This window comes from Schistocerca nitens, chromosome 1 (genome assembly GCF_023898315.1).
Source record: "Schistocerca nitens isolate TAMUIC-IGC-003100 chromosome 1, iqSchNite1.1, whole genome shotgun sequence".
Taxonomy (NCBI): Eukaryota; Metazoa; Arthropoda; class Insecta; order Orthoptera; family Acrididae; genus Schistocerca; species Schistocerca nitens.
The window spans coordinates 979,989,916-980,258,743 of record NC_064614.1 but is presented as its reverse complement, the minus strand read 5'-3'; the positions used below and the strand labels follow the sequence as shown (position 1 = coordinate 980,258,743).

The 268,828-nt window shown below is 42.2% G+C and overlaps 1 protein-coding gene across 1 annotated transcript; it reads left to right on the top strand.

The window, feature by feature from the left end:
- Positions 1–118,806: 118,806 nt before the first annotated feature.
- On the top strand, positions 118,807–268,396 carry LOC126195132 (carboxypeptidase D-like). The gene is made up of 9 exons (XM_049933632.1): positions 118,807–118,958; positions 223,775–223,999; positions 229,688–229,818; positions 233,545–233,681; positions 242,234–242,421; positions 254,239–254,406; positions 254,539–254,657; positions 260,081–260,260; positions 267,183–268,396. The coding sequence occupies exons 2-9, from the start codon at positions 223,792–223,794 to the stop codon at positions 267,552–267,554; spliced, it is 1,503 nt and encodes a 500-aa protein (XP_049789589.1). The 5' UTR covers positions 118,807–118,958; positions 223,775–223,791; the 3' UTR covers positions 267,555–268,396.
- The last annotated feature ends 432 nt before the right edge of the window (positions 268,397–268,828 follow it).

Here is a 268,828-nt window from a genome sequence, read left to right as displayed (position 1 = left end):
TTGAGCGGAGTCACGCATCTGTTTTGTGAACTGTATTGTTTATCCCCTTGCCAACTTTAACCTCTGTCTTCCTTTTTTCCATAACCACGGAATGTGAAATACCTCATCCTCCTCGGTCGGCTAAATCTGTTATAGTAAAATAGGTTTTAGTCTAATAAATGAAGAAGGAAAATGTGACACACGAAAGAATGAATCACATTTCTTTTATTATATAGATTCGAAAGTTATAATTTCTTGTTTTTAGAAATGGTTACGTCTGCTCATATTGACAACGCAGAATCATTAAATTTGCCTCCAATGTTTCTTACGAATTTGTTGCGCCAAACTGAAAAATTTGCGCGAAAAAAAGAGAGAGAAGGGAGGGAGAGAGAGCGAGAGAGAGAGCACATGCCTAGAGGCGCTCTAGATGAACTACTTTACGTCGAAACTAGGAGGAATCGGATGTTAGAACTAGCTCTGGGCGGCAGCAAATCATGAAAACTGGCTCCTGTAGCATCTCGGCTGATCATCCGGTCACTGCCATCTACACTGAGGTGACAAAAGTCATGGGATAGCGACTGGACATGTACAGATGACGGTAGTATCGTGTACACAAGGTAGAAAAGGGTAGTGCATTGGCGGAGATGGCATTTGTACTCACGTGATTCATGTGAAAAGTTTTCCGACGTGATTATGGCCGCACGACGGGAATTAATAAAGACTTTGAAAGCTGAATGGTAGTTGGAGCTAGACGCATGGGGCATTCCTTTTCGTAAATCGTTGGGAAATTCAATACTCCAGAGGCACAGTGTCAAGAGTGTGTCGAGAATATCAAATTTCAGGTACTATCTCTCACCACGGACGACGCAGTGGCCGACGGCCTTCACTTAACGACCGAGATCAGCGGTGTTTATGTAGAGTTGTCGGTGCTAACGGACTAGCAACACTGCGTGAAATAACCGCAGAAATCAATGCGGGACGTACGACGAACGTATCCGTTCGGAGAGTGCGGCAAAATCTGGCTTTAGTGGGCTATGGCAGCACACAACCGACGTAAATGCCTTTGTTAACAGCACGACATCGCCTGCAGTGCCTCTCCAGGCACGTGACCATATCAGTTGGACCCTAGACGACTAGAAAACCATGGACTGGCCAGGTGAGTCCTGATTTCAGTTGCTAAGAGTTGATGGTATGGCTCGAGTGTGGTGCAGACCCCACGAAGCCGTGGATCCAGGTTGTTAACAAGGCATTGTGCGAGCTGGTGGTGGCTCAGTAAGTTGTGGGCTGTATGTACGGGGTGTTCAGAAAGTCTCTCCGCAGTGAATATACCGAAATGAAACTCAGTGAAATGCAAGTTATTAATTTATTGAATATTCATTTTCACTTACAAACTTAAACGTTGAAAGGGTCCCCCCCTGTTCTTGAATACACAATTCGATTCGTCTAATCATGTTTCCAAACATAAGCTGTAACATTTCTTCTGTAACAGAAGCAGCGAAAATGGATATTGCAGTTTTCAATTCATCGATGGATTTCGGACGGTTTTTATAGACAGTTGCTTCGCTGCACCCCAGAAGAAAAAGTCAGGTGATGTTAGGTCAGGCGATCGTGGAGGCCAAAGTCCCTGTGGAATTATGTGATCACCAAAAACATCAGCAAGCAGTGACATTGAAACGCGAGCTGTATGCGCCGGTTGCACCATCTTGTTGAAAACAACGGTTCAGTATTTCACTTAACACAAGTTCTCCTATGAATGGGTACAGAATATCAGTGCAGTATCGTTGTGCGTTTATTGTTTCGTTGAAAAATATGGGACCCACAATCCGACATCTAGAAATTGCAATTCAAACTCCTATTTTCACAGAATGAAGTGATTCATCATGAATACACAATGGATTTGCAGTACTCCACATATGAGAATTTTGCGAGTTCATGTACCCGGATAAACGAAAACCACGCCCCATCAGTGAAAAACGTTTCATTAAGAATATCCCTTCCATTCTGTAGAACGAAATTTTGGAACCACTGACAATAACGCAGTCTCTTGCCATGATCAGTACTTTTCAGTTCTTGCTCGACTGTCAGTTTGTATGGGAAAAGTTCTAATTTTTTCCTTACAGCTGTGTGGGCCGTTCCGACACTAACATCGATTTCCTGGGCGAGTTTTCTTACTGACTTGTTCGGATTCATGGACATTTTATCGGAAATATCGAGTAGTTTAACCTCAGACAAAACGCTAGGACGACCACTTCTTGGTGCATCTGTCACTGAACCCGTACTTCGAAATTTGTTAATCAAATCTCGCACAGTATCTCGATGTGGGAGTGTTGTCTCCGTGAAAACTGAATTAAATGTTTGACGAACTGAAACTGCGTATTTACCGCCAGCTTTGAACACTTGTTCGACTAAAAACACACGTTCTTCAATGGTTAGCATTTTAACAGTAACAAAAACGAAACAAACGAACAAAGGAACTAAACTTAAACGTTCACGTCAACACATAACGCACACACCAACGATACCACTGGCGCTGGCTGAGATAAAGGAAACAGTGGAATGTTGGGAGAGCCCACTTGAAGAGAAGTAACCCAGGCTGGCGAGCAATCATACGGCAGGCGCGGCTAACAATCATACGGCACTGCGGAGAGACTTTTGAACACCCCATACATGGAATGAATTGGGTCCTTTGATCCAACTGAACTAATCATTGACTGGAAATGGCTACGTCTGGCTTTCTGGAGACCATTTGCAGCCTTTGATTGACTTCATGTTCCCAAAAAACGATGGAATTTTCATGGATGACAGTGCGCCATGCCACAAGGCCACAATTCGCGACTGGTTTGAATAACATTCTGAACAGTTCGAACGAACGATTTGGTCACCCACTGAATATTTATGGGACATAACCGGGAGGTAAGTTCGTGCACGAAATCCTGCACCGGCAACGCTTCCGCAATTATGGGCGGTTATAGACGCAACAGGATTCAATATTTCTGTAACGGACTTCCAATGAATTGAGTTCGTGCCACTACGAATGGTTAGCAACGGCTGTAGCAAAACTTATTTCCAGCAGAAGCGACCGAACAACCCAATCTGCTCTACTGCAGAGTGGTGGAGATAAGACAAGTAGCACCACAGACAGTGCGTGAATCGAGATTCGATCGTACGTCTGACCAGGAAGAACGCATCCTGGAGTCTGTCGTAGCAAAACACAGACTTCAGAACATGACAGGAGGCCGTAGCATGTGACACATATCCTATTATCACATGAAGAATAATTCACGGGCAGCTCAAGTAACAATGTCGTCTTCAAAGTGTGCAGTGTTTCGCCTGCCGATCACTATCCACTGGAGAACTTTTGCCGATGGTTTATTGTTTATATTTCAGTCTAGTTTCACTCTAATATAAATCTGTACACTGCTGTGATCGAAATCACTGCAACGGAAAACATAAAACATACTTTTAGTAAAGTTAGCTACACGATAGAGGGGCTACTTAATGACCTTTACATCGCAGTGCCCTGCGCAATTCAACGATCTACAACACGTGGGTATATAGGAATGAAAGCTACAATGAAACACAAACACACAGCATAGCTAACTGAAATCCCACAAAAAACTAGGAATCTTTTTGCAATGAAAAAACCACAACGAACACACACAACAGTGAACCATCAACTTCACTTAGAGCTATATATATAAAGAATGCGACACAATCGACGAGTCAGAAGCGTACAGTGTGACATAGAAGTGAAAATTATAAAAACGAGAAGACAATGTATCACTGAATATTTGCAGCACCAAAGTTATCGCCTGCTTTACTTGAGTTATATGACTAAAGTGTGTAATGCAGTTTGCAGTTACATCAGTAATAACGAACTGAAAATAATAAAGAAAGTTTAAATTCTGTCGCAAAAACACTGCGGCTTTTTTGCGCAAAATAGGAAAAATGGAGGATTCGGAAAAAAACAGAAAACGAATAATACTTGTTCAATAATTTCATAATTATCTTAAAAGTGTGTATTTGATAACGTTAAATTTCAATCGCTACCTCTACAAAGGATTCGAGCTATTACAACCAAAAACAAATAATGATACAACTGGATATCAATCTGTCACTTGAATACAAGCAATCACTTTCATTCTGGAAGTGAATATTTATGTAAAATAGTATGTGTATTTATTGCTCGGAAATCATTTTTACTTACAATGAAAAACGTACAGAGTAATGGGCCTCACTTCTCACTGACTGCTGAGTTTACCTATACTCCCATTTCACATTTTGAGAGCTTATAAACGGAAATGAGGAGACATCATTGTGAATAGCAGTATATGTTCGAAAATGAGCCACTTCTGTGCAACAAGGAAAAAATTGAAATAATTTTCTTCAGATATCCACCTAGAATAGTAGTAAACTCTGACGGAAATACAGAAGCGTCCGATCTTACCCGTCGGCTTTGACCCATGACGTCACAAATACCGCGGAAACGACCATAAACAACAATTCCAATATGGCGGATATAAAAACATCGAATACGTATTGTAAACACTGAAATACACAAGTTTCACAAAAAGCCTAATGACTGTAACGGGACAAGCGTGGGAAATTGGGGGTTTTTGGGTGGGGAGAAACTAAATATGTCGTTATGCGGTGGGGGGAGTCTGCAGTGCCCCCCCATCCCCCCACAGGCTTCATTAGTGTCAAATCAATATTTTCGAATCATAGGCGGCCGCTGCCGCGGCCGCATTCCAAAAAAAAAAAACTCCCAACCTAACCTCAAGTGGGCTACGCTACAGATCAATATGTTCATCAAATTGCTTCATATTACGTATACATGTTCTTTAAACAAGAGTACATCAAACCATGTATTAGGTTTTCCGCGCCGTAATGACGTCACACACCACAACACGCTTACGTCACGGGTCAAAGCCGACGAGTAAGATCGGACCTTTCTGTTGACCCCACTATACAACAAAATAAACCACCCACCCACCTACCCAGCCCACCCTAGAGCACCACAAATAAAAACAAGACATCTACAAATACGCCACAATCGCAAACCAAACTCCGCGCCGTAATGACGTCACACCACAACACGCTTACGTCACGGGTCAAAGCCGACGAGTAAGATCGGACGTTTCTGTTGACCCACTCTGACTATCGTAACTATTAATGTTGTAGGCAGCTAATAAATTTGGCACTAATTCCAGTAATAATGAATAAACTAGACATACAATATTCACATTGTACACTGTCTCAACTTCCACGGATGGTTCGCACTAGATTTCATCACTGAAGAAACGGTCAGCATTGAGCGTTGTAATCGCTTTACTTAGCCATTGCGTAAAATGATCACAATTAGAGAGAATTCAATAGTTTTTTTTCACCCAGAAGACGCAGAACAGAAGAATATATTTTTAATGCATTTTAAATCATTCGGTCACGCATTTTCACTAAAAAAACTTCTGTTCGCTCTATAAATCAACGAACTGCATAATTGGAGTTTACAAACAGCCTCTACATGAATGGTTCAAATGGCTCTGAGCATTATGGGACTTAACTTCTGAGGTCATCAGTCCCCTAGATTTTAGAACTACTTAAAACTATCTAACCTAAGGACATCACATACATCCATGCCCGAGGCAGGATTCGAACCTGCGACCGTAGCGGTCGCGCAGCTCCAGACTGTAGCGCCTAGAACCGCTCGGCCACTACGGCCGGCGCCATGAAATCTGAATGCAGCTGTAAACTAGGCTGTAAAGTTACTGACTCGTAAGTAACTTTTACCACTTACCTCATCAATCATATCCGCAATATGTAGAATTCAGTGACGCAGCAAACGGTTACTCCGTGAACACGTTACAGAGCGCCATATAATTGCGATTTGCCTTTTGCTGTTTCAGTTTTCTGTATCAGATCTTACATCTCGATGCTGACAGTTACATTCTTGATTTTCATTAACGTACGTGTCCATTCCCAACTGGTTCTATACGCGCTGACAGTTACTACTGCGACTCAGTAACTGCGTCAAAGAAACAAATCACACTGAAATCAAAGATAATAATACGATTACCGTGTTTAAGATACTTACTACAATAGCAATTATCTCGAAAGAAAGTAATAAACATCACAAGTTAGATATCATGCTACAGGCATTTAATTTTAAAATTAGAACACCCGGCAAGATTTTTTATCTTAATTTATTGATTTAAAGAGAAAATTGAGGGTCAGAAAGATTAACAGACTCTAAAAAACGGTTGCTGAGCTGGGGTTTCCCACTGAACACGGTTCATATTACAAGTATTCTATTAATTCTATCAGTTACAGCTGTGCGCTGTATTTTACTGCACATTTTCTTGTAGCTTAGTAATTTGGTTATAGCAAAGCGTGTTTCGCCAAGAAAATTGCTTCAAACTTTATTCAAAACCATTTTAACCCATAAAGGAAATACTATGCTAAATTACGGCGGTTGTAGCTTAGATGTAATGCAGTTCTTCGTGTTTATTGTTATAAAGTGACGAATAACCGGAGTACCATTCCTACTGGGTGGTGCACACTGAAACAAAACAGACATGAAACTGTTTTTAGTTGCGCTTTAATTGGTTCTGCATTATTGGCAATGAAGCACTGGCTCAATTGGACAAAATTGGCTCTGGGGACTATGGGACTCAACTGCTGAGGTCATTAGTCCCCTAGAACTTAGAACTAGTTAAACCTAACTAACCTAAGGACATCACAAACATCAATGCCCGAGGCAGGATTCGAACCTGCGACCGTAGCGGTCTTGCGGTTCCAGACTGCAGCGCCTTTAACCGCACGGCCACTTCGGCCGGCAATTGGACAATAAAAGACTAGTACAAACTGGTTACGAAATCATAGATGGAAGCATTTTGCCGTTCGTCTGATGTGTTTTAAGGAAAGTGTGATAAATCTAAATCGGTATGGGGATCAGGGATTCGGATCTCAATCCGTTTCCAATGTTACCGTTTCACACAACCCGCGAGTGGAAGGAACCGCTATTATTTGATTTCATCATCGTTCAAGAGGAATAAAAGGGTTCTCACTTTCCTGTATTTATTGCTGAGCTTGGATACCACATCATAATGCAATATGTGGAGTGCCTCATGGCTCAATACTGGGCCCACTGCTTTTTTATAATATTTATTAATGATTTATGACTAAGTACAGAACATGGAAAAGTCACTATGTCTGCTGACGACACCACTACCACCACTCAGTTAATAACCCTTCATAGAGTATATTTAAGTGAAATGGTAATAAGGCATTTGCAAATGTGGTGAATTAGTTTCAGTCAATCTAAAACAGAAAAATCACGTCGTTTCTCCTCTAACAAGGGGAGGCCGCCAATTGTGAAATTCAGATTCGATTCATACTGCGCATAATAAAAGCTCATGGCCAGAAGCGTAATGTGGCAAAGCACCAAGATGCACTTCTCAGCCGTTGTCGAGAAAATCGACAGTTACAAGAAACCGTTGCGGTGAAATATTCTCTACGATTAGTAATTTTCTACAGCGTCGTGGCGCAGCGGTAAGCGCTCGGGTTTGTAATCCGAAGATCGCCGGATCGAATCTCGCGCTATGCAACCTTTTTTTTTAGTATTTCAAATATATATATATATATATATATATATATATATATATATATAGTTAGTATTTGTTTTTTGTAGTTCAATTGTATATATAATTCCCGGCAATCAGTTGCAACAATTATGCATATAATAAGTTGTTGAACGTCGTTTGTCGTGGAAAAACTGGCGACTTCGAACATCATTATGTTTTCCGCAAACAAAGTTGTATTTCACAATTGTTATTAATTGTCTTCATAATGTTAACCACGTACAGTTAACGGAAGACGTAGAGACCATATTCCGAAACGAATACGTATAGCGTAAGTCAAACGTTCGAATTAGAATAGAGACCCCACGAACACAAATTTGCTGTGGCGGGTATGAAATATAAACTCCGTTACTCGCTCGTTACACTTGAGAACAGATGTTGAATGGGCCGAAACGAGCCGCAGCATAACAGCGTAGTTACCCGCTAACTTCGAAAGAAGGTAGATGCGGTCCCTAGCGCAACTTATAACATCGTCGAAAATCATTGCGGACGGGAGAGCTTTGGTACACCCTGCTAAAAAAACGGAAAAATGGAGGCGGTAAAATTGGAGAGCGATCCGCCTTCAACAACATGCATAAGCAATTCATTAATAGTATATATATATATATATATATATATATATATATATATATATATATATATATATATATATATATCTGTGTGAATTACAAAAAACTAATAATAAAAAAAGTTGCATGGCGTGAGACTCGATCCTGCGACCTTTGGATTACGAACCCGAGCGCTTACCACTGCGCCATGACGCTGTAGAAAATTACGAATCGTAGAGAGTATTTCACCGCAACGGTTTCTTTTAACTGTCGATTTTCTCGACAACGGCTGAGAAGTGCATCTTGGTGCTTTGCCACATTACACCTCTGGCCATGAGCTTTTATTATGCGCAGTATGAATCGAATCTGAATTTCACAATTGGCGGCCTCCCCTTTTAAGACTACTGTTACAGATAAAGGAAGTTTAAAAATGGGCGAGCACGAGCTTTTAAAGGCCGAATCCTCCAAACTTTTGGGTCTGAATATAAACAGTAAACTGCAGTCGCTACGGTCGCAGGTTCGAATCCTGCCTCGGGCATGGATGTGTGTGATGTCCTTAGGTTAGTTAGGTTTAATTAGTTCTAAGTTCTAGGCGACTGATGACCTCAGAAGTTACGTCGCATAGTGCTCAGAGCCATTTGAACCATTTTTTTAAAACTGTAGTGGCATTACCATATTCATGGTCTGTGCAAAAGATTAAGCCCAGCAACATTTCCCTAAGAGTCATATTTGACCAAATCTGACAGTAAGGAAATGTACACAGTAAAACAGCATGCCGGCCGAAGTGGCCGTGCGGTTAAAGGCGCTGCAGTCTGGAACCGCAAGACCGCTACGGTCGCAGGTTCGAATCCTGCCTCGGGCATGGATGTTTGTGATGTCCTTAGGTTAGTTAGGTTTAACTAGTTCTAAGTTCTAGGGGACTAATGACCTCAGCAGTTGAGTCCCATAGTGCTCAGAGCCATTTTTAAAACAGCATACTTCGGCTATTTTTATCCTTTTATGGCCTAAGGTATAATATTCTGGGGGAATCAACGGCTAGCAAAACGTGTTCTATTCACAGAAGCGAGCTGTAGGAATTATGTACGGAACCCATCTAGGCATTCATGCAGAAATCTGTTTAGTGACCTTCAGATCTTTATAACGACTGCTCAACACTTTTTCCTCTGATGTGCTTTGTTACTAAAAATAACAACTTACTCAAAACCAATAGTTAATATCATCATTTTATCACCCAGAGGTAACTTGATATTTACTACGATAAAAAAAGAAGGGTATGATGCATAAAGGGGTTCTGCACAGTGGAACCAAGAATTTAATTGCCCATCCAACACACAATTTAAAAATCTCGTTCAAAGTATGCCAAGGGTAAAAAAAACTAAGGCAGCTACTTCTAGAAGGTTCTTATTATACCGCAGACTAATTTCTTAGCCACAATTTATAAAATCTCCTTAGAGTGACTGGATCTATTTTTGTGGCCTATATGGCGAATTCACCATTCTTTGTGTATATACAGCGTGACTTAAATTCAGATTTACAAATTGGGTATAATTAAACTTTCGGTACTTGAGCCAGCATAGATGCAAGGAATTAAGACCCTGCCTAGGCATGCTGAACTATTTACAGGCGGCATTTGTCGCATGCAGCTGAAGTTCAAGAGCCGCACTGGCGATCCCAAAGGCTAAAGGCAATTCGGCAATTACCTGGACGACCGACATGATCGCGGGATTTGAGAAAACAAAACAAGAGATAGCGGACACGACATTGTTGGCACATCCCGAGCCGAATGCACTGTTGGCTGTGGTGGTAAATGCGTGCCAGACAGCGATAGGCGGCGTTCTTCAACAACGCGTTGATGAGGCCTGGCAGCCGCTAGGTTTCTTCTTTAAAAAGCTGATCAACTCGCAAATGAAATGGAGCGCGTACGATCGCGAACTCCTGGCGATGTACGAGGCTGTCAAATACTTTCGTCCTCACGTCAAGGCTCGTGCCTCCACAGTATTCACAGACCAAAAGACGCTGACATTCGCCTACCGGCAAAATAATCTGAACTGTTCACTGAGGCAACACAATCAATTGCTACACGTTGTCCAAATCACCACGGACGTTCAACACATTTCCGGGTTCGACAACATCGTGGCTGAGCGTCTCTCTCGGCAGCGTCACTACAATGGACTACGCGGCACTCGCAGAAGCACAGAGGTCAGACCTGGAGCTGCAACACCTGTTACAAAATGCACGGACTTCATTGCAACTACAACCCGTAGACATTCCTGGCACCGGCGTGTAACTGTATTGCGATGTGTCCACGGTCAAGCCACGCCCATAACTGCCTCCGAACTTCCCACGTCAGGTATTCCAATCTCTACACACCCTGAGCCACCCAGGCACGAGATCTACGATCCGTCTGATTCTAGATCGCTTCGTGTGGCCGGGAGCAAAGAAGGATTGTAGAGAGTGGACGAAGTGTTATCTCCAGTGCCAACGCAGTAAAGTCGGCAGACACGTACACGCGCCAGAAGGTAACTTCCCCGGCGTCACAGTGCGATTCACGTTGACGTCTCGGACCGCTGACGCCTTCAAACGGCCAACGCTACCTGCTTGCTCACATCGTCCACAGATTCACTCGTTGGCCGAAAGTATTACCAACAGATAACATCGCGGCCGAAACCTTGGTGCATGGCTTTGTGTCGCATTGGATGTCGCGGTTTGGCGGCGCGCTCTACGTCACCACCGACAGAGGCAGACAATTCGAGTCCGAATTGTTGGCAAAACTGTCAATATTTTGCGGCATGAACCATCTTCGGACAACCAGCTACCACCCGGAAAGCAATGGAATGATTGGGCGATGGCATTGCACCCTAAAAAATGGTTCAAATGGCTCTGAGCACTGGGACTTAACTTCTGAGGTCATCAGTCCCCTAGAACTTAGAACTACTTAAACCTAACTAACCTAAGGACATCACACCCACCCATGCCCGAGGCAGGATTCGAACCTGCGACCGTAGCGGTCGCGCGGTTCCAAACTGTAGCGCCTAGAACCGCTCGGCCACCATGGCCGGCTTGCAACCCTTAAAGCAGCCCTGATGAGCCATGCGACTGTGAGGACTGAGGCTTTACCAATCGTCCTACTTGGACTCCGAAACATATACAGACTCAACCAGGGTGGTTCCTCGGCCGAGCTACTATCTGGGAAAACGCTGAGACTACCCTGTGATTTCGTAGAAGCAGCTCCAAGACAAGAAATGGATCCTTCTACGCTCATTCGGCATCTCAGAGACCACATCCAGTAGATACGCCCCCACAGCCACCCAGGCACGGCACCGGCCCGCTGTTCGTGCCCAAGGACCTCGGGTCGTGCTCTCACGTGACGGCATCAAACTGGCTCTCCAACAGCCCTACACCGGTCCATACCATATTGTCAGCAGAGGAGGCCACACATTGGACATTCTCCTGAACGGGAAACGTACCACTATTGGCAGAGTCCAGCCGGCCTACGTTTCCCACGAGCCGCCCCATTCGAACAGAAATGACCCGGTCACCCGCACCGACTATCCCAGCAGCTCCTGCAACACAACACACCACGATATATGGTCGTCATATGCACTTCCCGGCGCGTTTTCTGGATGGCGCTCGGCTCCAGCGGAGGGGTCTGATGTAGCGACCCGCAGCCGGGTACCATGTATGTTTGTGTAGTGCGCGAGTGTCAAATTTTCGCGCGTGCGTCAGTAGTTCCGTGCGCGCCGCCAGAGGCGCTGGGTTTATTCGCGCGAAGCGCGGATAATTTATTCCATGTTTTGTTTCATTTTGTATGTTAATTATTCTAGTTTTTTTATCTCTCTTCCTCTAGTGTGTGTTCCTTTTACATGTGTTTAGTAACGTTAGCAACGAGGAACTTACTAGACTATTGTACATTATTAGAATCGTGAGCTCTGTATTTTAGCGCCACACACAAAATAAAGTTCCGTCGTTTAGTTTAACGTATTCTAGTGTGCGCATCATTTCTGTAGAAGGCATGAGAGTATCGCAGGACGTAATTCATTTACACTGCGGCTAAAATGTTACTGTTACCATGGCTGAGAAAGTCGCACGCAATGTGCAATCTTCAAGCAGTACTGTGAGCAGTAGTGAAATGGCACCCGTACAAACTTCCCGGCTGTCGTAGATGCAGATGGTGGTCACACGGAGAAAAACTTGTAACTTGGTACGTAAGCATGGCACGAAATTAAGAAATGTTACCCTCTCATGTGGAAATCGAAATGTGTTTCTTTCAATTATTTAGTCGTTATTTCTCTTCCGTATGCCCTTACGAACGTTTCCATAAAGTTTCATTGTCATATGATCACTCGTTTTACGTGGGGGTCCTCTCAAATAGCGAAAATGTAATTATGACCACCCTGTATGTATTTCTGAATATTACTAGTCAAGTAATGATTGGTAGCTTATATACTGAAATGTCATATGTTCAAGGTAGTTACGTACGAATCAATAATTTCTAAAAACTTAGTCGTTATTATCCAGTGGATCTATGGAATTTGAAAAATCATGTATACGTTTCATTCCCACCCTCAGGTTTCTAGGTGATGCATTCCATCCAGGGTTCCGTTCCTGATGTTCTATATTTTATGCAATGGTGATTTTTCAGCTTCAGCTCAATTAGCTAGTTTTATTATTTGCTATCTGTATCGCTTTTCAGTAATAAATTTGTAGAAAAGTAAACTCATTGGAGACAAGCGTAACACTTCTGTGGTGACTGATAATATGAGCGGGTGTAAGTATTTCTGGGAACAATAAATTATAGCTTGCAAGACTACGTGACAAAAGAATTGAGTGATCTTTATGCACTCGTATATCAGATTTCCCTTTTTAATTAAAAGACGCAGGCTTATTTTATCACAGCAGACGTTTTGAGTACGTAATACCACACATTCAGTCATGTCGGAAGAAAAGTGTGCTTTGGACGATTTGAGATGCAGAAATAAAACTGATGAGAAGACAAGATACCGCCTCGTCGTGCCACCCTCCTACGTCCTGCCAGAAGTCCTGCAACAGCGAGCACTTGTTTATAGAGAGAAAGACTGATTGTTGGGACAAACTTTAGGCTTCGTTGGACGCACGTCACGCAGATTCCACGCGTATTACTTTCATACATTACCTCATACGACGTTAGTTCCCTACTCTCGTGCACTTTTGAATTGTACTCTGACACCACGTAAATTACCAGATAAGATAGGTGGAAGACTTTGAGGAAATTCAGAGAAGGGCAGCAAGCGTGTCTCGGATATGATAAGCGAGTTGGGATGGCGATCATTAAAACAAAGTCATTTTTCGTTGCGGTGATATTTTTTCACGAAATTTCGATCACAAACTTTCTACTGTGAAGTTTGGAAAGTAGGAGACGAGGTACTGGCGGAAGTAAAGCTGTGAGGAGTAGACCTGAGTCATGCTTGGATAGCTGAGGTAGTAGAGCACTTGCCCACGGAAGGCAAAGTCCCGAGTTCGAGTCTCGGTCCAGCACGCAGTTTTAATCTGCCAGGAAGTTTCATAACTGTCAATCATTTCATCCTCACCACCGGCGCGCAAGTCGCCCAAGGTGGCGTCGAATGAAATAAGACTTGCACTTGGCGGCCGAACTTCCCCGAATATGGGCCTCCCAGCCAACGATGCCATACGCTCATTTTTCCAATTATCTGGGATATAATAAGCTTAGTCATTATCGCTAGACATGTGTCAAAACTGATCAATTCATTTAGATGAAAAACGGCAATTTTAAGAGGCTTGCTCCCTCCATAAAAATTCCCATCGTAATAAGAGGAATCAGAGCTCCCACGTAAAATTTAAATGTTTATTTTTCCCCCCGTGCTGTTCTGGAGTGGAACGTTCGAGAAATCGTCTGAGGGTGGTTTTATGAACTCTTTCTCAAGCACCTAAGTGTGATCTGCAGAGCTGTCAAGCTAATGCCTGTTGATATAGTGAATATACCTTCTTACAGGAGCGCTGACCATGAAGATAACCTCACTGATCGCTTTGAATCGCTGTAGACGGAGTAAAGCTGGTACCATGTAAGATGAGTCGACGTGGATACGTGACAGAATAGCAGAAATGAGCTATCCTGTAGTAATGTCCGAGGAGTCCCTCTTTTGCCACTTTTCAAAGGAAGCAAGGTGCTGAGTGCACTGGAGGCCAATGAGGTCTTTAGTCTACAGCGTGTGGAGTGTTCTGTTCGAACCGGAGGTGGATCCGTGATGTTTGGGGGTGTATCGTACCATAACTTGGGCCCACACATTCAGGTTATCTTCTGCAGAAAACTGAGGCCATTTTCAAGGTTAGACGTCAAAGAGAGATGGAGGCAGCTGGAAGCATTGTCTGCATAGCCCAGGTTGTAACAGACTTACCGACGAAATGCAAGAATTTGTCTGACGGTAAACAGCTTTTACCTATCAGCTAATTTCTTAACTGCTAAAAGAGTTAGTTATTTTAACAACACCATCGTGCAGATATTCCCCTACGAACTTGTGAATAATTCATTAAAAGTTGTGAAGAACAGCAACAATAATTACAATACTAGAACATGAACCCTGCCTTCATTATTTTTTTAAATCTTTAATGCAGAAAGTGATGAATAATGCTGCTGCAGAATCTTTGATGACTTATCTAATGCTATAATGTGCGACAAATGGCATAGGTAAATTTGGCAATTAGCTAAAAATATCTCATCTTGAAAACTGCTTCCAATCGAAACTTTTAGTTTATGTTGTGCAAAGGAACTGCGCAGTTACTTCTGTTGCTGAACAATATTTGACAATTCCTATTACATGCTTGTGCGGATTGTAGAGAGGACTTACAAGACAAGGAAACCGCATGCGGAAATGTACTGTTCGGATGTAAAAATAAGTTTGAAGATCGTGTCACTTTCAAATCTATCGCATCACGTTACTTACACAGCACAGAGTCTAGGCATTAGACAATGAACTCTGACCTGTGTGCTTAAAGGTGCCCATGGCATGGGCAATACTTTGTCGGGCTGTCTTCAACGCGACGGACGTGCTCTCCAAAGTTGGGAATGCGGTGCGTCCGTAGAACACCACAGTCAAAGTTCCTAGGTGCGAACGTACCATTTATTGCAGCCGTCGTTGTAGTCAGCAGAAAATGGTATGTGATGACATAAGTACAACCGGGATTGACGACGGCGAGGCGAGAGACTTGAAAGTGACTCGGTCTTCAAACCTATTTTATATCCAAACGGTACATTTATGAACGTGGGTTCCTTACGAAAATTTTATCTACTAACATGGGGAACACTCTACTCGTCATTATTCAAAATGGTTCAAATGGCTCTGAGCACTGTGGGACTTCTGAGGTCATCAGTCCCCTAAAACTTAGAACTACTTAAACCTAACTAACCTAAGGACATCATACACACCCATGCCCGAGACAGGATTCGAACCTGCGACCGTAGCGGTCGCGTGGTTCCAGAGTGTGGCGCCTAGAACCGCTCGGGCACCCCGGCCGGCACTCGTTGGTTGGTTGGTTGGATTGGGGAAGGAGACCAGACAGCGTGGTCATCGGTCTCATCGGATTAGGGAAGGATGGGGAAGGAAGTCGGCCGTGCCCTTTCAGAGGAACCATCCCGGCATTTGCCTGGAGCGATTTAGGGAAATCACGGGAAACCTAAATCAGGATGGCCGGACGCGGGATTGAACCGTCGTCCTTCCGGATGCGAGTCCAGTGTGCTAACCACTGCGCCACCTCGCTCGGTCCGGCACTCGTCATCATTGATTTGGTCTAAGCTTACGGCCTATGCCAAGTTTGGCCAGAAATGAAAGTGATAAAAGTGGGAGCTACAGACGGCGAAGATAGCATTCCTGATGCGGCTCGAGCGAAGCATGAGCCATTAACGTTAACGTAGTTTTGTAGTTTTCAGGCGTCGGTTGGCTCAGCGGAAAGGGCGCAAAACGGTGGTCCGATTGTGCCGTCGAGTCCCTAAGCGGAAACATTTTTTTTTTATTTTCGATATTTACGTTACTTACACGGCAAATAAACCGAAATAATGTTCAGTAAAAAGTATTTATTAATATTTGAATGAAAGACATGAAAAGGAAATGCAAAGGAAAATTTAGGATTCCAAACGAATTTGCAAGAAAGAATTGTAGTAAAGAATCCACGAGAACTCTGCAAACAATGCTCCAAGAAGCGATTATGATTAAAGCGTACAGGACTTCGTATTCCGTTAGTTTCATTTTGATCTTCGAGCAGGCCTTGGTAGCTAAGGCAACTGTGTGATACCTATTTTTAGCGTCAAATGAAGAATTTGATAAAAAAGACTTCAAAATTGCTCTTTTCTCATTGAGAGAGAAAAACAAATCACAGCCAGATGAAAATGCATCGACATACATTCCAGTGTACATCATCAGCTGTTATCGCCATTATTTTCTGATATGAACCGTTCATTACACTTGGTTTATTGCTACACTTTGTAGTAAGAGAGAATTTTTATGAATGGAAACGAAGTTTGTTTTTGTATAGAAAGTTTAAAGCAATCACGTAATTGTCAAACTTCGGCGTTTCTTAAGAGTAATAGGATAACAGGGCTACAAGGACGCTTTTGATATCAAATTGACATGCAAATTAATTAAACTGTGACAACTGATTGATTTACGGCCCCCTCTCCTTAACCTATTGTTCTGCTAAGTGGCTTGTGACCCCCTAGGGTTGATTTACGACCTCCTGTGGGTAATCCACACTTCCAAGAAACCTCCAATCCCTCTCCCTCCCCCTCCTCTTCCCTCACCCCTCTGGAAATCTCCAAGTGCCCCTCTCACCCTTGCTGATATAAACATACTTTCAGGCCTCAGTCATTCGAATAGCCCTCTCTCACCCTATCAGTTTGATTGACTAATTAATCAATTGACCAACTGATCAATTAATTAATTCCTCGACTCCCACCCACCACCCACTCCCCCTTCCTGTACCTCACCTGGAACCTGGCAGGAAAAAGACTCAGCTGATTGGCTATTTGGTGGCAATTGTTTAAACAATTTCTGATAGACAAGGCAATGTGTGAACTTAAACAATTTATTGGATACAAGGCTGTGTATGGAATATAGTTTATTTATTTATTTAAAGAATTAGGTGGGAAATCGATTGTAGTATATGGAATGTTGTTTAAACAATTTCTGTTGGACAAGGCAATGTGTGGAATACTGTTTATTTAAACAATTTATGGGATGCAAGGTAGTACTTGGAATATAGTTTATTTATTTATTTAAAGAATTTGTCGGGAACTTGACTGCAGTGTATGGAATACTCTTTATTTAAACATTTTGAGGATAACAAGGTAGTATGAATAAACAGCTCCGGTGCTTTTTTTCCGATCGTGCAAGGAATACCATCAACGTAACTCACCACACGTAATTACAATGTTGCAAAAATATTTCAGTCGTGAACTACACGCCGTCTGCCATCCTCCGAGCCACACCACGGGTCAGCCGCCTACCGTATTCCCGCACACGCTGGCCGAGAGATAGATTTGCACACAGCAACGGCTCCTGCGGCGCGCAGACTGGAAGTCACCCTAACCCCCGAACAAAAGCTTCAGGTGGCAGCAACCCTTTGATATTGATACTTGAGAAATTCCGGTCGAAACAAATGCTCTCCCTTTCTCTGTGTCCGCAGCTCGTGGTCGTGCGGTAGCGTTCTCGCTTCCCGCGCCCGGGTTCCCGGGTTCGATTCCCGGCGGGGTCAGGGATTTTCTCTGCCTCGTGATGACTGGGTCTTGTGTGCTGTCCTTAGGTTAGTTAGGTTTAAGTAGTTCTAAGTTCTAGGGGACTGATGACCTCAGATGTTAAGTCCCATAGTGCTCAGAGCCTTTCTCTCTCTCCCTCTCTCTTTCAAGTGGATGCTTCCTGTTTGTGTGAACCAACATAAGGAAACACACACAAACCAAGGTGTCCCCCCCCCCCCCTCTTCCCTTCTATCCCCATCGCCTGCCCTTCTCGCCATTCATGCAGACCTAGCGTTGGTAGTCAGCACATCCCTTTGTTCGCACACTTATACTGCTATGGAAACCTGCAACGGATGGAACAAAGACGTTTGAGAAGCAATTGGTACCGTCTGTCATGTGCAATACTAGCCCCACCTTTGTATTGAAAAAAGTAGTGGAACCCCCCCCCCCCCCCCCCCCAGCTGTGAATGTCTTGGAAATATTCACTCACTCCGTCAGATTGATTGACTAATTAATTAAATCGCTACCCTTTGTATGTGGCCAGTTTTTCCTTGCATCCTACTGGTGGATACTAGTACTGGTATATCTGGCGGGATTCGATCCCACAATTGCCCGGTTTCCAAAACCTACTCTTCCCTCTTCTGGATTTTTTTCCGATGCCTCCTATTGGTGGATGCACAGTTAGGTCATTTGGTAGGAAGTCCTTTACATTGAAGAGAGATGAAAATTTCAGATTTCAGCTCAATTAAACAATTTGTGGGAGGGGCTGGTCAGATGTGTGCTCACAATACCACTGTCAGAAACTATAAACTGATCAACACTTAAATCATTGTCCAATCCATAGCAGTAGTTCTCATGGCTAGATGTTGGAGATCACTGAAACACTTGCACATTCTGTGGACTCATGTCCTGATGTACACATGCAGCAACCCATGCCAGATGTCGCACATTGCTAATTGCCGCCTTGGGACGCGCATCGTAGCGATTGTGCCCAGTCTGCTGGACAGGACTGCCCGGTTGCAGACGGTATCCAGGATGACCAGAGTGACTGGAATTCGAATGTCATCAATACGTTCAGTGCCAACACTCACCATATTGAATCTTCTCAAGTATCCACATAAAAACCGGAGAATACTTGCAACACGCATGATTACGGAGGCTGTCTAACAGGTACTTGAACATCAGTTCGCTATTCACCTGAGTAGAGGGAGACATGGTTGTACACCGCCTGACCAGTTCAGAAGTTCAGCGACAGTTCCCGCCTTAAGCAGAAATGTCAATTCATTCCAGTCATCCGCTACCTCTGCACGCCAGGGAGAATCGTCCTAGGAAACCAGCCACATATTTATCAGTGTAATTATAATTAGATATTATGATCGTAGCATCAATCTGGTGACGTTCGACAATGAGAGAAGTATCGGAAATACTCCATCCTGACGACTGTGGCTCTGGAAATATCAATATCTATATCCTTCTTATGACTGGACATAATTTTTCACGTAAAATCTTACATTACCCTGGCCAGCCGCGGTGGCCGAGCGGTTCTAGGCGCTCAGTCCGGAACCGCGCGACTGCAATGGTCGCAGGTTCGAATCCTGCCTCGGGCATGGATGTGTGTGATGTCCTTAGGTTAGTTAGGTTTAAGTAGTTCAAAGTTCTAGGGGACCGATGACCTCAGATGTTAAGTCCCATAGTGCTCAGAGCCATTTGAACTTTACATTACCCTTCCCTTCGTGATCGTGTGTGTTGTGAGTATTCTCCGATTCTTATGTAAATATTTGAGACGATTGAATATGGTGAGTGTTGGCGATGGACGTATTGATAACATCCGAAGTCCAACCACTCCGGTCATCCTGGACACCCTCCATGACCAGGCCGTCCTCTTCGACAGGTCGGACCGGCAACTAGCGGTGCAGGACATCTGGCCTGGGGCACTGCATGTGGACAACGGGACATGAGCACGTGGGATGTGCGAGTGTTTCAGCGACGCCATCACGTAGAAAACATCAACGAATATTAAAGGCATCTAATTTTATGCATAAGTTCTCGTGTATGCCTTACAGTCTCTTTCTGGAAATTTACTTGGAATCCCAAATTTTCCTTTGTCTTTCCTCTTCATGCCTTTTATGAAAATATTAACAAATAAAATATACTGGGCATTACACTGAGATGATAGAAGCCATGAGATATTAGGACACTGCATGAACTCAACAAGTCGTTGGAAGGACCCTGCAGAAATACTGAAACCATGCTGCCTCTATAGCCCCCCATAATTGAGAAAGTCTTGCCCGTGCAGGCTTTTGTGCATGTACTGACATCTCGATTATGTCCCATAATTGTTCGATGGGATTAATGTCTGGTGAACTGGATGGCCAAATCATTCACATGAATAGTTCAGAAAGCTCTTGAAACTAATCGCGAATGTATGTGGTCCATGACATAGAGATTATTGTCATCTGTAAAAAAGTCATCGTTGTTTGGGAACATGAAATCCACAAACGCTGCAAATGGTCTCCAAGTAGCCGAATATAACCCTTTCTAGTCAATGATGTGTTCACTTGGATTAGAGGACCCAGTCCATTCCATGTAAAAACAACCCACTCCATTATGGAGTCACCACCAGCTGGCACAGTGCCTTATTGACAACCTGGGTCCATGGATACATGAGTTCTGCGCCGCACTCGAATCCCTACCATTGTAAGGTAGCTATAATTTCGCACCTTGCAAGCACTCATCCACATACTTTGCTGTGATCTACAACCACATTAGGTATTATTTGGTAGATAGTACATCGTATATATGGATGTTTAAAGGAGACTGATATTGTCATGTACACCATGTAAATAATTTTTAAAGCTTATTGCATGAAAGGTGACGCAGTGTCTTTATTATCATACTAGTAGAGGTTGGAACGACAGTGGAAATGAAACGGCAGACGGAACTCAAGCCTTGGGTGGAAGGCCCACACAGGTGTGTTGGTCCTGCTTAACACAGGAAGCAGGAGACAGACGTCGTAGCACCTAAGCGTTGGAGCACAATAGACTCGCGACCGGCCAGTTTGTAGCCAAACTGGAAGGATTATACTTCGGAAACTACAGAAATCTTGGACGTAGGTGAGAGGAACGGAGAAACTGCACCTCGTAAACCGCACAGGCTGGGTTACTCCCACGGATTTACTCAGAAGCGTATCATTGTACGAGTATAGGTTTTTCCTCGCAAACTTTCCGTGCTGAACGACAAAAGACTAAAATACGGTTGGTCGGCGTACGGAAGGATCTGTAGAGAGGGAGAATATTCCGTCGTTTCTGGAATATGATTCGTTTACGGAATTACGATGCTGGGGTGCCAAGTCTTGCTGGGAAGCCAGCGCTGGAGAGGCGAGGTCTTCCGTTTTGAGCTCCCGTGTGTGACGGTCGCTCAGTATCAGCTTCTTGTTGGTACGCACGGACTTGCTGTCTTTGCTCTCACGAGATTTTATAGTTAGAACGGTTAGGCACTGTCCTGTCGTGAACTTATACAATTCTGGACTTCGCCTCCGGGTTGGAAGTTGTCGTTGAGTACGCAGCATTCAGTGATTGACAGCACTTCTTCTGCCTATACTTACGTTGAGACGTTATCTGAACTCCGTCCTTGTGGCTGGGAATTCGCGTTTCTCGTCTGTAGAACAGAGAGAGGAGAAGACAGTATTAGAGTGTAGTAGTCAGAGGACCGCCTTCAGCTGTCCTACTCTTTGAAAGAGTTTCTTTTGTGGCTGGAGTTCTTCTATCGTCGCAGACGTGTACGAGAACCACAACTCCGATGCACCGGAGGCAGTACATACGGTGATATTGCTAATTGATTTCGCTTATTAAGGGATATAAGGCTAAACAGCTGTGATCACGTAGAATTTATTTCCACTGACGTTGCACTCCATTGTAAATCATCTTTAAAAGTAGTGTCTTCTTGTGTTTGGTACATAGATGATGTCAGTCATTTCGCGTTATTTATATTAGATCGCGCAGTCATAATAAAAGGGCAGAGTTGTTCAATGGATCAGTAATTTTAGGTAGGAAATATAAACATTTGTAATTAAAGATTTTTTAAATATACTATAAATGTATGAGCAGCAAAAACGTTTATCATTTAGTATAACTAGTTCCCTTAATCATTCATTGCTGTTTAGGTTGGAATTTATTTGGTAAAGAGCATTAAGAGATCATATGATCTGCTTCAAGGGGTAGTCAGACAGGGCCAAATCTTCATTTTAGCGTTTATTATTTTCCGTTGCGCACAGTTATTTTACACCCGCCAGGAGTAGCATCATGTACCATCAGCTCTGACCATTTGAAATCGGGACTCATCTGACCAGGCCACAGTCTTCCAATCGTCTTGGGTACAACTGATATGGTCACGAGCTCAGCAGGAATGCTGCACGACAACCCCAAATTTCACCGTACTGTCTTAATCGATACGTTCGTCATACTTCCCACACTGATTTTTGGGGTTATTTCACGCAGTGTTGCTTGTATGTTAGCACTAATAAATCCACGCAAACGCAACTGCTCTCTGTCGTAAGTGAAGGCCGTTCGCCACTGCATTGTCCGTGGTGAAAGGTAATCCCTGAAGTCTGGTATTCTCTGCACACTCTTGACACTGTGGATCTCGGAATATTGAATTCCCTAACGATATCCGAAATGGAGTGTTCCATGCGTCTAGCTCCAACTAGCATTCCGCGGTTCAAATGGCTCTGAGCACTATGGGACTCAACTGCTGAGGTCATTAGTCCCCTAGAACTTAGAACTAGTTAAACCTAACTAACCTAAGGACATCACAAACATCCATGCCCGAGGCAGGATTCGAACCTGCGACCGTAGCGGTCTTGCGGTTCCAGACTGCAGCGCCTTTAACCGCACGGCCACTTCGGCCGGCTGCATTCCGCGTTCAAAGTCTGTTAATTCCCGTCTTGTGGCTTTAATCACGTTGAAAACGTTTTCACACGAATCACCTAAGTACAAATGTCAGCTCCGACAATGCACTGCCCTTTTATACATTGTATACACAATACTACCGTCGTTTGTATTGTGCATATCGCTGTCCCATGACTTTTGTCACCTCAGTGTATTTCGGCTCATTTGCAGTGTAAATAACATAAAAATTGAAAATAAAAAAGTTACCGGTTGGGGACTGAACCCCACGACCTTCTGATTACCATTTTTGCGCTTCTCGCTGCGCCAACCGCTGCCTGGAAACTACACGAACACAAATGGCTCATGCTTCCACCGACCCACCTCAAAAATGCTATTTTTTCTAAATGCTTGGCCGTCTGAAGACCCCACTACTGACCACAAATAGACCATAAATTTAGACCATAAATTGGACGAAATCGATGATGATTAGGCGCAGTCCCCTCGTAATGATCCTCCACAACCCCAGGAAGTCTGTAACAGTTGTGGAACACCTTGTATGTATTTTTTCTCTTATATGAACTACCCGTAAATGATCAGCATGCTACCATATTTAAATACAAAAAAATTAAATAACTTTTAAAATGAGCCCCCCCCTCTCCTTCAGTACGATATACACTCCTGGAAATGGAAAAAAGAACACATTGACACCGGTGTGTCAGACCCACCATACTTGCTCCGGACACTGCGAGAGGGCTGTACAAGCAATGATCACACGCACGGCACAGCGGACACACCAGGAACCGCGGTGTTGGCCGTCGAATGGCGCTAGCTGCGCAGCATTTGTGCACCGCCGCCGTCAGTGTCAGCCAGTTTGCCGTGGCATACGGAGCTCCATCGCAGTCTTTAACACTGGTAGCATGCCGCGATAGCGTGGACGTGAACCGTATGTGCAGTTGACGGACTTTGAGCGAGGGCGTATAGTGGGCATGCGGGAGGCCGGGTGGACGTACCGCCGAATTGCTCAACACGTGGGGCGTGAGGTCTCCACAGTACATCGATGTTGTCGCCAGTGGTCGGCGGAAGGTGCACGTGCCCGTCGACCTGGGACCGGACCGCAGCGACGCACGGATGCACGCCAAGACCGTAGGATCCTACGCAGTGCCGTAGGGGACCGCACCGCCACTTCCCAGCAAATTAGGGACACTGTTGCTCCTGGGGTATCGGCGAGGACCATTCTCAACCGTCTCCATGAAGCTGGGCTACGGTCCCGCACACCGTTAGGCCGTCTTCCGCTCACGCCCCAACATCGTGCAGCCCGCCTCCAGTGGTGTCGCGACAGGAGTGAATGGAGGGACGAATGGAGACGTGTCGTCTTCAGCGATGAGAGTCGCTTCTGCCTTGGTGCCAATGATGGTCGTATGCGTGTTTGGCGCCGTGCAGGTGAGCGCCACAATCAGGACTGCATACGACCGAGGCACACAGGGCCAACACCCGGCATCATGGAGTGGGGAGCGATCTCCTACACTGGCCGTACACCACTGGTGATCGTCGAGGGGACACTGAATAGTGCACGGTACATCCAAACCGTCATCGAACCCATCGTTCTACCATTCCTAGACCGGCAAGGGAACTTGCTGTTCCAACAGGACAATGCACGTCCGCATGTATCCCGTGCCACCCAACGTGCTCTAGAAGGTGTAAGTCAACTACCCTGGCCAGCAAGATCTCCGGATCTGTCCCCCATTGAGCATGTTTGGGACTGGATGAAGCGTCGTCTCACGCGGTCTGCACGTCCAGCACGAACGCTGGTCCAACTGAGGCGCCAGGTGGAAATGGCATGGCAAGCCGTTCCACAGGACTACATCCAGCATCTCTACGATCGTCTCCATGGGAGAATAGCAGCCTGCATTGCTGCGAAAGGTGGATATACACTGTACTAGTGCCGACATTGTGCATGCTCTGTTGCCTGTGTCTATGTGCCTGTGGTTCTGTCAGTGTGATCATGTGATGTATCTGACCCCAGGAATGTGTCAATAAAGTTTCGCCTTCCTGGGACAATGAATTCACGGTGTTCTTATTTCAATTTCCAGGAGTGTATCTTACACATGACCCATGGAACAGGCAACAAACTAACTAGTTAGCTTTCCAGGAGAATAGAGCATTTTCCTCGGTACACGCTGCCTCCAGTATTCCGCGACCAAGCGAAACTGCGTGCTCTCCGGTCCCGGCTGGCCATGTGCCAAAGCCTCTTACGCCTGGATTAGCGAGGTGCCCTCCTTTACTGGCTTCTCCAAGAGTTCCAGCACTTGCACCTGTAATACATTCAACGCCCTAAGTGATGTATTCGTTGCGCTCTAAAGCAAACGATTTTTGGGTAGAGTGAACGTCGTTTCATGCTTGATTCATGTATCTTCGTCTGATGGCGAAAATGCGTGTATGCAATATGTGACTAGTAATCAATGCAACTGAGTTACGTCTCAGAGAGGAAACAAAATTTAGCTGTCATCCCAAGATAATTTAATAATGCAAAACCATCACGACCCTGGCATTCTTTCCGTAAGTGTTTTTTTCACCACTTGTGAGTTCCTTTCGTACTCTCTTGAAACTGCTTCATCCTACAAGGGATGGGTTCATAGCGACCGGGTTGCCGCTCTTCATCCTTTAGTTAGCAAAAATAAATGTGATTTAGCAATAAATTTTGTAAGACGAAGCAGCAATGAATTCTTGACATGACGGTGGGCACTTGCGTTCTTCTACTCAATGGTGACTATGGTGATCAGGCAAGGTATCTGCACGAGGAAAGAATGGGAGAGGATTATATAAGGAAAAAAGAATGTAGAATGTATTCTGAGAAAATAACTGATAGTTGAAATTCAGTAATTAAGAGATGAATAGTATTTCAGGTAGAGAACAAGAGGGTTTTTGGAACTCTGATTTCGGATGGAACAGGTGTAGCTACAGTAGATAGAATGGTATTTCATTTTCTGGGGGAGGAGCGTGGCTAAATTTGTGCTAGGTGCCGAAATAGAGATGTCGTCAGGGCAGGTTTTTAAAAGTTGGCGGATACAATGACCTGCTGGGACTCAGGTTAACGCGGTAAGACAAGCGAAGAAATTTTAGGCTTTTTAGAAGGTTTCTGAACCTAACGGTCTTGAGAAGGGCATGGATGGAAGAAAGTAGCCTTATATGGAAAGTATTATGGAATACATTTCGTTAGAGGATTTGGGAGGATTACCAAATCTTCGGAGCAGCGGAGATCATTGCTTCATTTTTATACTTGAGGCTGGGACGTAAGAGAATGTTGTGCCTGTGGATGATTGTCAAGGAATTTAGTATCCGTATTCGGTTGGTTAAACTTTTAGTTTACTGTGGGCATTCTTTCGAATGGTTAGTATATATATACTTCGCAAGCCAGTGTAGTATGCATGGAGGCGGCTGCACAGTAACAATATTATCAATATCTTGTATTGTTTCATTCGCGTACTGATCAAGGGACAAGTGATAATGCGCCTCTTTACGCACCCTAATCTCTCTCATCGTCTTTTCACGATCCTCATGTAATGAGGACAATGGTGGAAACGTAATGGTCACACAGTCTTCGTCGAATACGTAATCTCTATATTTACCCGATAGGGTTTCACGAGAACTAAGTCGTCTTTCATCCGAGAATTTACACTTAAGTCCTCGGAGCATTTCTGTTACTCTATCGACCTGTTACTATCATACCAGCATGCCGCCAAACCCACCCCTTGCCGTTGTCATGCCTATGTGATAAGGCTTCCAAACACTGGAACAATAAAATAAGTCCCGCTAGTTCACGAGCGAGGTGACGCAGTTGTTAGTACACTGGACTCGTATTCGGGAGGGCTGCGGTTCAGACCCGCGTCCGGTCATCCTGCTTTATGTTTTCCGTGATTTCCCTAAATCGCTTTAGGTAAATGTCGGGATGGTTCATTTGAAAGGGCACGACCGACTTCCTTCCCCATCCTTCCCTAATCCGATGGGACCGATGACCTCTCTCTTTGATCACCTGCCTCCATCCCCCCCTCCCCCAAAATCAACCAACCAACCCGCTAGTTCTTGTATACGTTTCTTGTATAGGTACATAGCACTTCCCCAGAACCCTTTAAACAAATCTGTCTTCCTTTCGCCTTCGCTAATACTGATTTTACGTGAAACTTTCATTTCATATCCCTTCTCAGTGCAAACAATAAATACTTATACGAAATGATGTGCTCAAGACGTTCACCACTACTGGATTGGGATTCCAAAGCGCGCAGGCTGGCCTTACTATCTCAGGGAAACACAGTGACCGTCTTATAACTTTTTTTTCAGCTTCTAGTCACAAAAGAGATGTCATTGCGGGTTTCGACTTCTCCTTGTCTTTTACTATTTGCCTTTGTTGGTGTGCCGACTGGCGCTTGTCTAGCTTGAGGTATCATTTCGCTCTCACTGTATTTTGAGTGTACGCTTGCGGCCGGCAGCTACTAGTTTGTCACTCGCGGATCCTGTCTGCTGGCGGGCGTCGTCTATTTTGTTTTCTAGTGTGCGTCTATCTTATCCACACCAGTAGTTCAGTAATTTTTTACTAGTTTTCTCTTTGATAAGGCTTTCTCTCACTAACAGTGTTACAGCGTACACTTTCTTAATCTCATATTAGCAATTTAAGAGCAACCAATTTTGAACTATTACGCAGTGAACTGCAGCCTTCACTTCCGACATTCAAGGCGCGCATTTGTTCAAAGCGACATTCAAAGCGCACAGTTTCTTTAGAGTACCGAAGGAGCTCACAAGTGGGGAAAAAAACACTTACGGATAGAACGCCAGGGTCTTAATCGTTTTGCATTATTAAATTATCTTGGGATGACAGCTAAATTTTGTTTCCTCTCTGAGACGTCACTCAGTTGCATTGATTACTAATTACATATTGCAGACACGCTATTTCAGCGCCTCTTCAGGTAACAGGTTACTGTCAGACGCATTCAGGTAACAATGGTCATTTAAAAAACTTAGTTTCATTTGTAATTTGGTGTCCTACTATTTTACTGTATTTAGTTTAGTTTCAGTATTTATAGCTGAGTTTCCTAGTGTTTTACTACTCAGATTATTTAACAGACCATATGATGATGATGTAATAAATCGATATCGGTAATGGTACCACTTGCATAACCTGCGGCTGAGTACAGATAACATTTGACTGTTGACGATTGTACGATTGTTGACCACGGTTCCCGCGGGGGGCGGGGGGGGGCGGGGGCGGCAGGGGTGGACGTGGGGGGGGGGGAGAGGAAGAATGTATGGATGGTTTTTCATAACATCATTGTATGATTTTTTGCACAGTTAACGGAAAGATATCACAGGTTACACCAAGAAGTGAAATGATGGAAGTGAAGTTGGAATGATCATTGGGATGAATGCAGGATCTGATGGACTCCAAGGAAGGCGATGTCGTCAGCGTACTAGAGTGTGTACAGGACACGGGTGGGTGTATAGGAGATGAAGAAGTAATGGTGGGGCGAATTCTTGACGTATATATGCAGTTGAGTGGAAAATGTGGGAGACGGTGTTGTTTGTTATTACGTATAATTGACGGTTAGATAGGAAGGATGTAATAAGGGGGATGCAATTGACCATAAGTGCAAAGCAGGTGAGTTTGAACAGAAGGCAACAATACCGTACACCGTCGCAGGCATACCCAGTACCTAAGAACAGGAAGTCGAAGCTAGATGCGTTCTATGTTGTTGGTTTAGGAGGTGGGCTAATTAGAGGAGCCGATTGTCTGTAAAGAAGTTGGGAAGGTAGCCATACTTAACACTGGAAAGAGGGAGGTACTATACAAGGTGCTGGGGGTGTTTTTGCGAACAAGATACCAGAATGAGGAATTGTACATAACAGAGCACGGAATAAAGTGGAATCAAATACAGACTTAAGTTACAATGTAAAATATGAATCTCTTATAATACCGATAACAATTTATACAGTTACGGGACTGTATAACTGAATAAAATAATAATCAGAATAAAGACAGACTGATGACAGTGTACATCTTCGAACATCTGTAGTATCAAAGACTCTATTAGCTTACATTTAATACTGTGTTCATTCATACTTTCTTGAGGAAGATGTCAACGACTTTCGCGCCTTGTGCTTGTGCGTTATCGTCTTGAAAGACGATCCCATCACCAAAATGCTTACTCTATGGTTGGACAAATGGCTGGAGGGTCCTGTCCCGATATTATACAGCCCTCAAATTACCCTCGATAGAGACGAAAGACGTCTAACATGCTCACAATGTTTCAGTAATGTCGACACAAAACATTACTGACCCACCTCCCTAATACACCAGAGAAATTGTGTGTCTGAGAAGTGCGTTGGCAACCGGCCATTTCTGCGCTCTTCTACACCGACCGTCAGACGTGAGACAAAACCTGCACTCGTCGGAAGCTGCACAAAGCGATTTCCTGTGATCAAAAGATGATTGGGAAAGAAGTTTCAGACTTTAAAAAACAAAAAACAAAAAAGAAAATTCCCGGACAAGGTCGAGTAGCACAGGAATCCATGTCTGGAAACGTCATCCAACGGCTCTACAGAGCGTCAAAGTAAAAAGCGCTGGTGCCTGTAAATGTACGTATATACAGGGTGATCCTGTTATGATGTTAAAAACTTTAGAGTATGATGGAGACGTATAAATGTGTCAATTTGAGGTAAGAGTCGCTGGTGCTGAAACCAATGAGTGGAAAGCTACAAGCCGGCTGGTGTGGCCGAGCGATTCTAGGCGCTTCAGTCTCGAACCGCGCGACCGCTACGGTCGCAGGTTCGAATCCTGTCTCGGGCATGGCTGTATGTGATATCCTTAGGTTAGTTAGGTTTAAGTAAAGTTCTAGGGGACTGATGTTCTCCGATGTTAAGTCCCTACTGCTCAGAGCCATTTGAACCATTTTTGGAAAGTTACAAGCAAAAATCATTCCGGTATCTCTGACAAAGGAACACATAACATTGTTTCCGCTAAGAATGTAAGGTATGCAACCGAGATTAAAATTGCATACGTGAGGAGCTATGAGCACTTGTTCATCTTCACAAGTCTGAAACACATCTCAATGTTGAGCATGTGCTCATAGTCCATGTGTGCTAGACTTTTTTTCTCGTCTTAGTCCATACCAAAAAATGGTTCAAATGGATCTGAGCACTATGGGACTCAACTGCTGAGGTCATTAGTCCCCTAGAACTTAAAACTAGTTAAACCTAACTAACCTTAGGACATCACAAACATCCATGCCCGAGGCAGGATTCGAACCTGCGACCGTAGCGGTCTTGCGGTTCCAGACTGCAGCGCCTTTAACCGCACGGCCACTTCGGCCGGCTTAGTCCATACCACCACCTCTAAAGTTGCCTGCCCTACAATCTTAGCAACAACATTAGCGGTACATGTAATCTACTGTCAGAGGTGTCAGAACTGCTTTCGCTTATAACTTTCGACTAGTTCATTTCCAGTACAGGTGCCTTACCTCAAATTGATGCATTTATCATTCTCTATCGTCCTTGAAAGTTATTACATCATTAAGGAATTACCCTGTATACACATACATATACAGGCACCGGCGACTGTAACTTCGACGCACTGTAGCGTCGTTGGATGACGTTACCGGACATTCGTTCCTATACAGGGTGTTACAAAAAGGTACGACCAAACTTTCAGGAAACATTCCTCACACACATAGAAAGAAAATATGTTATGTGGACATGTGTCCGGAAACGCTTACTTTCCATGTTAGAGCTCATTTTATTACTTCTCTTCAAATCACATTAATCGTGGAATGGAAACGCACAGCAACAGAACGTACCAGCGTGACTTCAAACACTTTGTTACAGGAAATGTTCAAAATGTCCTCCGTTAGCGGGGATACATGCATCCACCCGCCGTCGCATGGAATCCCTGATGCGCTGATGCATCCCTGGAGAATGGCGTATTGTATCACAGCCGTCCACAATACGAGCACGAAGAGTCTCTACATTTGGTACCGGGGTTGCGTAGACAAGAGCTTTCAAATGCCCCCATAAATGAAAGTCAAGAGGGTTGAGGTCAGGAGAGTGTGGAGGCCATGAGATTGGTCCGCCTCTTCCAATCCATCGGTCACCGCATCTGTTGTTGAGAAGCGTACGAACACTTCGACTGAAATCTGCAGGAGCTCCATCGTGCATGAACCCCATGTTGTGTCGTACTTGTAAAGGCACATGTTCTAGCAGCACAGGTAGAGTATCCCGTATGAAATCATGATAACGTGCTCCATTGAGCGTAGGTGGAAGAAACTAAAATGAGCTCAAACATGGAAGTTAAGCGTTTCCGGACACATTTCCACATAACATATTTTCTTTATTTGTGTGTGAGGAATGTTTCCTGAAAGTTTGGCCGTACCTTTTTGTAACACCCTGTATAAAACTTGATCTATTAACTTCCCTCTACGATCTCTAGAAGAGTGTAACGTGAATTCTGATGCACACTATACATAGTGAACTACTTAAACCTAACTAACCTAAGAACATCACGCACATCCATGCCCGAGGCAGGATTCGAACCTACGACCGTAGCAGCCGCGCGGTTCCGGACTGAGCGCCTAGAACCGCTCGGCCACCGCGGCCGTCAGAACTCGCGCTCTGGGAGTTCAGTACAAACTTATTTATATACATAGATAGTTCATCAACAGATTATGGTGGGTGAGTTTGTGAGTGTCAAAATATGTGACATAAATGGCTGCATCTTTTGACTGCATTGACTTAGAACCTCATATTTTTTACGCCGCCAAGGGACCATATACCGTAACATTTGACGTAAGTTTCAACCTCCAACCGTTCCTGAGCTAAAGGGGTCTTGACAGACGGCTAACAAAATGATCCTATAAGGGTTCCGTTTTTAGCGATTGACGTACGGAAAGAAAAAAAATTAAAAAAAAAAAGACACCAACTGTGGAAACGATCGTGATCGTGGAAACCTCTTAAAGAGCTGTTCTGTGTCGGTGTATTTGAAACGTAATGGAGCATTGCCAGTGTGGGGACGCGTGTGCACGTGCGAATGCAGCGAGCACGCAGATTAAAAGCGGGCAGCTGTTGATCAGGCGGTGACGCGCCCGGCGGCAGACCTCTGCAACGGCGGCCGCTATTTCTATCGCCCCTGAGCTGCTGAGCCGGTGACCCACATAGCGGCCACTGGCGCTGCCGCTGCATCCTTACAGCCGCTCGGCGTCGCGACGCCCCGCCCGCCGCTGCCGCTGCTGCAGGTCGCCGGTTCGGTGCCCGGCCACTGCACCGTCGCACTGCGGTGTTCCCTATACCCGCTCTTTTGAATCTCTGACCTCTGGTTCAGCGGCCTCGTTATTTCCACTGATGGAGAACTATGACACTTGCATCTAAAATAAGCGAAGTTATTTCTTTGACTCAGGACGTACGATTATAAATTCTGCTACAGTACGCAAAGCCATTTGCTGCCCATTCCATTGAATTATACACGCTGGCAATTCTCAAGCTGCGAGAAAGCCGGAAGCAGATCAGCAGAGATGTATGTATGACATGGAATTCCGTGTTAAATCATCTCGTTCGTAGCCGAAAATTTTGGCTCGCTTCTTCGCTTACATCTACATACATACTCCGCAAGCCACCGTGTGATGCATGGCGGAGAGTACTTCGTACGACTACTTGTGATTCCCTTCCCTGTCCCACTCGCAAAGAGAGCGAGGGAAAAACGATTGGCAGTATGCCTTTCAAGACGCGACTTTCTTCCTGTGTCAAGTGTAAGCAGAAGTGATTGTGCAACGTATTACCGTCTGATATACCATTACTATCTTCCTGTCCCGTTGCCTTTGCGGTCTAGTAATGTAGTCCATTGGCCATCGTTCAATTTGTGGTGACCGTATCGGATTTTTATGCGACTGGAAAGTGTGGAAGGGGCTCACTCAGCATCGCGAGACCACATTAGAAGCTACTTGGTTTAATTACCGGCTAAATGATAGCGTTTGCTCCAAAGCTGGAGACTAGAAGTCTACTCTGTAGGAATCAGCATGGGTTTCGAAAAAGACGATCGTGTGAAACCCAGCTCGCGCTATTCGTCCACGAGACTCAGAAAGCCTTAGACACGGGTTCACAGGTAGATGCCGTGTTTCTTGACTTTCCGCAAGGCGTTTGATACAGTTCGCCACAGTCGTTTAATGAACAAAGTAAGAGCATATGGACTATCAGACCAATTGTGTGATTGGATTGAAGAGTTCTTAGATAACAGAACGCAGCACGTCATTCTCAATGGAGAGAAGTCTTCCGAAGTAAGAATGATTTCAGGTGTGCCGCAGGGGAGTGTCGTAGGACCGTTGCTATTCACAATATTCATAAATGACCTTGTGGATAACATCGGAAGTTCACTGAGGCTTTTTGTGGATCATGCTGTAGTATATCGAGAGTTTGTAACAATGGAAAATTGTACTGAAATGCAGGAGGATCTGCAACGAATTGACGCATGGTGCAGGGAATGGCAATTGAATCTCAATGCAGACAAGTGTAATGTGCTGCGAATACATAGAAAGAAAGATCCTTTATCATTTAGCTACAAAATAGCAGGTCAGCAACTGGAAGCAGTTAATTCCATAAATTATCTGGGAGTAGGCATTAGGAGTGATTTAAAATGGAATGACCATATAAAATTAATCGTCGTTAAAGCAGATGCCAGACTGAGATTAATTGGAAGAATCCTAAGGAAACGCAATCCGAAAACAAAGGAAGTAGGTTACAGTACACTTGTTTGCCCACTGCTTGAATACTGCTCACCGGTGTGGGATCCGTACCAGATAGGGTTGTAAGAGGTATGCGCTATATGCGCTGCCTGCAACAGGCAAGACTTAGGAGAGTGTCTGACCAGAGAGCAGTATGTAGTTAGTTGTTGCTTGTCGCTAGTCGACAGTAGCCTTCAGTAGTCGACAGTAGCCTTGAGTAGTCTGCAGTAGTCTGCGTGAGTCGGCAGTAGTCGGCAGTAGTCTGCGCGTGTCTGCGCTTGTCTGCAGTCTGCTCTGGTCGGGACTCTGGACGATGAGTATTATTGTAGAAGGTAAAGAAGCAGCCTTGCGCATATCTAGTAATGTATGTTAACTGTCATTCAATTTCTTTCAAAAATGCCCCAATAATAATTTTTATAATATAAAGTAATTTTTTTTAAAAAAGGCATTCATTTCAATTTAAAGATTTTATACAATGCATGATTATTCCTTTCACGAATCACAAAGCATAGGCCAGCATTGCACGAAGCTGTGCCGAAAAATTTTTATGTAAGAGCAGATATATTCGCAGTTTTTACTGAGGTAAGAATTTTTGCTTTTTTTTATTCAGAATACAGGGCCGAGGCGCAGCGCTGCTGTCGTCATAAAATTTACCAGGTTACTGAATTTTTTTTATTATTTTGGTGTTTAGGAATTTTTTTCTGTTTCGAACTTAACATTAAATGAGAACAGAATTTTGTGGGTACATTAAATGTAAATGCATTTCTGCACAGAGATTATAAATGGGAGCCAATTTTGTTCAGAGGTTACAGTATTTAAAATTCATTTAATTAATATTTCAGTGGTGAGGTTACACATGGTACATTTTTGTGGGGAGGCTACACTTGGTTACTTTTAAATAATTAGTAATTTTGTTGGGAGGTTACATTTGGTTCATATTTTAATTTAAACATTTTTGTGGGGAGGTTACAGGGTTGATCGAAGAGACAGACAAGATACAATGCAGAGCAGCGCGCTTCCTTACAGGATCATTTAGTAATCGCGAAAGCGTTACGGAGATGATAGATAAACTCCAGTGGAAGACTCTGTAAGAAAGACGTTCAGTAGCTCGGTACGGGATTTTGTTGAAGTTTCGAGAACATACCTTCACCGAGGAGTCAAGCAGTATATTGCTCCCTCCTACGTATATCTCACGAAGAGACCATGAGGATAAAATCAGAGTGATTAGAGCCTACACAGAGGCATACCGACAACCTTTCTTTCCACGAACAATACGAGACTGGAATAGAAGGGAGAACCGATAGAGGTTCTCAAAGTACCCTCCGCCACACACCGTCAGGTGGCTTGCGGAGTATGGATGTAGATGTAGATGTAGAAAGCGGGGCCAAATACAAAGGCCGGGTCTAAGCTGGAAGCCAAACGAGATTTACTTCTTTGCTCTCTCGCTGTAGATGATTATATTAAAGGAATGAAGACAATGAAAGATGGGACTCATTAAGAACATATCGCGTGATCTTCTAAAATACATATAACCACAGGAACGCCCAACTTTGCGTCCGAAGCCGATGGGTTGTTCTCCATGCATAGAGTCATTCTTTCATCAAACCATCGCAGCATAGAAACTGTGGCTTAGCCAAGGACATTGACCTCATAGTCAGCTGATCAGAAATCGTACAACACCACCTCCCCCAACTGTTGCTGCCAATCTACATTTTATATCTTCTCTACTTCGACCATCATCAGTTATTTTGCTCCCCAGATAGCAAAAGTCCTTTACTACTTTAAATGTCTCATTTCCTAATCTAATTCCCTCAGCATCACCCGACTTAATTCAACAACATTCCATTATCCTCGTTTTGCTTTTGTTGATGTTCATCTCATATCCTCCTTTTAAGACACTGTCCATTCCGTTCAACTGCTCTTCCAAGTCCTTTGCTGTCTCTGACAGAATTACAATGTCATCGGCAAACCTTAAAGTTTTTATTTCTTCTCCATGGATTTTAATACCTACTTCGAATTTTTCTTCTGTTTCCTTTACTGCTTGCTCAATATACAGATTGAACAACATCGGGAAGAGGCTACAACCCTGTCTGACTCCCTTCCCAACCACTGCTTCCCTTTCATGTCCCTCGACTCTTATAACTGCCATCTGGTTTCTGTGCAAATTGTAAATAGCCCTTCGCTCCCTGTATTTTTCTCCTGCCACCTTCAGAATTTGAAAGAGAGTATTCCAGTCAACATTGTCAAAAGCTTTCTCTAAGTCTACAAATGCTAGAAACGTAGGTTTACCTTTTCTTAATCTAGCTTCTAAAATAAGTTGTAGGGTCAGTATTGCCTCACGTGTTCCCATATTTCTACGGAATCCAAACTGATCTTCCCCAAGGTCGGACCGAGCGAGGTGGCGCAGTGGTTAGCACACTGGACTCGCATTCGGGAGGACGACGGTTCAATCCCGTCTCCGGCCATCCTGATTTAGGTTTTCCGTGATTTCCCTAAATCGCTCCAGGCAAATGCCGGGATGGTTCCTTTGAAAGGGCACGGCCGATTTCCTTCCCAATCCCTCGTTAACCCGAGCTTACGCTCCGTCTCTAATGACCTCGTTGTCGACGGGACGTTAAACACTAACCACCACCACCACCCAAGGTCGGCTTTTACCAGTTTTTCCATTCGTCTGTAAAGAATTCGCGTTAGTATTTTGCAGCCGTGACTTATTAAACTGATAGTTCGGTAATTTTCACATCTGTCAACGCCTGCTTTCTTTGGGATTGGAATTATTATATTCTTCTTGAAGTCTGAGGGTATTTCGCCTGTCTCATACATTTTGCTCACCAGATGGTAGAGTTTTGTCAGGACTGGCTCTCCCAAGACTGTCAGTAGTTTTAATGGAATGTTGTCTACTCCCGGGGCCTTGTTTCGACTCAGGTCTTTCAGTGCTCTGTCAAACTCTTCACGCAGTATCATATCTCCCATTTCATCTTCATCTACATTCTCTTCCATTTCCATAATATTATCCTCAAGTACATCGCCCTTGTATAGACCCTCTATATACTCCTTCCACCTTTCTGCTTTCCCTTCTTTGCTTAGAACTGGGTTTCCATCTGAGCTCTTGATATTCATACAAGTCGTTCTCTTTTCGCCAAAGGTCTCTTTAATTTTCCTGTAGGTAGTATCTATCTTACCTCTAGTGAGATAAGCCTCTACATCCTTACATTTATCCTCTAGCCATGCCTGCTTAGCCATTTTGCACTTCCTGTCAATCTCATTTTTGAGAAGTTTGTATTCCTTTTTGCCTGCTTCATTTACTGCATTTTTATATTTTCTCTTTTCATCAATTAAATTCAATCTTTCTTCTGTCACCCAAGGATTTCTATTAGTCCTCGTCTTTTTACCTACTTGATCCTCTGCTGGCTTCACTACTTCATCCCTCAAAGCTACCCATTCTTCTTCTACTGTATTTCTTTCCCCCATTCTTGTCAATTGTTCCCTTATGCTCTCCCTGAAACTCTGTACAACCTCTGGTTTAGTCAGTTTATCCATTTATTAAAACTGCCAACCAGTTGCACAAATTTTATTGCATTGACCTGATTTCGAATTCTGATGGAGACATCCTTAGTCCGCATCGAAACCAGGTCAAAGCAATAAAACCTAGGTGACCTGTTGGCTGTTTTTAACCTTCATTAAAAAATTAAAAAAATACACCGAGGTGCCACAAGTCATGGGATACCTCCTAACATCGTGACGGGCCTCCTTTTGTCCTGAGTAGTGCAGCAACTCGACCTGGGATGGAGTCAGCAAGTAACTGGAAGTCCCCTGCAGAACTATAGAACCATGATACCTCTATAGCCGCCCAGCGAAAGTGTTGCCGTTGCAGGATGTTGTGTACGAACTGATCTCTCGAATATGTCCCTTACATGTTCGATGGGATTCATGTCAGGCGGTCTGGTTGGCCAAATTATTCGCTCTAATTGTCCAGAATGTTCTGACATTCCATCTTTTTTTTTGAGAATATGAGGTGCATGAATGACTACCAATGGTCTCCAAGTTGCCGAATATAATCATTTCCAGTCAATGATCGGTTCAGTTGCACCAGAGGACCCTGTCCGTTCCAGCCTACATTATTATGGAGCCACCAGCAGCTTGCACAGTGCCTTATTGACAACTTGGGTCCATAGCTTCGCGAGGTCTGCGTCACACTCGAACCCTACCATCAGCTCTTACCAGCTGAAACTGGGACTCATCTAACCAGGCCACGGTTTGTCAGTCGTCTGTGGTCCAACCGATATGGACACGAGCCCGGGAAAGGCAATACAGGGTGTTAGCAAAGGCAGTCGCGTCGGTCGTGTGCTGTCATAGCCCATTAACTCCAGATTCCCCGAACTGTCCTAACGAATACGTTTCTGCGGTTATTTTACGCAATGCTGCTTATATGTTAGCACTAACAACTCTACGCAAACGCCATTGCTCTCTGTCGTTAAGTGGAGGCCGTCGGCCCCTCCGTTGTTCATGGCGAGAGATACTGCTTGAAATTTGGTAGTCACGCACACTCTTGACACTGTCGATATCGGATTACTGAATTACCTAATTACCTAATCCCGAAATAGAATGTCCCATACGTCTACCTTCAGCTACCATTCCACGTTCAGAATATATTAATCCCGGGTGTGCAGAGTTAATCACGTCGGAAACATTTTCACATGAATCAGATGAGTACCAATGACAGATCTGGTGTCGTTGCCGTGAATGACGGACCTTTCCTTTCTCCGGTCTGTGTAAGAGTTTGTGCAGATAACTGCAGATCATCCTGTTTCTCCGGAGTTGGTGTTGATGGTACCTGATTTGAAGAATTATCGTGGCATCAACTAAAACAAAGTAAGTTAGCTAGCAAGCTAGCAGTGACTGGATCTCTTCCTCTCTTCTATGCAGTCTTCTGCGATACTGAGTATGTTGCACCAATCATCAAGGGTGAAAACAGGATGTGAATTGATAAGCATCTGTTTCTTCTTGGTGATGAGACCCATAAAGAATTCCTTGGGAGCCACCGAAGTTGAATGGCTTGTGAGGCAGAGAAGGTTTACGGAATTCAGGAGGGACGGATGGATAGGTATTTTCAAGGTGGGGATAGGTACCATGGAGAAGCGATTCAACGATCTTCTTGAGGATCTCTTGCACGCTGTGCTCGTCTGGGAGTAGCAAGCAAGCGCCCTCCGTCGACGCAGCCGATCTTTGGGACGGTCTCTGCATCTTCTTCTTGCGTCTGCTGCTGATCGACCTCCCCTTCGGGAAGATGAGCAGGCGTTTCTAATTCCATGGGCACCACCTCGGCCTCCTGCATTTCTGAAGGGGCCGGGAATGACAGTTGCGTCAATGCACTGCCATTTTGTACCATGTGTACTTGATAATACCGCCAACTGTACATGTGCATATCACTATCCCATGACTTTCGTCACCTCAGTGTATGTCAATGTAGGCTACGTCGTTTGTGGAACCATCGAACGAGACGAAGTGAGCTAATAACGCCGATTTGTTTTGTCCTCAGTATGCTTTGTCAGATCTCTCCCTGTGTTGTGTGGATGACAAATCACCAAGAGGGAGTACGTAGCTTACCAGATACCTCTTAGCGACGGACCAGCAACGACAACGTCTAATGTCATCACTAAATGAGACTCTGTCTTGAGTTTTGTGGTTGGACACTGATACATGGAATGGCGATCAGATGTTTGCCACCACCTTGGTTAAGGAACACCAGATGGAAATTTTACCTTTGCGGTAGGTCACTTCTGTAGTAGTTAGACTTTCTTAGCATTCAGTGTAAAAATTTTGTTAGTCCACACACACTGTTGAAAGCATGTCAAGAACAAATCTGGACGTAAGTCTGAATCGTATTTTCTGGCTAAGTTGCTTCCTGTACCGAAGTATGGTTCAAATGGCTCTGAGCACTATGGCACTTAACATCGGAGGTCATCAGTCCCCTAGAACGTAGAACTACTTAAACCTAGCTAACCTAAGGACATCACACACACACCCATGCCCGAGGCAGGATTCGAACCTGCGACCGTAGCAGTCGCGTGGTTCCGGACTGAGCGCCTAGAACCGCTCGGCCACCGAGGCCGGCACCGAAGTATGAACCGACAATATCAGTATCTGTTTCAGTATATCTGCTGTTCTAACTTTCATCTGCATAGACTTTTCGATTTTATTGCAAAATAAAGAACTGCACACTGTTTTTTTTCTGTTTTTCTAATTTTTTTAGATTCAGCATCAAACCAATAGAGTGTTTTTTATTTAAAATGTTAATCACTTCCCCTGGTCAAAGAGTCCTTCTTTAAAGTGTGAGCAATGAATGAATCGTTTAACGTATATTGTCGAAGTGCCAGGGTCTGACGGTAATGGATAACCATCTGTCGATAATTTATCAATTACTTTTATTTAATTCTGCTGGTGGTGACCATTCTCAACACCATAATGGTCAGTTAAAAAAGTTGTCGTTGTATGACAGTGATTGCTGAAAATTCCTGAGGTGCCACGTAGCTGGAAGTGTTTACTTTCCTCGCCAAATTGTCATCTCGCCTTCTGAAAATGTAAGTATTGTGTCTTAGGCGTGCTTGTTCGATTTAGATGACTGTGATTTTTTTTAATACTTTTCATTTCCTGATAGATTCAACTGTTCGAGTTACGACTCATGAAGAGTAAGGGATTGGAGAGCCAACTGTAAGACGTGGTACAGGGAGTCACACTTGGGAATATTTGGGACGGGACTTCTAGTTCCTGCATTTACCTGACAGCCAACGCAAAACGCCAGAAAACCACGTTCAATAGGCTAAAGTGGCGTTAGCCGTACCACAGCCTAAAGTCGTATTCCATTAATATCTGATGCTATGTTTATAAAATATGTCATCAAGCGGTGTAAAACTGACCTTAAGCAAAAAAAAAAAAAAAAGTGAGCGGACCGCTGGCTGTTGTGACAGAAAAGATTTTTGTATTTGAGTGGAAGCTCGTTAATGGCTTAAAAAATAAAGATGCGCTGTACGGAAAAAAATTTGTTATTTATATTACCCTAGCAAATACAATCATTCTCCCTAAGGGATACAACATGAGAAAAGTACTGACGATATGTCCCAGAAAAAAAATGGAATAATGGTAGATGTAAAGTTTATAATCTTATGAATGTACAGAGTAAAATCGAGGACTTGTCCGGCAGTGGTTGTAATATTTAATATCGTGCTTATGTTGTAATTTAAATATATGGGAGAAGGGAGAAAGTGAAACGTTATGCTAATAAATAGTCCACTCCTCTCGGATGGCATCAAGAGGTCCACTGAGATTGCTTCCGAAAGACAAAAGGGAATCAACAGTGTGGCCCGCTCTCGCTCCATGGGACATTGGGATTTAACCCAGGACATTTAGCGCAAAGTATAGTGATCAGAAACTTCATTCCACAACCTCCCTTCCCAGTGTCGATCAAATGCTTGGATCGAAGCAATACAACTTGCCGTCAGCACTACCACATCTAAAATAATGGCATCGGCTTTGGTTATTTCTAACAGGAAGAAAGAGAGGAGTTTAACGTCCCGTGGAGATAAGGTTGTCAGAGAACAGTGATTCTCCATCTTTCTCAGCAGTGAGCTATTAGCCAATACCCCTCCCGCCCACCCCTACTGCTCTACGCGTTACCTCCCACCTGGTCAACTTTAGCGCCTAATTAAACTTCAGAACGAAAAATAATTTTCTTGGAACTCTTTAATTTTAAAAATGATTAAAGGAAAATTATATTTTGTTTTTGTGTTTTGTTAAGGCACGAATTAATGAGACAGTGAGACAATAGGTGCTAATAATCTGGATCATGTTGAGCCCACAGCTGACATTAACGTTAATGATTAATGAAACCCATCTCACCTGTATTTTTACACATTGCTATGTTACGACCGGTTTCTTTTCTTTATGATCTTCAGGTTGCCGAGTTGTGCTGAAGTCGAGACATAAATGGCCTGGCTGTCGTATGTAATGTTAAAGATAAGAGCCAAGAGCGCTGACCGTAAATATTTTGCCGATCGCTTGGTGGAAGTATGGCGGGCCGATACGGCATGCTGCGTACAATAAACTGCCTAAACAGCGCCGCTCCTCAACAGAGGTAAACATGTAAGCGTAATATTTGGCCAACTCAGTGTTCTTGAGTGTTTTCTTTAACATTGCACCCCCGCGCGGGCGTGCGAGCTCGTGTGTGTGCTGAAACGCACGATGAAGCAATTCCCATTGCATCTCTTGTGCTGTCTGCAACTCATCCACAGATAACAAAGCTGCTAACTATTCACGGTAGGGGGAGACACTTGTTTCTAAGCATTCTTCCCCTGCATTAATACTCTTCCTAGCCTCACTCGCTTCGCCTGCATCCCGCACCCCAATTTAAATCAACTAAGTTAAAATGTGTCCACTGTACTCTCTGTTTATAAATCATTTCATTGCTTGAATCATTATGACTGAACTGGCTGAAATAATAATACAAATAATAATAATACTGTGTACTATAGTAAATGTATCGTACCGACAATTAGTTCATTTATCAGTTTTAAACTGAGTAATGAAGCTACAGATGTGTTCAAATTATTAGACTAAAGGCATTTTTTCCAAAACTTTACATTTATTACACATTTACACACACAGATTATATTTGTACATTCAATATTTTGTATGCATGCCTTTGTTTTTAATCACCATTTTTATCCTGTTTGGTATAGTTTTTATTAACTTGTCACATGACATTTTAATATCATTGTCATGGTACCAGATTTCTCTAGTTTCTCCATGAGATCTTGTATTGTGGTTATTGTAAATTTCCTTATCCTATGTTTCACAATAGCCCATAAATTTTCAATTGGGTTCATATCAGGGCTATTCCCTGGCCGGGGCAACACTTTCAGTTGCTTTTCTTCCAAGTACTTGGAAACACTTTTGGCTTTGTGGCAAGGTGCCCCATCATGCATAAAAATCGCATCTTCATTAGGTTCAAAATGGTTCAAATGGCTCTGAGCACTATGGGACTCAACTGCTGACGTCATAAGTCCCCTAGAACTTAGAACTACTTAAACCTAACTAACCTAAGGACATCACACACATCCATGCCCGAGGCAGGATTCGAACATGCGACCGTAGCGGTCGCGCGGTTCCAGACTGTAGCGCCTAGAACCGTACGGCCACACCGGCCGGCATCTTCATTAGGAAACAACTCATTTATTTAAGGGACAAGTTCCTTTTCAAGGACTTATTTACATTGTTCTTGCCTCATTGTCCCTTCAACAATGTGTAATCGCCAGGACCTTTCACAGACATCAGACTCCAGACCAAAAAGGAAGTTGGATGTTTCACACATTGCTGCACACACTCAGCTTTGAACTGTCCTCCAGGTCTGCAACGAACATTGTATGGTATTGTATGTTAACTAGACACGTTGGAGAGGAGGCTCTGCTCCCGCCGCAGCCGCAGTGGTCCACGACCCCACGACGACTACCGCAGTCCACTTCACCCCTCCGCCGCCCCACACCGAACTACTCTTTCAGGGTTATTGTGCGGTTTGGCCCCCGGTGGACGCCCCCCCCCCCCCCCCCCCCATGGATCATGTCACACCAGACGAGTGTAACTCCTATGTTTGCGTGGTAGAGTAATGGTGGTGTACGCGTACGTGGACTTGTTTGCGCAGCAATCGCCGACATAGTGTAGCTGAGGCAGAATAAAAGGAAGCAGCCCTCATTCGCCGAGACAGATGGAAAACCGCCTAAAAACCATCCACAGACTGGCCGGCTCACCGGACCTCCACACAAGTCCGCCGGGCGGATTCGTGTCGGGGACCAGGCGCTCCTTCCCGCCCGGAATGTCGTGCGTTAGACCGCACGGCTAACTGGGCGGGCTGCAACGAACATACTGGTTACTTTCTTCCATCACAGTGGATACAGATTCATCACTAAAGCATACCTGAAGCATGTGTACAAAATTGCAGGTTAGAAAAGTTGGGAATAGCAGCATAGGAGACCTCAACAGTCCCAAAATTCACTTGTGCATTTCTTCAGCACCAATAAAACATCCCAATTTCAAGCCAAAACTCCTAACTTTAGAAATCAGACCCACTTAATTTAATCATTGCACATACCTTAGCCCAGTCCTCACTTGTCCACTCCCGAAGTTGTTTAGCCCACTACAATCTTTTTATTTTCATGGCAGGTGTGATTTTCTGTTTTTTCCTTGGTCGGCATGCCTTTAAACCACATTGAAACAGCCTCCTCCTTACTGTCACAGGTGAGACTTCAACACTCAAACCTTTCAGCTGATGGCTCATGTCTGTAGAAGTAATTTTCCGGTTCATTGTTTCCATATTTATAAGCCATCTCATTGTTCTAGGACTGGTTTTTCTTTTACATCCACATTTTCCTGTCCTGTTTGGCTTGTATTCACCACATTTTTGCACTGAAAGTTTGATCCTGATAACAGTTATCTGTGATATTCTAATTCTGTCAGCCATTTCTTGCTGTGTATAACGATCTTCAACAAAAAGTGCCACAAGAGTCAAAACTTACCGAGGTGAAACATCTTTTGTCTTCCCCATAACCTCACTTTCTTTGGAAACTCCACGATTTATTCCTATAGCTAAAAACATACAAGTTCATAAGCTATGTAATGTCTTGTTAATGTAGCAAGAAGCTGATAGAATAAATAACAAGATGAAATACACCACAGAAACATAAAACATTACTGTACATACAGTTTCAAAGCATGTACACAGACAACTAACACCAACGCGATTTGGAGGGAAAATGACAAATGTTACCGGCTGTGAAAAATTCAGTGATCTGTGAGTTGCTTCGAAGGGAAATTTCGTGGCATCAATAAGACTATTGAAACAAATCGATTATTACATTTTTCTGTCCTATTTCTTGTCTATTGCAGGAACTATCAGCGAGCTGTAGAAGACATTTACATACGATATTGAGCATTTGTTACTTATAGGCCTCGCTTTTACCGTCTTCAATGCATGGTATAAAGCACAAGGTATGTGTGTAGCGAGTGGACTATGTCAGGAATTTGCAGCTCCACCGCACACAGTGCCACGCGTTAATACTAGTAATTGGGAAAATAGTAATTATTGATACAGTGCTCCTGGTCTTTGAAATGTTTTGCCACAGGTTCTCTGATTTAGAGTCTCCAAGTTAATCCTCTATCAAGAGTAACTGCTAAGAATTTAGCTGATGTGGCCGCCGATATGCCTGTACCGCAGAGCTTGACACTGGCGATGTTAGACGTAAACCGCTTGGACGGCGTTAACGCCTGGCTTTTGTTGCCCGTTGCTACAGCTCGGTATAGGTTTCTTGTAAGCTTATCTGCAGTAGGTAAATGTCTTCTCGAGACGAGCGCTGTGTATCTGTGTATATAGCAAGACGTGTCTGCAGTGTTTTGGGCAAATCTGCAGTGTAAATTCAGAGGAGAGTTTCAGCACTGATCTCTTGGAACTTCTGCTTTCACTAGTGTGTTCACCAACTAAACCACAAAGGTGCGTTCTGTTAGATAGCTGGCCATGAGTCTCACGCCGGCTTCTGGGAGACGGTATGCATGCAACCTGTGAAACACCATTGATGCCATTCATTATCAAAGGCTACAGTGTCATCAATAAGGAAGATGTCGCAGTATTCATTTTGGCTGAGTGACAGAACAGAAGCCTCTGTGATGAGTAGCGAAGCGATCGGTTCTAAATAAAACTGCTGTAGATGCATCGTGGTATATTTAAGTCTTCACTCTTCTCATTAGCCGCGCAAAAAGTAATCCTTCAAATTCTTTGCTTCACTGCAAAAGCATACTGACTGATCGTTAGTTTTTAGGGTCCTATCAGTCTTTCCCAGGTTTTGGTATTGTCTCTACGATAGCTCGCTTCCATGTTGCTGAGTAAGTCTCCTGAGGTAGTACGCCGAATGTCTTGCTGATGCAGGTGACGTCTTGACAGGGAAGTTCTTTTAGCATTCTGCCATCAACTGACTCACGCCCAGCAGATTTATTATCGGGTAATTATTTACAATGAGGTGACAGAAGTCACGGGATAGCGACATGCACGTATACAGACATATTCGAGAGGTCAGTTCGTGCACGAAACCATCACCGGCAACGCTTTCACAATTGTGGACGGCTATAGAGGTAGTATGGCTGAGAACTTCTTCAGGGTTTTTCCAACGATTTTTTGAGTCCATGCCACTTCGAGTTGCTGCACTACGCCGGGAAAAAAGAGTTAGGGCACGATATTAGGAGCTACCCCGCGACTTTTGTCACCTCAATGAAAAAATGACCCACACGTAGCTTCACTGATGGGCGTCACTATGGATTTGTATTCTGCCGAAACATAACTGTTTAGCCACAGTTCTACAGGTGTTATTTGTGGCTGGTCTTTAGTCAGCTCTATGGGCTGCATCACAATATGTATCTGAAAAATTTATCATTGTATGAGTCATGGTTCAGGGGATATGACGTCATAAACTTGGACATACCTGAAAATCTAGCATTTTCTTAGAAACGGAGCACAAATTATCCAGACTGTACTCATCCAATGTTTGATAATGAGAGCACTTAGTGACTTCCAAGAAACTTTAAACATGAAGCTGCCTTTCAAATTAAAACTGTGTGCCGGACCAAGACTCTAACTCTGGACCTTTGCCTTTCGCGGGCAACTGCTCTACCATCTGAGCTACCCAAGCACAACTCACGCCCTGTCCTCACAGCTTTACTTCCTCCAGTATCTCGTCTCCTACTTTCCAAACTTCCCAGAAGTTCTCCTTTCTTCCAGGAGCGCTAGTTCTGCATGGTTCGCAGGAGAGCTTCTGTGAAGTTTGGAAAGTAGGAGACGAGGTACTGGCGGAAGTAAAGCTGTGAGGATGGGGCGTGAGTCGTGCTTGGGTAACTCAGATGGTAGAGCACTTGCCCGGGAAAGGCAAAGGTCCCGAGTTCGAGTCTCGGTTCTGTATACAGTTTTAATCTGCCAGTAAGTTTCATATCAGCGCACACTCCGCTGCAGAGTGAAAATCTCATTTTCTAACTTTAAACATAATTTCAGAACTCTTGTAACATTCTCTCGCTTACGTGCTTAAAGTCAAAAATTTAACACATTAACTCATTTGTAAAGTAATCAGAAGTTTGATACTGTTTTATTAATGAGGGCTCGATTCTTTATAGTATCAAGGATTCACTGGAATCTGTGCTATGTACTGTCTTCAAATGTGTTTCATTTTTGTTCACCTCCACAACCGGCGGCGCCGTTCGGATCCTTTGCACTGTGAGCAGGACTCAGGGCTTGTACCGATTATTCAGACCTGGCCACAGGATGGGCGCCGACGCCAGCGTAGCATTAGTTCGACAATGACGAGTCCCACGAGAAAGACAGGTAGCGTCGCGTACGTCACAGCACGTGACACTACAGGCCATACGAGCTGCAGCGACCGTCTCCAGCAGGAGCGAGTTACTATTTGAGCCCAGTTTAATACTTTGTAGCTGCGAATTTCAGTAGACTCACGCACCCGATAGCATATGACGAAGTTAAGTACTTTATTGGGTGCCTTTTCGTTGACATACTATTTCCTGCCTGGCTCACGACGTAGTCGAAGTTCGCGATGTATGTCGAACAAAGCGAGTGGTGTGACGTCACAAATTCATTGCGGTGCATGATTACACTGGTCCTAGACGAGACTCAGCAACAAAAGTGGTCCACCCGAAGAAGAAAGCCAGTTTGACAGTCTAAATGTTGTTTCAGCTTGACTTGTCAGATCCTGCTGCAAACCCGGGAAAAGTATTACTGGTTATTTCTCCAGGAAAGCTCAAGAAATCACGTAAATATACGTGGCTAGAGGAAAATTTGAATCCTACTCTTTCCAAATGCAATGACCTTTGAGTAAAGAAGCTTTACAGTGCATTTCTAAATACGATTTTCGGGTAATGTTGCACGCGGTCTCTGACTCTGAAACCCACACGGAAGCAAGGTTATTTAAAGAACAGGGAAAGAGAAAGTCAAACAGATATATTGTCCAGTGTCTATGATTGCAGATAATATGATCATTTATGAAAGTTTCCTCCCAGGATTAAATCAGTAGAAAACAGAAGTATTCAAGGACTGTAGTTTACAGCTCTCCTACTATTTTCGCAACACTACAAAACAAATAAACGAATGTTTGTTTAAATATATGCAGAGTTACTACTGCAACAGATGTCTAAGAAAAATTCTCAAACAGTTTTCAACTTCAGCGTGAAATCTAAAGTAATGACTGGGAATGCTATTAGTGGCAATTAAGACTGTAGGATTGTTTATTTATTCAAGTTAGTTATATTTCATGTTATATGGAACAGTCAAAGTCCCTTAGCTATGGAATATTTCATGTTATATGGAACAGCCAAAGTCCTTTAGCTACGGAATCACTTAATACAGGACGTGGTATGCTGATAGAATAGTCTCACCGTAAGAGCATTACACTGTTGATGGAAATTTATATTTCGTGGCCGGCTGCGGTGGTCTCGCGGTTCTAGGCGCGCAGTCCGGAACCGTGCGCCTGCTACGGTCGCAGGTTCGAATCCTGCCTCGGGCATGGATGTTTGTGATGTCCTTAGGTTAGTTAGGTTTAAGTAGTTCCAAGTTCTAGGGGACTAATGACCACAGCAGTTGAGTCCCATAGTGCTCAGAGCCATATATTTCGTGGTTTTCCCCTTTAACTTCATAGAAATTTAATCAGAGGGGCTTTTAGCAATACGACCTTGCTGAGTAAACGAAATGTAAAAGCCACCACGATGAATGAAAAAATGTCAATCAGCATCACGAGAGGGAAACCGCAAGGAGGGGTTCTGTTCCCTCGACTGTGGAACCTAGTGGTGAACGAACTCACCGAAGAGTTAAATCCTAGAGGTTACTTTGGCCAAGGATACGCAGGCGATTTAATCATAGTAATACTTGGCAAATTTGTTAGTACCATATGAAAAGCGCATTGAACATTATGCAAAACTAGTGTAGGAAACAGGATCTAAGGGACAGTCCCAAGAGAAGTATTACACGATCGTTCACGAGAAGGCTTTTCTCGAGCTCTCCGACAAAACTCTGCCAGTAGAGGGGCAGTCAAGTGTGTAGGGATAATCCTGGATGCGAAATTATCTTGGATTCCACACATAAAGAATATATGATCAAATTCATGAAAATTTTAGTAGTTGCGAATATGGACAATCATCAGCTTTATAATGGAATGACAACAATGAAAATTTGTGCCGGACCGGGACTCGAACCTGGATTTTCCGCTTATCGCTGGCGGTTGCCTTACCCCAGGATATCCGAGTACGCTCCATAGCCAGACGTAAACTTCCACATGTTGTCAACCACTTGCATTCGTACATTCATTATGTATAGTTTCGTACAGGGGAGACATTTTAATTAAAAGTCGCCTGCCTGGAGTCGGCGAATAAATACTATATTGCAGTGCCTGTGTTATTCAGAATTACGATGCAGTAGGCCTCCGAACATGCATACCTGACGACATGAGCCCTGTCAACCAACGTATATAGTACCCCTTCACGCTGAGCCGGGTGAAGACTACTATCAGCAGGTGTGGATTGTCATGTATTGATCATACTATCAGGACTGTGGAAGACCGGTGTACTGAGCATAAGCGTCACACACGCCTTGGAAAGCCGAGCAAGCCTGTTGTTGTAGAACAATGTCTCATCACCGGTCATCCCACAGAATATAACAACATGGTGATTTTGGGATGCACTTCCATCTATTGGGATAGTGTTATTAAAGAACCAGTTGAAATTAAATTAGCAAGTAACCTTATAAACAGCGATGGGGTTTTTTGTTTAATTTCCCGGGTTCGATTCCCGGCGGGGTCAGGGATTTTCTCTGCCTCGTGATGACTGGGTGTTGTGTGCTGTCCTTAGGTTAGTTAGGTTTAAGTAGTTCTAAGGGGCTGATGACCATAGATGTTAAGTCCCATAGTGCTCAGAGCCATTTTTGTTTAATTTCTGCGTGGACTCCTGCTCTCAACCATGTCAAGAAACAGAGGGACAGAGTTAACGCTACCTCATCTGTTGATTATTAATTTTCACTACCAGTAACTTCTGACGTCGGTAATCTTTGGGTCTGTGATGGCGCTAGTGTTTGCAGTGTGTGTGTGTGTGTGTGTGTGTGTGTGTGTGTGTGTGTGTGTGTGTGTCACCTTTACAAAATTACTCTGCAAACAGACGTCATTCATCTTTCCAGAATTACTCTACAAACAGATGTTTTAAATTTCCTTGCACAGCGCTTCCTCGCTGCCCTTTTGTTTGAAAACGTCGGGGTTGGGTGATGGGAGGGGGTGGGGGAAGGGGGGTGCAGCACTTACGTAAACTAGTTGAACATAGTATACGCTGGGAGAAACTCAGATATCACATAACATCATTATATCAACAAAGATTGTCAAATCTACTCATTCCAAATTGCTTTCCGTTTCTTCTCTCCCATGAGTGTTTATCCAAAGTCCTTCAGTTGTTGCGAGCATTCAACTATGGAAAAAACTGTTCCATAATATTAGAGTAGTAACAATTTCCTCAGTTTCACAAATAAACCGTTGGTTCTCTTTGAAACAATGGTACTGCCACCTTCTCTTCTCACTGAGTCCATACATTCCGTAAAGTGCAGTCTCAGGCTTGTTACTTTTTAACCCCTAGCCTCCTTTTTTATCATCATCTTTGCATTCAACTTTTTTCCTTTTATGGTACACTTTGGTTCGATTTAGCCAGAGTAATAGAAGTAGGACATTGTTAATACTATTACATGTCATAATGCATTAGAAATATAGAACAATACATTGGATGTTAATAGGGCAAAGCAACAAGCAGGTTTTAGAACTAGATGTTGCACTATTGTACCAGTTGTAAGTTTAAACGAAATCATAAAACGGAACAACGCCTTTGAATTACCAATTTACTTGAGATATCTGGATTTCGAGAAGGCTTTTCAGTGAATTTCAACAGAATCTGCATAATGAGTTCTTGATTTACGTTAATCCCACAGCTTCCATTGGACTTCATCAGGATGGTGAAAAAATCAGAACTGAAAGACGAATCAGATTCCTTATCACTCTAACTGTTGTCAGCAGCAGTGGGCGAAAACTTCAGATCTGTAAACTAGGAACAAAACACAACACTTGTTAATGGAAAACACATAAATCATTATAATGTAGTGTACAACAACGAATGAGAGAAGTTTCCCTGTCTGAAAATTATCAGATAATAAGATTAGAATGTTGATAACAGACTCAAAAAAATGTACGAATTAAAATGACGTCTTAAAGTCAGCTGACGAGGTTTGGTATTAGAGCAGTTGCAGACAATATTTCAGGGCGCAGGAAAATGAATAAACCATGAGTTGCCTGGAGTGCTTCTGATAAACTAAACAGACTTCTCAGAACTAAGCTCCAGATGTGTCTGGATGGAAAGACTACAACCAGTTTTGACTTTGAGATATGGACTTTTTCAATAAAACCCTTCAGAAAATAGTGCTGTTTAACGGTAGCTGGAAAGATGCACGTTCGAGATCTCTAAGAGGCAGGAGAAAAATGGACCATGGAGCATATTGATGTGGGAGACGTCATAATAAAAATGTCGTGTGACTATGGCCTCCCATCGGGTAGACCGTTCGCCGGGTGCAAGTCTTTCGATTTGACGCCACTTCGGTGACTTGCGCGTCGATGGGGATGAAATGATGATGATTAGGACAACACAACACCCAGTCGCTGAGCGCAGAAAATCTCCGACCCAGCCGGGAATCGATCCCGGGCCCCTAGGATTGACATTCTGTCACGCTGACCAGACGTCATAATGACTATATTGGAAATTAAACAGAGATGTGAAGGACATGCAGCCAAGCTAATGTATGGTAGACGGACGCTGAAACTTCTTTGCTGGATATTAAGAAACTGAAATAGTCAAAAAATTTTCACACATTAGCACATCACGGAACTACGTTCAACGGCGATACCTAGCCAGAGCCGCAGTAAAGCCGAGAGAACGCAACATTCTACTATGGGCAGAGATTCGTTCACAAAGAAGTAATGTACAGCATATCTTATGAAAGCGTAGTAATTACTTTAATAACTTGGTAGGTAATATTAGCTGCAGTCTCCAACTTTCCACAGATGATGTTGTCAACTACGATTCAGCGTTAACAGAAACAAAAAATTGATCAGATCTTGGTATATCAACCTAATGCAGAGATTTACAAGTGTTGCTAATTTTAAGAGACTTGTGGTACGCTAGTATGCTTCTGAAACGAAAAAAGCGTATGTTAACTGGAGAAAATCTTCACAAGCGAAGATTGCTGAAAAGGTATATTATTGGATAACCGGTTTCAAATGGTTCAAATGGCTCTGAGCACTATGGGACCTAACTTCTGAGGTCATCAGTCCCTTAGAACTTAGAACTACTTAAACCTAACTAACCTAAGGACATCACACACATCCATGCCCGAGGCAGGATTCGAACCCGCGACTGTAGCAGTCACGTGGTTCCAGACTGTAGCGCCTAGAACCGCTCGGCCACTCCGGACGGCGATAACCGGTTTCGACCGAGCTATGCTGTCGTCATTAGATCTGATGATGAGAGCTTAGCTCTGTTAAAACCGGCCATCCAATAAAATGCCTTTTTAGCGATCTTGGTTTCTAAAGTTTTTTTAGTTATCCCACATTGCAGATCGCCCGCCAGACTGGCCCATAATGAGATATTGATGAATGACAGTCAGAGCCAGTTCTTCGTCAGTCCCTCGAGTTAGAATTCCATAATAAAATAAAGATTTAAAGTAAAAAAAAAAATGTAAGCTGTTGGTGCCTGTGTAAATAATCAGCGCACTTCTATTCACATTGATGTGACGGTGTCAATGATTCCAGGAATACTTACACAGCTGCTCCTGAATTAAAAGAGATGATTCCTTATATACTTCTAAACTGTGAAGATAATTTTGAACAACTACAAGAAATTGAGTGAACAGAATATATCATTTTAATGCCATGTTATTACTAAAATCAGAAATCGTTAAAGTCCTACAGCCTCCTTTTGGATAATTTCCCCATTTTTATAGAACGTTTTATCTATTCTACATCATTACCGACTAGGAAATCATGTATAAAAATAGTGGCATATTTACCTGGAAGCTTTGCCATAGATAAGATCGTCGAATGCATTTCCGAAATTCCGCTGTAACAACTTTCCCGACAGTTTCCTGCCGTGTGACTGCTACGGTCGCAGGTTCGAATCCTGCCTCGGGCATGGATGTGTGTGATGTCCTTAGGTTAGTTAGGTTTAAGTAGTTCTAAGTTCTAGGGGACTGATGACCACAGCAGTTGAGTCCCATAGTGCTCAGAGCCATTTGACAGTTTCCTGTTTACCGTTAGGTGCAAATGTTGAAATAAATTTCCGTCGAATTTAACAGTTACGAAAGCTTTAGTTTGGTGCCTGTTGTTTTCACCTTGAGGGCAAAGATATTCTTAACAGCCAATAACATGGCCGCCGTTTCTGGCAGGAAGTCGCAGGGCTGCACTTCCGGACAGAAACAAAGCACTGCGATAACCCGTGGTAAACAGTAGTTTCCAACGGAAAGGCAGCCAGCCCCTAGAGACTTGCAGCAGCCGTCGTCGCTGGTGTGGTGTTTTTGAGTTGGGGGCGTGTCTCCTGAACCCTGACAGCAGACAAGATGCAAACCTCACTAACACAGAGGAGGGCTGATACTTGCTGCCAGGGACTGCCGGAAGTTGCCTTGTCGCGTTGCGTTGATAGTGATATGTTTTCCCCTTCAGTTATTGTCATAACCCTGACCATAGAAAAAAACGTATGACTTTTGAGAGACCACTGGCAAAGTCGTTGTATTCGAGATTTGTTTAGAAACATCAGATGATTCACTGTGTCAGTGTAAAACAGCTTTTGTGATCATTCAGATCATTTATATATAACGAAGAATCGAGCATACGTTTGAAATCTTATAGTTCATGTGTAAACTGCCCTTTCCCCTCAGTTGCTTATAACTTTATCTCACATATTTGAACAAAATCTTAACAAACACTGAATTTTATCTCAATTCGTCATACTTCGTCGTGCATTCCATTGGTTGCACTATTTTTTCCTTGCTTGAGCTCTATGTGGTCCTACGAACCTTGATCAATAGAAGTACTCGAAAAATATGCTACTGCAATTTAGCGTATCCGCTTCCCTCACCAGCGTCATATGAGCCGCGAAAATCTCTCCTATTATTATATGTCTTCCTCTTCTGTTATATGTGTTTCATTATTTGGTGAATGTGGAATTAGCTTCCAAGTCAAAAGAAAATTAAAATAGATGTAATCTAATACAGGCAACTAACCAGTTGCTTAAATGACTGGTTACGTGTTAGTTGCTGAAACATGTGATTCAACACTGAAGATGTTTCTTTTTATAAAAATTCTTAATGAAACAGACTGAAACGTTCTCTGTTCGACAGGGACGTATGGTATTTCTTAGGTTCAAAATTCGCTAAATTTTCGACTTATTCCCTTATTAAATCAATGAACGTGTCAAAAAAAAAAATATTTCAGTTGAGTATCTTGCATCCGAGTTGCTGTTCTCTATGGTCTGCAAAATAGCCATGCACAACTTTCATAAGTTCTTCCATTGAATTCAGTTTCCTGCCACCATTTTTAACGTGTGGAACAGGTGGATTTCAGATGGTGCCAAATTTGTTGAACAAAAAGAATGTTCCAATATATGTTACTTCTGACTCGTCAGTTTTTCCCAAGATAGGCAGAAATTTGACAAGTAGGCACTTCCACCTGCACGGGACGTTCAGTAAGTAATGCAACACATTTTTTTAAATGAGAGCCGGTTGGTTCTCTTCTGGATTCCAATACACCATATTATTCCCCATTCTTTTGGCTACAAAACCTAATCTTTCAACATAATTTCCGTTCACTGCGACGGCCTTACGCCACCTTACTGGGCAAGTATGTATGCCCATATGGTACCACTCTGCTGGTCGATGCCGGAGCCAACGTCTTGCTGCATCAATAACCTCCTCGTCATCCATGTATTGTTTCCGCGGAGTTCATCCTTCATTGAGCCACAAAGATGGATTTCGGAAGGTATGAGATCCGGACTTTAGAGCGGATGAGGAAGAACAGGCCAAGGAAGTTTTGTGAGCTCTTCTCGGGCCACAGACTTGTGTGAAACCATGCATTGTCACGGAGAAGGCTATGTTAGTTTGCATTTTTTATTCGAATGAGAGAATCTTCATGTTCCACATCTGTGTGCAGCTGGCCGGCACACAGAACATCGGACAGGTTTGCGAGACATTGATGCGATGATGACAGACCTTTCCCAACGACTCATTATGCTTTTGTTCTTTGCAAGGTCTCCATAGACATTCTACAAGAACTTATGAGTATCTGCGATGCTCTTCTTTTCCACCAAAAGAGACTCAATGACACCTCTCTGCTTGGGACGCACTTCCGTTACAGTCGCCATTTTGAAGGCTACGTATAACCCCGCAGTCTACACGGACGTCATGAAACTATACGGCTGAAGTGGGAATATTCTACCATGTCCCACAGCAAATAAAGAATTTTTTCAACCGAAGCTGGCTGAGAAAAAAAATTTGTTGCATTAGTTATTGAACGTTCAACACAATACGATCCCATTAACCAGCTCTCCCTGACGTTCCTGGGGAGGTATGAGTGCCGTGGACTTCACTTCTCTGTTGCCCTACGCGTTGACCGTCATGACATTCCTCGCGATGTTTCCGTACAGATCATTCACAACGTTTTTATCTGCTCTACTTGTAAACGACTACTGCTCTGATTAGTCAAGTTGGGAGCGCTGTATAATAACAAGATTAAAGACAGACTGAGACTGCTCAGAGTAGCAGTTGGTAGTTGGATTTACTGTCTCTCGAGGTTGCGTAAGTTTATCCTTTGTAATAGTTATCAGATCAACGTGAGGGAACAGAAGATGAATAACAAAATTTAGAAAAAGAACCGCGGTACTGGGTACATGTCGACAATGTTACTTTGAAAGATATTTGCTAAAATGTACCTCTACAGAGCCAATGTACCCTACTATACCAGTGATGGAGTTGTGAGACCTCCCTCGGAAACTGGAAATGACAATAATTCAGTCATGATCCACGAATTATTTTGTAGCAAGCTCATAATTTCTTGTTTGACTTCTCAGCGAATTGCCAATGTTCTTGAATTTGAAGACAATGTATCCAGCCACATACTTCAATGCACTTAGTGGCACAACTTCATTGGGAGATGCTTAACAACTGAATGCAAATTTAGAACACTGTACCACACAAGCGGCTCGTAGTGAAATTGCTAGTAACGTAACCCTTTAAAAATTTATTGTTTTAGTGATTGTGGCTTCACGACTGTTTGTAGTCTCAAATAAACAATTTAAATTGACTATTCCTTGATGCTTCAGGACGTGTCCCGTCAACCGATCTCTTCCTTTACTCCAGTTGTGCCATAAATGTCCTTTTTCCCCAGTTATATTCAGTATGTCCTCATTAGTTATTCGATCTACTCACCTAATCTTCAGCATTCTTCTGTCACGCCACATTTCAAGAGTTTCTATTCTCTTCTTGTCTGAACTAATTATCATTCACGTTTCGCTGTAGTACAAGGCAACGTTTCAGGCAAATACGTTCAGAAAAGAGTTCCTAACACTTAAATTTTCATTAGATGACAGCAGATTACTGGAAAATAATGTTTTTGCTACAGTTTTTGTTAGTTTTTGGCCCAAAAATAGTGCAGCTCAGCAGTAATCATATCACCACACTTGACCTCTATTTCGTGGACGCTCCCTTAGCACAAATAACCAAGTAATCACTGCAGTTGTATGTTTTAAATTTGGAGGGCCGAACATCGATAGACAACAATAGTGTAGGTATCACATTTAGTCCCTGGTGCACAGACTGCGTGTTGATGTTCACATATCATTGGTAAGAAAAAGCGAAAGCTTTTCATTTCGTTACTTTCATTTTCTCGTCTCGTGAGACGTTACATAACATGGAAAGTATGTGGATCCAAAAAGATGTTCTTAGCTCATGGTGGAGCTAATAGAACGATTTGTGGCGCTGTTCGCGAACTTCGCGTCGGCGCTGTTCATGTATGGAAGGAAGTCACACCGCCAGTGTGCATATTTCCTAATGCTTTTCTCGGAGCTCAAGTAAAAAACACTGCGACGAACATTCACCATATGAAAAAACGACTTGACTTGAATAACATTTTGTTAACCACTTTACAAGAAGGCCCGCAGAATTCTGTAGAGTCTGCCTTGAATAGATTCGAAGCAGGAATGAAGTATAACGCGTGATGAACCTCAGATTTTAAACCTAAGTAAACTGGTTTCCTTGAGAGAATACTGCTTTTATTATGTACCGTAGGTCCTCACAACAGTGGAGAGGCTTTCACTGCGTTGCAGTATTCGCTTACGCCGTTTACTACCTCACCTACAAATTTGTCATATACATTTCCTCTGGAGTTTCGGAAGATATTCGCAGTTTCGTTCTTTGTTATTGTTGTTGTTGTATCAACGTAAAACATTGTTTTTCTTCCCATTACCCTCAAATTATTGTATACAGTGTAATTTTATGTGGCCGAACGACAGAAACATCTCGGGTATACAGAGAGATGGACTCCAATTCTTACCCTCCTACCCACATTAAGGATTTTCTAGAGTTTCCGTGAATCAACTGGGACGATGGTTCCTTTGTGAAGAGCGTGCGTCATTTCGTTCACTATCCTTCTCCAACCCGTGCCTTAGCTCTGGGCCGGCCGGAGTGGCCGTGCGGTTCTAGGCGCTACAGTCTGGAACCGAGCGACCGCTACGGTCGCAGGTTCGAATCCTGCCTCGGGCATGGATGTGTGTGATGTCCTTATGTTAGTTAGGTTTAATTAGTTCTAAGTTCTAGGCGACTGATGACCTCAGAAGTTCAGTCGCATAGTGCTCAGAGCAATTTGAACCTTAGCTCTGATTGCAGTGAGCTCGTTATCTTCTTTCCTTAACATTAAACCAGTGCAACTGTTAGTCCAAGGATATCCATTGACTGTGACGGTAGAACATGAAGAATGCTCGTTATTCCTACATACGACAGAGCAAGCCCTGTGGCCGACTGTGTTGCCTACAGAATACGAGGTGTGGCTAGAAAAAAACCGGACTAGTACTGGTGAAACAATAAAACGAATGCAATAAGGCTGAAAATCGCGTGGCCTGTCACGTGACTCTCGCTCCGCCTACTGCTCGAGTTTCATCTGCCTCCTGCACTCAGTCTGCCCGTGGCGTCTGTTTTAAGTAGTTGACGTTTTGTCTGTGCGTCGGAAAATGTTGAGTGTACAGAAAGAACAGCGTGTTAACATCAAATTTTGTTTCAAACTAGGAAAATCTGCAAGTGAAACGTTTGTAATGTTACAACAAGTGTACGGCGATGATTGTTTATCGCGAACACAAGTGTTTGAGTGGTTTAAACGATTTAAAGATGGCCGCGAAGACACCAGTGATGACACTCGCACTGGCAGACCATTGTCAGCAAAAACTGATGCAAACATTGAAAAAATCGGTAAACTTGTTCGACAAGATCGCCGTTTGACAATCAGAGCAGTGTCTGAGTTAACAGGAGTTGACAAGGAAAGTGTTAGGCAGATTCTTCATGAAAGTTTCAACATGAACAAAGTGTGTTCAAAAATGGTTCCAAAGTGTCTCACAATTGAACAGAAGGAGCGCCGAAGAATGATTTGTTCTGACATCCTGGAAAACATTGAAAGTGATCTCACCTTCTTACAAAATGTTATTACTTGCGATGAATCGTGGTTTTTTACTTACGATCCCGAAACTAAACGCCAATCGATGCATTGGAAAACTCCAGGTTCTCCACGACAAAAAAAAGCACGAATGTCAAAATCGAAATTCAAGGCAATGATGATTGTTTTTTTTTTTTGACATCAAAGGGATTGTGCACATTGATTGGGTACCAGAGGGACAAACAGTGAATCAGCATTACTACATTAGCGTCCTGGCTACCCTACGTGAGCGAGTACGGAGAAAACGGAACGATTTGTGGAGAAAAAAGTCATGAATCCTTCACCAAGACAATGCCCCAGCTCACAGTGCGTTGTCAGTGAAGACGTTTTTGGCAAAACACAACATTCCCATCTTAGATCATCCACCCTACTCACCTGATTTGGCCCCCTGTGACTTTTTTCTTTTCCCTAAAGTCAAGTCAGCTTTGAAAGGAATTAGATTTGAGACTGTTGAAGCAGTAAAAGAAAAAGCGACGGAAGTAATGTATGGACTTACCGAAAATGATCTGCAGCATTGCTATGAACAGTGGAAAATTCGTATGGAGAGGTGTAGAGACCGAGGAGGAGAGTACATTGAAGGAGATAACATGAAATTGTAAATAATTGTAAATAAATGTTTTTTTCCAGCATCAGTCCGGTTTTTTTCTAGCCGCACCTCGTATAGCCGTACAGCAGTCTTCTTCAGTTGATACTGAAAATAGTGATTCATCTTCTGTTTTACAATCTCCGGCAATAAATATCCTTGAACTGAAGTCGTAAAAACTGCAGCTGGGCAACATTGTGTTTCTAACGAGATTCTACACGACGTTACCCGTTGATACTGAGCATCGCAGCAAAACACTCCAATGTCTTTTTACGGGCTGAATTTATCTGAGATGCTAGTGTGTTTGTGAATCTGTAAGAGTATTTCGAACGCCATGGGGAATAAATTATTTGTTGCCCTTCCTTAATACAGCGTTGGCACTCCCAAGTCTATGCAGCTCATACAGCGATTGTTATCTAAACAATAACATGAAAGTCGCGTGTAAGTTCGCTTCCGGAATAAATTAACTGGCCCACGTGTTCTTACACTTCTCCCTCAAGGAACACGAAATCCTTCGACCCCCCACCCCCTCCTTGCACTCTATACTGCCAAGATGGAGAGAATTTTCTTTTTCAGTCAATAAAATTCTTCTGGGTTTAAGGCCGCATTGCTAGCTATAAAATTCCGACGTTTCGGCGACTATTGCAAGACACCTTCCTCAGGGTGTATTGCTGACTGCATTGGAATATTCGCTATTATAGTGTTGGGCAGTTGGATGTGAACAGCGCGTAGCGTTGCGCAGTTGGAGGTGAGCCGCCAGCAGTGGTGGATGTGGGGAGAGAGATGCAGAGTTTTGAGAGCGGACGATCTGGACGTGTGTCCTTCAGAAAAATGAAATTTGTAAGACTGGATGTCATGAACTGATATATATATATATTTATGACTTTTGAAAACTATTAGGGTAAATACATTGTTTGTTCTCCATCAAAATCGCTCATTTGCTAACTATGCCTATCAGTACTTAGTGCCTTCAGTAGCTAGAATGTTTTGTTTAGCTGGCAGTATAGGCGCTCGCTGTATTGCAGTAGTTTGAGTTACGAAGATTTTTGTGAGGTAAGTGATTCATGTAAGGTATAGGTTATTATTAGTCAGGGCCATTCTTTTGTAGGGATTATTGAAAGTCAGACTGCGTTGCGCTAAAAAAAAAAAAAAACATTGTGTGTCAGTTTAGTGTTGATCAGAATAAGTAAAGAGAGAAATGTCTGAGTATGTTCAGTTTTGCCCAGGTGTTTGATTTTCAAACACCTGGGTAACGTAGAGGTTTTCCAGCACTGTCATTTATAAATTTTCCTAAGAGGATGTTTCATAACTCATCGCTCAGTTGCATTTAATTAACCTTACATTTCTCAGACTTGCGCGTTTTCATCGAAAGGGACTCGGTATAACACAATTCATCACTCATTCACATTCACTTTTCTGTAGACGCAACCCACTCACTACCTGATATCTCCATTACTGTCAACGTAGTGCTGACTTGTGAGTTGCTATTGTTCACCGTCTCTCACCTCGTCAGTGCAGCTGGATCAAGTGTTTGGCAGTAGACTACGTAACATGCTTTTTCGTGCGCTCAGTCTTCTAACTGGTTTGATGACCTGGGTAGTCGAGAGCGTTAAGGCACCGCTTCCGGGATTCGAGGGGACGAGGCTGCCGCAGAACGATCCGCCTCGGAGATTAATGACGAGGGCTAGTGAGCCGGCCTGATTGGATGTGGTTTTTAGGCGATTTTCCACATCCACCTAGGCAAATACCGACATGTTATCCACGCCCCGCCGCAGTTACACGCTACGCAAACATTTAGGAAACGTTCTCACACTTGAACATGTGATTTACGGGACATGCTGACAGATAGGGTACACAGATTTCGTCCCTGGGGAGAATGATGGCGTTAGGAAAGGCATTCGGCCACCACCTGTCACTAACATTGCCAGAACCCATATAACAAAGCCGACGACGTAGAGAAATGGGAAAATGCAAGGAAGAAGAAGAAGATGATGAAGAGAAAGAGCGGTTTGATGCGGCCTGCCTGTTCATTTCCTTTGCCAACCCCTTCATTTCAGAGTAGCACTTACACTCAATGTTCTCAGTTTTTTATTGGATTATTCCAGTCTCTGTCTTTCCCTACAGTTTTTATCCTCTAAGCTCCCTCTGATGCTTTGGAAGTTATTCCTGATGTTTTAACACATGTCCTATTATCCTGTCCCTTCTTCTTGTCAGTATTTTCCAAATATTCCTTTATTCGTCTGTTCCGCGGAGAACCTCCTCGTGCCTTAAATCGGCCTACTTAATTTTCAACATCTTTCTATAGCACCACATGTCAAACGCCTCGATTCTCCTTTTCAACAGTCCATAACTAATAACTTCCATATAATGCTGTGCTCCAAACGCACATTCTCAGAAACTTCTTCAAATTAAGGGCGATGTTTGATATCAGTATATATCTTTTGGCCAGAAATTCCCTCTTTACCTGTGCTAGTCTGCTTCTTATAACCTCTATCCCCCTTGGGACGTCCGTCGTCCGTAACTTTGCTTCCAAGGCGACGGAATTCGTTCACTTCGTGTAATTTTAAGGTTCACTTTATCAGTAAATTCATTTCTTCTAGTTCTTGCTACTTCCGTCTCTCTTTTGTTTTGTAAAAAGCTAAAGTTTCATTATGCAGATCCTGCAAATAAATTATTCATGCCCTTTTGAAATGTAACTTAAGCAGAAACAATTGGTGATAGGAATCTGAGTGTCTAGTTCTTATAGTTAGCCACGGCATTAGTCAGGAAACAGGAACAATTTTTCCTGATTGTAGTTTATGAATCTTTCTTTTTCTTTATTGTTATTTCAGTTCCTCACCAAGGGGAGGATTGGCCGTGGATAAAACGCTCTTCAGCCAGAGATTACACAAGTAGAAAAGATAGTTGAAAATGGATAAAACAGATGGCAATAAATTATCACTTTTTAGAAAAATACGCTGATTGACGATATTGATGTTTTTCTAAACACTTTATATGTGATTTTATGTTACAATTAAAATAAAATCACTGATGACAGTGTGTATGATTCTATAGTGTAATGGTGATGCTGATAGTGCATGAAAATGATCATGCTTATTAGTCCAAGCAAATTAGGAAAGTCGCGCGGGGTAGCCGCGGGGTTAAGGCGCCTTCCCACGGTTTTCGCGGCTTCCCCCGTCGGAGGTCCGAAAACTGGAAATTTGTGGTCAGATCTTATGGGACTAAACTGCTGAGGTCATCGGCCCTTAAGCTTACACACTACTTAAACTAACTTACTCTCAGGATAACACACACACCCATGTCCGAGGGAGGAGTCGAACCTCCGACGGGAGGAGCTACGCGAACCTTGACATGGGTGTGTGCGTTGTCCTTAGCGTGTAAGTTAGTTCAAGTTAGATTAAGTAATGTGTAGTTTGGTCTCTCAGGAATTTACCACAAATAAAATCAATCAAATCAAATTAGGAAAAATGGGGGAAACATTTGTAATGTTTTAAAACTTTGGGACAACACTCTTAGGGGATGTAGAAGTAAAAAACAGAAAAGTTCGCTCCCCTATCAGGGGAGCTTTCCCCTCCCCACCACTTAACGTAATTTATTTTCCTTTTTTCAACCTTGAAGAAAAACGGCTCTTTTAACGAAGTTATCCATACGACAGAAAATATTTCTGGTGAAATTCCACTCAGAGAAGGTCAAATGCATGTTTAAGCGAGGTAATTAGTTTATGAGTGCTAAAATTTGAAGGTAAAAAAATTTAAATTTCTTTTAAAACAAACGTTTATTTATATGGAACAATTTCGCTTTATAGTCTTTTACTTCAGATTCATGCAACTTAAATTATTGGAATGAAAATAGTTTTTCATAAAAATTAAGAATTACTGTAAAATTAATCAACAATTACTTTTGTTGTAATATATTTACAATCATATGCACAGGACGTAGACAATGAAAATACTACAATATCTAGAGTATAAATTTCTCTCCTGCTTTTGCAATGGTATCAGGAGAAGAAGCAGGATAGTCGAATACCCGTGGAATATTATGAAGTTGGGCATAGAGGTTGAAGAGTTGGAAAGCTTGCTGCTTTCCTCTCCCAAACAAGGCTGAAGTGCTGTCGCAACCACTTACTCCATGATGAAACAGCATGGTATCCTTGCATTCATGAATGAGTGCGGAATTACGTATATCTTTAGTACTGTAAGACTTTGTTCTGATGCTACCTTTACCTTCCTTCGTCAGGATTATGTCTGTGTCGTCTGGAGCAAGAGTGATAAGTAACACAAGAAAATCTACATCTTGACCCACTATAATCACTTGCTGGTAAAATTTCGAGGCATTTATTGCTCTTGCAGTTTCAACGCGTGCATCATCCGCAATCCTGGTTTCAATACCAAAGCTCTCTTGTTTTTACACAAGCTGTGTAATAAACATTTCATTATTGCTGAGGTTACTAAGAAAGGCAGACTGTGATTCAACACATAACGTCTCGTCATCAAAGAAAATTTCTTGTGAGGTCCGCTTCATCGTTCGTCTTTGGCGTTTAATAGTTTTTATGTTCACAGAACTTTTCTTAACATTCGTCAAATACAACACCAACATCATCTTTATAATGTCTCTGAATACAGGCTACTAAGATTTTATAAATGTCACCAAAAGTTCCATTCTCGGGCCACATGACATGGTGGATAAGAAACCCTCCATCTATCACAAATAAATTCGATTCATTGTTGTCAACATTCCTTTCAAGTTCTCTATTGAAAAGATAGTACAGCGACGACTTTTTTTGTTTTCATCATCATTCCATTGCTGTCAAACAGAGACATTGGTATACTCGATAATACGTATGTGAAACAATACTTTAAATCATCAAATGAATGAAACGTGCACACTATTCTATGGAATAACTGCATTGTATCTGCTTCAGTTATATTTTTTTCAAGCCTAACAGTTGACATGCACATTGTCCTAAACATGCTGGATCGCTTAAGCTAAGGAGAACCAAATTTTGGCGAGACAGCAACTATTGTTCGAAGAGCTTCTTCACCAACAGACACAGCTTTGTAGCAGTTTACTTCCTGACAAGCTACTAATCCAGATCCTAGTCAATACAATTGCTCCTTATAAGCAAATGGAGTGTGTTGTTGCAACCATAGCTGAAATGTTCTACGAATTTTCTCGTCGGTTTCTATCCTCCCACTCCTCAGTTCAACATTTTGATCACTCGAAACCGAATGTCAATTGCAGAACTGTTCCATAGCTTCACATATGTGATGGGTTGTTGGTATAGCGCAAATCCATCGGTTCAACACACTATTGGTGAAACCTCTTCCGTGTGAAACAGCTCCCATACTCTTCAGGTTCTTCATAAGCGTTTGTTCTATTGTCATGTCGTTGCATACTCCACACTAATACTTATCAGAGCGTCGAACGGTGAAGAAGCTTTCCTTGGTGAATTTATCGAACTGCGCGGGTTTCATGGTTTCTTTCAGCTTTCCATGTCCTGGACGTACAAATGACACGCCTTAGCATAAGGAAAGTGCCCAGTTGCATGGAATATTGGGAGCATAGCTCTCACACATTCTATATGGAGTTCCCAATTATCCATACGCTCTGCCTGGATGAAATGCAATGCCAAGATGACAAGCTGAATGTATTGTATCCATAACTGGGAAGATTTCACTATTTGCTTAATATCATCCAATGTGTTGACAAATTTATTTTTCAGCTTTTCAATCACTTGATATTTTTCAAAATCGCCGAAAGATACAGTTTCCACTCAAATCACAAATACAGTCTTCAATATATTCCTTCTCCTCCTCCATGACTGCCATTTCCTCCACTATTATGATAGAAAGAGCACATATGACTGCAGAGTGATCCTGGAATGCCCTTGTGTATGTACGACTAGAAAGTATATGGGGAACAGAAGCTGCAGCATATACAGTCTCCAAAAGTTGGGAGAGTGCACTGTCTCTCATTAAGAATCCTATTGCTCCTAGAAAAGACACTATCAACTGAAAGCCTCCTAATCGAATAACTACATTAGTGAATAGCTCATTCCCTCCATCACCCTCCACTGCGACTATATCTTTAGCTTTCATATAGAGTGATTGATCAAACTTCACGATACATGTTTGTTGCGTGGTCTTCTTACTGACCGTGATGGCATAAATTAAAGCATTTAAAATAGTACTACAATCTGTGGGTGCGTTATTAATGAATGGAAACGTTAATACATTTGATTGCGTATAGGGTTCTCCAGTTATGATTTTCTCCATAAAACCTTGCCATGCAGCAATAGAAAGCTGTAAAAACTTTCCCGTCATCCACGTAAAATCGTGGTTGGTAGGCACAGTTGCTTTGGTGATTGATTGTTCCGAGCAGATATTTTACAGAACAATTTCTTCAATTCCAACTCTATTCTGCCTTTAGAATGTTAGCAGACTAATTTTTTGGGCACTTCCTGTTTCAGTAGAGCTCGGCATGATAGAGAGTTTCGTTACTCTTTGATGTTCTATCGCTCTCCCACGAGTCACTCACCTGATTCCACCCACAGCATGGAATGTACTTTTGCCCGTCATTGTTGCAATATTGAAGTCAGCGTTATCGAAAACGATCTGCGAGAACGAATCATGTAAAATGTTTCGTTACCAGAACTGAACGGCAGAAGCCTCAAATAAAGCCACAGTGCTATATGAAGAGCAGAAAGCCATATTCGACATAATTTCAGCAATGTTTTTTGACCCCACTTTATGAAACAAGTTCACTGCTAGACCAAGTTGCAGTGGGGAGACAAATGAACGAGGCCTGGCAGCTCACACAATCGCTGCTGTACATTTTTTTTAAGGGGATTGTTCATTACCTTTCTTTTTTGACAAAATCACACCCTTCAAAAATTGGTGTAAGGTGTAAGGAACCATAACTTCAGCATTCTCTCTCAAGTCATTGATATCTGGATAATCGGCAATACTGTAGGGAGTCATTCTTATATCTTCACGGATGATAGCTGCTGCTGCTTCTACTATTCTCTTTCTCTCATCTTTTTCATTAACAGCACGTTCATTGTATCATTGATTCAAAAGTTTGTGGTCACTGCACGAAAACCTACAACTGGGGAATTTCGTGGAATTATGGCAAACAAGACCCCATCACTGAAGTCTTCAGTCAGTTTGTTTGTCAGAGGTTTTATAGTCATTGTCTTCCCTTCTGGGAGACATTCATTAACTTTCTGCAACAAATAGAACAGTGAAAATCGACATAGCTCTGAACTATCTATAAATCTGCATAATTCTTGAAAAGCGGCATGAAAGGTGGTATCTTGAGGGCGACCTCTTTTTCGAACACAGACGGTGTTCGACGCTAATTTAGCCTAGCGATATTGGTGATAACGGGCTTCTGTAGCTACTAAACACAAAACATAGTTGATGCGTTCGGCAACCTTTCTACCGAAATCATCATCACGTTTCTCTGCTTTCTTAAGCAGCGTATGTTTCACAGTTACAGAGCGAATTTCAAATACTCCACGGCATTTGTGGAGCGGTCTTTTTTTTTTTGCTTCTGCCTCTATGTCACACTTTTCAGCACATATGAAACAGTCTTTTTTGAAATTGAATGGATAAGAAGAAGAGGATCTCAAACTTTTATCATCTGCTTGTGCAACATTCTGATTAATTAGTTTCCTTATATTACGTTCCTTAATATATTCACGTCGACACTGATGTCTCTCCTTCTGATATAGATTTACCACAAATAAAAGAGGTAGTAGGGTCCAGCATTATTGTTTTCTCAGTCCGGACAAAAGAAATGAGACTAAGAAGAAGCTCTTAATAACACTGATAAATACTGTCACAAAAACAGAACTCTCTGGCACTACTTTGACAGTTCAAAACATAAACTCAACTGAACTGGACAATGGGTAAGAAGAATGGCAGCGATAATAGTGGTAGGGGGCCGCTGAGCGAATGGGAAAGGGAACTTGACGTTTTCATAGTTAGCACGTACTCCTGATTCCAACAATAGTGATCGCAAAAGAAATATCAAGTAGAATATTTCCTTGCACTTAATTGCACTTTTTATTTAAATACTTTGCTAAGAAACAAAAACTGCAGACTATTACGTTAACAGAATTCTATTGCAATTCTTGTACTTCAAATACCAATCGTATAAATGAAAAGATGCAAAAGACCTTTTTCATGTACATTTTTGAGAGGTATATATTTACTAATAGCCAGCCGCGGTGGTCTAGCGGTTCTGGCGCTGCAGTCTGGAACCGCGGGACTGCTACGGTCGCAGGTTCGAATCCTGCCTCGGGCATGGGTGTGTGTGATGTCCTTAGGTTAGTTAGGTTTAAGTAGTTCTAAGTTCTAGGGGACTTATGACCTAAGATGTTGAGTCCCATAATGCTCAGAGCCATTTGAACCATTTACTAATAAGAGCTCTGTTCGAAAAATGAGAATTTTTGCTTATAAATTTAAAATATGGTACAAATTGACTTTTGGAGGGGCCCTACGAAGGGAAACTTTTCTGTTTCTTATTGCTATACCCCAAATGAATATTTTCCCCAAGTTTCAAAACTTTGTACATTTTCCCCCGTTTGCTGATTTTCTTATTAATTTGCCTGGAGTATGTAACGGAAGTGGAATCATGAATGTGACTTTTGGGCCCTATGGTACCACAGGTAGCAATAAAAAGGCAGCAAGGTTGAGGAAAAGGGAGGAAGAAAATTGGAAGGATGAGAGAGAGCGTAGTGACTAATGTTGGAAAAGGATTATATTTCGGGACGGATTTCATGATTTTAGAGTGGGAGTTGGATGAAATCCCAGCGGGAGAGTATGGATAGGACCTGAAGGTGCATGGAACATGGAGTATTAATGTAGTGAACCTGTGGTTAGTGGGTGGGAAATTGCGTGCCGAGATTCGGTTTTGCTTTTAATGTATTCTATATGGAGAGCCATAGCAAACGGAGGGTCATACAAAACAAATTTGTAGTGATAAACCTTGCTTTTTGGCTAATTTCTAAAGTCTAGGTCAATGGGAAGAACCCTATATGCTTTGCTAAGTGAGTTTGTGAGTAACAAAATATGTGATATAAAGGGCTGTATCTTTTGATTCCATTAACTTAGAAGCTGCACTTTTTTACATGCCCAAGGGACCGCTGACATAAACTGAAGACATGCGCGGAAAAGTGGGTTAACTCTCAAATGTAAAAACTTGAAGATAAGTTATGCCATCTGTTGCTGGGTATGGGAACTATCACAATTGACACTAGTATCACCCCTAAATATCCTAATGTGGTATTTAGGGGGGAGACCAATGTCAATTTTGATAGTTCCCGTACCCAGCAACAGATGGTAACACTCATCTCTAAACTTTTACATTTGTGGGTTAGCCTATTTTTCCGCACATGTCTTCAGTTTCAAATTGATACGTCTACTCGATTCTGAGAAAACGACTTTTGAAAGTCGGACAGGCAGATGGACAGAAAAGTGACCCTATAAGGGTTTCCATTTAATAGACTGAGAACACAAAAAATTTAAAAAATACAGCAACAACATTTATTGACCCCTATAAATAGAGCTAGATTTGTTGTTGTTGTGGTCTTCAGTCCAAAGACTGGTTTGATGCAGCTCTCCATGCTACTGTATCCTGTGTAAGCCTCTTCATTTACAAGTAACTACTGAAACCTACATCCTTCCCAATCTGCTTGCTGTATTCATCTCTTGGTCTCCCTTTACCATTTTTACCCCCACTCTTCTATCCAGTACTAAACTGGTGATCCCTTGATGCCTAAGAATGCGTCCTACCAACCTATCCCTTCTTTTAGTCAGGTTGTACCACAAATTTCTCTTCTCCTCAATTGTGTTCAGTACCACCTCATTAGTTACGTGACCTACCCATCTAAGCTTCTATTCTCCTTTTGTCTAAATTGTTTCATCGTCCATGGTTCACTTCCATATATGCCTACACTCCATACAAATACTTTCAGAAAGGATTTCCTGACACTTAAATCTATACTCGACGTTAACAAATTTGTCTTCTTCAGAAATGTTTTTCTTGCCATTGCCAGTCTACATTTATATCCTCCCTATTTCGGCCATCATCGGTTTTTTGCTTACCAAATAGCAAAACTCATCTACTACTTTAAGTGTCTAATTTCCTAGTCTAATTCCGTCAGCATCAACTGATTTAATTCGACTACATTCCGTTATCCTAGTTTTACTTTTGTTGATGGTCATCTTATATCATCCTTTCAAGACACTGCCCATTCCGGTCAGCTGCTCTTCCAAGTTTAGCTGCTCTTCCAAGTCCTTTGCTGTCTGTGACAGAATTACAATGTCACAGACAAACCTCAAAGTTTTTATTTCTTCTCCCAGGACTTTAATTCCTATTCCACATTTTTCTTTTGTTTCCTTTACTGCTTACTCAGCATTCAGATAGGATACAACCCTGTCTCACTCCCTTCTCAACCACTACTACCCTTTCTTGCCCTATGACTCTTATAACTGCCATCTGGTTTCTGTACAAATTGTAAATAGCCTTTCACTCCTTGCATTTTACCCCTACCAGCATTACAATTTGAAAGAGTATTCCAATCAACACTGTCAAAAGCTTTCTCTAACTCTATGAGAAGTCGTAGCGTGTTCCAACATTTCTTCGGAATCCAAACTGATCTACCCCGAGGTCGGCTTCTACCAGTTTTTCCATTCTTCTGTAAAGGATTCGTGTTAGCATCTTGCAACCGTGACTTATTAAACTGATAGATCGGTAAGTTTCATACCTGTCATCACCTGCTTTCTTTGGAACTGAAATTACTATTTTCTTCTTGAAGTCTGCGGATATTTCACCTGTCGCATACTTGTTATGGAGTAGTAAAGGTGCTGGTAAACGAGTAACGTGTAACTACACTCATTCAAATCTTTATTGAATATTAAACACTCAGACCGTGAAATATTATTTGACTGTTTTCTGAAAACAAACCTTTAAATGGTACTGAAATCTTAAAAAAAAAAAAAAGTCGTGTACTGAACCAAATAGGATAAAGTTCTCAAGATTTCTGATAACCTATCAAAACACAGATGTTATAATACAATGATACGCAGACGTCAATTAAGTTCTAAAAACTTCGTGTACAAAAATCTCTTACAAGCTTCCAAAAGGCCTATGCTACAATACACTGATATACAAACGCCTCCCACAGTCCAACATCTTTTAACCATTCAGTTAAACAGAATCAGTGCCCTGCACCCAAACAGGGCGCCAATTAGCGACATCCCTGCCTGGCAACAGCTCCGTACACCATCAGTTCAATAGCAAACCACAAAAATACAGTAAGGCCTTTTGCAATACATAAAAACCTTTAAGCACTACAATATTAAAATTTTAATCCAAAACACACGATACATTTTCCTGTTAGCAAACACAGAAGGATCCTCCAGATTAATTATTACAATTTAGGATGGCTGTAACGGCACAAGAATTTAACATATTGCTAGACTGTGATCGCTACTTCGTCAACACAACTGTCAACAGCAAAACGACCCGAATTTGAGTAATTTATCAGGGGCCAAACTTGCCGAAGATAGCCACTTCCGGCTGTACAATTATTAGGAAGTCTGTTGTACGCTAGTTCACTTATTGGTCTCCACTGATAACAATTACCAAAACAATTTTATTTTAAACAAGCGCTTCCACAGCTTGTACGCCGTCTCATGTGACATGAGTGTGACCTTTGAATTACGCCAGACCATACACAGTTCCAACACAAGTCATACAGTTATCACGTAAGTTGTCATCAGATCAAATAAATCCGCACTGCGTCCACCACATTTCCAAGCTTTCTCAACATTCAGCGAAATCCGAGTGGGATTCAGTATATGGCCACATTCCCGTCCAAAGACCAGCAACCCTTCCTGCCAAGGTGTCACATCTGAGTCAATAGATACGCCTACTTCCCGAAGCAAACTCCCGCTATGCCCTCCTGCATTCTTCAGCGATCCGGAATCATCTGCCTTCAACCAGCCGACGAAACCAGCACTCCTGAGCCACAAACAACTTTGCTCTCTCGCTCTCCCCCCGCCCCCCCCCCTCTCTCTCTGTGTGTGTGTGTGTGTGTGTGCGTGTGCAGACGCCGCAACACTTCCCTCACCGAGGCCAACTGCCACGTACACACGTGGCCCTGCGTGTACTGCCCACCGCAGCTCGCTTCCTTATCTGCACTAGCTGATAGCATGCGCGCACTATTTGACCACGCGAGACTCACCGTCTGTCTCGACGGCGGTGCCACCACTGTGTCACTCATCGATCAAAGATTATTTTAGCAGCTGCCGAATCGATATGGACCACGCTGCTACGGCTCAGGCACAAAGTTCGGGAGATACGACGTCACAAACTTGAGATGAGTGAAGAACTGGCGCAACGTGCATTACGTTTCAATTTATTACTGATTTACTACAACTCTATTCGCAACACGTTTCGCAGGCATTACCCATATATACCACTGGATGTACCAGGAAAATTATATTTTATTACAACATATTTCTGGAGATATGACGTCATAAACGTAGAACTGCGTGAAAATGAAATTGCAGTGCGAAATCTGCAGGGGAAACATGTGTACAAATATGAGTAAAATATTTTAAATGTATATGGAATGTATGTGCAGCTCTGTACGTGAGCAAAGCCACAGAGAGAAAGCTCCTCCTAACCCCTACATCGACTTAAACCAAACTTGGTACATATATTATTTATTTTCTGCAAAGAAGTACTGGGTGGGTAAGAAGCAGCAACTTCCTCTTGTGGTGGGCTGCTAAGTGGAGAGAAAGAAGGGTGGAGGAGGCTGACAGATGGAGAGGGGGAAGGAGATGGATACAGATAGGTGGGGGGGGGGAGGAGATGGACAGAAAGAGGGGGAGGTATACATGGACAGAGGAAGGGAGGAGGAGGAGATGCACAGAGAAAGGAGGAGCAGGAAATGGACAGAGAAATGGAAGAACAGGAAATGGACCAAGGGAGGTAGTGGGGGAAATAGAGAGGGAGGAGGGGATGGATAGAGAGAGAGAGAGAGAGAGAGAGAGAGAGAGAGAGAAAGAGGAAATGTACAAAGAAATGGAAAGAGATGGACAGAGAGAGTAGGAGGAAGCGATGGAGAGCTGACACAGAGAGGGGTAAGAGCAAATGGATAATGAGAGGGGTGAGAAGATGGACAGGGAGGAAGAGATATAGTGAGTGAGGAGGATATAGAAGTAGTTTGAGTTCGATAGAGGAGAAAGTAGATTGGGGATGGGGTAGGTGCAGATGGATTGAGAGTGGCAGGAGGGGAACAGAGAGAGAGTAGGGGTGTAGAGTGAGGAAGAGAAAATGGACAGTGAGAGGGGGAAGAGGAAAGGGTTTAATAGAAGATTACCGGGTACTCATCCAGTAAAGATAATAAGAATTTGAAAAAGAGAAACTTAAGAACTGATTTTTATCTATGTTCTCTACAGCAATTGCTGTTGGTTCTGTCTAATTTAGCAGGATTTTTTATAACAAACCTGAGAGAAAGTGATATGATTATTTGGCAATTGCTCCATTGTCGGCTCCCACTGCGTTGCCACTTGCGTTGATCAAAGTCTAGAGACTGCCAGTTCTCGAATGGGAAGCTCTTTCCGGGATGCCAAAACTGCTTATTTCAAGAAAAGAAGTAATTTTGTCCATAATGAAAACTAAGAAAAAAATTTTGAGGTAGAGAACTATACTATAGTAACGTGACTTCAAGAAGTTTTACGTAATTCTTGCATGAGACAGAAATTTTAGAGCGATTTCCAGCGTCGCGGATAGAAGAGCGCTGTGGTGGCTGCCCGCTAACTCTACTTCTTACACAAGGAAAGCAGCAGACAAAGAAACATTTTATTTTAATTATACACTCCTGGAAATGGAAAAAAGAACACATTGACACCGGTGTGTCAGACCCACCATACTTGCTCCGGACATTGCGAGAGGGCTGTACAAGCAATGATCACACGCACGGCACAGCGGACACACCAGGAACCGCGGTGTTGGCCGTCGAATGGCGCTAGCTGCGCAGCATTTGTGCACCGCCGCCGTCAGTGTCAGCCAGTTTGCCGTGGCATACGGAGCTCCATCGCAGTCTTTAACACTGGTAGCATGCCGCGACAGCGTGGACGTGAACCGTATGTGCAGTTGACGGACTTTGAGCGAGGGCGTATAGTGGGCATGCGGGAGGCCGGGTGGACGTACCGCCGAATTGCTCAACACGTGGGGCGTGAGGTCTCCACAGTACATCGATGTTGTCGCCAGTGGTCGGCGGAAGGTGCACGTGCCCGTCGACCTGGGACCGGACCGCAGCGACGCACGGATGCACGCCAAGACCGTAGGATCCTACGCAGTGCCGTAGGGGACCGCACCGCCACTTCCCAGCAAATTAGGGACACTGTTGCTCCTGGGGTATCGGCGAGGACCATTCGCAACCGTCTCCATGAAGCTGGGCTACGGTCCCGCACACCGTTAGGCCGTCTTCCGCTCACGCCCCAACATCGTGCAGCCCGCCTCCAGTGGTGTCGCGACAGGCGTGAATGGAGGGACGAATGGAGACGTGTCGTCTTCAGCGATGAGTGTCGCTTCTGCCTTGGTGCCAATGATGGTCGTATGCGTGTTTGGCGCCGTGCAGGTGAGCGCCACAATCAGGACTGCATACGACCGAGGCACACAGGGCCAACACCCGGCATCATGGTGTGGGGAGCGATCTCCTACACTGGCCGTACACCACTGGTGATCGTCGAGGGGACACTGAATAGTGCACGGTACATCCAAACCGTCATCGAACCCATCGTTCTACCATTCCTAGACCGGCAAGTGAACTTGCTGTTCCAACAGGACAATGCACGTCCGCATGTATCCCGTGCCACCCAACGTGCTCTAGAAGGTGTAAGTCAACTACCCTGGCCAGCAAGATCTCCGGATCTGTCCCCCATTGAGCATGTTTGGGACTGGATGAAGCGTCGTCTCACGCGGTCTGCACGTCCAGCACGAACGCTGGTCCAACTGAGGCGCCAGGTGGAAATGGCATGGCAAGCCGTTCCACAGGACTACATCCAGCATCTCTACGATCGTCTCCATGGGAGAATAGCAGCCTGCATTGCTGCGAAAGGTGGATATACACTGTACTAGTGCCGACATTGTGCATGCTCTGTTGCCTGTGTCTATGTGCCTGTGGTTCTGTCAGTGTGATCATGTGATGTATCTGATCCCAGGAATGTGTCAATAAAGTTTCCCCTTCCTGGGACAATGAATTCACGGTGTTCTTATTTCAATTTCCAGGAGTGTATATTGTTCGTGTCCCTGACAGCAGACATCGACATAGATGAACTGGCGTAGGTCTCGCAGCAAAGTTGTGCGGCGAGCTGTTGTACAGCATTATTATTACCGCCGGTGCAGAAGAAGAAAAGTGAGAAAGTTGTGGGTGCATCCTTACACTGAGATTAATATAAATTGCAGGTTACAAGTTGCCTACTTGCTTGGGTACACTGGACGGGAAACATATCCGTATTGAAAACTTACCCGGGACGAATTCAACTAACTTAAATTATAAACAATACCACTCCACAATATTGTTGGCATGCAGTGATGCACATGGTTTACTTATTGTCATTGAAACACATTATGGAGGTAGAAATGGTAATGGAAGGATATTTCGTGCTTCAGCAACCAAGCACTGGATTACAAATGGAAGATTAAACTTGCCGTTCCATTCGAGGTTACCAGTTGACGAAAATTCATATAATTTCCGTTATTACTCTGTAGGAGATGAAGCATTTCCATTATCGCGCCATCGTACCCACAAAGATAATGTGAAGAGAATTTACTATCGTAGATTAAGCAGAGGAAGAAAATCTGTTGAATGCTCATTTGAAATGCTCCCACTGAAGTTTCGAGCCCTGAGCAGTCCTATTCGTTCTCCAACTACAGGAAGAGTGCTGACATAATATAATCATTCGAAAACATGAGGGTATACAATACAGTTGTGGTGAAAAACAATGCAACAACTTCGAAACGCCAACGGTCAGAATCCAGCCAAGGAAAGACATTGCACTGCATCCTCATTCTGCTGATTATGAAGTAAGAAATTATTTAGCCAATTACCTTCTGACACCTCGTACTTCCCTCCCATGGGAGTGGAGTACTGCACCAACAATAATCAGCATTGTCTTTCTTTACAAATTTTTTTATGTGTAATGTGTATTTCTGTGAAACTTGTAAACGAATTTCTGCACGTTTTTATTTACGTATTAATATGTAGTTAAAACGTTTTAGTTACGTATTTATTACATTCATTGTTTGGTGGGTGCTTACAAATCTTTGATTAGTTTTTCAATAAAATGTATCTTAAAGCATAATATATAGGACGTATTTATTTTATGTTAAAATTTTTAGTTACTGATCATGAACTTACCTGACAGATCAACCTTCTTGGCTACTTCGTGCGACGCTCTCTCTGTCACCTCCTTCCTTGAATACGCCTTCAATTTGTGATTTTGTAGTTCCGGATGTATCTCCACTTTTCCCATGAATTCCAAATCAAACATTTGTTCGCTCATTGCGCAACCCATTGGTACGATTGCGACTGGCAGACTAGGCGACTAGCACGTCGGGTCGCATAGTATCCAAGCCACGGCGACCGTGGAACGCCACTACTGAAGTAACCCCGTGTGAACGACCCCACCTAATTATACATACCGGGTCTCTTGGTTGCACATTAGAGATGGGCAAAGTCGTTCATCCTTGGGAACTAGTTCACTATTGATCACTCTTTTTCGGGAACCGTTCATTTTTACTCGTTCGCCATTCATTGTGCTTGGTATATGGTTCTTATGAAAAACTGAAAATTAGTAGCACAGGTGACTGAAGATGAAAGGCGCCAAGAGGGGGCATTTGCCTATCTCCTGGAGTACAGAGTTTTTCTTCATAACAGAATTTTCACAAACTTGTAATTTTCGTGATTGTGCAAAACACCTCGTTTAGCCAACTGTAGCTTTATGTGGCTGATCGGAGTGAAAGAATGTAAGGTGGCGCACGAAAAAACCGGTCCCGAGTACAGACTGCTCGCCAATTACGCACGATTTGTTTTGGCCGATACGAGCAGAATAGATAAACATGTAATAATTAGGCAGCGAAGAAATAACGAATAAGCTATTGCAAGCAACTTGGAAACAATAGATGACGATTGGTAAGCGATAATGAGCAGTATAGTACTCGGGGGGGATTTTTCGTGTGGCGCCCTGTACCACTGAAATAATATTACAGGAGTTATCATATTCTCCTTACAAAATGTGACATCATATACCCGATTACGAAGCGCGGGCTTCATTCGATTGTGAGTCGGTCTGCCTTCCAAAACAATGAACATATTCTTGTACCTTGGATAAAAAAAAGACGGAAAATGGCCTCTCATGTGTGCCGTGCCGACGTCCTTTGCATGTGTAATAACACAAAATCTTGCCTTTTTACAAGTATTTCTTCTGCTGTTTATCGAAATAGTGAAGTAAGCTGATACGCCGTTTTGTTACGTGAAAAGTTGTACATATTACATACCGCGTAATTTTTATGTAATTTACATAATCATAAAATACATTTTAATTACTGGTCGTGGACGCTGGATAGAATACGAAAATAACCAGAAGTTCAGAGTTCAGGAAAGATTTGAAACGCATCTAGAATGGGTGTGCGAAGCGAACGAAACGAACAACTCGATACTGAACTATGAGCAATCGATAGTGGAACTGTGGCTATTGGCCACGCGAAGGACGAGTCCGGCCGAGCGAGACCGAGAGAGACGGGAACGGGACCGAGGCAGGAACGAGACCGGCCGACGTGTCGTTGCGGGAACGAGACCGACCGTTTCCCGTTCCCGGGAACTGTAAGTAGAAAGCCGCGATCGAAGTGAACTATGAAAGATCGTTCCTTAGAATTCGTTCCTCGCTCGTTCCGTTCATCTTGGTGAACCGTTTCTTTGGACGCATTAGTTCGTGAACGACCCACCTCTATTGCACAGTATCTCAGTCGCCCGGAGACTTGTGTATCTCCGTGTGAATAGGGCCTACATGTCAGTGGCGACTGGCTAGAATCTAACCGTTCTTACATTGATTTCAATTACCTCGGACCTGGCCTTTGTCTCGCGCCGTACTGTGTCTCCACGTGTTTAATTGTTCAGTCGCTCGCGCTGGTCGTGTTTGGTGTTTGTCTCCGTGATCGTGTCTATGCGGTTATCAGATTATCTTCTCCCCATAGATAGATTCGCATGTCATGGTTTCGTCCCCTCTTATGGTCTTCAGCTGCCGGGCTAGGTAATCGAGCCACCATCGGCTAGTGTAGTTTCATGCAAGCGAACAGTGATGGTGTGACGTCGGTGCCACATGTTACGTTATATACCAAAAAAAATCACATATATATTTTATATGTTTTTATTTTTTAATTTATTAGCATGAGTATTTTTCTTTTGTTAGTGCATGATTCTTTCTCCCAGGGAAATTGTCTTTTCTTATCACTTTTATTACGTGCATAAGTTAATATGAGACGCGTTCTTGAAGGGCCGCTGTTATTCGTGTACCAACTTTAGATTTTGAACGTGGTGACTAAAATATAGTTGCCGTTAACTGAAGTGAATGTAATTTTGTTAATTTCTATTTATTGATTGCAAAGCAAGGCTCGAGAGAATTTCGATTGTTGCCGTGGAGCGGCCAAGATAAAACTTACTGAACTCATGGAGTCTATATAATTTAAAAAATAAGCTTTAACGTAAATTAATTACCTGTTGCAATTTACAAAGGTTCTTACAACGAAATCTCTCGCATTTACATTTACTGTTAACACTTTGAAAAATAAATTAGTACTTCGGCGCGTAATGGTCGACCAGAGGCGGCATCGAAAGATGAGCTTCTCGCAGCACAATTGAAAAAATGCTTATTAAAAATAATTAGCCACTGCGAGCATTTGAGGTGGCAACTATTACAAAAAAATTAATTTTGTGATAGTAATAATAAGTTTATTTTAGCAGAAATACGAATAACTTACATAAAATATGTGTAGCCGCTCAATGGCTCCCTTCCGTATCGCGAAACAAAACAGTATGTGTGCCATAAAGTACGTCCTTCCTCTTCGGCCGTACAATCGCGTCTCTTTCGATCCTTTTTCATTTTCATAGACATTAAATAAAGATGTTACTCTTAAATTATCGCTGCGTATCAGTTGTTTCAAGAACATTAACTGTATCTTTTATACTAATTATATTTATAAAATACTTAACTACGGTTTACAACCGATAAAAATGTCAATATTTATGTGACGTACCGTCACAATGGTTCTCGGAATTGTCATGTGCTGTACAGGTACAAAAATAGCGATTAGACTGTTCTTTACGTGTACGAAGCTATCTTTCTTTTTATAGTGTTAATACGTGGTCTTGGGATTTTTGCAAAGCTAGTAGGAGCAGTTACCGCTCCAGGAGCAGCAACAAATATGCAGGAGGAGCAGATGCAGGAACTGCTAAAAACGAATGCAAAACTGCACTATTCTCTCGCCGCGCTGGTGGCAGCCCAGGTGACTGCAGCGAAGACTTCTTCCTGACGAACCCGACGCCGTTCGCTAACTCCGACGAGTCTGCAGAAAGGTGGGAGAATTACCTGCGCCTGTTCTTGCTGCCAGGTACGGCGTTTCGTCGATTCAGCTCTATTTCCTTGCTATTTTCGTCCAGCTGTACACAGTTGTAAGAAACGGTGCAAAAGTTGAAGCCCTCCACCGAGGCAGTGAAATGCAACTTTGAATACTCCGTCAGCTGCTCACGCAGAATTTCGCACATCAAACCGATGTTACTGTCTAATCAGAATCACAAGCGCCCAGGGCAATCATGTGTTGTCTGGATCGCCGACCTTAGTGGTATTTCACGCAAGTGTTGGTTTAGTGTCCCCAATGTGCTACCTTATATGCGGAATCGGTAATTAGGGATGTGATTGTGCAGTTAGCATAGACACCGATGTCCAAATCAGGATATCGGCGTTTGTCCGATCCCCTCTTAGCCGAAGTCGTCCACATTGATGAATAACGTGAACTTAGGCAGCGGCAGAGGAACGTTCCTGTCAGTAATTGATTGATGGTAAGTTGCATATGCGTGGCAAACCGCGTCTTTTCTCCCGTTCGACCAGTTAGTGGGCCTCCCCTTTGGTGGTGATTCAAAAGCCAGACGGCGCGATACATCTTTGCGGCGATTTTAGACAGACGGTCAACGAACAATGTGTTGCAGACTTGCGTTCAACTTTACGGCCAGAAGACTTGACAAAGTTGTCAGGGGGTCAGTATTTTTCACGCACCGACTTTCGCGACGCATATCCGCAGTTACCATCGACACCACTGCTCCGAGTTTCTTGGTGCTCCACACCCCGTTTGGCCTTTACCATTTTAATAACTTGCCCTTTAAAATTTCATCTGCGCCAGGAATATAGCAGTGATATTTGGAGCAAGTGATTTATGATATATTCTCTTTTGCGTCGGTTACGCAGATGATATCTGGGTCATGGGTTCCACGCGAGTGGAGCAATTACGAAATCTGCACAGGTTTTCCGACGCCGCCTTGGAGAACGGCTTTCGATGCAGACTGGAAAAATGTAGTTTTTTCCAGAACGGAGCATTTTTTATGTCATATGCCTCGCAAATGCGGCCTTGCCTCTATCGTGGAGCACGTTAAAACCGCATCAACCTGCCGCTACCCAAGAAGCTTCATTTACTCTCATATCAGAATCATACATTTTATATACACATTTATGACTACATTACTTTTGCCCAAAACTTGGCCACTTCCAATTCATTTTCTGCTCCTTGGTGAAGTTCATCTTCTGCGCAGGGGGCTGGACACAGTAGTCATTGAAGCACATCATGAACAGTTTGGTCTTCTCAACAGTGGCACTGAATATTATCTTGATTTTGCCAAATGCACCTCAGATATGCTATCTCCAGATCTCAGTCTGTTCAGGGACTTCCAAGTTGTCCATTTCTCATGATAGCCAGGGTGTAAAGTTTCTAAAACTGTATTCCAGCCAGAGGGAAGGTAAATCGTAGCCCTCCATACATGCAACATAGCTCTTCAGCTTGGTCCTAAGTGCTGTCGATGTTCTTCGAAAACTCCTCCTTGACTTCACTCGTTGCGGGTGCGATTGGTGCTCATACAGGGGAAGCGTTCTCTCCCGCTCCACATTTTTTCCTTCTTTTGTCGTGGCTATTTCTGTTCGAGCAGGAGGTAGTGCTATTTCTGTTAGGTGGTAAAGCCATTCGACTGCAGTGTGTTTCAAGCAACCTGTATGATTCTGCAAGTCTCACGCAGATCTACGTCCACCTGTCTGGCATATGTTGAATTATACCAAACAGGACACGCATACCCCGCCACAGAATATCGTAGTGCCATTGCAGAGGTTCGTATAGCTTCAAGTTGTCTACCCCACTATGTTCCGACCAGCTTCCACAGAAGCTTGTTCCCGGTGAAACTTTTGATTTGCACTTCATGAAGTGATTTCTTGAAAGTAAGAGATCTATCAAGTGTCGCTCCTAGATATTTTGGGGTCTCTCAGTATTCCAGTTCAATAGCTGACAATACCGTCTTTAATTTGTTACTAGCTTCCCCGTTTCTCGGGTGAAAAGCACATATTTGTATCTTCGGAGATTTGGTTTAAACTGGTGTTGTTGTACCTGGAAAGTTGTTTAAGGATACTCGTGAGGGCGTTCTCCACTGATTCAAAATCTGTGCTCTGGGTGCCTAAAGCAAGGACATCGGCATATAAGAAGCTCCCTGATATTGGCTGTTATGAGCTGTTAATTTGTTTATACACTGAACAGAATTTGAGCCAGCAGACGTCATTGCAAAAGGCCGTTTTCTGTAGTCTCCATGGGCTGCGTTGATCTTGGAAGTCGACGAAGATCCTGCGATTCTGCAGATGAGTAGCGATAAGCCTAGTTACCCTAAATTCCTTGGTCAGGTTGTAGGCCTTGCTAGTACCTAATGACTGACAGTACCATACGCTGCTGACAAGTCCACAAATACCACTGCTGTCACCTTACGAGCTCCAATCCCATATTCTACAAGTTTTGTGAGATTTAGCAGCTGCCTGGTAGTACAACATTTTCCAGGTCAAAATCGCGATTGCTGAGGTACAAGTAAGTGTTCAACTACAGGTGGCAGGCGATTTACAATCAATCTTTTCAGCAATTTGTAAAGGTTACTTAGTCGTGCGACTGGTCTAAAATTCTTTCTTGGTTTCGGTCAAGCAATTACTCGACTCTTTCGCCATGTCTTTGTGATATGGCTTCTGCTCACACAGTTGTTGAAAAGTTGGAGAATTCATTTCTTTGTTGTTAAGCCAAAAGGGTTTAACTTGCTCTGTTCGTATATTGTACAAGCCAGCTGAGTTTCCATTTTTGCTCTGTTCGATAACCGTCTCTAATTCTTCCATGCTGAATGAAGTTGTGAGGTCGCTACTCTCCTCTTGCTCTTCTCTTTGCAATTTCGGCTTTTGTGGTTTGTGGATTGCCTTTCCGTTCAGCATTAATTGGTGTGCTCTTTTATTGGTAGTGGTACTGTGATTTTCAGTGGTCTTAGTCGGATCAATGCGTAGGTGGTTCAGAAATCTCCAGCTTTATGGCTGTCTCTTTCCAGATTCAAGTTTTCTATAGTTTTTATCCGCTTATCCCCTTACAGAGGAAATAAGATTGTCTCCTGCTTCCAAGATCGCTTGACTGAAAAGATTTTCTTCAAATAAGTTGCTGTGTTTTACCAGTATGGTGGCTTGGCCTGATGTAAGCCCAGGGATATACGATGTTCGACAGCCGCGAGGTACAGACATTCTGGAGCATACCGTGGTAATGGTGTAATAGCATCCGGGTGCTGGTTATATAGGAGAATACTTATACGTCCAACAATTCTGCAAATCTTGACCAGTTTACCTTCTTAAAATTAGATGTCCTCCGAAAAGATACTTTCTAAGGTCTCATGGCAGCAAATAATTGGCAAACTATTGATTTACGCTGTGGGGTATTGCGGAACATACAGAGGTCACATATTGTTGGCTGATACTCCTGCTGGCAAATACGAGTTTAGGATTGTAGACTTGCATCCATCGGCCGCTGTTAAAAGATGAGGGCAGTTTTGTGTCATGGGTTAAGGTTAGGTGGCTCATTTCTGCCCATTCTTGTACTGCAGTCCCATTCTCATCTTCATGATAACAGCCCCAAACAGTACTATTGCTGTTGAAATCGCCATGTTTATTCTTAAAACAGGGTGCTTTGTTAAAAGTGAATTTAGCACTATGTGTAATGAAATAGTGTATGTAGCTGTTTTTAGAGGGAGGATTGCGATCTTGTTTTCCTCCCTAACTTCTTTGGATAAATCTAGATATCTGGGTATACAAATACGGCACTTCCATATTTATCATATGGTCTTTCAGTGTCGAGACGCATTCCATTTATTTTTGCCCTGCGCATGGTACAACTTCTGTGTATCTCCTGTATGTACACTGTTGTTGACTGCATACTCCTTTCAGTAGTTTTTCTTTGTCTGGCTTTATGCCTCGTATGTTAATAGAGATAATCATTAACTGCGGCTCTGAAAAGGGAAGGGAAGTCCATTGTCTCACCCCTGCGCCACCACACCTGGTAGTTTGTGTGTGAGTTTAAGACTAACACGCCTGGCTTTGATCATGCATACACCAGAGGTACAGCACAAGAATACATTCAAGGAATTCAAATCCAGCTTTGTACGGTTAGAAGCGGTTAGCATATAAGTAATGGCCGATAGTTCGATAGCTATGAACAGCAAACACTGAAGATACAAAGAGTTTCCTGTGCCTCCAGGCCTTTTCCATCTCGTCCTTTCACAGTGTAACTGCTATCACTAGCCGAAATTTATAGCAGATCCCAAGTAGTCTCTCTCATCATTCACGCACTCTCCCGCAATTTCTTCTCCTAATACCACGTCCAATCCCCCATGATTATTACATTTTTATCTTCCCTTACATACTGAATAAGCCGTGTGGTGTCTTCACACACTTCGTCTATCTCTTCGTCTTTCGCCTGCGACGTACCCATGTATACCAAACTACTGTACTACTGTAGTTGGTGTTGGTGTGCTGCAGATTCTGACGAGTACAATACTATGAAACTTTTCAAAATGACTCACTCGCTGTCCTACCTTCTTGTTCATAACGAATCCTAATATTGTTATAAAATTTCCCATAGATGTTGATATTGCCTTATCTGAACAGAAATCCTTATCTTCTTTCCATTTCACTTCATTGACTACCAGAATATCGAGATTGAGCCTTTTAGATATTCTAGCACACCTCACACATTCAAATTTTTGACATTCCACGCTACAGCTTTAGAATGGCACCCTATCTTTGCTTATTCAATCTTTTTCACGTGATACGAATGAAGAACTAATCTGGAATCTTTTACAATGGAGAGATCATCATATAACGTTTTCTTCAATTTCGGGCCACATGCCCTGTGGAGACACGTTACATGTCAGTGATGTATCCTGATGCCGTTGACCATAGCTGATTCTCCTGCCTTGAGGAGCAGCTGCTCACCCCAAGGACTGGACATGAAACAGATTTTCTGTGGAATGTATTTCTTTCATGCTACTGCACAATATCTGAGTTTCTGTATATCCCCTGGAAACTGTACAGATAAACGCATGCGCAGAACGTTGACTAATTTGGCATCTGATCCGAGACGACTGCCAAATTATCATACACAAAGCACGAACTTCATCATTGTTATTATCGTCAGTTAACTGGCAGCACGTAATATAAATGAACCTCTCCAGGGGACACCATCTTGACGAAGCACTGTCCATGCGTATCCCCGAGAAGCTGAGGACTATGCCAGAGGACCTACTGCTGGAAAGGCCTTAGCTGATGGATCGGACTCAGAGTGTCCCACAACGTCCTGTCCTCCTTATCCACCCAAGGTGTGATGCGATCCATGCCGAGGGGTGCATGGCACATAGGAAGATGTGTCGCGAACGGAGCCTCAGAGATACCAGGCGACCTTCCTGAGCAAGTAACCTTACACTGCATGGGGTTTTCGTGGTATAGACTGTGTAGATCCCCAAATCTCGTGGGATCAAGATGGACACAACAAAAAGAAAAAAAAAAAAGAAAAAAAAAAGAAAAGAAAAAAATTAAAACAAACTGATGTAGCAAACTGAGACCTCAGACACCCAAACATCGGGGTCAGGACTGATCGAATGCACTCACACTACTGAATCAGGGTCTAGACTGAGCCATAAGTGGGAACTGTAACTGAGAAGTTGGACCAGATCAAGATTAAAGCCTTCTCTGGGGCCCAGAGGAGGAAGCTCCTCAGGGAAAAGAGACAAAAGCAAGGGAATGAATGGCTTCCCAAACACAAGTAGAGGGAATTAAAAGGGCTTGAACCCATGACCCCCAAGAAAAAACCGTCTGGTTGAATGGGATATGCAGACCCCCAAAATGTCTAAGACAGGTATCAAGAAGATAATGGAGGAATCTAAGACTCCCTCCTCCCTGGATAAGCAAGCTCTGAACAGCCGAAGCAAGAAATAGGGAAACAGACCTATAGTACTGCAGTCTCAGTTTTTAAGATGGTATCTAGGAAGGCTATCCAATCGTAGCCATCACCTCACAGCAGGAGGAACTTGTACAGATGGCCCTCTTTGGAAAGATTGGAGGGTCGCTGGTCCAGGACCCAACTTCAGGAGGGTCTATCTAGATCGTGGTGCCCTCATTTTTGTCTGTGAGGAGGTGCACGCAGTGGAATGGCTTAAGGACAAGGTGCCCATGATATCCCCATGGGAGGATGCGAAGCTACTGGTCAAGATGTCAATGGAGCTTCTTAAGATTGCAAAGGTATCAATATGAATACCAATGATTCTTAAGGATGTCTCTCCAAACATTCTGTTCGAGGAAATAGGGGTCCAGAACCCAAAAGCCTCGACAGAGGACTGAAGAGTAATTAACCAGAAGGTTGTACCATAAGGACACACACTGGTTGTGGAGGTCGGAGAGAAGTCCCTTACGGCGACGCGAGAGCAAGACCTGAAATTGTTTTTAGTGTTCTTGCAGGTCATTGTCAGGGTAATCAAAGACCTCAGAGGCAATGATGGCAGCAAGACGGAGACTGGTGGTTCTGCAGATTAATCTGCAGCACAGTAAAGGGGCCACTGCTGCCCTGAGCCGCTGTCTGGGGAGACAGCAAATGGAGATGGCCCTGATACAAAAACCCTACTTATATAAAGGAGGCGTATCGGGCCTTGGCACTGGAGGTAAGCTAATTTATGCTAGAAAACTAAGAAACTCCAGAACATGCGTCTATGTAAGAAATGGAATTTCTTTCATGCCAATGATGGATTTCTGCTCCAGGAACTTAGAGACCATTAGGATGCAGTAGTGTGAGGAAAACAATGTCATGTGGCACTAGAACCATCCACATCGGACCGCATGTACATTAAATACAAGGTTGAATTGGGAATCAGACAGACCATGGCCTATAGGAATCCCAGGAAAATAGACTAGGAAACATATAGGAGGGACCTTGACTTAAGCCTATCGGAAATAAAAATCTCAATAAGGAATCCTGCAGAGTTTGAGGAAGTAGCAGAGGCTGTTACCTCTGCCATAGTGACCTCATACCAGTACAACTGCACAATCACCAAGAAGCTCACAAATAGGAGTGTGCCTTGGCGGAACAACAACTCGGAAAAGCAAAGAAAACAGATCCGAAGATTTTTTAACCTTGCGAGATGTAAAGGAAAATGGGCAAAATATCGTGAGGCCCTTGTCAATTACAACCTTGCAATTAGACAAGCAAAGGAGGCATCCTGGAAGGCATTCTGTGAGGAAGTGGAGAGCATGGCTGCTCAAGCCAGACATCACAGAATCCTCACTAGAATACCAACGAATTCAGGAGGTAGGTTGTGGAAGGAGGATGGGGAATAAACAAAGACAGCACGTGTGACGCTGGAACTGCTCCTCAAAACTCACTTTCCTCGATATGCTCTGGCGGATAACAGAGACCGGAATGTGATCCTGGAGAGACAATGGTTCTCAGGCACTCGAAGATAAGGTTAGGAATCGGCCAAGGAGTGTGTGGACTTCAATAAAATCCAATAGGCGGTGGGAGCATTCCAACCATTCACGTCACCTGGCCCAGATGGAATCTTTCCAGCTCTCCTGCAACAGGCAGGAGATAATCTCATAAGAGTCCTAAGATGTTATTCATGGTTAGCCTAGCAGCAGGAATCATTCGCAATGCTTCGAGAGCAGTGAAAGGTGTCTTCATTCCAAAGCCAGGGAGAACTGATCATACCAAGGCCACGGGTATGAGACCAATCAGTCTGTCCTCCTTCATTCTTAAAAAATTGGAAAAGCTGGTTAATGTAAATGTTGGGGAGAGGAGGCTAACTATTGCCCCTCTACATTCAAACGAACATGCATATCAACCAGGTAAATCATGTGAGACAGCTCTCCACCAACTCGTTGGTAGGTTTGGGAAAGTACTTCACCTTCAAGAAATAGCCCTCTGCATCTTCCTGGACATCGAGGGGGCCTTCAGTAACACGACCTTCGGTTCCACGGTAAGGGCAGCAGAGGTGCATGACCTAGGGACCACTACATGTAAGTGGACTAGAGCCATGCTTAGCGGAAGGAAGTTAGAGGCTCCTATGATGAATGAAAATATGGTAATTAACACTGCTAGAGGTTTTTCACAAGGAGGAGTTCTGTCCCCTCTATTGAGGAATCTAGTGGTGAATATTGAGGAACTAAATTTCAGACAATGATTTTGCCACTAAAGCTCTTCGATGAAACTCTACCTGTGAAGGGGACAGTGAAATATCTAGGGGCAACCTTAGATGAGAAACTAACGTGGACCCCTCACATTAAGAGCATCTGCTCCAAGATAAAAGGTACTCTAGTGAGTACCAGAAGGGCTTGTAGCAAAAACTGGTGCCTAAGTTTCAGAGGTATGCACTGGATATACACCACAGTGGTTAGACCTAGGATTTCCTATGGGGCGGTAGTGTGGTGTAAATAGGCAGAACAGTGAGTTGCAGCTAAGGAGCTAGCTAAGGTGCAGAGACTGGCCTGTTTAGCCATAACAGACGGAATTAGCAGCACACCGACAGCTGGGATGGAAGCCATGCTGGGCATGCCTCCACTACACCTTGCGAGGTGCCGGGGCTAGTAGTGTATTTATCACTAAATTCTACTAGAATCCACATGTGTAAATCATGCTCTAAGCCCCCCCTATTCTAACTCCGACTTTTGCTGTTGCACAAGGATAAAACAAATACGCGAACTGACTCTAATCAACCCTGCTAGTGGAGTAGAAGAGAGTTTGGCACCTGCAATAATTTAATTTGATAAATAAGTTAAATAAACAAAGGTTTCATTAGCATAGTGAGGAATGATAGGGTTGCTCTATTGATTAACAGAAAGAAAGTTCTGTCCAAAATAACAATATGATTTATTAAGATTAAACGCAGAATAGTAAAAGAGACACAGGAAATGTAAAACATCAAATTGGCTAAAATTGGAGATTCATACAAACACAGTAAAGGTGAAGTTGTCCCTAACTTAGATCGTGAGGTTTAAGACGAAGTGGTATGTGGAGCCAATTCCTTTCCACTCAAATCTCAAGAGAGACACACAGCTAACCCAATAGTAATTGCTGCTACTCGAAACTGAACAAAGTTAGAAAAGGATGAACAGGCGCGCTCTGCTGAGCTCTGATTATCACCTAGGAAAATCCCTATCTGCCGGTGCTGCGGACGTACATTACCAACAGTCTTCTTATCTCCCAGAACACGATCTGGCGTACCGCAGGCGAGGGCTGGTTGCTCCCACGTCCTCGACCGAAAGGCGACTGCCGACTACCCAGAGCACCCGCACAGGCCGAACACCGAACATTCCCGCCCCCACGACAGTGGCCGTGGTTACGTTCCAATCAGCAACTCGAAAACCGGCGGAAATTCCACTCCATTGCCGGAGCACTACCATTCCACCAATGGAGATTCTTGGCGCCAATTTCTGTGCTGATTTTGCAGAAAGTGCGGGAATTTTCCCGCCACAACTGCGTGGGTACACAAGTCATTCCCACGCCTCGCTGGTAGCCCGCCAGAAAGTGTTTTCGCAAGGTTTCTCTGAAGTAACGGAACCTCTAGCCCAGCCGCTACTTCACACCCCAGCGGGCGTGTCTCTTGACAATGTCGGCGTCTGAAAAGCATTCACTCGACTGCCTCACACACGTCGGCTTAACTCTCTCCTGTTCCACAGAGCCCGCCTGTCACCGGCCCACCCGGGTGACGAGAGACGCTGCGTGGGAAGTACGCGTGTTAAGGAAAAGCAACCCTCCACCGCATGCAACTAGAGAGGAGAATCGTAAGATAGAAATATGAGAGGGGGCTCATGCCACCTCTCATTGCCCCTACGCCATTTTAGATTGTAATTGGTGAGCGGTTGGCTCACTTAGGAGCAAGGTAGTGAGTCAATCGCCCAAGAACAATCTTACAAAGTGACTCCACATACCGCACTCTATAAAAAAGATCATTGCAACTGAAAAATGCAACTCATAGAGGGAGGATTATTTATGATGTAGCCAACTTCACCTTCTTAATATGGAACACTAACACTCACATCACACATCCATACCCAGGGAGCCCCTTCCAAACACCGATTCACGCAGACATTCACGCTCTAAACATGGCCCGGGCATCTGAGCCAAATATGGAGCAGTTTATTCTTTACAATCAGAGTTGGAGTGCTCCGCAATTAAATGCCCAAGATGTTACAACAATTTTAATCATTAAACTAACCTGACCTCATTCACACATGATAATATTTAAGTTAACAATCTCTTTGTGAGTTTTCAGAATCTAGTTACAACCTCCGATTCATTCTGTCTCCCTGCAGCAAGAATAACCTTTACAAAATGTTCCCTGAACTGATGGTCCATTCACAATGACAGTGGTGGTATCTGCTTCAGTTTATGGGGACTTCAGGCACACTGTTAGCATACACACAACAATAAACACAAAATACAAAAAAAACATGATGTGGAGAACAATACAGTAATCTGTAATAAGAATTACAGTGTAAAACACAAACGCATACAAGGTATAACATACATTACAGAAACAACATAAGAGAAAGAAATTTAAGAAAAACAAAAAAAACAAGGTTCATGGGGCATCAAATTGTGCGTGCACATTGCACAAAGTTCACGACTGTGCTGAGAATGAGGCACTAAATCACATTGTTAGAAATATCCGTGGCACTTCACTGATTCCACTGTACTGACATCACATAAGGCTAAACGTCGGTTGTAGTTGCTACGTTGTGGCAACAGCAATAGGGAGTTCTGGAGTGTCTGCAGTACGCTGTTGAGATTGTAGTCAGACCCACGCATATGATCACGGCAGTACGGTAGGAAGACACAGTGATAGGTTCTCCTCACGTCGATTAATTGTCTCTGAGATCTCCTTGTTGGGATACATCACTAGTCTAGGTCTCTTCTCTCGCTGGACAGAACTTTACGTTTCCCAATATTGCAGTTCGACGAGGGATGATGGCACGTGGAGTGACTCCACAAGTGTGTGAGGTCATCCATACAGGATCGAACTAGGAGCGACTATTGTTAAAAACTGCTCTCTAATAGAGAGGAGAAGTAAGACATGAGACCATACATTTGTTGGTGTGGCACGATACTGCTTTGTGTATGCAGATCGGCCAATGCTAGTGAGTTGTAAAAACCCAAACAGGTGAGTATAGAGCGTCCCTTTCTGTCCTGAGGCACATGAGGCGCAGGTTCTGACACGATATGTGATCTTCTTCGTGTACTCACGACAACGTGGTCTGCCGCAGGGAATCCCTCCAAGCGGCTGCCGCGTCCGGAGAGCTAGCAGGCTGTCGCGTGTCAGGGTCAACGGCCAGCCCCACTTTCGCTTGTGGCGGGGCAAGGGTCCCGTGTAATCCCTCAGGTAGGCAGCCGGGTGACTGTCAGCGTGTAGGACGGGACGCTCGCCCTCTATCAGGTAGCCGAAGACCTCTTGTTTTTGCGCTGGCTGGCCTCTGCATTGCCACGTTCCTCGTCATCTGTACAATTCTTACAAAAGTCTTATGCCTAACTTTTTCCCATGACCTTCTATGTTATAATAAATTTACCTAATGAAACATTGATGGTCTGTCATTTCAGACACTCTTATTTTACTTTTATAGTTATTAATCTATGGCAATCATTATAACGTCTAATCTAGACATGGAAATAATTTATTTTGATATACGTGTAGAGACCGATCTCAGTAAGTACATGGTGTGTGATAACTGATGCTTTGTAATGGATGAACAACTAAATGTGCGGGCCCGCACTAATATTACTATTAATTATATAGATCGACAGTAGACATGCTTCAAGAATTAACTACCATATCCCAACGATCTACATTCTACGTCTTTTAATTAAATTATGTTGTTATGCAGGTCTAAGTTTTACTGTGCTATAAAGAACATGCAACTACGCTACTTTCGCTCGCCCGTCGTCCCTCCCATCTCAGGTCTGTGGTTTGGTGACCTGAAAAATAGCAACTCAACAGGCGCGCGCCACACTTGTGGTAGAAAACCCCCACAATATTAATCTAGTTATTGTTAAATCCTACAGTTTAACTTATCCTAGTATCGTACTTTCCCTTTTATTTATTTATTTATTTATTTTTATTTTATTTATTTATTTATTTATTTATTTATTTATTTATTTTTTTATTTACCTTATACAATACCCTTACATAGTTCCTGTTACGCTGAGATGTCTTGCTGCTCGCCGCTATTGACGACAGTGATGTGCGCGCCGTACGACATGACCTCCGAGTTTTCATTACGCCTCACTGAAACTCCAGAGACTGGGTTAGCCATGGCTATACACGACAATAAATTTATAGTTGCAACTTCCTTCTCTATGTGAAGCGGTTTTCGCGATCGAAGTACACCTTTCCAGAGGCAATGTAATATGACCAAGCCAGGACTGGTTCCTGTTGAGGATTCAGACACCCAACACACGCCAGCTACACAGTATGTCACGAATATCCAAGTACAATTCCTTGGTGATTCATCTGTGACAAAAACGAGCAGCACGCTAAATCCCCAACCAGCACATTAGCATGGTAGGCTTTTATGCCCTCATTTCTCTCGTCTAGGGCACCATTAGAGTCAAATGCTCACAGGTTCACCCCGACTTGCAAGACAACGATACCGGCGCAGCTCTGCAAAAACTATACTGCCCATATTCACCCTCGAAATCGCGCAATATACCACAATCGTGCAGTGCACTGACGCGTGCCTGCAAGCATTGGTATGAACGTCTCACGAACTGGTTGTGGCCGCTATGGAGCGTATCACGACCTCTCAGAACGCTTCTAAGAGCACGTTCTTGTATGCGCCCGTTTGTGCGACGTCTCGTCACTCATCCTTATCCCTCAACATGGACACCAGATAGGAAAGGACAAAAACATTGCTCATGAAAAGGTAGTGTCTCCTACTCCATTGACATTGGAGATCGCAAACATAAACAAAAAGAGGATAGCAGCAGTAAATTCTTATGCAAGACAACGCAGCGTGTTAATACTTTAGCAATCTTAATCTATTAATGTAACGATTATTGTTCCCCGAACAAATGTTCATATATTTGCCTATTCTACTATGTACATTTCTTACACTACTACTATTCTACGAACTCCTTTATGTGAGATATGTGGTGGAGTCCTATGGACTTCTTTCCTTTCAGCGTCTCCAATTCATAAGCATTGTGGTGAGCTGCTCTCCTTATACGGTACGGGCCGTTGTAAACAGAATAGAATTTTTGGCATTTCATTTTTTGTTTGTTCGAAAGTCGGAAAGACTTAACGAGCACCTTTTGTCCAATTTGGAAGTGTCGTAGACGAGCTCCCCTGTCGGCACGTCTCTTCCTGACCTCTGCTGCAGCCCGTATCCTCTTGAGAGCCAAATCCACTATGGCTTGGTGCTGCGTTCGCGCCCTTGGTGGGAAGTTTACGACCTTGGTTATCAAGTCCTTAGGAATCCGGTTTTTCAGTACTGTAATGGGTGCCAATTTTGTTATCCCATGGGGTGCCTCATTGATCACCTCCTGGAAGTCTTTAAGGAAAACGTCCCATGTCGTGTGCTGTTTGTTACAGTACAACCGGCACAAGTTTCCGAGTTCTTTGATAACCCGTTCTGCAGCATTCGAGCTCGGATGGTGTGAAGATATAAAAATGGGATCAATTTTACATCGACGCAACATCTCCTTCCATGTTTTTGACTTAAACTGTGGCCCGTTATCAGAAATGATTCTACTCACATGACCAACCTGTGGTAGGAAATCCCGGATGAGGGCTCGTGATACAGTTCGTCCTGTCGCCCTCTTCAGTGGCGTAAAGGTAACGTATTTGGACGTTAGTTCAACAAACACTAATACGTAAGTATATCCTCTTCTTGTTCTTGGCAAAGGTCCCATCAAATCTGTTGCTGCTAATTGTCTTAATTTGGTCGGTACGATTGGGTATAATGGTGCCTGCATGCTCACAGTAGTGTGCTTAGCCTTTTGGCAGTCTTTACACACCGACAGTACCCTCCGAATTCGACGCTCCATGTTTCGAAAGTAACACATGGTCCTTAGCTTGAGATTGCACTTGCGTGGTCCGAAGTGTCCATAGCTGAGGTGAGTATGCCATATAACCTTGTTTATTAGGTGTTCAGGGATGCATACCCCCCATTCAGTGTCATTGGTATAATTTCGGTGGAAAATTATGCCTTTCCGCAAGAGGTAGAACTGCCTGATGGTGGCGTGTCTTCTGTCTATCCATTTCTGTTTCAATAACACCAGGGCAGGGTCCTTGTCTTGCTCCTCCTTGATGTCCTGCATACTACAGGTAATAAAATTTTCAAAGGCTACTTTCTGCATATAGTAAAGGCAGTAGTGATTTTCCTCCAGATCTTCTTCCATGTTGTGCTCAAATCCGATCGGTGACCGTGATAAGGCGTCTGCAATGATGTTCTGACTGCCGGGGATATATTCTATCGAAAAATTGTACTGCTGTAGATACGATGCCCACCTAATGAGCCGCCTGTGATTAAGCTTTGCAGTCATCAAGAACTCGAGTGCCTTGTGGTCTGTGTAGACCCTCGTCTTGCGACCAAACAGAAGGTATCTGAATTTTTCAAACGCCCATACAATAGCCAGCGCCTCTAACTCGGTTACTGAGTAATTCCTCTCACTCTTGGCTAGTACTCTGCTAGCAAACGCAATTGTCTTCCACACCCTGTTTCCTTCATGTACATAGTCTTGGAACACCATGACACCCAGACCGGAGTATGAACTGTCCGTTACTATGCAAAGCTCTTCAGCTAAATTAGGGTGTGATAGGATGGGTGCTTGTAATAATGCGAATTTTAATGTTTTCCATTCGGATTCGGCCGCCTCATCCCATTCCCAAGGAATCTTCTTTCCTGTAAGTTGATGCAACCGAGGACTGCTCTGAGTTTTGACATGTATAAAGCGGTTGTAAAAATTTATGATCCCCAAGAACCCCCTTAACTGCTTCTTTGTCGTAGGAATGGGAAACTTTTCAATCGCTTCGATCTTTTCGGGATTTGGCGCAATGCCCTCACCCGTGATGATATGTCCTAGAAATTTCACAGAGGACGTCCCAAAATTCGATTTTTCGATATTGATAGTCACACCGTATTCCTTGAATGTCGCTAGGAGTTCACCGAGGACCGCATTGTGCTCTCCCCAAGATTTCTCCGCGATCAGCAAATCGTCCACATAGCTGGTGACATGACGTTTCAAATTATCGCTTAGTATGCCGTCCAGCCCCCGAATGAATGCGGCAGATGAAACGTTCAAACCAAATGGTAGACGACGAAACCGGTAACATCTTCCAAATGCTAAAAAGGCTGTGTACTGTCTGCAATTTGGATGGAGCTCGATCTGCCAGAAACTCGATTTTAGATCAACTGATGAGAAGATTGATATTCCATGGAAGTTTTGTAAGAGTTCCTCTAATCGTTCCGGTCTGTCTGTTTCGGGTTCTATTATGGTATTAATTTGTCGCGAGTCCAAGACTAAACGAATACTACCATCTGCCTTCTCGACTACTCTTAACGGGTTATTATAGGCTGAAGCCGTAGGTTCTATTATTCCTTCACTCAGCATTCGCGTAATTTCAGCTGCTACTTTCTGTCGATATGCCAAGGGGATTGGATAGGGTGGCACACGAAACTGGTTGTGCGGACGTACACGAAATTCATATTGGAAGTTCTTTATTGATCCTGTCTTGGGAAGGAAGACCTCCGCATGTTCTACTAGTAATTTATGAAGTTCTTTGCGGTGTTCGCCCCTTATATTCTTTATTGCTTCCACTTTTTCTCCTATTTTCTCCTTTATTTCTCCCATTATTCCGACTTCATTCTCATCCGTGTCCTCTCCCCTATCCGCAACGTCGTCCTGTTCTTCCTTTCTGTCTTTCAGACACGCATAGTTTATCCGAACACAGTTAGACGGTAGTTGAGCTGGGATCAGCTGATCGTCGAACTTAATGTGGACGGGATTCCCTTTCCTCAAAACCACTTCACCTCGTCCTAGATCAACTATCGCTTCATGTTCATTTAGGAAGTCCGTTCCTATTATCATGTCGATCGCCAGATTTGGCACGATCCAGAAGTTAGACTCTATTTTGTGTCCTTGGCAGGAGAATTCCAGTCTTGTTTGTTGGGTGACCTCCGTACATTTACCCGCTAATGCCCCTTTTATTTTGGTTTTCTTAACCGATAGGACAGGCCAGTCCATCTCTTGAGAGCACCTCTTGTATGCTGCCTCAGATATTGCTGTTATGTAGCTTCCACTATCTATTATCGCATTCAGACTCTTTTCAGCTATTGCTACTGTGATAAGAGGCTGCCGATCATGTCGAGGAGTTGCTTTATGTTCCTCGAGCAGGATTTCTGATAAATCTTCGTAATGTATCATCCGTAGTTGGCCAGGTCCGAGATTACGTGCGAAATTCCGGCGGCCTGTGTTCGCACTAGTCTGGCGTCAATCCCTAGTTAGGCTCCCCCTCCTCTGACGTGCATTAGGATTTGCGGGTCTGGTTTCAATCTCCTGGTTCCACCGTTGTCCTTGGTTTCGCTCTCTCCAATTACGGTCGCTTTGCCGTTCGTTATTCCTTCTATCCCAGATTCCTTGTCTAGATTGACCCTGCTCCCTGACGTTCTGGTTTCCGTGTCTTTGGTTTCCATAACCTTGAATAGCGTAACCTTGACTTCCGTAACCCTGGTTTCCTAACTGACCAGTGCGATTATGCAATCTGCTGTCGTCTTCTGTTCCTGGCCGGTGGTATTTGTTACTTTGCCCCTTCTTCCTGTCCTTTGCGTCTTGTTTATCAAAGACTACTTCGAGTTCGCGCAATAGAATCTTGAATGCTTCTATGTCAGCTCCACACTTGCCGACAAGTGTCTGTTGGTACCTAACTGGCAATTTGGAAAAGCAAAATTTAATGATTTCTCCGTTACTATATGGACTATCTAAAAATTGATTCTTCTTGAGTAAATCATCAAGAAATTTGGTTGCGCTCCTATGCCCGGACACTTCCAGTTCAGGACAAAATATTATTTCCTCTTTAATCCTATCTTGCGTCTCCTTTGACCAGTAGGTCCGCAGGAATGCACCAACAAATTCCTGATAAGTCCGACACGTCACTGCCACACCCCGCATCTTTTCCGCGGCTTGGCCTTCGATGTGTCCACACATGAATTCTAATTTTGCCTGGGTTGGCCATGATGCCGGTAATGAATTTGTAAACTGCATCACCCAGCTCTTCGGATGCATCGACCCTCCATTTTCTTTGAACTTCTGGAATTTCAGTATCGACAGGAAGTGATTGTGATCAAAATCCTGTCTGATCCTCGCACTGGTGCTGTCACTCGTTTCCGATACTTGCACGTCTGCTGAGTGTCCTGTTCTATCTTGCTGATAACTGTGATGTGCAACCTCTGTATCACAGTGGAAGTGGCACTCAGAATTCACTCTCCTAAGTGGGCTATAATTATTGGAGCTATTACTTGCTGTTTCTGCGTGTGCATTGTTAGTTCCGCACTCTGTCACTGGGCTAGAGCACGGCGGGCTTTTCCTCGGAGACACAATTCTGTGTACTCCATCATGGGTATCCGAACGCGCAGTGCTCGTGTGCCCGTTTTGCTCTAGTTTTGCTATCCGACTCTCTACTTCTTCCATTCGTTTCGTGGAGTTCGCAACCGCGATATTACCTTGAGTTTTTAAGAATGCTAGGGATTTTGAGTGGGATTGTGTTGTACGTCGCAAGCGCCCTGCGAGTTTAGAAGTTGCTTCCGCGACTTTCATTGCCCCTGTTGCTGCAGTTTTGGCAAGGCCTGCTACTTTTTGTGCTACCGTTGACATTTGTTTTGCTTCTCCACATTCTTTCTTTATTGTTAATAATTCCCCACGAATTTCCCCTATATGCGAAATTATTGCCTCCGTGTCCTTCTTACGCTGTTCGTCAGCTTCTTCCTTCTCCTTCTTACGTTGTTTCTCCTCTTCTTCCTTCTCCTTCTTACGTTGTTTCTCCTCTTCTTCCTTCTCCTTCTTACGCTGTTCGTCAGCTTCTTCCTTCTCCTTCTTACGTTGTTTCTCCTCTTCTTCCTTCTCCTTCTTACGCTGTTCGTCAGCTTCTTCCTTCTCCTTCTTACGTTGTTTCTCCTCTTCTTCCTTCTCCCTCTTACGTTGTTTCTCCTCTTCTTCCTTCTCCTTCTTACGCTGTTCGTCAGCTTCTTCCTTCTCCTTCTTACGTTGTTTCTCCTCTTCTTCCTTCTCCTTCTTACGCTGTTCGTCAGCTTCTTCCTTCTCCTTCTTACGTTGTTTCTCCTCTTCTTCCTTCTCCCTCTTACGCTGTTCGTCAGCTTCTTCCTTCTCCTTCTTACGTTGTTCGTCAGCTTCTTCTTTCATTGATCGTAGGAAGCTCAGTATTGGGTTTACGTCATCTTCTTGATCCTCTTCAAACATGGGCGATGTAACTCTGGACACCTGGGCGCTAGAGCTCTGACGTGACCGAGCTGGCCTCTGTCTGCACTCGTTCGTTTGACTATAAACTTCTGCTACCGTCTCGACCTGTGTGCCTGTCTCTGTTTCATCCTCTACTTCACTATCATAATCACGGCCGCAACGCTGCTCTGAGATCGCGTCCAAATCACCTTCCTCATCAATGCCCCTGGCGTCCTGTCCTGCTAAAAATGTGCCCATCTCATCTCCGAACCTATTCCCGTCAGTAAACTGCCCCTTATCCATTATGCTATCCTCTTTTGTTTTAGCTTCGCCCGATAATAGTCGTGCCTTACTTCTCGTTATCATTCATAAAAACAAATTCATCTAAAATGCACAATAAAATTAATCTACTCCATATATTTTTTACACATAAACATAAAATTTCAACAACGCTGTTCCAACGCTGTAATCACAAACACAATTTGATGTGGTACAGAAACCGCACACAAATCCGACAAAGTGCGATGCGGTACAGACACCACATCAGCGAAACACAAAAAAAACAATGAACAAAAAATATATACACTGAAAACAAAAACTGTAGTCATGCGCCGCTACTTAAAACTAAACGCGGAACTACCAAAAAAAACTTGGGTATTAATCATTAAAAAAAATAGAGAGAAAAAAAATTGAATGTTCCTACTAAGAATCCTGTTTGTTTATCAGAGATTCACAGGAAAGATCCGAGGCCAAGGGTCGCCATATTATGCGAGGTGCCGGGGCTAGTAGTGTATTTATCACTAAATTCTACTAGAATCCACATGTGTAAATCATGCTCTAAGCCCCCCCTATTCTAACTCCGACTTTTGCTGTTGCACAAGGATAAAACAAATACGCGAACTGACTCTAATCAACCCTGCTAGTGGAGTAGAAGAGAGTTTGGCACCTGCAATAATTTAATTTGATAAATAAGTTAAATAAACAAAGGTTTCATTAGCATAGTGAGGAATGATAGGGTTGCTCTATTGATTAACAGAAAGAAAGTTCTGTCCAAAATAACAATATGATTTATTAAGATTAAACGCAGAATAGTAAAAGAGACACAGGAAATGTAAAACATCAAATTGGCTAAAATTGGAGATTCATACAAACACAGTAAAGGTGAAGTTGTCCCTAACTTAGATCGTGAGGTTTAAGACGAAGTGGTATGTGGAGCCAATTCCTTTCCACTCAAATCTCAAGAGAGACACACAGCTAACCCAATAGTAATTGCTGCTACTCGAAACTGAACAAAGTTAGAAAAGGATGAACAGGCGCGCTCTGCTGAGCTCTGATTATCACCTAGGAAAATCCCTATCTGCCGGTGCTGCGGACGTACATTACCAACAGTCTTCTTATCTCCCAGAACACGATCTGGCGTACCGCAGGCGAGGGCTGGTTGCTCCCACGTCCTCGACCGAAAGGCGACTGCCGACTACCCAGAGCACCCGCACAGGCCGAACACCGAACATTCCCGCCCCCACGACAGTGGCCGTGGTTACGTTCCAATCAGCAACTCGAAAACCGGCGGAAATTCCACTCCATTGCCGGAGCACTACCATTCCACCAATGGAGATTCTTGGCGCCAATTTCTGTGCTGATTTTGCAGAAAGTGCGGGAATTTTCCCGCCACAACTGCGTGGGTACACAAGTCATTCCCACGCCTCGCTGGTAGCCCGCCAGAAAGTGTTTTCGCAAGGTTTCTCTGAAGTAACGGAACCTCTAGCCCAGCCGCTACTTCACACCCCAGCGGGCGTGTCTCTTGACAATGTCGGCGTCTGAAAAGCATTCACTCGACTGCCTCACACACGTCGGCTTAACTCTCTCCTGTTCCACAGAGCCCGCCTGTCACCGGCCCACCCGGGTGACGAGAGACGCTGCGTGGGAAGTACGCGTGTTAAGGAAAAGCAACCCTCCACCGCATGCAACTAGAGAGGAGAATCGTAAGATAGAAATATGAGAGGGGGCTCATGCCACCTCTCAACCTTAGGGTCAATATGGAGGGAGCAGCTGGTGCATACAGACTTAAAACTGGTAAGAACTGGATCTCATTGGGATATCCAGAATCACACACTGAGATAATGACTGAGGTAAATATAGGAATGGCTGGGGAATTGCCGGCCGACTATATAATAACTCCCAACTGCTTCAACAGGCCTTACAATATAATCATTGGAAGCAGAGAACAGTGGGAAAAAACAGACACCGTATGGGGGACATTGTTTGGTTCACCGAAGGGTCGAAATCAGACCAAGGTGCTGGGGCAGGGGTGTACAGGGTTCAGCCTAGACTGGAGGGCATCAACTAGAGGAAAACTGGCCTCAGTGTTCCAAGTTAAAATTGCTGCAATCAGGGCACATTTGGAGGAGAATATGCGTAGGTGCTGCAAAGACCATAGCATCTACATCTATTCAGACAACCAGGCGGCCCTGAAATCACTGGCAGCTCCTGCAACGAGATCTAAGATTGTTACAGAATGCCATAAGGCTCTGGTGGAGCTAGGTGGAAGCAATAGGGTAAACCTAGTGTGGGTTCCTGACCACTCAGGGATCTGTGGCAATGAACAAACCGACAGGTTGGCCAGGATGGAGGTAAAGACTCTATTCTTTGGATCGGTACCTGCCCTGAGAATCAGCAAGGCTATGGTCAAACTAGAACTACGAAACTGGCTTAGGAAACAGCACGTAGAATACTGAACCAAGATCTATAAACAAAAACATGGTAAGGTAATGATGCCTAAGCCGTGTTTTAAAAGAAACTCTGTAATTCTGGGATTGAACAGGAAAGAGATTAAACTCATGACTGGACTGATGACCGGCCATGGGAATTTCAAAAAACACCTACATACAATGGGTATAATGGAAGAAGACCCTAAATGTAGGATCTGTGATAAGGGTGAAGAAACTGCATCACACCTAATCTTCGAATGCATGGCATTGGGGAGCAACAGATACAGAATATTCGGGACAACTAGACCTGAAGAAGCTGTATCTAACGAAAACTGGTAAAGGAACTCCTTGAACTATTTAAGGGCATTTGTTGGCTTTACTAGATATACAGGGAGCGATACATGGTTTCGGTGCTGGCAGTGGCGGGTTAGACCAAAGCTGTTTTAGCATCCCTGTCAATATCAAATCAAATCAATATAAATGAAAAAATTCCAGGCCGTCTCCCGGCTTCAGACTTTTGTGCACAGTTTGAGAGCCATCCACATGGATTATACTAATGCATGTCAGGAATGTAGAAGGGATATTTCTAATTTCTTGCACGAGAAATTCCTATGTTAAGCCATACGGCTCCTTACACTCACATTCTGGATTAATGTTAGTGAAAATTGGAACACAAAATCCGAACGTAGAAGGAAGAAAAGAAAGAAGATTAGGATTTAACGTCCCGCCGACATCGAAGTCATTAGAGTAGGATCACAAGCTCGGCATATTTCAAGGATGAGGAAGAAAATCGGTTGTGCCCTTGTGAAGGAACCATCCCAGCATTTTCCTGGAACCATTTAGGGAAATTACGGAAAACCTAAATCTGGATGGCTGCACGGATCCAGTGAGCCAAACTTGACATCGCTAGATCGGTCCAAAGGTGTTTAGAACAGTGTACCAGCAGTGAAGTGATCAAGATTACGGAGGGATGACATTTATGTAGGTCCAAAAGCACCCTCTTTTATGCGATTGCTAAGTTCGGTCGGACGAGCAGTGGGCAAGGACCTCGGTGGAATCGAAGGGTACTTAGCAGACTGGGAATGAATTCGAAAGAACTCTTCGATGTTCAGTAAACTGATTTGCCGTTCTGTAACATTTTGTCTCGTGGGGCGTAAGTTGCTCTGCTGGCGATGCGTGTGTGGACCTATAGGATAGAATTGGGTCTTACACAGCGAACAATGCATACCGGACTACTCAGGCTCACTGCAGGGGCCATTATGTCTGCATGGAGTAATGCATCATAAAGATATTTGCTCACTGTGTTGGCTCACTCCTGAAGTACTGCAACGACTGCGGACCGGCCTACGTTGGCAATTCATCGCCATCTGCTGCGCGCTGGGCGGGTGACAGGAGTTTGATTCCTTTATTTAGAAACAACAAACGCCTTACGCTGTAAGGGGCACCTGCATGCCGACACTGGTGTGCTGAATGGCACATGTAATGTTTTTGGACAAGTCTGGGTTCTGCATCTCTTCCAGCAATGCTCCCATTCCTGTTAGACCTTACCACGGTGAACGTAATCTGATAGCATGCACAGCGCCATAGCGTAAAAATGCCGTGATGGTGTATGCCATCCTTTTTTTTTTTTGTCATCAGTCTTTTGACCGGTTTGATGCGGCCCGCCACGAATTACTCTCCTGTGCTAACCTCTTTATCTCAGAGTAGCACTTGCAACCTGCGTCCTCAACTATTTGCTGGATGTATTCCAATCTCTGTCTTCCTCTACAGTTTTTGCCCTTTACAGCTCCCTCTAGTACCGTGGAAGTCATTCCCTAATGTCTTAACAGATATCCTATCATCCTGTCCCTTCTCAATATCAGTGCTTTCCACATATTCCTTTCCTCTCCGATTCTGCGCAGAACTTCCTCATTCCTTACCTTATCAGTCCACCTAATTTTCAATATTCGTCTGTAGCACCACATCTCAAATGCTTAGATTCTCTCCTGTTCCGGTTTTCCCACAGTCCATGTTTCATTACCATACAGTGCAGTACTCCAGACGTACATTCTCAGAAATTTCTTCCTCAAATTAAGGCCGATATTTGATATTAGTAGACTTCTCTTGGCCAGAATGCCCTTTTTGCCAATGCTAGTCTGCTGATGTCCTCCTTGCTCCGTCCGTCATTGGTTATTTTACTGCCTCGGTAGCAGAATTCCTTAATTTCATCTACATCGTGACTATCAATTGTGATAAGTTTATCGCTGTTCTCATTTCTACTACTTCTCATTACCTTCGTCTTTCTTCGATTTACTCTCAGTCCATACACTGTACTCATTAGACTAGTTATTCCGTTCAGCAAATCACATAATTCTTCTTCACTTTCACTCAAGATAGCAATGTCATTAGCGAATCGTATCATTGATATCCATTCACCTTGAATTTTAATTCCACTCCTGAACCTGTCTTTTATTTCCATCATTGCTTCCTCGATGTACAGATTGAAGAGTAGGGGCAAAAGGCTACATCCCTGTCTTACACCCTTTTTAATACGAGCACCTCATTCTTGGTCATCCACTCTTGTTATTCCCTCTTGACTGTTGTACATATTGTGTATGACTCGTCTCTCTCTCTGTAGCTTACCCCTACTTTTTTCAGAATTTCGAATATACACTCCTGGAAATTGAAATAAGAACACCGTGAATTCATTGTCCCAGGAAGGGGAAACTTTATTGACACATTCCTGGGGTCAGATACATCACATGATCACACTGACAGAACCACAGGCACATAGACACAGGCAACAGAGCATGCACAATGTCGGCACTAGTACAGTGTATATCCACCTTTCGCAGCAATGCAGGCTGCTGTTCTCCCATGGAGACGATCGTAGAGATGCTGGATGTAGTCCTGTGGAACGGCTTGCCATGCCATTTCCACCTGGCGCCTCAGTTGGACCAGCGTTCGTGCTGGACGTGCAGACCACGTGAGACGACGCTTCATCCAGTCCCAAACATGCTCAATGGGGGACAGATCCGGAGATCTTGCTGGCCAGGGTAGTTGACTTACACCTTCTAGAGCACGTTGGGTGGCACGGGATACATGCGGACGTGCATTGTCCTGTTGGAACAGCAAGTTCCCTTGCCGGTCTAGGAATGGTAGAACGATGGGTTCGATGACGGTTTGGATGTACCGTGCACTATTCAGTGTCCCCTCGACGATCACCAGTGGTGTACAGCCAGTGTAGGAGATCGCTCCCCACACCATGATGCCGGGTGTTGGCCCTGTGTGCCTCGGTCGTATGCAGTCCTGATTGTGGCGCTCACCTGCACGGCGCCAAACACGCATACGACCATCATTGGCACTAAGGCAGAAGCGACTCTCATCGCTGAAGACGACACGTCTCCATTCGTCCCTCCATTCACACCTGTCGCGACACCACTGGAGGCGGGCTGCACGATGTTGGGGCGTGAGCGGAAGACGGCCTAACGGTGTGCGGGACCGTAGCCCAGCTTCATGGAGACGGTTGCGAATGGTCCTCGCCGATACCCCAGAAGCAACAGTGTCCCTAATTTGCTGGGAAGTGGCGGTGCGGTCCCCTACGGCACTGCGTAGGATCCTACGGTCTTGGCGTGCATCTGTGCGTCGCTGCGGTCCGGTCCCAGGTCGACGGGCACGTGCACCTTCCGCCGACCACTGGCGACAACATCGATGTACTGTGGAGACCTCACGCCCCACGTGTTGAGCAATTCGGCGGTACGTCCACCCGGCCTCCCGCATGCCCACTATACGCCCTCGCTCAAAGTCCGTCAACTGCACATACGGTTCACGTCCACGGTGTCGCGGCATGCTACCAGTGTTAAAGACTGCGATGGAGCTCCGTATGCCACGGCAAACTGGCTGACACTGACGGCGGCGGTGCACAAATGCTGCGCGGCTAGCGCCATTCGACGGCCAACACCGCGGTTCCTGGTGTGTCCGCTGTGCCGTGCGTGTGATCATTGCTTGTACAGCCCTCTCGCAGTGTCCGGAGCAAGTATGGTGGGTCTGACACACCGGTGTCAATGTGTTCTTTTTTCCATTTCCAGGAGTGTATTATACCATTTTATATTACCGAACGCTTTTTCCAGAATGACAAATCCTATGAACGTGTCTTGATTTTTGTTTTGTCTTGCTTCCATTATTAACCGCAACGTCAGAATTGCCTCTCTCGTGCTTTTACCTTTCCTAAAGCCAAACTGATCGTCATCTAGCGCATCCTCAATTTTCTTTTCAGTTCTTCTGTATATTATTCTTGTAAGCAACTTGGATGCATGAGCTGTTAAGCTGATTGTGCGATAATTCTCGCACTTGTCAGCTCTTGCCGTCTCCGGAATTGTGTGGATTATGCTTTTCCGAATGTCAGATGGTATGTCGCCAGACTCATACATTCTACACACCAACGTGAATAGTTGTTTTCTTGCCACTTCCCCCAATGATTTTAGAAATTCTGATGGAATGTTATATATCCCTTCTGCCTTATTTGATCTTAAGTCCTCCAAAGCTCTTTTAAATTCTGGTTCTAATACTGGATTCCCTATCTCTTCTAAATCGACACCTGTTTCTTCTTCTATCACGTCAGACAAATCTTTCGCCTCATAGAGGCTTTCAGTGTATTCTTTCCACCTATCCTCTCCCTCCTCTGCATTTAACAGTGGAATTCCCGTTGCACTCTTAATGTTATCACCCTTTCTTTTAATGTCACCGAAGGTTGTTTTGACTTTCCTGTATGCTGAGTCTGTCCTTTCGACAATCATTTCTTTTTCGATGTCTTCACAGTTTTCCTGCAGCCATTTCGTCTTAGCTTCCCTGCACTTCCTATTTATTTCATTCCTCAGCGACTTGTATTTCTGTATTCCTGAGCTTCCCGAAACATTTTTGTACTTCCTCCTTTCCTCGATCAGTTGAAGTATTTCTTCTGTTACCCATGGTTTCTTCGCAGTTACTTTCTTTGTTTTCCTTCCCAACTTCTGTGCTGGTCCTTTTTAGAGATGTCCATTCCTCTTCAACTGTACTGCCTACTGAGCTATTCCTTATTGCTGTATCTATAGCCTTAGAGAACTTCAACCGTATCTCGTCATTCCTTAGTACTTCCACATCCCACTTCTTTGCGTATTGATTGTTCCTGATTAATGTCTTAAACTTCAGCCTACTCTTCATCACTACTGTAGCATGATCTGAGTGTATATCTGCTCCTGTGTACACCTTACAATCCAGTATCTGATTTCGGAATATCTGTCTGACCATATGTAATATAACTGAAATCTTCCCGTATCACCTGGCCTTTTCCAAGTACACCTCCTCCTCTTGTGATTCGTGAACAGAATATTCGCTATTACTAGCTGAAACTTGTTACGGAACTCTCTCATTCTTTGTCACAAGCCCATATTCTCCTTCCCCTATAACTGCATTCCAGTCCCCCATGACTATTAGATTTTCATCCCCCATTTACATACTGTATTACCCTTACAATATCCTCATACACTTTCTCTATTTCTTCATCTTCAGCCTGCGACGTCGGCATGTATACCTGAACTATCGCTGTCGGTGTTGGTTTGATGCCGATTCTGATGAGAACAACCCTGTCACTGAAGTGTTCACAGTAACACACTCTCTGCCCTACCTCCCTATTCATAGCGAATCCTACTCCAGTATCACCATTTTCTGCTGCTGTTGATATTACCCTATACTCATCTAGCCAGAAATTTTTGTCATCTTTCCGCTTCACATCACTGCCCCATCTAGATTGAGCCTTTGCATTTCCCTTTTCAGATTTTCTGGTTTCAAGCTTCTCACATTCCACGCCCCGACTCGTAGAACGTTATCCTTCCGTTGATTATTCAATCTTTTTCTCATGGTAACCTCCCCCTTGGCAGTCCCCTCCCGGAGATCCGATTGGGGAACTATTCCGGAATCTTTTGCCAATGGAGAGATCATCATGACACTTCTTCAATTACAGGCCACGTTATGTGTCTTTAAGGCAGTGGTTTCCATTGCCTTCAGCAGAATGAGGGTGCTTCTTATGCAGGAAATCTTCGGCCACCAATACTGTTTATTAATCATAATTTAAGTAGCGGCCGGATTCGAAGCGGGGACAGAAGATGTTTTGATTAAAAATCAAACACGCTATCCCTAGACCACGGGCGGCGTCCTTAGACAAAAGAATATTGACGTTAATCTCAACAGCAGCCGCTAGAACAGGGAGGCTTTAGAAGCCGAGATACTGCCAGTTCTTCTGGTGATACCACATACTATATTTCAGAACTACCATGCCTGATTACATGTGTCGAGTGGCGTGAAAGCCTTTTTCGCAGAACAACGGGTACCCCCGCTCCGTGGTCTGGAATCCGCCAGATGTATGGCCATCGAACTTATATATTATAATGGATCGGCTACTCGTTCGCCACGCTCCTCCATCACTCATGTTGATGCCTTGTGTTACCGCACATAAGCGACGAGGAGGGGAACTGTCCAACATTATATACTCCCAAAGGAATTAGGGGAACACGCCTGTTACGTTAAATCTATTTTGATACAGGCACGGCTTGTGATCTTCGCTTTGAATGTAGGCAACAACTATAATTATTTGCCATCTATTTGCTGCGGTATGAATTACATGTCAGATGACCCCTCAGAAGGAAGTGAGTACTGGTGCCCCAGTCTTTTCTAGTGAGGTACACATACGGCAGTTGTCGTTTGTGGACGTTGTGTTCAGCCAAGCACATGCAATACAGCATCTTAACGCGGTACAAGTTTCAAGGACTGTCTATTTGATCCAAAAAAGATGTACTTTTGGTCGTATTGCTACAGACGAAAAACAATGCCTCTCAGCACTATCGGACTTAACTTCTGAGGCCATCAGTCCCCTAGAACTTAGAACTACTTAAACCTAACTAACCTAAGGACATCACACACATCCATGCCCGAGGCAAGATTCGAACCTGCGACCATAGCGGTCGCGCGGTTCCAGACTGTAGCGCATAGGACCGCTCGGCCATCCCGGCCGGCTGCTGCAGACGCCTCTTCATGTGTCATCTATTACAACCCCAAAAGAAGAACGATATCTGGTCATCACTGTCTTAGAGCGTCATACGAATACCGCCGTAGCTCTGCAAGAAGTTCTCAGAGGGGCCACTGCAACTGTTGTGTCCGATCAGATTGTAATGAAAAGGTTACGAGAGAGGACCTTACGACCCAGACGTCCTATTCGACTACCATACTTGACAACATTATCGCCGTCAGTTCTGCCGATCCCATGCCAACTGGCACTTCGTCACCGGTGAAACGTGTTATTCATCGACGAGTCCAGACGTCTTCCGACGCAAGGCGATTTCCGCGTTCGTGTGTGGATTCGCTGTGGTGAGCACAAACTGCCAAGTGTTGTCCAGGTAATCGACAGAGCCAGCAAAAGCTCGGTGCACGTGTGGGGAGGCATCAGTGTTGACAGCGTTGTGGGTCTTGTCATTGCAAGTGGTCGCCTTACCGCCAGGCAGTATACATTGAAGTAATGGAATTAAGCTGTGTGGGACATACCTGACAGGCATGTTTGTGATCGACCTGTTCGACCACAGACCCTACAAGAACTCTCATGGGCTCTCATTGAAGAATGGGAGTGGATACCACCGGATGACCTCCGTAAACGTATACGGAGTATGCCACGTAGGTGGTAGGAAGTGATAACCGCTCACGAAGGACTTAAGCATTGTTGAAGCTCTCAAAGTCCACTGAGAAAACCCAGGATGACAGGATGAATGTCCAGAATACGATTTTCACTCTGCGGCAGTGTGTGCGCTGATATGAAACTTCCTGGCAGAATAAAACTGTGTGCCGGACCTAGACTCGAACTCGGGACCATCTGAGATACCCAAGCGCGACTCACGACTGGTCCTCGGTTCGGCATACAGTTTTAATCTGCCAGGTAGTTTCATATCAGCGCACACTCCGCTGCAGAGTGAAAATCTCAGTCTGGTAACATCCCCCAGGCTGTGGCTAAGCCATGTCTCCGCAAAGTCCTTTCTTCCAGGAGTGCTAGTTCCGCAAGGTTCGCAGAAGAGCTTCTATGAAGCCCGCAAGGTAGGAGACGAGATACTGACAGAATTGAGGCTGTGAGGACGGGTACTGAGCCGCACTTGGGTAGCGCAGATGGTAGAGCACTTGCCCACGAAAAGTAAAGGTCCCGAGTTCGAGTCTCGGTTCGACACACAGTTTTAATCTGCCAGGAAGTTGCAGGATGAATGATTGTTTCCCTTTTGTTTTCGATATCCATCGGAAATTTCAGTTCTTATTATTTAAATGACCGAGAATGTAATGATGTTTTGCTGAACACTTAATTTGTGAAAGATAGAAATATAATTTGGTAACATACCCAGCCCTCAATAATGGCTCAGTGGAGTATGCCAGACGCCCAAAGTCATGTCCCCGTTAATTGTTTTGAGCAGTGTACCTTGCTTCTTTTCGATTCCGTGTCACGACGTGTAGAAACTTCGAATGCAGCTTGTTGGGATACACACCATTTAGAATCTTAGAATCAGAGATCATATACGTTTTCGCAATTTATGAATCTACTTGTACCTGTCCCACGGTATTAAGTTCATTTCAGTCGCGTGTATTTTTGGCGCTGCAATTTTCGCAAAAGCTAGTGATGTTGCTGTAGTTAGAAGGGGGCATTTGTGTTTCAGGTGTTGAAATCACTCCTGAATCTTGAATATGTGTGTTGTAAAAACACCATCATGCTATGATTACATAGTGTTCTTGGTTATAACCCACATTTATATATCCTCCGGTGTTCAAGACATCTCTTCACAATGGAATGGAACAGAATTATGACTAGGACACTGCAAACGTATTCATTATCAAGTCATTGTTGCGACTGAAATGAGCAACACTTCTAACATTATTAAGTGAGACAACCTGAAATTATTGAATTCGAGAGTCACCTTGTTAGCTATGAACGAGAAACCAATTCCGCACAAGTATTATGCGCTTCGCTATTCACTGTATGGATACCCTCCACAACAACTTACCTCTTAATGGGTTATATGGTTACCTCTAGTTGCAACATGTACTTGGCAGCTATGTGGCGTGCTTCCTATAATGTGGCGCAAGAACTTTATTGGCAACCGATCCCATTACTCGGAAGGAACCGTTCGTAGGACTGTTAGTGTCTTTATGACACTCAATGTATTGCACACACGCTATATTGGATACAGATAAATGTATGTTAAGAAGAAGTGGTCCAGTTACGGAATTTTGAGAAACGTTCCAAGTAGCAATATCTCAGAAAGATGTAGGTTAATTTGCTGCCATGCTTGAGTAAAAAGCTGAGTTCTGCGTGCTACTGCGTAAATAAGAGTGAAAGGAACTTCGGTAGCTTTTCAAGATTTCATACTGCTGTAATTTTATATCAACGTATGAAGTAAATCAAATGTGGTGTTAGAGAAGAACGCTGAAGGTAAGATGATTTAAAGAATGGATAGCTTGATAGGACACGTCTTTAGGCATCAAGAAATAGTTGATTTGGCAATGGAGGGAAGTAATGGAGCAGGAGGAGGATTAAATTCTATAGGCAGATCAACGCATGGACAATAGAAGCAGGTTCAAATGATGAAGTTTGTTGCAATTATTATGCAGATATGAAGAGACCTGCGTAGGAGGTAGACTGGAGTGAAGAGCTGTTTCAAACGAGCCTTCAGACTGAAGACTAAAACAATAACGTAAAACAAAAAGAGAGGATTATAGTTTAACGCCCCCTCGACAGCAAGGTTGTTAGAGACGGATCCTAAGTTCCGGCTGGGAAAGAATTAGGCCAGAAATGGGCTTTGTGCATTTCAACGAGCCATTACGGTTTCGCCTTCAGCAACTTAGGCGAATCACAGAAAACTTCAATCTGGATGACGAAACGGGGATTTGAATCTCTGCCTTCTCTAACTAGAGCCAGTGTCTCAACCTTTGCACCATTTCTCTCGGTAACAGTACGTCTAAGCGAAAGATTAAAGGGTGCTGCTAAATTCAAAAACAGTGGCGCCTCGTTTATGCGGTCAGTCTGAATTCTGGTTCATCCGGATGGTGTCTTCGACTTCGAGACCTGTGGCGACAACGTGCTGTTTCCGACCACAAATATTCTAGTTGTCGATTTTTCGACCGATTATGTAATAACATCCCTTCACATTTCATCCAGCCTTAGGACTGGCTATCCACATAGCGTATAGACAGGTTAAAATGTTTATTCATTAATTTTTTTTTACTTTTTTCTCTGTACAACATTACTGCAGCAAATGACAAAACTTTTGTATTGTTTTATGAATTTTAATTTCTCTTTCGGTTTTTATAAGTAAGCCAGAAATTTTCAACACCTTCTCAAATCCCCCGAGTCGTTATACAAGGTGTATCATAATTAACGACGTAAACGCATACAGTTGAATGTACACGATACTAGAAGCAAAAAAGTAATTAGAAGAGTTGTGTTTCCAAGTAGCGAAGATGAGCACATGTTCGTAGCTTTTAAGGCATGCATTTTAGAGCACATGTTTACTAGACATTTTTTTCTTGTTTTGGTCCACATTACCATTTCTCAAAGTATGGCAAGCAAAGAGCTATCAGTAGAAGAGATTTGCTTCACAGTATCGAAGATAAAAAATTGCTCGTAGTTCTTACGGTATGCATTTTCAACCCAATGTTTACTGAGACTTTTTTCTTCTAGTATCGTGTACTTTCAACTGTATGCGTTTAAACCATTAATTGTGATATACCCTGTATACACACATCAGAAAAAGTTTTGCATCACCTCGGTTCCGAGAGTTCCGGAACCTGTACAAAAAATTGGAATAGAGATAAATATAAACATCATTTCCGCCCTTTTTATTACTCACGAAAACCACACATTGCTTGTTGTACCACCGTACAGTGAGACCTTCAGAGGTGGTGCTCCAGATTGCTGTGCACACCGGTACCTCTAATACCCAGTATCACGTCTTCTTGCATTCATGCATGCCTGTACTCGTCATGGCATACTGTTCACAAGTTCATCAAGGCACTGTCCCAGATTGTCCCACTGCTCAACGGTGATTCGGCGTAGATCCCTCAGAGTGGTTGGTGGGTCACGTCGTCCATAAACAGCACTTTTCAATCTATCGCAGGCATGGTCGATAGGGTTCACGCCTGGAGAACATGCTGGCCACTCTAGTCGAGCGATATCGTCCTCCTGAAGGAAGCCATTCACAAGATGTGCACGATGGGGGCGCGAATTGTCGTCCATGAAGACGAATGCCTGCCCAATATGCTGCCGATATGGTTGCACTATCGGTCGGAGGATGGCATTCACGTATCGTACAGCACCTTCCATGACCACCAGCGGCGTACGTCGGCCCCACATAATACCACCCCAAAACACCAGGGAACCTCCAACTCGCTGCACCCGCTGGACAATGTGTCTAAGGCGTTCAGCCTGACCGGGTTGCCTCCAAACACGTCTCCGACGATTGTCTGGTTGCAGGCATATGCGACACTCATCAGTGAAGAGAAAGTGATGCCAATCCTGAGCGGTCCATTCGGCTTGTTGTTGCACCCATCTGTACCGCTCTGCATGGTTGCAAAGGTGGACCTCACCATGGACGTCGGGAGTGAAGTTGCGTATCATGCAGCCTATTGCGCACAGTTTGAGTCGTAACACGACGTCCCGTGGCTACATGAAAAGCAATATTCAACATTGTGGCGCTGCTATCAGTGTTCCTCCGAGCCATAATGCGTAGGTAGTGGTCATCCACTGCATTAGTAGCCCTTGGTCGGCCTGAGCGAGGCATCTCATCAACAGTTCCTGTCTCTCTGTATCTCCTCTATGCCCGAACATCACTTTGGTTCACTCCGAGACGCCTGGACACTTCCCTTGCTGAGAGGCCTTCCTGGCACAAACTAACAATGCGAACGCGATAGAACCGTGGTATTGACCGTCTATGCATGATTGAACTACAGACAATACGAGCCGTGTACCTCCTTCCTGGTGGAGTGACTGGAAATGACCGGCTGTCGGACCCCCTCCGCCTAATAGGCGCTGCTCATGCATGGTTGTTTACATCTTTGGGCGGGTTTAGTGACATCTCTGAACAGTCAAAGGGACTGTGTCTGTGATACAACACCCACAGCCAACGTCTATCTGCAGGAGTTCAATAGATGGGGGTATTGCAAAACTTTTTTTGATGTGTGTATTTTTGTAATTTTTTTAACATCTTATCAAGATTTATATATCTTTTTTTTATTTTTTGAAGGATAGGCCGATGGAACGTTCTAATTTCACATACAGCATTTACTGTCTGCTCCTGCAGTCTATTTAATCGAAAGTATACGTTCGGATGCTTTTACTGTATTGATGAGTTTAGTTTGCTATGCCAACCCTCAACAGCTCCACTGATTGAAAGCAGTCCACGTTTGAATTCGTATTCTAAGATTTTCCATTCACTGATTGACCACAAAGCTTGCGAATTGTGTGGCCTTATGTCCACTGGGCATTGTTACAATCCGCGCTTCATCAGCACTGTTTGGTGGAAGATGTGCCACTGCAGGACACAGCATAGTATTCCTCCATTAACCCCAGTTCTTGTACAGCCTTCCAGAGACATTGGTTCAAGTGAAAACTACAACCGGAAAGAGATGTTTCGGGTAACACTGTTTTCATACCGTTAATTGTAGCCAGTTCAAAGTTTAACATTAGAGTTTTAGGTGACCACCCAGGCATCTTGTTTTGGAATCCGGAAAAGAGTCTTTCACATGTACTCCGAATTTTTGAAGCAAATAAAACAGGAAATAAATGGCGTCGTATTATCTTCTGTGCTTCCAATGTCGATGTGTCTTGTGTATAGTTGTTTATACTGTTTCGAATAACTGTCAAATGTCCCGTCCGTAAGACCAGTTTCATTTTCACACAAGATTTCCTCCGTTTTTTTCACAACAGGCACCAGGGTTCTTTTATCAGCAACAAACCCATAGTCCATTTTCAAAAGAATATTACATTAAGTTAATATAAAATGTCTTTGTTATTGTCTGACGTCCGAACTAGAGCAAGCATTCTGCGTCGTCCTGATAGCTCCTCTTGTTTCTATATACAAGTCAACCTTGGAGTTCTCATAATTTGTTATATTTGCAGCGAAATCTAAAACTTTATCTTTCAAATCTGGAAATTTCTTTTTAGAAATTTAAAAAAACAGACACTCTTTTCTTCGCGAACTCTTTTCCGATACTTAGAAGGAGAGACAGCATTGGTCGTATTTTTTTTGTTTTATTAACCGCAATTTAAATTGTATATTACAGCACTGAGGATGGTCACTAAAGCCGGCCGAAGTGGCCGTGCGGTTAAAGGCGCTGCAGTCTGGAACCGCAAGACCGCTACGGTCGCAGGTTCGAATCCTGCCTCGGGCATGGATGTTTGTGATGTCTTTAGGTTAGTTTGGTTTAACTAGTTCTAAGTTCTAGGGGACTAATGACCTCAGCAGTTGAGTCCCATAGTGCTCAGAGCCATTTGATGGTCACTAAGTTACCGAAAATCGATTTTGGGGTTAATAAAACAAAAAAATACGACCAATGCTGTCTCTCCTTCTAAGTATATCCGTTATCTGGTCGTGGTGCACAGGACACTCCATGGAGTCGCCAGTCTTTTCCTGTAGTTAGGAATACGGTTTTTAATCTGCACATCTGTTTCGTCAGGTGGCCTAGAATGTTGCTGATCAAAGAAGATTCTGCCATTTGCAATTTTTAAACGACGTCTACAAGTTTGGAGTGCACTCAAAACTAAATCGTATACTCATCACATTTGCTGTGCACCCGGTAGCGATGACTTACTTGTGAAGGCACGTCTTACCTTTCTTTATTATAATTACTGTATTTGCACCACTCACAGTGTATAGAATTCAAGCAGTATGAGACTGATGGAAACGAAGGCTGTCGGCGAGGGTACTGCCTGACTGATTGTGACAACTCCGCTGCTGTTGAACGACTGGCGTAACTAGGAGTGCAGGAAGCTCTGGTCGACAATATTAAGGTGCAAGTCTGGAACCGTGAGACTGCTTCGGTCGCAGGTTCGAATCCTGCCTCGGGCTTGGATGTTTGTGATGTCCTTAGGTTAGTTAGGTTTAAGTAGTTCTAGGTTCTAGGGGACTAATGACCTCAGCAGTTGAGTCCCATAGTGCTCAGAGCCATTTGAACCATTTTTTTAAGGTGCAAAACCGCTTGGTCGGAAGTGCGTCGGTATATGTAGCACTCACAGTAAGGCCGGAAACGCCATTGTCGGGTAGTCCGGGTATCCGTCCATTATCTCCTTTTCTTTAGTATAGTATCTGTACAATATTTGATACTATGGAATTTATAGTGCCAACAATTGATAGTGATAATAATAAAATTTAAACTCTGTCAATCACTGTTCAAGGATCCTGGTACCGTGTAGGTTAACAAATTAAGACTGAGTTGTACACTACTCAATCCCTCCGTTTATTGCGAGTCTAAAATGAGGCCAAGGACATGAAGTTCAAATGCACTACAGCTAGCCATTTGTGACACCATTAACGCTACTTGCGCACTCAATAAAGTAATTGGTGACAATGTCGGCCCATCAGAGTTACTTGAAGCATTTACAAGCATTCCCCGATGCACAGACGCCGGTGTTCATGACTGGGTGATTTCTAATGAAGTTATCGCAGTTTGTTCAAAATGGTTCAAATGGCTCTGAGCACTATGGGACTCAACTTCTGAGGTCATTGTCCCCTAAAACTTAGAACTAGTTAAACCTAACTAACCTAAGGACATCACATACATCCATGCCCGAGGCAGGATTCGAACCTGCGACCGTAGCAGTCGCGTGGTTCCGGACTGAGCGCCTAGAACCCCTAGACCACCGCGGCCGGCGCCGTTTGTTCATCTGAAGACAATATCGGTGGTGACGATGGATTAGGTGAAGAAGACGAGGCTACAAAATAATCTGGAACGCCAGGTGGCCACCACTTCGGCCGACATATTGCTGCTTAGTCGCCTGCGTGTTCGTGTTACACGTGAACGAAATACGAATCTGGTTCGAAGGAAATTTACTGATTATATCACCACATAAAAATAACAGTGTTTTTTAAATATGCGGTAACAATATGTAAAGTAATGTAATATCTGTGTGTTTAAGTGAAAATATATATAACGTGTGCGTTTACGGTACATAATTAACGTCACTAAATTTTTTCTGAATTTTCGGATTTTCGATTATCTGCATGATCTATGGTCCAGCATAGTCCTGATAAACTAGGTTCCACAGTAATGCGTTTTATAGACATTTTTCGACGCGCAAGACGGCGAAGAGGCGTCAGATAAAATTACTTGTACCAGGCGGACGAACTGCCTAAGGGGTACTCCTACTCACTTATGCCATTACACACTTGGTGACGAAAAGTATCGGGACATCTCTATGTAATGCGAAGTTGACCACTAGATGTCACGAGAGGCGGATCCGTCCATATAAAAGGCGGGGGGGGGGGGGGGGGGGGAGTATAATGTTGTCAGTAGAGAAGAAGTGGCAGCATAATAGGTTGCTCAGGAGAGTTGAGTGACTTCGAACGTGGGCTGGTCACCTGAGTAAAAGATCCATCAGGGGCATTTAAACCATTCTAAAACTGCCCAACTCGAGTGTTGCTGGTATTGTGATGTCGAAACCTGGAGAAACGACCACAGTTAAACCGAGACCAGGTAGTCCTCACGTACTGAAGGACAGCGACCGACGAGGATTGTGCAGTCTGGTTGTAAATTATTACATGAATTCAGCGAATGGAATCACTCGTGGGTTCCAAAGTGCTACCAGCAGTCCAGTACTGCAGTGATTGTTCGCAGAGGTAAAAAGAAAGTGGTGCAATACTAACGAGGAGAATATGGCAAGTTTCATAACCAGATTACCCAGAAACTTCCCTCAGGGGAAGAGGGTTCAAAATAAGCGAAGACGTGTCTTGACTTATCTGTACATATTCGACCGTTTCTGAGAAAATGACGGACAACGTTTAAGATGTACTTCATGGGCCTTTTAGCGCGTACGTAGTTCAAGTGCAGCGGTGGCACAATTTTGTTCCCCGTGTTCGAAACCGGATTACTACTTTTTTATTATTTTTGTTTTTCGTTTGTCTACCCATGTCCGTGGAAGATTACTACACGAATGTTTTCCAATTTATAATAAAATAACGTTGTCCTTATACGTCTAGTAATCCCATGGTTAGTGGATTATAAAAATAGTAAATGAATGTAAAATTATTTGAAATTGTTTTTGGTGAAATTCTTTTGATGCTTCTTGCTTCATAATCAACAGCAACTGCCAATTTTCGTTACGTGTGGTTATTCGCGAAATTATTGCCAACGCATGAAATATCAGGAGTGTTAACGACTTTCCTTTGCAGAGTGAGATTCATATAAAGAAATGTCGCTGTGGCAAACGTGCCTTCGCGCGGCGCTGGTATTGTCCGGAATTTCTACGTTTCAAATAATTCTGCGATCGGTAAGATCCAACAGAATTTACCAAATCTTGCTGGAAAATACACATAGGAATAAAATATAAGAATTAAAATTTTTTATAAGAATATGAGAATTTAAAAAGATTGTAATGGCCGAAATTACCATAACGCATACATTATATAATAAATGTATGATACTTATTGTGAAACTCAGTTCCTATTTTACAATAAACATCAGGCCATTGTATCCTTTAACTTGATAAGAAACATTCGTGTAGTAGACCTCTACGCACATAGGTGGATAAATGGAAAAAACAAAATAAGTAAATACAATCGTGGATTTTCTTACACGGGACGAAACAGAGAGAAACTACGACGCTGGGCACTCTGCCACCAGTTGCGCCGGGGTTGTCACTCGCTGGTAGACATCTAAGTTCCGTAGAAAACTTTGACGATCGTTTTCTCAGAAACAGTTCGATATCTACGGAGAATCTGTGACACGTCGCTTATTTTGACTCCTCTTCCACTCAGCACAGTTTCTAGGAAATAAGGTTGTGGCACTTGTCGTGTTCTCTTCGTAAGCGATGCTAGAGGTGCTGTAAAGAGCGACGCCACTGGATAGTGGGTGACTGAAAACGAGTGACTTGGAGTGATGAATCACGCTACCTCTGGCAGTCCGGTGAAAGGGTTTGAGGTTGGCGAATGCCTGGAGAATATTACCTGCCATCATGCGTAGTGCCTACAGTGAAGTACAGATGCAGTGCTGTTACTGTATGGCGACGTTTTCCGTGGTAAGGATGTGGTCCCCTTGTTGCGCTTAAGGAAACACTAAATGCGGAATAATATGGCTATTTATATCCACTGATTAGTGTTCGGATACTTTTGATGAGATTGTATACATTAATATACCCTATTGGCCATTAAAATTGCTACACCACGAAGATGACGTGCTACAGACGCGAAATTTAACCGACAGGAAGATGATGCTGTGATATGCAAATGAATAGCTTTTCAGAGCATTCACACAAGGTTGGCGCCGTTGGCGACATCTACAACGTGCTGACATGAGGAAAGTTTCCAGCCGATTTCTCATACACAAACAGCAGTTGACCGGCGTTGCCTGGTGAAACGTTGTTGTGATGCCTCGTGTAAGGAGGAGAAATGCGTACCATCACGTTTTCGACTTTGATAAAGGTCGGATTGTAGCCTATCGCAATTGCGGTTTATCGTATCGCGACATTGCTGCTCGCGTTGGTCGAGATCCAATGACTGTTAGCAGAATATGGAATCCGTGGGTTCAGGAGGGTAATACGGAACGCCGTGCTGGATCCGAACGGCCTCGTATCACTAGCAGTCGCGATGACAGGTATCTTATCCGCATGGCTGTAACGGATCGTGCAGCCACGTCTCGATCCAACAGATGGGGACGTTTGTAAGACAACAACCATCTGCACGAACAGTTCGACGACGTTTGCAGCAGCATGGACTGTCAGCTCGGAGACCATGGCTGCGGTTACCCTTGACACTGCATCACAGACAGGAGCGCCTGCGATGGTGTACTCAACGACGAACCTGGGTGCACGTGTGGCAAAACGTCATTTTTTCGGATGAATCCAGGTTCTGTTTACAGCATCATGATGGTCGCATCCGTGTTTGGCGACATCGCGGTGAACGCACATTGGAAGCGTGTATTCGTCATCGCGATACTGGCGTATCACCCGGCCGGCGTGTTGGTATGGGTTACACGTCTCGGTCACCTCTTGTGCCCATTGACGGCACTTTGAACAGTGGACGTTGCATTTCAGATGTGTTACGACCCGTGGCTCTACCCTTCATTTGATCACTGCGAAACTCTACATTTCAGCAGGATAATGCACGACCTCATGTTGCAGGTCCTGTACGGGCCTTTCTGGATACAGAAAACGTTCGACTGCTGCCCTGGCCAGCAGATTCTCCAGACCTCTCACCAAAAGAAAACGTCTGGTCAATCGTGGCGGAGCAACTGGCTCGTCACAATACGCCAGTCACTACTGTTGATGAACTGTGGTACTGTGTTGAAGCTGCATGGGCAGCTGTACCTGTACACGCCATCCAAGCTCTGTTTGACTCAATGCTCAGGCGTATCAAGGCCGTTATTACGGCCAGAGGTGGTCGTTCTGGGTACTGATTTCTCAGGATCTTTGCACCCAAATTGCGTGAAAGTGTAATCACATTTCAGTTCTAGGATGATATATTTGTCCAGTGAATACCTGTTTATCGTCTGCATTTCCTTTTGGTGTAGCAATTTTAATGGCCAGTAGTGTATGTATTTTAGAAGGTTTCGGTTATCGCCTTGTGCACGTGCTACTTGTCCAATTGTGGGGGAGGTTATGCAGTGGGCAACGTGGCGTCAGTGGCGGGGGGCCAGTGACCCGCGTTTTGGCATCGGGGTCGCTGCGACACGGGACGGACAAGGTAGGCGGACTTGCGCCGCGGCGCGCGCAGCGGCGACTCCGGAGTAGGGGCGCTGCCGGCTGCGGGCTGCAGGCGGCACGCCGTGACGTGTGACCCGCGGCCGCAGACGCTCAGTGGCCCGCGCAGCCTCCGCCCGCTCCGGATTCGCGCTCTCCGCTGCCGGCCCTCGCTCTGTACGTGGTCCGCGCCAAGCCGCCGGCTCGCCGTATCGCTGGAGCAAAGGCGTCCGTCACTACCGCTCACCGCAGTGAGTAACACAGACAGCGTCCAACTTACTTTTCTAATCTGTTTCAAAAAGCTCGCAGTGAAACTGTCGCCTAATTTATGTATCATATTTTCAGCATGTCGTACTTCTCGCGGTCGCTCTTTCCTGCATGGTTCTTTTAATTTATATATATGCCTCTTTCAATGTCAGTCTGTAGGATGCTTGTATTTACCTTTCATAGTAATTTCTCTCGAATGCTTCCAGCTCTTTTAGCGTCTTTAATACCAAATCAACCACTTAACTTGAATTTCACTTCCATACTGTTAATACAATTCTGGTTAATAAATAAATGTAAATGTAATAAAATTATAAACAGCCGACCAGTTGCAATGGATAAAGAATTCTTTACCTAGGTTTCGACAACTATAAATATATCTTCTTCAGAAGGTGGCCTAAGGACCATGAACATCATAGCTTACATTAGAAAAGTATGAAACTTAAGTCAAGAATAAATTTTAACACAAATTAGAGAGCTCTTGCATTACAGAAATATGAGAACGACGACTGGTACTTACAATTTTACATTAGTAAGTGTAAGTAGGCTGTTTGTTTTCTTATTGGCAACGTTACGTAGCGCTCTGTATGAAAATCACTGGCTGTGCTGTGTGCAGTCTGTGGCTAGTTTGCATTGTTGTCTGCCATTGTAGTGTTGGGCAGCGGCAGCTGGATGTTAACAGCGCGTAGCGTTGCGCAGTTGGAGGTGAGCCGCCAGCAGTGGTGGATGTGGGGAAGTGAGATGGCGGATTTTTGAGAGCGGATGATCTGGACGTGTGTCCATCAGAGACAGTAAATTTGTAAGACTGGATGTCATGAACTGATATATATTTATGACTTTTGAACACTATTAAGGTAAATACATTGTTTGTTCTCTATCAAAATCTTTCATTTGCTAACTATCCCTATCAGCAGTTAGTGCCTTCAGTAGTTTGAATCTTTTATTTAGCTGGTAGTAGTGGCGCTCGCTGTATTGCAGTAGTTCGAGTAACGAAGATTTTTGTGAGGTAAGTGATTTGTGAAAGGTATAGGTTAATGTTAGTCAGGGCCATTCTTTTGTAGGGATTTTTGAAAGTCAGATTGCGTTGCGCTAAAAATATTTTGTCAGTTTAAGCACAGTCATGTATAATTGTTCAAAAGGGGACGTTTCATAAGGACTAATATACCATCGCCGTTTTTACAAATGTCGCCATAGATCCATTTGTCAAAAATGAAATATAGCCCTAGAATTAGGGTTTGTCACGTAAAGATCACATAACTAATGTGGAAGTATTGAATAGGATTGGGGAGAAGAGAAGTTTGTGGCACAACTTGACCAGAAGAAGGGATCGGTTGGTAGGACATGTTCTCAGGCATCAAGGGATCACCAATTTAGTATTGGAGGGCAGCGTGGAGGGTAAAAATCGTAGAGGGAGACCAAGAGATGAATACACTAGGCAGATTCAGAAGGATGTAGGTTGCAGTAGGTACTGGGAGATGAAGAAGCTTGCACAGGATAGAGTAGCATGGAGAGCTGCATCAAACCAGTCTCAGGACTGAAGACCACAACAACAACAACGTAAATATAAATTAGTACATGGATCTTGCAGAGCTCACAACCGACTGAGTGTAATCGGCGAGCGTAGTTACTCTGAGACCAGGGCAGATGGTGCTTATGGCGAGAACCATGTGTCAATTGGCGTACAAAGGCAACGTGTAAATTATCAGTATTAATAACGTCCTTAGATAAAGTAACAATAAAAAAGAAGAAAGGCGTTTAACACTCCCGTTATAACAGTATGGGAGCATTGGTACAAAAAATGTAGTTATACATCAAAAAAGCAGGTGGCGCTTACGCCGAGAGAATTACGCCCAGTGGCATTAGTCCTTACTAATGTAAAATTGTAAGTACCAGTCATCGTTCTCATATTTCTGTAATGCAAGAGCTCTCTAATTTGTGTTAAAATTTATTCTTGACTTAAGTTTCATACTTTTCTAATGTAAGCTATGATGTTCATTGTCCTTAGGCCACCTTCTGAAGAAGACAAATTTATATTTGTCGAAACCTAGGTAAAGAATTCTTTATCCATTGCAACTGGTCGGCTGTTTATAATTTTATTACGTGGAACCGTTGCTGTTGTGCAGCTATGTTTAAAATACCCAAGTGTAGATGTGTGACTAGGGTCTCCTGTCGAGTAGACCGCCAGGTGCAATTCTTTCGAGTTGATGCCACTTCGGCGACTTGGCGCGTTGATGGGGATGAAATGATGATGATTAAGAAAACACAGCACCCATTCCTGAGCGGACAAAATCTCCGACCCAGCCAGGAATCGAACCCGGGCCCATAGGATTGACATTCCGTCACGCTGACCACTCAGTTACCGGGGGCGGACATTCTGGTTAATGAGAACACATTTAGTGTGCGCGACACAGTTGCGTAACAACTTTTCGATCGTGGCATCTTGTTTCGACGCCACGCCTCCTATCGGATTCAGTTGCACCTTTGATGGCAAGGCAACTGTTACATGTATTTCGTGTCGTGTTTATGCTGCAATACGTCACCTTCAATCCAGGAACATTATCCTTAAGACGAAACTAAAAACAGGAAGCAGAACAAAAGATAAAAGGCGTGCGTCAGCACAATCCTTTTTCTTCCTCCTTTCTTTATTAGTTCGAACATATCGGCTTAAGCCTAATCGTGACTGTTATAAATATTAATATAAATACACAGGTAATGGTAACTATTTCTTTCCACGACGCGTTTCTAAGGTTTAAACCTCCATCATCGGGTGGGTTTACATTAGTTAGTATGACGTGTGTGTGTGTGTGTGTGTGTGTGTGTGTGTGTGTGTGTTGTGTTACGATTTTTCGGAGGACCTTGTAGCACTGTCTTCATTAGTCACAGGTTTCATACAATGTGTAGCAATGGGAACAGTGCCACAAGTTCCTCCAAAAAATCGTAACACAACACACACACAAATGTCATACTAACTAATGTAAATCCACCCGATGATGGAGGTTTAAACCTGAGAAACGCGTCGTGGAAATAAATAAAACGGTGACTGGTAACAGTCACGATAAACGCTAACCTAAAATGTTCGCATTTAAAGTTAATTGTAACTACCTGTAGTCACTTGTATTTTTCGTTTCACTACAGGTTTCGGAGGATTACAGCTAGATTGTTGCAATTTCTGCATTTCATACCGTGTGTAGCGTGAAACGTAAATTCGGTTGGGAAAAGCAGCTCGTGATCACCAACAAAAATACTACAGATTACCAGAAAAATCGTTCCCACAGATCACCTACATTACAATATTTCAACAGTTACGGCTGATGATAGAGATGTAATCCTCCGAAATGTTTACTGTGAAGATAAATAAAAGAAACTGGTTACAGTTGTTTCTGATTATTTGTCGACTGTCCTCCTGTTTGTTTTAAATATTCATGGCTCCAGCGGTTCTCAGTCAGTTTACATTCAAGAGCAATTTCGTCTTGGGGACGATATAGCGAGACTGAAAGCGGTGTAAGGCTGTAGAGAAACGTAACAGTCACAAAGGGAACTTGGGTAAGGTACCTCATGCAGAGGGCGTGCCTTACGTCATGTAAATTGAAAAATGAAATTTTATTGTAGTTTAAGATTAAAGTAAAACTCCAGTTATGTGAATGGCCAGCATGTAGACATATTTTAAACGAAGAAATGTATCTTAATTGAAATATACTGAGACGTTGCACACGATATCAAGCTGTTGCAGATATGGCGCATTTAAGTGACAGTATGTGATGGACAAGCTGAAATTATATTTATCATATAGTTCTATCGCTTCTATATGTTACACAGCGCTGCAGCCTGTTTTCTCTTTTATGTTTCACTTTTTGCGGATGTCCAAGTCAGTTTGGCTATTCCGCTATATTTTCTACCGTTGTCCTAATCCAGCCCAGGTGAATTCGGAGCTGATTCGTCAGACAAAGTCACAGTCGATTCTTTCTGCCTATCCTCGTCTGATGGAGCTAGTGTTCCGTTCCTAATGACCTCGCCGTCGACGAGATGTTATCTGAAACCCTTCTTCCTTTTCCTGTTTTTCTTTTTCTCGCTCCCCTTGCCCTAGGGGTCAGCATCATTCAGCGATCACCGACCCTCTAGATCACATGCTGCCACCATCTCTGAGGTATTGGAGCCTCTTCTTACACTCCTGGTAAACACAGCTTGTTTAAGTTCTTGTTCTTGGTCTTCCTAGTAGGGTTACGGTTCTTTGTGGAAGACATTTCACCTCAGGACAAAGAGCTATTATCTGATTTGCCGGTTTACCATCTCGCCTTGTATCTCTTCATATGTCCTTCTTTACTATCTTTGACTGGGCCTAGTCTTCATCTCGCCACCCTTCTTACAAGGATGTTGAGCTCCTCTCTATTCACTTTCCGGCTGTCTTTGTTCCTGCGCCACACGGAACAACTGGTCGAATTATGGTATAATAAGATCGCCATACAAAATATTACATTTAAAAAAGCCCACTGACTTTCAAGGAGCGTTGTAGACTTGTACCAGTGACCAATGTGTTAACAATTATAGCGATTACTTCTAAAATAATAAACAGTTTACTTAACTTTCTCCCTCTGTCTCGTTATTATTTGACTGCCTCCTATTTAATATGAAGCTGATTTCATTTAAAATTTAAGAATGTTGCAGCTTTAAATAATTGTCAACGTAAAACTAGTTAGCGAAGGGAAATGCTTAAAATTAACAATCTAAATATTAAGAAAATAGGAAGATACGGAAAAGTTTAGGGTTATAGGATGCCACTGCCGATGCTGTCCAGGGAAGAATTCCTCAGAGGTACATTGCACATCTCGCTCCCGGGTAGCCACCGCCTGATCTGTTACTCGCCATCCGAGGGCAAGGAGCCAGTCGGTTGTACGGAATCAAGGCACGATCGTGGGTTAACGTGGAGACATTACAGAATGGCAGAAATGAGCTACTGTATTATGTTCGGTCGTGTTCACGGCCACACGACAATGAAGTTACCCGTATTGCTAGAGTTTCGGCGCAGCCTGACCGACGTGTCTGTGAGGATTGGAGTACCACTCACGGCCACGTAACACCGCGTAAGAACAGTGATTGTAAAACATAACTGTCCGACGGTGACCGGAGTCGAGTTCTACGCCGTGTTAATGACGGTCGGTTTCAAACTCTACAGGAATCGCGGCTGTCAGAGCATGCAGTTCCGTCTCAACTAGCGAACGTTGTAAAATGGGTGCAGCGGACATTTGGAGTTGCAAAATGGTATTGCTCACAGTTGTATCTTTCCAATGAGTCAAATAACACAGAAACAAGACAAGAGATAACTGGAGGGGTCTAGTGTGGTCCGACAAGCCGCGAATTTACTTCTTTTCGGTTCATACACGGCATCGAGTGCACCGATGGTCCAGTGAGCTCTTTAACTGCATAGCGTGTGGAGGGTAGAGTTCAGGTTGTAGGCGGTTCTGTGATGTTTTGAAGGTGCTTTTTGTACTATGATTTGGGCCCACTCATGCAGGTTACATAGAGCATGAACCAAGACGTTTACTTCAGCATTCTCTGTGACCAAATGTTGCTGATTCATCTATATCTTCACGGTGACTATGTGTTAGACACTCCCATCTTCCATGATGACAACAAGCATGTTCACAGCGCTGCATGTTTAGTTTCCTGGTTCGAAAAACACGTGGGCACCCTATCGGACATCGCCTGGCCCCGATTTTAGTCCCATAAAATATTTCTGCCACTATTTGGAACAGCAGGTGAAATGCAACAGTCAGTATCCCAGTAATGTGTTAGATCTACATGATCTAGTCATCAATGAGTGGCTTCGGCTGAACATGGCAACCCTGGAGAAACTTGTGTACTTTCTTCCACCCCGAACTAAAACTGTTATCAACGCTATAGGCTGTTTTACACGCCATTAACGTGCAGTGACTAACGTTTTATCCATTGTAGGCCTGCTCATCATACATGTGAGTCACAAGTGATAAGAGTATCGCTCAAATATATCTACGTTATGTAGAATGTTTTGAGGAGCGATTACATTGTAAATTTGTGAAATAATTTCTGCTGCTTCAGTCGCTTTTTACTAATAGTTAACACAATGCGTTTCGGTAGCTTGCTGTCATTATCAGGTGCATAACAGTTACATGTACATTACATTAATCTGAAGTATGATTATGTTCGTTTGCTACGTGTGACCTGGAGGTTCTGTATCCAAATACAATCCTGTACAGGAAGATACAATTATTTTAGTATGTATATTAAATGATTTGCATGTTTAAATAATTTCATTGGTGTATTTATGTACATTTTTGCTGGAAATTTAGTTGTCTGGCACACAGAACTCGGTAAAAAACACATCACAACTTAACAATTTCATATTCAGATGCTTACGTCATTCCAAAGACTTTTGGCAGTTAAGATAAACTAATTTCAATTGCTAAAATAGTAATATATATATATATATATATATATATATATATATATATATATATATATATATATGAAATCTATATAAAACGTTTCATATAGTATGTGCTGACTGTGGTCTTCGATAAATGTTTTCGAAGTTTATGTTATTAACACAATACGAGGAACTGGATCTCACGACTTCTGTCAGCTGTGCACAAAGAGTTTTTGCAGTAATGTGTTTGCACGTGAAGCGTTTACTATATGTCAACACTTAATCAATACGAAAAATTCTGACCTTCGTAAAACACCCACTTCGGCGTCTACCTGTCAGACAAAGCTAATGAGCAAAATTAAATACTGAGTACCGTCCTGTTGGATGGAGGCAATCTACTTGCGATATGAGAAGTGTTCTATGTCTCTGAACGGCGACCTGAATTTACCGGAATTTTTATGCGCAGGTGAATCGCTTCGCAACTTGCTGGCAAAGTTTCAAGGCGGCCTCAGTCAAGCCAGGAAGCCACGGTAACGAGTGTGGAGCAGACACGCTGGTAGTTCCTCTCTCTGGAAGGTATAAGAAGTCACACACGTTGAACAATATAGCTTGAAATTTTCTGGACGTGAATAACCACCGATTTTTGCCGTGACTGTCCTTTATATTGTATTTATCATTACCAAATTCGAAGCCACCACAATCTACCCATAGAGATTATTTTAACAGTCATCATAGATGTAATCTATATGAAACTAATCCTCATTCCGAGGGACAGTTTGAACATCGTACTCCTTTAACAGACTTGGCCCTATTGTAAGTGGTGTGCCCTGCCACTTCTGTCTTACGTAACCTGTTATGGCGGGGGACACCATAAAGTGCACTCCGAACCGAGGTGCTACTTGGGATTTGCGTGTAATCTACGAATGAGGAAAGAAATGATATTTTGCTACAAAAATATCATTAATCTTTAACACATTATATCTGCACGTGGTTTATAAATGAGCATTTTTGTTTTGTTTTAGAAATACACGAAGCTGTTGTCTGCCTTTTTAATCATTAAAATGCTTTGATTCATCGTATAATTAATGGCAGTAAACTATTAGCACTTCAGTTAATGGTAAAAGTAGAGACAGATTTCTTAATGAAAGTGTTAGGTTAACAGGAGCCAAATGATGGGATATATGCTTTGAATTCTTTCTCTAAAGATTCTCTGACGCCTTTCATTTGAAATGGTGGACCAACGGTAATTCTGATAAATTTGGCTGGAGTGTATGAGTCGGGGCTGATGTAAGCGTTAAATTTTGCTATGAAGACAGTCGATCATTTTGTTATACTGTGATCTGCCGCCGTAGACTACAAATGGAGCGAGTTGAGGCAGTGAGTAAGGCACTAAACCCGCATTCAGAAAGATGGAAGTTAAAATCCAGTCACCGGTCAATGCTGGGACGCGAATCCAGGGATTAGCCCTTTGAAACGAACAAGGGAAATATCTCGCAGTGTCCTAGTCATAAATGACCATGCGTTTCTCTTTTCCTCAACGGCTTTTGTTATAATCCATAGAGGTTTGGCAGTAGTATGAAGAGACGGTATAGCTTTAGTCCAGTTGGTAACTCTCAGATCGTTAGAGGAGGAGTAAATTTGGTATAAGGAATTGTAATCTAACTGCAAATTTTATTAATTTGCTTGCAAAAAGGTTAGCTGCCATTTACGTCACAGTAAAATACAGCGTCACTACAAGTGCTCACCGACGAGGGGACACAATTTCCTATATGGGTCGTGTTTGTAGACGGCAGCACCATACAGGTTATTAATGGACGGTAAAACCTTTAGCATGCTGTTGAATCAGAAAAGGATCCAAGTTTTAGAACAAAATAGGTACGAATACACAGAGCTACATTTTATAGGGGCATTGCGAAATATTCTCCCCTAGCATGATATCAAATAAGTTTTTTTTGTTACGTTTGTACATGAAGCTCAATAGCGGAAGTCATTTGTCAATATAGGGGCAAAATAATTTTGCTTACACGGTATAGTAAGTGTAATATCATGCCATCATAAAACTCTTTGGTTTCGAACAATTTATTCCGCTACAGAAATTCGTCTGAAGTTGATGAAGGTCTGTAATTTTCAACAGTTCGGGAATTAACAACCGAATTCAAAGTGGCAACATTTCTCTTGATGCCGATCTATGTTAAGAACGGACAATGAAGAATAAAATCCGTTACCAGTAACAGTTGAAGGTTGTTTATTTAAATCACGGCAGATTTAGAGCTCAGAAGCTTCAGAACACTACACATTCAGTTTCATGTTTTTACATCAATGGTAGAGTTCTCCCTTAAAGGCAATGTACTTGAGGCTGACTAGAGATACATAAGTGAAACCACTGGATGGGGCAAAGTGACAGTAGCGACAACCTTGTTGGCACAGCAACCACAGCTATGCGAAATCATCTTGGGTTTAATAAACTGCTTCAGTAGTTGAACATACTTTGATATAGCTAGAATGACCAAACAGCAATTACACATTTGTCGCCAAAGTAATGATTTGAACCAAATCGTAATTGCACATTTCTTTGACTGTAATTTCTGTATTCGAATGGAAGCGCGTTGGATGATAGGAGCTCATGTCTCATCTACATCTGTAACATTTTAGGTGGCATTAATGTGTGGAAATCGGAATATGGTCGTTCGAAAGATTACTTTGGTAACAAATGTGGAATTAAGAGTTGGATAATCCATCTGTATATAAGTACTTTCAGCTCTTGTCACTTAGAATGGCCCGGCCCCTGTGGCCGAGCGGTTCTTGGCGCTTCAGTCCGGAACCGCGCTGCTGCTACGGTCGCATGGATGTGTGTGATGTTCTTAGGTTAGTTAAGATTAGGTAGTTCTAAATCTATGGGACTGATGACAGGTGTTAAGTCCCATAGTGCTTACAGCCATTTGAACCATTTGAACTTAGAACGGTTTCATTAATTTCTCGATTGTCATCCTCATGTAATTTGCATTTTACATTCAATAGTGAACTCCACCACTGAATGCGGAAACATAAAACTGAATGTTTAACCTTGTAAATACGGACATACGTCCGAAACCAGTCGCGACTTAAAAATAAACACCTTTCAATTGTGACTGGTAGTTGATTTTACATTATCCTTTAATCGGAAAAAATTTCCTTTTATGGAAAAAATACGTCAACAACATCTCAGTACCACTACCACAGACCAAAACATCGAAAAAGTACACAAAGTGGTACTGAATGATGGGCGATTACAACAGTGCGAAGTAGCTGACGCCTCAGGTATGTGAGATGAAGCGCCCATATTTGGGGTGGCTTCTTTATTGGATAGGCCTATGGGGAGGCCTCACTGACAGGCCTCGAACATTTATAAAAACCACTCTTTTTCATTACACGCATCAGGGGACCAGTCGGCAAGCAAGAAGTTCTTCACAATATAAGAACTGTAATTTGCAGTTATTTTAAACTGTATCAGCGGCTCGTCGGAACATTTCATTCTCATCCCTCGCCATTCCCTCGATGTGACAGGACCTTTGCTGTGTCTCTCAGTCTGGAAATATCACTCGGTATCATCACTCGGTATAACGTCTCAGGCGACAATTACAGCTTCACCTGCATAACTCAGTCTCAGTTTTAAGGAATCGTCAATGGACTTGGCGTCACTGCTGACGGCCAAAAACAATGTAACTACCCACAATGGCTGATGTTGTGTTACAGGACAAAGCAGGAAAAGGACAGCTACAAGATAAGAAGCCGCTAGCTGAAACAATGGAGTATTCTATGCAGTGGTAACATCTTTGTACGTTGCCCCATTAATGTTTCATGGAATTCATGTCGGGCGGTTTGGGTGGCCAAATCATTCGCTCGAACTGTCCAGAATGTCCTTCAAAGCAATCGCGAACAATTGTGGCCCGTTAGGCATGGGACATTGTCATCCATAAAAATTCCATCGTTGTTTGGGAATGTGAAGTCCATGAATGGCTGCAAATGGTTGGCTAATGGTTCAAATGTTTTCTACGGAACTTAGATGTCTACCAGCGAGTGACAACCCCGGCGCAACTGGTGGCAGAGTGCCCAGCGTCGTAGTTTCTCTCTGTTTCGTCCCGTGTAAGAAAATCCACGATTGTATTTACTTATTTTGGTTCAAATGGCTCTGAGCACTATGGGACTTAACATCGGTGGTCATCAGTCCCCTAGAACTTAGAACTACTTAAACCTAATTAACCTAAGGACATCACACACATCCATGCCCGAGGCAAGATTCGAACCTGCGACCGTAGCAGTCGCGCGGTTCCGGACTGAGCGCCTAGAACCGCTAGACCACCGCGGCCGGCTGGCTGCAAATGGTCTCCAAGTAGCCAAACATAAAACATTTCGAGTCAATGATCTGTTCAGTTGGATCTGAGAACCCAGATCATTCGATGTCAACACAGTGCACACGATTATTGGGCGACCACCAGCTTGCACAGTGCCTTGTTGACAACTTTGAGTCCTTGGCTTCGTGGGGTCTGCGCCGCAGCCTTAGCCTACCATCAGCTCTTACCAACTGAAACCAGGACTCATTTGATGTAGCCACAGCTTTCCAGTCGTCTAGGGTCCAACCGATATGAGTACGAGCCCAGAAGAGGGACTGCAGGAGATGCCGTGCTGTTAGCAAGGGCACTCGCGTCGGTGGCCTGCTGCCATAGCCCATTGACGCCAAATTTCGCTGCACTCTCCTAACGCATGTGTTCGTCCTACATCCCACACTGTTTTCTTTGGTTATTTCACGCAGTGTTGCCTGTCTGTTAGCACTGACAACTCTACGGAAACGCCGCTGCCCTATGTCGTTGGATTAAGCCCGCCAGTCAATGCGTTGTCCGTGGTGAGAGGTAATGCCTGAAATATTGCAGACTCTTGATGTTGAGGACCTGAGAATACTGAATTCCATAACGATTTCCAAAATGGAATGTCCCTTGCGTCTAGTTCCTGTGGTGTCACCGCCAGACACCACACTTGCTAGGTGGTAGCTTAAATCGGCCGCGGTCCATTAGTACATGTCGGACCCGCGTGTCGCCACTGTCAGTGATCAGACCGAGCGCCACCACACAGCAGGTCTCGATAGACGGACTAGCACTCGCCCCAGTTGTACGGACGACGTAGCTAGCGATGCACACTGTCGAAGCCTCGCTCATTTGCAGAGCAGATAGTTAGAATAGCCTTCAGCTAAGTCCATGGCTACGACCTAGCAAGGCGCCATTAACCTTACATAGCTTGTATCTAAAGAGTCTCATTTGTATCGTCAAGAGCGATGTACCACAAGGATGGATTAAAGTTAAGTATTCCAGGAGCTACGTACTTTTCTTTATAGCATTCATTACGTATCCTGTTTCAGACCTCTCTAGTCTACGTAAGTGTAACGCGTGCCTTTTCGGCTACTTCCAAGTGGCGTGACTGTCTTGTTACGCCACAACAGTTCCAACTACCATTCCGGTTCAAAGTCTCTTGATTTCCGTCGTTCGGCCACAACGACTACGAATGACAGCTGCACCAATGCAATGCCCTGTTACCCCTTGCGTACGCGATACTATCGCCACCTGCATATGTGCGTATCATTGTCCCACGAATTTCATCACTCAGTGCATATCTGTACATATTATAAATCAAAGTCCTGCCGTGTTCTTTCTGTCTGCATGCTTAGCTGAATCCCAGGAACTACTATAGGGATTTTGATACGGTTCTTACTGCTAGATACAGTGATTCACGAGGAAGCTTCGTGCATATAATTCATTACCACTACGTTAAGAAAGTCGTCCAATCATTAAGTACTTAATGCTCCGCGTGCGAAGTCGGGCTCGTCGCTAGTTGTGCACAAATTATAATTAAAGGTGCAAATTACTAATTATCGATCTCACCCCCATAAAGGTTAAGTGAGTGCAGATACTATACGGAGTAACACGATTTTTAGCCGGCCAATGTGGCCGAGCGGTTCTAGGCGCTACAGTCTGGAACCGCGCGACCGCTACGGTCGCAGGTTCGAATTCTGCCTCGGGCATGGGTGTGTGTGATGTCCTTAGGTTCGTTAGGTTTAAGTAGTTCTAAGTTCTAGGGGACTGATGACCTCAGAAGTTAAGTCCCATAGTGCTCAGAGCCATTTGAACCATTTGAACACTTTTTACTTTTCATCCTATGAGTAGCTTATGTAGTCATCAGCGAGTGTAGTTATTTAACCAATTACATAGTAAGTCTGTTCAAAATACCTTTTATGGGATGATTTTGTTAAGTAAATGGGAATTCGTAGTAAACTTAGAGCTACAAAGGATGAGTGTTTTACATTGTTTCTGTGTAGTAACAAAAACAAAAAAATGAAAAGAAATTGTCTTTCTACTACCGTCATACGGTGCTATTTTTAAGTTTCCCTGATACGCGGCTTTGTCTGCAGTTGAAATCATAGTAGAGTTCTTACACATAAATTAGTCACAGATCGTCCTATACGTGCTTTCATAAGTTATTGTTAGAAGAACTGACAATTGCCGTCTAAAATGTCTTCGTTAAAAGTGAGAGACAGGCGTTAATGTTCTCTGTAGCGCTACCAAGAGGAGATCCCCCTCAACTCTCTGTGCGGTGGGCGGGGCGGTAGAGGACTCGCAGACTCTTTGAATCCGATGTTCTCTTTATTCTATATAGTACTTTCCCTTCTTTCTTACAATTTGATCTCAATGTACAAGTAGTTTTTTTTTTTTTTTTTTTTTTTTTTTTTTTTTTTTTTTTTTTTTTTTGAGTCATCGGTCTTCTGACTAGTCTGATGCGGCCCGCCACGAACTCCTCTCCTGTGCCAACCCTTTCGTCTGAGAGCAGCATTTGCAATCTACATACTCAATTATTCGTGGAATGTATTCCAATCTCTGTCTTCCTCTACAGATTTTACCCTATACAGCTCCCTCTTGTACATCCGTCCGATGTTTTAACACATGTACTATCTGTTGAGTGGTAAATTCGAGGGCGAATTTCTCCGAAGGGTGAAGGAATGTTGAGTGGTACTTAAGATAAGTAAATAAATTAGAGAAATTAGAAAATAAATGAAAAACTTAGTTTAGTTTAGAAGAATTACACACTGGCAAACGTCGGACAAAGCAGCAGTGGGAACGGCCGGCGCTTGCAAGTCAGCATAGCACGTTCAAGAGAAGCTGTCGATTCAGCCGTCAGGGGATCGTCCGACTGGCTCACGTCAAGAAGATTCTTCGAGAAGCTTTTCACGTGACAGAAGAAGCCATCGCCCTCCCCATATTAGCGGGCGCTGTCGATTCAGCCGTCAGGGCATCGCCCGACCGGCTCACGTGTTTCTTAGTTGTCATGTGTGAGCAAAGGCCCTCGCCTACATTCCAAGAGCCAATGACCGACGTTAAGAAGATTCTTCGAGAAGCTTTTCAACGTGACAGACGAGGCAATGACCGTGAAGTCGTTCACCTCCAGTGAACTGAAGTGAATAAATACGCGAGACGCAGTGGGCCCGACAAAAAAAGAAGAAGAGTAGCAGTAGTTTTCAGTCAGTTTCGGTGCTGAAGACCGTCATGCAAGAAGAGACTACATCATGCACAGACGCACCAAGTCCGCCGCTGTAATGGAATAGCAGCCTCGGCGCCAGAAGACAGAAGTTAAAAGGTATTTGAAGTCTAATTTTTAAGTACCCGGGTGACTCGTGAGGACGGGAAGGAGACGGCCTCACATCAGCAGTCACCTGTGAGCTGGGATGAAGATCTGACAGCCGAAGACTGGCAAGCTGGAGTCCGTTGTTCGAGTTCGGAACACTGGCCTTCCCCCGCCGCGCCGCTCCGCTGGCCGACGCACAACACTGACACACGCGGCCGCTTAGATAAGGGAAACACTGGGACGCCACATCCTAGGTATCACCGTCCGATGCACGACTTCGCTCTCAATAATTAAACGGGCCACAGCACGATGCGCGTCTCCAGTCAACTGGGCGAGACGGCGACACGAGATACACACTGCCACGCGCAATCAGACGCCGCCGCTGCCGCAGCAGAAGGCTTCGCAAACGACACAGCTGCCGCTCTCCGAGCCAAAACATCCAGTAAGGGAACAGTTGTACAAATCTTCAATAAAAGTTATCTTATGTAAAAATGCTGTTTCATTCTACCTCATACCCGAGCCAAGGAAGAACCCATCCTGCCCACATGTTGCTGAGAGAGAAAAATTAATTTATTTAGTATTTTCACCCTGACATAATGCTTTAGAATCAAATGCACTTTGCAGTAATGCTCATCCTGACAACTGACTAGCATCAAAAAGAGAAAACCCAGTTACATTTAGTGACAGAACTGTTACATATCATCATGTCCTCTCTTCTTGTCTATGTTTTCCATACATTCCTTTTCTCGACGATTTTCGGTGAACCTCGTCATTCGTTGTCTTGTCAGTCCGCCTAATTTTCAACATTCTTCTATAGCATCACATCTCATATGCTTCGTTTCTCCTCCGTTCCGGTTTTCCTACAGTCGAAAAAATTTCAAATTTGTGTGAATTACTAAGGGACCAAACTCCTAAGGTCATCGGTCCCTAGACCTACACACTACTTAGACTAACTATGCTAAGAACGACACACACACACACACACACACACACACACACACATACACCCTTACCCGAGGGAGGACTGGAACCTCCGGCGGGAGGGGCCGCGCAGTCCGTGACACGACGCCTCAAACCGCACGGCCACTCCGCGCTCTGCAGTCCATGTTTCACTGTCATACAATGCTATACTCCAAATGCACATTCTCAGAAAATTTCTTCCTCAAATTAAGACCTATGTTTGATACTAGCAGACTTCTATTGGCCAGGAATGTCCTTTTCCCCCTGTGCTAGTCTCCTTTTTACATCCTCCTTGCTCCGTCCATCATAGATTATTTTGTTACCTAGGTAGCAGAAAACTTACTTCTTGATCACCAACTGTGATAAGTTTCTTGCTGTTCTGATTTCTGCTACTGATCATTACTTTCGTTTTTCTTCGATTTACTCTCAATCCAGAGTCTACACTCATGACACTGTTCATTCCATTCAGCAGATCTTGTAATTATTCTTCACATGTTATTTTAGTTACATTTAAATTGTGCACGATATGCATTAATGACTTAAGGTCCTTTTTTACAAAAGTGTCTTGACAACTAATATCTAAATTTAAACATAAATTTGTTAGTTTTCCAGGAAGTTAGTACATTACAGAATATGCTACGATGACTTACACTTTTTTGTAACTGTGTACCTTATCATCTATTTTTTTTAAAGTCTAAACTGACTATAAATACATGTTTCACAGTCATATTATACATTGCAGGAATTTTTTAATTACTCATATTATCAATTAATGTCCTCCGCTGAATTTTTCTGTCTGCATGTGAAGGCTAATGTTAGGAAGTACCGCAAGGGTTTTAATACGGATTTCACTAATAGATAGACTGACTCAGGAGGAAGGTTTGTGTATATCATTTATTTCTGATATGTCAGATCATTGTTCAGCCATAGATACTTAATATTATCCGTGCGGAGAGGGACGCGTCACTAGTGGACATAAAACTGACCTGTACTTGGCAAAAAGATGAAAGACGATATATAGATCCATGTTGCTCCCTTCCAATCATTATACGTCGACTGTGTTTGATCTCAGCAATATACAGTATAATTTGTGTGGCCATATTGTCCGTAGCTGCTTTACGATTTTTGAGTGTATTTTCGTTCTGTAGTTGCAACTACAAAAACGTGTCTGCGTTTTTTTTCTTTTTTTTTTTTCACCAGACGCGTTTCGCTTCCACCCGACCCCCACCCCTCCCAGTGTCATTTCACTTCTTGTTCCTCACTTTCCCCTGCAACTCACACCCCATGACATTACTGTGCGCTTATGTCCACTCATCATAGCTTCTACTTTCCCCACAAAAAACTCCATCACTGTTTCTTCACTACTGTTACATAACATATGAATACACAGCAAGATTATTAAATAGAATTACAGGCATACAATAAAATAATAAAAAAAATGTATAGGTCAAAGATGAAATATTAGCAAAATTATGAGTGAATCACTACAAAACACAAACTGCAATACGCATTTAGAAGTATAAAAACAAACAGAAAACAGTGTTGCACGAAAAAGTGTGCTCTGTAAAACATAAAAAATGCATAGTTCTACAGAGCAACTAAAATTAGACCAACTATCAGTATCTAAAGAAGAAAAACATTAACGATGTGCTAGCAGACGGCATTTCCCGATGTAGGCGAGAAGTCAAGCAGAAATCGCCGTAAGTGCGAAACATAATGTTAACGAACTGGTTTTTTATCCTAAAGCAAGTCAGAATGTAAGTAAATCTGTTACAGGCCACTAATCCTGCTTTACTTCAATAAAGCAAAACGCGTCTGATGAAAAAAAACTCGCATTTTGCGTAGCTGTAACGACAGAACGAAAATACCCTCAGCGTTTTTCGTGATGATCGTGCTTTTAGAGACTGTCAGCAGTGGATGAATGTTCAGTTTGTGCAGTTGTCATCGTTATATGATAGCTGATACGGAATGTCCTACTTGGTGATTGATTTATGGCGCCACTTTTTGGCTACAATGGATCTACAATCCTTTTTTAATGTTCAGAGGATTGCTTTACCTCCGCTATTACTCTTCGTTGATCATGTATTGCCACGAATCATGTTCGCCACCATCCTTTTCAACTCCGTTCCTCTCGTTACACTTGACAAATTGCGAGTCCTCGACTCGCTTGCGCCGATAATCGTTCTACAACCAAGTCAAAGAGGGCCGATCTAAGCGGCGAAGTGGTAAAGACGTTAACTTCATATATAGATGGAACAAGTTTTAAATCTTCATCCACGCAGATTTCTCGTACTTTCTTTAAATTGCTTCAGACGAAATACAGAGTAGTTCCTTAAAAAAATCCACAGTTAAAATCATTTTACCCTTCCCATTCGTATCACACTGGACTAAAGCTAAGTTTCTAATGACACATCTCCTTGATTTTTTAAAATGTAAATGAACTCTGCTTTGATAACTCGCGACTATACATCAGTGCGAAGGGCATGTTATACATCGACATGCATGTTAAGCACTAACTTCCTCAGCTGCCATAACAAACACATTTACCACCTACCAAAGATTAGGTTCAGATAAATATTTTCAGTATTTTGAGACACCTCTGTTTTCAGACCCAATGCTCAGGAGAAAATGGGGGCACTATTACGTTCTCTAGAGAAATAATTCTGCGGATCAGAACATTGTTTTCCTTGTTTGCTCTTCATGCGGAAGTTGGTTTGAGCATAAATACGACACGAGGGAGGACTTTGTGGTTGTTCACAGTGAGTCACATCCTACAGCACTCACTTCCGCATTCCTTGTTTCCATTCCCTCCGTCGGATTTGGATGCTGTTATGCTGTTATCATCAGTCGTTCGGCGAACAGTCTCACAAGAGTTTAAATCAAATGATATTTCCAGAGGAACCCTTCTCAGTGCTTATACAACACCAAGGAGTAAGTTTGGTTTGCGTGCCACAGGAGATATAAGCAAAATCGTCCCCGCAGTTATGAATCACACTGTAAACGAGCCGATGCGAGAAAAACGGGCTGTCCGGAAGCGTCAAATATTTTACACCGTCTTGTCAGTGACATCTGGCTACAGTGTCCAGTGGCAGTAATTATAAATTGTCTGCAGAAGTCACTTCGTTTTGTTCTTTATTTTAAACAGCGGAAGGACTTCTACACATACTTCGCCCTAATTTCAAGGCCCTGAAAATTTGTTACTGCTTCACATTTCTCAGTCCCTCACTGCATAGAAGTTCCTATTACGTACAAATAAGACTGCAGTGCGAAGTAGTACATTGCACTGTTCCTCCTTAAGTTGTTGAAAGGCATTTGCAATGTTAGTAGCAAACATTTGTTAAATACTGAACATGTCCAGGAAGCGGAAGATGTGTACAAAGTCCATCCCGAGCAAAAGAGGTTTGGCTGAATCGTGAGCTGACACTATTGCCTCTACGGAAAGTGAAGACAGTTTTTCACGAGAAACTACAAACTTCGCTCACTGTATTATCTCTCCGTCACTCCTACTACAGTCAAACACATCGCCATTTTCATCAGAGAAAAATGGTAACATTTTGGAAAAATGTTGATTGTTACAGTATCGGCTAGCGAAATTATATTAATCTCTTTCTCGATTACTTTTATCACTACACTGACGATTCTATGTTTCCGTGTGTTAATCGTTTCCTTGCAGTAACACACTTTAACTAATAGTGTTCCATTCCGTGACGCCTGACAGCAGATCCATATAAAAAATTTCCGTAAGACCAGCGGCATATTACAACATTAGCAGTGTCTTATTTCATCATTGACATCATTACATGACGTATTAACCTGATACGGAAAAAAACTACTAGGACTTCCAGTATTCGCACAACCATCGATGCCTCCGACCAATTCGTTCCGATGCAGTGACCGATCCTCATTTTGAACTTCTTGGCTTCAACTATTGGGGGATTCTGCTTAGCAAGGTTATCAGAAAGCACACTAAATTTGTGAGCCGCTGAAACCACATGAAAAGCGTGACCAGTATTTCATAATATACTGCTCCAAAACAGCTGAAGGTCAATTGTTAGTTATGTTTCAGTTTCCGCAGTAGTACTATGACCGTTAATGGAGTATGCTTCAAAACATTCCGTTCTACAGATGAAATTGCCTTGTTGGTCAGAAATGGAGATTAGCTTCAGAGAGCGCTTCACCAGATCAGCCGAATCCTTATAGAGAAGGGCGAGACGAAGACTAACAGAGACAAAACATAAATCATGAGGTGGGCTAGAGACGGAAAGCAAAGCGCAGTCGTACTCTTTAAAGGCAAAAAGCAGGCACAAGTGACTACATTCAGATGTATAACAACAGATGGTGATGTACAAAGAATGATAAAGCTATCCCAGGCAACAGAGATAGTTATCCAGAAAACAACACTACTGATGTCAAACAACGTCTCAGTCTCGACTATTAGGAAACTATTCTCAAAGAACTGAAGCATACGCTTGTATGGGGTGGAAACTTGAATGCTGAAGAAGGCAAAAAAGAAAACATTGCAAGCTTCCGACGTGTGGCGTTGCAGGAGGAGCAGATACAGATTGAGAGAGTCTCAGACAAATAAGTGCTGAGAAGAGCAGAAGAGACAAGGAACCTACGGGAAACAGTCACTGCTAGGAGGAACAACGTGGTTACCACCTGTTCCACCATTCATCCCAGTTCATTACTGTGATGGAGAGACTTCTGAAGGGTACAAGACAGAGAAGATGAACGAGATAGAAGTCCATGGATTAATAACTGAGAAGAAACCCTGCGAAGTCGCAAAAAGCCAATGATGTTTACGGCATTCGACGTCCCACATATTGCCTGCCATGCAACCACAATATTGGCTGCTAATATCAATAGGGAGCGGGACTGTAAGTTCCAATGGTGAGCACAGCATGAGGCTACGAAGCGTAGTTCAACTGTTTAGTTGATGAGTAACTATCAACATTGCTACAGTGGTAGTGGTGTTGACACAGAGCAGAGCGATGGCGACGATAAACAAAGCAGACATTGCATTGTATCTAGAACAAGAATTACCGAAGTTGACATTTCGTCAGAAAGGAGCCCAAGGAATTTCACAGAGTGAGAAAAAAGTGGGAGATGAAATATTAGTGTTTCTGCAGGATAAGTCAATAGAATGCGTAGTGTCGTATACACTCGACTGTGTGGACAATGTACATGAGGAGTACAATGATGACAATAAGTGCTTAACAAGAGAAAATGATACTGAAACAGGTGTCTAGCCTTGAAGTTCATCATCCTTGTCGGACAAGGAGCCACAAATCCCCTCTCCAGTGGAACGAAGTAAAGAACAATCATAGTCCAAGGAGCGGGTACTAAACATAATTACCTGCACGGAAGATCATCCACAGCATAGTAAAAAGACAATTAGAATACATTTCGAACAACTCCACAGCAATAAGACCGTGTAGTACATAAGAAACACTACGGATCTCCGAGGGAGGACACGTCAGACTTGTTACAAAAACTGGTGTTTGCGCTTTTCAGGGATGCTCGATACAATTGATAGGATGTGCATGGTAGTGACCATCTACGTTATGCACATCAAATTGCGCGCGACGTAGATTACAGTGATTTCAAGGGAAGCAGTGGATGGTTGCATAACTTCAGTGTTACAGAAATAGAAGGCTTAAGATAACGAAATTTCAAGCAATGCCTCAACTTGACGATACACAGCAAACTGCGGAATTAGCCTGAAAATTTGTACATGTGATAAACAAACTCACCCCATCGTTCAGTAAGGAATCTGTTTTCAGGTCCGACCAATCTGAATTTGAAGAGGAAATGCATGTAAAACTGGAGGTACCAAGAGAGTTGATCAACTAACATCAAGGCCATAACGCACTCGTATACAATTATGGGGATTGTTAATCTGGATGGTAAATTCACTGGGAAGTTAACTATTGTGCCGAGAGAAGTTGGAGGTGCTCTGCTCCCGACGATTCTTTCTCGTGTGCGTGGTCTTACAAAGACAGCAGGGAATATTTACGTCACAGCAAAAAAAATGGTTCAAATGGCTCTGAGTACTATGGGACTTAACACCTGAGGTCATCAGTCCCCTAGAACTTAGAACTACTTAAACCTAACTAACCTAAGGACATCACACACATCCATGTCCGAGGCAGGATTCGAACCTGCGACCGTAGCGGTCGCGCGGTTCCAGACTGAAGCGACTAGAACCGCTCGACCGCACCGGCCGGCCACGTCACAGCAAGCAAGAGTGAGAAAATGGGCATAACAGAACTACAACTATGATATGAGCACTGCTTTTGGCCAACGGCTGGTCAAAATAATTTGCTGTTGCTTGATTCCTGATCTGCGAATCATACTCCCTTAGAGGAACTACCCGTTCTGCAAAACGCTCATACCACCTGGATGGAACCAATGGACAATTCAGCCTCTGGATGTTTGTTTTTTTCCGTGCTTATAAAACGTATTATTGCACTATCTGCAGCAACACCTTGAAGAACAGCCAGCTTCACGACAGGCTCTACAATAGACTGTTTCGCATTCAGCTGCGTGTCATCACTTTCCATCAGTTCTCATCACCCCATTATATGAACATGATTTTATATACTTGGTGGCTATAATTAAACTTTCCCTATTTAAACCTTTATAACACGGAAATTAATTAGCGTACGTGTTCCAAACTTGGTAGCATTAACGTCCAGAGTATGGGGTGGATGATTTCCATGCGTCGCAGCGCCACTGTCCAGTTCCAACTATGGCCATCAGGTGCCGTGATAAGTCATCGTGATTCATAGTCTCACACACCTGACCAGTTGCAGTGCACTTGTTGACGTGCCAACATGAGCTTGAACAAAAGGAGCAGGGCATTATAGGTGAGGCTCTCTCCACCTCCTGTGCGGAGCAAGATGAAGAAGTTCGAATCAGCTGGGGAACTGGGCGTCGCTCCGGAAGAGGCCGACGACCGTTTGCACCGCAGTTGGTTGATGGAATCGCTGTTGCTATGGCAGAAGACGCTGCGCGCAATTTCCGATCGTCAAGCAGTGCTCGTGCTGTGTCATGACAGTTGACTATCTCGTGATCGAGTGTACGGAAGGTGCTTCGAACCATTCTTAAATGGTATCCGTATGAGATCCATATCGTACAGCAGCTTGCACCACAGGACCACAACGACGTGTTGACTTCGCTCTCCACTTTTTCACAAAAATGGTTCAAATGGCTCTGAGCACTATGGGACTTAACTGCTGAGGTCATCAGTCTCCTAGAACTTAGAACTACTTAAAGCAGAACTACTTAAAGTAGGGGAAGATGAATTAGGAAATATGCCTTTTCCTCTACGTGACGACCTTGTCCGCCTGTGGTAAGCCTTCCGCAATCTGTATTACGCATATGCCAGCTGTTCCTTCGTCACTCGTGAGATCACGTCTGTGGTCACTCTGCTCGTACTACGAACAGCGGTGGTACTTCGACCCTCCTCAAATTGACTCACTGTCATTCCACACCTTTGATCCCTCAAACGACCATTTGTATCCATTGCTCAACAAAATTGGTCGCTATACGCAGCAGTATCACACGTCCACGGAACAGTAGCGGCCTGTCGATTGACTGCAACGGATTCGCATTAAGAAGCGTGCTACTGTAGCTCTGTTGCGAGTCCCGTTGTGACAGAACGTTTGTCAGAGCTGTCTGTTGTTAACTTCTCTCAGATTCGCCACTTCAACGATCTGATCGACGTGAAACTGTCAGTATTCTCTCCTAATTGTCAAGTGCGTGTACTTGAAGAACGCATAGCTGGCGCGTAAGAAATCAGTCTGATAGAAGGGATCATTTACCTAGAAAATGTAGGGTGTGACAGAACGATACCTACGAACTTTGATGGGCTGTAGAGAGTGTTTTTAAGAAGAAATTGAGGATAGGAACCCACATCCGAAAAACATCACCCAGCGACGGTATAGAGAGTCGAACGGGCCAACGCGTGCTGCTAGGTCACATGTTCGGCAGCGAAGGTTAGCCTGTACCCTGACCCCTCTGCCTCTATTTTGCTAAAATTAGCGGACTGGAGTGTTGCTGTGAAAGTTGCGGATGCTTCCGACGCCAATTAACCCTCTGAATGCGGTGGACTATCACAATAGTTCAGCGACGAAGTGCCCTTAGTGTGGTCCACTTCTTCACAATTTTTCGAAACACCATGATATCGCTTAACTCTTATGGAATACGAAAGTCATTAGACTGCGGCGCTACTTATGAATCATCATGGGGCATAACAAGCTCCTAATCACCGACGAGTATTTTAGTTTTGTGAAATGTTGAAAGCATCAAACATCCTTCTTATGCTGCCATCTCAAGCGATTAGCTTTCTTGTCCGTTATATCTCCTTTCTTCAGTTTCTCCTTCATAATTGCAGTTCTTTGCGTTTTCGCCGATTGCACCAGATGTTGATGGTGAATGGTTCTGAGGAATCGCTTTGTTCATCAACAGAGGCCGATTCGGAACAATAAGATTCTTTTGTAAAACATTCATGATCAAGGCAGCGTTAGTCTTTACGATCTGCAATTGCTGCTACGACTGTCTTTCAAAAAGTAAGTTACACATTACTATGGCAGGCCAAGTAACTTTTATAGAATCTTGTACTACTGATGGCACACTTTCCCCTTGGCCTCTGGGCGAACGGTGTTGGGAGTGGAAGCTTGCAATAGGCACGTAGGACGTTGGCTGTTGAGGAAAGACCGCCCCTTTTCCCGAGCAGCCATCTTATAAAGTATAAAGGTCTTTCAAAAAATTTCGGAACATTAGTAATTTCGCACCAGTGGTGTGTTGGAGCGAAATGCGATTGGGACCCCTGCGCACGCGTGTGTTTAATGTGTAACTCCCGCAAGTTTGTATGTTGAATGTCTTTTAGTTATAGATCTGTGCTGTATTGAGTAGAGCGTCGTGTTGGTTGGTTGGTCCCACAGTTTTCTAATTTCGAGATGGCAGTATTAGAGGAGCAACGTCTGCATTACATTTTGCGTGAAACTCAAAAAAACCATTACAGAGGCACACCAAATGACACAGGAAGTATGCGGTGATGAGTGCCACATACTGTTAATCAGTAATACAATCGGAACGCGCTGCGACGCCTACAAGAAAACATGAGAAGGAAAAGGTCTGAAATGTGGCGAGACAATTCATGGCTCTTGCATCACGATACGCATCCGCACATTCATCTACGCATCCGCACATTCATCGGCGTTGGAGCGTGACTATTGCACAAAAAACGAAATCACCGTGCTGCTTCATCCTCTGTACTTGCCGGCCTGTGGCCGAGCGGTTCTAGGTGCTTCATTCTGGCACCAAGCTGCTGCTACGGTCGCAGCTTCGAATCCTGCCTCGGGCATGGATGTGTGTGATGTCCTTAGTTTAGTCTAAGTCTAGGGGACTGATGACCTCAGATGTTAAGTCCCATAGTGCTTGGATCCATTTGAACCTCCGTACACTCTAGACCTGGCCCCCGCAGACTTTCTTTTTTATTGCCAAAGTAGAGAACCCCGTTGAAAGGACGAAGATTTGCAACGATAGTGGGAACGGCGTTGGGAACGATGTATCGATTGTGGAGGAGAGTATTTAGAAAGAGACCATACACAACAAGCAAAAGGTAAGGTTAGAAAAATTTTGTGGGCGTAGTTCTGCAATTTTTTGAACAGACCTCGTAAAAGCAAGGAACACAGGATTAAAGTATCGCAGAAGTGACACGAAAGTTTATGGCGAGTCGCTAGAAGAAACAGGTACAGCCTCTTCGCTCGTTTTTGTAAATGATATTAACAATCATAGCGCATACGTATCGCTACTGTACTCACAAGGGCTACCTATTGTTACGACACGCAATACTCTTATGTTGCTACAGTTGGCAATCACCGTAAACATTTCGGAGCGGCACGAAGTCAGCCGATTTCCACACATCAAAGAGGTGTGAAGTACAAGTGTACGATCTTTACACATCAAAGTAACACAGATGCTCGACACTATTTTTCAACATAGTCACCAAGTCTCTGTAGACACTGGTCGGAACGTTCTACCAATCGCTCAATTCCTCGATGATAGCAATCCGCTCCTTGATCACGGAGCCATTCAAGAACCGCTGTGTGAATGTTCTCACCGTGGTAAAATCTTCGATTGTGACCATTCAGTTCCTCGATTGCCTGGACGTGGCCGTCTGTCGTCACCGCCGATGGCCTAACTCCCCGATCAGCATCACGCAGGCCTGTGCGACATTGCTCAAATTGTTGACATCATTTCACTACGGCTCTATGGAACATTGCGTTTGGTCCGTCACCGCTAGAATTTCACGGTGAATATGTGTGCAAATTACATGTTTTGCCTACAGGAATCGTAATGTCCCGCGTACTTGAGCTTTGGAATACGGTTCTAGTTTCTGTGCGATTTCACTTCCACGCCGTGGGGCACCTGTTATCCGTACCGCAGCAAAACTGTATCGGCAGGAAATTCAAAACACGTCCTCTCTTTGACAATGTGCCACTCTTTTTGCGTAAACGGTCTTAGCTCAAAAATGTTCAAATGTGTGTGAATTCCTAATGGACCAAACTGCTTAGGTAATCGGTCCCTAGACTTACACACTACTTAAAGTAACTTATGCTAAGAACAACACACACACCCATGCCCGAGGGAGGACTTGAACCTCCGGCGGGAGGGGCCGAGCAGTCCGTGACATGAAGCCTTAACCGCGCGACCACACCGCGAGGCCGGTCTTAGCTTGGGACGACGTCTAACTTACTTTTGGAAGTCCCCTCGAATAACGGTTTCGACACCGAGAATATAAACAGGTCGACAGCGGAAAAGTGGCGCCCTGAATTTGAAATCGTGTATAATACTTGATTATAAAGAAATCGATGGGACTAGCAGACCACAGCGATATACTCATTAAAAGAGTGGAAAGCACGAGGAATTTCTAAGTGGTGCATGAAATTACTCTTCCATATTTTGAGAATGGCGTTGTTCAACGCATTTTCATTATTCCGAAAATATGGGACTAAAAGACCGTACTTCATTTGACTGTAATTAGAGAACTTTTAGAAACCTTTCACGTCGAGCGAGAGAAAGCACGAGGTGGCAAATGTCAAGAATGCCCTAAAAGACTCGCCGCCTCGACTCATTTACCAGGTTAGAGGGAAAAGTACAAGACGTTTACGAAAAATGGTGCTCGGAAGCAAAAGCTGTGTCATCCCTTGGCAGAACATGAGAAAGCTCTCCATTAAAAAAAGACTTATTATAAAGAACACAGTATAAATCTTTGTGCTTTTGCGTACTTCAAAATATACCGCAAACAACTTTAACAGTATTTTATCTCTTTTATCCATGTTTGTAACAAATGTGCGGATGTCACAATTGTAAATGTATCTTCTGTATATGGTATGTAACTACATCAGAAGCGAATGTAAATAATGTACACATTGTAAACAAATATTCACAATTCCACAGTGCTTCTTCGAGTCCTGAGACGAAATATCGCTTAGAAATAGGCAGCGTGTCGGAAAGTGTTGAGCACCCGAGGCACGACCACCGAGTCTTGAACGCAGCGGTCCAGGGCCTGATGTCTGAACGCTGTCAACCCCTTTGCATGCCCGCCCGCAAATGGAACGACTTCTGCGCAAAGAGATTCTTAACGGTAGGCTGTAAGTTAGACAGCCTGTAGCGTCGTTTGAAGTTTTCGGACGGTGGTTCCTACCTTCAGTTTGTTCCCTAAGACATCCTCCACAAACCCACGAAGACTGCCAATATTGTTTTGTTTCAACCTGTACAGTTATGTTCCAGAGGCTATGAGGCATAACTAGCGTCAATAGATGAGTAGTTATTAGGAAAGATTCACTCTGATCTATGTGGTAACGTGACTGAGGTCAGACGTGCGCCTTTACGAACAACAGATCTACGAGAATAGTATTCGCATTTGCGAATATGACTAAACTTTGGCTGCAACAGGCTATATGAAAACAGTTTCGGTGCCATTTATAAAGCTTTCAGTTAGTGTTAGGGTTGATTTCGATTAGGTGCTCACGAAGAGTTATGTACCCGACTGTCTACAACGTTTGGGGATCGGATTAACAAAAATTAAGACTAGTCTTCAACTGTTCTACGTAATCTGACCTTCTTGAGTACGACGCACGAAACGTTCATACAAACATGTAAAACTGTCAGGAAAGTCCTGCTTTGAGATGTTGTTCAACTGACAGGTCATATTCGCACCTTCTTCGGTATTGGCTAACCATCAGTTACCCATTCTGCACTGTGTCGTGTTGTGGTAGGTTCGTATTAGTAACAGTATGCCTCGTCATCCGTGACCTTTTCTTTTTTTTTTACAGAAAAGAATATTGTCCGCGTTTTTAATTTCGACCAAGTCATGACAGGCGTTCAAGTTTCGTTGTTTTTGGTCAGGAGTTAATGTGTGCATGACAGACTTTGCGCACACTTTTCTCTTCTTCAAAACATTCTCGAGAATATTCTGAACACTTGACTTAGAAACGTTCACTTCATTGGTTCACTACGGTCTGTGATACAACACATACACACTACAGCCTCACATCCACTACATAACACGGCCTGCTCGCAATTGACTGGTCGGATGCACATCTGTTGCTTACAGTCGTTAGTTCAAGCTGCCGCCGCAGTTACTACGTCACTTAAACGCCAGCAATAAAATCAGTCCCTGACCTTTTTGGACGGACGGTGTATAAGTCGAAAGGCAACATTCAGGAACTCATTAGGAGAAAAGATGGACTGGAAACTTGCTTATAAGGACGATAAATTTAGAGTTCTTGTTGACTATGGAAACTTTTGATATAATCCGAAGGCAAATCTTTGTAACAAGCGTCGAATTCCACCACTGCCCAGTAATAATTTCCTATTTGTTTTTGCTTTCCAAATGGAAGTAGATGAGTTGTTGTGTTGCCCAAACCATTGTCCCTCTACACGTCACGGCGAATCAAAATTTTGGAAGTCCACACGGAAGAAGTTGCATTACAATGCAATCTTTGTTTACTATCACTTCAAATTCTGCTATGTTTCGCTTAACTGTTCTTCAGTCTAGCACTTACCTTTCCAGTGTTTTTTTTTCTTTTTTTGGGAAGTGAAATTACTACCATAGCTTTCCATTTTGTCTTCAGTCCTCAACAAATAAAAATCTACCTGTTATGTACTTCTTAAAACTATTATCTCTGTTTCACTTCGCCTACGCTTCCCTTACTTGAGGGCCAGTTCAATGCACAATCAGCCAAGACGATGCTTGGGATGCAAAGTTGAGAGGGTCGCTATATGCGTCACAACTGTAAGATTTACAATTAGCGAAAACTGTCACGGATGGAACTGAACGTTGGAAAACGAGGGAGGAAGAGGGCACCAAATGGTAATAAGCTTATGTGGAAAAATGTTCTCGAACCGACCCTGCCTTAGGTACATCTTAAATGGAAGAAGGCATTCGTGACGTCTCATCATCCTCTAAGTCTATAAAACACGGCTGTAAGGTGTGAGAAATAGAGTTTGGAGTTTCATGTGACGCAGAAGTAAGTGGAAGCGTTTGAAATAAATCACTGCTACAGCATGTTGTAAATTAGGTATGCGTAAACGGTAGAATAATAAGAGTTGCCAGACAGGAATTATGTGTAAACTAGTCAGTGGAAATTTTGTACTAAACGAAGCAACATGTTTACCTGGTAGGTACGAAGCTTTCCAGTGGCGGCTCGTGAATATACATTCTGAGTGGTCACAAATTTTTAGATTTAGAAAAATTTGAAAGTGTTAAGTTAATAGCATCTGCTATACAACAGTTAGGCTCATCAATAAGTTTATACAACTACAACCGCTGCCAACAATAACAATAATAATAATAATAAGATGCATAACTTATCTGATAAAATAAAGAATTGTTTTTGTGGAATTTTGTTGTTTTGTAAATGATTAAGTACAGTTTAGGGCAATAACGAAATAATGTGTAAGCTTTCGCAACTCGCCGTTTCGCATTTTTGTGTAACTGGGAGTTTTCGTGCTTTTCCTTCTTTCGGACAAATGTACAAGATCCCTAACAGATGTATTAGTTCATGAATTTACTTCCGGCTGAATGGTTCAAATGGCTCTGAGCACTATGGGACTCAACTGCTGAGGTCATTAGTCCCCTAGAACTTAGAACTAGTTAAACCTAACTAACCTAAGGACATCACAAACATCCATGCCCGAGGCAGGATTCGAACCTGCGACCGTAGCGGTCTCGCGGTTCCAGACTGCAGCGCCTTTAACCGCACGGCCACTTCGGCCGGCTTCCGGCTGAAAATAAGATATTCTAACACTGCACCCACACAACAACTTGTGCTAACTGTACACTTCCCTTGTTCAATGTTCGTTCGCTTACAGGCACGCTATTTTCTATTTCGTTACTCTCTCAATCAAAGGATCTAATCTCGGAGGCCGTAGTTCCTTTGGAACTAACCTTTCCTGATAATTTGCTTTTATGTCCCAGAATGAGATTTTCATTCTGCAGGAGAGTATGCGCTTATATGAAACTGCTGGCAGATTAAAGCTGTGTACCGGACCGAGACTCGAACTCGGGACCTATGCCTTTCACGAGCAAGTACACTACCGACTGAGCTATCCAAGCAGGACTCACGACGCGTTCTCACAGATTTACTTTTCTGTTAGCATTAAAAATAGATTCAACATAGTTCAGGTTTACACTGCACGCGAAACCCGGTCCCCGCACTGCAGAAACCAACTACAAACACAAAGTGCCGTTTGTGGAAATAATTAAACTCAAATAGTAATGTCTACCAAAATGGTCACTTGACTAGTATACGAATGAGGCGCTGAGATCCATAAGGGCCTAAAGAACACCGCCGTCGATACCAGAATATCAGAGAAACCAGAGATACAGCTTTTCGTGAATTTTCATATGTACAATGTGGGCCTACAGCACAGGTAAACGTGACTCACCATATGATCAACAGATCTGAGAAACAAGAATAAATGCTACAATCTCACAATCGACGGTAATGTGCTTTAGGCCCTTATGATTCTCACCGCCTCAAATGGATTACTGTATGATGTAGTTCATAACTTAGTATTCTTTAACTCATTCAGAAACCCACAAAATGGATTTACTGACAGTACAGCTTTAACATATTCTGACGTCCAATATAATTTTACTATATAGTGAGTGAATTAGCGTATCTGAGGATTGTGCTATCTTCTAGCAGGATTTATGCCGATCAAACTGGGATAAAAGTCTGCTGCAGTGTGTTACCACCTGGTGGCACTGATGTAAACTTGTAGTTGACTGCCAAGGGCTAGCTGTGCACATCGTGAACCGTGTATGGTTTTCATCAAATGCGTATGTATTTGGCCCATAAGTCAGTTACGTCTTGCGAATTGCGCATGCGCAAAAGCTTCTTAAAACGTGCACAACTGAAGATGTGCTCGTGACAGTGATGCCAAATTTCACAGAGTCTAGAGGAGCAGTAGCGCAGTAGGTTTAACTGCCGTGTCTTTCAGATTACAGCATTTATGTTACTTTAACAGCATTCAAAGAAAAATAACCAATAAATCTGCAGGGTGTCGAAAGTTAGGGTGTTCACGTGCTCTTGCCCTCTTACACAGCAGCTGCTACTGAAGCTCTGAAGCTTTCCAGTATCAGAACGCTATTGTAGGTGAAAACAAAGTTCGTAATATGTAGCAGATACCATTGGTAACAAATGTGGCAAAGATGAATATGAAGAGGTTACCTACCAATAGGGAAAATGCTACAAACTAACGACGTCCTTAAGATATGGACTGAGGGTAAGCGACAGATGGATTTGTAAATGACCGAAATGGTCATACTTCTTCGTCCTGCCGGCCGCGGTGGTCTAGCGGTTCTAGGCGCTCAGTCAGGAACCGCGCGACTGCTACGGTCGCAGGTTCGAATCCTGCCTCGGGCAAGGAGGTGTGTGATGTCCTTAGGTTAGTTAGGTTTAAGTAGTTCTAAGTTCTAGGGGACTTATGACCACAGATGTTGAGTCCCATAGTTCTCAGAGCCATTTGAACCATTTGATCTTCGTCCTGAATGACATGATTTCTATGCACAAATAGCGACAGGAAGAGAAAGAAAAGGAGGGAAATGGAAGATAACCTATAGTTTTGACAATGGGAGGGGGATAGAATTTTGATAATACCACAAGTGAAGTACCTCCCTGATGTGGAAGATGTAGGAGAGATTGTGAGTTGTCTTCAGCTTTGCTGAATTTACGAAGACAATCGACACACTGTTCGTTCCTACGTGCAGAACGCAACGACACATCGGCATCAGTACGCCTCACCTAGGGGCCATGCGCCCGCAGCAAATTAATGGCAAAGCGTGCGTGAGTCCCGCATGTTAGTAACCCCGCCCTTACCGTATGCCGTTTGCCGTCTCCCGCATGTTCTACAGAGGACATGCTGCAAATTTCAATTCATCGACACAATGCTACGAGAACTTCGACCAGAATGAGAAATTAGTCACTGCAGCATTGCCGCTGTAGTATTTTCGCTGTAGCATTGTCGCAATTCATCAGTATTCGCGAAATGTGGCGGACCCACTAGTTTGCGTACAGAGATCTTCATAAGCTTTCACCAAATATTTTTACATTTACATCGGATACCATAGTAACTTAAGACACAACGGAAGGTGGAGAAAAAATACATTGACTGAGAATACTCCGGGAAATAACGTGCCTTGTAGCGCAGTAAGAGCACGATCCATTTCATAAGATGTTGGACTGCCTCATTCCTCAGTGTCGTGCATCTTCTGGATCTTTATTAACAACATATTTCCGCGTAACGTTTGTTTTTTCATTAGTAATATATCATTTTGGTTAATATCCTGACAGGAGCAGGTAGACGAATGGTTGATTTGAGAAGGTGGGAGATAATGGGGGAGGCGATAGGGAGGGAGCGGCGCTAACGCCTTGGCGTTAATACAGAGGGGTCAAAAAAAATGTATCCACTGTTTAAAAGTCCATAACTTGCAAACTAATTGACGGAGTTGTCTCATTTTTGGTGAAAGTGTAACTTAAAGATATCACTGTGTTAGCACCATGTTAGTGAACCACTCGTAGTACTCCATTCTACGATCTGAGTCGTCCTTGTTAATTGTGTGTAGCAATCGTGGGATGTAGCACTTCCACTTTGCTGTCTTCAGAATTCACCGAAAACTTGAGCAACTCACTCCAGTTTCACGCGCACACTATCTCACAGACTTGTGTTGTGAGAGAGTGAATTGTTGTAACACACAACGGGAGTTAGCTGGACTTGTAACTTTACAGGTTATCCAGATCGTTGTTTGTGTACATCTTTAACACAGCCTTCGGCTTCAGATTTGTCTCGAATGCGACGGATCATAAACGTGTCGGTGGCTCTGTTTGACACTCATTTCGCCATTGCCGTTGAACCTCATTAATGTTTTCGTACTTAAAATACCACTTCAAAACTGACTTCCTTTCATTGAATGTAAGCCTTGCGCCAGCCATGTTTACTCGAGTAATTAGGTGCAACTAAGAACAAAACACTGACTATGTGTCGACTGTCATCTGACAAATCAAAACAACGCAATACAACGCTTGTGTGGCGATTGCCGGAACTACAAACTATTATACTACCAAAGATGATACAACTCTGTCGATTAGTTTGCCAGTTATGGACTTTAAAACAGTGGATATATTTTTTTGGACCCCTCTGTATATTAGATTGGTGCATAAGTTCGTAGCGTTTTCATTTTGCACGTTGGTACTCCGGCTGCTATGGGTTTATTTATCAATTATTATTTTTTACCTTGGCCGGCCAGGGTGGCCGAGCAGTTCTAGCCGCTACAGTCTGGAACCGCGCGACCGCTACGGTCGCAGGTTCGAATCCTGCCTCGGGCATAGATGTGTGTGATGTCCTTAGGTTAGTTAGGTTTAAGTAGTTCTAATTTCTAGGGGACTGATGACCACAGATGTTAAGTCCCATAGAGCTCAGAGTAATTTTTTATCTTGGTTCATTGTTGCTAAATGAGTTTACAAATTGTTATTTTCTCATGTCGAGATAGTGGGTGGAGCTATGAACGCTAGTAAACGAGGAAACGCTAGCGACAGCCCCAGACATTTGCAGAAGCCCCGCCCATTTACCCCCCTCCACACCTACCCCCGCCACACCAACCAAGAGCGCATCAATACGATCTTTGGTAGTCCTCGTCACTGTCGTGTTTTTGTTCGTCGTTTTTTGTTTTACCGCGGTTGTTCATACTAGCAGTGTTGTGCTGTTAGTACTTCTTAGCAGTTTGTGTAATACTGTCAAAATGAAACATAGATATGCACTCTCAATAAAGTTATCATACACAAGGTACCTAATCTTGACTGTTGTGGCCAACTGCTGTCAAAACTGATATCTAACAGATACGATGTGTTGGAATGACACTGACGAAATTATGTACATATGTTTCACAATAGGCAGCTCTAAAGCTCTCAAACACTGAAGAAGAACTCAAAGTAATCTCGTGTCTGCTATAACCAAGCAGTCATAAGAGTTCACAAGTAAAAATTCACCCATTACACAGGCAAATATTAATGAAGAATGTCACTGTATAAATATCTAACTGCTTGCATTACGCATTTCTACATTATCCCACTTTTGTATTCTTTAGTCTTAATGAGGTAGTCAGAAACAAACCAAGACATCGACTTTGCCTTGTTTATGCACAACATTGACTTTAGACAATCGAGATAATGGACAGCATCCTTGGCGATACTACCAATTAATATTTCCCAACAGAATTTCTTACACTACGCGAGGTGCCAGAAATTTGCGCTCACTGCAGTTAACAAATATCAGATGTTTTGATATAGTGCAGATGAAAGCTCATGAAATAAAAAAGACAGTGTGGATGCCATTTTTGTTTTTCATTCTTATTGATGATTTTTCAACTCGCATATTCAATGAACATATTTCTAATTCTTTTCACAATGGCACCGGAAAAACTGTATTTCGTACTAACTACTGATTTTCTCCTTTGTTATGACTGGCATATCTGTGATACGAACAACTTTGGTGTTGGAACATGCGGCAGACCATGGGCGGAGCTTAGGATATGGATTGGTGTGGAGGAGGGTGATTGGGCGGGACTTTTGCACCGTCTGGGGCTGTCGCAAACGTTACGTTAGTAAACGGCGTGCCACGTGGAGAATTGGAACACTGCCGACATGTTCTTCTGTTTCAGTTCAGTAGAAGCGTGAGAGCAGCGGAGACAGTCAGAAATATTTGCACCGTGTATGAGGATAATGTCATTGGACAAAGCACGGCAAAAAAATGCTATTGGTATTAGTGACTCTCCATGTTCGAGAAGCCCTTCCGGGTTCGATAAAGTTAGTTTAAACGCATTAATGCACAATGATCCCGTACTCGAGGACTGGCAAATGCGATGAACTGTGATCATTCTACCATCGAGTGACATTTTCATGCAATGGGGAAGGTTCAAAAATCGGGTGTACGGATACCGCACGCTCTAAGACAAAATCACAAAAATCAGCAGGTGGCCATATATGCATCTCCGCTTGGTCGTCATCAATTGGCTCGTGAACAACACTGACCATTGCTATCCTGCATCGTCATTTCTGACATAAGGAAAAGAAAGGAATGTTTGAGCCCAAACAAACCAAAACTCCACCTACAAAGACATGCGTGCATCCGCAAAAGATATGTTATCCATCTGGTGGAACAACGATGGTGTATTCTACGAATTGTTTCCACAAGGTGTAACCATCACTGCTGACATTTATTGTCAAGAAGTGAGACGTCTTGCCGTGCGGTTAAAGGCGCTGCAGTCTGGAACCGCAAGACCGCTACGGTCGCAGGTTCGAATCCTGCCTCGGGCATGGATGTTTGTGATGTCCTTAGGTTAGTTAGGTTTAACTAGTTCTAAGTTCTAGGGGACTAATGACCTCAGTAGTTGAGTCCCATAGTGCTCAGAGCCATTTGAACCATTTTGAGACGTCTTGCAGACGCAGTCCAAGAACAACGACCAGGAAGACTACGTGAAGTGGTACTACTACTCGATAACGCCCGCCGACACTCTACTGGATTGAAAAAAAAAAAATAAATAAATAAAGAAATAAATAAATAAATACACAGGAGTCGGTTTGGGAAGTCGCTCCGCAACCATGTGATTCACCTGATGTTGCACTCTCAAATTTTCACCTTTTCCGCTCTCTACCGAATAACCTTCAAGGAACTTCCTTTCCGGATGAAAATGCGCTCCGAACATGGCTCGACGAGTTCTTTGCCTCAAAACCACGTATTTCTACAGTCGCAGAATCGAAAAGTTACCCCAGCGTTGTTAGACTGCTGTAAATAGTGAAGGAGAATATATTACTGATGATTAAAGTATCTGTTACTTGTATCTGTGCCGGCCGCGGTGGTCTCGCGGTTCTAGGCGCGCAGTCCGGAACCGTGCGACTGCTACGGTCGCAGGTTCGAATCCTGCCTCGGGCATGGATGTGTGTGATGTCCTTAGGTTAGTTAGGTTTAAGTAGTCCTAAGTTCTAGGGGACTTATGACCACAGCAGTTGAGTCCCATAGTGCTCAGAGCCATTTGAACTTGTATCTGTTGTGTTTATTAAATTTATGGATAAACGCTACGAACTTATCCACCAATCCAATATTATTTGAGATAGGAGGTAGTTTAGACAGTATGTAGGAATCGTCCAAATTCCTTTAGTAGAAACCAGCCAAGTCACTTGTCGCGGAAAATTGCCAGACGCGGATATGAATTCCGCTCTTACCAAAGAAATACTCTTAGTCATCGATACACAGTGAGATATTTTATAAACATCAAATGCTGCTATTTGTACTCTTCTCGTGTTTTCTGAATAATGTTACTAAATTTGTGCAGTATTTAGCAGGATATCCTATCTGTCTTCGACAGACGCTACGTCAGTATTTCTGGAAAAAATCAATCTTTAATTCTAAGTTAGATACAACTATTGCTGAATATAAAATGCTTAAGCACATGGGGAACTGCGATAGTGTCTTGTAGACTACAATATACTGGTGCCTTTTTGTGGTGTCGAATAAAACACCATTTGGTATAGCAATATATAATTTTTTCTTTGTGTAGCAACTACCGTACGGTTTTGTACGGAAATGATAACGATCAGTAACTGGATAACAACTACTCTTCTTAAAATGCCACGAAACGAGCCGAAAAACAGATGTTGAGCAATGAGAAATTGTAGATTTTGTTTTTTCGAACAACTCTGCCATTCTGTCGACAAAGAACGCTACCTGTCAATCAAACTTGACTTATTTCATAGTCTAGAGGTAAATTTCACTGTCAAAACAACGAGTCAGTAACAGCTTCTAGCATCCGCTGAATGTAGCAACGCCGGCCTCGGTGGCCGAGTGGTTCTAGGCGCTTCAGTCCGGAACCGCGCGACTGCTACGGTCGCTGGTTCGAATCCTGCCTTGGGCATGGATGTGTGTGATGTTCTTAGGTTAGTTAGGTTTAAGTACTTCTAAGTTCTAGGGGACTGATGACCTCAGATGTTAAGTTCCATAGTGCTCAGAGACATTTGAACCATTTTTTAATGTAGCAACACCATCTGCCGACACATGTGAAACAGTAGTCACTTAAGAAATGTAGGTGCATTTAAAAAAAAAAGGTATAGAAACCAGTATCCTGAAGTCAAAGTTTATCCCATTCTGTGTCGCTTGAGCATTGCAGACAAAGTGGGACGCCTACTTTGCAAACCGATGAAGGATGTTACTTAAGGTATTTCTCGTTGCGTTTTTCCTACCTGCTGTAAGTCACGTGTACGTCTTGATCATGTCGACGTGTATGATGAATCCCTATGCAGCACAATGATTGTGTTGCTATGGAATGAAACGAAGGATGAGGGTGAAACCCAGTGCCGGCTTTTAGCCTATTCCTCTGTCATACCATCAACGAGGCTGACGTGTTTTACACCTGACCAAAGGCGGACCGCTTTAATAGTGCTACACGTCCTCTCTCTACGAGAGGTTTGTAGTTTAACATAGGTCGTTGACGCACCGTCTGGTAATCAGCAACTACACCGAAATTCGAAGTGGCAACGTCCCGATCGATGGCCACCACACTAGTGTGTGCGTTAGCAACCACACTACGGGATGCTGCTAATATGCTGTAAGCTGATGGAACACGTATGGAGAGAGGTACATAAACAGAACTGATATGACGCAAATATGTCAGTCGTGCTGACACAATAGGTAGTAACAAATATCTACAAAACAGCTACATAACATTTCTTGCAGGAGCGTGTTTGCACGTTTCGCATACATGTTTGATTGTAACATATTCGCGTTCTATTTTGTCGGCTTCATAGCAGAATGAAACAGTATCAGTGGAGATCCTTCATAGCCGCTCTTAGTGAACCTCTCTAGAAATTGCATTCTGAGAAGGCGTTCTCACAGTCTTCGCCCTCTGCCTGATTTCAGTATAATAGTTCTTTTTTTTTTCAGGAGGGGAAAGGAATCACGAGAATAGGAGTGACCCACAGCGTTTGCTCCAAAACGAGAAACAAAATAAGAACAACTTAGACTCGTTAAATTTCCTGACACCGATAAATACAGTAAACATTCCAGATCCATAAAAACAGACGCATGTGTAGGCACTCCTATTTCTACGGTATTGAGAGAAAGTTTGCTTGTCGATAAGATTGTCATACCACGAAGACCACGGCCCATCGTCAAAGTTTATCGCGTCAATTCAGGTTTCGGCTCATTCAGTCCAGTGTGTTCATAGCAAAGCCTCACTGTTGTTGGTGCATAGTGCTCTTTTCCAGGTAACGTACTGTAATACTTTTATTATAGGTCTAAGGAAACTGATTTTAAAAAGTGCATGCGTCATCACAGTCTGATGTTTCACCAACACTTAGAAATGGTCCCAAACGTAATTATATGTCAACGGCAGCCTTTTCTACGGGAGGATGGTAAATTTGATTATGTTTCCTGCATTTGGTTACTCTATGAAGTTTCTCCTACTGTTAACCACAATATTTACTTTTTTCCACCACAGGTTGCAGTTTGAATGTCTCGAATGTTATACTTCTTCTTCTTCTTTCTGTTTTCATTATCTAAATGAGCGAGGTGGTGCAGTGGTTATCACACTGGACTCGAATTCGGGAGGACGACGATTCAAACCTGCGCCTGGCCATCCTGATTTAGGTTTTCCGTGGTTTCCCTAAATCGCTTCAGGCAAATGTCTGGATGAAATTACAATGAAATGAACACCCTTAGCTGCTTACAGGCGTTGACATACGTCAATAGGGACAGATGAAAATGTGCGCCCCGACCGGGACTCGAACCCGGGATCTCCTGCTTACATGGCAGATGCTCTATCCATCTGAGCCACCGAGGACACAGAGGATAGTGCGACTGCAGGGATTTATCTGTGGCACGCCTCCCGCGAAACCCACATTCTCAACGTATTGTCCCGCACTACATTCGTAGTGCCCCCGCCCATTATACTCATTACTCGCGACGCGTTGCCGATTCCCCTAAGAGTTCGGGCACTGTTTGTGCTTTCGCACAGAAGAAGAAGATGGTCCAGTGGCCGGTGAGTCTTAACTATATATATACTAAGACGGTATCTGTTCTTTCGGAACCGGTCGAGGCACACATTTTCATCTGTCCCCGTTGACGAATGTCAACGCCTGTAAGCAGCTAAGGGTGTTCATTTAATTGTAATTTCATTCTAACGAGCTGCATGGTCCGAAAGAACAGATACCATCTTAGTATATAAATGTCTGGATGGTTCTTTTGAAAGGGTACTTCCCCGTCCTCACTTAATCCGATGGGACCGATGACCTCGCTGTTTGTCGCCCTCCCTCAAATCAACCAACCATTATCTACTTCTTTCTTCTTTTATTTTGTATTATTCATCACATAATCTATCAATTTTGTTTCGCCTCTACGGTTTTTTCCAATTTCAGCACATCAGTGAACCTTGGTACTATAAAATATTATCCTTGTACTTTTTTACTTTTTTGGCCGATTTGCTTTTTTTTTCGTCGTTTTTCCAATACATAAACTACCCCATGTAAACAGTGAATTGCATCACGCTCGTAGTCCGCTTCCTACGCGTTCTCATCGATTTTTTAATTGCACGGCGGTTCGTCTGTTGGCTCTTTAAAAACTAAAACTACTCTGTTGTCTGTAGTTTTCGGGACTTATTTCTCAAAGTTTTCAAAGATCAGATTCCACTAGTTACTCTTAGATTACTGCACGCACAGACAAGATATCAGTGTGTTTTCTTCTTTTCTTTCCCTTTTTCTAACGTAAAGTCAAATTTGGTCATGCCAAAAAGGCTCATCGTCCCATGCCCCCTAAACTTTTTCTTCATGTAACGTCTGATGTAACTTTAGTGAGAAGATTGATAATGAGAGATAAAACAACGGATGTGGTATTTTTCTCATACTTATCCGCTCGCGCGCAGTCCACTATCTAGGAAGCGCGAAACAAGTGTTTACATTTTTTCTTTGGCATCCAAGCAGCATACTTTTAACATGTCAACTGTTTTTATCACGTTTGAGGCATTAGTTTTGTACCGGCGTTTCTTATGTTAAAATTTCACGTACACTTCTGTAAAATGGTCGGTATAATCTAGTCTGGTTTTTGGACAGTCTTTTATTTTTTAATTAATTTCAGTTTTGCCCTTCGCTATTCTACTCTTGCTGATATGTAATCTCTGTTGGCTTTCTCTCTGAGCTACATTGTTTCATCGTTTGATTAGTTGGTACATTTCTGTGCTTTAATCTTTCAGCAGTTAATATTTCCTCACTCACTGGTTATTTTCCCGATGACATATTCTTATTGTGGTTTTTTGCTAGTTCAATTACTTCTATTTTTAGAATGTTTATTCTATTGTATTATATACATTCAGCGTTTTGCCTATCATATTACTTACTATCCCAAGATATATCAGCTCACACCTCTGGCACTTAAACTAGCAATGAATCTTCCTAGGCTTTTTTTAAAATAATTTATTTCATCCTTTATCACAACTAGCCATTTGAATGTATCAGCAGATGGTTGTGTTCCGCAGTCCAGAATCTGGTTTCGACTGTGAATAAAAGACAACACTGTAGAAATCACCTTACACTATTCTTGGTACAGTCTATGCAAGTATCAAAATTCGTTTCTCCAACACCAAACTAGGTTCGTTTTACAGAATAGAAACATGGCCTGTGGTGTGAAAATTACACATCCGTTACAGTTTTGATTTTCGAGACCCTAGCTTCAGTAAATTAATTAACGGACTATTGTCCGCAGCTCGTGGCCTAGCAGCGACGATTCTCCTAGGTCATGCCGTCCTGTTTTCGATTCCCAGTCCTGTTGAAGATTTTGTTTGCTCGGGAAATGAGTGTTTATGTTGTTCTCATCTTCATCTTCATCGCCGGAGTGGTGTGAAGTAGACAGACTTGCAACAGGCGGAGGAACACCACCAGATGAAGCCTCGTGGCCAATAATGCCATGATATCATTTCAAAGAATTGTTTTTCATCTCAAGAAATATATGAATCTTTCAAACCACTGACAATGCCTTTACTGATTAACACGAAACTCAGTGGTAAAAAAGAAACACGTTTACGCCGTCGGACTTCAGAAAGTAAGTTATACATATCGTCCTACGCTAAGATCATCGTGCAACAAGAGCGGTGGATTGTCAGAAGAGAACACATGTCCCGGGTTTCCTGCAGACACACTTCTGCTGCGTTACGGACAACAGGCGCACCACAGGGGGCGAGTGAAATGTCGCGACAACCGTAAACGTTCTCTGGAGTTGAAGTGCGCAGGACACTACGATTCCTGAGCACAAAACATTTAAACAGCACACAGTTTTGTCGATATATCGTCCAAACGCATTGTTGCGCCCAGCCGTAATGAAATGGTCTCAACAGTTTGGCTCAGACCACACAAAGGTGGCTGTCGCCGATCGTGAAGGTAGCCCAACGACATCGAGCACAGACGTCAACCTCCGGGTAATTTTTTCGGCAAGCTGGAATAACATCTGGAGGAAAAAGATTTTCCGACGACCAGGACGTTCACACATGGATTCTCCGATCGCTCTGTAACGGAGGCCTGTACAAGGTGCGTTCCATAAGTAATGCGACCAAATTCATAAAAAATCATTTATTGTATATATTCGTAGAAATAATCAAAAATTTTCAAAATAGCACCATCTTGCGTCGATACACTTCCGGAGGCGGTGTTTCCATGCCTGGAAATCATCCTGGAATGCCTTTTCCGGAATGTCCTTTAGAGCTGATGTAACATGCGCCTGGATGCTTTCAATCATGTCACAAAGTTTTCCTTTCATGACTCCTTTTAACCAAGAAAACAAAATAGGTCAGCGGGAGCCAGGTCAGGACTGTAGGGAGGCTGGGGAACCAATGGGGTCTTGGTCCTGGCCAGGAAGTCGTTGACAATGAATGCGCTGTGACCCCGCAAGTTGTCGTGGTGATATTACGGTATGTTGATCATTTTTACTTATGGACCGTCTGACAGCAACTGAATAAAACACAATTTTAGTGCCATACGCGTTTCGCCTTTATTTTCTGCAAGGCATCACCAGTGGCAGGTTGCGTGGACAATTTCTTACATATTACGCCCCTGTTGCAGTTTTGGTGTTGTTCTTCTTCTTATTATTGCCAATTTGCGGTTTTTTTCACGTTCCACAGCACTATGAACTGAAAGCTTGTTTCAATGCCATTGAAACAAACGTTCAGTTCATAGTGCTGTGGAATGTGGAAAAACCGCAAATTGGCAATAATAAGAAGAAGAACAACACCAAAAATGCGACAGGGGCGTAATATGTAAGAAATTGTCCACGCAACCTGCCACTGATGATGCCTTGAAGAAAATAAAGGCGAAACGCGTATGGCACTAAAATTGTGTTTTATTCAGTTGCTGTCAGACGGTCCATAAGTAAAAATTATCAACATACCGTAATATTACACGCAACTGAGGCAGACAGGACTATAAAAGTTGAAGATGTGGTGAACTTTCCACGTGTCCTTGATGTCGCTTCGGCAGCGCGAGACCCTCCTTTTCAGTCTTTTGAGCACTTCCAAGTAGAGAGCGGAGTTCACTGAAGTCTCGGTAGGTACGAATTCGTGGTGGACAACGCCTCTGACGTCAAAGAAGACAATGAGCATGGTTTTGATCCTGGACTTGCTCATGCGTGCGTTCTTGGGACGGATCGACAATGGGGTGTGCCACTCTGAACTCTGCCTTTTTGTCGCAGGGTCGCACTCAAAAATCCACGACTCATCACCAGTGATAACTGCGTTTAAAAACTGAGGATCATTTTCACACGTTTCCAACATTTCTCGGCAGCCCTCTCCACTTAGCCCAGCCGGTTACAACACGCTGTGGTGTACCGCTGCGTCAGAAAAAAAATTGGTCGCATCTCTTATGGAACGTACTCTGTATTTCTGTTTTCGAGGAATCGATCTACTAGTAGAACGTCCTGGCCTTTGTTTGTGGGGACATGGTGACTACGTTGAAAAATAGTGTCGTGTATCTTTGTCATTCTGGTGGATAGTACAGCATTCAATAAAAATTACTTGACCTGCCATAATAATGTACACCTTACTTCTTGAAGCTCCCTCATAGTTGCATAGACAGTACATACACGGATCAAATGTTACGCACTACCTACGCCGCGAGGGATTAGCCGAGCGGTCTAAGGCGCTGCAGTCATGGACTGTGCGGCTGGTCCCGGCGGAGGTTCGAGTCCTCCCTCGGGTATGGGTGTGTGTGTTTGTCCTTAGGATCATTTAGGTTAAGTAGTGTGTAAGCTTAGGGGCTGATAACCTTAGCAGTTAAGTCCCATAAGATTTCACACACATTTGAACATTTTTTGAACGCACTACCTACCGGTGTAAGGGTCATATAGAATTTGGAAACGTACCAATTTCTTCACGTAGCTGAAGACTTCCTGCAGCCTTGCTACAACAGTTTCAATGTTTTCTAAGCTTTATATATAACAACGTACTTCTATAGAAATAAGAACCCATTTTCTCCGTATTAATAGACTCTTGCTTCAGAGTGTTAAAAAACAGTTCCACATTTGCGAGTGAAATGCATAATTTAAGTATTTTACAGCGTAGTCACTAAATCAGAACTACGAGTTTCAGTTTTAAACACGATTTTTCTCTATTTTTAGAAAGAATTCATCCTCGTTTGGATGTCTGAAAATGAAGAACAGTTTCTCCCTAACTGCACAGTTTCTTAACGTTCAGCTTGCCTCTGAGTTTTGCTCAGCAGCCGTTAATTTTCGTAGCTGTTATTCAATTATCTTCCAATCGTAGATTTTGGCTAACTGTTGTGAAACCCGTAAATAGCTAAATTCTGAAATAAAAGGTCCGAAAATCCCGAAAAAGGACACGAGACAGCTACTTCCAACAATACATCGTTTGAAGAAAATCTGAGAAAAAGAAGAGAAAGCGGACACACACACACACACACACACACACACACACACACACACACGCACACACACACACTAACACGATGCCCCCTTAATAATGTGGACGCATCTTTAGAATGGAAATAATCAGCAGAAGCGCCTACGTCCAGCTCAGACCACAGACGACTTGTACTTATATGTTACATATTACTTCACTGTATACTTTATGTGGTGTCACCGCCAGACACCACACTTGCTAGGTGGTAGCCTTTAAATCGGTCGCGGTCCGGTAGTATACGTCGGACCCGCGTGTCGCCACTATCAGTGATTGCAGACCGAGTGCCGCCACACGGCAGGTCTAGAGAGACTTCCTAGCACTCTCCCCAGTTGTACAACCGACTTTGCTAGCGATGGTTCACTGACAAAATACGCTCTCATTTGCCGAGACGATAGTTTAGCATAGCCTTCAGCTACATCATTTGCTACGACCTAGCAAGGCGCCATATTCAGTTACTATTGATATTGTGAATCATGTACCGTCAAGCGCGACGTTCATCATTAATGGATTAAAGTTAAGTATTCCACCAGCTACGTCCGTTTTTTCTAGATTCTAATTTCCTTGTCCTGTTCCAGACCTCACGCCAGCCTGCGTGAGCTAAAACGCGTACATTTCGGCCTCCTCTAGTAACACGGTGTTGGCTCTCCTGCCAACCACAACACTTTACTATATAAACGTTACATTAACATCTGATTGTAGATTGTTGCCATACTGATTTCACTTAACGATTATACATCTCTCTCAGTCACTTACTTAAGGCGGAATTCTGAGGCACACTGGAAATTGTGTTTACAGACTATTTGAACAACGTACTCCTGACATGGTATTGTGAAATGTTCCGCAGATACCGCATTAGTACCACATCCTTCCTGTCCATTCCAGGGACTCCTTCTGATGTGTCACATGGTCCTGGAAGCAGTTATCTGTCTCTGTCGGCGTCCTGCTCACGCAACGCAGACGATTGTCATCCGAGGTCGCGTACGTTAAGTGACACATTGATACTGTTAATTCAGGTTCACCGTGTACTTCTTTCACTACTTCGTCTCTGAGATAACCATATGAGATTACGAAGCGGAAATGCTCTGTTGCTTCCCAACGTTTCTTTCCGTATGTTAGCTGTAGTATAATAGGCATAATGCCTTCAACAGAACTTACCAGACCAGACGCAGCACAAGACATCAAAGAGCTATTCTAATTTTTCCTTAAATCCAACCTGCCAGTGGCACAGCCTTCTGCCACACCAAACTCAACTCAGTATTTAGCAATACCTTCAAATTTGTTTTCTCCTAATGTGTCTGTAAATACCTCAGCCAAAGTGGCCTCTACCCGTTCCTTGGTTCTTCATTTTCCATTTCTTATCCCATCAACGTGAGACTGTAAAACTGCCATATTTTTGTCTTATGAATTTGGAAAAGCATACGACTACGTATAGCCTTCCGGTATCCGTTTCAAATACCAGAGCCATACACTCCAGATAAACTCTGTTCGCGTTGTAGTATACTTTCCATCCGGTAGTCTATTTTATGTAATCACCAACAGCACCAATTCCTGTGTCGTCCATGCCAATGCATGTGTGCCCCATGGCTTTCTCCTCTAGCTATCCTTGTATATCCTCTATACTGCTGAAATACTTGAATTCTCTCGTCTTGTGTCCTTCTCCTCCAATTTACAGACATCGTCGCAGTCTTTGCCCTATACCGTACCCTTTAGAAATTTCATCGATACGTTTTGTGCAGACGATCTCGAAGCTGATTATGATTTGTTAGAGCTCGGTTTAAAAAGGAAACAAGTATAAAGTTCAGAACTCTGGGCAGAACAAAATTTCTTGTCACACCCATAGTTATGCCTTAGAGTAAAACGTCGCGACACCGATTGCGAATGCCAAATACGTTATCTGATCAAAGGTGTCCGGGTGCCTATTAGTTGACATTAACGTGGGTGTGTCCACCCATCGCCTTCATAGCGGCTTGAACTCTGCTGGGGACACTTTCAATTAGTGTCTGAATTTCTGTGGAGGAATAGCAGCCCACTCTTCCCCAGGAGCCGACATCAAGAGAAGGTCGTGAGGGACGCTGGGGTCTGGATCGAAGTCTACGTTTTGTGATTGAAAACACGGTCCAGGTAGGCTGCGTTAATTTTTTTTTATCTATGTGACTGGCCAGTTTCGACCTTTGGTCGTTTCCGAGCGAGGTCGAAATTGGGCAATGGCGTAGATAATAAAAAAAATAACACAAACTACCTGAACCATTGAAACGTCCTCTTTGGAAAATTATGAACTACTGTGATGGTAAACTTCTACGTTATTTGATTTTCAAACAGCTGAGCAAAACGCAACGTACTCAAACAGTTTTCTCTTTAATTATTCTGATCATCACTAAACTGACACACAATATTTTTAGCGCAACGCAATCTGACTTTCAATAATCCCTACAAAAGAATGGCCGTGACTAACAGTAACCTATACCTTTCATGAATCACTTACCTCACAAAAATCTTCGTTACTCGAACTACATCCGGCCGCGGTGGGCGAGCGGTTCTAGGCGCTTCAGTCCGGAACCGCGCTGCTGCTACGGTCGCAGGTTCGAATCCTGCCTCGGGCATGGATCTGTATGATGTCCTTAGGTCAGTTAGGTTTGAGTAGTTCTAAGTTCAAGGGGGCTGATGACCTCCGATGTTATGTCCCATAGTGCTCAGAGCCGTTTGAACTATTTCGAACTACTGCAATACAGCGAGCGCCAATACTGCCAGCTGAATAAAAGATTCTAACTACTGAAGGCACTAACTACTGAAAGGCATAGTTGGCAAATGAAAAACTTTGATAGAGAACAAACAATGTATTTACCTTAATAATGTTCAAAAGTCACCATCTAAGGGGTACATCAATTCATGACATCCATCTTTACAAATTTCCTTTTTCTGGCGGACACACGTCCAGATCGTCCTCTTATAGTAACCTCACAAAACTCTGGTATCTCTCTCTTCACATCCACCACTGCTGGCGGCTCACCTCGAACTGCCCAACGCTACGCGCTATTCTCATCCAACTGCCCAACACTAAACAAGCGAATATTCCAACAATGAGTCCAACCAGCCACAGATTGCACATAGCAGTCAGTGATTTTAATACGGAGCGCTACGTGGCGTTACCAACATAAAAACCTAAACAGCCTACTTACACCATGTTTTCATTCACAAAAACAAAATTTTAAAATTTTGCGATGTCTTTATTTTAGCTCATCCAAAAACTGTCCTTCTGGGTTCAGGTCCGGACTCGGCAGGACAGTCTATTTAGCAATGTTATTGTCCACACAACGTTGCCTCACAGAAGCTGCTTTATATTGTCATGCCGAAGCCTACAACATCATTTCGACAGTCTATTTAGCAATGTTATTGTCCACACAACGTTGCCTCACAGAAGCTGCTTTATATTGTCATGCCGAAGCCTACAACATCATTTCCGAACTGTTCATCTGCTGAACGCAGTAAACAACGCAGTAAAGTGTGTTCATATCTCTTTTTCAGTTAGTGATATTTGAGCGCAATAAAGCGAAAACACCGTGACCATGAGACAGACTCCCATACTGTAATACCAGCTCTTCGTACTTCACGCCGAGCGAGGTGGCGCAGTGGTTAGACACTGGGCTCGCATTCGGGAGGACGACGGTTCAATCCCGCGTCCGGCCATCCTGATTTAGGTTTTCCGTGATTTCCCTAAATCTCTCCAGGCAAATGCTGGGATGGTTCCTTTCAAAGGGCACGGCCGAATTCCTTCCCCGTCCTTCCCTAATCCGATGAGACCGATGACCTCGCTGTCTGGTCTCCTTCCCCAAACCAACCAACCAACCAACCGTACTTCACTGTTGGCACTACAAATGATGTCAGGTAGCGATCTCCAGACACTCGCCAAACCCAAACCCTTCCATCGGTTTGTCACAGGTTACAGCATGATTCATCACTTCAAATAACTCGTTTCTAGTGATTCACTATCCAACAACGACACGCTTTAGACTTCCTCTAGCGTTGCTTAGCGTTCACTAGAGAAATTTATGGCTTACGAGGAGCTGCTCGACTACTATACTCCATTATTTTTAACCCTATACGAAGAGGAAGTACATGAGGTCATCCTGGTCCTTGGTTAAGCTATGGTTGTTCCTCCGCATTTCCACTTCACAAACATATCACCAACACTCGACTTGGGCAGCTTTAGAAGGACTGAAATGTCCCTGATGAATCTGTTACTAACGTGACTAGCTACGTTCGAAGTCAGTGTGCCCTCCAGACAGACCGATTCTGCTGTTACTACTTCCCTACTAATAACACGGTACTCCCGCCTTCTTTTATAGTGACAGTTTGGCCCCTCATGACATCTAGTGCTCAATCCGCGTTACAAAGCGGTGTTCGGAAACTTTTGATCGGATAGTGTCTGCGTTGTGGTCGGTGGTGGAAGCAGGAAATGTAACACTGCAACATTTGAAAGGACAGAATGAGCATGCTGGTTTATCTCTAAGGGGTGAACGATAAATAATGCACGTAAACTTTGTATAAATGCAGTGAAACTTTATAGGCAAACTTTCTGCAAATCCCCACTGTGGCAGGAACCAAAACTAGAAGAAGGAACATAAAATAAAACAGTGTAAACAGCAATAAATGAGCTAGATTATCGCTGACCTTAATCCAAAAGAACTGCTGTCAAACATTGGGAGTACTTTGGTTGTACTACCATTTCGCTGAGCGCCTTCGTCGTTTTGTGGGAGGGATACGAACATCGGCGTTCAGGTGAGCTTTTTAAGCATAGTAAGACAAATAGTTCCTCTCGACAATATTGGGGTGCATGTTCGTAATATTGCACAGCGAACTATACTGTAAGTGAATTTGCAAATAAAACTCTTGTGCCAGCGTGCAGTATGTAAAATGTGATTTAATAAAATTTATTCTTCAAACGCTCGAAAATACAGGCGCTTTTATGTCACTGGTCTATTACATCCAGCACCTTAATAAAATACCGGGTGATCAAAAAGTCAGTACAAATCTGAAAACTTAATAAACCACGGAATAATGTAGATAGAGAGGTAAAAATTGACACACATGCTGGGAATGACATGGGGTTTTATTAGAACAAAAAAAAAAAAGAAAGTATTGGTAGATGCGTGAAAGATCTCTTGCGCACGTCGTTTGGTGATGATCGTGTGCTCAGCCGCCACTTTCATCATGCTTGGCCTCCCAGGCCCCCAGACCTCAGTCCGTGCTATTATTGGCTTTGGGGTTACCTGAAGTCGCAAGTGTATTGTGATCGCCGACATCGCTAGGGATGCTGAAAGACAACATCCGACGCCAATGCCTCACCATAACTCCAGACATGCTTTACAGTTCTGTTCACAACATTATTCCTCGACTACAGCTATTGTTGAGGAATGATGGTGGACATATTGAGCATTTCCTGTAAAGAACACCATCTTTGCTTTGTCTTACTTTGTTATGCTAATTATTGCTATTCTGATCAGATGAAGCGCCATCTGTCGGACACTTTTTTAACTTTTGTGTTTTTTTGGTTCTAATAAAACCCCATGTCATTCCAAGCAAGAGCGTCAATTTGTACCTCTCTATCTACATTATTCCGTGATTTATTCAGTTTTCAAATTTATACTGGCATTTTGATCGCCCGGTATTTCACGACCATGCGTACGTAATCCGGAATAGTCTTTTTGTTTCAAAATTGCTAACGGTTAATGTTTCCCACCAAAAACTGAGCAGTGAACTTTTCTGCCCGAGCCTGTGCTTAATACGCTCTGTTTATAAACCGGCTATATTTCTACCTGATTTTAGGAATAAAAATTACGCGCTCTTACCTTCGCGTTCATAGCCAGGCAGCATCATGTTATCGAAAAGTTACAGCCTTCTTCCACGATTGTCGTACGCTGATGCTTGATGAGGATATTAATGAAAATCAATGCAAATATTCTCTGTATTTAGTTATTCTGGAAATGTTCAAAAATGGTTCAAATGGCTCTGAGCACTATGGGACTCAACTGCTGAGGTCATTAGTCCCCTAGAACTTAGAACTAGTTAAACCTAACTAACCTAAGGACATCACAAACAACCATGCCCGAGGCAGGATTCGAACCTGCGACCGTAGCGGTCTTGCGGTTCCAGACTGCAGCGCCTTTAACCGCACGGCCACTTCGGCCGGCTGGAAATGTCTGCACAGTGTTTAACAAGATAAACGCTCACCACGATAATGGCATTAGTTCCATGTACACGAATAAAAGATGCTCGGTGCTGTAGCAGCGTCGCTTCTGAATTATTACTCAAAATTGTCGTGATTAACTCAGTCTTGTTCGACAGAATGACTTGTGATGCGTTTCTCATCTCCTGTGACTTCCCTCAACAACATGAGGTGAATGTTAAGGAATCACTAGATCAAACTGGTCTTCGGGATAACGCTTAAGGATACCGTCGGAATTAATCTATAGTTTCCATAAAGTAGCTTGTGAACGAGCTTTGATCTACATAGTGCAAACGTTTTGCAGTGATAACGAACTATGTGTGAAGCGCTTCTTCCATAAATAAAAAAATGACAAATTGGGAATTCGGTTGTTGTGGAACATAGTCATGAAAATCGACACAAACTCGTGCTACGATATTAAAATGCTATCGGATATGAATTGTTTCCTACCGTCTCGCCTATTACCACCTCAGTAGATTAAAATTTCTTCAGTTTTTCGTATTCAATATTTTGTGATTGCTGTTTTATAATTTTGACAGTGTTACATTTCTGAAATTGTCCTAGTTACTTATTTACGTAAAAAGCAATACACCTTTTACAAAAATGGAGATATTTTCCTTTATCACATCTTCCCCACGCTTGTGAGCAACAGATTTGAAGTATGACAGTATTACAATAATCCATATAATGGAATAGATAGTTCTGAAATCATATCTCCTGTGTTTTTACTTACGAATGGATTTTAATGAGTCCTACGCGAAAGCTAAATTCAGGAGTAATGTCATGACATGAAACTCTGCAAGACTACACAAAATATATTTCTTCAATCGTTCGACTCGAATGCGTCATCATACATCTCTCTGCAGTTGGTTCGGAGCCGTTACTCGTCTGGACTCAAGTCCTTAGCTTCGCTGTACATGCTGACTACGTTTCGCGGGATTCGCACCTCATTTATGTTCCACTAACGCGACTGTAGGCCCAGAGCTGTAGTTGGTCGGCGGTGCCTGGACACGATTCAAACTTGCAGTGGAAACCATTTCGAGTGTCCAGTGTAGAAGATTTGCCCTCTGTAGCGAGGACCTCCGTGATTACAAACAAGTGTACTGGACACCAACTGGCAAGCAGATCTTACCTGCTGAGTGTGAGGACAGTATGATCAGTGGATACTTGATTTTAATTATATGTAAGCACTATTGGTGTACCGATAACTTTACATTAAAAGGACAAAACAGTTTTACAGATGAAGAGGATAGAGGTAATTCTAGAAATGTAGAGTGGTAATTCTCAATTAATGCAGCAAACATTAAACAGAACTCACATCACTAACTGTGCTTTCTATTCTATTTTCTACGGTAGAAGACAAAACGACGGTAGCGATGCTCTCTACGGATATCTTTTGTGCAAAAACTGGTAACCAGTCTATTTGTTGACAATGAGGACAATGATTATGACCTTTGGATACGATTATTTTGATTGTAAATTGGCAGGGTTATAAATACCGAAAAGTACCATTAAATGAGCAAAACAACTTTGCTACTGACGAAGAGGATGGAGGTAATTCTCGAAACGTCAGAATGTGAATTTCAACTGAGGCGGCGATGCAGTAGTTCCATTTTTTAAGTAAGCTACGCACAAGTTCCTTATGACGTTACCAGTCACAGCACTTTCCCTTCCACGCTCGGTTTTTTCTTGTGTACTACTACATGTGATTGATCATTCAGCCTATACAGTAAAATCTTGGTGTGTTGCTCTGGAACACTGTTTATCACATGAAGGTGAACCATCTGTGTCACTGGTAGAGTAGCTGGCATCTGGCATAACTATGGTTTCCATTCAGCTTTTCAGGCTTCTGTGGGCATAAGGAGTTGCACAATAGTCATCACTGCGAAATAATTTTCTACAGGGCACGACAGTAGTAAATTCTGCATTCGGAGAAATGACTTCCACATTTTCAAGTACAGTTGATAGGAAAAGTATATAGGGATCACAAAAAAATCTTTTACGAGTATTTATGTAGTTTGAGAAAGCATGTACGATGAGTTTATTGCAATAGCTTTTCGACACAAGTGGCTTCTGTTTGCCATGGAGAGCTGCTCCAAGTGTTTGTTTTCATAGAAACGAGGCTCTTCAAATGGTTCAAATGGCTCTGAGCACTATGGGACTTAACATCTGTGGTCATCAGTCCCCTAGAACTTAGAACTACTTAAACCTAACTAACCTAAGGACATCACACACATCCATGCCCGAGGCAGGATTCGAACCTGCGACCGTAGCGGTCACGCGGTTCCAGACTGAAGCGAAACGAGGTTCTTTTCCACCTAAGTGTTGCTGTTGAAATAAATAGTCAAGGAAAAGTTGCTACCTATTCTGAGCGAAAGGCTATCTTCGTGAACTTCAAAGAGAGTTCTTGCGTCTATATCCCTGCCATTTTCAACACAATCAAAACAAGAAGTCTTAACTTACACGTGGAATGCACGTCATCCATATCTATGACTCGCGGAGGCGGCCTTCTCGCCAGTTGCCATCAGATGAAGTGCTTTCTCAATCCCCGATATTTGAAATCACATACTGTACGCCAACAGAGTACATTGCAAGAGCGACACCATCTATATGGAAACAGGCTGACGGAAGTAAGGCGCCGCTTGCATGCATTTCAGAACATGGTACTCTGCCAAACAGGACGCGTGGAGTTTTGTGTACAACTCGTGCAGCACTGACGTTGTTTAGTGTTTGAAATAGTGTAAGACGATACTGAGCGTCGATCTCGCTGTCCTATCGCAGGCAGTAAATATTGGTTTCGTTCAAATATTTAGAGAAGAGAACACTCCGATACGCACTCTGCTAGGAAGACTTTGGTTTAACGGTTCCGGATTCGTCGAAACAGATGTTACCACGCCGAATGTCCTGTGTCAGCGCGATATAGATTTCTGAGACAAATTCAAACGAAGATATCACAGAGATTTTCGTTTTGTTAAGCAATTTCCGCATGATATCAATTAGAACTGTACTACCATGGCGTGTTACTGTCATAATGCATGGAATGAAAATGCACCTTTCGTCATAGTTGTGATATATTGAGAGTGCACGATGCATTTTGAGTCTTGGGCAATCGTCTTCAGATGTTTGCGTTAGTTCTGCCTCAATGAATGTACAGTGGATATTCGATTAACCGTACTAATTGTAGTCGTAAGTTTTTCGAATAATCGAACCGATAATTGAATATATGAAGAAAAGCGATTTTTGTATTACTAACTCTAGAAAGACAACTTACGTCGTCTGCGTACGGTTATCTTTTAGGTAGTTATCTTTTAGGTATGCTGTCACTGTTATCTTTCTTGGGTTAACAAAAAATGTTAGGTGTTCGTTAAAAACATGTTGAACTCATAAAAATCAACAAAAATCGATTTTTATTAAGAGATTAGAGACACATTTTCGTATGTACGTACAAATTTTCTTAAAAAATACTGCAATCTTAATCATGAAATACCTAAGTGGACTCACATACGACGGTCACTACAGTTTCATTTTGTTTATAATTTTGGTAGTTGTCATTAGATGTAAGCAATGTTGGCTCTTCATTGCTGCTACATGCGAATTCGTTTTAACCATAGTAAACTCACGATATGACACACTATTTTTCGAACTATTCGAAAGCTGTTTCCAGGGCTTTAAATCCTTACGCATCAGATGGTCTTGCATCATTTTGTGCACCTATGTTTTCTTCCATTTTATCTTCTTGCATTTCGTGCTGTTCGTTTGCCTGAAGTACGTTTTCAACAATTTCGTCATACGAGATGATCTGAAATCTTTGATCATTACTGTCACAACTGAGCTATTCTTTCATATTGTAACGTCCCCTTAGAAAAATTATAAATGACTGTGCTGATAAACCTCTTACGTTGTTTGATTTTCAAACAGCTGAGCAGAAATGAACGTACTCAGACATTTATCTCTTATTCTGATAATCACCAAACTGACACACATTATTTTTTTTTTTTTGTTAGTGCAGCGCAATTTGACTTTCAATAATCCCTGCAAAAGAATGGCCCTGACTAACAATAACCTATACCTTTCATGAATCACTTACCTCACAAAAATCTTAGTTAGTCGAACTACTGCAATACAGCGAGCGCCAATACCACCAGCTAAATGAAAGATTCTAACTACTGAAGGCACTAACTACTGATAGGCATAGTTAGCAAATGAAATATTTTGATGGAAAACAAACAATGTATTTACCTTAATAGTGTTCAAAAGTCATTATACATACATACACACACACACACACACACACACACACACACATATATATATATATATATATATATATATATATATATATATATATATATATATATATCAGTTTATGACAAAATGTCAAATGTGTGTGAAATTTTATGGGACTTAACTGCTAAGGTCATCAGTCCCTAAGCTTACACACTACTTAACCTAAATTATCCTAAGGACAAACACACACACCCATTCCCGAGGGAGGACTCGAACCTCTCCTGGGACCAGCCGCACAGTCTATGACTGCAGCGCCTAAGACCGCTAGGCTAATCCGCGCGGCAGTTCAGTCTTACAAATTTCCTTTTTCTGACGGACACACGTCCAGATCGTCCGCTCTCAAAACTCTGCCATCTCTTTCCCCACATCCACCACTGCTGGCGGCTCACCTCCAACTGCACGCGCTGTTCACATCCAACTGCCCAACACTACACAAGCGAATATTCCAACAATGAGTCCAACCAGCCACAGAATGCACACAGCACAGTCAGTGATTTTCATACAGTGCGCTACGTGGCGTTACCAAAATAAAAAACTAAACAGTCTACTTACAATATATCGGCATCATCTTCCTGGCATATTTGTATGTTTCTCTTTAGCTCATTTAGACCCTCCAAAACAGGATAAACCGTATCTGTTATCGAATTTTCGTGCTTCCGTTTTATTATTCTGTTCGAAGCTTTGCTGAAAGCCATCCCTTCAATCAAATCCCACTCATCTACAACTATGTAACAACACTGTTTTAAACTCATTTTCTCATGAAATGACAGAACAACTGATAAGTTATCTATAGCATCACGATAGTGAAAAATCGCTCTGTCTTAAATCAAACAATAACAAATTGCGCGGGGCGGAGAATGAGAGGGGCGCGGGCGGGTAGCGCCCGTGCGATGTGTACGTGGACGCTCGCGGTTAACAATTCGGACAATCACGAATCCGTGTAACTAAGGTCTGGATAATAGAGTCTATATATAGTTTTCGCTAGCCCTATTACATGAAAACGGGTTAGCTACTGGATGATACGATTAATAGTTGAATGACCCTTATTTTTATTTTTGTGTTTCTTGATGGTGTCTATAGTAATTACAGTGTAGTGGCACACATGCAGTCACATCGAATTGTAGCGGTTTTTCACGTTGCAGCGGTTTTTACTGGTGTTCGCACATACAATATTTGGTGTATAATTTAAAAAAACGATGATACAGCCGACTCTCTTCTCAGATAATATTCGACAATGTTCTTAGGTCCATTATGTGTTCCCATCTCTCACCTTTTGAATATAGGTTCAGCATTGTCGACTCCCATCGCTTTGGTGGTCCAGCTGTTATGGTGTGGGCAGAATGTAGCAACGACGTAATGACCTCCAAATCTTTGAAAACGGTGCATTCTCCGGACAACGTTATTGAGGGACTGTTCTTCTTTCCCATGTGAGTGTTTTCAGAGGTTCACTCAGCCCTGACTTCATTTTTTAGGATGACAATGCGCGACCGCAACGAATTGAGCAGGTGGAGGAGCTCTCAGAACTTGAGAATATCCGGCGAGTGTACCTGCCTCTCTGTTCCCTCCGACTTACATCTTACCGAGAATATGTAGAATGCGTTGGGAAGACGTACTGCAGCTTACCCACATGCACCAACGACCATCCAGCAGTGGTCAACCATCTGAAGAACTCGTTACGAACCTTGTGGCCAGCTTGGAACCACATTACAGATCATACAGTGCCGTCCAGGGTGATCACACACCCAATTAAAAACCACATCCCGCCTTTTGCAATGTCCAGAGAAACATCACGAATAGCGGAGATTTCGGTGTCATTATAACGAACAGGCAGACAGTTTCCATTCGAGGGCCTCGTTGCACCTTATAGCGACTTCGGTGCGGGTATATACACTACTGGCCATTAAAATTGCTACACCAAGAAGAAATGCAGATGTATTCATTGGACAAATTTATTATACTAGAACTGACATGTGATTACATTTTCAAGCAATTTGGGTGCATAAATCCTGAGAAATCAGTACCCAGAACAACCAGCTCTGGCCGTAATAACGGCCTTGATACGCCTGGGCATTGAGTCAAACAGAGCTTGGGTGGCATGTACAGGTACAGCTACCCATGCAGCTTCAACACGATACCGCAGTTCATCAAGAGTAGTGACTGGCGTATTGTGACGAGCCAGTTGCTCGGCCACCATTGGCTAGACATTCTCAATTGGTGAGAGATCTGGAGAATGTGCTGGCCAGGGCAGCAGTCGAACATTTTCTGTGGTCAGAAAGGCCCATAAAGGACCTGCAACATGCAGTCGTGCATTATCCCGCTGAAATGTAGGGTTTCACAGGGATCGAATGAAGGATAGAGCACGGGTCGTAACACATCTGAAATGTAACGTCCACTGTTCAAAGTGCCGTCAATGCGAACAAGAGATGACCGAGACGTGTAACCAATGGCACCCCATACCATCACGCCGGGTGATACGCCAGTATGGCAATGACGAATACACGCTTCCAATGAGCGTTCACCGCGATGTCGCCAAACACGGATGCGACCTTCATGATGCTGTAAACAGAGCCTGGATTCATCCGAAAAAATGAAGTTTTGCCATTCGTGCACCCAGGTTCGTCGTTGAGTACACCATCGCAGGCACTCCTGTCTGTGAAGCAGCGCCGACCGGAGTGGCGCTACAGTCTACAACCGGGCTACCGCTACGATCGCAGGTTCGAATCCTGCCTCGGGCATGGATGTGTGTGATATCCTTAGGTTAGTTAGGTTTAATTAGTTCTAAGTCCTAGGCGACTGATGACCTCAGAAGTTAAGTCGCATAGTGCTCAGAGCCATTTGAACCATTTTTTTGTGATGCAGTGTCAAGGGTAACCGCAGCCATGGTCTCCGAGCTGATAGTCCATGCTGCTGCAAACGTCATCGAACTGTTCGTGCAGATGGTTGTTGTCTTGCAAACGTCCCCATCTGTTGACTCAGGGGTCGAGACGTGGCTGCACGATCCGTTACAGCCATGCGGATAAGATGCATGTCATCTCGAGTGCTAGTGATACGAGGCCGTTGGGATCCAGCACGGCGTTCCGTATTACCTCCTGAACCCACCGATCCCATATTCTGCTAACAGTCATTGTATCTCGACCAACGCGAGCATCAATGTCGCGATACTATAAACCGAAATCGTGATAGGCTACAATCCGACCTTTATCAAAGTCGGAAACGTGATGGTACGCATTTCTCCTCCTTACACGAGGCATCACAACAACGTTTCACCAGGCAACGTTAGCACGGTGTAGGTGTCGCCACCGGCGCCAACCTTGTGTGAATGCTCTGAAAAGCTCATCATTTGCATATCACAGCATCTTCTTCCTGTCGGTTAAATTTCGAGTCTGTAGCACGTCATCTTCGTGGTGTAGCAATTTTAATGGCCAGTAGTGTAAACACCAACACGCAGGCGAGGGATTTATATGGCATTCGTGTCTTTGCGATGTATGAGCGGTAAATGTGGCAGAGTGAGCTCCGGTGACGTTATTACCAATGCGTCTTTCCTTGGCTACTGAAGGATAAACACCACCACACACTCGCATGAAAATGAAGAATGTGTATGGGGCAGCATGGCTGTCGAAAACCACCATCGTGGAAGGTGCACCAAGTTGCGCACTGATCGCGGTTCGGCACAAGACGCCGGTCGAACTGGGAGGCCAGACTCACTCAAGTGGACAACATTCGAGAACCCACTCTGTAGTCTTCTCCCCGTGCTATTATCACGCCTTCGGTCCCTTAAAAAGAGCACTGAAGGGTCGACGATTCCTATCGGTCGAGGTTGTGCAATAGGCAGTTACTGACTTCTTCACTCAGCAAGAAACAACGTTTTATCAAACGGGTATCTCCAACCTGGTGCGCCGGTGAAATGATTGTCTCAGTGCTCAAGGAGATTTTACATGACTGGCACACCGATTCTGGACCATATGGCCTTCGAACGGAATCTTATATTGTCGTTGAATAGGAGTGTCATCTCTATCCGTGTCATTGCGTATTTCTTTCAGATACCTTCTATGTACGGTCCAAGTTCCATGTGTGCGTGTGTGTGTGTTGGGGTTTATGGGCGCTCAACATCGAGGTCATCAGCGGCCTTCCAAGTTCCATGGAGCTTCGTTACTTGTCAGTAATGCATCATGCGACTGTTACACTACTGGCCATTAAAATTGCTACACCACGAAGATGACGTGCTACAGACACGAAATTTAATCGACAGGGAAAAGATGCTGTGATATGCAAATGATTAGCTTTTCAGAGCATTCACACAAGGTTGGCGTCGGTGGCGACACCTACAACGTGCTGATGTAAGGGAAGTTTCCAACCGATTTCTCATACACAAACAGCAGTTGACCGGCGTTGCCTGGTGAAACGTTGTTGTGATGCTTCGTGTAAGGAGGAGAAATGCGTACCATCACGTTTTCGACTTTGATAAAGGTCGGATTGTAGCCTATCGCGATTGCGGTTTATCGTATCTCGACATTGCTGCTCGCGTTGGTCGAGATTCAATGACTGTTAGCAGAATATGGAATCAGTGGGTTCAGGAGGGTAATACGGAATGCCGTGCTGGATCTCAATGGCATTGTATCACTAGCAGTCGAGATGACAGGCATCTTATCTGCATGGCTTTAACGGATCGTGTAGCCACGTATCGATCCCTGAGTCAACAGATGGGGACGTTTGCAAGACAACAATCATCTGCACGAACAGTTCGATGACATTTGCAGCAACATGGACTATCAGCTCGGAGACTATGGCTGCGGTTACCCTTGACGCTGCAGCACAGACAGGAGCGCCTGTGATGGTGTACTCAACGACAAACCTGGGTGCACAAATGGCAAAACGTCATTTTTTCAGATGAATTCAGGTTCTGTTTACAGCATCATGATGGTCGTATCCGTGTTTGGCGACATCGCAGTGAACGTACATTGCAAGCGTGTATTCGTCATCGCCATACTGGCATATCACCAGGCGTGATGGTATAGGGTGCCATTGGTTACACGTCTCGGTCACCTCTTGTTCGCATTGACAGCACTTTGAACAGTGGACGTTACATTTGAGATGTGTTACGACCCGTTGCTCTACCCTTCATTCGATCCCTGTGAAACCCTGCATTTCAGCAGGATAATGCACGATCGCATGTTGCAGGTTCTGTACGTACCTCTCTGGATACAGAAAATGTTCGACTGCTGCCCTGGCCAGCACATTCTCCGGATCTCTCACCAATTGAGAATGGCTGGTCAATGGTGGCCGAGCAACTGGCTCATCACAATACGCCAGTCACTACTCTTACTGAACTGTGGTATCGTGTTGAAGCTGCATGGGCAGCTCTATCTCTACACGACACCCAAGTTCTTTTTGACTCAATGCCCAGGTGTATCAAGGCCGTTATTACGGCCAGAGCTGGTTGTTCTGGGTACTGATTTCTCAGGATCTATGCACCCACATTGCGTGAAAATGTAATCACATGTCAGTTCTAGTATAATATATTTGTCCAATGAATACCCGTTTATCATCTGCATTTCTTCTTGGTGTAGCAATTTTAATGGTCAGTAGTGTACTTTCGTCTTTAGGTTTTGCACGCCACTGTATTTGTTCGTATCTACTATAGACGACGAATTGATTGTACATTTTTCTTTGTACGTACCATTTCCCCCTTTACTGTTGGCTTTTGCAGAGGATCCTCAGCACACGTCCTAATGAGCCCCCACCTCTTCGTACTGATAACTGATGAAGATTTTTTTTGTTTACGGTTTCTAATATATCCTTTTTTAGTACCTCGCCATCACATTTTTAAAACTATTCTGTAGCATACTTTCTGTTTCTTCTGATTCCTCACGGAAAATTTCATCGCTTGCAGCGACCGAAATATGCAACTCCAGATACTTCCTCAATATCAAATCAACATTAGATACCAGAAAAGTTCCTGTGTCGAAGCATCTTAATCTGTCCGCACCATTGTTCTTCTCGTGGTACCTTTTTTTCGGTCACTTTAAGTAATGTTCGTTCCTGAATAGCAGAACTATTTCACTGCTTACAGTGTGTCTCCTCTAAGGTGTGTGTTTAACAAGTCAGTGTTCTCCTTCCTACTGCCCTCCATCACTTTCGACCGATGTGCCGAAATGCATTCGCATTCAGCAGGGTTGGAACTCAAATCGCTATCCAGATATTTAGGTTTAATTGCTACGACATTATCGTAGGTCACGTAAGATGAAAGCCGGTATGGTACCCTTGAAAAGAACTCAACCGATTTGATGTGACTCACAGCATGTGTGGTAGTATTAATTGTTGGTAAGGCGGGTACCAGGTTGAGATTCATAGGGAGAGTGCTTAGAAAATGTAGTCCATCAACAAAGGAGGTGGCTTACAAAACACTCGTTCGACCTATACTTGAGTATTGCTCATCAGTGTGGGATCCGTACCAGATCGGGTTGACGGAGGAGATAGAGAAGATCCAAAGAAGAGCGGCGCGTTTCGTCACAGGGTTATTTGGTAACCGTGATAGCGTTACGGAGATGTTTAATACACTCAAGTGGCAGACTCTGCAAGAGAGGCGCTCGGCATCGCGGTGTAGCTTGCTCGCCAGGTTTCGAGAGGGTGCGTTTCTGGATGAGGTTTCGAATATATTGCTTCCCCCTACTTATACCTCCCGAGGAGATCACGAATGTAAAATTAGAGAGATTAGAGCGCGCACGGATGCTTTCAGACAGTCGTTCTTCCCGCGAACCATACGCGACTGGAACAGGAAAGGGAGGTAATGACAGTGGCACGTAAAGTGCCCTCCGCCACACACCGTTTGGCGGCTTGCGGAGTATAAATGTAGATGTAGATGTAGCATGTATCCTGCCTGAGATTGCGCTTGATCTTTAATGACATCGTCGTCAACGGAACTCTTTTTCATTATTTAACCCAAATCCACTGATAAGTTAGTCGTCTGTTCCACTGAAGAGTCATTAAGGTTTCCTGTCTCGACCGTAAGTGTAGAGCTGGTATTAGATCATACCACGAACGGTAGAATCCTTTGGATGTGGAGTCACTGGAATCGAAGGTATGATCAGAGACATGCAATCCTGTTTGCATGGACACGCACTCTGAACAGATGTAGGGACAAGAGGGAGGGACTGAACAACTTCAGTGGATGGAATACGACGGCAACTGAGACTAAAGCCGTTCTCTCACGGGACGTAGAAACGCACTTGGACGAGGAGCTGATGACGTCACAGCGTGGAATTCCACTTACCACTACACAGGGGAGCGCGAAATAAAGGATATAGTATGTCAGATTTTTGCCTCGTGGAGAGGAACGTGGCCAGTGAGATCCGATATGGTTTCACCTTCAAACCAGAACGCAGGAGCTGCCATATTGTATGGCGTTAAACATTGTACTTGGTGGATTTTCTTTCTAACAGAGTTCGTGGTATGAAGCTGTTTCAAGGCGTCAGCAAATTGAGGATCTCTCGAAAACGCGTCGTTTCAGCTACGATTTTTTATAATAAAATGAACACGAAACTTCACATCAACTTCCTGTAGTTGACGCTAGCGTGTTACAAAAGTATACTTCCTCAGTGCTACGACACAATGATGGTCTATCATAATATCGTCTTTCCGGTACAATTTGGATATAAAATATCAAATAACATTTGTAGATACAGTGTTTACACAGTGTATGCCGTATACGGACAGAAGGTTATAATGCTGAAGGTGTAGCGCAGTTAACAGTGTCATGAGCGCTAGAGTTGTGAAGTGTGTGGTAGCATGTTCAGGTCCACTCCTTTTATCTTTACTTTTCTAAAAGCTTCTGGGACTTTCTTGTTTATTTAACACAAGTATTTTCTCAAAAGCCGATGTTATTTATCATAAGTAGGCTAACGTATTTACTGGAATTATTGTCGCAAAGGTCAAGGATATATAGGTAGCAGACAAGCAACAACCAACAGGCTGGTTACTGTATGTTACCACACAAACACTGTTTACTTACCTTCAAAACCAGTAAGCTGATACACCAACATGTTACGGCATCAACTACATAGACCAACGAAAAAATATTTTTTGTATACTTTAGTTTTCGGTCAATGAATCCAGCAGCAGAAAAATGCTCCTTTTGGAGCACAAAAAGGAGAACATTCTCCTCTTGAGAAGACTGACTGAAAGCTGGGGAACCAGTTGCCTCATTCTGACATCCTCAGCACTTTTAAAAACTTTCACAAAATTTTTGGTGTGTGAACATATCCCCTGCTCTCTCTTTCTCACTCACTCAGCCCTACTCATTGTTATTATCTCTTTATGCCTCTCTAACTGTCACTGTCTCCTGTCTCAAAACCACAGTCTCCTTCATTCTGCCCTACTCATACTATCTCCTCTCACTATCATGGTCTCCCCTTTGCACTCTCTTACTGCTACCATCTCATTCATTCCTTCCCACTGCTGCTATCTTTTCTCACTGTCACAATCTCTCTCTTCCTTGTTTTCATTGTCATATATTTGTCTCCCATTATCACTTCCGCTTTCTCTTTATTCCTTTGCCACTAACATTGTCTTCTTCATTCATTTTCTAGCAATGTTCTCTCACTGTCAATTATGCTCCACTCCAATGTGCCCCTCTATTTCTGTCACACTGTCGTTTTGTCCTTTGCTCTTTCTATACCGAAACCACTGTATTTTATCTTCCAGTATATATATATACTGGAAGATAAAATATATTTATCGGCAAGATACAAACATGAGGCAGTCCATAAACACACACATTTGAACCTTGCAATGCCACTGACGGTGGATTGTGTGTCAAACCAAAGCTTAAGCCGTCCTCACACGAGACGAGGCACCTGATGTTGACGTGGCCGCGGGAGGGGCAGCCTACATCAGCGCCGTCGGCACACGGGACGAGCTTGCTAACGCGATTTACGCTCTCCAGCGGCCGTTGTCGGCGTTATTTGGCTCGCAAACCTCACAGTTTCCTTACAAAGACGGACACATGTAAAGCAGCTGCTTTAACTCTGTAACCGACTGTCGAAGAAGAGCGGAGAAAATAGCGAAGAACATTTTGAACTCGTCGATAGCTTGAACAGCAAGTTTATGGTGCAGGAACGCTATATAAGGCTGTAAAACGATAAGAGATACAGACTAGTGGAAATTATTCGTTAACTCAAGTAAATTTCTGATTTTAAATTGAATATAGTTAAGGTAAAGTGTCTAATGTCAGTTTGCGGCTGTATTAGACCCATATTCTCAGTGCCACATCGACTGTTAGATCTGTGTGTGTGTGTGTGTTTATGGACTGGATTCGAACCTGCGACAGTAGCGGTCGCGCGGTTCTAGACTAGCGGCGGTATTGCAAGGCTCCATATGAATAAGACAAACGACCACGCCAGGTGGCGACGTATAACCACATTGACGGACACTGCCACGTTGTGAGGTAAAATCTGAGGAAGAAGAAGAAGATTAGTTGGTTCGTTGATGTGGTGGAGGGGACTAAACAGCCAGGCCATCGGTCCTATCCGATTAGGGGAAAGAAGTCGGCCGTGCCCTTTGAAAGGAACCATCCCGGTATTTGCCTGAAGCGATTTAGGGAAATCACGGAAAACCTAAATCAGGATGGCCGGACGCAGGTATGAGCCGTCGTCCTCCCGAATGGAGTCCGGCGTGCTAACCACATCGTCACCTCGATCGGCGAAGAGGAAGAAGGAAGATGGAGCCGTGGAAGGCAATTCGGGATTGCGGCAACTGTTTTCTTTCTTCTTGGCCTCTGGCAGCGCAGCCTCTGTCTCGTGCGTTGTTGTTGTTGACGTTGTCGCCAGAGCTGGCTCCTGGCTCCTGGTACTGCGCCCAGATGGCCACCCTGGCCGGAAGCCCCGTTGGTCGCATCACACTGAGAAAGGCTTGCGGTTTCCTGCCAGAGGGCCCTATCACTCGCCACGTCCTGTTTCGCGGCTGCTACCCGTCCTCCGTCCCAGCTCGCTCGCTGCGTCGCTGACAAAGCACCGACAACAAGCAGCGCAATTCTAAGTGAACTAATTTTGCCTTCGGTATTTCTGGAGACCGCGCAGCACACTGTAAGGTGGAGGACAGCATCGGTCATTTTAGATGTGCATACATTGCATGTTTATTTTGCTGTAGCTCCCAGCTGATTTTACTTGAGCGCTGATCGATCACCAGAATCGTCTACATCAAAGAGGATTATTTTTTTGCACCAGATACAGAAACACTATATGTATAGAGTAACAGATAATAACAAATGGTGATACAGTTGTATGTTCTGTTCAGTCTCATACCATATATCCCAAAGAAACAAACGAAGAACATGATGGCGCATTCTAGTGGCACTTAGAAGAACTCTTGAAATAATATCTAGTGACGTCAGATGACAGGCAGTGTAACTGGGCAGACAAAAGCACGTACTTTAAAAGTAACACACGAATGGAAGGTAAAGACTGTTAATGCTGTAACCAGCTGCGGGATGATCCAAACCCCAATAATTTTTGGTACAGCCATTTATACATTTACGTACACTATTTGGTCAAAAGTATCCACCCCCCCCCCCCCCAAAAAAAAAACATGCGTTTTTCATATTAGGCGCATTGTGCTGCCACCCGCTGCCAGATACTCCATATCAGCGACCTCAGTACTCATTAGACATCGTGAGAGAGCAAAATGGGGCGCTCCGCGGAACTCACGGACTTCGAACTTGATCAGGTGATTGGGTTCACTTGTGTCATATGTCTGTAGGCGAGATTTCCACACTCCTAAACACGCCTAGGTCCCCTGTTTTTGGTGTGATTGTGAAGTGGAAACGTGAAGGGACACACACCGCACAAAAGCGCACAGGCCGACCTCGTCTGTTGACTGACAGAGACCGCCGACAGTTGAAGAGGGTCATAATGTTTAATAGGCAGACATCTATCGATACCATCACACAGGAATTCCAAACTGCACCAGGCAGGAGGTGAGAAAACTTGGACTTCATGGTCGAGCGGCTGCTCATAAGCCACACATCACGCCGGTAAATGCCAAACGACGCCTCACTTGGTGTAAGGAGCGTAAACACTGGACGACTGAACAGTGGAAAAACTTGGTGTGGTGTGACGAATCACGGTACACAATGTGGCGATCCGATGGCAGGGTGTGGTTCTGGCGAATGCCTATGGAACGTCATCTGCCAGCGTGTGTGGTGCCAACAATCAAATTCGGAAGCGGTGGTATTGTGGTGTGGTCGTGTTTTTCATGGAGGGGGCTAACACCTCTTGTTGTTTAGCGTGGCACTATCACAGCACAGACCTACATTCATGTTTTAAGCACCTTCTTGCTTCCCATTGTTGAAGAGCAATTCGGGGAGGGCGATTGCAGCTTCCATCACGATCGAGCACCTGTTCGTAATGCACGGCCTGTGGCGGAGTGGTTACACGACAATAACACCTCTGTAATGGACTGGCCTGCACATAGTCCTGACCTGAATCCTTTAGAACACCTTTGGGATGTTTTGGAACGCCGACTTCGTGGCAGGCCTCACCGGCCGACATCGATGCCTGTCCTCAGTGCAGCACTTCGTGAAGAATGGCCTGCCATTCCTCAAGAAACCATCCAGCACCTGATTGAACGTATGGTTGCGAGAGTGGATGCTGTCATCAAGGCTAAGGGTGGGCCAACACCATACTGAATTCCAGCATTACCGGTGGAGGGCGCCACGAACTTGAAAGTCATTTTCAGCCAGGTGTCCGGATACTTTTGATCACATAGTTTACATCAAATTCCAAATTTCGCAGCTAATTTTCGAAGAATAAATTAGGCTTGAAAATGGCAAGGTATTCTAGAAGTTACAAGCTCAGTTTAACACAGGATACTTTTCAGTTGCTTTCGTGAGGATGTGGTCACGCAGATGGGCTGCCGGACTTATAGCCAGATAAAGGCGTGTACGCGCGCGCTGACCTCCCTGCTGTCAACAAATCCAACATGGTTCGTGAATGCACGTGTAGAACGGGCAGCCATAAGAAGCTGAGTAAGAAGAGACAGAAAGGGAAACACTGTACGTAAATAATAATAATTATTATTATTATTACTATTTCACGAAAGTATGCGGTAACGATTGAAAGAAAGAGGATTCTCCTTATTTACACGCTCGAATAACCACGGGTTTTACACTGCGAAAATTACGACGTTGTCAAAGTTGTAGGATTCAGTTGCAATTGTAGGTCTTAAATTAATTTAGTGACTCATATATTTCTTTAATTTCCGGATGTACGCTTTTCAGAGGCCATATCTTTTCTGAAATGCAGTTTCTTAGACGGTGTGCTAATACAATATGATATTTGCTAAACTAAACAAGTTATTATTACTACATTAAAATATATTTTACTTTTTTCATGATGATTAAACAGTTTATTCTTATATTAGAATATTTTGTTGTTATTAACTCAAGATTACTGAAACCTCGTAAAATTTTCGATTGCAGTTTGTACCAATTCTTCCTTCCATTATGACTCTTTTCGAATAAAATATGTAGGAGTATAATTTACTGTGGTTTAGTAACAATGCAAAAATTTCCACCCTTTAGTGTTCTAGGGTTAATAACAAAATGGTAATCTATATATGGCTCGTCAAAAGTGGGTGTGACTGCAAGTTATATTTAGGGGGCGGAGAGAGTGGTGGCGGAAGACAGAAACAGCAACAATCTCAGTTCAGACCACTGAGAAAGATGTTCGTGTGCATTAATATTTTTTTCCATTATCTGCTTTCGTGAAAGTGAAAAACGAAGATTTGTGCTGTTCAGTTTAGACAACTGTGGTGGTATTATAAAGTTCAGTCATTCAGATTGTACAAATCGCGGCGTTATAGTCTCTCATGGATGGCTACGTATATGAACGGTTAGAGGTTTTGAACTGCCATTTGAAATTCCGCCGGAAGAAATAACAAAGTTCATATGGCAGAATTCTTTCGAATGTTGCAGAGAAATGGTCTGAGGCGTACATGTTCCCTGTACTGAATAGCGTTCGACAAAGTAAGATCGAACTTCAAAGAAACACTCTTTCACATATCGATGTATGTGGACACTGCGCTGTAGCCATTTGTGGCGGACCGTTCAGAAGTGTGCTTTATGTAATTCAACCCAGCACGTTCCGAATGAGTGTAGCAAAAGGTGCGTCCCGGAATTAGCGAACGCAGTGGTTGCCGTCCCAGGCCCGGCAGTCAGCCTGAGGTTAACACGCGCTGCAGCGGCACACCCATGTGACACAGCAGAACTGTCAACAGCGGGGCAGGGGGAAGCTCTTGCGGCACTGGCGGGACCCGGAAACGGGCACACTAGAATTCGACAAATTTTAATGAGCGCGAGAAGGATGTTGAGAAAGTGTCAGTCAATCCGTCACTCGAATTCAGCAACTTTGCACTCAGGTATCAGAACGGCCTGATCTCTGAATGAGTCACCAGGAATGGAATTTGTGACTGTAAACATACCTTGTCAGTTCCGTGATTGCCATCAGCTGGCTAGCATCTGTGTAGGCTTACACACCGATAAGTCAAAATATTATGACCACCAGCTTCATAGCTTGTTAGTCTGTCTTTGGAACGAAATACGAGGGTCACTCCAAAAGAAACGCACACTATTTTTGTAAAAATACAGTTTTCATTCTACATGTGTGAAAGTTTTACAGTGTGTAGATACACCCTTCCTTCTTGTTTTCAAACTTAGTTCAACCTGTTCCCGTGAGTGGCGCCGTCACAGCATGTCTTCAAGACGGCTGCTACACTCGACGTTCGTCAGAAGCAACGTGCTGTCATAGAATTCCTGCGCTGTGAAAACGAGACAGTGGGAAACATCCACAAGAGGTTGAAAAAGGTGTATGGAGATGCTGCTGTCGATCGCAGTACAGTTAGTTGGTGGGCAAGCAGGTTACGTGATGAAAGCGGGCACGGCAATATTGAGGATTGTCCTCGCAGCGGCAGGTCTCGTACTGCACACACTCCAGACAATGTGCAGAGAGTTAACGTGACTGCTGACAGACGCATCACAGTGAACGAATTGTCACATTACGCTGGGATAGAGGAAGAAAGTGTTTGCAGAATACTGAAAGTGTTGGCATTAAAAGAAGTTTGTGCCATGTGGGCTTCCCAGGATGTTGACAGTGGCTCACAGAGAAACAAGAAAAACGGTATGCAGCGAACTTTTGGAACAGTACGAGAATGGTGGAGATGAATTTCTTGGAAGCATTGTGACAGGTGATGAAACATGGCTCCATCATTTTTCACCAGACACGAAGAGGCAATCAGTGGAGTGGCATCATGCAAATTCACCCAAGAAAAAAAAATCAAAACCGCACCTTCTGCTGGAAAAGTTATGGCTACAGTGTTTTTCGATTCCGAAGCACTCTTGCTTGTGGACATCATGCCAAGTGGAACCACCATAAATTCTGATGCATATGTGACGACACTGAAGAAACTTCAAGCTCGACGGAGTCGTGTTCGACCACATCGGCAAAAGCAGGATGTTTTGCTGTTGCTCGACAATACACGGCCACATGTCAGTCAAAAAACCATGGAGGCGATCACAAAACTCGGATGGACAACACTGAAACACCCGCCTTACAGTCCTGACCTGGCTCCATGTGACCATCATCTCTTTGGGAAACTGAAAGACTATCTCCGTGGAACAAGGTTTGAGGATGATGACTCCCTTGTGCACGCTGCCAAACAGTGGCTCCGACAGGTTGGTCCAGAATTTTACCGTGCGGGTACACAGGCACTGGTTCCAAGATGGCGTAAGGCAGTTGAGAGGGATGGAAATTATGTGGAGAAATGAAAATATTGTTCCTAAAGGATGTATCTACACACTGTAAAACTTTCAAATATGTAGAATAAAAGATGAATTTAAAAAAAAATGTGTGCATTTCATTTGGAATGACCCTCGTACACCACTGATTCTAAGTATTAGGTATCTGACAGTTTGTTGGTAGGTTTGTGGTGGTATGTGGCATTAGATGTCTGCGCACAAGTCATGTAATTCGCGTGAATAACGGGCCTTTGATATACGTACTTGGTGATGGCGCCCGATTGAGATCCAGTTTGGTTCCATAGGATTTACATCAGGCGAATTTGGTCGCCAAGACGTCAACGTGAGTTCACTACGACGCACCTGAAACGACTGAAGCACGGTTCTGGCTTTGAGACACGGACAATTACATTACTGAAAGATGACATCGTCATCGGGGAAGACATCAAGCTTGAAGGGACGCAGGTGGTTCGCAACTGTTAGCGTGTCTTCGATTAGTACCACAGGTTCCATGCAAGCACAGGAAAATGTCCCCCATAGCACAATACTGCTCCCACCAGCCTGCGTCTGTGGCACGCTGCACGTTTCCAGCCGCTGCCCATCTCGACCATCGACCTAATGTAGCAAAAATGTGTTTCACCCGAAGAGCCCATACGTTTCCATTGATCGACGGACGAATCCCGATGGTCCTGTGCCCACTGCAATCTTAATTGATGATGTCGTTGGATCAAAATGTGAACACGGAGGGGTGGTCTGCCATGGAGCTGCATGTGCAATAATGTATGGTGAACGGTGTGCTCTGAAAAACTTGTGAGGGCACCAGCATTGCGCTCTTTCGTCAGAGACGCTACAGATCGCCAATTATCCTAGATTACAGAGCAGACAAGCCTCCGAATCCCATATTATATGAAGAGTCGTGAACATCCAACCATTTAGCGCCTATTGGTAGTTTCATTGTTCTTCTATCTCTTTCCATAGATCCTCACGACTGGAGTATGTGAACATTCGACCAGCTTCCCCTTTTTCAACATACTCGCTCACATGCTCTGCGTAATAATAATCTGCCGTTTATCAAAAGTCGCTAATGTCAACGGATTTGCAGCCCATATCTTCGGTAGGGTGAGCTCCCGTCCGTGTCTGCTCCACTTACATACATTTGTTACTGCGTCACGTGCCCGCATCGCCACCAGGCGGCATCCAAAGTCACGGTGGTCGTAGTGCTTTGGCTAATCAGTCTACAGTGTTTCGTTGACATCTTCAAATGAAGGTTATCAAAGAGAAAACAAATAGACATATTTTGCGACCTGTTTATAGTCATCTACTACTACTACTACTACTACCGCTTCAGCCTTGTCCCGCAGTTACGCAGGGTCAGCCATCGTTAATCGGATTTGGCATGTTAATGTTTAAGGGGTGGCCGGATGCCCTTCCTGCCGCCACCCCGTACGCCACGGGACGGAATTAGTGTACCCCAACTGTCTGCGTCCAGTGTAATCCATGCAATGTTACTAAAGTGTTCAGATGTCTGCGAGCCGTGTAACTGAGGCTGAACATGGGGACCAGCCCGGTATTCACCTAGCGGGGTGTGGAAAACAGCCTAAAAATCACATCCAGACTGGCCGCCACATCGGCACATCGCCTACCCGAGTCCAGCAAGTAGTGCGTTAGCGCTTTAGGCTACCCCGGCGGGTACCTGTTTATAGTCATCGTGGTAAGGTAAATTCAGTTTGCGATGGTTGTAAATTCAAACCTCATAGAAGCGTTTTAGGATCTGAAGAAGGTGGTTGGCGATGCTGACGTAAAAATTTGGGGTGCTCTGTCATATTATACATTAAAGGCAGCGAAATTTTATTTTCGCGTTTGGAAGGCCAACATCGCGAGATATCAGTTCCAGAACACTTAATACACAGAAGAATGTTATCAAATTCTATTAAAAGAATTGGCAAAGCCTTTAATGAAAGACCATCAGAACTTGTTCGTGGAGAAGTGGGTGACAATCCATCAACAGCAAACACTTTAGCTAGAAAATATGTCAGATATATATGCGAAACAACATTGCTCACACCCATTTGAAGAGTATGCCGAAACTGCCAAAATCTGCGGCGGAAGTTCACATTGCATTACCCTAGATGCGGGTGACAACTACAAAAGGCGAAACTTTTATACTCAGGAATGACACAGAAAACTTCTTTGTTGTATTTTCTACCGACTCAAATCTCGGATCCCTATCTCAGCGAGAAATTATGTTGATGGATGGTACTTTTCAGTTGTTGTTGTTGTTGTCTTCAGTCCTGAGACTGGTTTGATGCAGCTCTCCATGCTACTCTATCCTGTGCAAGCTTCTTCATCTCCCAGTACTTACTGCAACCTACATCCTTCTGAATCATCTCTTGGTCTCCCTCTACGATTTTTACCCTCCACGCTGCCCTCCAATGCTAAATTTGTGATCCCTTGATGTCTCAAAACATGTCCTACAAACTGGTCTCTACTTCTTGTCAACTAGTGCCACAAACTCCTCTTCTCCACAATTCTATTCAATACCTCCTCATTAGTTATGTGATCTACCCATCTAATCTTCAGCGTTCTTCTGTAGCACCACATTTCGAAAGATTCTATTCACTTCTTGTCCAAACTACTTATCGTCCATGTTTCACTTCCATACATGGCTACACTCCATACAAATACTTTCAGAAACGACTTCCTGACACTTAAATCTATACTCGATGTTAACAAATTCCTCTTCTTCAGAAACGCTTTCCTTGCCATTGCCAGTCTACATTTTATATCCTCTCTACTTCGCCCATCATCAGTTATTTTGCTCCCCAAATAGCAAAACTCATTTACTTCTTTAAGTGTCTCATTTCTGTCCGCAGCTCGTGGTCGTGCGGTAGCGTTCTCGCTGCCCACGCCCGGGTTTCCGGGTTCGATTCCCGGCGGGGTCAGGGGTTTTCTCTGCCTCCTGATGACTGGGTGTTGTGTGCTGTCCTTAGGTTAGTTAGGTTTAAGTAGTTCTAAGTTCTAGGGGACTGATGACCATAGATGTTACGTCCCATAGTGCTCAGAGCCATTTTTTTTGTCTCATTTCCTAATCTAATTCCCTCAGCATCACTCGACTTAATTCGACTACATTCCATTATCCTCGTTTTGCTTTTGTTGATGTTCATCTTGTATCCTCCTTTCAAGACATTGTCCATTCCGTTCAACTGCTCTTCCAAGTCCTTTGCTATCTCTGACAGAATTATAATGTCATCGGCGAACCTCAAAGTTTTTATTTCTTCTCCATGGACTTTAATACCTACTCCGAATTTTTCTTTTGTTTCCTTTACTGCTTACTCAATATACAGATTGAATAACATCGGGGAGAGGCTACAACCCTGTCTCACTCCCTTCCCAACCACTGCTTCCCTTTCATGTCCCTCGACTCTTATAACTAAAAAATGGCTCTGAGCACTATGGGACTTAACTTCTGAGGTCATCAGTGCCCTAGAACTTAGAACTACTTAAACCTAACTAACCTAAGGACATCACACACATCCATGCCCGAGGCAGGATTCGAACCTGCGACCGTTGTGGTCGCGCGGTTCCCGACTGTAGCGCCTATAACCGCTCGGCCACTCCTGCCGGCACTCTTATAACTGCCATCTGGTTTCTGTACAAGTTGTAAATAGCCTTTCGCTCCCTGTATTTTACCCCTGCCACCTTTAGAATTTGAAAGAGAGTATTCCAGTCAACAACTTTTCAGGATGCAGCAAAATATTTTCTTCGGCTATTTACAATAAGCTGTTACTCTGGAGGTTCTTACATACCACTAGTATTCCGCTTTATGAAAGATGAGAAAAAGGAAACCTATCTGAAGATTCTGAAGTGCATCCATGATGAATGTACGAGGAGGCAACTATCTTTTAAGCCAAAAACGTTGCTCATTAACTTCGAACAATCCATCCATGAGGACGTGAAGATTGCTCTCCCATCAATCAAGATTGTTGGTTGTCGATTTCATGTAGCTCAAGCTTGGCAAGTACAATCATAAGTCTTGTTTTATGGAAGATATACTTTTGTTGAACAATTAACGGCCGTTGGTCATTCGTAATGTTTATGGAATCTCCGGTCGGCACTTGGAAGAACATGAACATATTACGAATTGAAATTTGCGGTAGCGATGTTTGTGGAACATCAACACTGTGTGCTTTAACTGATTATGTAGAATGTTATTCGCCCTTTTTAACTCCCGACGTAAAAACAAGAGGTGTTGTAAGTCTGAAGTGTCCGTGTGTCTGTCTGGTTTCAGAATTCGCAAACCAATGAAGCGATTTTAGTGCAGTTTGAAGACTGGCTTAATCGGGATGGCTCTTATCTGTGTTTTATAACAATCTGTCCAACCGTTTAACGGCCATCAGCCATATAAAGTAAAAAGATTGTGCTGACAGCGCGCTCTCTTGTAGTACCTTGTCTAAGAAATGATAGATTCACCAAACTGTGTACAGTCGAACTGTAGACCTGAAAACTATCTAAATAAAAGTAATCAAACTTTCATGGTTGAGTCACAATCATCATTTTCATGTTTTCTAGTTGTGCGTAAGGCAACTTGAAAAAACGAACATCGTCTTTGTGGGTCTACGTCAATTACCCTAATTTTTGTGTAGATTTTTCCGAGCTCTGTAATTGGTAGTATACAATCTGATTTTACACTTACAGTTTAGTAAACGATTGCAAAAGAGAGCACTGACGACAAACTTCCTCACGTGATTCGCTGTTATGGCCATCCATATTACTTATTTTGCGGAACTGGGAATATACATACGTAGCAACATGTAACAAGAGAATATATCTATGAAGTAATAAATCGAAATGTATAACACGGGCAATTGATTATCGAGTACAACGACTGTTTGTTTACCTGGCTTTGAATTCTCCTATCGCAAATATTCTTCCGCCACATAAAATCGTACTTCAAGTTGACGTCTCCATTGTCTTCAGAGAGCTTATGTTGGTTTCTTTTTTTAAATTTTGGACAAATTCCTGTTTTTATTCCTAAATCAAAACGTCTTTGGTGCCCTTTCTGCTCGGCGCTACCAGGAACAGCGAACATTGCTATGTCACAGATCTTACAATAATAAAAAAAAAACTTTTCTCTTTTAAATTTTCAGAAATAATATTTTATCCCATACGTTTAAGATGGCGAAAAATGAAAAAAAAAGAAAAACTTGGTTTATCATCGTAGTACAAAGACCAAAAGAGTGAAAAAGAACTGTAGCTGCATTACACTTTTGAATTTATTTACTTAGGCCCCCTAGATGTTCGTGATGTTTTTGGCGACCTGGTCAGCTTAGAGCCACAAGACGAAAAACTCACGAAGTTTACAGATTATACTGCGGAAAATTATACCGACGAGGAAGAACATAATTTGCTTCCTCCGTACCGCAAATAAGGTGGCGCAGTGGTTAGCACACTGGACTCGCATTGAGGAGGACGACGGTTCAAACCCGCGTCCGACCATCCCGATTTAGGTTTTCCGTGATTTCCTTACATCGCTTCAAGCAAATGCCGGGATGGTTCCTTTGAAAGGCCACCGCCGACTTTCTTCCCTGTCCTTCCCTAATCCGATGGGACCGATGACATCGTTCTGTGGTCCTCTCCCCCAAATCAGCCAACCAACCAAGCATACATAAGTTTGGGCAGCAGATTTTGTATCCTTGTGGTGGACTACCAACGCTTGCGAGAAATTTCATTCTCGATTCAATTCTTCGTGTGAGTTCCCTCATCCAAATGTTCAAATTTTTGAAAAAACTGGAAACAGGCACAAACTAATACATACAAAAGAATTATTTCTGCCAAGAACAACATCAGCACAACGAATGCAGACACCAATAAGAGGCAAGCTTTCATACAACAAAAATTAGAGTAACTAAAAAGTGGTGAACTTAGCAAAGCAGATTTTTTAAAGTGCGTATCATACAAAGCAGCCGAAAGTTGAGTATGAGCGTATAAAATAGAGTCAACTGTTTTCATGAGATATTTAGTATGTGTACATTTTGTTTTCATTTGTATCTCTTTCACTGTACCGCTGTTTCCAACTTCGTTTTGAAACCTGTGCAGATAGTCACAGCAGATAGAAGTTGCCGAATTCGTATGTTCCTTTCAGAGAACGATTTATGAGAATGGCCGAATTCGAGCGTTTGGTTTTCCTCCTGCAGGTAGAAGTCGCCGAATTCTTATGAGTCTCCGGAAACAACCCAGAGCTGAGTCATAGTGGAGACGTCCTTACAACTGACCTACATGCTACATCCGAAAACAAATGCAATAGCCGGTGAGACTGAATGTCCATCAAATGTGCAGAAGACAATATAAACCACCAGAGAAACACAAACCGCACCGCGCTCTTCGGCTTTACATCATGAAGAGCTAACGATTTCAGCAATATCAGCAGAAGAAAAACGACACCACCGTGCTGAACCGCATGAAGATTAGATGCAAAATAGGCATCAAAGAGGAGAAACGAAAAAAAAACTAATGGGAAAGAGATCCTAGTGAAATGAAAGCCGCGCGGAGTGGCCGCTCGGTTTGAGGCGCCATGTCATGGACTGCGCCGCCCCTCCCGCTGGAGGTTCGAGTCCTCCCTCGTGCTTGGGTGTGTGGGTTGTTCTTAGCATAAGTTACTTTAAGTTAATTTAAGCAGTGTGTAAGCCTAGGGACCGACGACCTCAGCAATTTGGTCCTTCAGGAATTCACACGCATTTTAACACTTTTGAAATGAAATAAGATAAAAGCAAAGAACCTAAACTCAGAAATTAAAAGGGAGAGAAAGAAACATGGAGACTCAAAATGATGCACACAAAAGAATTTCTGCTAAAACAAAAGAACAGATGTCATCTGAGAGATCCTTCAATGAATCAACAGAAAAATCACGTGACTCGTCTCTTGAGGAACCGGCAAAGAGAAGAAAAAAGCTCCAAGAACCGTAGATTGGTACACAAAGCCGCAGTGATTTCGGCCCCTACTTTGAGGGAAAAGACTTTAAGAAAGACAAGAAGAAAGAAGACTAAACAGCAGATCGAGACAACGAACACCCTGCAGGAAAAACAAGCCAATTCGGCCAGTGCACACCAGTCGTGACAAAACGTGATCGAAAACAAAATTACAGAAACAGGATATGATCCACTACTCAATTAAAGCATTTCAGATGCAAGATTAGACTGGGTGAAAGATAAATAGGAACGAACCGGTGAAGACATGGAAGATGAACCTATACAAGAAGAAGAGATATTTTATAAAAAGAGTTTCAATGAAATGTCAAGACTAATAGCAAGAAGAAAAACGGAAGAAGAAACTGGAATAAATATATTGTCCTTTAAGAAAGCTTGAACTTCAGGTGAATAACACAGCCTATTGGAATAAACCTATAAAGTGACTACTTTAAACATAAGTAAAACTCTAAATGAAATTAAGCTGGTTGCTCTTAAAGATTTCTTATATCGGTCAGACAGAATACAACATTGTTATAGGAAGTTAGTTTTAGGAATCTTTGTGCGGCAGTCAACAAGGAAATTTAAACGTACGCTCAGAAGAACAATAGCGGGACGGCAATCCTTTCCAGGGAAGGAATTGAAATGAACCATATCTGTCTTTTAGAACCAGGGAGTAGCATGAGGTGTAATATTTTTGATATGAATGTTTGTGCACCATCTGGGGAAAATGGAAGAGACAACAGGGCTAACGTTTATAAAAGTGACATTTTAGTTTTATTCAAAGACAACCCCATGGGCATTTTAATAGAATGAGTGGAATTGCGTTTTAAATGAAAACGACCAATGCCCAGTTTTTCATAAATCCAGAGAACTGAAGGACTAGTAAACAATATGAAATGAAAGACGTGTGCCCGACGGGGTGGCCTAGCGGTTCTAGGCGCTACAGTCTGGAACCGCGCGACCGCTACGGTCGCAGGTTCGAATCCTGCCTCGGGCATGGATGTGAGTGATGTCCTTAGGTTAGTTAGGTTTAAGTAGTTCTAAGTTCTAGGGGACTGATGACCTCAGAAGTTAAGTCCCATAGTGCTCAGAGCCATTTGAACCATTTGAACGACGTGTGGGAAACAAGATATCCCACACCCGTCAGATTTACTAACGTTAGTAGCAGACTGCAAAGTAGAATTGACGGAATCTATGTGTCTTCAAACTTAGAAAACAAAGTAAGTAGAATCGAAGTCATATCCGCTACCTTCTCCGACCACTTCGGGGAAACATGCACTACTCAGTTAATGAAACACAAGACTTATTGGGGTATGCCTGTATGGAAATTAACATAAACATGTTGCTAGGGAACGCTCTAGGTGAACGAATATAAGAGACGTGGCAGGCCTCTTTAAGAATGTATAGATCAAATATGCTGGACTGCTGTGATGAAGGAAAGATTAATGGCAACTCCGATAGCATACGTTAAAGCGAAAGCGAAGTGGTAAGAATTCCACTAGTCTTGTTTACGCAATCTCTACGACCAACCAGTGTCACAAGACATCTTAAAGCATTTCGGAAGAACCAAGGCCAAGCTTATAAATATCACGAGCTCACAGTTAGAAGGCTTCAAAATAAAATAGCGCACACAAACTACTGCGGAAGAGGGAAAGATCTCAATATATCATCTCATAAGACAAGGGCAACATAGTCGAAGAAATGTTACTGAGTATCTCAGTGTAAGAGAGCCCTGACAAAGCAAAAAGATTGTGTAACTGAGGCTTATCGATTTTATAATACGCTGTATAGCGAAGAGTAGATAGAAGAAATTGTAATAACGGGTTTTCAATAACTGTACTTGAGGACTCAATAACAGAAGAGGATAACCAATATCGCAAAGCAGAAATAACCGAAGAAGAAGTTTTATATGTCCCTAAGTCTTCACACTTGGATGGAGAGGCTGTCCCAACAGATTATAAACAATTACTGTTCCACATCCAAAAGGCAGGAAAACAAAATGAGGCGTATAAGCCTATTAACTCCCATTATAAAATAATAGCGAGGGTACTCAAGCAGAGATCAAGGCCTGTCATAGGAAAGATAACTGAATGCTGTAAGATATGTTTCCGAAGGTGCAGCATTTTTAAGACCATAACCTAATACAGGGACATGTTGCAATTTTTTCAAACACACCAACGAATGGTTCAAAAAATGGTTCAAATGGCTCTGAGCACTATGGGACTCAACTGCTGAGGTCATTAGTCCCCTAGAACTTAGAACTAGTTAAACCTAACTAACCTAAGGACATCACACACATCCATGCCCGAGGCAGGATTCGAACCTGCGACCGTAGCAGTCTCGCGGTTCCAGACTGCAGCGCCAGAACCGCGCGGCCACTTCGGCCGGCACCAACGAATGGTGATCTTGCATTTATAGATTTAATAAAGACTTTTGACAGAGAAATCATTAGTTTCTTTTTGAGACCTTAGCACACCTGGGATTAAATAACAGTATTGTGAAAGTTTTCACTACATTTTAAAGGGAGTAAAAACTTAAGTATCCATCAGTGGAGAACATAATAAGGATATTCAGATGGAAATGAAATCCCTCAGGCGAGTCTACTGCCAATGATGCCGTATGTAGTTGCACTGGAACAACTTATAAGAAGGATGACGCTCTAAAGGGTATATCCGTATTACGAATGAAAAAAGTTACAAAAGCATATGCTGATGACATTGGTGTGATAATGAAGAAGCAACGATGACATTATACCAAAGACTGAGAATTGACCCTTCACTATAACGTGACGGGGGCAAAATTAAACGATACAGAGAGTGCTTTCTTTGAATCACAACAGTGCCACAAACGTAGAGATTGCGTGCGCAAAACGCGTGCAACATTACACAAGCTTGGGCGTTATTCTTTACAGCTGCCCTCTTCGAACAACGGGCCCTAACTGGAGAAAGGTATTAAAGAAAATTAGAGGCATCCTCGTAGTAGTTCTGTCAAAAGTTACATATATAGAACATATTCACTCATATCCAAAGGAAACAGCAAAAGCTATTTCAGCAAAAGTTTGTCGATTTATTTGTCAATGAGATATTTTAGAGTGTCAGTAGGAACAATAACCATACTAACGGAAGAGAGAGATAACTTGCACTAACAGACATTCAAAGAAAACTACTCCTCTACATTTACGTGATTACTCTGCTATTCACAATAAAGTGCCTGGCAGAGGGTTCAATGAACCACCTTCAAGCTATCTATCTACCGTTCCGCCCTCTAAAGGCGCGTGGTAAAAACAAGCACTAAAATTTTTCTGTGCGAGCCCTGATTTCTCTCATTTTATCATGATTATCATTTCTCATTATGTAGATACGCGCCAACAGAATGCTTTTGCAATCGGAGGAGAAAACTCGTGATTGAAAGTTCATGGGAAGATCCCTTCGCAAAGAAAAACACCTTTAACTATATAGGAAGGTAGTATCTGTTCCCGAAAGAACAGTTACCGTTGATGACCATGCAGCTTTCGTTCGAGTCCCGGTCGGGGCACACATTTTCAACATGTCCCCAATGAAGTATATCAACCCCTGTTTGCAGCTACGGTGTCCATTTAATTATCGTTTCATTCTAACGAAAGCTTCATGGTCATCAACGGTAACTGTTCTTTCAGGAACAGATACTACCTTCCTATATAGTTAAAATATGGCTTCCCGGCCATTGACCTTCTTGTGCGAACGCACACGCTATGCCCAAACTCTTACGGGACTTGGTAGATTAATGTGCCACGAGTAATGAGTATGATGGGCAAACATCTATTAGGCGCACTACGAATGTAGTGGACATTTGGGAATGTGAGTCTCACGGGGAGCGTGCAAGGGATAAATCCCTGCAGGCGCACTATCCTCTGTGCCCTCGGTGGCTCAGGTGGATCACGGACAGGCGAAGAAGTACGTACGGCGTTGGCATGGATACAGCGATACGGGATGGCGGCAGGAAGCGTGCTTAATCTACAAAAATCACGCTGCATGAATGTCGGTCGAGGATTACAACCGGGGGAGGAAGGCCCGCACATGTTAGTTAAGACCATAAAATGCCTAGGTATTACGTTCCACACGGATGTGCAGCGGACAGCAGCGGATAACTACCGACGCATATTGAAGCTGATGCGGACAATGGTGCTGTTACAGAAATTAAGAGCGTTGGATATGATTCAGAGGGTGACCTATGTTAACGTATACCTAGCACCGAGACTCACTCACGTAGCGCATGTCCTGCCTTTAACGCGCACAACGGCATCACGGATACAAGCAACTTTCGGAACCTACGTGAGTGTGGGACACCTGTTTAAGATCCAATACACAACGCTTACGCTACCACCTGGAGAGGGTGGACTTGGTCTAGTGAACGTATATGAAAAGGCACGGGCGTTATTCGTCAGTACGATTTTCCGACAGTGGCGCGGTCAATTTCGCAATATCCCGGGTGCGTTGGCCGATGTACTAGCGCCCACTTCAATGCTGCCCCCAGTCAATGTGGGCCATATTTCACCGAAGCTGTCACATTTCAGGTCTTTTCTTTGGAGCTTAGCTATGTCAGAGATTCCTTCCCAACAATACGACTACCGACGACGCGAGATGTATACCAACTCTTACTGCGCCGGTGCCCCAGGAATACCCTGGAAAAGAAGTACCCAGACAGGAACTGGCGACAGATATGGCGCGTTATACGGAACGTTTACCTCCCAACGTCGGTACGCTCAACATGGTATGTGGTGGTAAATAGGAAGTTCGCAACGAATCAACGGCGGCACGCGATTCATTTGGCAGACACTCCACTATGTTTAGGCTGCGCAACAGTGGACACTGATAAACATCGTTTAGCATGTGGTGGGACGGCTCCAGTGTGGCACTTGGCACAACAGATATTGGCGTTCCTGTTACGCTCCGCCCCTCACACAATTTCATCAGATACACTTTTTTTTTCCCCAAGAATCTTATTTTCCGGTCCAAAAAACCAATGCAGTGACATGGGTACGGGGAATGGTGGTGGGCTACGTGTATAACGAATCGGAAAAGGACAAAATTGATTTTTGGCATTTTCTCCTGGATGGACACACGAAGCTGCAACAGCGTAAGAAATATGGGCAAGACTTCGCTAATTACTTGCGACTTACATTTTTTCGACCTGCCGGCCAGATGGGGTGTGACGGGTGAGAGTTGAGATAGACGAAGAAGCCGAGATAGACATCGATCACACTTACGGACCCTTAATTAATTCCGAGAAGACGACCCGGTCTTACACCAACGTCTGGAGAACGAGTCGATAGATGGCTCTCTTGCTCTATCGAACGTCGGGTCGTGAGCAGGTGTCGCCCCCGACACGAATTTCATTTCATTGCTACAGGAGCATGTTTCTTTAGCATTTGTACTATCCGCAATGTCTTCATGTCTTTCATTTGGGCATTTTCAGTTTTATTCATTTCCTTAATTAATTAATTTTCTAATTAGGCACTATTTGTCAACATATGGACATTGTAGACACTATTTATGCGGTAGTACAACAAAATGTATGTCAGCAAAGGTGGTAAGCCTGACATTGAAAAAATAAATAAATAAATAAAAAATAAAATAAGAAAAGTAAAAAAAGAAAAAAAACAATTAAAAAATGGATAGAGCGTCTGAAAAAAAGAAAAAAAGTTGGATAGAGTGTCTGCCATGTAAGCAAAAGATCCCGGGTTCGAGTCCAGGTTGGGGCTCACATTTTCAACATGTCCCCAATGAAGTATATCAACGCCTGTTTGCAGCTAGGGTGTCCATTTAATTATCATTTCAAGAACACCTTTGTTTTAATGATTGCCACTCCAATTCACGTATCATATCAGTGGCACATCTCCCCTATTTCGCGATAATACAAAACGAGCTGCCCTTCTTTGTACTTTTTAGATGTCATCCGCCAGTCCCACATGCGATGCGGATCACACGCCGCAAGCAATACTTCAGAATAGGGCGGACAAGCGTGGTGTAAGCAGTCTCTTTAGTAGACCTGTTGCACCTTCTAAGTGTTCTGCCAATGAATCACAGTCTTCGATTTGCTCTACCCACAACATTATCTATGTGATCGTTCCAATTTAGGTTATTTGTAATTGTTATCCCTAAGTATTTAGCTGAATTTACAGCCTTCAGATTTGTGTGACTTATCGGGTAATCGAAATTTAGCGGATTTCTTTTAGTACTCATGTGAATAACTTCACACTTTTCTTTATTCAGGGTCAATTGTCACTTTTCGCACCATACAGATATCTTATCTAAATCATTTTCTAATTCGTTTTGGTCATCTGATGACTTTACAAGACGGTAAATGACAGCATCATCTGCAAACAATCTAAGACGGCTACTCAGATTGTCTCCTACGTCGTTAATATAGATCGGTAACAATAGAGGGCCTGTAACACTTCCTTGGGGAACGCCGGATATTACTTCTGTTTGTTTGGAAGACGCTTGTGAGGAACGGTGTCAAAAGCCTTCTGGAAATCTAAAAATATGGAATCAATGTGACATCCCCTCATAACTTCACGAGTATAAAGAGATAGTTTTGTTTCGCAAGAACGATATTTTCTGAAACCGTGCTGACTGTGTCAATGAATCGTTTTCTTCGAGGTATTTCATAATGTTCGAATACATCATATGTTCCAAAACCCTACTACAAATCGACGTTAGTTATATGGGCCTGTAATTCAGCGGATTACTCGTACTTCCCTTTTTGGGTATTGGTGTGACTTGAGCAATTTTCCAGTCTTTAGGTACGGCTCTTTCTGTGTTATATATAATTGCTAAATATGGAGCTGTTGTACCAGCAAACTCTGAGAGGAACCTGACTGGTGTACAATCTGGACCGGAGGCCTTGCCTTTATTATGTCATTTAAGCTGCTTTGTTACACCGAGGATATCTACTTCTATGTTTCTCATCTTCACAGTTATTCTTGACTGGAATTCAGGATTATTTACTTCGTCTTCTTTGGTGAAGGAGTTTCGGAAAACCATGTTTAATAACTCTCCTTTAGTGGCACTGTCATCAGTGACTTTACTGTTGTTATCGTGCAGTGAAGGTGTTGATTGCGTCTTGCCACTGGTGTGCTTTATGTATGACCAGAATCTGTTTGGGTTTTCTGCCAGATTCCGAGACAGAATTTCGTTGTGGAAGTTATTAAAAGCATCTCGCACTGAAGTACGCACTATATTTTGAGCATCTGCAAAACTTTACCAGTGTTGGAGATTCTGCGTTCTTTTAAATTTGACATGCTTTTTTCGCTGCTTCTGGAACATCGATCTGACCTGTTTTGTGTACTATGTGGGGTCAGTATCATCACTTATTAATTTATGTGGTATATATCTCTCAACTGCTGTCGATACTATCTCTTTGGAATCATTCCACAGCTTTTCTACGCTTACATGATCAGATCGGAAGGAGCGAAGACTATGTCTTAAAAAGGCGTTAAGAGCATTTTATTAGCTTTTTTAAAATAAGTATAGTTAGCGTTTCTTTTTGACGATTGTAGGTGTTACGGTATTAAGCCTAGCAGCGACTGTCTTATGGTCGCCAATCCCTGAGTTCGTCACGATACTCACTATTTGTCAAGGATTATTTGTTGCTAAGAGGTCAAGTATGCTTTCGCAACCATTTACGCTTCGAGTGGGCTTATGAATTAATTGTTCAAAATAATTTTCTGAGAAAGCATTCAGTACAATTTCGGATGACGTTTTATGCCTGTCGCCGGCTTTAAACTAATAATTTTTCGAGCATATCGAGGGTAGATTGAAGTCACCACCGACTATAATTGTATGAGTGGGGTACCTATTTGAAATGAGACACAAGTTTTCTTTGAACTGTTCAGCAACTATATCTTCTGAGTCTGGGGGTCGGTAAAACGGTCCAATTAATAGTTTAGTCCGATTGTCAGGTATAACCTTACCTTTACTATTTCGCAGGAACGATCTATTTCAATTTCACTACAAGGCAAACTATTTCTGACAGCCATAAATACTCCACCACCAACTGTATTTATCTATCCTTTCTCTACACTCTTACATCGTTTGAAAAAAATTCGGCTGAACTTATTTCCGGCTTTAGCCAGATTTCTATACCTATAAATATTTGAGCTTCAGTGCTTTCTATTAGGGCTTGGAGCTCTGGTTCCTTCCCAACACAGCTACGACAATTTACAAATACAGTACCGATTGTTTTTACAACTAACTTACTGTGTTTTCCTGCTCCATATCAGACGGACGCCCTTTCTGTGGTTTTCTGAGAGCCTCTAACCCAAAAAAACCGCTCAATCCCTTTTACACAGCCCCCGCTGCCCGTGTAGCCGCCTCCTGTATGTAGGGGACCCCTCACCTATTAAGCGGAACCCGGAAACTCGCCACCCAGTGGCCCAATCAAGGAACCTGCAGCCTACACGGTCACAGAATCGCCTGAGCCTCCGATTCAGACCCTCCACTCGGTTTTGCAGCAAAGGGTCACAGTCGGTTCTATCGACGATGCTGCAGTTCGTGAACTCCGCCTTAATCTCGGAAGCAAGACTGACAGTCTTTATCATTTCCGCTAGCCGCCAGAAACCAGAGAGAATCTCCTCCGATCCAAAGCGACACACGTCATTGGTACCGACATGAGTCACCACCTGCAGTTGGATGCACCCTGTGCTCTTCATGGCATCCGGAAGCACACTTTCTTCATCCGGAATGACTACCCCGGAATGCACACTGGCTTCATTCCCCTCCTTGGCAGCCATGTGCCTAAGGGGCCCAATTACGCGCCTAACATTGGATCTCCCAACTACCAGCAAACCCACGCTCTGTGAATGCCCAGACCTTGTTGTTGTTGTGGTCTTCAGTCCTGAGACTGGTTTGATGCAGCTCTCAATGCTACTCTATCCTGTGCAAGATTCTTCATCTCCCAGTACTTACTGCAACCTACATCCTTCTGAATCTGCTTAATGTATTCATCACTTGGTTTCCCTATGCGATTTTTACCCTCCACGCTGCCCTCCAGTGCTAAATTTGTGATCCCTTGATGCCTCAGAACATGCCCTACCAACCGGCCCCTTCTTCTTGTCAAGTTGTGCCACAACTCCTCTTCTCCCTTATTCTATTCAATACCTCCTCATTAGTTACATGATCTACCCATCTAATCTTCAACATTCTTCTGTAGCACCACATTTCGAAAGTTTCTATTCTCTTCATGTCCAAACTATTTATCGTCCATGTTTCACTTGCGTACATGGCTACACTCCATACAAATACTTTCAGAAACAACTTCCTGACACTTAAATCTATACTCCATGTTAACAAATTCCTCTTCTTCAGAAACGCATTCCTCGCCATTGCCAGTCTACAGTTTATATCCTCTATACTTCGCCCATCATCAGTTATTTTGCTCCCCAAATAGCAAAACTCATTTACTACTTTAAGTGTCTCATTTCCTAATTTAATTCCCTCAGCATCACCCGACTTAATTCGACTACATTCCACGATCCTCGTTTTGATTTTGTTGATGTTCATCTTATACCCTCGTTTCAAGACATTGTCCATTCCGTTCAACTGCTCTTCCATGTCCTTTGCTGTCTCTGACAGAATTACAATGTCATCGGTGAACCTTAAAGTTTTTATTTCCTCTCCATGGATTTTAATACCTACTCCGAATTTTTCTTTTGTTTCCTTTACTGCTTGCTCAATATACAGATTGAATAACATCAGGCAGAGGCTACAACCCTGTCTCACTCCATCCCAACCTCTGCTTCCCTTTCATGTCCCTCGATTCTTATAACTGCCATCTGGTTCCTGTACAAATTGCAAATAGCCTTTCGCTCCCTGTATTTTACCCCTGCCACCTTTAGAATTTGATAGAGAGTATTAAAGTAAACATTGTCAAAAGGTTTCTCTAAGTCTACAAATGCTAGAAACGTAGGTTTGCCTTTCCTTAATCTTTCTTCTAAGATAAGGCGTAAGGTCAGTATTGCCTCACGCGTTCCAACATTTTTACGGAATCCAAACTGATCTTCCCCGAGATCGACTTCTACCAGTTTTTCCATTCGTCTGTAAAGAATTCGCGTTAGTATTTTGCAGCTGTGACTTATTAAACTTATAGTTCGGTAATTTTCACATCTGTCAACACCTGCTTACTTTGGGATTGAAATTATTATAATCTTCTAGAAGTCTGAGGGTATTTCGCCTGTCTCATACTTCTTGCTCACCAGATGGTAGAGTTTTGCCATGACTGACTCTCCCAAGGCTATCAGTAGTTCTAATGGAATGTTGTCTACTCCTGGGGCCTTGTTTCGAGCCGGCCGCGGTGGTCTAGCGGTTCTAGGCGCTCAGTCCGGAACCGCGCGACTGCTACGGTCGCAGGTTCGAATCCTGCCTCGGGCATGGATGTGTGTGATGTCCTTAGGTTAGTTAGGTTTAAGTAGTTCTAAGTTCTAGGGGACTGATGACCACAGCAGTTGAGCCCCATAGTGCTCAGAGCCATTTGAACCTTGTTTCGACTCAGGTCTTTCAGCGCTCTGTCAAACTCTTCACGCAGTATCGTATCTCCCATTTCATCTTCATCTACATCCTCTTCCATTTCCATAATATTGTCCTGAAGTACATCGCCCTTGTATAGGCGCTCTATATACTCCTTCCACCTTTCTGCTTTCCCTTCTTTGCTTAGAACTGGGTTTCCATCTGAGCTCTTGATATTCATACAAGTGGTTCTCTTTTCTCCAAAGGGCTCTTTAATTTTCCTGTAGGCAGTATCTATCTTACCCCTAGTGAGATAAGCCTCTACATCCCTACATTTGTCCTCTAGCCATCCCTGCTTAGCAGTTTTGCACTTCATGTCGACCTCATTTTTGAGACGTTTGTATTCCTTTTTACCTGCTTCATTTACTGCATTTTTGTATTTTCTCCTTTCGTCAATTAAATTCAATATTTCTTCTGTTGCCCAAGGATTTCTACCAGCCCTCGTCTTTTTACCTTCTTGATCGCCTGCTGCCTTCACTACTTCATCCCCCTAGGTACCTATTCTTCTTCTACTGTATTTCTTTCCCCCATTCCTGTTAATTGTTCCCTTATGCCCTCCGTGAAAGTCTCTACAACCTCTGGTTCTTTCAGTTTATCCAGGTCCCATCTCCTTAAATTCCGACCTTTTTGCAGTTTCTTCAGTTTTAATCTGCAGTTCATAACCAATAGATTGTGGTCAGAGTCCACATCTGCCCCTGGAAATGTCTTACAATTTAAAACATGGTTCCTAAATCACTGTCTTACCATTATATAATCTATCTGATACCTTTTAGTATCTCCAGGATTCTTCCATGTATAAAACCTTCTTTCATGATTCTTGAACCAAATGTTAGCTATGATTAATTTATGCTCTGTGCAAAATTCTACTAGACGGCTTCCTCTTTCATTTCTTACCCCCAATCCATATCCACCTACTATGTTTCCTTATCTCCCTTTTCCTACTCTCGAATTCCAGTCACCCATGACCTTGCGGACCGAAAAGCTTCCTTTGGAACAGAGTAGACGACTAGATCCAGCTTAGAGACATCGTCAGCCACAGATAACGCTCGAAACCTGTTCGTCAAACGAACTGGTGAGGCCCTACAATCGGCCCCTCGGTAAGTTTTTCGCTGCCTGCAAGACTTTGGGATGATCTCCCACTCGACCACAGTTGAGGGGTCAACCTCAGTGCAGGCAGTACCTGGGGCGGCCACAGCAGTGGATCGAACGGGGGAAACGTGGAGCGTGCTCGATGTCCCTCGCATCCCCGCTTCCGACCCCCCACAGTGATGCCCCTTGGCAGCGGCCTCAAGCTGTGTGACGGAAGCCAACGCAATCTGGAGCTGTGGGCGAAGGGTCACCTATTAGCTTGCATCTGTACACAGCAATCACAGTTCCAATCCATAACTGTAGTCGTTCCTGTTTGAAACTCGTAAAAATATGTAACAAACGAACGGTGTACTCACCTTATTAGCAGCAGGAACACGAGGTGCTCTGTCTTTGACGGTCTATCCGACTCTATTTACAAAGAGATGTCTGCAAATCATTGATAGTAAACAAAACAGCATAGCAGCGAAACAGTTCCAATTTCTTAAACCTAAAAGCTTGCATCTACTAGTAAATATCAGTTCAATAAATTATAAATTGAAACACATTAGGTATTATAATTTAGGACTAAGATACATGAAATGTTTTGTACAGGACACAACAAGAGGAAATGCTTAAAGATGATCAACAGACTACGAGCAAAGGAAAACGAATGGAGGAAAAGGACCCAAACAGAGTTTGTAAACAAAATTGAGAAATATAAATAATAAAATACTTCCAACAGAAACACGCAAGGCATGCTACAGTGTTACGAAAAAAATTGTCGGTACTGAAGGGAACTAAATTCAGTATGTCTCAGTGACACAACTACGTGTCTAAAATGCAATGGAATTGACAGATTAGAGGTTAGACCATCGCTTCGTTTGTAAAGAGTATAGCGATATATGGCAAGAGCTTAAAAAGCAGGTAGCTTTCCTCAAACGAAGTGATGGGAGGGTAATAAATATGCATGGGCTGCTCTTCCTAGAAGAGGTTTCTCTCCCTGCACAAAAGACAACATGATACTGTAGCTACGTGAGAGTTATATCACTATACATAGAAAGGGAAATGACAGTATACTGGAATACAGAGAATATATACGAGAAGAATATTATAGAATATATCAGAAAAAGATTAAAAAAAAAGGAATTGGAGAGTGTATTGACAGTTCTGTTCCAGAAACAGGAAGCAGCGTAAATTACCCAAAATACAACTCTTGCGGTAGAAGCAGGCATTATTAGGGGACTGGTGTTAAGGGTGAAGAACGGTGGGAACTTCGTGCGTCCCAAAGCCGCTATAGTGGTCGATAAGGCCTCTACAGAGCCTTGAAACAGTAACGCCAACCAGAAGGATGTAGGCAGGAATGCCATACATTAGAAATCTGATTTTCAGTTAACTTTTACGTCTATTTCTAAGGTTTCTCAATTAATAGAAGTGTGAATACCAAGTTTAATTATACGTGATTCGCTTAAGCGCAGTGACGAAGAATTGCATTTCTTCTCAACAGTACTTTATTGAGAATCAGAACAAGAAAAATTATTTAATTAGATTTTTTTAGTTATTGTGGGTTGAGCAGCACTAACATTATATGAAGTTTGTAAGAAAGTTTATGTTTACTTAACGCATAAATTTTTTGTCAGTCCAGCATTACTGACACAGAAAGTGGAGAAGAACAGTTGTATATAAAATTAAAAACAAGAATAAACCAAAGAAGCTAGCCATAAAGATGAAAAAGGAGGGCACATGCATGGCCTATAAGGGAGGTGGGAGACAGAAATTAGAAAAAAAAAAAATGTTTTAAGAAAAGGAAAAAAATTGAGTGGTCTAGTAGTTGGCATCGCTGCCACTGGTTCGCGAGTGCCAGGTTCGATTCCCAGCCAAGTCGAAGATTTTCTTCACTCAGTAACTAGGTGCTTGTGTTGACCTAATCATTTAATCCATTCTTCATAGACGCACTAGTCGCCGAACTGGCGTCAAATAAAGACTTGAACAAAGCGTCCGAGCAAACTCAAATGGGATCTTTCGCCCAATAACGCCATACGATCACTTCATTCCAGTAGTTTGCTCGACTTATTTTATTTTTTGTTACTTTAAAGACCAGGTGCTCCACTTAACGTTAGCAAATCAGAACTGCAGTTTATACATATAAACACATATAATAACTGATGTTATTGTTTAATTGCCTGATTTGCTATGAAAATGACCAATTACCCAACTGACTGCATGTTTTGGGTGTGATCTAAGAAATTTCGATGTAGAAAATGTGCATTCCATTCTCAAATGATGACATACGGATTCAGTGTTAGATGTAGCATTACGTCTCACGTACCTTTAGAAAAAATTATGTTTGGATTTTTACCTTCTTCAAGTACCGTATTTTCGATGCAGAGTGAGCAGAAATTATTTTGGTAATAACGAAAATATTTCTACCCAGTTACAACAATTTTAATTCACTGACTTGACAAAACGGGACGACTATGATTCTTAAGGCGCTAAACTATTTTGAAAATGTACTCAGGATGCTGATTAAGGCAATATAAATTATTGTGACCATTACAGGTGGCACCGAAGCTTGTTATACGATTTGAATGGTTAGATTTTTTTTCCATTTTACTAATTATATCATCTGCGCTGAGCTGCTGCAGATCTGACGAAGACAAAGATTTTCTTCTAATCCGGGCTTACATTCTCTGCACAGGACGCTGTCTGAATTTCAGTAAGCGCAGCACAACTAAAATTTACTATTACCAATCATACTTCGCCTGTACAAAAGACTTTCAATCTGCGTTCTAGTGCTAATTAGAACAATTCTTGAAATTTGCCTGTTCAAGTGGAGTACAGATCTCGCTATGCGCACAGTTTGTTAATACTCTGATGGTAAAAAAATATCAACACCAAAAAATTATGAAAATAGAATATTGAAATTTCGGGAATACGTTTCTCTGGGTATCATATTTAAGTGACTAACGCTGCAAAATCGGAGGTTAATATACGCCAGGGAGAAGCCATTACAAATATGAAATTCTGGTACCTTAATAACCGGTGTAAGTGCCAGAATATTGAATCCAAGCATGCATACGAGAACGCATTGTGTTGTACAGATGCCGGATGCCAGTCAGTGGGTTGGAGCTCTATGCCTGTTGCGCTTGGTCAGTCAATACAGGGACGGTTAATGCTGGTTGTGGATGATGTCGGAGTTGTCATCCGATGAAGCCCCCTTTGTGCTCCACTGGAGACAGATCTAGTGATCGAGCAGGCCAAAGCAACACGTCGAAACTATGTAGAGCATGTTGGGTTACAACAGCGGTATGATAGAAAACAGCCCGTGCAAAGCTGTTCATGAACGGCAGCACAGTAAGTCGAATCATCGGTTCTACGTAGAAATTGGCTATGAGGGTACGTCAGATAGGCACGGAGTGCTCCTGCTGTCATACGAAATCGCACCCCGGACCATAACTCCGCCGGCCGCAGTGGCCGTGCGGTTCTAGGCGCTTCAGTCTGGAACCGCGTGACCGCAACGGTCGCAGGTTCGAATCCTGCCTCGGGCATGGATGTGTGTGATGTCCTTAGGTTAGTTAGGTTTAATTAGTTCTAAGTTCTAGGGGACTGATGACCTCAGAAGTTAAGTCCCATAGTGCTCAGAGCCTACCTACCATAACTCCAGGTATAGGTCTAGTGTGTTCAGCACGCAGGCAGGTTTGTTGCAGCTCCCCAACTGGCCCCCTAATCCATGCACGGCTATCACTAGCACCGAGTCCAAACTAGCTCTCATCAGAAAACACAACAGGTTTCCACACTGCCCCACAACGAGCTCTCGCTTGACACCACTCAGGTCGCAGTTGGTGGTCGTTTCGGATCTGTGGATTGCACGCTATGCTCTGGCTAGGAACTGTCCTTGAAGTAACCGATTTGTAACAAGTCGTTGTGTCACTGTGGTGCCAACTACTGCTCAAATTGCTACTTTTGCTATACGATGCGCCAGAGCTATACGCCGAACAGGACGTTCTTCCCTACCGGTGGTGGAGTCCGGAGCCCGGTCTTCTTGCGACCGTATATTCCACTGACCATCACTGCCAGCAGTCATGTGCAGTGGCTACGCTACTGTCAAGCCTTTCTGCAATATCGCAGAAGGAACATCCAGTTTCTCGTAGCCCTATTACACGAGCTCTTTCAATCTCAGTGTGGTATTGATGATGGCGTCTTTGTCACCTCAAAGGCATTTTGACTAGCATCAAAGGTTAACTAACACTCACGACCGTTACAGTGTGTATTTAAAGCAAACCTGATATGCATCTTCTTTTGAATAGACATAGAAACATGCCTACAAACGTTCGTTTATATCGCACAACTCCTTCTTTGTGTTGCAATTTTTTTTTCTGTCAGTGTATCCCCGTCACAGTACATGAGCATAGCATTTAAGTTGTTTCAGTGCAAAACAAACAAAATATAAATCTCTCTTTCATTATGTGATAAGTGCATGTTACCAAAAATAAAAAGAATTTTTTATTCATTCCGCAGCTGGGTGACCTATATTTTCAGTTATTCTCCTTCTCCCGCAACTATGCTAATCACGTAGTCAAACGACTCAACAAACCGTAACCAACAAACTCTCGCCTTCCCATCTTTTTAATCTTCGTAATTGCCAGAGAGTGAGGAAAATTGGCAGACTTCCTTCTCGTTGGATTATGCGAGAACTGGGACTCCGATTGGTCACTCTGGTTCCCGTAAAACGGTTTTAGTAGTATGTTGTTGTTCGCAAAATCACACACAGGCCTACTCGTGTTAATAGCCACTTACAGTTGCGGAACGACGAGCTCTCTGGCAACTATGCAGATACTGCCTATCAGTGCGGTTTCCGTAGACTAACCAACACAATTGTGCCGTATCGCAGCCGCAACTTTTTTTTTCCTTTCTCGGGCTAAGAATATCAAATTAGTAGGTGAGTATATCTACGGACAGACACCGATACAAGAACGGCTACTACAAAGAACTAATGGTAACAGAAGAAATGCTTCAATTCATCGACGAAAGAAGAAAATACAAAAATGTTCAGCAAAGGGCAGTGTAAAATCGGGAATGAAATAAATAGGACGTGTGTGGAAGCCAAGACTGAAGATCTGAAAAGAGATGGCCGTTGTAAGGGCTCATTGTTCATACAGAAAATGCCACACAACCTTCGTCGAAATTAAAAGCAAAAGCGCCAACATTAAAAATGCTAGAAGAAATCTCTTGTTAACGCAGAAGAGAGAGCGGACATGTGGAAAGAGTACATTGAAGGCCTCTACGAATGGGCGGAAGTGTCGGCTCAAGTGATAGAAGAAGAAGTGGGAGTCGACATGAAGAACATAGAAAAGTCACTATTAGATACATAATTTAACAGAGCTTTGGAAGATTTGCTGTCAAATAAGGCGGAAGGCTTATAGTCAATTGAGGTAATTTTGTACCACGTTTTACCAATTTATGAAAATATTGGTCCCAAAATAAATTACGTATCGCAACAGACATTCCAACATTTCACATCTATAGTTACTGAGTGATTGGAAAAGTAAAAATGCGTACTAAGAATGCCCTATTAGTGTAAAATTTCAATTTTAATGCTGGAACAAAGTTAAGCTGTCATCCAGGATAACTTAAGACCACTCTGAAAAAACGAAGAACTTTTCTGTATCGAAAGCTTTGGGTAAACTTAGATCCTTTCCGGAGGAAAAAATTCAGTACTGCAGGTTACTTTGAAATATCAAGATATTTGTATCGAGCTGGCATTGTTCAACTTAAACCACTGTCGCTCTTCACAGCCAACGCAATTAATGAATAATCACAAGCCTAAGAGTTGTACGAAGTTGGAAAGGCAACTGAAATACTAACTAGAAACCACAGAGGTAATATAATTTTAGAACAAAATATTGCAAGAGGGTGGAGCATAACCATTTGAAACAAAAGTGGTAAGTGGGGCAAAGATACCATGACTGGCAAGAAGTTAACCTGACTGACTATAGATAACATTCCTTCGGAATTTCTAAAATCGCTGGCGAAAGTGACGGCTAAACGACTATTCAAATTAAAATTGTAGAGCAGCCACGAGTCACATGTAACTTTTTCTTTATTTTTACATGTTTCAGTAGACCAACGCGAGCATCTCCGTAACGGTGGAAGTTCGATGTGTTACACCACCATAAAAGGAGATAAATTCACTGATTCAACTTTCAACATGATAACTTACATTACACAGCCGAGGGCCACACGTTACAAGTATTGGGTTGTGAATAGCGCCGCCGTCTTACATAAAGTGAAGTAAATTGATCGTGTACATTCGAGGCAAACTCTCTGGTCAGGCACATTCTAAAATTAAACAGCAGGGCGTGTCATTTCTTGCTGAGCGAGTCAAAGCCCAATCAATATTCGCTATGGTTGAAACTACCTCATGAAGCCTAATGCAAAGCCATTGTAACACAAAAAACTGTGGAAAATACCCGTCGCTTTTGCGGGCGTTTATACATACAACTCTAGAAAAGTCACCTGATTATTACAATAATTTTAAAAAGACGTAGTAATGAAAATTGTGATTGCCACTTTCACAGGCATTAATACACAAATGTCATGTATGTGACAGGTTGTTAAAGCCTTTAGAAGTGACCTATATTAATGTATATTAAATACACCAATCAGACATGGTCGTATGATTCCTCTTTCGTCTACAACTATTACAGTGTAATGTATGTAGTGGAAGATATTTGCAACACAAACATACGCCTATAAAAATGGCAATTATAATTTGTAATTTGTAATTTTTTATGTCTTTTTAATATTATTTTAATAACAAGGTTTGTTTTTAGACCTGTATGTGTGAACGCCCGAAAGCGGATATTTTTCATAGTTCAGTAGTATTAATTGTTTTTTTGTATTACATTGTCTTACATTAGCCTTCATGAGGTAGTTTCACCCACTGTACTTATCGATAGGGCTTTGAATCGCTCAGCAAGGAATGATATATCTTGCGTTTTCTTCTCAGAATTTTCCAGGCCCGATAGTTTACGTTAACTGTAGCAACCAACGTACTCCACTTTATGTATGATGGCGTGTGGTACTCGGCTATGTATGTAAGTTATCATGTTGTAAGTTGAATCTGTGAACTTTTCTCACTGTATGGTGGTGAAATAAGTTGTATTTCCACAGTTCTGAAGAAGCTCGCGTTGGTCGAGTGAAACATGACAAAAAGGAAGAAGTTACGCGCAACTTGTTCCTGCTGAGCAATTTTAACTTCTAATGGTCGCTGTCCCCCTGCAGGCAAATGCCTATGCTCGCTAGCCTGTTCAAGTTCTTTTTAGAATCTAATGAGGCTGGAGACATACCATCAGACTTTCGATAAAATATCATCCTCACTATCCCGAAGACAGTAAGGCCATAAAAGTGAGAGAACTATCGCACAATCAGCTTAACATCTCACGGATCCAAGTTGCGACTGGAATAATATACAGAAGAGTGGAAAAGAATATTGAGGATCTTTTAAATGGTGATAAGTTCGGCATTAGGAAAGATAAAGACCCCGGGGGTACAGTTCTGACACTGCACTTGGTTCGTCATGACTGTCTCAAGGCACGATGGCGCTCTGATTGTAAAGCTGTATTACAAGAATGATGACTGTGCACACGTCGCTCTGCAGAAGTTCCGGAAAATGATGAGTTTGAAAGAAGACGTTGGTCCGATGACTGCCGTGGGTCTGGAGAAAATTATTCGGAAATTCGAAAAGGCGGGTTCTTTTGTTGTGCAACCTGGTAGAGGGAGGAAACGAATTGATTCGACGTCAGTGAAAGCAGTGGCCACAGAAATGCAGGAGGAGACGAGTGGTGGTGTGCAAACGTGTAGTGCACGTAGAATTGCCCAAACATTGGACATACCCGTGAGCACGGTGCGTAAAACCCTATGAAACATTCTTCATTGTTATACTTTCAAAATTATCCATGTGCACTAGTTGCTTCCTGTTGACCTACCAGCAAGAGAGACCTTTGCTTTAGAATTCCTTGCTCGCCTGGAAGAGGAAAATGATTGGTCGTGGAAGATTTTGTGGACAGACGAAGCCTACTTCCATATGACAGGATATGTCAATACACAGAACGTCGAATATGGGCAACGAGAAATCGACATGCAAATCAACCAGTACCACTTCATCGTGAAAAGCTCACTGTGAGGTGCGGCTTTACGGCATCATTTATCATGGGGCCATAATTTTTCGAAGAGACGGGTGCTTTCGGTCCTGTTATCTGTACCGTCAGTGGTAAGCGCTATGAGTGTCTTTTGCACAACCATGTCATTCCAGCTCTCCAACAGCGTGGATGTGTGGATGGTATCATTTTTATGCAAGATGGTGCACATCCGCACATTGCAAATACAGTTAAGCAGTTGCTGAAGCACCATTTCGGAAATGCTAGAATTATCAGCCACCATTTCCCTACAGCCTGGCCGTTCCAATCACCTGATCTCTATCCGTGTGACTTCTGGCTGTGGGGCTGTCTGAAAGATGTCATGTTCAGTGTTCCGATTGCAAACTTAGCTGCATTGGAGGCATGCATTGCTAACACATTCTGAACGTGACCTCGGAAACACTTCAATCAGTTGTGGAACATACTGTTTCTCGATTTAAACTTCTAGAAAATAGTGGACAGCGCAAAGCCAGTCAAAAATAAATTAATAATCCGAGTTGATTTTGATTGATGCTTTCAATGCGGTTTTTGACCTCAGGACGATTAAAAACCGATGTGAGTGATGCTTTTTATGCGCTTCTTGGCCTCAGGACGATTAAAAACCGATGTGAGAGATGCTTTTTATGCGCTTCTTGGCCTTAGGACAATTAAAAACCTATGTAGTGGTGCTTTTTATGCGGTTTTTGGCCTCAGAATAATTAAAAACCGATGTTAATGATGCTTATTAGGCGGTTTTTGGCCTCAGTACAAGTAAAAAACTATTTTTCCCATCTGATGTGACATGACCTTGCTATGGTGTGTGGGCTTATGTAATTAACACTATCACACCTGTTCACCCATGCACAGAGTAGTACAGTTTGTTTAACATCAAACATACACGTTAGGCATTGTTGTATGATTCATTTGTCATTTGGAGTCAACCACTATTAAATTATGATGCTTACGACGCCATCTATTGCTACATTTCGTAACTATTTATTTTTCTTCTGCGGTACGTTTTCCCCCTTCTCCGTCAATATTCCGTTGCAATTTGACGCCATCCTGACCAGTGGTGTTATTTCGACAGCGGTTTGAAAGTTTAACTTTAATTGTAATCACCCTGTAAAAGAAAGGTTGAAGAGTAGGATTAAAAATCAGGGTGAACTTATATTAATAACAAGATTCAAATGGTTCAAATGGCTCTGAGCACTATGGGACTTAACATCGGAGGTCATCAGTCCCCTAGAACTTAGAACTACTTAAACCTAACTAACCTAAGGACATCACACACATCCATGCCCGAGGCAGGATTCGAACCTGCGACCGTAGCGGTCGCGCGGTTCCAAACTGAAGCGCCTAGAACCGCTCGGCCACTCCTGCCGGCAATAACAAGATTGATTGGCGTCACTGCTATCCTTAGTGAAAGTGAGTTAAGTCTGTTTAAATGAAATAAACAGTCTAATGAGCACGCGTAACGGGTTGAGAGTAAACCGAATAAGGATGAAAGTAATAAGGAGTATCAGAAATGAGAGCAGCGAGGACTTAACATCAAAATAAGTGACCACAAGTAGACGAAGTGAAGGAATTCTGCTGTCTTGGATGCAAAATAACACACAACGGACGAAACAATAACATAGGCAAATTGGACATTCTTATCCAAATGAAGTCTACTGGTATCAAACATCGGCCTCAATTTGACGAAGATATTTTTGGGGATATATGTTTGGAGCACAATATTGCATGTATATGAATCATAGACTGCGGGAAAACCGGAAAAGAAGAGAATCGACACATTTAAGATGTGATTTATAGAAGGACGTTGAAAATTCGATGGACTGATAAGGTTCTCCGCAGAATCGGCGAGGAGAAGGACGTGTGGGAGACATTGAGAAGATGAAAGCACAGCATGATAGTACATGTGTTAAGGCATAAAGAAATAACTTCCATGGTGTAAATAGTCTTCACGGGTGACCAAGAGGATTCCGTGGTGTTTACGTCGTATCCCGAAAAAAGATCCCATCTTGCAAGATGAAAGTGCGCCACTTCACACTGTCCTGGTGTAACAAATTCCCACCCTGGTCCCATAATGGCGTACCCGGGGACCCAGCCCGAACATTATTAAGCACCTGCGGTCCTGTGGTCGTAGGTAGACTTTGTCATTTGGGGTGCCTTTCCGTCAAGAACCTTTTCGACTCAGGTTCAAAGAAATGGAACCAAGTCGCAACCCATCACAATGTTCTCTAAATACTCTACTCCTTTAATTTTTATGCTTACAAGTTGGCGGCTACTGTTTTACTTCTTCTTTTTTGTGGTAGGGACGTTAAGTGCACCAGCCAGCGCGTAACACGAAAAATTAGTGATTTTTGGCTTGTGACACTCTTCTTCAGCTTTTACTTGGCAGTCAGCATGGATGACGCTATCGACTTTTTGTATATCTCGTATCAGCGCACTGGCGGGTCATCTCTTCTACTTGTGATCACTCAACGACATTCGCTCTTCAGCCTCCATACAGCGACAAATTCAGCGATTAATTGCGCTGGTAGGCCCATCCGCTGTAGGTTCACTCAAAATATTCTTCAGCTATTCACGAATGCGAATCAGCGTCTTATCTTCACTACTGAAGAATTTCGTCATAGCGCATTGACCAATACGTCAATGTGCCATTTTCCAAAACAATATAATGTTATTGGTGTTACTACCTGTTAGCCGAATATGCTCAAATTTCCGTGGAGTGTAAATAAGTAAGATATCGGCACCAAAGTCGGATTTGTTGCCTTTCTTGAGTCAAAGATTTCACGAATTAAAAGCGAAAGCCTTATGACCGACACTTATAATTGTATTGGTTCAAATGTTCCTCTTGTTTCAATAACCACGTATAGCAGCTGCCTTTGACGGGGCCACGCTGTAATACCTCACAAAATGATATATGTGTATGGGAACGTGAACTCTGGAGTAATCACATATGCGTCATATGATTGTTATACTTTCAAGTCCTCAGTTTTTGGATTTCCTTGGTATTACCATCCCCACTCGTTATCTGTATTACTTTTTTCATTTACATTTTCTAATTTCTGTTGACACTACAATTTTTCCCTTCGACTTCTGCTTCCATTGCCAGTTTAATTATTCATGGTGCCATAGCAGATGTTTCACTAGCATATGTTTCACTGACTTGTTCCCTCTTCTAACAAAGATTTTCCAGTTTATGTATATTCTCTGTCCACGTAAGTTTTAATAGCCCTCTGCAGGACCGTACTTCAAATGCTTCAAGTTTGTTTTTCTACTTTTTCCACGGTCCACTTTTCACTCGTACAAACTCTGTGCTCCAGAACACTGTTTCACGGGAGAAAGTGTAGCGGATTTGAATTTAACGTCCTACTGTCTCTATTGTTGCAGAAACATTTTTCTCAGTTTCATTTTAATTTCTGATATCCGTAGAGCTCTCTTGTTGAAGAAATCTTCCTTTGTATGCTGCAGTATGACGTGGAAATCTTCCTTACTTCTGTCAGCCATAACAATTTTTCTTGGTAGACCCCAGTTTTGATGTTTAGAAAATCGCTATCCTTCTTTCTACAACTCTCAAAGACTTCCGCCTTTATTTTGCTAATGCTTGAGTATCCATTCTTCAATGAACACTTTTTCTAAGATTTACCTACTTTTGGTCTTTATCACATTTGAGAAGAATGCTGAATAGCAGGTTGTCTTGGACGCTCCTCTAGCAACAACACAATCCAGTAATCGTGAATAATGGCCATCATAGTGGTGTCAGATATCGTCTTTGGAGATGTCGTTCCATGCCGCTTACACTTGCTTTTGCAGTTAGTCAAAGGATTCTCCTAGTTACGGGCGCTGGACCAGATAGCATTCCATCATGATCACACAGTCACTAGGGGATGACGCTTGTCATTGTGCTGTCCAGAGACGAAGGTCTTGGATTGTACTACGTGTGACCCAACAAGTTTGCGTGGTGACGTTGTCCTAATGGAAGAACACATCTCAAATGAATGGGTAGCATCGTATACTGAATTTGTTCTGGACCATTAAATCTTCTTTCGACAAACCCCTGTTCTGTCACTGTTGGCAGCTAAGAGTCTCACCAAGGCACTTGATGTTAGTCATGCTTTTCGCTACCCGATGCACTTCGATACTTGATGCTCTGCTGGTCGACGCTACATTTGCAGACGACAACACCGATACAAAATCTGCTCTCATCATTAAATATAACTTTGAGCCATCCTTCCCACCAGTTGAGTCTATCGCCAGAGCATAGGAGATAAGCTACATAGCGATGAAGTTTGGGAGGAAATCTTGTGAGTAGTGCCTTCGCTCATAGCCTAGCTTTAGCGTTCAAATTGTTCCAGCTGATACTGTGGCAGCAACATTGTTCCTTGTACTGTAAATGTCATCAAAATGACTACTCATGTGATGCAACAGCTAGGATGATGTCGCCGCCTGGGACCAGGTCTCCTTGTCGTTACCTTTCTTCGGAAGGACCATTAACCCCCCCCCCTCCCCTCCCCCCCCCCCCTTGCACTCGCAAAGAAATGAACTCACTAACAATCAAATGATAGTACGAATTGTGCTGATCGATGTCGTCTTGACAAGTCTAAACTGTTAAATAATCAAGTTCGATGCTCGAAACAGCACGTCTCTTCTTCAGCATATCGAACAGATGTGATACGGGCTCGGAATTTCCATGCTCATACTGGGATCCGACTCGGAACGAACCACCATACTTCGAATCATTTCTCTTTACTACGGTGGATCTGCACACACAAAGGTATTCCTATTTAATTTTCTTGTAGTGTACGTCGTCTAGAGAGTCCTAGTCCCAGTTTCTTCCGTTTTCACTTGTATACATGTTCTGAAATTTCACTTCCTTCACTGATTCATATGCAAACAGGTTAAATCAGGACCGTATTTAGAATCTACACTCATGCTCATAAATTAAGGATAATGCTGATACATGGTGAAACAACGCTCTGGTGGGCGGTTTGCGGATTTAAATCACCTCGGGTTATGACCATGCGGTGCATTTGACCTGCGGTTGTCGCACGGTGGCGCTGGCAGCAGTCCACATATGCAGTGGTGTGTTGGTACATGTCAGAGTACAGTGCAGCGAGTAAGTGTGCAGACATTTTCAGACCTGCTAATGGTGACTGTGTGTTGAAAATGGCTGTAAGAACACATATTGATGACGTTATGAGAGGTAGAATACTAGGGCGACAGGAGGCTGGTCAAACACAGCAGGTCATAGTACGGGTCCTCTGTGTGCCACAAAGTGTGATCTAAAGGTTATGGCAACGATTCCAGCACACAGGAAACCTGTCCAGGAGCTACACTACGGGACGTCCTCAGTGTACAACACCAAAAGATGCCCGACACCTTACCGCGGCCACTGGAACAGTTGTCTCCAGACACACAGTCTGCAGACGACTGAACAGACATGGTTTGTTCGCCCAGAGACCTGCAAGGACCCCTGGTCATAGGAGAGCCCGTAAAGCCTGGTGTCAAGAACACACTACATTGTCATTGGAACAGTGGCCCCAGGTTATGTTCACGGATGAGTCCAAGTATAGCCTGAACAGTGATTCTCGCCGGATTTTCATCTAGCGTGAACCAGGAACCAGATACCAACCCCTTAATGTCCTTGAAAGGGACCTGTAGGGAGTTCGTGGTTTGATGGTGCTGGGTGGATTATGATTGGTGCACGTACACCACTTCATGTCTTTGACAGAGGAAATGTAACAGGTCAGGTGTATCGGGACGTCATTTTGCACCAGTATGTCTGCCTATTCAGGGGTGCTGTGGGTCCACCTTCCTCCTGATGGATGATAACGCACGGCCCCACCGCGCAGCCATCGTAGAGGAGTACCTTGAAACGGAAGATATCAGGCGAATGGAGCAGCCTGCCTGTTATCCAGACCTAAACCCCATCGAGCACGCCTGGGATGCTCTCGGTCGACACATCGCTGCATGTCTTCACACCCCTAGGAAACTTCAGGAGCTCCGACAGGCACTGGTGCAAGAATGAGAGGCTATACCCCAGCAGCTGCTCGACCACCTGATCCAGAGTATGCCAACCTGTTGTGCGGCCTGTGTACGTGTGGTTCAAATGGCTCTGAGCACTATGGGACTTAACTTCTGAGGACATCAGTCCCCTAGAACTTAGTACTTAAACCTAACTAACCTAAGGGCATCACACACATCAATGCCCGAGGCAGGATTCGAACCTGCGACCGTAGCAGTCGCGCGGTTCCAGACTGTAGCGCCTAGAACCGCTCGGCCACCCCGGCCGGCTGTGTACGTGTGCATGGTGATCATATCCTATATTGATGTCAGGGTACATGTGTAGGAAACAGTGGCGTTTTGTAGCACATATGTCGCGGGACGGTTTTCTCAACTTATCACCAATACTGTGGTCTTACAGACCTGTGTTGTGTGTGTTCCCTATGTGCCTATGCTATTAGCGCCAGTTTTGTATAGTGCCACGTTATGTGGCACCACATTCTGCAATTATCCTTAATTTATGAGCATGAGTGTATTACGCCCAAGGCCAAACAAGTGATGAGAAATTTTGTGAAAGCTAACAGCTAAAATTAGGCTGTCATCTAATTAGAAGTCTATAACATAGTATTTTGGATGTGTTATTTAATTTTATCGAAGTTTACTACACAATTATACACCGTTCAGTCACATTAACGTGACCCAAAAGACTGAACAACCACCTTTTGCCGTGTGGACTGCTGCAAAACATGCAGGAAAGAAGTCAGTGAGGTTCTAGAAGATACCGACGTGGATGTGGAGCCAAGCCGACTCCAGTACCATGTCCAGCTGCGCTAGATTTCCCGGTTGACGGTCCATAATGTGAACAACCTGATATAGGTGGTCCCACAGATTTTGAACTGGGTTTAAATCCGCAGAGTTTGGTGGCCAGGGGAATATGATAAACTCACCCTGGTGCTCTTTGAACCTCGGGCACGTACACTGCGAGCTGTGTGATACAATGCATTGTCCTCCTGGTAGATGCTATTGTGCCGAGGCAAAACAAAGTGCATGCAGTGGTGGACGTGGTCCTGAAGGATAGATGCATACTTGTGTTGATCCATTGTGCCTTACAGAATAATGGGCTCACACAGACAAAGCTGCGAAAACATTACCAGGCCATAATGCATGCAGGATTGCTTTTTGACTTTCGCGTCTTACACACCAACAGCCTTCTGTACAATGTAGCATAAGACTTATTTTCCTGAAAAGATCCCCTGTCGTCACCCAGTGGAGGTCCAGTTGCGCTATAATATGCAAATTCCAGCCTTCATTGCCGGCGATCAGCAGTGAGCATGGGTGCACAACGTTCACTGAACACTCATTCAGGAGAAACTGTTGGCAGCCCTTGGTTCATTTGGTCAGTCAGTTGCTCAACAGTTGCACTTCTAATGCCCTTATGCATCTCCACAGATGTCGTTCACCCCTGTCATTGATGGCCTGTGGTGCCCCACAGTTGCCTCAGCACCAGTTTTGGATAGCACCATTCTTTCATGCACACCATATTTTAACCATGGCGGCAAGCAAACAGTTTACAAACTTAGCCTGTTCAGAAATGCTTCCACCTTTGGCCCAAAAGCCTATGATCACTCCGTTTGAAACGTCAGATAAATCACCCTGTTTCCACATTACAACAACATCTACACTGTTTTCAGCGTCCCCCTCCCCGCCACCCCCGACACACTTTATATACACTTCAGTGCCAGTGCTGCCACCTGCTGTCAGTGAGAGTCTATTCCACATTGACGTCAAATATAGGTGGTGATTACATTAATGTTAGCCTACTGGACTGTGTATGATTTAATGAATTGGTGACAATAAAAAGAGGGAGAATTAAAATCACTGAAGTATGCAACGTGGTTTATTAACATCTGTATCAGCAACATACAAGTATTTTAAAAAGTACTCAACATTGATGTTCAGGTCTATGTAAAAAACTGTTTTATTTAAAAACTGCATTATAACTACAAGCGGTTGGTTAGTATAATTTTTACAACAGCAAAATGTGTCTTTTATCTAAACATATTCCTTTAAAAAAAGTATGAAATCATTTGCCTTATGAATTTTCCACTAAAATGCTCCCAGGTGGTCCAGTGGCTTTGCTATGACCTCATGAGTAAATGAGCTATCCATCAGCTGCTATGGATCTTAAAGAGAACTTGTATGTTTCCCACAGTATCATTAATGAACTAACTTATCTGAGAATGGTTGTTTTCCAAAAAAAAAAGAAAAGTGTTCATGGACCCTGGTCTCAATAAAATGAGGCACGCAACAAATCGGCTTTGCACCGCATCAAAATTACTTCAAACTGCCAAAACTCCGTTAACCATTCTTTTAAATGTCCTGTCAATTATGCCGTGTTTGACCGAGTGCCGAAGGGAATTTGACAGGAGAGAGCACAGTGTTTTTAGAGGTGACTGCTGACTAACTCAAATTACCTATCCATTGAAAAATTCAGCCAAACAAACCCACACGAAATAATAACCTTGGCATCTTTTGAGATCATAAGAGGATGCACACCATAGTAAAGTGGCCCATGGATTGAACACTTTTGCGTCTCAGTAGTGTTTCTCCAGTCTCGTCAATATTTGTAATATACCATCCACCATAGAGTTTCAATGTACTTTTTCTTAGATTCTTACAATAGAAGTATATAGCTCTAATATACAGTTTATTTCTCAGATCCAATTGCACATTCTTCTAAAACATACAACTAGTTTTGATCTCTTTTGATCATCTACAGATCTAAAAACAAAGTAAAACTAAATATGTAGTCTCTTATATTTTACAAAAGTAAAAATGCATGGTACGCATTGAGCGCAGCTGCATACCACAGTACTGTGATATGTTGTTCTAACACAGACGCAATAGGTTACTGATGCAACTACATAGGTAAATTCTACATTTATGTAAAATACTTTGCTTCTTTACATACTTACTTTTACGTTGTTTTTAGATCCAAAGATGCTCCAGGGAGATTGAAACTATTCATATATTTAAAAAGAATATGTAGATAGGACTTAAAATAAATGATATGTTAGAATTGTTTTAAAAATCAATACAGTTTCAGTTCTCTCAGGACGAATATGCCAGCTGTGGTTGAAGTATATAACTGTTTGCTTCTGCCACCTGTTACAATGTGACACAGCTAGCCTGTAGGAAATGCAACATCATTTATTTTCACAGAGAAACAACGTGAAGCCATGTTCTGGTGCCAGTCATTGCTCATGTCAGCTGTGACATTGCTGCTGGCTGTGGGCAGCTCGAGAGAAGCACCCTCTAATGCGCCTACACTACCGGAGTTGCCTTTCAAGTACCACAGCAACAAGGAGATTGCAGAGCTGCTGCAAGTTTTTCGGGATGCCTTCCCAAACATGACTGACCTCTATTCCATTGGACAGTCCGTTAACAGTGAGTACCTACTGGTTGTTCATGGTTCATGCATCATTTTATATGTAGTGTTTCAGGAAGCAAAGTAAAATATTCAATAGGCAGTTGTGATAAGAAATTTGAATTAAAATGATCATATCAATACCAACGAAGACTTGGCAGTAGAGAAATGATCATATCAACACGAATAAAGACTTATCAACAAGTAAAATAAAGTTTTATGAAACTGTTGACTGGGAGATTCCTGATAGTTAACAGAGCTGCCTAAATTGAATGACCTTTCCTCATGCACAAAAGCATGAAGTCTGATGCTGTGTAATAAGTCCGTCCACCAAGTGCAGGTGACTGTGATTAATATGTGTAAAGGTTAACATCTTGTTAGTATTATATAAGTAGATGAATGGAGGAGGTGCAACCAGGTTATGGCAAATATGTTTTTATTATTACTATTTCTTTTTTTGCCATTTCCCAGTGCTTTACGAATTTTCAAGTATATTGCCGGTAAGATTATACATTCTTTAACAATTTTATAATTAGTTTTAAAGATACTATATTATTTTGATGAGGGGGAGCCACTGTGTTAGTTGGCAATGATTAATGAGATCTTGTTAAGTGTTATATGAACTCAGATTGCTGGTTTACATATGGTTCTTCTTGTTTCATTTCACCCTCTTTGGGGTATGCTGGATCAATCATTTCTTTGTGCATTGTTCTTTTCTTAGGGCCCAGTATTTCTTCATTCTTTCTGATCTTCTTCTCCTCTCTTCTTCTGAGATGAAGGGTTTGGACTTTCGTGTGGTTTTGTCTTGGAACCTTATGTTTTCATCTTTAGTAATTAATTTAGCAGTTTGATCAATAAGTGAATTTTCTGAAATCTTTAATTCCACTTGGTCTTTCTCAGTTTCTTTAAACCAGTTGGGCTTCGTTTTTTGGTTACGGAAGAAGTCAAAGATTTGTTTAGTTAATCTGTTGGAATTCATTCTGAGAAGATGACCATAAAAATTTATTCTCCATTTTCACATAGAATCTGAAAGTTTTTCAATTTTCTTGTAGAGTTTCATTTTTGATGTATATAATCTTATTGTCTTGAAATTTTGGCCCAATGATTTTTCTTAAAATTTTTCTTTTCTTTAGCCCAAGTTTCTCCATTTGGCCTTTGAAATTCATGTTAAGTGTTTCTGTTGCATACCGTGCTTCTGGCTTAATCACTGTCTTGTAATGTTCATATTTGGAAAAAGGAATGTAATTGATATCTCCTACTGTTACTGCATCATGTTCACAGTAAGGATTACTTCGAATGCGTATTCAGGAAAGATAGGTGGTGTGTGATCCATGATTAAATCTTGAGCAAATAATGGAACTTACAAACTTTTTATTCACCTTATCTGTGTGGAACTAATAGTTCCCTCCCTGTATTGCATGCTGAATAGCACTAAGAGATATTCTGCACTAAGCATCCCCATCAGATGAACATATCACCATACACAGTGTCAAATGCCCTCACTCAATGAGATTCTGAGGGAAGATTTAATCAGCAATATTGGAGTGAAGTCTGGAGATTGGAAACTCTTACAGCAGCAACTCTCCTCACAAAGCCAGTGAAATATGGGCAAGTAAAATTTCTTCTCTCATCACAACTCAGACCAGCTCCCTCCAAGTCCAGTGCACTGTACAACAGTGTGTTAGAGATCTCTTCTACAGGAAAGCAATGATAGTGTGGAGCCAGAGCATTCACAAGAATAGCTGATGTGGTATAATTCATTTGTCCTCCAATTCACTTCAGGTGTCATTTAAAAATCCTGACCAGTGGGGTGTGAGCATTGGGGTGGGGATGGGTTTAGAGGTCACTTTTTTATGTTTTTCTCAAACAACTTAAAAACTGTGGCTTCCAGTGAAAATGTTTTCCAGCACAAAACTAAACTACATAAAATTCCTACAAAAAGGGTCTTTGTAATTTTTTCTCTAGGACTAGAAGTTTAGGCCTTTGATGGATGGAAAAATCACAGATTATTAAAAATATCGTGCTAGTGGTATAAAATTAATGCTTACATTTAAATGAAGTGGATTAGAAACAAATATTAAATGTGTGTACCACCTCTGAGTGCAGTAGAACCTTATTTAACGATAAACTGTGCTCCGGGAGTGTAATAGGATGGAGTGGGGAGATATCATTGGGTAGAAGTGTGAGGAAAAGTAGGTTTACAGATTGCGTTCATGCACTTCCCTCCCACACAATTCTGCAAACTGAAGGTTGAGAAAGTGATTCACCAACCCATCTACCCCCGTACATCAGAAGAAGCAACTACAGTGTGTTTCACGAAGTTATAAGGGCCTCCACAGGGTACCTTATGAGCCACTGACGGTGCAGTGCACACACAGGCCCAGGGAGTGTGTGTGCATTAGTGTCATTAGTAACTTGACAAAAGAGTTGTTGTCAAATCATTGACAGAAACTCTCAAAAAATTAATTCACAGTATCAAGATACTGATTGCTTCAGTACACAGATACCAATTCTACATCTACATACTCTGCAAGCCACCTAACAGTGTGTGGTGGAGGGCACTATACGTGCCACTGTCATTACCTCCCTTTCCTGTTCCAGTTGCGTATGGTTCACGGGAAGAACGACTGCCGGAAAGCCTCCATGCATGTTCAAATCTCTCTAATTTTACATTCGTGATTTCCTCAGGAGGTATAAGTAAGGGGAAGCAATATATTCGATACCTCATTCAGAAATGCACCCTCTCGAAACCTGGACAGCAAGCTACACTGCGATGCAGAGCGCCTCTCTTGCAGAGTCTGCCACTTGAGTTTGCTAAACATCTCCGTAACGCTATCACACTTACCAAATAACCCTGTGACGAAACGCGCTGCTCTTCTTTGGATCTTCTCTAACTCCTCTGTCAACCTGACCTGGTATGGATCCCACACTGATGAGCAGTACTCAAGTATAGGCTCAATGAGTGTTTTGTAAGCCACCTCCTTTCTTGATGGACTACATTTTCTGACTCTCCCAATGAATCTCAACCTGGCACCCGCCTTACCACCAATTAATTTTATATGATCATTCCACTTCAAATCATTCCGTACACATACTCCAAGATATTTTACAGAAGTAACTGCTACCAGTGTTTGTTCCGCTATCATATAATCATACAATAAAGGATCCTTCTTTCTATGTATTAGCAATACATTACATTTGTCTATGTTAAGGGTCAGTTGCCACTCCCTGCACCAAGTGCCTATCCGCTGCAGATCTTCCTGCATTTCACTGCAATTTTCTAATGCTGCAACTTCTCTGTATACTACAGCATCATCCGCAAAAACCCGCATGGAGCTTCCGACACTATCTACTAGGTTATTTATATATATTGAGAAAAGCAATGGTCCCATAACACTCCCCTGTGGCATGCCAGAGGTTACTTTAATGTCTGTAGATGTCTCTCCATTGAGAACAATATGCTGTGTTCTGTTTGCTGAAAACTCTTCAATCCAACCACACAGCTGGTCTGATATTCCGTAGGCTCTTACTTTATTTATCAGGCTACAGTGCGGAACTGTATCAAATGCCTTCCGGAAGTAAAGGAAAATGGCATCTACCTGGGAGCCTGTATCTAATATTTTCTGGGTCTCATGAACAAATAAAGCGAGTTGGGTCTCACATGATTGCTGTTTCCGGAATCCATGTTGATCCCTGCAGAGTAGATTCTGGGTTTCCAGAAATGACATGATACGCGAGCAAAAAACATGTTCTAAAATTTTACAACAGATCGATGTCAGAGATATAGGCCTATAGTTTTGTGCATCTGCTTGATGACCCTCCTTGAAAACTGAAACTACCTGTGCTCTTTTCCAATCATTTGGAACCTTCCGTTCCTCTAGAGACTTGCGGTACATGGCTGTTAGAAGGGGGGCAAGTTCTTTCGCGTACTCTGTGTAGAATTGAATTGGCATATATGAAGTGCATATTGGGCCTGATGATGGTATTATTGAGATGCCAAAGCTGGTTGTGTAAATTAAATAACTTCTCAAAATGTATGGTAGTTTGGAAACCTTCTCTGGTAAATATTTGACCATCATCTGTCCTGTGTCTACAATGGATCAACAGAGAAAATTATTCTAAGTCCAGTTTTAAACATCTACAGGATGTACTGTGTGTTTCAGATAGAGCGTCCTACACTGAGCATAAATCAGCACTTGTTTAGTCAAGTTTTCTGAAAACACTTCATCATCCACTTTCAGAAACTTGCTGGACTTGTATTCTAAAGGTGTGCAAAGAGAAATGTAATGGGGGCAGACAAGCTTAGATCTATGTCTACAAAAAGTGTATGACAACAGGACATCTCAAATTCTTTCAAGTACCATCTACCTTCTCAGAATCTAAGTTTTGCAACTGATTTACGCAACTTAAAGTGTTTTTTGATACTTAAGTGAATGTTTTCATCCCTGCTAAAAAATCTAGTTTTTTTTACTTAAATGGTTTTGTATGAAAGGAAAGGAAAAAGTTCAAATTATATCTGCTCCACAGTCAGCGATTTCTGGGCTGTTTATAATTTGAAGCTATCATGACATTTTTTGTGACATAATTTCTATAACACACTATGATTATCATGAAGCATTGATGACAGGTAATTGACCACCCAGTGCAAACAACTCACAGAGATCTATACCTTCATTTACATACATACTCGGCAAATCACTATGAAATGCACACATCTGTTGAAGAAAGCCCTAAGATGCTCACATTCCATTTGACAGCACCACAAATGCACTCAGCAGTGAGGCACATAAAGAGCCAGGCAAGTATTCTTGTTTTCTTGGAGCATGCAATTAATTACACTGACATATTTAGAGTGCTTGGAATGCTCCATAGATGGGCTGAACATAGATTATTTGTTCTGTAGGAGAACAAAGGAGCATTCATGATCTTGCAGCAGATTTCATTATAGTTCCTGTGTAAATAAGAAAGGCAGATGAACTATATCAACATTCTACCTGCACTTACCTTTAATACATCCTGTTAGAAATAAGTATGCATCACAAAATGTGCTTTCCAATTCTTTTTTCCCTCTCACTTTTGGTACCAGCCGTCTGTCTGGCTTATTTTATGTTTAGTTGATATAATGGTGACATTTCTGCATTATTGCTGAGCTATGTTCCATGTGCCAGAGAGTTGGCAAATGTAGAAAAGTTGGTCAGTGGCTGTTGTATCACATAGAAATGAGATGTTTCTAGATGTTGAGACTGAACACATGTTGTCCATTATTGAATTTCAGGTGATCTGTTGCATTTTGCTCAATGTGTACACTGTTAAATTCAAAGCTAATTGCTACTGCACCACTGTTACCTGCACATTTTTTACTATGGCAATTATCATGATGATGGTGGTTTTGAACAAATAAAGATGTTAATAACAGATGCCTGACTTTGCAGTCTGTGGAGAACAGAGATGGAGTGACTTGTGTTTGGCCATAATGATCAGTTTTTGATTAATGCCCAGAGATCTCATGTGACTCTTATTTAGTTAATTGGTGAACAATACATGTGTGTGTGTGTGTGCACATACATTTTGAAGGTTACGTATGCTTACACACGAGTATGCAGACTAATTTAGTTAATTAGTTATTTGTAGTAAACTCTAATCTTAATTCTTTTGTCAATGAAATCTTCTCCAAAACACTAAATGATCTTTGATCCATTTTTCCACAGAACAGGAACTGTGGGTTCTGCAAGTATCAGCAGCAGAAAAAGATCAGATAGGAATTCCTAATGTCAAGTTGGTAGCCAACATACATGGTAATGAACCATCTGGACGAGAAATTATTTTGCAGCTTATAAAGGTATGTAAAAGATAGTGCTGCCATGCCTATACCTGAGTTCGCAAATAGTGGGAATAACTTTACAAAGTTAATTTAAATCTGTAACAACTTTGTCTTATATTGATAATTTAAATTTTCTGGATCATAATCATTATTTTCTTCAGTCATATACATACATACATACATTAATTCTTGTTGCATAGATCATAAATACGACATTTCGTAATGATGTGGAATGTGTCACTTTAACATAAGTTATGCCTGTATGTCACAATCATCTGCCTGTACCATAAAACTGCTTAGATTCTTAGTCAGAGATGATTGAAATTATAGCTGTCTTTCCTTTTATTATTCAGTGCTTAAGTCTTTCTTGTAATTTATCAACTGAGCTACATGAAATATAGAACCGATTTATAGAGATCATTCACTTTATTTTATGTAGAACATGTTCATCTCTTACAGTCACACTTTTACTTGTAGTATTTCATACCCCTCACAAGGAATTTGCATGAAAGACTTTAAAAAGTTAATGTGGTGAAAGAAAAAGAAGTGTGTTGCATCCTGGTAGATGCCTACACTACTTTTAACCCTTGTCTCATGTTAAGTACTCACATAGTGCTAATCTGTAAACAACTCTGGTTAATAAAATATCTAAACATTGCTTAAATTTCATAAATTTTTGTCCTAAACAAAGCCAATTTCTTTGTATGAATAAAGTATGAGTATTTGAATCATCTAAGGAAATAAACTGGCCAAAGATTTTCTGTTTGTGTTATGAATAATATTATGTGGCCCACATGACTGATTATCAGCTATAGGGTTGGATTAATAAAATTTTCTATAACTTTAATAAACACAACAGATATACATAACAGAGACTTTAGTAATCAATAATATATTCTTCTTCACTATTCACAACAATCTGCCAATTCTGTGGTAACGTTTCGATTCTGTGGCTGTGGAAATTGCATGGTTTTGAGGTGAAGAACTTGTCAAGCCATATTTGGAGTGCATTTTCATGAAGAAAGGAAGTTTCTTCAAGGTTGCTTGATAGAGAGCAGAAAAAGCAAAAATCTGGGGTGCAATACCAGGTGAAAAAAATGGGTGTGGAATGACTTTCCAACCCAAGTCTTGTGTAGTGCTTTTTGTCAGTCTAGCAGAATGCAGGTGGGAGTAGCATCACTGCACACAGTTTTCCTGATTATTCATCTAGGATTGTGTCTGCAATACATCTCAGTTGTTGACAGTAAACGTCACCAATGAAGGGTACATCTTGGGGAAGCAGTTTCTAGTCTGCCACCATATGCATAATATTGTCTTTTGTGGATGCATGCAGGTCTTTGTAGGGAGAGTTGCTGCTTTGTTTGTGCTCAACCATTTCTTTCTTTTTTATTATGTTAGCATAAAGACACCATTTCTTATCACCAGTAATGATAAAAGATAGGAATGGTTGGTGTTGTTCAAAACCCAAATGATGACGAACAAGCAGAGATGCATAGATGGCCACCTGCTGATTTATGTGATTTTGGTTTAGAGCAAGCATTACTTATACACCTGATTTTTGGATCTTACCCATTGCATGAAAATGTCACATGATGATGGAATGATTACAGTTCACTGCTGTTGCCAGTTCTCAAATGCAATGATGTGGAACATTGTGGATTAATGCATTTAAATAATCTTCATCAAACCCCAAAGGTCTTCCAACATGTGGAGAGTCACTAATGTCAAAATGATCCTCCTTAACATGAGAAAACCATTTTCTTGCACACGCTGTGTCCACTGGTATTATTGCCATACAAGGCACAAATGTTTCAGGATGCTTCTGCTGCTGCCACCCCTCTATTGAACTCAAACAAAAGAATATGTCAGAAATGTTCTGATTTCACCACTTGGCACTCCATTTTCTAGCATACACAGCTCCACTCACTATCTCCAAATGACAAAATTACAATATGTAAACTCAAATAGCAACAGTGAACCACAAATAAAAATGGCAATTGATAAATAAAGCCATAGCAACTGGAATGACAACATGCAAAACAAAAGCACTATGAACTTATGCACCAACCTAATATAACTGTACCATACTACTTATTCATAACAACTGAGAAAACAGCTCTTTGAAAGACCAAACAACCAGAAAGTTTATTATCAGGAAGTAATTTATATCTTTAAATTAGCATAAAATATTTACTAAAACTATCCATATGGGTCTACAAAAGTAAACAAATAGTAAAAAATGTAGAGATCATGTTTATCAGAAATGTACCACCCAAAGCAAAAGAAAAGAAGGTGGATAATTCATATACTGCTCTAAATGGCAGTTGAAGATGAGAAAATGAGTATAATCCTGAGAAAAGTAAATTAAGGTTGTTCTCAAAAAAATAAGTTACATAACTTTTAGTTAAGAGAAATGAGCTTCAAGTGTGCATCACGATTATTACATTTAATGCAAAAGTGGTGTCAGCTAAAGTGAAGAGTGAATCATTTATTTTGTTGCAAGTTTCATAGAGCCCAATGCTATTAGATTTGTCAAGATATGGAAAAACTGAGTGTTTGTACAATAATTTACAATGAATTGTTCATAAAATTTGTAATAATGGATACAGTAGAGAACAATATGATAGTCATAAGGAAACTTATATCAACTAATGCTATTTCAAAAAAATAAAAATAAAAAATAAAAAAATAAAATAATAAATCTTCCACTAAATGGGACATCTCAGCTGCACAGTAGCTCCACACATACATACCTATTTATGATAAAAAATCACTAATTGAGTAGAATGGCTTTTGTAAGAGGTATTCTTCCAATTTGCTCTTGAATTTTGTTTATATGAAGAGAAAGAATTTCGATTACTCTAGGTAGAGTATTGAAAACTTGCATGCCACAGTAATTTCCTCCCTTTTGCACATACATAAAATTTGTCTGGTTACTATGTAAATCCTGTTTTGACCTCATACTGTGTCAATGATATCGACTATTGATTTTGAAAAATAGAGTCGTTTTTATCAAAGAAACATACAAGGGGGAATATATACTTAGATATCATTGTAAAAACCTGCATTTTCTGGAACAGGTTCCTGAAAGAGTGTCTTGGAAGAAAACTAATTTGTCTGACTCTCTCTGAGTTCCAAATATTTTTTGCCAGGGTCTTATTACCCCAAAAGATGATGCTGTAAGGCAATAGTTCATGGAAATATCTAGAGTAAGCACCTCTGATGGCATCCTTATTTGTGGATGATGCAGTTATGCATAAGGCAAGAGCTGCAGAATCAAGTCTCTTTCCAAGATCAAGGCTATCATCAGACCAATTTAACTTCCTACCAGTGTACAGAACTAAGAACTTAGAAGATGCCGCTTGCTGTATTTACCATCCATTACATTTTATATTTATGCTCTGCAGTCCTCTCTGTGTTACATGAAATTGTACCGTTAAGTAATGGGGGATTATTATTATTATTATTATTTTGCATCCAGCAGAAGTCCTTTACAGCTAAACCAAAGGATATCATTAAGTACACTGCCAGTAGAAGTTTTCAGGAATTTTCCTGCTGTTTTGTCCACTATGAGAGAAGTATCTTTTGCAAAGAGGGTGAATTTGATCACTCCATTTATTCTATAAGTGGCAGAGGACAAAAACTCTACAAACTAGAATGTAATGATGCATGTTATTCAGAACAGTATAGAAGAAAATATTGGTGAACTTACTGTTTCCTTATTTTATCAATTTCATTCCACAGCTACTGCTCATTACATATGGAAATGATGACAGAATTACATGGCTGTTAGATAATACAAGAATACATTTCCTGCCTACTATGAACCCTGATGGTTTTGATAAGGCAGAAGAAGGAAAATGTGGTGATGGCCGAGGAAGGTAAGTGTCTTTTGTGTGTAAGTTTACCATTCTGGATAATGAAACACTTTCTTCAGATTAAGTGATCCTCTCTGCTAAACTGCCTCACTGGAACATTAACTGTAATAATAATAATAATAATAATAATAATAATAAAAACAATTTATTGGTGTTAATTATTGCTGTATGAGGTAATGAAGTTTCGTTTTACAACAATTATTTACAGTCTTTGCACTCTGTAGTTGTAAAAATATATGGCCTGTCACACAAGCTGTTCCCCTTCAAGCATTGCTCCCAAGTATTTGTTCTCAACCTGACTTTAACTGTTATTGCTTCTCAACTGGTCTACTCTCATTTCAAGCCTGTACTGGTATAGTACTATCTAAAGTTATTTTTCTATGGTTTCCTTCACACAGACGCCTTTAAAAAATATCAAACAGCATTTATCATTTTACTTTTGCAAAAGATTCAACTCATTGAGTTATTTGTTCTCTAGTGGATGGCAAAAACTTTGCAGCTAATGTTCAACATATCTAATGTTCAGTGCATTTAAGATACCATGTTTCTCTTGTTGGAGATCTATAAGCAACTTGGATGATACGTTCTTCTACATCAGCATCAACATGCAGATTCAGAAAAACACTGTGTATTGCAAGACTGAGGGCACTTACCATTGTATCACATGTCAGATAGCATTTCTTCCCATGCATGGAGTGAAGGAAGAATGTCTCTTTGTATGCTGTAAATAGTCTAATCTTGTCTTCATAGTCTCTGTGGCAGCATTAAACAGAGGGCTGTAGTATATTAATATATTGTTTACTTAATACTGGTTCTTCAAACTTTGTAAATAGGCTTTCATAGGATAATTAACATCCAACTTCAAGAATCTGCCAATTCAATTTTTCTAGCATTTCTGTGATGCTGTCCCTCAGTGAAACAAACCTATGACAGTTTTTGTTGCCTGTCTGTATATACAGGGTGTTAGAGTATACGTGTAAATATTTTTATTAGTGACTAAGGACAGAGTACTAAATGACATTACATCAGTATTTACTTCATTTACAGACTAATAATTATAGCTATAGGTGTACTATGCTTTTAGGTTGGTTAGTACCTCCAAGTACATGCAGCAAGCACAAGTCATTAATGCTTGTTTTCCCCTGGGCAGTAGGTCAGGTGTTGAAGTGTGGATGCTTGGATGCAAAATGGGTAATCTGTACTGACAGGTATGGTGCACTTAGGGGTTTCAGTTATGACCATGCAGAAAACACGAGGTGATGAAAGTCATGGGATAACGATATGAACATATACATATGACAGTGGTGTCACATATACAAGGTATAAAAGGGTAGCACATCGGCAGAGCTGTCGTTTACAGTCAGGTGATTCATGTGAAAAGGTTTCTAATGTAATTATGGCTACACAACGGGAACCAATAGACTTTGAAAGCAGAATTGCAGGTGGAGTTAAATACATGGGGCATTCCATTTTGGAAATCATTAGGAAATTCAATATTCTGAAATCCATAGTGTCAAGAGTGTGCCAAGAATACTGCACTTCAGGCATTGCCTCTTACCATGGACAAGTCAGTGCCCAATGACCTTCATTTAACAACCGAGAGCAGCAGCATTTGCATAGAGTTGTGGGTGTTAACAGACAAGCAACATTGCATGAAATAACCACAGAAATCAATGTGGGATGCATGACAAATGTATCTGTTAGGATATTGTGACGAAATATGGTGTTAACAGGCTATTGCATCAGACAGTTGACATGAGTGTCTTTGCTAAAACACAACATTGCCTGCAACACCTCTCCTGCACTCATGCCCATATCAGTTGCACCCAAGATGACTGGAAAACCATTGCCTGGTCAGATTAGTCCCAAGTTCAGTTGGTAAGAGCTGAGGGTAGTGTCCAAGTATGGCACAGACTCCATGAAGCCGTGGACCTATGTTGTCAACAAGGTACTGTGCAAGCTGGTGCTGGCTCCATGTGAGCTGTGTTTACAAGGAAGGGTCCAAATGAGCCAATCATTGACTGGAAATGGTTATGTTTGGTTATTTGGAGACCATTTGCAGCCAAACAATAATGGCATTTTTTTGGATGACAAAGTTCTAAGTCACTGGCCACAGTTGTTCACAACTGGTTTGAAGAACATTCTGGACAGTTCAAGTGAATGATTTGACCACCCACATTGCCTCACGTGACTCCCATCAAACATCTATGAGACATAATCAAGAAGTCAGTTTGTGCACAAAATCGTGCACTGGCAACATTTTCACAGTTAATTATGGCTACAGAGGCAGCATGGCTCAATATTTCTGCAGGAGTCTTCCAACAACATGTTGAGTCCATGCTACATCAAGTTACTGCAGTATGCTAGGCAGAAAGAAATCTGACATGATACTGGGAAGTATTCCACGACTTTTGTCATCTCAGTGTAAATTAAGTGATGTGTTTGCAGGATGACTGTTAGATGCAGAGAAAAAGCAACTAATACATTATAGCAGGTACAATAGAGGTATCAATGATCACATTAACTGCACTTATACTCCTAACATCTTGTATGTTCAGTATCCTCAGTCCTATTTACTATGGGTCCCACAAACGTGATCAGGCTTCTAACAAGGGACCAATAAATGTTTAGTAAGCAGTTGTCTTTGTAGACAGACTGCATTTCCCTAATACCATGCCAGTGGTCCAAAGTCTGCTCTACATGTTCTTTACTATAACTGAACTATCTGATCAATCCATTCCATATCCTCACAAATCTTTACACTCAGGTATCTGTATTATTTGACTGATTCCAAATAGCATTGATCTTATAGTCATACAATACTATGTGTTTCCATTTTGTTAAGTGCAAAATTCTACATTTCTGACATTTAAAAAAAGTTGCCAGTTTTTACACCACTTGAAAATCTTATCAAGTTCCAGCTGAATATTTTTGTAGCTTTTCTCAGACAATAAACCATTTTATAAAACTGCATCATCAGCAAAAAGACTGAGATTACCATTAATATACATCTTGAACAATTAGGGTTCCAACACACTTATCTGTGTCACACCAGTAAATCTGTTGATAACTCTCCATCTAGAACAAAATCCTGTGCCTTTGCTATGAAGAAATCCTAAAACCATTCACAAATTTTGTTTGAAATCTGATACAGTCCTAGTTTTGTTAATGAGTATTGCTATGGTGCTTGGTCAAATGCATTTTGGAAGTCAATAAATACTATGTGTATCTGATTGTACTGATTCATGGTTTTTAGGAACTCATGTGAGAAAAGCATGACTAATGTTTATGGTGTCCATGCTGGTTTGCATGGAGATCATTCAGTTTGAGATACATAAATATGTTTGTGCTCAGAATACCTAATAACGATTTTACAATAGATGGACACTGATGAGGTTAGATGATAGTTTTGTGATCATTGCTGTTACCCTTCATGTAGACATTTATGTACTTTTTCAGCTACTGGGCACAGTTCTTTTGTTCAAGGGATCTGCAAGATATTATGTTTAAGAGTAGCTTCATTGATCTGCAGGACATCCCACATAGTTCTGAGTTGTCTGTTTTGTGTTATAAGTGACTTATTTTTCTTTGAAATTTTTAAACAATCCATGAGGTATAAAAAATATCAATTATATTTCAATAAATTTTCGTGGTATGCAATAGTATAATCCAGAATATTGTGGTCATTTTCGATCCATTGAGGCTTGCTATATTAGATCAAAAATGAAACCAACCTCTTCCATCAAATCAGTTATGAATCATGTATAACTGCTTTGTTACTGAAAAATGCTTACTGTTAATAGTGGATTTCATACTTTAATTACAGAAACCATCAAATGTCTTAAACATTTAAACATGCTATATAAATCAAGTTCCACAAGTTGCTAGAATCAATTGCTCTTGTGTTTCTGGTGACAGTTTGAAATTAGCATTATCTCCCTGTCTCTCAAAAATGCTACTGGTCTGCATGCAACTTTTATTGTAAGGGGCCTACTTCTAATCTAATTTCAATGAAATGTAACAATCATGGAAATAATATGTTAATTGTAACTGTTTTGGTGAATAATACAATACTCAAGTACTTCTGAAATTTCTCAACATATCCAGATGTTTATCCATTGAATAATTATGAACTGGATCACCTGAAAATATTGCTGTCAGCCATGATGATGACATGGTACTTATGTTAGCTGTTAGCACATTGAAAAGCTCAGATTCTTTATTCTGAAATAACATGAAGTTTATTCAGCTGTACAGTTCATATTTTAACTTCCACATTGACATGTATTTGTTGACTGAACTGTATGTGGTATACTGCCATTTCCTAGTGTCCAATGGGCACAATATTTTGGTGTTCAGGCTTGTCACCATCAGCAGTGCATTGGTGAATTGATCTCCCAGGGGCACACACCAAAATTAAATACCTCTCCTCCCACAAGCCATTTCATAGAGAGTTTGCACCTGAAAGTGTATGGCCAAGAAGGTTAACAGTGACAGTCCCTGTGGCTGGTGATGCACGGCAGGGTGCATCAGTTGTGGTAGTGTGGGTGTAGTTACTCCATCTGTCCTGGCCACTAGAATTTTGTGTTTGCTGATTATCTTCTTAATTAGATCTAATGCTGGTTCCCTGGCCTTGCTGTGATTGTAGGTGCAGTCCCTATTGATAAGGCTGCCCCTAGTGGGTATTTCAATGACATTTCTAATGGCAATGTCCCAGTATCTGGAAGTTTGTGCTAAAATCCTGGTAGGTTCATAATATTTTTTATGAGTTCCAGACAAACAGTATTCTGAGGCTGCCAAATTTTGAGATACACTGTGACACTGATGTTCTTGGCATCTTTGATGGAGCAGACTGTTTGTCCAATATATATCTTGCCACACTGGCAAAGATTCTGTCACACTGTGGCCTTCTGCAAACCAAGGTATCTTTGACAATTCCAGTAACCTCTATGTTTTGTTGAGTGGTTAAAAACAGTTCTTACTCAATGTTTTTCTGAGTATCCTTCTATGAAAGTTTACCATTCCTTGGTGTCATGGTTAAGATAATAGCTGGTGGCATCCTGGATCATAGTGTGTATCGGAAGAAAATGCACATTGACCTGCTCTTGCATCATACAGATGCCACCACCCTGCACAGAGGAACGGAGTGCTGAAAACACTAGTACAGGGTGTACATAAACTCTGGGAACACTTTCAGTTATTTATTGCACAAGAACCAAACATTGTACAGATATCATACATGTGTCATTTTGAAATGAAATTGTGAAAGTTTTTTTTTCATTTATACTGCCACAGTGTAGTTTGGTAATCTGCCGATAGTCAGCGCTAGTCACAAACATGGTGACTTCAGGTGCAGAGCAAGCTTTCTGTGTGTTGGAATTTGACAAAAACAAGTGTGCTACAGCTGTTCAATGGATGTTTAGAACCAAGTATGCTAAGAAGCCACCAACGAGGAAGGCCATTTACCACTGGCACAACAAATTCATTACAACGGGTTGCTTGTGCCCAGTAAAAAGAAGTGGATGTCCCATTGTAAGTGATGTGAATGTGGAGCACGTACAAGAGACATTCATAAAGAGTCCAAAGAAATTAGTGCGTCGTGCATCCCGTGAACTTGAAATGGCTCCAACGACAGTGTGGATAGTCCTGCAACAGAAGCTATCTATGAAACCATTCAAATTGGAGCTAGGGCAGAAGCTCAGTGTTGACGACAAAGACAAGCATTTTGAGTTTTGTTTGCAGTTGCAATAACTGAATGAGGATGGGGATGGAATTATTGATCACTTAATTTTTAGTGACGAAGTCTCTTTTCACACTAATGGGAAAGTGAACAGGCATAATTGTCAAATCTGGGGTACAAAGAATCCATATAAATTCATTGAATTTGAGAGTGATTCCCCAAAGGTAAATGTTTTTTGTGCTTTGTCATGTTGAGTACTATATTGGCCATTCTTCTTCACCAAGAGCACTGTCTCTGGATATTCCTACTTGAACATGTTGCAGCAATGGCTGATGCCTCAAATGCAATCGGATTCTCCATTCATCTTTCAGCAGGATGGGGCTCCACCCCATTTTCATCATGAAATTCATGGGTAGCTGCTGCATTGATGGATTGGCCGTGTTACAGAAGGGGACAGCAGTTTCAAGAAATGGCCTGCCTGGTCACTAGATCTCACTCCGTGTGACTTTTTTCTGGAGAGAATGTGCAATAAATAATTGAAAGTGTTCCCAGACTTTATGTACACCCTGTATACAGAGTGTGCACCATCTCAGATGTAGAAAGTGTTTCTGAGAACTGGAAGACCTCAGAACTGTATGCTAAAAAGTGGTTACTTGGAGTGACTTCTGTGCCCCTCCACTACAGTGCAACCTGTGGAGGTGGATGAGGTCACAGAGAAATAGGTAGCTACTGCCTCTTCACTATACACCACCATGCTATTGGGAAAAATTGGGTGCACAAATTGGGTGCACACTGAAAAAGCACCAAGCAAGAAGTCTTTTACCTACCCAATAAAACACAGGCATTATTGGGGAGCATCAAAGATGATCTCTGTGGAAGGCTGCTATGTATCAGACTCCCTGCGAATGTGGCAAGACTTGTATCAGGAAAACAGAGTGCATCATCAAAGACTGATTCTGTGAGCTCCAGTGGCACACTCAACTAATGCATCCTGATAATTGGACAGTCACAAAGCACTGTTTGTCCAAGACTTATGCACTGGAATATGAACATTCCAGGATTGTAGTATCAACTTGCAAATCCTGAGACAGCACTATTAGAGAGGCCATAAAAATACTTTCCACGGACAATCTCATCAACTGTGACTGCAGCTAGAATCCCAGTAAGGCTTGGGGACCAGCACTAGGTTTAATTAAGAAGGCACTCAGCAAGCACAACATTCTGGCAGCAGGGTGGACAGAGTAACAACACTCATACTACAACAAACAGTGCACCCTTGCACGCATTACTGGCCACAGGCTCTGATGCAGTCACGTTCTTGCCCACCAACATGCCCCTTCAGGTGTAGACTGCAAAGGGAATTGCTTGTGGGATGAGAGACATAAGTTGATGTATGCCCCTGGGAGGCAGTTCATCAGCATATCTGATTGCTGAAATATTGTGCCTGTTGTTCACTACTCATACAGGGGGACAGGATTCATGTTTTTACACAGTCTGGCACTGACTGATTAAAAATACTAAAAATAACATCAGGCAACATAGTCTGTGTACTAGTTTACTGCTTGGCTCAGACTGTTCATTTTTATAGTACAACATTAACTAACTGTGGCTCTGTACATCACACATATTTGTAGATGGGAGTATGATTAAAGTATTAAATTGATTTACTTATTTTGAATATTAACATAAAAAATAGCAAAATCAAGGACACAATAAGCAAAGAAGCATGACTAATTACAAGCTGCATAACTAGAAAAAAGGCAAAATTCATAGGTACTACTTTATGAGGATAATTTATATTTACACAGTGATAGTTTCAAGAAAGTGAAATTTTCCAAACTGAATAATTAATTAACTAACAAGATGATATAGTGAAAGCAGGAATTTTTGGAATCAAATCTTTGAAAAAATGGTATTGAATTTTGGAAATAAGCACTACTTAGGATTAGAATTTTATAGATTACAAAAATTTTTAGTATGAGTAACTTTTGAAACATAAAGCTTTTGGAGAAAAGTAAAACATTTGTTGAAAAGAGAAGAATGAAGGTTTTTAAATGAGCTATGCTCCTTCAGCAATAAATAGCTATTTTCTCACTGAAAATCTGAACTCCATATACTTTGTATGAACGATAAACATGAACTTTCTTTCAAATAAAACATTTCTGTAATAAGCAAATATACTGTTGTCATCAGTGGTCTAAAACTATCCTGTGTGTAATAAATTTTAATGAAATAAATCAAGACTAAGAAATTAGCTGTTTTGTGTAACTGTCACACAAGTGCTCTTAACAAAATAGGATAAGAAGAATTAATGTCAGGGGTGGTATGACAACAAAAATATTATAGTCCTACCTTACTCATGGAAAAGGAGGAGGAGATTAGTGTTTAACATCCCATCAACAACGACATCATTAGAGACAGAGCACAAGCTCAGATTAGGGAAGGATGGACAAGGAAAGTGGCCATGTCCTTTAAAAGGAACCATCCTGACATTAGCCTTAAGCAATTTAGGTAAATCACGCAAAACCTAAATCAGGATGACTGGACACATGGTTGAACTGTTGTCCTCCCGAATGTCACTCTGTTACATACTCACTGAAATGTTGTCATATTTTAATACTGATGCCCAACTGGAAATCTGAGAGCTTTTCATCAGTTTCAATAGTATTTATAGTATTCAGTGTTCTTATAATTTTAATGGCATCAGAGCAATATGATGGGCAACTGTTACTTACACTTGAGAGTTTCAGTTTGCAGTTTACTAATTTTCCAGTTAATGGTGATATTACACTTCCTGGATATCATTATTAAAATCAATGCTCATATATTTCTAGGAGGATAAGTTCTGATATAGCTTCAATTTTTATTAAAACAGGACCAACAAGAAAGATGTAGACCTCAACAGAAATTTCCCAGATGCATTCCGTAAAAACACCCATCCAAGACAACCAGAGGCTACAGCTATTATGAACTGGCTGGAACGTATACCATTTGTGTTATCTGCTTCCCTTCATGCTGGAGCTCTTGTGGCAAATTATCCGTATGACAACACACCTGAAGACAGTAAGTTTACCATATAAATTCTTTCTTTGAATCAATGATTTGTTTTTTTAACAGTACAATTTCACTGTCTACAAATAAAACAGTATAATCAGAAAATAAGTTTCTTACAGTTATAACATTTTTATTGGGTAATACACATATGACCATTCATTACAATACTGCATAATTTTTTCAAACATTTTGTTAACAACTTTAGATCACATCCCAGTGAAGGAAATCATGCTCTCTTACTGGTATGTGTAATTGTGTGTATGTGTAATTGTGTGCAGTACACTGAAACGGTACTCAACAAATTGTATTTGAGATACCTGGTACCTAGATTTATAGCCATTTAGTATAAATATTGGGCTTGATGTCACACCTGTGTGACGCTTCAGTTATAGTGAATGAATGTGCTGATTAATTCAAGACTTTGGTGCCAGCAGCAACTGCTGGAGAAGACAACATAATAGTAGGAGTTGACACTGTAAAACACTGTGACAAATGCAGGATGTGTTATCCTGCCTATTATTATCTACAATTCCTAGAGTTCTGTAGAATGTCACCACAGAAGTTACCTTATCAATTTACACAAAACAACAATTTTTTGTGGACCAGGTGGCAGCTTGCAACATATCCCATATTGAAACTTCCTGGCAGATTAAAACTGTATGTTGGACCAAGACTCAAACTCAGGACCTCTGTCTTCCTAGGGCAAGTGCTCCACTGACTGAACTACTCAATCAGGACTCACAAGGAGTATGTGGATGGGTCATCGGTTGTGCTTGGGTAGCTCAGTCAGTAGAGCATTCGCCCATGAAAGGCAAAGAAACAGAGTTCGAGCCTCAGTTCGACACACAGTTTTAATCTGCCAGTAAATTTCATATCAGTGCACACTCTGCTGCAGAGTAAACATTTCATTCTGCATCCCATCCTAATTATGAACTGTTACAGAGCAAGATCCATGCATCACCTCTTGAGTCCCAGGCAAACTCAGTGGCATGAAAGAATACAGTATATCATAACCAAAGGAAGCTTAAGACAGTTTCCTCAGCAGACAAGTGCTTCTCATTTCATTTTTTCAGGATAAATAACTTCCAATTTGACATTTCTTGACAGATAATGTGTACTAACATGGATGAAAAGTGAAGGAGACCTAGTCTTCTCACAAGAGGTATCCTCCTTCTGTATGGCAGTGGCAGACTTCATTTGAAAACAGAAATTTTCACATTCATCATTGTAAATCTGCAGACTCAAGCTAATTGAAATGGAAAGAGAAATTTTAGAAGGAAACAGTTGGTATTACAATGGGCCAATTTTTGTCTCCAGCAAAAGTGGGGATCTTCGTGGAGCGTAATGAAGAACAAACGTTAGGAAGTGTTAAAACGCATCTTTGTGCTCTATAGATTCAGCTGTGTCCCTTACACATTTACCATACAGAGAATACAATTTACACATATTTAATAACTTCTTAAACAGCATCTACCTGAAAATGATATTTTATCCTTGAGATAAATACAGATTTGTAAGCTGAGTTCCATTTCACATTTTCACTTACATTCCCACCTGCTCCTAAAACTCTCATTTAAATAGTGAAAAGTTCTCTTTACTGATTCAGTTGTTTGTGTTCAACCCAGGCTTTCCCAATGTCTTATTAATGTTTACATTACAGATCTACTAAGAGCTCATATTTATTGATTTTTTTTCATACCGGCAGGCCAGGCTGTCAGTCCTTCTCGCAACCTTTTTAGCTCCAATTCAAGACTACTTTTGTCATTGATTTTAACTGTCCAAAGCATGTTCAAACAGAGCCAGTTTCTATAGAAAGTGTAGTCACAGTCCCTCCTCAGGTTCTATCCAACACTGTTCTGAAGGTCTGACAAACTAATTTTGTACTGTCCACAATCACACAGTATTTTGGAAACTCTAGGAGCTCAGTGGCATTTGCAAATTACCATGTGAACCTGAACTATATTATGTTAGGCATATCTGCCTATGATAGAACAACACCAGATTGAACTATCATAACCAGGAAAAGCACTGCTAGCTGTATATGCTCTAAAAATGTACATAAAAATGTATTTGCTGAAACTACTACCATAATGAGGCTTAATAATTTCTGGGTTATTGAAATAAAAGAAGCTATTAAGATTGCAATCTCTAGTAACACTTTCAAGAAAGATGTGGTAGGTACAACGTGCCTCCTGACCTTCATATGGGGTGGCAGATGCAAGATGAAAATATGGCCTTATATGATGTCAAAGTGAGCACCAGTGATGTAACTGCTATATAAGAATGAGACTATCCATTATAATAAAAGTTGGTTTGGTGAACCATATGATAAAAGTTGAAGAATGTGTTTTGAACATTTATTCAAATAAATCAGGGATGGCATTTGACAAGCTGATTGTACGAAACATTCTACAACAACCACCAAATCGGTGGGTAGAAGTGACTGTTATCACCAGAGGATTGATCCAAGACTTTCCTCATTTATCTGGTTTGGCCCATTACCAATGTAACTATGGGAATTGGACTTCATTTGTTACACTATGACTTGATGCTCCACTGTGTTGTGCCCCATATAGTTTGAGTAGGTACCAACTTCTGGATAGGATATGTCTTCAATATTGTAATTTCATAATTCTTTTTCCTCTCTGATAGACCAGAAAGTGGTGTCATTGTGGGAATTGGGATGGATGTCAGGCGGGTGAGTTCCACTGATGTTCACACTGTGCTGGGTGCTCAGACTGTCTGTTTCTGTAGCTTGATAAGAGCTGTGCAATGAAGCAACACAGAAACATTGGAGGTTCTATTATGACTATATTCTTATAAGGCTCACATTCACCATAACTACAAAACAGCTCTGAAATTGTCACTATGACAAGAAAATGGTTGAGTCCCCAAGAATAACCTGACAATTAAGTAACCTGTTAGTGCAGTATTTGCTTAAGCCGCAGAGTTTCCCTCTGCATGTGATGATTCTTAATCTGTGGTTTAGCATAATTACAACCAATAATTTCCAGGAGTACTTCAACACTCTCTGATGAATTAAAATTCAGCACCTCCCCCTCCCTCTCCCTTGCCCCTTACGGATTGCTATAATGATGGAGAGTGTGAATCATTTCTCATTATAGTACCATATTATATTTAAAAATATTTTCAAAACTCATAGGAGAGCAAGTGAACTGTGAGATTCTTGTCAGTATGCTTGAATGTTTGAAGAGTAGCCTGCAAGAGGTTCTGATGTGGACACCACGTATTATACTTACTACCTACTTCTTTGTAACATAAACTTTTCTCCTCGGTGATGAGCTACCTTAGAATATGATACCATGAGACATTATTGAATGAAATAGGGAAAGTAACTCAACTTTTTGACATTTTCATCTCCAAAACTCTGATACCTCCTAATGCAAAAGTTGCAGAGCTTACACTTTTAGGAAGATTTGTAACATCTGACTTCCAATTCAGGTTCTTTCAGTATAAACACATAACAATTTAGAATATTCTGTTTAATTTACTGAGTTATCCACATGTATGTAAATTCAGTGACAATCAATGTGCTAACAGCCAATTATTTATTCTCAAGAAAATATAATTTACATTTTCAAGTGCTACAGTTACTCAGTTAGGAAAGCTGCTCCTCACTATATAGCAGAGATGCTGAGTCGCAGAGAGCCACAGCAGGAAGACTCTCACAATTAAAGCTTTCAGCCATTGGCCATAGACTCAGATATGCACATATATAAACACGATCACACGAACGCAATTCAAACACACGACTGCAGTCTCAGGCAACTGAAGCCACCACACGGCAGTGTCGTTTCAGTTGCCTGAGACTGCAGTTGTGTGTGAGATTTGCATTTGCCTGTGTATGTGTGTGTCCCAGATTTCCCATTCTTTGATTTGAGTTACTCAATTACAACTGATTATAATACTTGAAACATCAGGAAAGAGAACTGTTTCTACTTCTTGCATATAAACAACTGCTTGGTCACTTGAAATGTCAAAGCTAATCTTGTGAGCTGCTTTAAAGAACTGATTATACCTTGCCTACCTGACTGCTATTATTTACTATTTGGCTGTTTTCTTAAATAAAAAAGTCTTCACACATATTAATTAATGTTTCAGTTTCCCTTCCAATTGTTGCCCACATAGATCAATTATTTGTTTTATTGATTTCACACATTACATATAGAGTTATTTGATTTGTAGATGATATATTGATTCCTCATCCAGTCTAGGGCTTTTTGGATGGCTTGTTAGTACCATGGATTATTCTTTTCCTGGGAATACAGCTGTTAAAGTTTGACAGAAACTCATCTGTAAATACTATGAATGTGAAACTGACATCCGTCACAATATATACACTCCTCCAATCAGCTTCCTGTAAGACTCTCTTCAAACATTCTGTTTTCTGTTCAATAAAAACTGTAACTGTTTTCCTTGGTACCATATTTTTGTAATTATATTAGTTGTTAAGTATGCCTAGTGTTGGCTCATGGTTAGGATGGCCATTCACTGTTGCACAAACATTTGTATCAGTGATTAAGAATCCACTTACAAAAATTTAGGTTAATAGTATACTGCTTTCCTATGTGTGCACAATTGACAACTGTGTATTAGTGTACTAATTTCTTTATGTTCCAAATATCACACAGTGATCAAAGACATGCACTAGCCACAACAAGATAATTTTTGATTTTGTCTTCAGCCTGGGATGCTGCATTTGCACTTTTGAACCAGTCTACAGAAGGACAGGACATAACAGCCATCTGGAGAAACTTATCTGGTGGTTCTATACTTTAATTTTTTACAGCATGATGTAGTGCACATTACTGACCACATTATTATACCACATTACTGTTTTAACTGGCAGTACAGTAATGCCACATTGTTGTGGTTTTAGTTGTTTTTTGCTGCTTAAGTTGGTGTAGCATTTCACAAGCAAGAAAACGCAAACTTTTTTAGTGACAGTATCACAGATGAGTGTTTTTTATTTTGGTTATTATGGCACCTTGTTTCTAATTTAACTCACAGGCCATGTTGTGTGTTTGCACTTCATTGTTTTAAATTAGTTATAGTGCCTTGAGTACTGTAACTCTACATTGTTCCTAATTAGTTGCATGTGTGTGATTTGTCTTGGTGTGTTCATAGCAGGTAATTAGGTATCAAGAAAAATAATTGTTTCGTTAGAATCCGAAAAACTCCTAGGTCAGTAACTGAACAGCGTCACATTGTTAAATTACATTAATTTATTATGTATAATATTTTAATAAACATTCAATAATTTTTCACAGGTGTTGCTTTCTCAAGTTGTTGCCACTTTTGTATACAATATTCTCAGTTGCATGCACAAATTGACACAATTGACGACATCCATACAATTTGTATTGTTATACAGATCACTGAACGTATCAATCAATCAAATATTGGGATGAACACATGAATGTACTCAGGAGTCAGTGTTCCTCCTCATCAGAATGTAAGTGGGTATGTGCACATTCAAACATGCTGGGGAGGGAGGGGGGAGGGAGGAAGGGGAGGGGAGTTTTAAGGAAAATAAGAATGCTGGTGACAGAACTGCAGTTTCCTGACAGTGTAACTATATTAAGAAACAACTTTAGGAAGATATCACTGCATGTGTGATAATCTGAAACCTTTACATTTTCATACACAATGTAGCTCATATATATTCTACAGAACATTAATATAACATCTGTAAAACATAAATAAAACTTCTGAATAATATTTTGGGTATAATACTTTCTAATACTCATTCTTGGGAATATATTTCAAAACAGTAATAAAAGTAGTGAATGAACTATAAAACTGCTGCATATGTTTGTGTCAGATTACTGAGTATTGTATCTTGTATATTGTCTCCTCAACTGATCAGTAAATAAATATTGGTAATTTTTTGAAATAACCAAACTGACACTACCAAAATGTAAACTGTAGTCAATGCACAGTTACTTCCATGAACCCACAAATGAGAATCAGCTTGTATTTTCTACTGCTCATTATTTTGCTCAAAATGAGATCAGTACCCTACAGTAACTTCATGCAGTCTAACAAATTTGTAAGTGTGACAATATTACTACAGGCTGTTTAGCCATGTCAGCTGTAACTAGCAGATGCTAACTTTGATGGTAGCTTAACAGTAACTGACAATGTTGTTGTTGTTGTGATCTTCAGTCTTGAGACTGGTTTGATGCAGCTCTCCATGCTACTCTATCCTGTGCAAGCTTCTTCATCTACCAGTACCTACTGCAGCCTACATCCTTCTGAATCTGCTTAGTGTATTCATCTCTTGGTCTCCCTCTACGATTTTTACCCTCCATGCTGCCCTCCAGTACTAAATTGGTGATCCCTTGATGCCTCAGAACATGTCCTACCAACCGATCCCTTCTTCTAGTCAAGTTGTGCCACAAACTCCTCTTCTCCCCAATTCTGTTCAATACCTCCTCATTAGTTATGTGATCTACCCATCTAATCTTCAGCATTCTTCTGTAGCACCACATTTCGAAAGCTTCTATTCTCTTCTTGTCTAAACTATTTATCGTCCATGTTTCATTTCCATACGTGGCTACACACCATACAAATACTTTCAGAAACGACTTCCTGACACTTAAATCTATACTCGATGTTAACAAATTTCTCTTCTTCAGAAACGCTTTCCTTGCCATTGCCAGTCTGCATTTCATATCCTCTCTACTTCGACCATCATCAGTTATTTTGCTCCCCAAATAGCAAAACTCCTTTACTACTTTAAGTGTCTCATTTCCTAATCTAATTCCTTCAGCATCACCTGACATTCCATTATCCTCATTTTGCTTTTGTTGACGTTCAACTTATACCCTCCTTTCAAGACACTGTCCATTCCATTCAAATGCTCTTCCAAGTCCTTTGCTGTCTCTAACAGAATTACAATGTCATCAGCGAACCTCAAAGTTTTTATTTCTTCTCCGTGGATTTTAATACCTACTCCAAACTTTTATTTTGTTTCGTTTACTCATTGCTCAATACACAGATTGAATAGCATCGGGGAGAGGCTACAACCCTGTCTCACTCCCTTCCCAACCACTGCTTCCCTTACATGTCCCTCGACTCTTATAACTGCCACCTGCTTTCTGTACAAATTGTAAATAGCCTTTCGCTCCCTGTATTTTACCCCTGCCACCTTCAGAATTTGAAAGAGAGTATTCCAATCAACATTGTCAAAAGCTTTCTCTAAGTCTACAAATGCTAGAAACGTAGGATGGCCTTTCCTTACTCTTTCTTCTAAGATAAGTCGTAGCGTCAGTATTGCCTCACATGTTCCAACATTTCTACGGAATCCAATCTCATCTTCCCCAAGGTCAGCTTCTACCAGTTTTTCCACTCGTCTGTAAAGAATTCACGTTAGTATTTTGCATCTGTGACTTATTAATCTGATAGTTCGGTAATTTTCACATCTGTCAACACCTGCTTTCTTTGGGATTGGAATAATTATATTCTTCTTGAAGTCTGAGGGTATTTCGCCTGTCTCATACATCTTGCTCACCAGATGGTAGAGTTTTGTCAGGACTGGCTCTCCCAAGGCTGTCAGTAGTTCTAATGGAATGTTGTCTAATCCCGTGGCCTTGTTTCGACTCAGGTCTTTCAGTGCTCTGTCAAACTCTTCACGCAGTATCATATCTCCCATTTCATCTTCATCTACATCCTCTTCCATTTCCATAATATTGTCCTCAAGAACATCGCCCTTGTATAGACCCTCTATATACTCCTTCCACCTTTCTGCTTTCCCTTCTTTGCTCAGAACTGGGTTTCCATTTGAGCTCTTGATATTCATACAAGTGGTTCTCTTTTCTCCAAAGGTCTCTTTAATTTTCCTATAAGCAGTATCTATCTTACCCTTCGTGAGATAAGCCTCTACATCATTACATTTGTCCTCTAGCCATCCCTGGTTAGCCATTTTGCACTTCCTGTTGATCTCATTTTTGAGACATTTGTATTCCTTTTTGCCTGCTTCACTTACTGCATTTTTGTATTTTCTCCTTTCATCAATTCAGTATCTCTTCTATTACCCAAGGGTTTCTACTAGCCCTCGTCTTTTTACCTACTTGAGCCTTTGCTGCCATCACTATTTCATTCCTCAAAGATACCCATTCTTCTTCTACTGTATTTCTTTCCCCCATTCCTGTCAATTGTTCCCTTATGCTCTCCCTGAAACTCTGTACAACCTCTTTTTCTTTCAGTTTATCTAGGTCCCATCTCCTTAAATTCCCACCTTTTTGCAGTTGCTTCAGTTTTAATCTACAGTTCATAACCAATAGATTGAGGTCAGAGTCCACATCTGCCCCTGGAAATGTCTTACATTTTATAACCTGGTTCCTAAATCTCTGTATTACTATTATATAATCTATCTGATACTTTTTAGTATCTCCAGGGTTCTTCCATGTATACAACCTTCTTTTATGATTCTTGAACCAAGTGTTAGCTATGATTAAGTTATGCTCTGTGCAAAATTCTACCAGACGGCTTCCTCTTTCATTTCTTAGACCCAATCCATATTCACCTACTACGTTTCCTTCTCTTCCTTTTCCTACTGTCGCATTCCAGTCACTCATGACTATTAAATTTTCGTCTCCCTTTACTATCTGAATAATTTCTTTTATCTCATCATACATTTCATCAATTTCTTCGTCATCTGCAGAGCTAGTTGGCATATAAACTTTTACTACTGTAGTAGGCATGGGCTTCATGTCTATCTTGGCCACAATATGTGTTCACTATGCTGTTTGTAGTAGCTTACCCGCACTCCTATTTTTTTATTCATTATTAAACCTACTCCTGCATTACCCCTATTTGATTTTGTATTTACAACCCTGTATTCACCTGACCAGAAGTCTTGTTCCTCCTGCCACCGAACTTCACTAATTCCCACTGACAACACAAGACATGATTAACCACAAGAATTATTGCAGTTGTAACTAGACAGAAACAGAGGTAGACTGAACTCAAAGGTGATTTAGCAATATGAATTCCAGATTGTGAATGATGACTGCCTAACAACTGGACTTCACTGTGGCCTAACGCTGACTTTCATTGGTGCTTCCTTAAAAATGCAAGTCTGTTAGTTTCTTCAGTTATGTGTTGTATATTCTTTTAATGGCTCTGATATTGGGTCTTACTTTGATGGGTATATTTTTAGATACGCCCATTTCTCCTTGGTTTTCTAACAAAAACCCCAAAGATTATTCTAGAATCAAAATGTTGTATTTGAAATATTTCATTAACTATGCTATCATGCTTTCTCAGGAATCACATATATCTTCACTAACAGAAAATTTAGGGCTGTAAAATGTCAGTTATGAATTTTCAAAAGATTTAGACACTACAATGTGAATAACACTATGTTTCAAATTAATAGAGGGAAACATTCCACGTGGGAATGGCATCTAACACTATGTTTCTTTTGACAACAGCACTTTTAAATAGTAAGATTTCCTAAACTAAAAATTTTTGAAAGAAGATAAAATTTTCATTACACTGAATGAAAATAGGGCATAAAAATTATGTCTCATTACTTCTCCTGAAACAAACACTTGTTAGTGGTTAAACTTTTAAGTGCATATGGTTTTTCTGAATCTTAATAATTGATATTTCCCTAAGTAAAATGATTCCATACATAATATTTATGTAACTGCAAGCAATCAAACATAAGTCACACTCTAAACAACAAATACTAGGAAAATATACTTCATAAAATAATGTTGACCTTTCAGGTAAATACTGTGTATCTATTAATTAAGAAAAAGAAGGGAAAATAATATTTGTATTAGCAGTGATAACAGTGCTAGTAAAAATATTCCATCTTGTTATGTTTGAAGTTGTTAACTGATAATGCACAAAATGCACTGCAGGTCATTAAAAGTAAAACACCAGGATTAATAACAAAAATGACAGTTTAACTTATTGTGTACATGCAACACAGTAGGAAGAATACATTATTAAATTTGTTGGTGATTTTGAGGCATACAAGATGTGAAAATTATTGCAAAGAGCTGCACCTGTGGCAGCATCAAAAAGTCTAACCTATCTGGGCATTGAGACCAAATGAGCTTGGTTGACAAATATTAGTACATCTTTTTTGCTTCTTAAACTCTACACCGAAGTACATCAGTCATGGTGGCTGGTGAATATAAGCACGCCATATTCTCAGCAATTCATGACCAGATTTTTTCCATAGGTGATAGATGTGCAGAACATGCTGTGCAGAGCAACAGTTGAACTCTCTCTGTGTTGCAGAAGGTCAGTACAGTATGGCCACTATGTGGAGACTTCGAAGATAGGGCACAGCCTCTGACCTCCTTATCATGTCAGAAATGTAACAGCTATGCAGACCAGAGGTAACTGTGTTATGTAAATAGTCACTCAGCATTCCATGAACATATATTTTCATTAGTTCAGAGGTCTGGAGAATGCACTGGCCAGGACAACAGTTGAACATACTCTGCGTTGATGTCGGTCAGGACAGCATGGGCAACATGCAGTCTTGCATTATCTTGTTGAAATATAAAACATCATTGAGACCTGGAAGATGAGGCATAGCCTCTGGTCTTAACATCTCATAAATGTAATGGCTGCTATCCAAATTATTGGCTGTGCAGTGCAGAGATGATAGTGAATGTCAAATGAAACACCTTTCAGCCATCTAGTTACAAGCTTATTTTATTTGGCAACCAGTTTCAGCATTTTACTACACTATATTCAGGCTGAAACTGGTTGCCAAATAAAATAAGGTTTGAAACTAGATGGCAGAAAGGTGTTTCATTTGACATCCTGGATTGAACAGCTGAGTCCCGCAACCATCTCTAAAAAGATTCATCCTGTATTGAACAGCTGAGTCCCGCAACCATCTCTAAAAAGATTGACATACAGGTGCTGGGGGAATATAACAATGTTGAATACAATCTGGCAATGTTCATTCTGTTCAGTCTCTCTTCAAATGCTTACCTCCATTGTGATGCTATAAACAAATTGAAGACGTGAAAAAACAATGTGATGCCATTTCTTAGCCAATGCTGTAGTTGGGGGCACCACTGTCTACTGCTGCATCTAGAGAGAGCGCAACAATGATCACCATGCTGACAGTCCTTGGTGCTCTAGATGTCATTGCGCAGTCCATGTAAGCAAATGTCAGGTTCCAAACAAGCTCACATCCTGACCCAAGGTAAATGACCTGATTGTACACTACTGTAAGGCTAAGCAAACAACATCTCTCTCAGCAGTTCCTGAATGAGAAACACACAATAGAATTTTTCTGTCTGTACAGATTGCGGATGGTGTTACTCCTCCCTACTTTTTGCGATTGTGCTGAAACACTAATCATTCGCATATCCAAGCATGTACTTCACTTTTTGCTATTTTTAGTGTTTGTTACCTCCCACCTTCATGATGGTGCAGTTTCAGTGACTAGTAATGAAATGTTAATTTTAAGTTAAAATACATTTAGAAATAGCATCATTTAGTACAAAATTTATCCTGGAAGCAGCCATTTGGATAAGAGCCAAATGTGAATTTTTAAGGATGTTAGAGGACAGTAATACAAAACTAAACTACAAAATAATTGACAGAATAGATACACAAGAACAAATTAGGAGTATATAGTAGCGGAAAGGGAAACTTTGTGGCACTTTTATACACAGATATTCAAACTTGTTATGAGTATGCCCAGAGATTGAATACAGTGTAACAGGAAATAATATGCCAGTCTATACTAGCTCTCTCTGATACTCACTTTCAGAGTCCCTGCTAACATTATTCACATATTTAATTTTGATTTTACAGTTACTGGACGTATGCATGAGGAATCACCTACTCCTGATGATGATGTGTTTAAATACATAGCATACAAGTATGCTGCCACTCATCCCACAATGCATAATACCCACTGTGATAGATATAAAGTATTTGAACATGGAATAACTAATGGGGCAGCATGGTATCCTCTTACAGGTATGTGCAATTGTTTAAAATATTTGTCTATGCAAATGTGCATGATACATCAATATTTTATGTTGTTTGTGCACTGGCAAACATTAGCAAACAGTGTATAAATTGAAATGACATATACAACTTTTTCAACAGGTGGCATGCAAGATTACAATTATTTTAAGCATGACTGTTTTGAAATTACACTGGAACTGTCATGCTGCAAATATCCAAGAGCAAGTGAATTGGAGGGATTGTGGAATAGCAACAAGGAGGTTAGTTGCAATAAAATGGTGTTCTAAAATTTTATGATAATTTTTATGCTGACCCGTATCAGTATCACAAACCATTACTTTAATAACTAATCACTGCAAACTACTGGCATGAATTATCTGCTGAAGGATAAAACTGTAGAAAACCAATCTGAGAAAAGATAATATTGGGTTCAGGTGAAACATGGGAGTACATGAGGCATTACTGACTGTACAATCTTAGGATAAAAGAAGAAAAAGTTTTTGACAATCTAGGCTTGAAAACATTTATTGAAATTCTGAAGTTATTAGGAATGAAAGGTAATAAGCAAGCTTTAGAGAAACCACACCACATTTTTATGAGTTGGTGTATATTAAAAGGAGATAGTAACATAGAGAAGAGTGTCCTTCGTCCAGATCTTCCCTTCACTGCTCTGACTCTAGCACTACAGAGCTATCCATTCTACCAACACACCCACTAGTCTCTCTTTTTTCCATTCCTCTATCAGTCTTCTTTTCTGCTCCCTCCTATCCCCCTCCTCCCCCCCGCCCACACACAAACCACCCAATTGCACCTAGCAGCACTACCCTGCCCCCACCACACCCCTGCATGCTCCCACAAGGAGCACCACACCCAAATCCTGCTATCCCTCCCCCTCCCCATCCCAACCCCAGCCACTGCCTTACCCTCACTACTGAAATTTCTCACAGTCTGTCTACAGTGACCAGAGACAATGTGTGCTTGTGCAAATGCGTGTGTGTTTTGTACATTAAAAGAAAGCCTTTTGACTGAAAGCTCACATCAATAGCAGTCTTTCTGTTGTGCTTGTCTGCAACTCAACATCTCCTCTATATGTTGAGTAGCAATCTACCCTTGTCATAATATTGCTATTCATAAGAGTGAAACAGAATAGTAGCTTATTGCCCATTTAATTCAGTCATTAAATTGGACAATGAAAAAGGAAAGGGATTAATGTTCAAGAAGAAGAAATAATTATAATACTGTCAAAGCCATGAAAGGACTTGGAAGTGCAGTTTAATGGAATGAATAATCCTCTTGAAAACATATTATAAGATTGAAAATCAACTATGTCTATATCCACAGAAATACTGGGCAAGCCGCCTGACAGTATATGGCAGAGGGTACTTCTGGCACCACTAACTGTTCCCTCCCTACCCTGTTCCACCCAGGAATGGCATGTGGGAAGAATGGTTGTTTGTAAGCCTCTGTATTTTCACCATGGTAATTTCATGAGATGTATGCAGGAGGAAGTAATATTTTTAAAAGTAATACATGGGTTATGCAAGGTAATGAAATTAATTCAGGTGATGCTGCAGGAATTAGATGCTGGAGGAATTAGATAGTAAATGAGAAGCTGAAAGTAACAGTGAATTTTGCAGGTTGGGCAATAAAATAACTGACAATAACAGAAGTGAAGAAAATATAAGGTATATGCTGCCAACAGAAAGGAAATATACTCTGAAAAAGAAAATAGATTAGCAATGAATATGTATTTTAGTGTTAGGAAGCCTTCTTTTTTTTTTAAAAAAAAAAGACATTTGTATGGAGTGTAACATTATATGGAAGTGAGACGAGGATGATAAGCAGTACCAAAATGAAGAGAGTACAAACTTTTGAAATTTGTGTTGCAGAAGAATGCTGAAGATTAACTGGATGTATCGGCTATCCAATTGAGAGTTATAGAATCAGATTGGGGAGATAAAAGGTTTATGCCATAGCTTGATTATAAGAATTCATAAATTGATAGGACTTGTGGCATCAAGGAATAATTAATATTGTCATAGAGAAAAGCATAAGGAGTTAAAATTTTAGGAGACCAAGATGTGAACACAGTGAGCAAGTTCAAGTGTCTGTAGTTGGCAATAGTAATACAGAGATAATGAGACTTGCACAGAATAGATTAGCATGAAGAGCTGCATAAAATCATATCTAAAACTGAAGAATATAACAGCATCACTAGTATCAATGGCAACTGGACTAAAATTTCATCTACGATACTTTAGAAATTAAATGTCATGTGGTAACATTTCATTTGTTGAGTAACTGCATCATGAATTTACTGTTGAATTGCAAAATAAGTTCAAAATAATTAAATAAATAGTTTTAATTTCAATACCAATAATATGCGAGGAATCTGAACTGAAACTGTCCTGTATTAGGCATTAAAAGTTAGGATATGACAGTGTTTTATTATCTACACAATTGAAGACTGCAGGATTACAATATACTCGTATGACAACAGCATAATTTTTTTTATTTAGTTCTGCTGGAACTGAGATTATGAAATCATACATTTAAAACTGAATCTAAACAGTCACAATTGCAAAAAAAACTTTTTTTAACTTTTTACTTATTTTTTAATTTCTTTTCATTTATTTTTTATATTATTGCAGATGTTACTGTTTATATTCAATTATAAATAATTAATAAATTTCATTAGCACAACACATCTTGATACCATGTTGCCATCATCAGATGCATTTACAGTTACTGTTACATTGTAATTAAAATGAAGTGAGGTTAGTTTCCTTTGCTGGGTGTGCCAATAAGGTACATAACAATGAAATATTTCAATGAGTGACTGTTGCAGTATATATTATTTCATAAAAATCATATTTCAGCACTTCAGAAATGCACGTTGACTCACAGACTGGTTACATGATTAATTCAAGAAGAAGTACTATCAAGTTAATGGGAGATTGTACTACTTTGCTTGAAATTTCATCATAATGAAAAGAGTTATTGCTTTTCAATAGCCTAATGATTTTTGTGATCCTTTAAACAGCAGGTTTAGCAAAACTTATATCTGCTGGTGGGAAACACATACCTGTCTAAGTAAACCAAATGCTTTTGAAAATCAGTTTTCATCTGTCTACGTTTTCAGCTACTATACGGAAGAATCCACTGAATTCAGTGGCAAAGTTTTTGAATTTTGCATCATCTGTCTTGCTAATACTTTCATTGGGGAGTTGAATATGATCTGCAGAGCATGTTTGTTTGTTTCATGCCTTACAATTCTCCTCACAGCCTTTGATTTGCTACTGAAATCTTGAATTTTTTTGCCTATAGCATTTTTCCCCCCACCTCAAAGTATTGATTAGAGTTAATCCTTTGCACTGAATAAAGCTCTGTTTTCCTGGAACAAGATTTTTGATTCCAGATGCTAAGTACCTGTTTTCTTGGCTTCTCCTGTAAATTTTCTTGGGCTGTTGTAAGGAAAAATTGGATTCATAATATTGCAATAATATTTTCACAAAATAATTAAATTTCTTAACTATTGTGTACCTGTGATACATTTTTCCTTACTGTTCATTTAATTAATTTTCTCTGAATATTGTGACTAAGACAGCATTTATAATTCAGTGAAACTGTGCTCTTCCCACGTTGGCTAAATCTGGTTGCTAGGGAAGCTTCATTAATGCCATTTGAAGTATCATGTTCAGACAGATCATTTTTTATGAAGCTGACATCTATTTTATGAGACAATTGTGTTTAGAAAAAAAAAAATACCAGTTGTTGTTGCATTGTGTCCTTCTGTATGGGCCCGTAATGTTAATGTAGGGAGACATCAAAGCTGGACATTGGCAACACTAAGTGCCCTTGATCAGTAGTAACTGAGATGAAATCAGTATTATAATTACCATATACTTCACTCTCATCTGTAGCAAGTCTTATTAGTTTTTTCTAATTACTTACTGGTAATGAATTTTAAAACTGGTATGTGTTGGTATCCTGCAAACTATCAGAAACACTTTTTTCATACTTCTAAGTGCACTCAATACAGCGCTCATTTACAACAGACATTTCTTGTCTCAGTTTTAGTAGATATTGCTGTACAATATCCAGGTCAATACAATGAGGGAAACTTTCATCCTCAGACATTCCAGGCTGAGCTCAGTTTCTGTAACTATGTATACGCTTATTCCATTTTTGTTATTCAACAGGGTCCTCAGGAAATTTGCATGTAATATTTCATTTGTTGTAAGACCATTAAGGTGTATTTCTTGTACCATTCCTAGCATTCTAAACTGAATAATTAAGGCTGGGTTGCCTGAACACCAATGCAGTCACATTATATTTGATTAAAAGATATTTTCCCAAAGAACTTCAATCACAGGTGCTTTTATCTGAACTTTGCACCTGTTCTAAAAATATTTTTTACCATTACCATGTTAAACTCACTAATTGACTTTTGTACCAGTTCTAATATTTATCTTTCATGAATACAGCTTACCAATAAGATCTTCAAGTGTTTTGCTTTTATTACTAGACTACCTTACTCACTTTACTGTCAGACTGTTCTCAACATATTGAGTTGTCTGAGTGCTGTTGCTCACAGCCTTCAGAGCATTGACGCTAATGGAGATGTCTAGACTGAAACTACTAGACACAAAGCATCACAAGAATCTTTCACTGTTTTCTAAGGCTTGGCCTTAGTCCAGTCTGTTAATCCAGACCTGAAATGGTTGCTGTAAACTGTAATTCACAACTGTGTTAACCCGTCCTACGCAATTGTCAAAAAAGCTCAAAGTTCCAATATCAACTGCTATTTTTTTTTTTTCAATTCTGTACAGTGATAGAGACAAAATGCATAATCAAAAATGACATGCACAATTTTTTTGTAGGCAGTAGTATGATATTCCATATGAAAGCAATGCTGAAAGTACTAACATGGATTCTCATTCTTCATGGTTTTGTACAATCTCAGAATTTGCCTATTTCCACAGTAAAAAGTTGTTCAATGTAATTTATCAAGTATCAAAATTTTAAATACTGTTATTTCATTAAAATATTTCACAAATGAGAACTGTGTAGGGAAATAGTGTTAGGTAGTTTTAGATAATGATTTTGAGTATTGATATTTAGTCCTGTGAAGGATGATAAAAACTGTTTATAAAAAATAATGTTAAAAAGTTTTTAAAAGCAACAATGTAGACAAAGACAAATTGCAATTTACTGTAAAGAAGACTTGTTAAGTTGCAGGCAGGCACAATTAAGACATTTACATAAAGCTTTTGGCCACAGCCTTCATCAGTAATGCATTACGGCCTGAGATGCTGGAGCTGGCAGTCATGTGCATGAGGTGTGCTTGCTTGTCTGTATGAATGGCTTGTGCCTCTTTTTTACTGATGAAGGCTGTGGCTGAAAGCTTTATGTAAGTGACTTTTAATTGTGCCTGCCTGCAGCTTAACGAGCCTTCTTTATGGTAAGTAGCAATCTGTCCTTTCTCACTTTGCCGATATTCCTACCTGGAGTTTCCATTGTTTGATTTAGTTTTCAAGAGCAGTTTTTTTAACTAAATTACTTATTTTGCAAATTACCACATTCCAAACGCAGTAGACCCTAATGCTTACTGCTACAGAAACAGGCATTAGGTTAGTTCACAACCATTACACAAGGCTTCATTTCTTCTCAATTTTTGCAGCCCCTTCTTCAGTTTATTGAGCAAGTTCATCAGGGTATTCATGGTGTGGTAGTTGATGGTGATACTGGAATTGCTGTACCTGGAGCAAGAATCTCATTAATTGGACGCAATGTCACCTTCAACACAACACAAAGAGGAGAATTCTGGAGAATACTATTAGAAGGAATTTACACATTAAAGGTAATAAAAAGTAAATGCATTTTATTTGTCTGTAAATATTTTATAAAATTAACTGCTAGTGTTTCAGAGTGTGGAGGTATTATAACAATATAATGACAGTATTTAGACCTGCCTTATACTTGATCTTGATTTTGTGTTCTCATTATATGATATATTTAAGAATGTAACATCATCCATTTTGTTAATTCTCTTCCACAAGATATTAATAGCGATTCAGATAATTTTATCACTATAATATACTATTTTGAGTTCTCATTTCCACAACCAAATTTCTGTGCTGTATAACTACAGTACCTTTTGATATTAAGTTTGCCTGATTAGTAGCAGTTTGCATATACTGGTGTGAATAAAACTTAGCAACTAACAACAATATGTTCATTTTAGAAATTTTTCTTTATGTATGTGGTTCATGTTTCATTTCCATCTATAGTGTCATAAATATAATTTGTAGCTTCATATATTGAAAGTGAGATGTCAAAATTTGTAGCGAAGTACTGTCTTGTCAACAGTAGACTCAACTACAAAAAACTATGTTACGAGAACAAAGTCATCAAGTTTGTACATCATCTGTCAGTCATCTGGAACATCATCAACAGAGGGTGGGGACTATTGATGCTGTGCTAACACAAATAAGATCCTCTGTGCCTCTATATATTTTTGTTACTAAGTATGCCCTTCGAACAATGTAGGAAGAGATAGATTGCTACTTACCATAAACAAGACACTTTAAGCTCCAGACAGGCACAATTAAAAGACACTTGCACAAAGCTTTTGGCCACAGTCTTCATCAGCAAAACACACACCATTCATATGCATAAGCAAGCACACCTCACACACGTATGGCCACAAACTCTGGGAGCTTGGTAGGTGGTCATGTGGGCGTGAGGTGTGCTTACTTGAGTGTACGACTGGTGTGTGTTTCTCTTTTGCTGATGAAGGCTGTGGCCAAAAGCTTTGTGCAAGTGTCTTTTAATTATGCCTGTCTGCAACTTAACATGTTTTCTTTATGGTAAGTAGCAAACTATCTTTTCTTACAGTGTTGATGTTCCTACCTGGAGTTTACATTGTTTAAGTATGTTCTGTAATATCACAAGCAATGAGAATAATGGCAGGAGTAAAAGTAACTGCTGATCCTTCCATCATTTGCATTCCCAGAAGTGTTCCATAAATGCAAACATTTTTGTCAAAATTTAATGGTAAGGAAGGTAGATCTCCTTTACATATACCATATTTTATTTCATAATTTACTCATCAGTTCAATTTTATTTATTGTGTAGGTGAAATCTGCATGTAAATTGTAAAATTGATACATGGCAAATCAATGATAGTTCAAAACAGTTATACCTATACGAGGGCCGTTCAGAAAGTAACCTCCGGTTGATTTAAAAAAATACACCAAGTTAAATAAAAATATTTTAATATATACATCTTACAACTACATCTTTGCACTATTTTTCTACATAGTCTCCATAGTGATTGAGGCACTTATCGTATCTCTTCACAAGCTTTGAAATTCCTTCTGCATGAAAATCACCCGCTTGTGCCTGGAGCCAGCCTGTGACCGCATCTTTGAGCTCTTCATCGTCATCAAACCGCTGTGACCCGAGCCATTTCTTCAAATGCATGAAGAGGTGATAATCACTTGGCGCCAGGTCTGGGCTGTAAGGTGGATGGTTGATAACGTCCCACTTGAAGGACTCAAGAAGGGCCGTTGTTCTGCGAGCAGAGTGAGGACGGGCGTTATCGTGCAAAAAAACGATACCGGAAGTCAGCATACCACGGCGTTTGTTCTGTATAGCCCGTCGTAACTTTTTTATTGTTTCACAGTACACGTCTTGATTAATGGTCGTACCACGTTCCATGAATTCAACCAACAACACCCCTTTGGCATCCCAAAACACCGTTGCCATCAGTTTTCTGGCAGAAAAATCTTGCGAGGCTTTTCTTGGTTTGGTAGGCGAATTTGAATGTGCCCACATCTTTGATTGTTCTTTTGTCTCAGGGTTCACGTACTTAATTCAGGTTTCGTCACCGGTCACGATTCTGTTTAACAATGGTTCTCCTTCGTCCTCATAACGTGACAGAAAGTCTAATGCAGAGGCCATTCTTTGAGTTTTGTGGTGGTCGGTAAGAATTTTGGGCACCCATCGTGCACAGAACTTACGGTAACCCAATCTTGCTGTCACTATCTCGTACAAGAGAGTCTTAGAAATCTGTGGAAAACCAGTAGACAACTCCGACATTGAGAAACGTCGATTTTCACGAACTTTTGCATCAACTGTCTGAACGAGTTCGTCAGTCACCAATGATGGTCTACCACTCCTCTCTTCATCATGAACGTTTTCTCATCCACTTTTAAATAAACGTACCTATTCACGGACAACTCCTTCACTCATAACTCTTGGTCCGTACACGGCACAAAGCTCACGATGAATAGCTGCTGCAGAATATCCTTTGGCTGTAAAAAACCTTATGACAGCACGCACTTCACATTTGACGGGGTTTTCTATTGCAGCACACATTTCAAACTGCCACAAAAACTAAACTAGCGCAGGTACGACGTTCACTCGACCACGGCTTGATGCCGACTGACCTGTTGAGTGCGTGAACGCACAGATGGCGTCGCTACTCCCCCCACAACCCGCACTGTGACCAATCGGAGGTTACTTTCTGAACCGCCCTCGTATATTTCAGGTGAACATAGCTTTGTACATAAACATTTTTGAAGGCAGTGCTAATGGCTGTATTGAACTATTACAGCTACAAAAAACTCTGTAGTTCAAAAAAAACTCTTTATATTTAATAGCCACAAGTTATGGTCAATTACTGCCACCTTCAGGTGACATTTTGGTTGTTGATTTATCAACATACTTGTCAGAAATTTAATGGCATTATGTGTTCTTGTGTTTTTCTCATTTGCACTTTATGACATTGTAGGGAGCTCTTCAACTGAACATTGTGAATTTTAAAAGAAGATGATAAGTTCCAATGATCTCTCATTCGAAAATATTTGTAAGGGTTAAGGCTATGTATGTTTCATGAATGTCAATGGACACAGTAAAATTAGAGGAGCAATGATAACTGAAAATATAATGAAAGCATACATTCATCCTGTTTAAAGTACCACATACTACACATACCCATTACACATAATATTGAAAAAAACTAGGAAATATAAGAATTTAATTATTAAAATTTTGTTTTAGGCTCTTAATAAAACTGGAATTGACAACATTACAACTTTGTTTCAAGAAACTCTTTAATAGACTCGAAGCAGTATCATGTTAAATGAAATTTCAGCTCCACTTTTTCTTTTAATTTTAGTCACTAACCAGCTGATTTTAGGTCTGCTGAGATATGAATGAATGAATTTAACTCCTTGCACATAGTTTACACTACATGCATCCGCCCCTCCCACAAATAGGAATCTAATGTCTTATATTGCATATTGAGGAACCATCAAGCCATCAATAGATCACAATGTGTAGGGGTAATTTTTTAACTATTTGAACAGTGGTTCAAAGTATTTATGTTTACTTTCAAATGCTATCAGGCTTATTGTTTGCTTCTTCTATTTATGAACAGTGTCAGATTCATAAATTTTTTCCCCAGAAAATATGACTAAGAGTACAGACCACTTTTACTAGTGAACTTCCAAATGTATTTTAACTGGTAAAAGTGAGAGTAAATATTAGATTGCTAAAGTTGATGTTTAGATCAGATGGATGAATTCAGTTTCATGATTCATTCAGAAAATTTGGTTCATACAAAAACATATTTTATTCTGTTAATGTTATCAAGATGGGAGAAGAAGTGCCTTCAGAAAAGTGAAACATTTTAAATATTTTTAAATACATCTAGAATAAACACGGTATTGGAAAGATGTTTTTGGAATATAAATAATGGACGTATTAAAGGTAACAACTCACTATACACTTGTGGCATACACTTTTGGATGATGTCCTTTAAATTAACTAGTATAGAGTACACTTATCCACAGATATGTACATATTCCTACATGATCATGTTGTCCTGGTCACCTTTATTGTGAACGAGTACTGTTACTTGATTGGGATGAGGGGATAAAGGAGAGGGCAGAGATAGGGTTAAATGTAAGGGTGACTTCTGGATGAGACCAAAACACAGCAAGTGCAAGAAATAGAAATGCGGTACTAATGATGTGAAGGAGTGAAGAAGGAGGAGGAGGGAGAAGGAGACAGAGACTGCAGTAAGAAGGGTATGAGTGTAAAGTAAGTGAAGTGGAATGCATGGGGACAGGGATACAGAAGTGTGGAGGATAGACGCTGGTGCAGACAGAGGCCAAGAAGATTGTAGGATCAAATGTGTGTTTTAATGACAATTGCCATTTATGTAGTTCAGGGAAGTCAGTGTTGGGAGGGATGAACCAGATGATATAGGTTGTGAAGCAATCACTTACATCACGTATGTCATGTTCATAAGTTTATTATGTCACTGGGTGGTCAACTCTGCTCTTAGCCTTAGTTTGACAGTGGTCATTCATTCCGGTGGAAAACTGGTTGGCGATCATGCCTACATAGAAGGCTCTGATGAGCTACAGCAGAGGTAGTACATGTTATGACTGTAAGCATGCCTCTGATAGGATATGCCTGTAATTGGACAAAAAAAAAAAATGGTTCAAATGGCTCTGAGCACTACGGGACTTAACTGCTGTGGTCATGAGTCCCCTAGAACTTAGAACTACTTAAATCTAACTAACCTAAGGACATCACACACATCCATGTCTGAGGCAGGATTCGAACCTGCGACCGTTGTAATTGGACAGATATGATGGGTGAAAGTATGGAACAAATCTTGCATTGGATCTTTCCCAGAAGTGTGACCAATGTACCAAGGGGATGGGAGCAAGTGAGCTGTAATGATGGACCAGCATATTTTATAGATCAGGATGGGCAGGGGAATATCAATTTGGGATGGGTGGGAAGGTCTGTAGTTAGGATGCTTTTCATTTTTGGTGGAGATAACAAGTAGCTACGGCCCTAACAAAGGACATGATTATTTTGTTCTAGACTGGTTTGGTATTAGGTGAAGAGAAGGGTGGCTGGGGCTCCTTTGCACCTGGTTCATGGGGTGGCCAGAAGATTAGGAGCATGTATGTATTTACCAACCCACCACATACTATTCTAATTCCATACAGATGCATTCTAATCTATGAGAGGCAAGACCAACTGTGAAAGCTGTCATGCCATATATAGTATTATGAAAAGGGAAGTTGCCACTCGCCATATAGTGGATATGCTGAGTTGCAGATAGACACAACAAAAGCACTGTCAAAATATAGCTTTTGGCCTGTAAGGTCTTCATCAAAAACAGATGGCACACACACACACACACACACACACACACACACACACACACACACACACACACACACACACACATATGTCTACAGTGTCAGGCAACTGTAGCTACACCCAGTATGGTTTGTAAGGTGACAAGAAAAACACAGAAAGAAAGACGGACTTTGAGTATAGTGATGCATTAGAAAATAGTAACAAAGGAAACAGCACTGGGTTAGGATTGAAGAAAAGACTTCAGGCAAAAATCAAATACTGGAAAATCCAGGATGGAAGATAACAAATTATGAAAAGGAAAGTTGCCACTCACCATATAGTGGAGATACTGAGTTGCAGATAGGCACAATAAAAAGACTGTCACAAATATTGCCTTCATCAAAATTAGACAACAGACACACTCTCACACAAATGCAACTCACACACACAAATCTGCAGTCTCTGGCAACTGTAGCCACACTGTGTTTGTGTGTGTTGTTTGCTTTTGATGAAGGCTTTACAGACTGAAAGCTATATTGGTGACAGTCTTTTTGTAGCACCTATCTGCAACTCAGCATCCATCCTGGATTTTCCAATTTTGTTTGTCATATCATATATCAGCTATGCACAATCTTCTATGTGATATGACTACCAACCAGCTGAATGAATGGCCATGCCAAATGTGGCCAAGAGCAGAGTTGAGTACCGGTACCCAGTACCAGAACACACTCCTATGCACAACATGTTTAACTTAACTTCAGTGTCTTCTTCACAGCCTGTGCCACCTCACCCCCCCCCCAACCCCCACGCACACACACTAGCTTCTATAAGCAACCAAGTTAATGGGAATGAACCCTGCAATCCTCTTGGTCTCAGTCCCCACACTCTATTGTCCCACACCCACATCCACTCATCCAACCTGTTACAAAGCCATGCACTTCACTCACTTATACTCACACTCTCCTCATTCTACAGTCTTCTTTTTTCTTTTTCTACTCCCACTTCTAGCCCAATCCTCCATATCATTGAGCACTGCATCCAACTCACCCTGCCTGCATCAGAGCAAAGTCATTGGTGCACTTCCTACCTCGCGTCAGCCCTCCATCCAACCCTGCCTCCCTTCTCCCTTGCCCACTCCACCCAATACAACCCCTACTGAGTAGATCTGCAGTGTAGTCAGCCAGAACAATCTAACCATTCAGATATATGTGTGTTTTTGTGTATTCTGTGTTAGTTAGCTTTGAAGAAGGGCATCATCAGAAGCTTGGTAATGTTTCAAATCCAGAATAAGAATAAGAATAAGGCCTTTACACAAAAGTAGACAATTTGATTAATCTTGAGCTCACGTGTTCATATTTTCTATATAGCATTATTCACATTAATGTGGTCATTTTATTCTGCATGAAACTATTAGTCCTCCCATTGCCATTAATGTACCTACATTCAACGCACAGTTGTATTATACTATAAATGTTAATACTAATACATTAATTATTAATTTTTATTTATAATGTCATATTTTTCAGTGATGCTAGAACAGTGTTAACTGTTACTGTAATTTATTATTGTCTCCAGTAAAACACTGATTTCAGTGTTGCTATTTTTCTCAGATATCAGCACCTGGCTATCTGGATTACCAGTTTGATTTACAAGTACCAGAAGGAAATTTCACGTGGCAGAACATTACATTGCTCTCAAACAATAGTATTAACAGACAAATGGTAAGCAACGCCTCAAGATCTCTGGAAACTACAACAGAAACAACAGCTTCTAGCACCTATTCAAGCACTGTAGCTCAAAGATTACCTGAACCTCAAACAACAACACATCCTCTTTCACTAGCTAGGGTGCAAACTGAAGATATAACAACTGTATCAAATCAGAATGTTGCATCACTAACTATTATTGTTCCACAAGCACTCATATGGTTCACTGCTTGCATTTCACTCCTGTGCACATCACAACTGTTACAAAATCTTTAAAGTGTGTCAGTTCTGTTTTACTTTAAATATAAACTGATTGTTTTGATCAAATTGATCTTGTGTTGAATTGTTCATTTGTTTGAAGCTGTAGATGCAAACTGTGTGGCAGTGTCAGCATGTACTCCTACAGCTCATTGGCATAAACTACTCAAACTGACTTGAGAAAATTAGTGTTAAAATGATTTACTGTGAGTATCATTTTAGTGACACTGAGTAAAAATATACAAATGACAGTTACTCCTGTTATTCTGGGATGTATTTTAGTGGTCCCCCAATGATGAAATTTTTCCTGCGTACTTTCAAGCATACTTAAAGACAACACACAGACTTGTCATCTGTTCATAAAACATATTTAGTGTCAAAAATGTATGTTGTTACAATGCAAGGAGTTTAATGTTATTCTGAAACTGCTCAACTGTCACATCAGAAAAAAGTTCCTACTGATATTGCATTACCAACATATGTTGTTAACTTATGAAGTAACTGAATGAAGCTCAATAGGCAAGCAATAGTTCATAAGTTTTGCCACAGTGTAATGATAGCTAAAAAAAGAAGTTATAAAAGAGAAAGGTACAGTTTGATAAGATTTTTAATTTTAGAGGGTAAAAATTCTCTCACTGCATCTTTTCTGGCTGTGTACCTGCAACATTTTAAAGACAAACGAGCTCTGCACTGTGTGTTTTGCAACTGAAACAGAATGTGTTGGTTAGCTATTCAAATATGTTATCTGTGATATTCTCAAGTAAAACAAGAATTATTCATTAAAGCCATAGAGACACACACACACACACACACACACACACACACACACACACACACACACACACACACACACATAAACAAGTGCGCACGCGCATGAACACACCCACACACACACATTCCATACATCCTTTAGTGAAAAAGATCTTTCACAGATGTGCAAGAAATCATAAATAAAAAATGCCAAGCACTATTTTTAATCAAATAATCATACTCTTACAAAGGCTAATAGTATTATTATGTACATACGAGCAAATCACTGGCGATAAATATGTAACTATTTGCACATTTGTCAAATGTCAATAAATGTGAAGAAAACAATGTAATTTTTACTAGATTAAGTGCCAGCCAAATCATAAAATCATGTATTAATTCACATTCAAGCACATATTAATTCATGTTCAAATATTTAACTTTGACTTTTGTTCATATTTACTGTGTAGTCAAAGGTAATTATTAGAGAAGTTGTAAGTGACTTGCTATTGTTGCACTTACATTTATTTTTGAAATTCCCA

What these genes read in the sequence shown, in the direction of transcription:
- LOC126195132 (XM_049933632.1), top strand. Translation starts at nt 223,792, where the DNA reads ATGTTCTGGTGCCAGTCATTGCTCATGTCAGCTGTGACATTGCTGCTG. An exon ending in TTATTTTGCAGCTTATAAAG is followed by an intron (nt 229,819 to 233,544) that starts GTATGTAAAAGA and finishes TTCATTCCACAG; the next exon opens with CTACTGCTCATTACATATGG. An exon ending in AAGGAATTTACACATTAAAG is followed by an intron (nt 260,261 to 267,182) that starts GTAATAAAAAGT and finishes TATTTTTCTCAG; the next exon opens with ATATCAGCACCTGGCTATCT.